A 266,323-nucleotide genomic window follows, 5' to 3' on the forward strand; every position below is an offset into this window, starting at 1 on the left:
AAGAAAATAGTGTCAGAAAATTTCCTAAATTTGGCAAAAAATACAAACCTACCTACATATTTAAGAGCTGATGAAGGTGAAAGGGGAGAGTGAAAAAGCTTGAAACTCAACATTTAAAAAACTTAAATATTAGTGTTTTTATGGGCCTATGTCTCAGGCTGTGAACTTCCAAGTGTTTCTCCAGTGATAAACCTTCCTCACTCATGCTCCTGCCCCATACTTCTTTCCCGGGTTGTAGCCTTCAAGCCTATTTCCTTGAAGCCGTAAACCCTTTTGACCTTTATTCCCCCCTCTCATTTTGTAAGGCCAGAAGGCTGGAGGGGGCTGGAGTGGAAGGAATTCCCTTCCCCAGCTGGGATAAAAGCTCTGGTAAAGTCCTTTACTTTGGAGAGTAGGTATTTGTCATAAAGGTGGATCTAGGTATATGGCACACTGATTACTCTTTCTCTTCCCCTACCAGTGCTATGAGCAGATATTTCTTGGATTTCCACCGTACATATGGTGGTGGGACTCCTGGAAGTAAAACCTATGAAAGTGTGAGAGCTCCACTAAGACTGTAGTTCCCAAGAATTTTAAATTAGTCCTTTTTAAATCAGTCCACACTCAGCATTCAACAATTCATGATAATTGCCATTACATGTTCCTACCAGTTTAAAGTTCCAGTGGCTTCTACTCCAGGTAATCAGATCTTGGCTGTGTTTCTCTGTATGAGTCTGCTCATCAGATTTCACAGTGGCATGTTTGCCCCGAAGTGTCAGTTTTCAGATGTGTCCAAAAGTTAGTTTGTTTACCTTTTTCTTATTGTAAGAACAGGAGGCATGACTTCCATGCTCTTTATACAGTAGAACTGAAACCAGAATCCCAAATCTCCATTTATAATCTAACTTTCATAACATCTCACTGTGATGTGTGAACTAGAGTGATTTGGTTTGTATCTGTACGGTTTGTTGTTGTTGTTTAGTCACTAAGTCATGTCCGACTTTTTTGCAACCCCAGGCAAAAAGTAGCCCACCAGGCCCCTCTGTCCATGGGATTTCCTAGGCAAGAATACTGGAGCGGGTTACCATTTCCTTCTCCACTGCAAGGCTTAGCATTATCTTAGAACAAAGTTCTTATAATCCACCCAAAGTCTGGGTATTTTCCATTCTTTAGCTTATTAGTCAGGGTTCTCTGGAGAAACAGAATCAATTTCATAGGCATGTATATACACACTGATGTTCTTCAGTCGCCCAGTTGTGTTCAGTTCTTCACCACTCCATTGACTGCAGCATGCCAGGCCTCCCTGTCTCTCACCATCTCCTGGAGTTTGCCTAAGTTCATGCCCATTGCATATCTATCTATCTATCTATCTATATCTATATCTATATCTATCTATATATATATATATATATATAGAGAGAGAGAGAGAGAAGAGAATATATATATATAACCAGGAATTGGTTCATGATATTACAGAGGCTGGTGAGTCCAAAATCTTCCCTAGCAGGCTTGTAGGCTGCCGACTTAGGGAAGAGCCACTGCTCAAGTCCAAAGGCTATCAGGATGGAGCCAATGTTGCAGTTCAAATCCAAAGACTGTCTTCTGCATAATTCCCCCTTGCTCAGAGGAGATACATCTTACATTCTATTCAGCGTTTCAGCTGATTAGTTTAGGCCCACTCACTTTATGGCTGGTAATCTGCTTTACACAGTCAATTGATTTAAATCATTAACTTATCCAAAAGCATTCTCATGGAAACATCTAGAATAATGTTTGACCACATATCTGGGCACTGTGGCCCAGGAAAAATTCGTATATAAGATTAACCATTACACTTGGAAAATGGCCACAGCTATCTTTGGAGGAGTTTAGGAGGAAGACTTACAGTATATACTTATAGCAGGGTCAGAAAGTCTTTTCTCAAGGATTCTTTCTTAAGATCCTCATCATCTAAGATGCTCTGGGTCTACAAAACCAACTAAAGTAAGAGAACTAGTTGAGAGTCTAGGTTGCTTATTTGGGTGACATATCAAATTTTGGTTCACCAGATTAAGATTTTCATAGACTGCTCATTAATTAGTGAACACCAAAGATCCCTGTGGACCAAGTCTGATTAGCTCTCTAACTCCATCATTATCATTGAAGTCAGGGGGCCCATTTCAAAAGTGACATCTTCCACCATCATCTCAAGATGTGAGGGCACAGGAAGTACAGAACTTTTCAAGAATAAGGCTGCTCCTCTTGAACCAATGGATTTCTTTAGGTAAAGTTATTGTCCCCTATGCCTTACTGAGGAATACACTGAAAGGGTTGAAGAGTAAGTTGCACTTGATGAATCCAACACTCTTGTCTCACCAAGTCTTTGTTTTGGTTTAAATTTTTATTGGAGTATAATTGCTTTACAATGTTGTATTATTTTATGCTGTACAGTGAAGTGAATCAGATATACATATACATATATCCCCTCTTTTTTGGATTTCCTTTCCATTTAGGTCTCCACAGAGCACTGAGTTCCCTGTGCTATATGGCAGGTATTCATTAGTTATCTGTTGGGAAGCCTGTTTTATACACAGTGGTGTATATATGTCAGTCCCAATCTCCCAGTTCATCATCCCACCCTCCCTTTCCCTTCTCCATGTTAGGTTCATACGTTTGTTCTCTACATCTTCGTCTCTGCTTTGCAAATAAGTTCATCTGTACCATTTTTCCAGATTCCACATGTATGCATTAATATATGAGATTTTTCTCTTTCTGACTTACTTCACTCTATATGACAGTCTCTAGGTACATCCATGTCTGTGCAAATGGCAGTTTTGTTCCTTTTAATGACCGAGTAATTTTCCGTGGTATACATGTACCACATCTTTTTTATCCATGCCTCTGTTGATGGACATTTAGGGTGCTTCGAAGTCTGGGCTATGATAGTAAATATTGCTGCAATAAACATTGGGGTGTATGTATATTGGAATTATGGTTTTCTCCAGGTGTATGCCCAGGAGTGGCATTGCTGGGTCATATGGTAGTTCTAGTTTTAGCTTTTTAAGGAACCTACATTCTGTTCTCCATAGTGGATGTATCAATTTACAGTCCAATCAACAGTGCAGGAGGGTTCCCAATTCTCCACACCCTCTCCAGCATTTATTGTTTGCAGATGTTTCTTCTTAAATGATGGCTATTCACCCATGTGGGGTGATACTTCACTGTAGTTTTGATTTGCATTTCCCTAAGAGATGGAAATACCAGACCACTTTATCTGTCTTCTGAGAAACCAGGGTGCAGGCCAATAAGCAACAGTTAGAACCGGACACAGAACAATTTACTGGTTCCAAACTGGGAAAGGAGTATGTCAAGGCTGTATACTATCATCCTGCTTATTTAATTTATATGCAGAGTATATCATGTGAAATGCCAGGCTGGATGAATCACAAGCTGGAATCAAGATTGCCAGGAGAAATATCAATAACCTCAGATGTGCAGATGACACCACCCTTATGGCCAAAAGCAAAGAAGAACTAAAGAGGCTCTTGATGAAGGTGAAAGAGGAGAGTGAAAAAGCTGGCGTAAAACTCAGCATTCAAAAAACTAAGATCTTGGCATCTGGTCCCATCACTTCATGGCAAATAGATGGGGAAACTGTGGAAACAGTGTCAGACTTTATTTTTTGGGGCTCCAAAATCACTGCAGATGGTGACTGCAGCCATGAAATTAAAAGACGTTTGCTGTTTGGAAGAAAGGCTATGACAAACCTAGATAACATATTAAAAAGCAGAAATATTACTTTGCCGACAAAGGTGCATCTAGTCAAAGCTATGGTTTTTCCAGTAGTCATGTATGGATGTGAGAGTTGGACTGTGAGGAAAGCTGAGCACCGAAGAATTGATGCTTTTGAACTGTGGTGTTGGAGAAGACTCTTGAGAGTCCCTTGGACATCAAGGAGATCAGACTAGTCAATCTTAGAGGAAATCAATCCTGAGTATTCATTGGAAGGACTGATGCTGAAGCTGAAGTTCCAATACTTTGGCCACCTAATGTGAAGAATTGACTCATTGGAAAAGACCTTAATGCTGGGAAAGATTGAGGGCAAGGGGAGAAGGGGATGACAGAGGATGAGATGGTTGGATGGCATCACTGACTCAGTGGAGTTGAGCAAACTCTGGGAGATAGTGAAGAACAGGAAGGTTGTTAGCATGCTGCAGTCCACGGGGTCGCAGAGTCAGACATGACTTAGTGACTGAACAATAATAATTAGTGATATTGATCATCTTCTCAGGTGCCTCTTAGCCATCTGTATGTCCTCTTCAGAGAAATGTGTAGTTTAGTTAGGTCTTCTGTCCATTTTTTGATTGTGTGGTTTTTTTTTTTTGAGCTGCATGAGTTGTTTGTATATTTTGTAGATTAATCCCTTGTCTACTGCTTCATTTGCAAATATTTTCTCACATTCTGAGGGTTGTCTTTTCATCTTGTTTATGGTTTCCTTTGCTGTGCAAAAGTTCTTAAGTTTAATTAGGTCCCATTTGTTTATCTTTGTTTTTATTTTCATTACTATAGGAGATGAGTCAAAAAAGATCTTGCTACAATTTATGTCAAAGAATGTTCTGCCTATATTTTCCTTTTAGAGTTTTATAGAGACCAGCCTCACATTTAGATTTTTAATTCGTTTGGGTTTATTTATTTTTTGGGGGGAGTATTTTTGTGTATGGCGTTAGGGAGTATTCTAATTTCATTCTTTTACATGTAGTTATCCAGTTTTTCTTTTTTGGCCGTGAAGCTTGTGGGATCTTAATTCCCCAACTAGGGAATGAACCTACGTCCTCAGCAGTGAAAGCGTAGTGTCCTAATTACAGGACCACCAGGGAATTCCCTCTTCTGATGTCTTTGGATCCTTTCTTCTCTATTAAGCCAAGAAAGTTCTAGTATCTTAATCTAATTTAATGAAGGCCATAATTGAGTTCTTTGGTGGCTCAATGGTAAAAAAAAAAAACAAAAAACAAAACCTGCCTACTAATGCAGGAGGCTCAGGTTAGATCCTTGGGTCAGGAAGATCCCTTGGGGAAGAAAATGGCAACCCAGTCCAGTATTCTTGCCTGGGAAATCCCATGGACGGAGGAGTGTTGAGTGCTACCATCCCCGGGGTTGCAAAAGAGTTGGACATCAACTCATCGACTAAACAACAACAATAATAATTTGAGCCTGATTTCAGTCAACGATCTCAGCGGACCCTTAGAGCCACTCCTAACTGATCTTGAATTAATACACTAAATCCAGAATATCTAGTGCTGCAAACACACGAATAATTTCGATTTTATATTCCTTCTTCCTTGGTCTAGAACTCACCCCTACAGAGAAATTCTCCAACACTAATGTACTGTAGCAATGTCTTACAACTGTTTCCCTGTGTAAGTGTCTCCTCTGGTGTCAGACATCTTACTCACCTTCCTAGAGTATGTTGCAATCTGACTCTCCCTGTGGATCTAGAGGTAAAGAAGCATTGGCATACCTCTGTAAGGTTGATTTTTTACTGAAGCCATTACAGAATCTTCAAGCAAGGGAAGGCTAGGGAGGCAAGGAATTGCCAGCATCTCAAAGAGGGGAGAAGGGAGTGTTTCAGGTGGCAAAGGGGACTCAGTGGCATTTGAGGGTTTAAGATAATCAAATTCAACCCAAATTACCATGATGTCCCCATTCCAAGTCTTGGGGTTTTAAATTAATCCCAAACTTTCACATATGAGCCCTAATAAAGCTGTGAATTCAACTTTTATGATAATTTGGTAATCAGGAGGATCAAACAGTGAGTTTGATTGTGGTGGCTCAGAGGGTAAAGTGTTTGCCTGCAACGTGGGAGACTCGGGTTCAATCCCTGGGTCGGGAAGATCCCCTGGAGAAAGAAATGGCAGCCCACTCCAGTACTCTTTCTTGGAGAATCCCATGGATGGAGGAGCCTGGTAGGCTGCAGTCCATGGGGTTGCAAAGAGTCGGACACAACTGAGCAACTTCACTCACTTTCTCCCTGAAGCTACAGAAGTTATAGAGCTTGAAATTCTCTAGTTCTCTGAGAAGTTATTTCATTTTTTAAATTAAAAATAATTTTTTAAAGTCTTCATTGAATTTGTTACAATATTGCTTCTGGTTTTTTTTTTTTTTTTGGTATGATCCTAGCTCCTTGTCTAGGGATTGAACCTGCACCCTGTGCATTGGAAAGTGAAGTCTTAACCACTGGAACTGCCAGGGAAGTCCCTGATCTGTCATTTTGCTGGATAGACTCTCCATGGCATTCAGAAGCAACTAGCCCTCTCTATAGTCCTTGTTAGATCATTCCCACCAGAAGGGTCTAATCTAGCAACTATTTGGTCTAGCAAAGACTTGTCTTCAATAGGAAATTTATTCCCCACTGATATCTATATTTTTAATTTATTTATTTTATTTTTGGCTGTGCTGGGTCTTTGTTGCTGTGCGGGCTTTTCTCTAGTTTTAGCAGGGAGGGCCTACTCTCTAGTTGTGATGTGTGGCTTCTCATTGCAGTGGCTTCTCTAGTTGCAGAGCATGGGCTCTAGGGCACTCAAGCTTCAGTAGTTTGGGTTCCGGGGCTCTAGAGTGCTGCCTCAATAGTTGTGGCACAAGGGCTTAGCTGCTTTGCTTGGGATCTTCCTGGATCAGGGATCAAACCCATGTCTCCTGCATTGGCAGGCGGTTTCTTTTTTCACTGAACCACCAGGGAAGCCCCAGACTGATAATTTAAATAATTTACCATTTCTGCCTAAGACTATCATGATCTCATTCTCCACTGGTGATAACATTATCATTGACTTCAAACAGAATTGGGCCAGATAGCTAATCCCTTTAAGCTAAAGCTACTTTTGGGTTCAGTTAAGTCTTTGTTAAAGTTTATTTAGGAAAACAAACAAAACACTCAAAATATTTCAAGCAATACCTGGATTAAAGTACTAGGAATAGGTGCATGTAGAATCACTGGAAGGACTGGAAAAGCAAGAGACAGGGTAGATGTGTGAGTAAAGTCGCTCAGTCGTGTCCGACTCTTTGCCACCCCATGGACTGTAGCCTACCAGGCTCCTTCCCCCATGGGATTCTCCAGGCAAGAATCCTGGAGTGGGTTGCCATTTCCTTCTCCAGGGGATCTTCCTCGCCCAGGGATCGAACCAGGGTCTCCCACATTGTGGGCAGACGCTTTAATCTCTGAGCCACCAGGGTAGATAGAACACCATTATCTTCAGGTCAACCACTGAAGCTCTAGTCCAGGACAGCAAGAAACTTCTGCTGCTTCCTAGGTTGGAAAATCACGGGATGTTTCCATTGGTGAACACAGCTGCCTTGCTGCACAAACGTGGATGGCTGATAAGGAATCACTTCATGTCTGCTGCCATCCATACATCTCTCTGCTGCTGTCAGAAAAACAAGAAAATGGTTTCTACTTTTATTCCATTTTCCAATTCTCACACAAGTGTATCTTGTTGACAGAAGACTAACATCTAGAAGCCTGGAGCCAATCTGGGAATTATAGTTCTTTCGCTTCCAGCCCCTCTGATCCATAGAGAATAGTCAAGAATGGGGAATAAATGCACACTGCTTCTGTCTTATCCCATGGCAACTAGCACCAAGGATATCCCAACTTTTATGAAGGCTGTAATTTCAATTCCAAACTAGTGAAAAACTTAAAAGATATTCAGCCAGGCCTTCCTAGTTCACCACTCACCCCCTACCTGGCCTGCCACACACACACATTTTGCCTACAGTTTTCTGGTTTCAATTTTCCTGCCTCTCTGCCTACTCTCTGTGCCTGTGAGTTACAGAACCCAGGGTGTGCAGAATAAGACTGAAAGAGGAAGCTTAGAGGAGAAAGAGGACAGGTTCTGTTTTTCCCTAATCTTAGTACGCCTAATAATGTTCTGTCCTTCACTCTTCCTCCTATTAGGAGAGTTGGAATTCTGAAAGCTCATTCTGGTAAAAATCTCAAGAGATAGCTAGAGAGATTTGATTTCCAAAATATCCAGGTATAAATAATATTTCAACTAAGATGACAGTGCAAAATGTATACCTTTGTATCTTTGCATTTTTTATATCACACACACAAACACACAGCCACACACACACACACACACACACACACACACACCCCGCGGGGGGAGAGAGCAGGGCGGGAAAGGGGAAAAGAGAAAAGTTCAAGGCTAGTGTTACGGTTGTAGTTTCAATGTACGATCTCTTTTTAAATACTATCCAGCTCTGTTGGATGCGGAAACCGAAGCTCAGAGGTTGGATTACTTGTTCATGATTCTACAGCTATATAAGAACTCTCATCTGTGCATTATTGGTTTCCACGAGGTATGACAGGGAGATACCCTAAAATTAAGAGACTAACTCTATGAGTTTGGCCTCCCTGTCGGAATCACCTTCCATTTCAGCTGAATCCCCCAGGCACTTCGCCTGTGCCCTCGGGCACCGAGCGCAGGGAGCTCCCGGTCCTTGCATCCACTAGAGATGGAGCAGGGGTAACTGAGGATGGAAGGCTCTGCGAGACGAGCCGCGGGAGCCCGCGGAGGGCCTGAGGAGGGGGTAGGGAAAGGGGGCAGGGTCTGCCCTGCCCCGCCCTTCCGTTCACTCTCATTGGCCGTGCGTTCACTGGGCCTATCCCACTGCCCACCCCCAGAACGACGCTTAAAGTGTGCGAAGCAGGTGCTTCGAGAGGAGTAACAAGTTTGCGCGCGTGTCCGGGATTGGCGTGGCACCCATTCATTGCCTCTGAACATCCATCTGTCCCTTCGGTCATCCTTCGGGAAGGGGCTCCAGCCACCTGGGGGCAGCCGCCACCCAGGGGACTACGACCAGAAAAAGAGCAGAAAGCCCGGCTGAGCCTCGCGGGCCCAGGCAGGGGACGGTGACGACCACCATGCAGACGTGCGCCAGGGCCTGGGGGCTGCGTCTGGGTTGCGGAGTCGGGGGCGGCCGCCGCCTGGCTGGAGGAGCTGGCCCCCGGTGGGCGCCGAGGGGCCGTGACAGAAGTAGCGGCGGCGGGGATAGCGGCGGGGCCGGGGCCTCGCGCCTCCTCGAGCGCCTCCTCCCCAGACACGACGACTTCGCTCGGAGACATATCGGCCCCGGGGACAAAGACCAGAAAGAGATGCTACAGGCCCTGGGGCTGGCGGTAAGGACCCCAACCCAGCTCTCCCGGGCCTCACCCCCGCCCCGCCTTCAGCCCGCACGGCCTCCTGGCCCCCACCAGAAGCCCCGCTTCGCTTCACTTGGGACCTGCACCCTGGTCCGGGGCTCTGGTGCGGAAGCCAGCGCGCGTGCTCGGTCCGCGTGCCCCAGACTTCTCCCACCAGCTTACTTTCTCCTCCACCAGCTCACTTTCTCCTCCACCAGCTCTTCGCGCCTCAAAATCGTATATTTTACAACCTAGTTCGGCCCTGCTGATGAGCTCTAACTTTGCAAGAGAAGGACCCCCCGATTTATCCAGTTATTCCCGATTGCCCACCGAAATCCAAGCCAGAGTGGCCGAATTACTACCCTAATTATTCCGCCCCCCCCGAGTGATTTTTGGTTTGTTAAAGTTGTCCTTTTTAAAAAGAAACTCTTTTTAAAAATTAGACCATTTAAGTGAAGTCCCCACAAGCCTTTGTATATGCAAAATACAGAGGTGACTTTTAGCTCAGAAGCACTTTCCTCTGCCTTCAGTGTTCACGAGCTTGCATTTTAATTTTAGAGCGTTGATGAACTGATCGAGAAGACCATCCCTGCCAGCATCCGCCTGAAAAGACCCTTGAAAATGGATGACCCTGTCTGTAAGTAACCGGGAGACTCCATTTGCTCTGGCCTGTTTTGTCTTCTGTGGTTTCTGAAAGTCCATCTGTGGGTCAGCATGGCTCAGGAGGGAAACTGTTTATTAAGATAAAACAGTGCTGGGTACCGCACGGGGCGGGAGAGGGTGCAATATATTCGGCTCCCTGGAATAGTCCTCTGTCTCAGCTCTCCGCAAGGAGCCAGCAAACTTCCTGGGGCGGGGGCGGGGTGGGGCTGGGGAAGGCAGTGCACAAGCAAGTGTGGAGGATTCCCAACTCGCCAGGCACCTGTCCAGGTATGATTCGCCCATCCTTTGGCTTGGGAGTTGTCCTCACTTCTCTGCAGATGGGGATACTCAGAAGGGAAAAAAGAACGCCTACAGTCTTGAAATAGGGGAGTGACAAAAATGGGAGACCCAGACATCTGGCCTCCTACCTCAAGGTTATTTATATCACAGTAGCTTCCAATTGTTCCATCTCAGATCCAAATTTTATTATTTATACCCACTGAAGGGCACCAGTACTTTTAAAGTCTGAATGATTTTTAAGAAATCTTAATTTACCCATAGACTCTCTTAGAATTTTATTTTATATTTAAAAATATTTTAATGGTCTCAAGATTATTTGACATCTATGACTGAGCAAGAATTCACACAACACACACAAAATTCAAGTGGAGAGGCAGAGCTGAATTTTTTTTTTTTAATAGGAAAGTATTCTCCTGGTTTTGAATCATAAAAATGCTGTCTTCTGAGGTCAAGGGAAGAGAAGACAATTGGTTTACTTTAGGTCTGGGGACAGAAAAGATATGTGGAAAGTAGGCTTTATTTTGTTTTCAAGTATACAACTTGAGTTATGAAGCAGGTCCAGCCCCCAGCTGACTGATGCTATAATTCAGGCTGTGCTGTGGGCTGCTCCCTTTATTGGTGTCATATCTGAACCATTTCCCCTGATGGAAGGGACCTTGTTCATAGAAGAAAATATGAACTTTTTGTCCGCTTGAACTGATTGAGACCTGGGGATGCCTGGAAGCCTTATCTATTTCAACTTTAGGAAGTCAGATTCATTGGATGTTTAGCATAGTTATATGTTTTTAAAGCAAATCATCAGTGAATATTTTAACAAATAAATTTCTTCCTGAGTCTTTCAAAGTCACAAAATGCTTAGGTCAGCCCTTTTACTATGTACTGTAAAATGTTCTTTAAGAGCATCAGAGTCTAGGAACCATGGCCAAGTCATCTAGCCTCTTGTAGTGTCACTGCCTGTTTCCAGCTGAATAATTTGAACCTTGGGAGATTCCATTTCTCCCCCTTCCTTTGGAAGCAGACTTCTGATAAGTAATTTATAATTTATGTGTAAACTTTAAACCCAGCTTCTGTGAAGTTTGGGGCTGCTTCCATCTGGTTAGACTGAGGTGACTCAGAAAATATTGCACTGGCAGGAGTCTCCCTTGCCCTGAAGTAGAATGGTTCTCCCAACAAAGCTTGCTTCCTGGAAGTGAGCTGGGAGTGGGGATAGGGAGGATGGGGGTGCAGAATGGATCAGAAAGGCATCAGTGTTTTACTCTGCAATGGTTATTGAATGTGCTCCACGTGGGGAGAGCAAATTGGTGCAGGTAATCTCTAGTAGAAGCGTTTTCATTTACTAGTGGAGCAGCGTGATCCAAACCTGGTTTCACACAAAAGCTGAGTGCCCGTGTTCTACCATAATCAGAGGAATCCTAGACCAAATATAGGTTCACTGGGTAGAGAGAAAACTAAGAGCTAGTACATGTCTTAAATCCCTCATTGCTGAATAAAAGAAGATTGTGAGAGCTGTAAGCAGTATGGAGATACTTGGGTTCTTATTTATAACTTTATGACCTCAAACCATTATGTAGTACTTAGCATGTACTGGGCTTTAAAAACATTTTTAAAATGTTTTTCATATATTAATTAAATCCTTATTACAACCCTATGAGGTAACTGTCATTATCAACTCTGACTTAAAATGAACAAACCAGTCCTTCCCTAGTGGTCCAATGGTTAAGACTCTTCGCTTCCAACGCAGGGATCTCTGGTCAGGGAACTAGGATTCTACATGTGTGTGGCGTGGCCCAAAATAAATACAAAAACCATGACATACAGGGGGTAAAAATCATGCCCAACGTCACCACTGGTAAGCAGTGGAGGCAGAATTCAACGCATACAGTGCAGGCCCTGTTCACACTGCAGTCCTCTCCATTGTCCCCTAAAGTAGAAAATCCTTGTCCTGACGCTTCCTCAGTATCCAGTTTACAGGTGTGCACAAGCCCAACACACTGGAATCACTCCACCAGCTGCCCTAGTGGAAATGCCACAGTAGGCTGAGAGCCCAGGTCTGAGAACACTCAGGCCCACTGCCAGGGCGAGGGAAGGGGTAAGAGAGGTGCAGGGTCAGAGCTGGGTGTAGAGTAGTAATGCTCTGTTGGATGAGGGCAGGGGAGACTGCTGTAGCCAGAGGGAACAGATTGTACAGGACAGAGTAGGCTGACAGAGTCAGGGAAGCATGGATGGTTCGGCTGTCATGCAGGAGGCTCCCCCTCCCCTCGGACATGTAAGGAAGTGCCTTGAAAGAATGCCTTGATCTCAGTCTTGATCTTCACAGTAAGCCATACTTAAAGCTACTTGTTCATCCCATTCAAGTGAACCCCCACCCTCCACTGGCATACACAAAGGAAAAAATGAGGATTTATGTCAATGGAAACATTCGTTTCTCCAGATGGTGCCATTATGAATGATTTTAGACTTCTTTTTATTCTTCTGTTTTTTCTAGATTTTCTACAGTAACTATGTATTTATTTTGCAATTAATATAAAACTTAAAATACTTTATGAATCGCACTGCTCACTTTCAGCTATGATATGTTTCTCTGTGTAGTATTTTCAGTGAAGTCATCTCAAGTGAACCAGACTGAAGTAGCCCTCAGGTTTACAGAAAATTGCACATTGCTTATTATGAGCATCCTTATTAGGAAGAGAGAGGAAACACTAAACCCTTAAATGTTCAAGTTATTTGACCTGAACTGGGCAGCTGAGCTGTCAGAATGGACTTTTGATGGAATATTGTTTAGAGTGATTTTAACAAATGGTTAATGGAGGGCAGTGAGCAAAGGGTGCAGTGTTGTGCAATGCAGCTGCAGGTGGCAACTCTGTCACCCAGGTGACCCACTCTTCTGAACTGACCCCAAGGACACCGACAGGGCATCTGTTCTCCTGGCTGTGGATATCAGTTATCTTTCAGCTGGACTAAGTCTGTGGTCAGGTGCAGCCTGCAGTCTGTGACAAATCTCTCCTTTGGCCATTTCTGGCTTCTTGAGATCCCAGCATATATGAATTATTATTTCATCTTTAGGATAATTCTGATGGATTCTTCTTATACAACTGTGGAAATAAACAAAGACCAGCCAAAGGAGAAAAGCAAAGGCAGTTTATTCTGAACTTGCTATAGAAGTCAGCCTTTTGTTTTACAGAGGAGTAGGAAGGCCTTCAGGAGGACCCTGTTGGCCTGAGCAAGATGTAGGTAGGCCAACAAAAGCAAGTCTTCCATCTAAAGCAAGATTTTCCTTGTGATTGCTTAAGGCTGTTTGTTCAGCTTTGTCTGGTTGGTTCTAGATTGGAAGCAGGGACCAAGATTAGTGAAGTTGTCAGTTATTAATCAAGACCTGGCTCTTTTGGGCCAATTGCTAGAGAAGTTATTGTTTATTTTCTGCCATTGTCGCTGGAGATAGCAAAAGACAGCTTTCTGCAAGTCTAGTCTGTAGCAAGCTGGCTCAGGGGTGGTTTATTGTGGATTAGGGGGTTGGTTTCCTGAGCAGGTTGCTGCAAGTGGTAGGTGAAAATTTTATAGTTATATATGGTCTGGCCATTATCTGTTTGTATGTTTAGACTCTCATAGTAGTCTGTTGTCCTTATATTTTTGTCATTAATTCTTAAGGGGCAGACCCCTACTGATCTGACCGAAAGCTTGTACAGTCAACCTATTATCTAAATTGTGAGTGTTTATGACTGTTTACTATTGGCAAGGCATTGCGAGGATAAATGTATGAATAAACATAATCACTATCTTCAGTGGGCTTACGTCTTAATGTGACTTGAGTTCAAAAGTTTAAATGTCCAAGATGTCATAAGAACTATGAATAAAATGCTGTAAATGTACAGAAATGATGTGAAGTTGAATAGAAAAACTGGGATTTCTGAAAGCAGTGTAAAAAGTTGAAATATATCTTTTATAGATCTCTCCTCTATCTACAGAAACAAAGACAATATCTTTTTATTGACTATGTATTTTTTTTGTGTGTAAATATGTTATTATAAGAAGGAGAAAACTCAAAAAGGCAGCACCTTCAGTGAGAAAAATAAGATGGCAAAATTCAATGTGCTGGGCATGATTACAGAATTATTTGCATATTATTATAGTCTCATCTTTGATGGCATCTTAATAGAATAATTACACTGATGATTTGGGGGATTCTGGGATATTTTTTAACACCACGAAGCAGTATTTCAATTCTCAGGGGGCATCCTACAATTTAAATCACTTCTGACACTGTCTACCTGCATATAGCATCAGACTTCACATATTAACCCCCCATGACTGCCCCCACTTCAGATGTCAATCACAAGTCAGGATTGTCACCTGTGCTTCTGACCTGTGCTCAGTCCCTCAGTTATGTCCACCTCTTTGCAACCCCATCAACTGTAGCTCACCAGGCTCCTCTGTTCATGGAATTTTCCAGGCAAGAATATTGGAGCAGGTCGCCATTTCCTCCTCCAGGGGATCTTCCTGACCCAGGGATTGAATGAGTCTCTTGTGTCTCCTGCATTGACAGGCAGATTCTTTACCATTGCAGCACTGACTAATGAGCTATAAGTTGGATTCCTTCCTCTTGTTCAATTAATTTGCTAGAGTGGCTCACGAAATACACAGAAATGTTTCCTTATGTTTACCAGTTTATTAGAAGGATGTTATAAGGGATACAGGTGAATACCTGAATGAAGAGATACATAGGAGAGGCGAAAGGTACAGAGGGTGGCAGAGGATGAGATGGTTAAATACCATCACCAATTCAATGAACATGAATTTGAGCAAACTCCGGGAGATAGTGAAGGACAGAGAAGCCTGGCATGCTGCAGTCCGTGGGGTTGGACATGACTAAACAACAACATAGGGTGGGGTCTGAAAGGGTCCCAAGCACAGGAGCTTTTGTCCCCATGGGACTGGGATGCATCCCTTTCCCACCACAGGAATGTAGTAGCCATTCTAGAAGCTCATCAAATCTGTTGTTTTTATAGAGCTTACTCTTCAGCTCCTATGCCCTTCCTACTGTAGAGGTCAATGGGTGGCCCTGAGAGTTGACCTTTCTAGTCACTTGGCCTTTCTGCTGACCAGCCCTGTGCTGAGGCTACTTAGGCACCCCACCCTCATCTATGACACCACCCTTATAGCAGAAAGCGAAGAACTAAAGAGCCTCTTCATGAAAGTAAAAGAGGAGAGTGAAAAGTTGGCTTAAAACTCAACATTCAGAAAACTAAGATCATGGCATCCAGTCCCATCACTTCATGGCAAATAGATGGGGAAACAATGGAAACAGTGAGAGACTTTCCTTTTGGGGCTCCAAAATCACTGCAGATGGTGACTGCAGCCATGAAATTAAAGGATGTTTGCTCCTTGGAAGAAAAGCTGTGACCAACCTAGATAGCGTATTAAAAAGCAGAGATTTCTTTGCCAACCAAGGTCCATCTAGTCAAAGCTTTGCACCAAGTGAGAAATCTCACTCTTTGTAAAGTATCATTTTGAGCATTAACATGTTTTGGACTATCAACTTAAATAAAGAGGTAAACTGAATAAAGAACCTAAATAAAGAGGTAAGCAAGCGCAAATTACCAGAAATTTGAGTTTATTTGGAAGTAGCAGAGGAATTACAGTTTGGGAGACACATGCTGTAGAAGCTGCAAAGTTAGTTGAAGGTCTAGGGTAGGTTGTGTTTGTGGGCAGGGAGCACAAAGAGAGGGCCATCCAGCTGGAACCCAGACAGTAAGTTTGTTGGCTTGATTATGGAGAGATTTTTGGTGGATGTTCGTTGGTCTGGAGATAAGTCCCAGCCTTGTAGAAATCAGGTATTTATAGGAAATCAATTTCTCAGTCCTCAAGTTCCATTCTTCCGAGGGAGCAGGTATGAGATTCTCCATTTTCATATCCTTAGATTCCATTTTGGATTGGAATCCTTTCACAGGACTTTCTTATTTTTTGACATACAAACATACAAACATGCTGACATAAGGTGATGAGGCACCAAATAGGTCATGTGATTGAGACAAAGAACTTAAAATATAAAACAACTTTTTCCCCTTCACCTTGGTAAAGGATCATGGAATTCATCCAGCATCATCAAAGATTTTATATAAATGAAATTCTTTAACAATATTTTAAAGTATTGGTTCTTCTTTGGAAAAGGTGCTCTATTCCTTATCTCTTGCTTTATAAGAAATTACAAAACACTGGCTTAAAACAACAGCAAACATTTATTATCCTCATAGATTCTGAGGTCGGGAATCCAGAAGCAACTAAACCAGGGGGTTCTGGCTCTGAGTCACTCATGAGGTTGTGGTCCCACACTGGTGGATGCTCAACCAGAGCTGGAGGAGCCAGTTCCAAGATGGCTCATTCACATGGCTGGCAAGTTGGTGCTGGCTGTCAGTGGGAGGCCCTGGTGCCTCCTCACACAGGTCAGTCCACATTCTGCTTGAGTGAGTGTCTTCACAGCATGGCAACTGGATTCATGCAGAGCCAGTGATTCAAGAGAGAAGGAAAGCCAGGCAGAAGCTATCCTTTTTGTAACCTCACCTTGAAAGTCCTGTAGTATCATTTATATCATATTCTGTTCATTAGAGTGAGTCATTAAGATTGGTCCAAATTCAAGGGAAGGGGAATTAGTTTCTACCTTTTGAAGGGAGGAGTGTGTGAATAAGATTATAGACATAATTTTTTAAAATAGACATTCCTTTTCAGAGCGGTTTTAGGTTCACAGCAACATTGAGCAGAAAGTACAGAGAAGTCCTGTATAGCCCTCGCCTCCACATATGCAGAGACTCCTTCATTGTCAATATCTTCCACCAGAATGGTACATTTGTTACAACCAGTGGACCTACAGAGACACATCATCATCACCCAGAGTCTATAGTTCACGTTAGCGTTCCCTCTTGGTGTTGTACATTCTGTGAAATGGAGCAAATGTATACTGACATGTAGCCACCATTATAGTAGCATAAAGGGTTTTTCCCTGCCCTAAAAATCTTCTGCAAACATATTTTTTAAACTATCACATTCATCTAAATTAGCATATACTTAGTATTATAAATGATAATGAATTTTACCTAACTTTAAAAAATATTCAGTGCTATAAAAATGAAATCAATTATACCATGTTTTAAATATGGCATTACTCTTGAGGACTGTTAAGGTACATAGAGCCATTTGCTCATATCGTAAATCTCCCAGCCTAGTCCCCTTTGTTACCATCGGGTTATAAACTGTTGTCCTCAAATCTACATCTATGACCTTCTCCATCCACTTTCATGCCTTATTTATTGAGAAACTTCAATAGAAAATAAGATACTGCTTAGGCACTGAGAATGCAAGAGTCAGGAGGTAAAGGGTGATAAAGATATGATCCCTGACTGTAGGTTCAGATACTGAATAGCTCCTCAGTTCTACAAATAGGGTGAATGCTTGGGCTGAGGTTATGGCATGAACAAAAGGGTGGAAGTGTGAACATGCATGGTTATTTGAGGATGGAGAGTAAACTATGTATAGAATATTGAGCTGCCGAGACGTATAGAAAGCAAGGTATGGAGGGCCCAAAGCTGTGATAAAGGATTTGTTTTCCTGTACGTAATGGGGAGGCATTGACAGTTATTACAGAAGGAAGTATACATTCAAATTGTGTTTGGCCAAGTGCCTCTGAGATACAGGCAAGGGGACCAACTGGGAGCTTATTGGAGAAGTGAGAGGTGAAATTTTAAATGTGCGTTAGTTCAGGTCTACCTGGAAGCAGTCGCTACAAGGATATTAGATATGGAAAAGTGGGAGCAGGGGAAGACTGGGGAGCTTTTAGATTGTCAGGCAGGTGGAGAAGAGGGATGAAAAGAGAATTGGGTAAGAAAAATCAGAGACTGCGACACAGATCTAAAAAATTTTGGTCAGTCTGTGTGGAGTCCTCTAGCCAAAGGCATCCTCCAGAGGAGTCCCACATCTTTACAGAAGTGGGCCTGCATTCATTCTACTGGGCTTAGTAGTTGGCTGGGAGTAGCCTGGGAAGTATGCTTTGGTACAAACATGGTGGTTGGCCCAGAGGGGCAGCAGGTTGGACTGTAGGTCAGTTTCTAGGCTGAGTGTCTTGGGGTGATGGTGATATTAACAGCATGAACAGGAAGAAGAGGAGGGTCCTGGAGGAAGATGAGACTATGAGTCTTGTTTGAGCAGAATTGAATTTGAGGTGTTGGTGGAATATGCATTTGAAGAAGCTGAAGCAGTAGATGAAAATACAAGTCTAGAGCTCAAGAGAGAGACTAGAAATGGAGTTACAGATTTAGTGACTCTTCTGAATGAATTAATGAGAGTGAGCAAGATTTCCTAGTGATGGAGTATTGGGAAGAAAGTAGAAGCCAGGACATGGGGAAATAGAGCATGGGAAAGGATGGATTGCAGAGTAGCCTGAGATGAAGTAATCCAAGAGGCCAAAGGATAAGTCTTAAGTCAGGGCTTGTGGACTCAGTGTCAAATTCTGAACTTTTTTAGGGATCAGAGAGAAGAAAGTCTACCTGATGACGTTAGGACACCCTGTGATGGGAGGAGTTTAGGGGATACCTGTCTAATGATCTGAGTGAGAGACAGAGAGGGTAAGACTGAGTATTAGAAAAGTGAGAAAGTGAACATCTGGGTAGTGAGGAACCTAAATCACCTTGCATGGAAGACCTGCTGACATTTGTTATGAGTTTGTTTGTTTGTTTTCACTGTGTTGAGTTCTTTTTTTTTTTTTCACTGTGTTGGGTCTTAGCTGCTGTGCGTGGGCTTCCTCTAATTGCAGAGAGTGGGGTCTACTCTGGTTGTGGTGCATGGGCTTCTCATTGCGGAGCACAGGCTCTAGGCACACGGGCGTCAGTAGCTGCAGCATGCAGGCTCAGTATTTGTGGCTTGCTGTCTCTAGGGCATGTGGGCGTCAGTAGCTGCAGCCCTTGGGCTCCGTAGCTGTGGCTCGAGGGCCCTAGAGCATGCAGGCTCCAGCAGTTGTGGCACACCGGCTTGGCTCCTCTGCAGCATGTAGTGTCATCCCGTCCCAGGGATGAAACCCCTGTCCCCGGCATTAGCAGGTGGCTGCCAGCAAGGAAGTTCCCTGCTGAGATCTGATGCCTTGAATCTATAAAGTTTGCGAGGGTCCCCTCATCCAACATCATTTAGTGACAGGGGAGCAGAAACAGAAATGGGATGTCTGAGTTTAGCTGAGGTGGAGGATTGGTGAAGTCAAGTGGCCAAGGACTTCAAGGCCCACACAGGCTGGGAGATGTGAGGCACACTGGGGTGGAAGCTCAGTGACCACCTTATGGGAATGAGAGTAGGGGCCTGACCTGCTAACCTGAGTCAACTCAGAGCCTTAAGGAGGCTGGTCAACAGTGAGGTTGTGAGCTGCTTGTCAGAGGGTGGGTGCTCTGGCTTCTATTCCTTATGTCCTCTTTCCCCGCCACCAAATGACACTGTGCTTTGCTTTTAGAAATCTTAGATCTGGTTTTGACTACTGAGGTTTGTTTTACTTGTTAAACGTGCAGTATTTTAATAAAAATGCAAACTGAGGATTTACTTTGTAAGGTTTCTCAATGTCTATATCATCAATATACTAACTGATTAATCAATAAGGAAAGAAAATTTTGGAAAATATGAAATTATTGCAGTCACTGAACTTATTTCACAGAACTTGCTTCATAGCTGCAAATTTCTATTTAGAAATGTTTTTCTGAAGCTTGTGCCTTTAGGGATGTGAGAACAATTTGCACATTGATTTGTCTTCGTGGATTCTGTAATGCATGATTTGTTGTGAATATTGAGCTAATTATGTGTGGGAGTTTAGGTGAATTTTCATTCACTTGCATTTTCTGAGCACCTACTATATGCCTAGCAAACCATTATGCCCCTGCCCACAAAGAGGTTATAATTTAGTTGGTGAGATTCTGGGGTGGATTACAAATTTCTCCATATGCCTGTACTCTTTGTGTATCTGCTGGGTGAGAAGGTAGAACTGTAGGGACAAAGAGCCATCAGAAATGCAGATTGGACATGCCTTGGCTCCTCCAAGCTGGAAGTACCTGACAGAGTGTTCTAATTCCTGAGGGTCATAAGGGGCTAGGTGAGGTTGGGTGTTAATTGGCTGAGCAAAAAGATGGGAAAGAGCCTGGCAGGATTGGGGATGGGGCGTCAGGCCTGTGTGGTGCTGCCCAGACCACGTCCTGATACGTGGGATGGGCTCCCCATTCCCAGTCTTACAGAGTTTTCAGTTTAGAGTTTCCATGTCCTTCTGCAGCCCACTCCAGTATTCTTGCCTGGGAAATCCCATTGACAGAGGAGCCTGGCAGTCTACAGTCCATGGAATCACAAGAGTCGGACACGACTTAGCGACTGAACAACAGCAAAATTCTGCATTATGCAGAGCTTATGGGTTGGTTTACCTTCCTGGACTGAACAGATTCTATGATTCAACAGACTGTGGTTGGACAATTTCTTCACCAGGGAAAGAAACTTGACAGATAAGAGGGAGTAGGGTTTATGGGCTGAGTAAGTGGGGTTAAGCCAGGCTTAACCCCACTTATTTATGGAGGAAGGAGAAAGGTTGACCTTAGAGAAAGGCTGCACATGCGGACGGAGTTAGAGGGCAAATTCTGGCTTTCACTCAGGAAATCAGAAAATCCTGATATATGCTGTCATCCATGGTTTGTTTATGTTGAATTGAGAGCCCCTGACCCCACCCCATGGTTCCTGAGCAGCTTTGAATCCAGGGATCTACAAGTTGGCAAGAAAAATGCTAAGTCAGTCTCTGTCCTCACATTCTAGCCCCAGCTTTTCCCTGTAGCCTCTGGCAGAAAAAGGCCTTTCTGGGCAAATTCAAATATGAGTTTGTTGGTTTTCAATCCTGCTGATTTCCTTGGAGTCCTTTTCTGAGCATCTTGCCAGGCACATGAAGGGCAGGGCGTGGGAGGGTGGCTCTTGCTGGTTGAGTGGCCGCTCCACTCTGGGTGCTGCTGGGCTGCGTGGAAAATGCTCTGAGGACAGCCAGCCACTGCGGGGACTGTAGGTATCTTCACCAGTGTATTTCACAAGGAGGATTTTGTTCTGTGCATGACATTTTAATTTAAAAATTTTTAATAATAACACAGGCATATTGTCTTGAACTAAAAAGTGTGAAAAGATACACAGGAAAAAGCAAGAAGCCTTCTCATTTATCAGTTTCTTAAGAATCATCCCAGAGCTATTCTGTTAACATATAATATGCATATACATTAATTTTTTAATATAAATGGTACAATTATATATACTCTGTAATAACTTAGGCATATTATTTTTAGATTGTCTAAAAAGCAAAAGAAAGCATTTTCCCATATGATTGTGGCAAAAACAGTCATCATATTGAGTGTTTGGGGAATGGGTTAAGAATGGGGAATAATGTGTATGTATTTGCATTTGTGTGTGTGTGTTGGAGTGTAACAGGTATCTTGACCCATATAGCCTACGTGCTCAACATTTTCCCAGTTTTTGTCAAAGTTCACATATGTGGGAAATTAAAACCTAGACCTAGCAATTTAACAGCTAAATCAGCTTATTTTCTATCAGAAAGTATATTTGGAGTAGTGGTTGGTACAGAGTTCTCCTTGATATTTTAGGTGAAAGTGACAAAGGAAAGGCTCTTTTGTGGCGTTATGAAAGGAGGAAGCGTTCATTCTGAATTCTGAGAAGCAGGAACAGTGAGAGACCCACCTGCAGGTTCTCAGGGAGTAGAACCCAGGTCACTGAACTCTGTTCCTGGTACAGTAGGACCAGGGCATTATGCAATGTGCTGAGGTAGAGGAGTAAACAAGGTCAGAAGCAGGCATTTATTCCACAAGAAAAGAACTTACTGTTCAGATCGCTGAAGGATTGAGGACTTTCATGGCTGGGAAGGCACAGGACTGGCTGCTCTATGAGGCCCTAGGCAGGCATCAGGGTGTCTCTACATGGTTTTGTATTTTTTTTATTGGAGTATAGTTGGCTTACAAAGTTGTGTTAGTTTCTGGTGTACAGCAAAATAATTCAGATACATTTATGTGTGTATATGTATGAATTATATTGTTTTTCATATTCTTTTCCATTATGGTTTATTATAGGCTATTGAATATAGCTCCCTGTGTTAAACAGTAGGACCTTGTTTATCCATTGAAGTGTTTTTTAATGGACATTCCCTTTCTCATTCTGTCCCATTTCCTCCCTGGTTTGTTTCATTGTCCTTCACATTCAGGAATATGGTTACTGGAATTGGGCCTGTTGACAGGAGGAAGCTGTTTTTGTCAAGTTGGAAGAACAAGAGTGAGGAGTGTGTGCTCCTGTGGGGTTCACTCTGGGGGGAAGTTGATCTTGCTTCCTCCTCTTTGTCCACACAGCTTTCTTTGGGCTGTGCTGTCCAGCATTCATATGACACAACTGCCTTTTTAAAATGCTTATCTTACTATATGGGGGGAGAAAGCTGCCACTTTGGAATGAAGCATCCCACGCTATTTTCTCTAGAAAGGAATTCATTTCCAAGGAAGAAAGGAATGTAATCTGTTGTGAAGTACAATGGGGTACATTGCATGGTTAGGATTGGGGCTTTTATTTAGACCAATCATGACCCCAAACTTGCTCTTAGAGACTGTTTCTACTGTGTTCCATTTCAGACAGGTTCAGCAGTAGACCTCTATAGTGGACTTCCCCTTTTTCTTCCCTTTTCTCCATGCCTGTTGAATCTTGGCATCACTTAACATATTAACTCAAACCCTGGGATCCTAAATGCACTCACTGAGTTGGCTCTTCTGCTGATTGGACCAAAGTAAGATTTCATTAGTAGGTATGAGAAATGGTGACCAGCTAACAAACATTAGAAATAATTCAGACACTCACTAAGTTGTGTGTTTGGAAAGTGGTTTTTATTAAATGTGAATGGTAAAGTCTGAAGTCTAGATTTTCTTGATAAAATTGATTTTTATTGAAATACAGTTGATTTACAATGTATACAGTAAAGTGATTCAGTTATATATCAACACATATTACTGAATTCTTTTCCATTATAGATTATTAGAAGACACTGAATATAGTTCCCTGTGCTATACAGTAGGTCCCTGTTGTTAATCTATTTTATATATAGGAGTGTATATCTATTAATCCCCAATTCCCAATTTATCCCTCCTTCCCCTTTTCCTTTTGGTAATTGAAAGTTTGTTTTCTGTGTCTGTGAGTCTATTTCTCTTCTGTAAATAAGTTCATTTGTATCATTTTTTAAACCACACATATAAGTGATATTGTATAGTATTTGTCTTTCTCTTTCTGATTTAGTATGTTAATCTCTAGGTGAGGTCTTGATTTTATCACAGTAAGAAGCAGTTTAACTCTGTTCTTCAAGTCACAGACTGTCTTGGCTTCTATCTGGTCATGATGAGCAATGGATGAGTGAATGGTAAAGTTTTCTCAGACCATATAACTTTCAGAAGCATGACCAAGTACTTGCCCTACCCTTGGTGGTTCACCAGTGTCCATTAGCTCGATGTACAAAGACTACTCATTTTATCAACTCACTGTGTCCCCAGTAGAATGTAAATTGATCATCAAGACCAGGCTGTGATGAAGACCAATCAAGGAATACAATTGTCCCTCAGTATCCAGGAAGGATTGGTTTCTGCCCCCCTCCCCAACCCTACCCCCACACCTCCCACCCTTAATGGATACCAAAATTGTTAAGTCCCTTATATAAAATGGTACAGTATTTGCATATAACCTACACACAACCTCCCCATATACTTTAAATCATCCCTAGATTACTTAAAATACCTAATACACTGTAAATAGCAAGGAGAGATAAGAAAACTTTTCTCAGGGATCAATGCAAAGAAATAGAGGAAAATAATAGAATGGGAAAGACTATAGATTTGTTCAAGAAAATTAGAGATACAAAGGGAACATTTCATGCAAAGACAGGCACAATAAAGGACAGCAATGGTATGGACCTAACAGAAGCAGAAGAACAGGTGGCAAGAATGCACAGAAGAACTACACAAAAAAGATCTTCATGACCCAGATAATCACGATGGTGTGATCAGTCACCTAGAGCCAGACAGCCTGGAGCATGAAGTCAAGTGGGCCTTAGGAAGCATTACTACAAACAAAGCTAGTGGAGGTGATGGAATTCCAGCTGAGCTGTTTCAAATCCTGAAAGATGATGCTGTGAAAGTGCTGCTCTCAATATGCCAGCAAATTTGGAAAACTCCGCAGTGGCCACAGGGCTGGAAAAGGTCAGTTTTCATTCTAATCCCAAAGAAAGGCAATGCCAAAGAATGTCCAAACGACCACACAATTGCACTCATCTCACATGCTAGCAAAGTAATGCTCAAAATTCTCTAAGCCAGGCTTCAATAGTATGTGAACTGTGAACTTCCTGATGTTCAAGCTGGATTTAGAAAAGTCAGAGGAACCAAAGATCAAATTGCCAACATCCGTTGGATCATTGAAAAAGCAACAGAGTTTAAAAAAACATCTACTTCTGCTTTATTGACTACTCCAAAGCCTTTGACTGTGTAGATCACAACAAACTGGAAAATTCTTAGAGATGGAAATCCCGGACCACCTGACCTGCCTCCTGAGGAATCTGTATGCAGGTCAAGAAGCAACAGTTAGAACCAGACATGGAACAATGGACTGGTTCAAAATTGGGAGGACTGTGTCAAGGCTGTATACTGTCTTCCTGCTTGTTTAACTTAAATGTAGAGTACATTAAGTGAAATGCTGAGCTGGTTGAAGCTTAAGCTGGAATCAAGATTTCTGGGAGAAATATCAATAACCTCCCGTATGCAGATGACACCACCCTTATGGCAGAAAGTGAAGAACTAAAGAGCCTCTTGATGAAAGTGAAAGAAGAGAGTGAAAAAGCTGAGCTTAAAACTCAACATTCAAAAAACTAAGATCATGGCACTCGGTCCCATCATTTCATGGCAAATAGGTGGGGAAACAGTGGCAACAGTGAAAGACTTTATTTTCTTGGGCTCCAAAATCACTGCAGATGGTGACTGCAGCCATGAAATCAAAAGACACTTTCTCCTTGGTAGAAAAGCTATGACAAACCTTAGACAGCATATTAAAAAACAGAGACATTGCTTTGCCTACAAAGGTCCATCTAGTCAAAGCTATGGTTTTTCCAGTGGTCATGTATGGATGTGAGAGTTGGACTATAAAGAAAGCTGAGCACCAAAGAATTGATGCTTTTTTAACTGTGGTGTAGGAGAAGACTCTTGAGAGTCCCTTGGACTGCAAGGAGATCCAACCAGTCAATCTTGAAGGAAATCAGTCCTAGATATTCACTGGGAGGACTGATGCTGAAGCTGAAGCTCCAATATTTGGGACACCTGTTGCAAAGAACTGATACACTGGAAAAGCCCCTGATGCTGGAATAGATTGAAGGCAGAAGAAGGGGATGACAGAGGATGAAATGGTTGGATGGCATCACCGACTCGATGGTCATGAGTTTGAGCAAGCTCTGGGTGTTGGTTTTGGACAGGAAAGCCTGGTGTGCTGCGGTCCATGCAGTCACAGAGTTGGATGCGACTGAGAGACTGAACTGAACTGAACTACATACAACCACCCCATATACTTTAAATCATCCCTAGATTACTTATAATACCTAATACAATGTAAATGGTATATAAATAGCTTTAATTACAATGTGAATGCTATCTCAGTTCAGTTCAGTTCAGTCGCTCAGTCATGTCCGACTCTGCGACCCCATGAATTGCAGCACACCAGGCCTCCCTGTCCATCACCATCTCCCGGAGTTCACTCAGACTCAAGTCCATCGAGTCCGTGATGCCATCCAGCCATCTCATCCTCGGTCGTCCCCTTCTCCTCCTGCCCCCAATCCCTCCCAGCATCAGAGTCTTTTCCAATGAGTCAACTCTTCTCATGAGGTGGCCAAAAATACTGGAGCTTCAGCTTTAGCATCATTCCTTCCAAAGAAATCCCAGGGCTGATCTCCTTCTGAATGGACTGGTTGGATCTCCTTGCAGTCCAAGGGACTCTCAAGAGTCTTCTCCAACACCACAGTTCAAAAGCATCAATTCTTTGGCGCTCAGCCTTCTTCACAGTCCAACTTTCACATCCATACATGACCACAGGAAAAACCGTAGGCTTGACTAGACGGACCTTAGTCGGCAAAGTAATGTCTCTGCTTTTGAATATACTATCTAGGTTGGTCATAACTTTCCTTCCAAGGAGTAAGCGTCTTTTAATTTCATGGCTGCAGTCACCACCTGCAGTGATTTGGAACCCCAAAAAATAAAGTCTGACACTGTTTCCCCTGTTTCCCCATCTATTTCCCATGAAGTGATGGGACCGGATGCCATGATCTTTGTTTTCTGAATGTTGAGCTTTAAGCCAACTTTTTCACTCTCCTCTTTCACTTTCATCAAGAGGCTTTTTAGTTCCTCTTCACTTTCTGCCATAAGGGTGGTGTCATCTGCATATCTGAGGTTATTGATATTTCTCCCAGCAATCTTGATTCCAGCTTGTGTTTTGTCCAGTCCAGCATTTCTCACGATATACTCTGCATAGAAGTTAAATAAGCAGTGTGACAATATACAGCCTTGACGTACTCCTTTTCCTATTTGGAACCAGTCTGTTGTACCATGTCCAGTTCTAACAGTTGCTTCCTAACCTGCATACAGATTGTTCAAGAGGCAGGTTAGGTGGTCTGGTATGCCTATCTCTTTCAGAATTTTCCACAGTTTATTTTCCACACAGTCAAAGGCTTTGGCATAGTCAATAAAGCAGAAATAGATGTTTTTCTGGAACTCTAGCTGTAAATATGATGTAAATGATATGTAAATAGCTGCCAACACATGACAAAATCAAATTTTGCTTTTTGGAATTTTCTAAAAAGTCTTTTTTCCGGGATGTTTCTGATTCTTGCTTGAACTCCATAAATTTGGAAGCTGTGGATCCTGGAGGGCCTGCTATGTTCACATTGGCCTCAAGCCTGGAGGATCCCAGGGACAGGGGAGCCTGCTGGGCTGCCGTCTATCGGGTCGCAAAGAGTCAGACACAACTGAAGTGACTCAGCAGCAGCAGCAGCAGGTGGAGGCAGAGCCCACAGGAGCTTGGAAAGTTTGATCCTGTAGTGATTAGAGTATGTCTGTTACAGGATTAAAAACTTGTATGTCTCAAGTTTGAACATATTTATGCTTCTAACTCTTATCTATAATTAATTATTTTGCTGTTCTTTTATGGTAATGGCCTCTAAATTTTTTCAAGTGTTTTATCCAGGTGTGTAAGATGTTGGCAACTGTGAGTGGTGCTGCTATGTATCTGGAGGCCCTGAACTGATATAGGATGTGGCAGTGGGTCCCTGGCTAGTAGAGGGGGTGGTGAAGGCATACGTGCAGGACAGGACGAGGGAAATAGGAGGCTGTAAGAGGCAGGAGGCTGCAGAACCAATGGACAAGAAAGGCACTGTGCTGTCACTGAGGTTCTTTCACTGGACACACGAGCTTGCACTAACATCTTCAGCCCTGCTGGGAGGTAGGAGAGAATGTGTTTTTTTGCAAAAGGAAAAGTCAGATTCCTCCACCATTCTAGTTGAGAGTTTAGGGTCTCCAGATAAACATCAGCATCTCTCATAGCAGCTCCTGATGTTTTATGTACTTGTCTAGGTCCTAGGGAGAGGATACAGTTTAACTCACAACACTCCCTGGCCCCTCTCCCTCCTGGACTATTGTGCTGGCCTCTTACTATCTCTCCCTATTTTCAGAGTCTCCCCTCTGACCCATCCACACTACCAGTAGAATCATATTCTGTTATGTGGGGAAAAATTATATTATTCAACACTCTTTGTCGCTCAAAGGTTAACCTCTTGATTTGACAAAGTCCTTCAAAGACTGTTCTCATTTGAGGGCTGGACCTTTTGTCCTCCTGGCATAGTATGGAACAGGGACCTGTCCTCCTTGCACAGGATCTTAATTGAAGCTGGCCTTGCTGAGTTGGGTGTCTGCCAGGCACTGCTAATTAGTCTCCCTTCCTACTGGGCTTCTCAATCACCGGACCCTAAGAAGACTTTGGAAAGTGACTGCATTTCTTGCATGATTATTCCTAAGGATACTGTACTTGGGTATCTCTTTAGATACTGTTTTATTGTACATTCACTTTTATGTCCTAAACTTTCAGTGAAAGAAGGCAAGATTGTCCATTATAAGGCAGTTGGGTTATATTTACTCATGAAATTGATACTTACAAACTGATACTTCTCTCTTTTGTTAGCCTAGTCTGACAAACTGACACATCTCTCTTGAAATTTATTTACTGTGAAAACAAATGGGATGGGAGGGCATGGCCAAGGGTGAAAATGTTTTCACTGAGGATAAAGGAGGATTAATGAGAATAATAGTCACTTAAGAGTTCAGTAGAATTAAAACATTGGGAAGCATTTTCCTAGCCCGTTTGCTATCTTAGATGGCTGTGCCTAGATTTGTAACAATAAAATCAATAAATTCCAAGATTCAGTGACTGAGTCCCTGAGATCTTAAAGCAGGTAGACATTTGCCTAAGTAGCTAAATCTCACTTACACTTTAGTAGCTATATGCGTATGATCTAACTATATGCAGAGGGGCAGAGAAAGAAGCATGTAGGTAATCTGTATCTAGAAAGTAGCTTTCAGTATAAGTGCTATAAATGTAGGAGATCTCAGTCTGGCCCATTGGCGAAAGTATTGAAGTTGGAGTTCAACTCGGTAGTTAATTTAAAGCTGCATAGCCTTAGCTGAGTGATCCTCTTCAAGCCTCAGTTTCCAGAGCTATGTGGAAGACATTTGGTACAATTCCTGGCAAAGAGTAGCTTAACATGGCAGATGCCAATTATTATTTTGTTATTATATGAATGACCCAAAACAGGGTCTTGCCTGTATCTGAGAACTTTTATAATTACTCCTTAATTACCTTAGTGCCTTAATGAAAATGCTGGTTAAAACTGCATGTGGTTCTTTTATTATAATTGATATTTTCTTGGTTGAGTGAAGGGTCTTTTATAAGTTATAGCTATAAGTGATCAGCTACTTAAAAAAGATCCTTCATATGTGTTATTTAAGACATACCAACTATTGGCATAAGGCAACTTAAAAGGGTAAATACTATTTACTAAAAGCAGAAATTTTATTTAGTGTAAATAAAACGTGAAGGGAGCAGAAAAAACCTGGAATGAGGCAAGTGTTAAAAATTGAGAAATTCTGTCAAACAACACCAAAAAAAAGAAAAGCCACAAAAAACTGTGAAGAGTAACTGAGGGCTGTATGGCAATTTTTTTTTTTCAGATTTCTGCATCTAGTTCTTAGTGTTGCTAAGAGGATGATTCTTATATTTTCCATATAGCTGTTCTCCTCATGTCAATATTGAAAAAAACTAAGGCTTTAAACTATACCTAGAGCTCTCTTTGAGATATTTTCTCTCTGTAACATTTCTTTCTTTCCCACAATCAGGTGAAAATGAAATCCTTGCAACTCTGCATGCCATTTCCAACAAGAATCAGATCTGGAGATCATATATTGGCATGGGCTATTATAACTGCTCAGTACCACAGACAATTTTGCGGAACTTACTGGAAAACTCAGGATGGTAATGTATTTCTTGATGAGAAACATGAGTGCTGTGATTTGATCTGCATGACTCTTCTGTGCCCCAACTTCCTTCCACTCCCCGCCAAAGTCTCAGAACTTGCCATTGTGTGTTGCGCAGGGCACAGGCTAGACTGGGTAGGAAGCACAGTATCTTTCTGTCTTTGTCTGCCTTTGCATAAGCACACAGGTAGTGCTGGTTGGTGAGGACATTTGTCCTAGATACAGTGAATCACGTCCCATCATTAGAGGAGCCAGATCTGGCCTAATCACTCCTGCACTGCTGTTAGTTTCAGTATGGTTCATTTCTTTATTAATAGGAGAACAAGAATAAACTGTCAAAGAACTAGTGTTCTTGCTAAGTGTGTGTGTGCACGTGTGTGTATGTATGTGTGTGTGTGTGTGTGTGTGTGCGCGTGTGCTCATACATGCACCTGCGGAAGTATTTGTATTTCTGAGGGCTTTGTTTCCACTGGGGTATTGGTAAAAGTTTGGATGGTAAGTTTGATTTCAAAAGCAAATGGCCTGTCTCCTCTTCCTTACAAAACAAGCCTCAAGAGTACATGAACGGACTGCACATTCCAGCCGTCTGAATACTGGCCAGCAGTCTTGGCTCTTGGTGGCCGAACAGAACATTGACCATATTGCTTCCTGGCTGTGAGGGGATGTGTTCATTTACTTTAGAGCCACCAGAGTTTTGAGAGGTGGACAGTGCTGTTTGCTTTTCAGTCCTAGTTTTGGGGTGATTTTAAGTATTGTTCCTTTGTATTCTCCGAAAGCTGATCTGAACCAGAGGGTGATACCGGCCCTCGTCAGCCAGGACAGGGCGGGCTGTGCACATGAGGGTGGGTAGACTTCACATTATCACCCTTCTGAATGGTTGTCATAGAGATGGAACCAACAAATTCCGCTGACGTGAGGTGAAAATAAATGAGTAACATAGCCTCCAGAGAATACAAACATTTGGGCTCTTATAAGAAAATTTACATTAGGCCTAGATTATACTTCATGGGATCTACTTTTGAAATTTTCAATTGCTGATAATATCAGTTAACAAATATCAAAACATTTACATTTTCTTTGTGACTGTTTCTGTTTTGTATAATGTTGGCACTGCAGTTGAATGAAAGAATCTCATGAATGTTTGTCCTACTGCAATCCCCCCCGACCTCCATTTTTTTTTTTTTTTTGTCACAATCATAAAGAATACTGATTATTTTGGAATAAATGTTAATGCCATGTTGAATGTATCAAGCATCCTTTTTAAACAGGACAGAATGCCTTCTTGGATATGCAGATACTTTTTTGTTTTTTAATATTCAGATACATCTAGGAACAGAAACTGATTGAGTTAAAATCAGTTGGAACATAGAAATTGTAGATCACAGACATTTTCTTGATCACTGGTTGCCTGAGGCAACTAAACCCTTTTATGTAGGATGGCAGGCCCTGTGCTAGCATTTTTCTCCTGAAATGAAGGTTTATTTAGTGTCTCCAGGCTTGAGACTCACCCATCTGAGTTCATTAATAAATGATTTTTAAGACTATTTATGCCTGTTTAGTAGTGTTTAAAAAAAATGTGGACAATAAAAGAAGTTTACAAGTAAAAGTAGTAGGATCATATAATTATCATCTTTGCAAGAAAATAATTTTAAAGCTTTCAGCTTTTAGCAGTGCTAATTAGCATCAGCCTAAGCTTAGACTTAGAGCATGGAGAAAAAGGCTCAGCAAGGGAAGGGAAAAATTATATCCCAAAGTCTGTTAGCCAAGGGATAGCTAACGTCTTAGGTAGAAGGACTATGTTTGGGAGGTTTGGGGCTTTTTCCAACGGGTAATTAGGAACCTATCCCCATTCAAGCAGGAAAGTTAAACACATATTTGCACCAGAAATATTTGCTAATTTCCTGTTTTAAGCATTGTGCTAGGCTAGTAAGACAAGAAAGAAATAGGTGGATTTAGGATGACACAAAGAACATGTGTAACATAATCATCAAAAAAAGATTGTGAACATGTTCCTGACACACAGAAGATAGTTAATAAATAGTAGCCAGTGTCTTTAATATTTAGAATATAACAAATAAAAAGAAAGTAAAGATTAATCTTTCCACCCAGAGAAAACTACTGTTTACATTTTTGGTTCACACATTTCTATAAATTTACAAAACCAGGATTGTGGTATTTTATATTTTACTTTTTAAATTAATGTATCATGAGCATCTTCTATGTCAGGAAATCTCTTATATCATTTTCACAACCCATAGTATTGTATGCATGTTCTCTAATTTATTTAATCATTCTCCTTTTAGTAGACAGTTTGTTGCTCATTTTTCAATATTATATTCAGTGCTATGATGAATTCTTTGGGTGGGCTGGCTGATACATATATATGCTTGGTTTTGTGTGTGTGTGTATGTGTGTCTAATTCTGTGTCGGTCTACATGTCAAATAATAATAGTGAGTAAAATGAAAATTTCATGTTAGCAGGCAATTTAAGCATATGTCTTTCTGTTGCAGACACATGTATGAAGATCTTATCTGATCTGAGATCACAATTGCCCCTTGTTGATGCCTTTTGCATGACCCCATTTCTGCTCAGATTCCCTTTCTACTTTGTCTATGTTACGTATTGTGTGTCTCATTTATTCCGGTTCACCAGCCACTTAGAATCTGGCAAACTGATTTACAGTTGCTAAGCTAGGCTGTTCAAGGAATTAATTGAAGCAAAAATGTACTCTGCTGTACAAACAGTGTGAACAGCACACACACACTACTATACCAATGAACATTTCAGGGAAATTATTTCACCGTCTTAATGTTGTACTGCTTGGTAAGGTAAGCTCCCCCACTCTCTCCTTCCTCAGAGGTAAGAAGACATTGATTTCAAAGCCTTACCAAAAAAAAAAGATGGGAATACACTGAGTGTGATTACCATCAGGAAAGAAAGGAAAACACTCTTCAGGCTTGGAGGAATGAAAACAAAAGAGACAGGAAACAATGCTAATCACAGGTGGGAACATGGACTCCAGTCTGACACACGTTGGTAGTGCAGCGAATGGACTCTTGATGAAAAGACCCCTCTGTCCCAGGTCTTCAGCCATCCTCTCATCTCTCATTTTATTTAAAATATTTATCACTCTAAAGTGATTTCATGTATTTTATCTCTCCCCACTGTAATATTTTCCTTGAGATCAGAAACTGTTACCCATCATACTTTTGATGTGTCACCTGAGCTTATCATAGTTTTTGGCACTTAGTGGGCATGTAGCAAATATTTGTGGGATGAGTAAATAAATGAAGGAATGATAAAAAGGGATGCAGGCACTCAGGGATGAAGGGATGAAGACATATTTTTAGCTAATAGCTGGAGGATATAAGATTAAAATTCATGTCTGTACAGCCTTCTAACTATTTGCATTCTTGAATTTTGATAGCTATGGAGTTAACTCCCATAGACTTGTAATAACTGGAGAGTGACAATTCTTAAATTGACCTCTATTAATTTTTTAGGCACACATAGGACTTCTGGTTAGTATGAACAAAACTGCTCTCCCCCAAAGCCAAAAGTCTTGAGTATTAGATATTAGATTCTTGAACTATGATTGAGGTGAGCTTTTTTCTAAAATTCTGTTTCTAATACCACAGATAGGCTCAAGTGGATTTTAAGAGCCAGTTTACAATAAAACACATGCTTATGATAAGATCCTTGAAATGTAAATGGAAGATGATGCAACTTAGAGGGATAGAAAAGTATGTACTGATTATCCCTAACCAAAGGATAAGTATTATCGCCATGATTTAATTCCAAGCTTCCTTACAGAAGACAAGTAAGCTTATCTATGTATTATATCATTCTCAAGAGGGGAAAACTTAGTTTTCAGATACCTAATTCTAAAATGAAAGCATTTTGTGAGCTTTTTCTGAATAGTGGATTCACAGTTTGGACATAGCCTTTTGTGTCCCTTATAGGATCACCCAGTATACTCCGTACCAGCCAGAGGTGTCTCAGGGGAGACTGGAGAGTTTACTCAACTACCAGACCATGGTGTGTGACATCACAGGCTTGGACATGGCTAATGCATCCCTGCTGGATGAGGCCACCGCGGCTGCAGAGGCAATGCAGCTCTGCCACAGGTGAGAGGCCCAGAGTAGGGGACATCGGCCAGTCTTACCACCGCTGTGTGGGTGGGGCTTCCCCTGCCCCTATCTCTCTCTCTCTCTCTCACACACACACACACATGTGTATGAGATATATTACATTAGTATCCCCTTTAGAAAGCCACTGCTGTTCATTGTTTAACATTACGTTCTTAAGAAAGACGTTTTGCTCATCACATACATAGTGTTGTTCAGGGATGTTCCAGCAGCTCTGAGGCAGCGTCACGGACTGATCCCCGCCTCTCTCTGCCTCATCCTCAGTGTGAGGCTTTCATCCCGTAGATGCAAAAAAAGGATACAAGCTGAAAGTTGCAAGTTAAGTTTTATCCAGGGGTCTTACCGGACAATAGTCCCAGAGACAGTCTTTCATACAGCTCTGAGGAACTGCTGCCAAGAGGTCAGGGAGGAACCAGAATATGTAGGAACGTTTTGCTGGGGGAAGAAAATCCCATGTAGTTGAACATCAAAGGATTACTGCAAATCACAAAGAACAGACGTCTCAGGTTAATGATGTTAATGCTTTTCAGTGTATGGGAAGATGCAAGAATCTGGGCTCATTAAAATTATTCCTTAGGAGTGCTTCTTAACTATCTTAGGTGTCTCCAAAGCGTATAGTACTTCCTGTTTTTCTCCATCCTGAACTATCAGGGTGCACCATCAGTGGGCAGCTGCAGTGCCTGTGGCTTCATCCTTGCAGAACTGGAATGGCAGGCAGCATTCTTTGTCTACTGCAATGGGAGGCAATGGCCCCTGTCTACAGTCCTCCTGACCACAAGATGACTTGCTGGAGCTCCAGCCATCATGTCTGTATTCAGGAAGAAGTACAAGGCACTTCTAGCAAAATAAGCCAGTAGTATTTTGGAAGCCCCTACTTCGCAACTTACTTATGTTTCATTGACCACCCCTACCTAAAGTCACCTGGGGAAATGCAGTTTTTTCAGATGGGCACATTGTTGCCCTCTACATACTGGGTTTCTGTTATTATGGTTAACAGGAAGAATGCCTAGCAATCTGTAATGTAACATGTAAATAAGTATCACTCTCTTTTATGATGAATTTTCTTCTCAGGTTGTATTTAATGTTTTATAGCTTGTTTTCTTTTTCTACTTCACAATATTTGGGGGAACATTTCCCATTTCTTTAGTGAGTTTTCTAAACTATGGCTTTTATTGTGGGAGTTTTATGTAATCTCACCTCTACTGTTACACACTGTTTGTTCCCATTTTTTACTGTTATTATCTTTATGCATCTTTAGGATAAATTTTTGTCAGAAATTCTGATTATTTTCTGAGGACACATTTCCAGAAGTACAGTCATGGTTAACTTTGGTTAACACTTAGTTAACAGCTATTCTCCAGCTCCTCGCCTTCTTTCATTCTTTGTCTTGTGAATACGTTTGAGTTTAACTTCCTTCTGGGTAGATTCTCATGTGGCTTGTCATCTAGTAGGGAAATGTGCCCACATTGATGGTGTGTCTGTCTGAGGCTTTGGGGTGCTGGCCCTAGTCCACTGGGTGACTGCAGTGGCTGATAGCTTGATCCTAGTAGAACTGGGGGGGCAACGTTCTTTGTTTACACTCTGAATGCCCATGTAAGTTTCCTTCTTGGCTTCCAGAGGCTTGAGGAGTGGTTAAATTGGTTCTGGTACCAATTCCAGTCAGGGAGGGGGTTTCTTCTCACACCAGCAAACAAATACCCACTGGTGTCTGAGAATTCAATTCTCACACCACCTACCTGGAGATAGCATCAGATTCCACAGGTTCATGGATCAGATTTATAAGACTGCACCCCACTCCTGCCCAAATTCAGATGCAAGTCACAAGCCCAGGTTGTTCTTTGTGCTCTGACCAGCTGGCTATAGATGAAGGTTCCAACAGCCCCTTCTGACTCAGGATGCCAATCTCAAGTCCAGGTTGTATTCAACCCATGGGGTTTTCATGATCCCCTCCTAAGTTTCCATTAAATTTACTAGAGTGGCTCACTGAACTCAAGAGAAACATTTTACTTACTAGAAGCAGTGTATTAGCAAATGATATAACTCAGGAACAGCCAGACAGGAGATCTGCATAGGCCTGGGTATGTTGAAGGGGCTCAGAGCTTCCATGCTGCCTCAGAGTCACCCATTCTTCCCAGATTTCCACACGTTCACTGATTCAGAAGTTTCCTGAATCCCGTCCTTTTCCTTTGAGTGAGGACACTTGGTTAGATAATCTGTAAGTACTCCTTGGGAACCTCCCTGGTGTCTCAGTGGTAAAGAATCTGCCTGCCAGTGCATCATCTTACATTTACACTTTGACTCCTGGGTTGGGAAGATACCCTGGAGAAGGAAATTACAACCCACTCCAGATTCTTGCCTGGGAAATTCCATGGACAGAGGAGCCTGTCAGGCCATGTGGTCACAAAATATCCAACACAACAGAGCAACTAAACAACAACAAATGCTCCTTTGGCAATAAAGTTCACAAGTGTTTTTATTTAGAAGACTTAGTTTCTTGTTTCTACTTGTACCTAATTACTACCCTTTTGTTTCTTTTTCCTCATAGTATATTTTTAAAAATTTAAACCAGTTCAAGATTGATTTTGCTAAATAGGGTTGGAATTTGAATTGGATTTCAGTGCAATTCTGATCAGGAAACATCACCGTTAGTTATTAGTGACTGATTATTTTTTATTCTATGCTCAGACTTTCATTTAGTACCATCTCTTTTTTTGCATTCTTAGAAGATACTCTGATCTCTTTAATGTTCATGTTTGAATGCAGTTTTTCTTTTCAACAGGCAGAACAAGAGAAGGAAGTTTTTTGTTGACCCCTGTTGCCACCCACAAACGATTGCTGTCGTCCAAACTCGAGCCAAGTAATTAATTTTATTTGTATTTTGAACTCGGGGATAATATTATGCTCATCTCTGTTGTTTCTTCCTCTTATTTCCAAAGTGATTGGAGGTGAAACTGGTTTAAATTGGGGTTGTTGAATTTTATTTTCCCTCCCACTTTCTTCCCGTGATCTTACTGGTAAGTAAACCGTGTCAGAATTCAGGGGAAAATACACAGTGGATTTGATTGCCTTTGCCTTTTATTAAGTTACCACATTGTTTTGTCTTCTTTTTGTAAAAAGAAGATTAAGAATATCAAAATAATTTCAACAGTGTTTTGAAGTAAGCACAGACTAAAAGTGGAACTCTCACACACTGTCCTAATTTTGTATATACTCCTACGAACATGGCTCCTGTCTGAAATTCCTACAAATGTGGCTCCTAGGAATCTGCATAATACCTAGGTTAGTACAATGTAGATGAAAGCACATTTTTTTAAATTGCTGTAATCAAATAAAACAAACACAGCACAGCTGCCACATGTGGGTGTGTTTATTTGCTTTCTCCTTGTGAAAGCTTTTCCCCTGAACCCATACCACCATTCCTTCAGAAGTGGTTTTCTAACATGATAGAAATTAGATAGTTACAAGAACTAAGGAAGATTTTCTCGTCTTACTGAGATTTCCATTCACTTAAGGCCCATTTGGCTCAGCTGGTAAAGAATCTATCTGCCATGTGGGAGACCTGGGTTCAACCTCTGGGTTGGAAAGTTCCCCTGGAGAAGGGAAAGGCTACCCACTCCAGTATTCTGGCCTGGAGAATTCCATGGACTTTACAGTCCATGCGGTCGTGAGGAGTCGGACACGACTGAGAGACTTTCACTTTCACTAAGAGCCATCTAAGGTCAAGGTAGTAACGGCTCTTCCATTACTGGTATTGGTTCTATAGCCATAAGAAGGCATGTTCTGCTCTTGTCCCAGGAGCATGTTCTGATAGGAAAGGGGGAGAGGAGCAGAAGGATAGAAGAGAGAAACAAGCTGAGCTGTTGGATGCATATGAGCCAGTGAGAAGCACTGTTAGTACTGAAGGGCCAGGTGTGGAATGGGGGTGTATGTGAGCATGCTGGGATGGGGTAGGCAGTGAGGCACTGAGGAAGACACCAAATAGGAATCTCTGTCACGGAGAAGAAACTGTAGGTAATTTGATTTTCCCTGTAAACCAAAAATATGGTTGTTCTTTGTCTTTCCAGGTATTCTGGAGTCCTCATTGAGCTGAAGTTACCCCATGAAATGGACTTCAGCAGTAAAGATGTCAGTGGAGTGCTGTTCCAGTACCCAGACACTGAGGGGAAGGTGGAGGACTTCACAGAGCTCGTGGAGAGAGCCCATGAGGCCGGGGTAGGAGAACCTTTCCTTGTGGGGGTCCGTGGAGGAATGTCTCAACGTTGAATGATTATTGTTATTCTTTTTGGTGTGTTTTAATTTCCACACCTTTATCACCTAGTATGGTAAAGCTGCCTCCTTCCTACCTCTTTTCTTCAAGTTTGCTTTCTTCACTGGCTCTTGGGACATAGTAGACATTCAGTAAATATTTTAAATGAATGAATGAGTAAACACATTTCACAGGGTACAAACCAACTCTTCCAGTCTGCCCATAATGGAGATAATTTGATACCCTCCCACTATTCTCAGGGAAGGCCACAACCTTTTCCATTTTCTCTTATTTCCTTTCTAGAGCTTGGCCTGCTGTGCTACTGACCTTTTAGCTCTGTGCATCCTGAGGCCTCCTGGAGAATTTGGGGTAGACATCGCCCTGGGCAGCTCACAGAGATTTGGGGTGCCACTGGGCTATGGTGGACCACATGCAGCCTTTTTTGCTGTCAGAGAAAACTTGGTGAGGATGATGCCTGGAAGAATGGTGGGGGTAACAAGGTAAAGCAGCTCATGCTTCTTCCCTTTTACTGTGATTGTGGTTTTCTCTGCTCCTTCTCTTGCTCACAAAGGTTGTTGATATCTCTTAGAATTGGGTCGTTTGGATCAATTGAGGAAATATAGAGCATAGAGTCAGAAGAAAGAGTATATTTAGGATACTAATGTTTGGGGTATCAGTGCCCTATCTACTCCCTAACCCATCCCAACACACACAGACACCATTCTCCTATATTTAGCCCTCAAATGCCATGTACCTTTTCTCAAATGCCATGAATTTGTACATATTTGGAAAAGCATGCATGCAATGTATAACACATTTGTACTGAAGTTATAGACATGAATTTATTTAGGTTGATGAAAGCCTTGAAAGACTGAATATTTTAGGTGTGTTCTATATCTAACTGGTCTCTTTCTTGAAAGGATTAGCTTGCCATGTGGCTGTGTAAAGACAAGTGCAGTAAGAGACTGTTATGCACACACTGAGTGTGACCCACATTGTTTCCTAGAGGCCTGCCCCTTGGCTATTTGAGTAATTTCCAAATGTACTTCCTTTTAAAGTATTTCAACTGTATCTATTTGTATATTTGGTTGCATCAAGTCTTGGTTGCGGCACTGGGTCTTCAGTTGTGTCATGTGGGATCTTGTTGCAGCGCGTGGGGTCAACAGTTGTGGTGCATGGGTTTAGTTGCTCCATGGCACGTGGGATTCCCCATCCAGGGATTGAGCCCAAGTCCTCTGCATTGCAAGGCAAATTCTTAACCACTGGACCACCAGGGAAGTCCCTCCAAATATTCTTTATTGGGTGCTTCTCACAGCTAAAGATCATCAGGTTAAGAACTTAGCTGAGTGCCATGATTATTACTGTGGAGATTTAGCATATTATTTTTGACCTTTCATAAAAATTGGACTATTAATGTAAGTAAGGGAATAGTCTTGATTAGTGCTGATGTGATGGTGATGAGAAGTTCTGAAATACTTTCATTTTGTCACATGATAGCAAAAGGCACTTTGCTTTTTAATGTAAAAATGATATTTTCTTTAGGTATTTTTACATTAGCTTCTTTCAATGGTGTCTCTTCACCAGATGAGATGAGGCAGAGGTTTTTCTGATTTTAAAAGAATTTCATATATCAATTACTATCTTCTGATTTTTGTGTTGAAATTCTGACCTTTTTGGAAAGTGGACCAAAGAGTTGATGAAATAGAAGATAAGACTGCTGAATCTCTGTGTTTGTCTAGATTTTTAATTGCATTAAGAAAGAAGGGATTTTATTAGAGACAAGTGGTAAGGTTATTAACTTTATTTATAACCACATAGTTGCTCAGATTTCTGGTATAAAAATTCTGTTTCCCTTGTCTAGTATTTCCCTGTTCTCTGAGTCTCCTAAATAAGCTCAGAGTGGAGTTTAATCCTCAATTATCATCATTATTTTAGGCTGGGAGATTACTGGGAAATTTTCTTTTAAGGTTTCCAACTTATTGTATATATCTCAGTGCCTCAAATCCTCAGGGTGCAAACTGAAAATTAGTAGTCCCATTTGGAAGAAGATAGTTTGGAAATTGCTCGTTATGGACTAGCACCTAAGTAACATTGCTGAATTCACTTCAAGGTGGGAAAGAAAGAAGCAGTTCTGTTTATGGCAACTCTCAGTACTGTGATGATCTGTGCTGACTGAACGTTTTATTCTTGGTCCAGAGATGTCAGTGGAAAAGAAGTGTATCGTCTGGCTCTTCAAACCAGGGAGCAACACATCCGGAGAGACAAGGCTACCAGCAACATCTGTACAGCTCAGGTGGATCACAGACCTGACCTGCTCACTGAATGCCTTACAGTCTACAGAAATGATCTACTTATTCATTTTACTGAGTTGTTGTTTCATTCATTCATCATCTACCGAGCAGCTGGCACACCAGAAATGATAAGATCTTATTGGTAGAGAAGCCTTGTGGTCTTGTCAGAATGCCAGTCTTGTATTTTACTGGGGTTCCATGTATGTACATACTTCACCCATTAGGGTGTCTGGCATTCTTGGCTGCAGGGCAGATCTGTTGTGCGTGGTGATTCTCTTAGGGCTGAGATGGAGGCACTCCAGGTTAGTGTGAAGAAGGCGAGTAAAGATACTTGAGGTGACTGTACTGAGGGGATGGTTTAGATTGGCCAGTCAGTGGTGGTCATGGGCTATTCTTACTGAGAACTCATGAGAGGTATTCCTGAAACGGATGGTATGAAAGAGGAGGAGTTACTTGAACATTGCCCAAGAGCTCAGGTTAGAGGGAGCAGTATTCATCGACACTCAGCCAATTCCTAGGATCAGGCGGAGGACCACACCTGAGCATATGATCCATTTTAGGTTCATCTCTTCTATTCAGGGCCAGAGAAAAAGATCTTGTAGATAACTCAGCAGGCAGAACAGTGTTCTTCCCCCTCAGGGCATTGGCTCAAGTACCACCACCAGACTTTAGAAAGCCTCTGCAGGGATGCTGTCGACAATAAGGTCTTCTTACAGCTTGTTCTGTGTCTTCCCTGGTGGCTCAGCAGTAAAGAATCTGCCTTCCAATTCAGGAAATGTGGATTCAATCCCTGGGTCAGGAAGATTTCCTGGAGAAGGAAATGGCTATCCATTCCAGTATTCTTGCCTAGGGAATCCCATGGACAGAGGATCCTGGCGGGCTATAGTCCATTGGGTTTCAAAGAGTCAGACACAACTCAATGACTAAATCAACACCAACAGTAATGGCTTGTTCTATAGTCACTGGTCATTGAAACAGTATCCTCTGTCGGTTTTCTTGCATTATATTTTTTGTCTCAGGGAAGTGGCTGCTTTTCAGGGAAGAGCTCCTTTAGTGTCACAGGTAGGAGCCAGTTGTCACAAGCTTGTCCTCTGTTGACAGCAAATTGATCTTTATATGATGCCTTTACTTTTCACCAGCTTCCCTGGTGGCTCAGAGGTTAAAGCGTCTACCTGCAATGCGGGAGACGTGGGTTCGATTCCTGGGTTGGGAAGATCCCCTGGAGAAGGAAATGGCAACCCACTCCAGTACTCTTGCCTGGAGAACCCCATGGATGGAGGAGCCTGGTGAGCCTGCACGGGGTCGCAAAGAGTTGGACACAACTGAGCGCCTTCACTTTCACTCACTTACTTTCTATAGTTTACCCTTCATTTTTTGCTGAATTCTCTGCTAACATATCTTTTCTTCCTCTGCTGCTTTCTGCTCATACTTTTCCAGAAGGTGTCTCTCTGATCACTAAGTACACTAAGGGTTTTTTGCTTCAAGGCTTGAATTAATTTTCCAGGTTAATTTGAGCTGTCTACAGTGAACAGAAGTTATGTTCCTACTTTTTTTCTTCTAGTTCATGATCTCTAGTTTAAAAAGGAACATGAATCAATCTCCACAAGCCTTCTGTGATGGGAGATTTCCAGAGTATTCTGTGAACTCTCACCTGAGTTTTTATTTCCAGGCAGTGTAGCCACAAGCCATGATACTCTCTTCTATGGATGTTTTACTTCAGAAATGCATTCTCCATAGCAGTAAGGTATTGTGGTTCCTCTGTATTTATTTCTAATTGTTACATGGAGTCCACAAGAGTATCTGTACTCTCTCTGGGATTTGGTCCAAGAAAGCCTACTGCTGTGTTCTCTGATGTCTTCTTTTCCTCGTTTTCTTTACTGACTCTGATTTCACTTTCTGGCATTTTTCAAGAACTCTTTCTTGTTCAGCAGTTGCCACAGAGATATTCCTTCTAGCAGCCTCACAGAGGAAAAGTGTACCTAACACAACAGATCTGATACTGAACATCATCCAACTTCAAAGCGCTGTGTTTCTCAGCTGAGTAGTGTTTCTACTTCGTGAAGGGCCCCTTCCCACCTTGGGATGATTGGCCGTAAAGGTGGATCTTGAACTGCTGACCTAGTATCTTAGGACAAAGGTAACATTAGTGGGACTGGAAACTTCAGAAAGACTGTGATGCTGGACCGATGAGACGTTAGGAGATGTGGGAGAATCGAATGGACTAAAGCAGGTGAGGAGTCTCTGACCTCACCTGTTTGAACCAGATACTATGGATGATATTGCATGGTTAGAAGGTAAACAGGTAAGAGATAGAGCCAGAAGGAGGAGAAACAGGAGGTGGGCCTCCATTATTTTCCCCCAGGTTGGCACTCATTTTGGTATCTGACCCAAGCCACCCTCGTTTTATCCTTCTCCATGATCCAAGGTGCAATCACAGTGGTCCCTTCCTTGCTCCCTATGCTGGACTCCTTCCCCGAATCTCTGAGAGATTCAGTACTGTTCTTTCCCATTTTGTATGACACTAGGATACATCCCTGTAAGTACTTCTGTGAAACCTCAATCAACAGTCAAAAGAGATATCTTACCTGAGAAGGTGACCTTACTGTTAGCAGGGAATAAGCCGTAGGTTCTGATTTTCCCTTTCTAATGTATCTCCTGCCTTCTTATTTTGGTTTTATCCTCTGTGGCCTGCATTTTTATCTTTGGTGGTCCTTTGCTGTTAATTTACCATTCACCTCTTGGTTGGCTGCAATTCAGTTTTTAGTGCTTTATTTGAGACTTCAAGAGAATTATTCTCCCTGAGTTCTTGTGTGTTTGAAAATTTTTGTTGCTTTTATCTTTGAAGAACCATTTTATTGAGCCTATAATTCTTAGATCTCACTTTTTTTCCCCTGAGGTCTTTGTTCCACTGTTTTCCAGTGTTAAATATCACATATCTGAAGACAGTGATTGCCCCTTTACGAGTGACAAAATTATGTTGCATGAATGGAACCTCTTATTAACGGTCACATTCAAAGGTTTAGTGTAGTGACTCTAAGGTGCCTTAGATGCTGTTTTTTTTTTTTCCCTCAGATGGCCAGGCAGGTTATAAATGGTTCCCAACTGCATAGAGAAGGCAGGAAGGCTGATCATTTTGCTTACTCCCTGTTTTCAGTTTCAGTATCTATCTTCTATCACATTGCTAAACATCATTCTTTAAATGCTCTTTGTTTAGGCTCTCTTGGCGAATATGGCTGTGATGTTTGCAATCTACCATGGGTCTCATGGGCTGGAACATATTGCTAGGAGGGTACATAATGCCACTTTGATTTTGTCTGAAGGTGAGTCAGTCGTCTATTTTAAAAATTTTGGTTGTAACAAGACTGATAATTGTGAATAAGTAAAATTTAAAATTCACTGCATGTCCAATGTCACATGCAAAATTAAAAGTCAGATAAAAACCGGGGAAGAATATTTTCAGCATCTATGATTGACTGAGTGTTAATATATTTAGTATACTGAGCTTTTGCTCAGTCCCCCCGACCCTATATACAGGAAGGATGAACACCCTGGGAAAAAACTGAGCAAAGGACATTAAATGTAATTTTAAAAGAAAGCATACAAATGAACATACATAATTTCAACCTCACTATTAACCAAATAAATGTAAGTTGAAAGAATAAAATAGTGTTTCTCCCATCACATTGGCAAAGATTAAAAAAGAATACTGATATTGGTATGATGTTTTATGAGGGCACTTAAACAATTTGTATCAAAAAGTGCCTACAATTTGATCCAGAAATTCTAGTAATGTTTCTAAAGGAAATAATCAGATAAGGATGTAAAGGGTGTCCACAAAAACATTATTTGCAATATTACATCTTGGAAATAGCCTAAATGTCCAGTAGTAAGTAATTAGTTAAAATTATGGTACATAATTTAAGTTTGAATATTATATAGCCATTAAAAATAATGATGGGGGTTTTGATCTATTGAAAAGTTCATGATATGTTAAATATTCTTTTTCAAGATAAAGAAGTATATATATAAGATATATTACAAGTAGACACACATATATAAACACCCTTCTGGGAGGAATCTGTACAGAGGAATCTGGGAGGAATCTGGTACAGAGGAATCTGTACCAAAAAGTAACCATTAGTTATTAGTGGATGGTAATTATGGTGATTTTTTCCTCCATTTTTATATGTATTTCACAACTCTCTACAGCATAATAATAAATATTAAATTTTTTAAAATTTGAAAGCAGCAATCAAAACTCTGGGTAGGACCAGGAACAGACTGTAGTAGGATTTACCTCCTCGCTCCTCTGAAGTGTACGGGGCAGAGGGTCAGGTTGCTCTGTAGAGACTGGTGGCTCTCCTGTTTTGTCTAGGTCTCAAGCGAGCAGGGCACCAACTCCAGCATGACTTGTTCTTTGACACTCTGAAGATTCAGTGTGGCTGCTCAGTGAAGGAGGTCTTGGGCAGGGCCGCTCAGCGACAAATAAATATTCGGCTCTTTGAGGATGGCACAGTAAGTCAGACTTTCAGTTTCATTTTACAAATTCTATAAATTTTCATGACTTTTCTCATTAAAATATCTTTTTATTTAAAAAAGATCTCAGTATTGGACCTTTGGGTGCAATCTGTCTCTTTGTAAACAATTTTCATTTCCAGTTGGGAATGCTGTGACTTTTTAAATGGTGATTTAAATGGTCAACTTTCCTTAAGGTGTTGTGTTTTCATACATGGAACTTTTAGGCACATATTTTGCTCATACTACTCCTTTATTCTGAAAAAGGAAATGGCAACCCACTCCAGTATTCTTGCCTGGAAAATCCCATGGATGGAGGAGCCTGGTGTGCTACAGTTCATGGGGTCACAAAGAGTTGGACACGACTGAGCAACTTCACTCACTCACTCACTCATTTCTTTATTCACAATATGATAAGCAATAAGATGAGGCAAGTTAAGGGAAGAAAATGGTGAGCTTATCTAGTACCAAAAGTGGTGCCCTGCAGCCCTCAGACTGTCAGAGTTCAGATGTGGCTGTAAAACTCTGAATCTTGTGGAGTTTGGGACTGGACTAGCCTGCTTTGCCCAAGAGTCAACCTGGACATAATGATATTCTGTTGTTTTAGAACAACGGAGAGTTTTGTCCAGCACTTTCTCCCCTTAGACTTCTCTTATTAGAGTTTCAACCCTGATTTTTGTGTGTGTGTGTTCAATTCTTTTTTAAAAGCTTATTTTTAACTGGAGGATAATTGATTTACAATGTTGTGTTGGCTTCTGCTGTATAGCAACATGAATCAGCCATAAGTATATATATCCCCTCCCTCGTGGGCCTCCCTCCCACCTCACCCCACCATCCCTCCCCTCTAGACCATTACAGAGCATGGAGCTGAGCTCCCTGTGCTATACGGCATCTTCCCACTAGTTATCTATTTTAAACATTGTAGTGTATATATGTCAGAGCTCCTCTCTCAACTCATCCCGCCCTCTCCTTCCCGCTCTGTGTCCACAAGCCCATTCTCTAGTCTGCATCTGTATTCCTACCCTGAAAAGAGGTTTATCACAACCATTTTTCTAAATTCCATATATATGCGTTAATATAAAATACTTATTTTTCTCTTTCTGACTTACTTCATTATGTAAGACAGTCTCCTAAAGTTCATCCACCTCACTACAACTTCCTCAAATTCATTCCTTTTTATGTCAGCCCTGATCTTGGTATTCAGAGCTAATGTTTTCCCTTTCATTTTCATTTCGATAGCTTGGTATTTCTCTTGATGAAACAGTCAATGAAAAAGATCTGGATGACTTGTTGTGGATCTTCGGCTGTGAGTCGTCTGCAGTAAGTAAATTAAAATACATACTCCTCATAAGGATTATTTGGGGAGGTGTCAGAGATGGCCTTGCCTCTTGTGGGCCTGAGTTGTGAGGGAGAAGGGGCCCAGGAGTGACCTTGGTGGCCCGCTGTTAAAATTAAACTACTGATTTTCTCTTGTTCCTGTGACTGCTGATAGTTAGAGGTCACTGCTCTGGGCCCCAGCCAGGACTAATTAGCCAGGTTAGTTGGAAGGACTGTTAATTGTACTTAATTGAATCTATTCCTAATAGAAAGTTTCATAACACTTACATCTTGGTTATGTTGATTCTGGGAAAACTGACCTAATATGTGCCAGGTCGTTAATATGTGTTACATCCCCATAGTGAAAGTGAAGTCGTGTCTGACTCTTTGCGACCCCATGGACTGTAGCCTACCAGGCTCCTCTGTCCATGGGATTTTCCAGGCAAGAGTACTGGAGTGGGTTGCCATTTCCTTCTCCAGGGGATCTTCCCGACCCAGGGATCGAACCCAGGTCTCCCACATTGTAGGCAAACGCTTTCCTGTCTGAGCCCCTGGGAAGTCGTTATGTCCTCTGGATAGTGCTAAATCAGACATATTTCCTGCCCTTATGGAGCTTCTAGTCTAGTAAGGATCTGAACAAGCACAAGAATGCAGTCTAGGTGAGGTATTATGATGGGCACTGTCTGTGATGAGCACAGAGGAGGGGCTTCTCACCAAGACTCGGAAGAATTTCTCTTAAGTGGAGACCTGAAAGATGAGTAGGAGCTATCCAGACACAATTGTGGAGAAGGAGGATGGAGCTACAGGTGTTCCGGATGCTGGGAAAAGCAGCCACAAAGGCGAGGAGGAGAGAGATAACATGAGAACTAGAAGCAGTGTGGTGTGACTGAGTTGGTTTCTAAAATGATGAAATAGCAGGACGTGTGAGGATGAGATTCTGTGAGATGGAGGAGAGGCATCAGTAGCTACCTACACCTGTAGCAAGGTGTTAATCACAACACTCTGCAAGGCTTATAGCATAAGAGCCACTCAATAAACATTTGCTAAATGAACCAATGAAAGGAAGCAGAAATAGGTTTCAGGGTGTTTATCAGTGCTGTCCTGGTTGTCTAAGTTTTCTTTGAGACCTGACTTTAAATCAGAAAACAAATGAAAGTTATCAAAGAAGTATTACACTGTTCTCTTTTAAACTAATTAATAAACAAAACTGAATAAGTATCCTCCCTCTAGAATTCTGCACTTAATTTAAATTTAATCACAGTATTTGTTCTATGCATTTGAGGAATTTCAGGAACACCCACTGAGGGCTCCAGAGAGCCATTCTATCAGCCTGGAGAAGAATGAGGAGCAAGCCATGTATTTAATTATATGTTTTAGATATTTTATCAGACATATGGTTTGCAAATATTTCCCCTGTTCTGTTTGTTGTCTTGATGGTGTCATTTAATGCACAAAAGTTCACTTTTATCTATTTTTTCTGTGTTGCTCATGCTTTTGGTGTCATAAAGACATCATTGTCAAATCCAAGGTCATGCAGATTTGCCTGTATACTTTCTTCTAAGAGTTTTATAATTTTATTTTCTTTATTTCTTAATATTTAATTTATTTATTTTGGCACACTGGTTCTTAGTTGCAGCATGTGGAATCTTTAGCTGCAGTATGTGGGATTCAGTTCCCAGACCAGAAATCAAACCTGGGCCCCCTACATTGGGAACGTGGAGTCTTAGCCACTGGGCCACCAGGAAAGTCCCAGATATCATAGTTTTAGCTTGTAGATTTAGGGCCTTAATCCATTTTGAATTAGTTTTTGTGTATGGTGCAAGATAAGGGTTCAGTTTCATTCTTTTGCATGTGTATATCCAGTTTTCTCAGCATCCTTTGTTGAAGAGACTGTTCCTTTCCCTACTGAATGGTCTTGACATTAGTATTTTATTAGACTGTTCTTGAAGACAAAAGAGCAGTGTCAGATAAGAATCCTTACTTGAGCTTTATCATGGTAAAGTTTTAGATAGCCCTTTAAAATAATTTACTGTAACTTGCTCCATTGTTCATGGAACATGCAGGAGATGTCAACTTTTGTTTTGGCAGTAAAAATCGCACAGCTTTTATTTACTGTCGCTAAGTTCAGTGGAACTTAAGGATGGTATTTTGAAGAATCGCCACACTGCATGACCCTGACCTCTGTCTTTGCACCATGCCACATGTCCCGGATGAGGGGTGGAAGGTTGGGTGGTAAGGAATTTCCAGTGCTCTATCACAACACATGCTTAGTGGAAGCCTGCTTCACATGTGGTTCCAGGCATGATTTCCATCCTTCAGTGTCTGTGATCTCTCCATGCAGGAGCTGGTTGCTGAAAGCATGGGTGAGGAGCGGAGAGGTATTCTAGGGACTGCCTTCAAGAGGACTAGCCCATTCCTCACACATCAAGTGTTCAACAGGTTTGTGTGGCTCGTGTGACTTCTGCGTTGGGAGCACAGTGGAGAGTGGCTTCAACTACGATACAGTTATTGTGGTTCAGCCTGAGTAACTGCTAAATCCCAATTCTAACCTGGGCAGAAAGCACATCATATTTCCTGATGGCTCTGCTCCCTGGGCACCATAACCCATAATTCTACTCCTGAGAAGATGAGAGTTTGAGTGCATGGCTGCCAGGCTGAAGATCATACCCAGGGACTCAGCGTCGTCTTCTTTCCAGCCCTTTCTCTCATGCCCATGGGCAGCTTCTTGTCGTAGGGAATCCTCTGTGGTTTGTGGGGGATGGTCCATGCCCTTCTCTCTGATACTTTGCGGGCATGTTGCTCATGGCCTAATTTGATCTGTATGTTGAAGGTAGATATCAGTGTATCTTAACCTTTTAGAAAGATGTGTGTGGGCTCTTATTTAATTATATTGGTCTAAACCCTGTGTTCTGTGTTCACAGCTATCACTCAGAAACAAATATTGTCCGATACATGAAGCGACTAGAGAACAAGGACATTTCCCTTGTGCATAGCATGATTCCACTGGTAATTATTGCCTTTCTTTCCATTCCCCACTCCACCCTGAGTCCACCTCTTTGGGTCACACCTAATATGCTGCAAGAGAGATGAATGGTTGGCCTTTCAGGGAGATGGGAGGACCAATCCGATGGAACATAGGAAGTCACTAACGTAATACACTTTGGCTGTGCTTCTTAAAGGGGTCCTGTACCATGAAGCTCAACAGTTCATCTGAACTCACGGTAAGTAGGTCACGTCTATTAAGAGGGGGCTTACCAGAGGCAGTATCTTGGCTTGTGCATAAGTAGATAATGAGAGAACCTGCCGCTGGGACTGTGATTAATAACTACTTTAGAAATCCTGTACCTCACTCTTAAACAATCTCGGCAGAAACCCTAACTTTATCACAACCTGATCATTTACGTTTATGACTGAGATTATTTTTAAATATTAAAATAAGTAAAGATAGAGCATTTATCTCTTCCTACCTCTCCCCCCAAGACTCCCTTTTAAATCTGCCATGTTAAAAGCTTTTATCAACTTGTAGTTGTTAAGCTCAGGTGGAATTAAGCTTTCTATAAATCATTTCTCAGTGCCAAAAGGGTTGAGATTGAGGTTTTAATTTATTCCTTGTATCAACAAGGTTTTTGTATCCTGCTGTGGTGTTTGGTAAGTATCTGTACTAGGCCAGCATGTTTCTTTTTTTATATAGGATTATTCTGATATGACAAATCACATCAGGAAAAGAAAATCATTTTATATTGTAGGATTTTCCCCATTTACTTTTATGTTGGTGTTTTGTTCTGCTTAATGAAAAAAAAGAGTAATATATGTGCTATGCAAGAGTTTGAATAAAACATGCCTGAAACAACTCATTGAGTTTCATGGATATAAATCAATTTGGGGGCCTTTTTGTTCCTGAAAAAATAGGAAAAGGTTATTTTTTTGTGTAAGTGCCCTTTTTGGGGCCACTATGACTCACTTGTACAATGAAGACAGTAACAGTACTTACTTTATAAGACTGCGGTAAGAGTTAAATGAATGAATTTATTTAAAATGCTTAGATTAGTGCCTGACACATAGTAGGCAATTTCTGTGTTAGCTATTGCTATCATCATCATCATTATTAATGTTAGTATTGTTATTACTATTACAATGTATACATATGCATATGCTTTCTCCTCTTGCTCTTCAGCCTATCACATGGAAAGAATTTGCAAATATCCACCCCTTTGTGCCTCTGGAACAAGCTCAAGGATACCAGCAGCTTTTCCGAGAACTCGAGAAGGATTTGTGTGAACTCACTGGCTACGATCAAATCTCTTTCCAGCCTAACAGGTAAAGAGATTTCTTCTTCTGTCTTTTCAGTTATCTTTTGTAGTATAATACCCCCTGGGATGGATGACTAGAAGATCCAAAGTGGCCTCATTCTCAGAGCTGGGCAGGAAGTGATGGCTGTTGGCTTGGAGTCCAGTTGACTATGTGGACCTCTCCAGTGGTTGCTGAAGCTCCCTCACAGAATTGGGTCTGGATTCAAAGTGAGGTGTTCCAAGGTGGAAGTATGTGGAAGCTGCAAGCCTTTTCAGGCTCAGCCTCTGGAGTTACACAGCATCCCTTCCAGAGCATTCTATCTGTCGTAGCATTTTAGGGCAGCCCAAATTAAATGTGGGAGGGGTCCAACATGTGGTTGTGAATGTGGAAAATCCTGGTTCACTGTGGGCCATCTTTGAAAGGTAGTTACTACATCCACCTTACAGTTTAAGAATCAGAATTGAGCTCCTTATAAGCAGCAATGCCTCAGTCTAGTAGGACCAGGAGAGTCTGGATCCTAGTTTGTTTTGTCAACAACCTTGAAATATCCTTTCCCCTTTTCTGGCCTCAGCCTCTGTAAAATAAAAAATTTTGAGCAAAAGTGATTTTCGAAAACATGCAAACTCATGGAAATGTAGTGTCCAGTCAAGTGTGACTTTGACACTGCTCCCAATGAGTACTGGGGTCTATATTCCCTCTTGTATCTGAGTGGAAGTTTGTGACTGCTCCAACAGAATGCAGTGGAAGTAACTAACTATGCATGGCTTTGGAGACTAGGACTTAATGGAAACTTTGAGACTCTTGACCCAATCACAGAATAGCAAATCTCTTGTCCTGTACCTTCCTCCCTGCCAAGGACTCTCTGAATGGCTTCTGTAGGCATCTGTTGATACAAGTTGACAATGGCCCTTCTGTGAGCTTGATGGCAACAGAAGAGACAGTAGACATTAGCTCTTCTCCCAGCACAAACCTCGTAACTAGTCAGCAAGTCTCTCCTATGTAAGATGCTTAGCAGAACATGGTATAAGATGGCTCACTGTAGAGGATGAGTGGATCCTCCAAAGTTGGAGGATCCAAACTTATTTGGAGAATCCAGATCAAGTTTCCAAACTTGATTTGGAAAAGAAACAACAAACGTATAAGATACCTTATTATGTTTTGCATGGAAAGGAATGGAATGCATTTGCCTTTAAACATGAAAACAATAGCAACAACAACAAAAAAATACCAGAAGGATATCATAACATCTCCTGGGTACTTGTTAAAAAATATAAATTCCTGGGCCCTTTTCCAGACCTACTGGTTTTCAGGGGTCGAGACTAAAACTTTTAAGAAGCAACCAGATGATTCTGATGCATATCCTGCTTGGATACACTGGATCTGTGGTCTTTCTATCTTCATGGGAATAGATAGGCAGGCAGACATGTCATCAACATGTAAGTTAACATCTGAGGATACCTTCAGAAGAGGAATCTTGTGTCTGCCCCCAGCTTCTCTACCTCCCACTGCTCAGTGTGGTTTCTCCACCAGCAGTCACAGCATTGGCATCACCCAGAAGCTTGTTAGAAATGCCAAATTTCTATTTCAAGATTTAAAAAATCAAATGATTTAAAAACTGACATTTATTGGCTCATTTTCTGAGACAGAATGTAATCAGATCTTAGTCAGATACTATCACACCTTCCCTCCTGTTTTGGTAACATAGGTCACAGCAGAGCCATACCCTTTATGAAAACAACATATCCCATACAATACAAACCCATTAGGAAGAGGGCATGTGACAAATAAAAGGACACAAAGCCTTTTTAATATTAGACGCTCAGACCCATGCGTGCATCTCTTCCCTCATGGTACTCTTTCCCCATCAAGATGTTGATTCTATCTGGGACTGGGAGCTGAACACCAGGCGTTTTTATAGATTTATCATATGAGTCTAGTTTCCAGCTCAGGCCTGGGAACCACTCATTTCATAAATAGGACGGAACTGACATGTATGAAAGTCAGGTTGTAGTATACCTTCATTAAAACATCATCATGCAGCTTTTTTTTTTTTTTTAACAAGAGGAACCTGAGTGAATTCATGTGAGGCAATAATACCTTAATTAAGTATTGACAATGAAGAAACTGCCCTCTAGTGATGGAATATGATCACATCTTCTGTGTCTTATTGGAGAGCTATTTTGCAAGACCACTTTAACATTTTTTAAATCATTAGCTCTTGCAAAAAATTGAGGTCCTGGGCAGAGTCTGCAGAAGACTGACTGAAGGATGAGGAGGTTCTCCTTTTGTAAAGCAGTGGTTCCCAGGCCTGAGCTGGAAACTAGACTCGTGTGATGAGTCTATAAAAAATCCTGGTGTTCAGCTCCCAGTCCCAGATAGAATGAACATCTTGATGGGAAAAGAGTATGGTGAGGGAAGGGATGCATGCATGGGTTTTTCTTTAAAGCCCCCCAGGTGATTCCAGATTGCAGCCAAGGTTGAAAACCATCATCTTATAAGTTTCTCTCTTCTCCTCAGTTGACCTGATGGTGTTTCTCTCTCTTACTCTTCTCATTTGTATGATTGCCGGTGAGACCCCATTTTCCATGGAGAAGGAAAAGAAATCATTATTATTTTGTAGTTCTCGGCAGTGATGCCTTCTTCAGCTCAGAAATTCCCAAACACACCACCCATTTCCAAGAGCTGACTTCAGAGTTACAGAGGCTTCGTTGAAGCTTAGTAGATATTTCTGGTCCTAAGCAGAGGCTGCTCTGACAGATGGGGAAATGCCTCCTTCTTTGTTGGGAAAATACAGGGGCTATGTTTCCAGTGAGTTGGGAAATTTGATTCTCATTTGGGAAAAGAGAAAGGCATCTACCACATATTGTATGTGAATGATTTTATTTTTAGCTTACTTACTACAGCCTCCATCTTGGTTTATTTGTGGTAGTTATTTTTTCCACAAGAAGATTATAAATTCCAAGTCTTATAATTCTGTGTTCCAGGTCTCAGAATCATTCTACCACAGGGCTAACTACTTACAGTTTAGTTCGTCATGATTTACTGCTGGCTAGTGAAATCTCAGGGACCAGTGTAAGCTTCATACTTACTGTAAGAAGAAACACAAGTTTCTTGCCCACTCTGCACAGAAAAAGAATTTAGTATACCATGTTAGCCACTGAAGTTACACTTGTAAAACAGACGGTTTAGTAATCCCTTATTATCAAGGGAACATTTCCTGATGTGTTTTTATTATGCCTGACTAGTTGGAATTGGTCAATGTGTCTATAGAGTTCTAGAGTCCAGTCACTGAAAGTTTGGAATCTAAATATGTTTCCCTTCCTTTTTTGTTACTGCATGATATTTAAAAGATAAGTATGGCATAATTTTTAGGAAGTAGCATCAGCTGCTACTTCCTAAAATATTTTCTACCTTAGATTTTCACTGTGGTTAAATATCCAGAGCATGATTTACTATTTTACCTGTTTTTAACTGTTAAATTCAATGGCATTGATTACCTTCACATCATTGTAAAACCATCAACTCCATCCAGTTCCAGAACTTCTTTGTCTTCCCAAATCAAAATTCTGTACCCATTTAACAATATTTCCTCACTTACCCCATGCCCCAGCCCCTAGCAACCATGATTCTACCTTCTGTCACTATTAACTTGACTACTCTAGGTGCATCATATAAATGGAATCATACAATATTTGTCCTTTTATCTGGCTTATTTTACTTAGCATAACATCTTCAAATTTCAACAGTGTTGTGGCATGTCAGAATGTCTATCATTTTTAAAGGCTGAATAATATGCCGTTGTATGCATATTCCACATTTTGTTTATCCATTCACCCATCAGTGAACATTTGGGTTGCTTTGACCTCTTGATTATAGGGAATAATGCTGCTGTGAACACTGGTGTACAAATACCTATTTGAGCCCTAGCAGTTCTTTTGGGTGTATACCCAGACGTGAAATTATTGGATATATGGTAATTCTATGTTTAATTTTTTGAGGGACTGCCATACTGTTTTACAGATCTATGCAGAGGCATAGATGGAAAGAGGATCAAAGACACCCAAATAATTATCTCAAGGTGATAGAATTTCAAGTGATATTTATTTTTTGTCCTTATGGTATTTTAGATTACTGAATTTTTTTAAAAGCATGATATATATTATCATAATACAATTCAAAAATGTTATTTTTATTGTGGGGGACATGCATATGGCAAAACACTTAAATTCTTGATAAGATGCTTACAGATTCATTTTCAGTCTGGCACTCCTGATCTCAGGGGGGTTTTGCCATCAGTTGATGGCATAATGAAGTTGGCTTTGAACCTGCCCTGGGGTTGAGCAGACCACCTGTCTTCCTTTGCAGCAATGCAGTACTCAAACAAAATGAGGCAAGCTTGCAACAACAGGCAAAAGAGCCAAGCTCTGTAGAACAGAGGAATATTTAACATCAAGTGGACTCGAAGTGCAACTCTACGGTTCTAAAATGCCTAAGCAGGAGACCTGCAATTTTCAGGCATAAACCTGAGTGTTTCTGTGTGTTTTCCTGATAACTCTGCCTGGACTCCGCTCCTGGGCCCTCATAATGTCTTCCAATCTGGCGCAGTCCTGTGTTAGGCTCACAGAAGGCATTTATTCTCTCTTTCTCTAGTAGTTCCTGCCTGGATGGAGGCTGCCATATGGCCTTTCTCTTCAGTGTATTTTTTTTTTTTCTGAGGGGAAACCAGCAGTTCAAAGGAAAGGTTAGCACCCAGAATATGTCAGGTCTCCAGAGCTCTGTTATGTGGCTTCCTCCCTAGTGCTAGGTGTAGTTTTCTCTCCTGTACAGCAAGCAAGGAACACTGCCTTCTTGATTTGATTGAGATTTCATTAAGGGATGGCTGATAAATGTGGATGATGAAGGATTTAATAACCATAAACTGTGGCATGAAATCTTTGATTCCAGTAGCCAAGCCTTCACGTGGTCTATTTCCTGAGACAGTTATATCCCAAAGTTGTTTAAAGAACTTAAAACACAAGTGTCAAGAAACTTGTCCCCATTTCTCTTATTTATTTGCTCAGTCTGTAAACCTAGAGAGCATTTCCACTTGGTGGAGAACATAACCAAATAATATTTAATTACCTTTCCATTTCCTACTGTGCCCAGGACAGCTTGCTTCAGCTTGCTCCCCATACCACGGTGACACTCTGAAAATCATTCAGCAGCACACACATTCTCTGGGAACTGCTAGGTTAGAATTATGATGTACCATTTAAGGCAGACAGAAACAGTAATTAACACCTTCCATGGAGCTGGAATTATTATTAGCTTACTTGGCTTATTATAGTGCAGAAGTTGTTTTTGTCTCTAAAAACTGCAAACTGTGATCTTGAGTGTAGATGGAACTAGCAGTCACTTTCCTGGAATCTCCTGGTAAGGTTCTTAAATGAGGTGTGAACAGGACACAGTCAATGACTCCCCAACTTGATTATACATGAGAATCACGTGTAGGGCTTGTGAAATTCCTTGGCCCCACCACCACAGTTTCTGATTTAATAAGTCTGGATTGAGGCCTGAGAATTCATATTTCTAATATAATCCTGGGTGATGCTGATATGCTGGTTTGGCTACCACACCGTGAAAACCACAGGGCCATGGGGCTTTCAGTCCTGGCTTCATATTAGAATTACACGGGGAGCCATGTCCTCCCCACCTGTAAACTAGCTACACTGGAATCTCCTCCAGGGGCAGTACCCAGGCTCACCGAGTGTTTAAAAAGCCCTTAGGTGATTCTAATGTACATTACTGGGTTGGAAAGTGTGTTGCCCTGGAGGAACCCCAAAGAGGGAGGTTTAGTTAGATGACTCACATCTTCCAGTGGAGTGAACTTTAAAACTGGCCTTTGAAGGCTAAGTCATGACCGTGGTGTGCAGATCACTCTGTGCTGTGCTTAGTCACGCAGTTGTGTCCGACTCTTTGTGACACCCTCCACCCCCCACCCCCTGCCCCGAACTGTAGCCTGTCAGGCTTCTCTGTCCATGGGGATTCTACAGACAAGAACACTGGAGTAGGTTGCCATTTCCTCCTCCAGGGGATCTTCCCAACCAGGGATCGAGCCCAGGTCTCCCACATTGCAGGAGGATTCTTTACCATCTGAGCCACCATGGACAGCAAAGAGCGTCAAACACTTGATATTGGCCATCTCCCTCCCCTTCTTTCCTAAGTTCATGGTAGTGTCACTGAGCAGACATGTCATTCATCATTTCTGACTTGCTTTCCTAGAGGGCCTAGGGCTTCCCTTAGGGTTAGCTAATAAGGAATTCACCTGCAATGCGGAAGACCTGGGTTTGATCCCTGGGTTGGGAAGATCCCCTGGAGAAGGGAAAGGTTACCCACTCCAGTATTCTGGCCTGGAGAATTTCATAGACTGTATAGTCCATGGGGTTGGGAAGAGTCGGACATGACTGAGCGACTTTTACTTTCACTTTCCTAGTGGGCCTAGTGCAGCTTCAGAACCCTCCCCTACAGAGAGCTCTAGGAGGCCAGGTATCAGAGACCCTGAGTATTTCCAGGGAGATACTCAGACTGCTAGAAAGAGAAAGAAGGATGAAGGATGAAAGGAGCCATCTTTGGGGAACTATAAAGCAATGAGAAGGATCTCCTCTCCCCAACTTCTTGACTCTCAAGAGAATATTTGGATTTTCTGCAGTTTGTAAGGTTTTGGAGGGGTTGCTGTAGTTCTTCAGTTGTTCGGTTGTGTCTTACTCTTTGTGACCCCATGGGCTGCAGCACCCCAAGCTTCCCTGTCCATTATCTCCTGGAGTTTGCTCAAACTCATGTCTGTTGAGTCAGTGATGCCATCCAATCATCTCATCCTCTTATGTCCCCTTCTTTTCCTGCCCTCAGTATTTCCCAGCATCAGCGTCTTTTCCAGTGAATCGGCTCGTCACATCAGGTGACCAAAGTATTGGCACTTCAGCTTCAGCATCAGTACTTCCAAAGAATATTCAGGGTTTTTCCTTTATGATTGACTGATTTGATCTCGTTGCAGTCCAAGGGACTCTCAAGAGTCTTCTCTAGCACCACAGTTTGAAAGCATCAGTTCTTTGATGCTCAACCTTCTTTAGGGTCCAAGTCTCACATCTGTACATGACTATTGGAAAAACCATAGCTTTGGCTATACAGACATTTTGTTGGCAAAGTGATATCTCTACTTCTTAATATGCTGTCTAGGTTTATCATAGCTTTTCTTCCAAGGAGCAAGTATCTTTTAATTTTGTGGCTGCAGTCACCATCCAGTGATTTTGGGGCCCAAGAAAATAGTCTGTCTCTGTTTCCATTTTTTTCTCTATTTATTTGCCCTGAAGTGATGGGACCAGATGCCATGATCTTAGTTTTTTGAGTGTTGAGTTTTAAGTCAACTTTTTCACTCTCCTCTTTCACTTTCATCAAGAGGCTCTTTAGTTGCTTTTCAGTTTCTGCCATAAGAATGGTGTCATCTGCGTTATCTGAGGTTATTGATATTTCTCCTGGCAATCTTGATTCCAGTTTGTGCTTCATCCAGCCCAGCATTTCACATGATGTACTCTGCATAGAAGTTAAATAAGCAAGGTGAAAGTATACAGCCTTGACGTACTCCCTTCCCAATTTTGAACCAGTTCATTCGAGGGATGGTTCTCACATTTGGCTGAAACCCTAGAGTTCTGTTTCAGTACACTTGGGGTGTGAGCCAAGACTTCATATTTCTCCCTAGTCCCCCAGGGATATTTGGGGATGTTGAGTTTGAAAACCACTGCTTTAAGGTGCTCTTGAGATATCAGAAAGGTTAGGTTGGCTAGATCCACCCAGACATTTTTTGCCCAGAATTCAAGAGTTAAGCATAGGATTTAGGTTATGTCAGATTAGATAGAGATTGGTAAGAACATGTTGAGCGGGTTTTATTTAAAGCTATTTGAAGCAGAGACTTAGATACTGTTGGGAATATTTGAGTTATGCGACAGAGAGTTTGATTAAAATTGAATTCCTTCTGAGGTGTGGAAGCATATCCTCTTTATCCTGCTGTTTACCATGTTTTCTCGCTTTACCATGTTTTCTTGAGAGTGGCCCTCTGAGGTTGCCATGTACTGATTCAGATCATTTTGACACAGTAGCTGTTTTGTTAACCCTTTTACTGTGATTAGTTTTTATCATAATGTCATTTTCTTAGCTAACATTTCACTTGGGTCATTTTTTAATTCCTAACTACTTGAGGATGGTATTTTTAAAGTAAAGGAGGGTTTGACGAGGACAGTTTGGCATCAAAATGTTGCACATCAAAACATTATTTGTCACAAAACATTATTTGACACTTCACGTGGTCTTCAGACTCTGGCTCCCAAGCGCAGTGTGGTTCTGCAAGCCTCTTACAGAGTCATGGTCCTGTGAAATGTCTGGTTCCTCCGAGAAGGCCACTCCTGTGGACCTCAGATGCAGGCAGGACAGGGTTCTGGTCCTTCTCAATGTTCTCCTGAAGAGGACCTTGCAAAACCTCAGGTTCTTTTCATTCATCAACTTATCAAGACCACAGCAACTAACTGCAGGCAGTAGAGATCAAGTCCTGAGCCTTTGGAGTGGGAGCACTGACTCCAATGCCCTAGACTACCAGAGAACTAACCCTAGGAAGTACCAAATGGTGAGAAGTCACACAAAAGAAACCACTTGAAAATAAGACCCAGCATCACCCAGGGTGCTACACCAGTAGCATGCACCATGCACCCTGTGCATGGCCTCATCTAAACAACAAACAAAACAAAAATACAAACCCAATCATCAGCAGACAGGATTACCACCTCACTCAGTCTTGTCCATCAGAGGAAAAACAAACAAACACAAACAAAAACTCAGCACAAATCTCACCTTATACCAAGCTTACACAAACGACTGGACCAACCTTAGGAAGACAGAAACCAAAAGGAAGAAAGAATTCAACCTTCTTCAAGGAAAGAGTTCAACTTTCCTTGAAGCCTGGGAAAAGGAGATCCCAAACACAATAAGTTAAAAAAAATAATGAAAAGGCAGAGAAATGCTACACAAATGAAGGAGCAAACTAGAAACACAGAAGTCCAAATAAATGAAGAGGAAATAGGCAAACTACCCGAGAAAGAATTCAGAATAATGATAGTAAAAATGATCAAAAACCTGGAAAACAAAATGGAGAAAATGCAAGAATCAATTAACAAAGACCTAGAGGAATTGAAGAATAAGCATACAGAGACAAACAAGACAGTTGCTGAAATTAAAAATACTGTCAGTTCAGTTCAGTTGCTCAGTTGTGTCCAACTCTTTGCGACCCCATGAATCGCAGCACGCCAGGCCTCCCTGTCCATCACCATCTCCTGGAGTCCACCCAGACTCACGTCCATCGAGTCTGTGATGCCAGCCAGCCATCTCATCCTCGGTCGTCCTCTTCTCCTCCTGCCCCCAATCCCTCCCAGCATCAGAGTTTTTTCCAGTGAGTCAACTCTTCTCACGAGGTGGCCAAAGTACTGGAGTTTCAGCTTTAGAATCATTCCCTCCAAAGAAATCCCAGGGCTGATCTCCTTCAGAATGGACTGGTTGGATCTCCTTGCAGTCCAAGGGACTCTCAAGAGTCTTCTCCAACACCACAGTTCAAAAGCATCAATTCTTCGGCGCTCGGCCTTCTTCACAGTCCAACTCTCACATCCATACATGGCCACAGGAAAAACCATAGCCTTGACTAGATGGACCTTAGTTGGCAAAGTAATGTCTGTGCTTTTGAATATACTATCTAGGTTGGTCATAACTTTTCTTCCAAGGAGTAAGCGTCTTTTAATTTCATGGCTGCAGTCACCATCTGCAGTGATTTTGGAGCCCAAAAAAATAAAGTCTGACACTGTTACCACTGTTTCCCCATCTATTTCCCATGAAGTGATGGGACCAGATGCCATGATCTTCGTTTTCTGAATGTTGAGCTTTAAGCCAACTTTTTCACTCTCCTCTTTCACTTTCATCAAGAGGCTCTTTGGAGACTAAGATCCAGAGGAGCTTGTTGTCTAACTACTTGAAAAGGGACATCAGGTCAAGGAGAGCTTTGACATTAGAGGCAGGACTGATTCCTCTTTTTTCTTTTTCAGAATGCTATTTCAGTTGTTTTGTCTTTACATATAAATTTTAGAATAATCCTATATCTACAAAAATGTTGGTTTCATTGGGTAATGATGCATATTTTAGCTTCCAAATGTTTCAGTTTATGCAATGGGCTAGGTGTTAGATATTATAGATATTATAGATGGGAAGGAATTCACTTCATATTTAAATTTACAGTTTATCACTCAAAAAATCTTTTTCAGAAAAATGTCTTTTTAAATGTAATATTTTTTAGGGACATTGTGTAGAAAACTTCAGAATTTCAGATGTTGTTACAAACAAAATAGGCCCACTGACTAGTAGACAGCTTAAAAGAAAACTTCTCTGAAACTGCACATTAAATGTGGCCATTGGTGTATGAACTACAATGGTGTGTTAACCTATTTAATGATTTTCAGAAGAATATCTAGAGAAAATTAAAACAAGAATAATTCAAAAAATATATAAACCTGAAATTATAAGCACCTAAATTTTCAGTTATGATCCATACGTAACATGATCATTTTCTCTAGAGCACATTTAATAAAAACCTTTTGACTTGTATCAATACAACATCCCACTGTGACTATTGTAAATAAAACATGCTACTGTTTTCTCAGTTCAATTATAGTATAATTCAGCATGAATTTTGGCGACTTCTAGGGCTTCCCTGGCTCGGAGGGTAAAGCGTCTGCCTGCAATGCAGGAAACCTGGGTTTAATTCCTGGGTCGGGAAAATCCCCTGGAGAAGGAAATAGCAACCCACTCCAGTATTCTTGCCTGGAAAATCCCATGGATGGAGAAGCCTGGTGGGCTACAGTCCATGGGGTCGCAAAGAGTCGGACACGGTTGAGCTATTTCACTTGGCTTCTTCACTTCAGGATTCACCCTAAGTCATGAATTGTAGCATATTCTGCAGTCATGCAAAATGGGTTCTGTGTTAACTTTTTCATAAATTTAAAAACCATGCAGAAATTTAATTTTTATTTTATAGTAGATTTACAACGTTGTGTTAGTTTCAGGTTTATAGCAAAGTGGGTCAGTTACACATACACATATATCTACTGTTAAGATTCTCTTCCTATATAGGCCATTACAGAGTATTGAATCGAGTCCCCTGTGCTATGCAGTATAATCCCTTGGTTTTGAATAGATGTCAGAAAACCACTATCCTAGCTGCCCTTCCACGTGTAGTACTTTTCTGATGAGTTCTCAATCTGAGTTATGCAGATAAGCAGATACTGTTCATAAGGCTTTTTCACCAACAGGTGGCACTAATAATTCCCTTTATTTTCATAGTACCCCAGGAATAATCCTTATGGAGGATTTAGGATATATCTTTTGCGCTTTTTTGGAACATGACTGATTTTAACAGTATCTAAGCCGGAAAACATCCAGCATTTCTGATCAAGTCTTTGGCATTACTGCCTTTCTCTTAGATTACTGGCTCCTAGCTCCAGTCTCTTCTTTCCTTCTTTGATTGATCTTCCAACACAAGATGAGTAGAAGTCATGAGAAAAACACAGAAGGAAATACAAAATCCATTTTTAAATTCATTTTTTTGGAGTATAGTTCATTTACAATGTGTTAGTTTCCACTATACATCAAAGTGAATCAGTTATACATGTAAATATATCCACTTTTTAAAAAAAAATTCTTTTTCCAAATGGATCATTACAGAGTATTGAGTAGAGACAAAGTCCATTTGTTGAAGTCCTTTTCCATGGGCGAAATGATGACATTAATGTTGTCTGGACTGAAGAAGAGCTCAGTTTTGAACAAATTGACTAAACATTTATTGCAGAGCTGCTCCATGCCTAATACTAGTCTATACATTTCCTGAGGTCAAAAAAAAATTATAGAATGCTTGGTGGTGACAGCAGTAATGGTTCTCATTTACCTGTGTTTTGTCTGTGCACCACAGTGCCTGGCAGATAGAAAGTGCTTAGTTACTGGAGCAGCTTACACTTACCATTATTCCTTAGCTCCTCTAGTCTCTTCTGTTGCTCTGTGGCACCCACACTGTGGATTCACCGCTTCCCTTTATTCTTCCAGCCAGACTCCAAGCCGTGCACCTCCAGATGTTTTCCTCTGCTCTGTCCTCTTCTCATGCTGAGCCCTAAATCGTCAATTCTGCCATCTCCTGACACCAAGCCATCAATGTCCCTATACTAGTTTGCAGATATTTCAAATTCAACTGGTTCCATCCCACCATTTTCTCAAAAAAATGTTTTCTAGTGCTCAAGTTTAGCTTTTCATTTAGAAATAAAACAATTTATCTAGTTTATTCTTAAGCCTTGTTCTTTTTTAGAGTATGATCTCATTATTACGGGGTGACCAGGAGGGATGAATGCCAAAACCACTGGGCCTTCCACAGAGTCAAAAGATGGTGTAATTTTGTGAAATGGAGTAAATATGCATTTTGAATGGGATTAAAAAACCTATTACTCACTTCCTTTCCTTCCTGCAGAGAGTACTGAGAACATTAAGTAACAGTTTATGATTGACTCAGCACCCCTCCCTGGAATGTTAGTCATTAAGTGTGCTCTAAAAGTGGTGCCTTCAAGGACTGCTGAGATTGGTATGGCCAGCCTCTAGTAGCCGTGAGTACGTGGGGCTTAGGAAAGCTGACCCCGAGTCTGTCGGGAATGGTACCACATTCAATTACACTCAATTAATTGTACTCAATGTACAATTCCTTTGCCCTATAAATCAGATCATTGCCTAAATATTTAGTGATATTAAGAAATTATTGTTCATCATTTTAGGTGTGATAATTGCAATTATATTTTAAAAAATGATTCTTATCTTTGAAAGATACATATTAAAGTTTGAATTGATGAAATGATATGATGCTTGAGTTTTGCTTCACAAAAATCTAGTTCAGAGTGAGAGGGTTAGTGAGGGATGTAGGTAGAAACAAGATTGACCATAATCTTTTAATTTTTAAAGCGGGGTAATAGGCACAATGTGGTGGTCCCTTACATTCTTCTCTCTACTTTTGCACAGTTTTGGAACTTTCCATAATGAAAACGATTTTTTTTAGATGCATGGTCCTGAGCGAGGGTTGAAATCCTATCTCTGAGTATGAATGGGTGAGCTATAGTGCACAGGCCAGGTGTTGTTCTGGGTGTTCAAGGCTTTAGGCTCATGCAGGGGTCCTAGGTGAGCTTACTGTTTTCTAGGAGGGACTTTGTGTCACATGTTGGTGAACCTACAGCCCGTACCTGATGAATATTGAATGAGTACATGAAGGCAGAGAGGCATAAAGCTCTGACCCTCTTCTTCCTGTCTTTGCAGCGGAGCCCAGGGGGAATACGCCGGGCTGGCCTCTATCCGAGCCTACTTAGATGCGAAAGGAGAGACACACAGAACTGTGAGTATGAACCATTTGCTTACCACTGGAGTGGGGTGGTGGGGAGGGCACTGGGTTCAATTTTAGGGTCCCTTTTGTTCTGTGGGATCCCTCCAAGTCTTCTTGGAAGAAGTTGGGGAAACATATAATCAAGAAACAAATGTCTATGAAGTGGCTATTACGATCCTTGCCTCTAAGACGTTTCACTGGACCATTTTGAGGAAAACATTTTGAGATAAAAGGCTTCTTAAACACAGTCTGTAAAAGTTAGCCAGTTGGCTGCAGAACTGCTACCCCCAGGGAGCAAAGGGTGGAAGGGGAAGGAATGTTGCCATTCCAAGTCTCCCTCCTTGGCTCAGCCCTGGCCCCAGGCCTGGACAGAGGGCAGAGACCGAGCTTTCTTCTATAACTCCTACTGTGCCTGAGCATAGTTCTTGCCCTATGTATGCTCAAAAAATATTTATTGAATAAATAAATTCCTTATTAGTGATTCTCAGCTCTCAACAACAAAAGAAGACATGGAGCAGAGTTCACGGTTCTGTTTCATCGTTTGCTTTGAGTTAGAGTCTAGTCTCCAGGGTCCAAACTGCTTTTGGAGGCCCCTGTGGGCCCAGCAGGTGCTAATGGGCTCCACAGACCTCCACTAATCCTGAGGCAGTGCCCTTAGCAGATGACCTGACAACACGGGCTGCGGATTGTGGCCTAAGGAGGCCTGTGTTCCTGGTGGTGGCCATGCTGACCTTGAACTTCTTGAGCTGTGGAGATGGCATTAGTGGGTAGGAGTCAGGAGCAAGTCACAAGCATCTGCCCAGCCTGGGAAGTTTAGAGAAAAAGGGGCCGGAGTCCTTCTGGGTGCACACAGAAGTAGGGTGCAGTTGGTGGTAGCCCAGTCTTAGTCCATTCCTAGTTTTATTAAAGCTGGAAGATTATTTATGGCTAGTTACCTGGATTTTGCAGGGAAGAATTTAAATACTATTTTACTTTCACAAAATGGGAGGAAAAACTTTTTTCTCCCACCTTTTTTTTTTTTTTATCCCACCTTCTTGATATCGCAACTTTTTTATTTTTTTTCACTTGGGTTTGAATTCTTCAATTTTCTAAGGAAGGGTTAGTTTGGAAATAAAGTTGTTCTTTGGACCTCAAAATCTCAGTGCTTTCATAGAGTCAGAAAGGAGATGTTGGGATTCTGATTGTCCAATGAGAGGCTGCCAGATGACTGACATTTAGAGTTGCCTTTTCTGTTTTTCCTTCGTGGCTTCCTTGTACTCCTTATTGTTCATGCTCTTTAACCATGAAGTTTCTGGGACTCCGGGAGAGGGAGCCATTCATTCTGTGTTACCATCTCCGTGTTGTTCCTGCTTTATGGGGAAGCCACTGGGATCCACACTGTGGTGCTTGTGGTAGGCCTGTGACCAGCTAGCAAGAAAAGGCCAGCTAAAATCCAGGTTCTGTCTACTCTGTGACGCTTCTCATCCTGCACTGGTTCCTAGTTCTCCAGGCTAACCCCAAGAACTGTATGTTAATGTCAAGGAGTTGGGGACCAAACCAGAAAGGTCACAAAAAAAGGATGAGAGACTGGACCTGGGCAGAGTTCTTCTAGGTTTCCCTGGTGACTCAGAAGTAAAGAATCCACCTGCCAATGCAAGAGACCTAGGTTCGACCCCTGGGCCGGTTAGATCCCCTGGAGAAAGAAATGGCAACCCACTCCAGTGTTCTTGCCTGGGAAATCCCATGGACAGGGGAGCCTGGCGGTCTACAGTCCACGGATCACAAAAGAGTTGGACACGACTGTGCGACTAAACAACAGCAGTAACAGAGTTCTTCTACGACACGTGGGTTCTTCTCAGCTCTTTTTCCTTCTTTGTTTTTTCCAGTCCTCCCTTCTATCTCAGTCCCCTTGTGTGTGATGCTTCTCCTGGCTCCACCGTTCACATTGCTATCACTGAAGGACAGGGAGGAAGTGGGATGCTGCATTTTGAGGGTGGGTGAGGGAGGCAGGGACGACTACCCAGTCACTGAGCTTGTAGAAACAGAACCCTCAAGTTTGGAAATGTTGGCATCCCAAAGATTTTAATTAAACCTGACTTTTTAGTTAGAGAAGAAGAAAATGATTTATTATTCAAATAATCATGGAGGATTTTTCTGTATCAGAGATGTCCAAGACAGCTGCTCCCATTAATAGACTATAACAGAAACTAGTAAAATATATCCTGATTTGCAAAAAAAAAAAAAAAAAAGTGTGGGGAAGTCATATGCTATAGAACCTCCTGGATTCTTGATGATTTTCTTATTTCAAACTGTTATGGAAGTTATTTTCACATTTGCTCTTAGGTTAAATTTCAGAGGTTCCTAAAATGCAATGGCCAAATTCTTGATTTACCAGTTTAATTTGGGAGACTACAAATTATTTAAAAAACACTTATGTAAAAATTGCATGTGCCAGGCACTATCCTAAGCACTTTATAATTATTACTCATTTGTTAGTCAAATACTAATTCAGGTTTGCTGATCAGTGATTGAATTTCCTATACAAAGGGAATACATTGACCCAAACAAAATAAAAAAGCACCACCAAAACCTCCCCCAAAACTTGTATGTATTTTTCTTTTCTCAGTTTCCTGAGGCAAAGTAGTGGCCTTTGTTTGGGTTTTGGATTTGACCAGTGGTAAGAAATTGATTTCCCTTGCAAAGGATTTCTTCTCCTTAATCCTTCACTCATTGGGCAAGTCTCCTGAAGATGAGTTATGTTGGGTCTATGCCAGGCACACTAGGGAGTTAGAAAAATATAGAATCCACCTAAATTGGCATAAATGAACCAAAGAGAGTTAGTATTGGCTAAAATATCAAATCTAGGTTCTGTCCTAGAACCTAGGACATTGTCCTAGAACTTAGGTATTGGAAGTCCCTTACAGTACTACACATTTTAAAGTGAGGATACACATAGAAAATCAGAAATGTCAAACTGACTGAGACATTTTCTTCCTGCTAATCCTTATATCCCTAGACAGTGTATTAAAAAGCAGAGACAACATTTTGCCAACAAAGGTCTGTTATAGTCAAAGCTATGGTTTTTCCACTAGTTGTGTGCAGATGTGAGAATTGTACCATAAAGAAGACTAAGCGCTTTGATGCTTTCAAACTGTGGTGCTGGAGAAGACTCTTGAGAGTTCCCTGGACAGCAAGAAGGTCAAACCAGTTAATCCTAAAGGAAGTCAACCGTGAATATTCATTGGAAGGAGTGATATTGAAGCTGGAACTCTTAACACTTCGGCCACCTGATGCAAAGAAGCCAACTTATTGGAAAAGACCCTGATGCTGGGAAAGATTAAGGGCAGGAGGAGAAGAGGGCAAAAGAGGATGAGATGATTGGATGGCATCACTGACTCAATGGACATAAGATTGAGCAAACTCTGGGAGATAGTGAAAGACAGGGAAGCCTGGTGTGCTGCAGTTCATGGGGTCACCATTCAAAGAAGTGTTAACTGTCCACAGAAGAAGAACAAAGTAATTTCATCTTTGCCTCTGTTGATAGTTCTCTTTGGGTCACATGCATTTTGCTTAAATAGATGGCTTTGCTGTTTTTGAGGAAACAGCTGTAAAGTTAAATTTCCCCTTCATAAGCCCATTTTTATAATGCCCATCCGTTTTTCTTCACAGGGTGACAATATTGGTTCTGGAATTAAAAACAATTGTTTTCAGGGTCAACATTGCTTCTCCTTACTGCTTTCTGTTGGAGGGAACTGCCAGGTGCCCTTTCCTATAGTGGGGCCTCATCAGATCACACAGAGCATGTGTCTACACCTCTGGTCACACGATTTGGGGGCAGGAAATGAGAATGATTTAAACCTGGGAATTTTAGTATTATCCCCACCAACCATTTTCCATAAGAATTCAACACATCGTTAAGCTCTTGCAATACTCTTTCTTGATCTCTTCAACTTTTTTTTTTTTTTGAGAATTTTCATTTCCCTAATTATACTGGCAACACCAAGATCACTTTAGAAAGAGAGGAGTAGTCTCCTGACAAAGCAAGAAATGTTTCCTCCCAGCCAAGGAGTCTTGTTTGAGGTGATGTAGTCCCTGTCTAAAGGGTCCTTTTATTTATTTATTTTATTTTTTTGATCTGGTTGTGCTGCACAGCATGTGGGATCTTAGTTCCCCAACCAGGGATCCAACTCACATGCCCTGCATTGGAATTATGGAATCTTAACCAGTGGACCACCAGAGAAGTCCCTCTAGACATTTATTTATACAGATGCCAACCTTCTCAGTGAGTGCCTTGTGTGAGCACAGGGCAGAAACTGATAGGCATTTGTGCTTGGCCTTTCTCATGTAAGCAGAGAGTCTATTGCACAGAGTAAGCATCCAGTAATGATGACATCACTGGTGTGTTGTCACTGGGAGGCCTTGGGGTATGTCTACCATTATCTCTCCTGAGTCCCAGCAGAGCCACGCAGAGCACTGGAGCTGTGACGTGTGGATCTGAGTCCTAGAGTTTAATTTCTAATCTTTATTTTTGTAAGGTGCTTTCTACATATTATTGCTGAGGCAAGGTTAGAATAGGGCTAGGCTTGTTTTGGTGTTACTGGGATAAGGAAGGAGAGTATTAATATTCTGAAAGTCTTTAGGGAATAGTATTTGGGGATCCAGGTGTCAACTCCTCTGTTGGACACTGTTTTGGAATATAGTAATCATGAAGTTGTAGCAGATATTAAGGCACCACCGGTCAGTTTAAATAGCGTATATGGCACCTATTGTATTTATGCTCCAAGCATTTTGTAGGACTTTTTCTGTCATTATGAACAGCCTGGTGATTTTTCTCTCTGTCCTTCCTTTAATTTCATTCGTAAGGTTTGCCTCATTCCAAAATCTGCACATGGGACCAATCCTGCAAGTGCCCACATGGCAGGCATGAAGATTCAGCCTGTGGAGGTGGATAAATATGGAAACATCGATGCAGCTCACCTCAAGGCTATGGTACTCACCTTCCGCTTACCAGATGGGGGAGGTCTGGGTTGGAAAGAAGTGGCGGGGATCAGGGATGGTTTAGGTCAACGTTATCTTCTTTTGCATTCTCATTAAAAGACTGCAGTTCCTTTTCCGAATGGGTCTAGGGAAAATGGCATAAAATCAGAAAACCTAGCCATCTCTATAAGAAGATAAAAGCAAGAGTCACATTTTTGGTCCAGAGTAAAAGTGACCATAGTTTCTTTCACCTCTTCCTTCTTTAACGAGGAGAAGGTCCTTTAAACTGAAATTCCGTCCTCTAATATGTGCATGTGTAAGAAACTGGATGAATTATTCATGGTGGTAGTAAGACTAGTCCTTGCAGAATCTGCCTACTTCCTCCTGCCCAATCTTCCTCTCCTTCCGCCATGAACAAACTGGAAGTCACAGGTATTCTCAATCTTTGTGCTGGGGATTAAAACAGAAATGTAGCTTTTGCAGATGTTCGTGATGGTCTCAGCCATTACTTGCTGAATTTCAGGCAACATTCCATCCTTCTTCCTGCAACACCAACCCCCACTCCCAAACTCCCAACCTCCCAACCTTCAGGAAGATGTTGCCTAGCAACCGTATCTGCTTTCCACTGGTGGACTGGAGGCTGCATCTTAAGAGGGAAGGAAATCACTTGAATGGCAATGCGATTTTGTTGGGGTTATTAGGCATGAAGACTGAGAACTTCATGTAACTACCTTCAAAAGGAAGATAAAAACAAACAATACTACTTATCTCTTACATCCACCTCCCCACTTCCCATTGCCCCATAAAGTTTTTACCAATAAATATTCTGTGTCAAAATGTGTAATTATTGTTTCTCCGATATAGGATATGATTTTAAATTTTTGTTTGTTTTGTTTTGACATGAGCCTCTTCTCTGCCTTGCTGGTCAAAAAAATAGGAACATGTCTTTCATATATGCTTGCCTCCTGTCAAAAGGAAAAATGATGTTTGTTTGTTTGTTTGTTTTAAATCAGAGCAGAACATTCCTAGTGGGAATTCTAATTTCAATAAAATGGGAGGGAAAGTGGATAGGATGGATTTGGCAAGATGAGCATAGCAAGATGAACTATGAGAATTGACTTGTCTGGAACCAGAAAAAATCTGAAATAATTGTTGAGATGATTTGAACCAAAGGAAAACCACTTGAGAAAATTCAGCCCAAAATATCCAGAAATCTTCTGAACAGTTTTTGGTCTTGACCATGGAGACCTAGTCTAAAGGAGTCTTGTTATTTCTTTAGAATGATTTATGAAGGCAGAAATGGCTATGGACCTTCTATTAGTGACATCCTACATTGAGACAGTTTGAGAAATGAAAAGACCAAGACTTCATCTTTCTTAATCCTTTGAAAAATTAGCAATTGGTTAAGAAAGAAACATTTCCTCTCGTTATCTCCCTCTGCACCTTTTCTGTCTCACAGGTGGATAAACACAAGGAGAACTTAGCAGCAATCATGATTACATACCCATCCACCAATGGAGTGTTTGAAGAAAACATTGGAGACGTGTGCGACCTGATCCACCAACACGGAGGCCAGGTCTACCTGGATGGGGCCAACATGAATGCTCAGGTGGGCAACGCGAGAAAACGGTTATGAAAAGAAAATTGCCTTGTCTTCTTGACAGTTGTCTTAAAACATGACACTGAATTCAGAACAGAGACTGATTTTCTATATTGCCAAATCAAAGTATGTACTACAGTTCCACTGAGATTGCAGATCCTGGTGCGGTGGTAAAGAATATCTACCTGCCACTGCAGGAGACCCAAGAGACACGGGTTCGATCCTTGGGTTGGGAAGATCCCTTGGAGTAGGAAATGGCAACCCACTGTAGTATTCTTGCCTGGAAAATTTCATGGACAGGGGGGCCTGGCAGACTACAGTCCATGGGGTTGCAAAGAGTCAGACACGACTGAGTGACTGTGCTCATGCATGGGCATGGGCACGGGCACGTGCGCTCGCACACACACGCACACACACACGCACACACACCTCCCAAGGAGGTCATGAAGTCACAGGGGATGCTGAGGAGGAAGTAAAAAGGTTGAAGGGAAGCAGGGAGTGAGCTGAATTTTCTAAGCTTGTGGCAGGGAGGGGTGGGGGGTGACCCCTAAAGGTGAGAAGGTCACCTGACTCCCTTCCTGAGGGAATTAACACCCAAGGTTTGGCCCCTGGCGGATGCTGAGCTCCCATGACCTTGGACTAGCTTCAGTTTCATCAGCATAAAACAGCTGTACATCTCTGGCTCTGAAGGGCTGATCCTGACTACTTGCTGGGCTGTGTGTGTGTAGGGGTGGTCTCTGTGACGTTTTGCTGTTGTTCGGTCGAGCAGTTGTTTCTGACTCTGCTACCCCGTGGACGGCAGCATGCCAGGCCTCTCTGTCACTCAGTATCTCCTGAAGTTTTCTCAGGTTCATGTCCATTGCATCAGTGATACCATCCAGCCATCTCATCCTCTGATGCCCTCTTTCCTTCTGCCCTCAATCTTTCCCAGCATCAGTGACTTTTCCAATGAGTCGGCTGTTAGCATGACCAAAAAACTGGAGTTTCAGCTTCAGCATCAGTCTTTCCGACAAGTATTCAGTGTTGATTTTCCTTTAGATTGATTGTTTGATCTCCTTGCTGTCTGAGGGACCCTCAGGAGTCTTCTCCAGCACCACAGTTCGAAGGCATCACTTCTTCAACACTTCGCCTTCTTTAGAGTCTGTGTGACACGTGCCTTTGAGGAAATGCTTTAGGGAGACTTTGGAGGGCAGGGACTCATGATCTTTTAAAGAGTCTTCTCAACTCCCTCTCCTTTTTTTAAAAAACCATTTCAGACTCTTCCATTAAAATTTTTTTTTAATTTGTTTTTTTTGGCCCCAGTGAGTGGCATGTGTGGTCTAACCCCAGCCAGGGATTGAACCAGCACCCCTTGCACTGGGATTATGGAGTCTTAACCACTGGACTGCGAGGGAAGTCCCAATTTCAGACTCTTTCTGTTTGTCTTAGCTTCTATCTGATCTCTTTTGAGCAGTCCAGGGATTGTCTATTGATTCAATAGCATAAATGAGTCTTGTAGTTTTTATCACATCCACAATTAGCTCAAATGCCAAAGTGGCAGGGACACCTATTGAATGTTGTGGCTGGTACTAGGATGGTCTCAGGAAAACTGTCAGGCTCCCTTCCTCTCTCTCAGCTCAGTATTGTCTCAGATAGCCTTCTAGCCTTCTATATCCATGTGTCCTAAGGGGCCCTTCGGTAAAGTGCATGATACCCAAAGCTGGGGTGCTAGACCTGCTGGGGTGAAATTGCCTGTTTCAATTGCCGGGAAAGCCTATACTTCCCCTCCCCTTTCTTGGGGGTGGATAATTAGGAGTTGATGGTATATTCAGATCATACTTTAAAATCTAAATGGTCAACTGCTGTTTCCATAGAAACTGCAGGGTACGCTGCCTGTGGGATATCGGGTTTGAGCTGCCGTCTAAGGACATCTCTGTGCACATCTGCCTCTCCTCTTAGGGGAGCAGGATGGCTGTCTCTCCAGAGCACCCTTTTGAGCTCTTGACTTTTGCTTTTGGGTCTTTCCCTTTGTGACAGGTGGGAATCTGTCGTCCGGGAGACTTTGGGTCTGATGTCTCACACCTTAATCTTCACAAGACCTTCTGCATTCCCCATGGAGGTGGCGGCCCTGGCATGGGGCCCATCGGAGTGTGAGTTCTGGGCCCTGGTTTCGGGATGGCTTTGAAGACTGAGAATCAGAGACTGGCCCCACACTCTGTTCTTCTCACCCAGGACTTCAGGTGTTAGGATACCTTCACATGTACTGTGCCTTTAGGGGCTTGGTGATGAGCAGTGAATAGGGTGCTTTCAAGGAGCTTTCAAGGGGAAGCAAACATAGATTTTATTAATCACAGTGTGTATGGCCACACTCAGCTCCCAGTCATGTATAGACAGAGCGGGTTTATTAACAGAGAAACGAATAGTAAGCTTTACTGGAGCATTATAGGTAAGAACTGGTATTTTAGCACCTAGAAGGGTCTCTTGCACTTTTTTTTTTTTTTACTTTACAATATTGTATTGGTTTTGCCATACATCAACATGAATCCGCCACAGGTATACACGTGTTTCCCATCCTGAACCCCCCTCCCTCCTCCTTCCCCATACCATCCTTCTGGGGACTGATGCACTGGGATGACTCTCTTGGACTTTAATTTAGACTTCCAAGCAGCTTTACTTTTAAAATCAGCTAATGGTTACATCTGAGGATCTATCATATAACATGGTGGCTAAAACTGATAACACTATTGCATAATTAAAATTTGCTAAAGGAGTAGAACTCAAATGTCCCCCTGCCAAAAAAGGAAATTGGGTATAATATTTTGGACACTTTACAGCCTGAATTCTTATTACATCTGGGATAAGTAGGAAGGAAACAAACCTTAATACTAGAAATAATTGGATGAAGTCAGAATAAGACTAAGGCAATATCTCGGAGCAGTTGGTAACTTTTTAAACTGAAATCAAATCATCTCATGGAAATGAGCAGCCATTTCCTGAGCATCTTCCTTTTTCCCAAAATGTGCAGAAGAGGCCAGTCTTCAGGGATATGGGGAGCCCGGCCCCCTTGGGTTTTTCTTCTTTCCTTTTTGATTCCTGTTTTCTGTAGTAAGCAGCAGGGTCGCAGTGGTTCAGCTGTGGGGGAAGTGGGGCGACTGATGTTCACAGGCCGGCCTGTGATTGTCACCCTATGGGGCGTCTCAGCAGCATCCTCCTATATCCCTTAGATGCCTGGGGAAAGAGTGTGGGGCCAGGGCAGGGAGGGAGAGGGTGTGAGGGGCTGGGATGTCCCCCCAGCCTCATGAGCCCACAGCTCTGCGTGCTGTTCCAGGCTGCCTGCCTCTCCCCAGCTCTCCACCATGGTACTTGTTTGAGCTGCTAGGATGCTGATGGCTGGTGAGCCACGCCTCCAGCAGAGGAGGAAGGAAGGGAGACTTCCTGCACATCTGCCCCTTAGCAGGTACCGGGTCCCTTCCATGTCAGAGTTCCTTTGCTAGGAATAGAGCTTCCTGAGAGGGCCCGGGACCTGCCTGTTTGGTTAGACCAGATCTTTTTAACATCTTGTAAATTTGTATTAAAAATATATATATACAGGAAGAAGCATCTTGTTCCTTTTCTGCCTAATCATCCCATCATTTCGGTAAAACCAAGTGAAGATGCCCAGGCTTTGGGTACCGTCAGCGCCGCCCCATGGGGCTCCAGTTGCATCTTGCCCATTTCATGGGCTTATATTAAGGTGAGGCCTGCTAATGCGTGTTAGATGGTTTGGGGGGAGTGATGTATGGAGGGGGACCTGAGACTGCAGATTCCTTCTTGACTTAAAAATGAAGAAATCCATGTTTGAGATGCGGTTCAGTGAAAATTGCTGACAACTTGAGTGGAAAAAACCGTCCTAAAGAGATCAGCTAAAATTCATTTTATCTTTTCTTCATCAGGCTGTTTTCCTTTGGGTTCTCACAGTGGGTTTAACACCAGAGAAACTGACATGCCAGATATATTTTTCCAGACAGAGCTAAGTACCATGAGTCATATGGATGTTCTGGCCACGTCATTTGGTTTCCTGTAGGATTTGTACAGCCCCTCACAAGCGAAAAACCGTGCATATACTAATTATTACACTTGGTTGAGATCCTGGGATAAATTTTAGGAATACATCTCATTTCGCTTTGTATTTCTTGGGAGCCTGGAGGATAAGATGAAAATAGCAGAAATTCACTTATGTAAAGTTTTTCCCGAAGCTCTTTGCCCTTTAGGGCCTGTGGAACTATATTCTCGAAGGTAATTAGACTTTGTCATAGAACGTGCTTCCTTCTTTTGTGTTTTTCAAAAAACAATAACAAAAACAAACAAAAAAAAACCCAAAACACATTAGGGTCAGAGTTTATTTTATGCAGTTCTTATTCAAACTAGCCTGCCAACCTCCTGAGCTGACAAGATCGCACACTGGATAGGAGCACTTCTTCAGCCGGTAATTAGAGCAGTCTTCCCCAACTGGTTCCCCTCCTGAGAGAAAGCGAGGATCTGGTGAAATAAACCCCAAACTCAGCTATGCACATCTTGCCGGATGACTCTCTGGGCTGGTTGTTATTCTTGAATAGTGTGGCATTTATGATTCTTAATGAAAACTTTCTGGGAAGCTGGGACAACAATTCTGTACCCCAGAGACTAAAACCTGTGTTTTCAAATCATACTCGAGTTGTTTTGCAAATAGCAACAAGAACAGTCATCATAAAGGTCTGCTTCTTTGCAAACAGAATCTTAATTCCCAGCTTCCTTTTGGTCTCTGTGAACCTGAGTCATTTGTTATGGAATGTTATTTGGGTTAGAGATGATTTTCCACATATAGAAAATAAATGCCCTAGGGCTGGTTTGGCTGTGTGACAGATACACCAGATAGACTCAGTTTAAGAATGAAATAAATATGGTAGGGTTTCAGCCACCCCTCCTACCTTGGGCCCTTTCTTTATTTCAGGCTGTTGTAACTTATTACCAGGACTCTAGAATTATCATCTTCTCTCCTTTATACAGCTCTTCTCATATACTCCCTACAGAACTGCTAGATTTCTGCTAAGACTCTCCATCCTCTCCTGGCTTCCCTTGACCTCTACCACTGGATGTCCCAGCCCACACAAAATCTTTAGGGGATTCTCCCCAAAATGTACTTTCCCAGGCCCCATTCCAGTGAGAATCAATTCAGTATAGGCAGGGTAGAACTGGGGCCATAAAGTTGCTCAGACTCTGATGCACAGGTCCAGAGGCAGAGGCCAAGTCCAGGTCTTCCCCAGCAAGGATTCGAGGCTTGTGAGAGGTGGTCGCAGCCACCTGGCTCTACAGCAATGCCCAGGCTGCAGCCACGGGTCTTCCTTCCATACCTTTGTTTCTGCTATTATTCTCATCTAGAGTGTCTTCCTCTTTCTCTTTGTCCAAATTCTACCCATTTTCAAGTTTCTACTCAAGTTCTAACTCTCACTCTGGAAACCCTTCTTTGGCCAACCTGGCCAAGCGTGTCCTCGCCTTAGTTTAGACTTTGGTATCCCTGCTCTATTATTTCATTTGTTTTACATCATTTTTGTGTTAACATATATCAAGCCTCTATCATCTGAGGTGTTCTGGGAAGAAAGTAGGCGGGACAAATTGGTACAGTCTTGGTTTTTAAACTCTTTGCTGGTGATGCTATCCCCATAAAATCATAGGGACTTATGAACCACCAGAAAAGAATAAGATTGAGAACCTTTCAGTTGTTAAACATAAAAACCTGAACTATAGACAATTGAAAGACAAACCATACAAAATGGATTCAGAGGGGATTTTGGCCAAGATCCCTCAAGATTCCTGGCAATTATCAAGGCATCTCAAATTCACAATGAACAACCAAACAGAAACTCCTCAAAAACAGTTCTTTTTCTTGGGTAAATAAGGCGATAGGCAGCAGTCAGTTTTCCCTGTTCTAAGCTACAATAAAAAACATAAAATTACTGTTCAAAGAGGGAAACCAAAAGTTATTTTAGGCTTAGAGAAGACTGAGAGATATCTTAGTTAGGATATTTCACTCCCCTGCAATCCAGAGAGCGCTGGGGAGCTGACTTCCTTTCATCTGGGGATGTCTTTGGTTAGTGTCCACTGGGTCTCCATGTTGCATGGTTGATGACTACTTTTTCCTCTATTGCAGATGATGGGAGGCAAGGGCCTTAAACAGGCCACAGAGATTGCTATTTTGAATGCAAACTACATGGCCAAGCGATTAGAAAAGCACTACAGAGTCCTTTTCCGGGGTGCGAGAGGCAAGTATGAACTTCAGCCTATATTCACTTTGGCTTTTTTTCTTGGCCAAACCAAGTTTGACCTAGTGGATGTGACTTGCAGAAGTGGGTGGGAAACTTCCAGAGTAAAGCCTTGAGGTACTGGAAATAACTTCCATTTAGTAAACAACTTAGGGATATTGGTGGGGCTCTGCCATGCACTTAGTCTCAGGACAACTCACAACAAGGACCACACCATAGAGAGACATATAAGTAAATCTCATGAGCTTCTTACCTCCCCTACAGCCATGAGGATGAGTGGAATAATTCTAGTTGGGAGAGCCTTCTGGGAGGAGCCTTTTGAGATAAGCCTTGAAAGGAAGCACAGCAGAACCCCAGTAAACAGAGATAAGGAGCAAGCTAGAGAGAAAGGAGTTGTCTGAGTCTTGGGTGGGTTGAAGGATGGGATAGCAGGGAGGGAGCAGACTATAAGGCAGGAGAGGCAGCATGGGCCTTGAGGGTCTTAGAGGCTCTGGATTCCACCCTTGGGCCAGAAAGATTTCTGAGCAGGGGAATGACAGGATTAAGAGGATGTTAATATCATCAAGACAGTGGCAGAATCAGAGGACTCATGTACTAATTAGCTGAGAGTGAAAACCTTTTAGGGACGCCTCTAGAGCTTATCATAGGGCTTCCCTGGTGGCTCAGAGGTTAAAGTGTCTGCTTGCAATGCTGGAGACCTGGGTTCGATCCCTGGGTTGGGAAGATCCCCTGGAGAAGGAAATGGCAACCCACTCCAGTATTCTTGCCTGAGAAAATCCCATGGACGGAGGAGCCTGGTGGGCTATAGTCCAGGGGGTCACAAAGAGTCAGACGCGACTGAGCGATTTCACTCTCACTTTCTTTAGCTTATCATGGAGGGAGGGAGACAGAGATGGAGGGACTAGGTCTCCCTGGAACGGGAGGGGCTGGCGCGGGTGGACTTGCAGAGGTGTGGCCCTGGGCACAGAGTCTGAGAGCAGACTTTTCCTTGGTGAGACCCAAGGAAACCATATTGAGAAACCAGAGCGAAACCTCTCAAGCAGATGGCTGCATGGAACGGATGCAGGAAAAGCAGCACCCAGGGAGGGGCACCTGCGCTGAGGCAGCGTCAGGCTCCCCACGTCCCACCCGCTGGCGTTGCCCTGGCACCCATCCTTCCTGCCTCTGCTCTGGCCACACCTCCTCCCCGAGGCTGCCCTTTCCTTTCCTGGTGGCTCCTTCCACCGCAAGGAGTGTCCCACTAACTCATCGTCAGCTCACTCCTGCAGACCTGGAGCTCCTGCAGCGGGGAGGCTGTGGCTGCCTCAGTCCTTGGCGTCGTGTCAGCACAACACACGCAGTCAGCACACGTGGGTGGTCCTGCGTGACATGGGGGCACAGCTGAAGAGCAGGTGGCTGGCCTCTCAAGTCTTTAAAAGAGCCCATGCCTTTCGCAGTTAGGAAGCCTTCTGTCACCTTTGAAAGCGGTTAGGGCCAACAGCAAGGCAAGGGCCAGGTGGAAAGGGGCTGAGACCTGGACTGAGGTCAGGAGAAGGCAGACACTTTCATGGTTTGGGGGCTTTACTGTGAAGGGGGCAGGAGCTGCTGCAATAGGATGCAGCTTCATTTATTTTAAAATAAGAAAATCAGGTGATTTTAAGCTGCCAGGGCAGAGGCTGTGAAGAGGTGAGAGTGAAGCTGCTGTAGAGGAATAATAGGAGAGGCATCAAGTCCCCTGGAGGTGGTGGGAGGGGTTGCCTGAGAGCCAGGGACCGCCGGGTGTTGAGCCTGGGCCCGAGAGAGCAGCGAGCAGGCGGTAACCAGTGTCCAGTCCCAGGGCCGCAGCAGCAAGGCCCTGCTTCGTCTGTTGGCCTGTGTGCATCTCCATCTGTGATCTGTAATTTAAAGACTGATCTTGCTTTGTGAATATGTATCCACAAGAGTGGTTCCAGAGTTTGAAAATAGAAAAGAACTAAATAATCAGGAGCTCTGGTTAGCAATGCTCCCCAGAGAGGAGAAAAGAACGTTGTGGGCAATATGTCTCTAAGCAACACAATGAAATGCTTCTGAAGTGGGTATTAAAGAAGCTGCAAGAGCTACTAATTAATTCAAATATAGCTCCTGTGCTGTGAGATGCATCCTGCTTCTGTTTTGGCCTTCAGGATCGCATCAGTCTTGGTTTTGTCTGGCTATGTAAGTCATGTGCATGTGCTCAATGTGGAAAATTTGGACAAAGAAGTTTGAGGAAGAAAATGGAAATGACCCATGGTTTCATCAAGCAGACATAACAGCTTAATATTTTGTTGTATTTCTTCCCACCGTACTTTCAGACAATTGAGATCATATTACAAACAGCTTGTACCTTGTTTTTTAAACTTTATTTTATATCATGATCATTCCCCTTGTCATTAAGTGTCCTTTGAAAGTGGCCATATCCATTCTATGGTGTGTACCATGTGTCAGATTCTATGGGGTTCGCTCACCACCGCCACACTGTTTGTAACAACGCTGCAATGAGTATCTTTTACTTAGTTTTTTTTTTTAACACCCCTGATTATCTACATAAGTTAGAGTTGTAGAAGATAAATTATCTCAGGATATGAATGCATTTACGCACTTGAAATGTTTGACCTTGTCTCCCCCGAGATCCTTAATTCAAACTTAAACGTCGCACTAACAGCGTGTGAGTGGCTATCGCCCCAGGGCCCAGTGAACACCAAGTGCCAGGCTGGGAACACAAACCAAACCCAAAATGTTTTTGCCAATGTGATGCATGGAAATAGTCTTTTTGCTTTAATTTACAAGGTATAGGGTACTTTTTCCCTAATTGTTAAATCATTTTTTATTTAACACGCCCTTAGGATTAAGTTTGACAACTTCATTGAGATAGGATTCACGTACCATGCAGATCACCCACTGAATTTCAGTGGTTTTAGTGTGTTCACAGAGTTGTGAGATGCAAACCTGAGTTCCTTAGAGCGAGAATGAATGTGGTATGGACCGCACTGGGGGAGATGGTACTCGAGCAGAGGAAAGTGAGCAAGCTAGTACCGATCAGGCGCCTGCTGTGTGCTTGGCAGCGAGCGACCGCTTTAGGCAAAGGCTGTCCCAGGAGGCTTGTAACACAAAAAGATGGATGAAATTTCCATTTGTTTTGACATTTTATCCCAGAATGAAATAATGAATTGTATTTCTCATCCCAAGCAGAAATAGATTGGTGATTACAGACTTTATTACCCAATCCCAAAGTTCATGAAACAAAACTTGTCTCGTGTTTGGTCTGGTAAACACATTCATTACACAATCAGAAGTTTGGTATTTTAGGGCCTAAAAAAGAATGATCACTGTACCTCCTGATGGCCCAAAATAGAAATGTTCTTAATAAACACTTTGTATTCCAGAATGTCTAATGGCGATATTAGAAGACTGGTACTCTTCTTAATCATATTTACCAGCTTTAAATAAGACTGGAATTATGGATGACTGTAAGGCAATAATTTTAGTGAACTACAGGCATTCCTCCCCCACCCCCCATTTTTTTTTTTTTTTTGCAGAGCGGTAAGACTTGGCGAATCTTAGCTCTCCAACCAGGGATAGAATCCATGCCCCCTGCAGTGGCAGCATGGAGTCTTAACCATGGGGCCACCAGGGAAGTCCTCAGGCTTCCCTTTATGAGCCATTTCTTAGAGAGATTTGAAAATACCAGCTAAACTTGTTGAGGCTTAGGGTTTTGTGAAGCAAGGAATTGATAGGCAAGAATTGGGATGGGGAGCAGCAGCGGTATTTATTCTGCAAGGATGAGGAAAGCAATTGCCTCAGGTAAACAGAAGCATTTTGAAAGGAGGAAGTGAAAATGTTCACAGTGTCTGCTTTTGTGGGAGGCTAGGCTCACTGTCTGATCTAAACAGAGTTCTTTTCAGTGGAACAGACCATTTTGTTAGTGTCCCAGTGTTTTATGTTTCAACTTCTTAAATGCTTATCCCTAGACAAATCTTAACTCTCCCTGGAAATTCTTGTCCTTGAGGAGTTTTCCTGGTGGCCTTTATAGGCTGGTGGACATGGGCTTCAGAGGCTGCACCCTTGCAACCCTGGCTGGGAAGTGACCTCTTGAGGCTAGGGCCCCCACCCCCCTGACCTCATTCCCAGGAAGGCTGGCCTCTTGATGCTGTTTGTTGTGGTCCCTGGATTGCAACTGAAAAGCATGCCTTAGTGTCGATTGCCCACCCAAGCTTTCTAATTAGCTAGTGAGTTCCACTTATTTCTAGGCGCTCACTCTGAGGATGCAGGAAAAGTAAGTTCCAGTTTTGGTGCTTAGAAGTTATCTTTCTATAGCACTTTCCCAGGTCATCCTCAGCCTTGTAAGGTAATTCATGAGGGGTTGGGAGAGGGATGTTCCAAGCCTAGAGCCAAGCCACTTCTATTTTGCTTTTCTATCATCTCCTACTCCCATCCCTGGCTTCTTTCCTTGCTCCTTTGACTTGTTATCTTTTCAGACTCTTAGTTATAGTCATAAACACCTACTCACTGAAAATTAAAACTTGCACTAATCAGTTTATACAATTTCTACTTCAGATTCCTCTGACTCACCATATGCCATAGAAGATTTGTATATCTTTTGTCCCTAAAAGAAGGCGTCCCTGGTGGCTCAGAGGATAAAGTGTCTGCCTGACCTAAAAACTGCAGACAAAGATGATCATCTAGGGGCCTGGCCCCAACAACCATGAAGTTTAAATGTCACCCCTTTTCAGGCTCACGTAGAGAGAGACAGAGATGCTGAAATCCCACTAACAGTTTCCATTTGAACATATTAGAATATGGACTTAGAAAATAACATCTGAACCTCATTTTGTAAATGGAACTCTTCCCAAACCACTTGGCCATGGCAGGGGCCTCTGCAGATGAAGTCTTGCTTTAGCAGCGCTGGGCTGGGCTGGGCTGGGCTTGATGGGGCCTTTCAGTAACTGAAACTTTGCTTGAAAGACTGTGCTGTCTGCCAGCCAGCAAGAGAGACTCCTCCTCATCATGAGCCTGTCTCCTCCTCCCCTCCTGCCAGCTGAGTGTTCCACAGAGCTCCATTAGCCTTTTTCTTTGAGTTGTTGTTACAATGCCAGGGTGGTTGCCAGAACCTCAGAAAAGAGGGGTTGACATTCAAGGCTTGGCTCCCCAATTGCGGTAGCATAGTGGGGCATTTAGGATTCCTGAAATTAATAGTTGATGAGGAGTTAAATAATTTCACAGTTTTCCCCCTGAATATTCCAGCTGGTCATTTCTTTAAGGCACTTTTTTTTTCCTCTAAATTTATCTACCTTTGAATACATTTTTCTCTTTTTGAACCATACTCCTTACTATTGAATCCTCATCATTGTTAGAAAGCTTGTTTTAAAGATATGTGGTGACAGTATATTCAAAGTCTTAGGTTCTCATACTTTTATTTACAAACAAAGCCAACCCCTTCATATGTATTCATCACACAAGAAGCAGAGCAGTTCACAGATTTTGTCTTCAAGGGCTGTTAATGACTGGAGCTATTCTCCTCAGGATAGAAGTTATGACTCCTCCAAGTATCTTTAAGTAGATTCATTGTTTGCTGAGAATCAGGATAGCAGGTTAAGAAGGAGGGCGTTATTTTTTACTGAGTAGATACTTTCCTTGAAGATAATTCATCAGTTATGTAGGCCATGGCATTTGGGAAACTCCCAGGAATGTTGTTCTATTTAAGAATGCTGACTTGGTGGTTTATTCTTGATGTTGGATGGGTGGTCAACAGCTTATACTGGGGAGATGGTGGCCTGAGCCTAGAGAAGCAAAGTGATCTGACCGCCACAAGACTTCAGCCTCTTCAGCTCCTTGCCACTTGTGGTGTGCTGTTCAACAGCCTTATTTCTAATTCTCAGTCTGAAGCCTGAAACTGAAACCTCATAAACCCTTTTGAAGAATATCAAATTCTGTGTCTTATACATATACGTTTAGTATATATTTACCTGCCCACAGAAGAAACCATTAATTGGATATTGGGAGCAAACTTGTTGAAAAATGTATCAATGGAGTTTTAACACTAGAAATATTTTATATAAAAGGACCAGGCATGATGACATGTTAAACTGTTGCAAGTAGATTTTTGATCTTTTGAGTAAAAATGGTCTCATCCCCAGGGACGTTAGTAAGCCTTCCAGCTCCTGTCCCGCCTGCCACGCGCTTCCTGGTTCATGGGTGTGTAGAACACCGAGGATGGAGCAAATTGGCATGACATGTTAACAGTTTTTATATGTAATAAGAGCAGATGGATTGGGGGCAGGAGGAGAAGGGGACGACCCAGGATGAGATGGCTGGATGGCATCACAGACTCGATGGACATGAGTCTGAGTGAACTCTGAGAGATGGTGATGGACAGGGAGGCCTGGCGTGCTGCGATTCATGGGGTCGCAGAGTCGGACACGACTGAGCGACTGAACTGAACTGAACTGAAGAGCAGATGAAGGCTTTATTGTCAACTATAACTTACCAAGTACCCACTGTTCCTTGGTCCTCAATGATATGCATTAAAAAGCTGATTTATTTGTTCATTTTCTTGGGTAAAATAACAAGCTGTTAATTGTGAACGGAAATAATTTTTCTCAACAGGATATGTGGCTCATGAATTTATTTTGGATACAAGACCCTTCAAAAAGTCTGCAAATATTGAGGCTGTGGATGTGGCCAAGAGGCTTCAAGATTATGGTGAGTGGTCTCACGGGAGAGACCCCCTTAAGGAGAACTTGGGTTTCTGACATTTATGCAGCTGCCTATCCTGGTTATGGACCACAGACTGAATGTGTTTGCACCATAGTAACTCATCCATAGGCTAAATGGCGAGCTGTAGACTGTGGGTAAAAAAAAAAAAAAAAAAAAAACTATGGCCCCACAGATTCTGTCCTTTGAAAGATATATTAAATCACATATCTTGAATCCATCAACAGCTAGGAAGGAGTCTTTATTGTTAACAAAATTTAAAATCCCAAAGAAAATGATTGCTGTCCTCTGTCCATGTTTCCGGTAAATTATTTGACCTATCCCACTCCTAGTAGACAGAGAGGGCCGTGGAGAGTTAAGTTGGTGTGAAGGTAGAGGGAGTGGAGAGCCTATAACGTGTAGGAGTATTGGATGAATGGCGTTTAAGGTTTATGGCCTTTGAGCCCCTCAGCCATGGCATACCTGTTTCAGCTGCTGCTAGAGATGAAGGAATAGGTGCACCTTGTTTTCACAGAGATGATACAGTTTTCCTTGAAGCTTTTTTTTTCTTTAAATCTGTGTATTGTTAGTGGATGTTCACTCAGCACAAGCTTTATTAAAATATTTTCTTAGTGACATTAATAACATCAAAGACTCTTCAATTCTCAGGAAGGCTAAGTTGGGGAGAACTTTGCCTTTTGATGAATGTAGAGTCTTATCTGAATTTTATGATTTGAATGACTTCTTTTAATAAGGAATGTGAAAACTTTAATAATAATTTTATAGTTTTACTACCATAACAGGAGTCCCACAGAGTCACATGGTGACTCATTTCCTCCCATGAATGAATGATCTTATTATGCAGTTACCCTGATAATAAATGGGAAAACCAGAGATGGTTTTCATTAATGAAATTAGCAGTTGCTTCAGAATCTCCTTTTGACCACTCCTGTGACCTGACTTAACCTCCCGGCCAGTGACTGAGTCAGGATGAGGCTTCATTTCTGGGGTGTGTGGTCTGTTTCCCACATCTGACTGCAGCAGCATTTGCAGGGAGGGAGGCGGGAGATGGGGGGTGGGTAGGAGAGAAGTGGTATTTGGAGTTACTGCCCAGTATTCCAAATTCGGTTCTATCTACAACCTTGCTATTTTTATGTTCAATAGAGTGATGGCTACACTTGCCCTAGGCTCAGGATGGTCTAGGTGTCTGGCACATAGGAAGCAATCAACAATTGTGTTTAACAAGTGAGAGAATAAGTGAACGGCTCTAAAAACAAACAAACAGTGAAGATGAAAACACAGATTCTGGGTCTTAATCACACCTACTGAATCAGAATTCCAGGGGTGAGGCACAGTGATCTGTATTTACAAGTACTTCATGGATGAATCTTATCAGGTGTGTGAGGGGCACCCTGCCAGAGGGCAGAGATTTCCAAACTTTGTTTTTTTAACTTTTTAAAAATTTTATATTGGAGTATAGTTGATTAACAGTGTTGTGATTAACCTGAATTTTTAAAGGCTCATACCTTGGATTTCCTGAATCAGAGTCAAAATCCAGGAATCTGTGTTTCCATGATAACTCAGATGGTTCCAGATATGGGAACAACTATTGCAGAAAATATTGGGCTGAATTTGCTCACTCATGGAATTGAGGTTGGATTTAATGGGTAATGAGATCAGCTTGTTGTTTAAAAAGAAAACTCTTTCTGATTTGGGTGACACAGTTGTATGCATTTGTCAAAATTAATTAAATGGTACTTAAAATTTGTGCAAACTATCACAAAAATATGGAAACAGATACTGAATTCAGATATGGAACTCTAGTTAATGATATGCATGCTGAAATGTTTAAGGGGGAACTGTACAAATGACTGTAACCTGCTTGAAAATGCATCAGAACTAAGGCAAATGCTTTAGATGTGTGAGAGGAGTAGATGACTGTGCTAAGCCACTCAGTCATGTCTGACACTTTGTGACCCCATGGACTGTAGCCCATCAGGTGACTCTGTCCATGGGGGTTCTCCAGGCAAGAATACTGGAGTGGGTTGGCATGCCCTCCTCCAGGGGATCTTCCCACCCAAGGAATTGAACCCAGGTCTCCCACATTGCAGGTGGATTCTTTGCCAGCTGCTGTGTGATACGAATAGATGACTAGATACATGATAAAGCAAACAGAGCATCATTGTAGAAGCCATGTAGGTGTATGGGTGTTCACTCTATAGTCCTTTCAACTTACCAGTATATTTGAAGAATTTTATAAAAAAATGTTAAGACAATCCTTTAAACAATGCAGGCATGACTCTAAAGCACCCCATGTAATGACGCACACCAGAATTTGGGAACCATTGACCTCCAGGGCAAACTTAGTGGACAGGAATATCAACCTAGGAGCTGTTCTTCATCTTTTAAAGTTTCACAGGAAAAATTGTAAGAATTGCGAAAAAGTTCTTTTTGGCTTTTGTCCAGGAAATCTCTCTCTCAATCATATTTTGTAAATTCATCTTCATATGTGAAAACTTTTGGAAACATGGAAATACCTTCAGCCTATATTCAGTGTAAAGACAAAGACTTTATACATCCTGGCCAAGACTGTTTCCTCATCTGTAAAATAAGGACAGTAACACTCACATCAGGGTCCTTAATGCTTGTTACCTCATTATTTAGCTTTTGGTGGGCTATATTTTAATTTCTCTTAATTGCAAGCAATACATGAACATTATAAAAAGATTCTAAAACACAAGGTAAAATAAAAACCCTAGTCTCATTTTATGCCAATAATCCTGTTAAAATTTTAGTATTTATTCTTCTTTGAAACAGCTTCCCTCAAAATATACACATATATATAAAGTATGTATATCTACACACATATAAATGTGTGTGTATATATATGCATATATAATATACTGTCATTTTTAAAACAAGACAATATCATTATGTAGCCTGCCCTTTTCACTTAAATTGGGTAAATGTTCAGAGCTATTAACCAATATAACTTTAAATACATGGGATGGTTGCACATCTATTGTATGGATACCCAGGAAGATTTGCCTACCCGCTCCTCTGCTGTTGGATGTCACGTTATTTCCTAAGCTTTTCTTTCATCAACAGTGCTGAAGTGAATCCCTAGACACATACGATAGCAAACTCTTCCAAACTGGGGAGGTCAAAGTTAGTGACACAAATTCACCCATCTCCTTGGCAGGATTTCATGCCCCCACCATGTCCTGGCCGGTGGCAGGCACTCTCATGATTGAGCCCACCGAGTCGGAAGACAAGGCAGAGCTGGACAGATTCTGCGATGCCATGATCAGCATCCGACAGGAAATTGCCGACATTGAGGAGGGCCGCATCGACCCCAGGGTCAACCCACTGAAGGTACACAGGCACCGGTACTTTATCTAAAATATCCCAGAGAGCAGAAAGCAGTGTCTGGCTGGGGTGCTGGCAACCTCTGAACTCTACTGGAAGATGATATCCTTGCCTAGAATAAGACTGTTCTTCTGAGAGGATAAATTCATTACCTGAAAGTTTAAATCTTGAATCAACACAGCAGTGGTTACTCAAGTATAATGTGGTTATTTCTGATATGTTCTAATTTTAAATATCTATTTGGTGGTCACTTGTTGGTTTTATATATCTCTTTGGTGCTGTTCACCCCACAAGGACCCAGTTGGCTGTCAAAGGAGGGAGCAGAGACTGATGGGCTTTATAGTTATAGAAGTCTTACCATTCCATATCTCTGTTTGATGCTCTCTACTGAGATTATTTACCTTTTATACTCTGGATAAAGATATTCTCATATTGGAATAGTTACCTCTTAGAACAACCAGACTGGCACTTGGCCTGAATGTTTTACCATGTTTATGGCCTACACTGGAGAAAAAATTGTTAAACATTGCTTCCTCTCTTCAAAACTATGTTCCTTTTATATCTGGTCAGAGCCCTAAGAGTTCTGTATTAGGTCCAGCCACTGTTAAGCTGAGGGATCGTGAACTGAAAATACTGCAAAGGCTGTGATTGTGTCGTTACGGCTCCAAGCCAGAGAAGCAGTCTGAGATGTACAGAGGAGCTCAGACACATTCCAGAGCCGCCCCGTGAAGGTGGAGCACTGGGGCCAATGACTGGCGGGGAAAGGCTGGTCCCCTGTGAGTCTCATAGGATAGCGGAGGAATAGAATATAATTTGCTCTTATCATTTTTTCTCTGGATACTGATGATTCTTTCAGGATTTAGACAATTTTTTTAAAAACTGGCAATAGATGTCTAAAAAATATAATACTGAGATACAAAAGCAAGTGGAGGATAAAACACACACAGGATACTATAAGGTTTAAAAGTGTACCAAACTAAGCTCTATGCAGTTTATTAACATATACAGTAATAGTATAAAAATATGAGAATCATGACAACCAAATTCAAGATAGTGGCTGGCACTGGTGAAGAGGACCAGCAGTAAGATGGAGAGGGGATAGGCTGGCATGGTCAACCGTATCTGTAATGTTTCTTATTTTAAAAGCTTAAGCAAACATGACAAAATGTTGATTCATGTTGGGTGGTAAATGTGCTATTATGTTATTGTAACTTTCTGATATTCAAAATACTTCACAATAAACATTTTCCTACCAAAATTTCCTTCCCCACAAACTGAAATAAAACCACCACCCTCCATCCGTGGGCTTTCATCAGCTCACTGGCAGACATGATGAGCAGAGGGGAAGGCGGGCTTCTGCTCTGACCCTTCTCCTGTCCATTGTCTCTGTCTCAGATGTCTCCACACTCCTTGACCTGCGTCACATCCTCCCACTGGGATCGGCCGTATTCCAGAGAGGTGGCAGCATTCCCACTTGTAAGTTCTCCTCTGAAGCTGGACGTGCCAGCTGGTCCAGGTTCACGTGCTATGAGGGGCCATCACCCAGTCCGAGGGCTCCGCTCTTGCCATCTCCTCACTATAGTGACCATATGTAGGCTACCTTTGCAGAAAAACACAACACAGGAATTGGCTTTCCAAGTTCTGAGGTCAGAGTGCCAACCACAGGCCTGGAAATCCTCAGGGCGCACAATGCAGGAAGACCAAATAAAAGTCTGTCTAGTGGGTCAGTGTTTTCTGCCATCATCCTTTTTAATTATGTGAAGGTGCTCTGCAGGCTGGTGGAGCAGGGGTGGGAGATTTGGAGGGATGGTAACGAAGGAGGCTGGATTTTAGCTTCTTATACTTTTTGAGTACTTGCTGGGCCAGCGATATCTCAGGTTGTGGGAGTAGCATTGCAGTCTCCTCCCCACCCCAGCCCCACCCCTCCAAGAAACTTCTCAGGATATCTCAAGTCATTTGTCTTTTGTCCCCTGCAGCCCTTTGTGAAACCAGAGAACAAATTCTGGCCAACCATCTCCCGGATTGATGACATCTATGGAGATCAGCACCTGGTTTGTACCTGCCCACCCATGGATGTTTATGAGTCCCCATTTTCTGAACAGAAGAGGGCCTCTTCTTAGTGTTCTCTCCCTAAGTTCAAGTGACTGACTTGATGTGCTTTGGAGCATCTCATGAGATATTTCATTTTCCACCACAGACTCAAGTAGGGGTTTTATATACTGTGTATATTCTCTCAAGGTAAATGTAAATACAGTAGCACAGTGGGTGGAAGCTCATCGCTGGAAGACTGATTTGCTTCGGTGTCTCTGCTTTCACACATAGCAGTTGCCTTGATTGGGACCATTTAATTTTTTTGCATAGAAGATTCAGAGTGTGCTGGTAACTTTAACTTCAATGTAGCAAGTTTGAAGATGTTATAGAGGCTATACTGGAGATCCAATAGATATTTTTATTCCAAATAAGTCCTTGTGGACTGTGCCATCTGTGGGAAACCCCAGGGCAAATGTTTACATTTTGTATACATTGAAGAAATCTTTTTCCTCCTACTAATTTACTCAATCTGTAATAGCATTTCTGAGTGTTTTCATTTTTCCATATGTGTAGCTTTTAAGTCTGCAATTAATATTCTAATAAAAGCATTGCAATTTGAAGAATGCCTTTTTGATCCAATTTTCATCATTAATTCCCTCATATCCTAGGTTCAGAGGGGTTTGCAGGGTAATGAGAATATCCAGCCCAGTAGAACTGTTACATTATCAGTTGTGTCTTTGGCTAAAGAACCCGTTTGTATGTCTTAACAGTGATTGCCACTTCAGCCCTGTTAAAATTGTTTTTGGCTGCATATACCTGAAAAACAACCACAGCAGTTTAATGAAATAATAATTAACAGTAAGTCCAGAGGTAGTAAGTCAAGAGCTAGTCTTCAGTCTTACTATTCTGCCCCCTTTGCATACAGTCTTCATCCTCATGGTCCTAGGATGGCTGCTGAGTACCCGGGCATCAGATACCCAATTCTATGCAGGGAAAAGGAAGAGAAACAAAAGACAGAATCTATCCAAGTTGGCTTCTTCTGGAATGTTTGTCCAGAGATTCCACCCAATAACTTCTGTGCTTTTACTGGCCAGGCTTGGTTCAAGTTGCCACTCTGAGCTTCAAGGGGATATGAGGCAGTCTTTCACCTGGGCATTTTACTACCCCTAAGAAAATCAGAAGTTTGCTAATTGAAGAAGAGAAGGAGTTTCAGGTAGGCAACTCGCATGCCTGTCACAAATAACTTTCCCATGGAAATAGCAAATGCTTCGGATGTTCTTCTCCAATTGTTACTCAGTATCTGCTTTAATCCTGATTACTTGGTTCCTTATTACTCAAACAACTGTTATTTGACCTGTTATGACAGTGATCTGGACAAAAGGTCTGAGCACTCTACTGAATGCTCTGCAAGTGGTCTACTTAATCTCACACTTAAAAGGTCTGTAGAACTCTTCATTCTGGCCAAAGCAGTAGAGAAGTGATGGGATCCATGGTTCCTTTCTTACGTAATAATTAAATAGTAAAGATCTGAGTCCTTCTCAGTCTGTATTCCCTGGAGTATGTTCAGGGCAAAAGCAGGCGATTCAGAGAGTTGAAGTAAACTGTTCGTCTTCAGTGCTCATGTGTTCACCTGCGTCTCTGCTTGTGTGGCGTCCTCCACCTGGGACACTTGTCCCACCACCTTGCTTTGCTGGCTCCTGTTCTTCATGTTTCGGCAACTCTTCAGGTCTCCCACACATCTCTGAAATGGGCTGTTATTTTCTAGTTTGGCACTCAGTCTGTTATCCTACAGTCTGCACAGTTAACAATTATTCTGTTTACTTGGTTTTTACCTGCCTCACTAAATTCTCTGAGAGTGGGGATCACGTCTTATTCATCACTGGATTCCCAGTGCTGGGCTAGGGCTTTCCACACAGTATGTGTTCAACAAACAGCTGTGGTTTTAGATCGTTTCTTACCCCAGTGCTTTACCAATCTAAGTCTGGGGACACCCCACTGGAGAAAAGCTCAAGTCTGTCCAGCAGATACACTCACCCACAATCGCTGCCGCACGCTGATCCCAGGTAAAGGAGGCGAGAAAAAGTGGGGTTTCCCCAGTGCTAGGGGAGCGTCATCATCCGTCACTCCTTCTGTGGAGAGCAGGAGGAGAGAGGCTGGAGGCAGGAGTGTGACGGCAGTTAGGCCAGTATGCAGAACGTCCAGAGACAAGAATCCAGGAAGCAGGAGCTGGTGTCCAACACGGAGCACACGCCTTTTGTAAACATAGCACAGGACAGCAACCAGAGTACCTGCCCTGTAGTCAGACTGCCTGGGGTCATTCATATCCTGGCTCCCCCACATCCTACCTGTATGGCCTCAAAAGGATAATCTGCACCTCTGAACTTCTGCACCTCTGAACTTCAGACTCCTAATCTGTGGAATGCTATTACCTACCACTCATAGGTGGCAGAGAATATATTGTTTGGAAGTGTCTGGCACAAAGTAAGTGCTCTTAAATGTTAGCTCTTATATCCTCAATCTAAACTTTTCTGGTGTCCTATACTCTACACTCTATACTCCTTGACCCAGCCCAGGAGTGCAACTCCAATTTGACCTACCTTGCATTCAGATCCACCTTCCTTTCCTTTCCTAACAGCCCCTTTCCTCTGGACCATCAGAAAAGCAGAAGGAACATGAGTTGTGACTTCATACAGATTGAATTAAATTCTCAGATAAACCAACTGTTTTCAGAAAACAGACAAATTCACTTATCATTTCTGCATTTCAGTTATTTAAGGTATAAAATAGCAGTAATAAAAGTACTTACCTCAGTTAGCCTTGTTGGAAAGATTAAACAAGACAAAGTGAGCACTTGACATAGTGTCTGGCACTCAGAAATCACTTATTCAGCAGACTGACTCACGTACCAGGTACCATTCTAAATGGCTTCCCTGGTGGCTCAGCAGTCAAGAATCCGCCTGCAATGCAGGAGACAGGGGTTCGATTCCTGGATCTGGAAGATCTCCCCTGGAGAAGGCAAATGGCAACCCATCCCAGTACTCTTGCCTGGGAAATCCAGACAGAGGAACCTGGTGGGCAGTCCCCTCCCAGCCTCTACAGTCCATAGGGTCACAAAGAGTTGGACAGGACCAAGCATGGACACACTCACCATGTCGATGAACAGATAACACAAGATGAACAAGAAAGTTAAGGCCTCTTTCATGGGGCATCAATTCTAGATGGACAAACACAAAGATTTCACAGGGTTAAATATTCTTTAGAAAACAAAAACCAGTATGGTACGTGGCTAGGAGTTTGGGACTCCTTTATATTGGATGGCCAGGGAAGGAAGGATTCTCTTACAAGGTGACTTTCAGCCTAAAATCTGAACAAAATGAAACCAGCCATGACTAGATGTGGGGAAGTGGGGTCGGGGGTGTTCAGGAAGAGGGAGAAGCATGTTTGAAGATATTAGTATCTGTATTTTCCATCTTTAAGCATTTGGCTATTTTCAGTCTCATATGTAAAGGGTTTAAAGAATCCCTGGGAAATAGGGTAGGAAGAAAGAAGATGAGGAATAAAGGCTGGGGTTGAAGTATTTCTGAAATCAAGAATGGGGAGGAGGGATTTGAGCCTACAGTCAAGATCACAGGGGATGAAAATGGGGTCCAGAGAGGAAAAAAAGGGGTCCTGGCTCAGGATGGAGGGCTTTGAGGGAAAAGGAGAAAAGGTATGGGGGTGAGGGATGGGGCTTGGTCCTTAGGTCAGGAAGGGAGAGAAGGATTTGTAACTAGGGAAGTGGGGAGAGAGAAATGAAAATGAGGGAAAGATGCAGGTTAGAAATAGAAAACGGGGGAGGAGGTGGTAAGGGCCTATGATGGGGACAGGAAGGATTCAGATGCGGAAGAGGAAAGATCGTCATTAGCTCAGTGACAAGACAGGTGAAAGATTGACAGGAAAGAAAGGTCAGATGACGGGGTAGGGGAGGTGGGTAAAAGTGCTCCAGGCTGAGAAGGGAGTCGAGAGCATGAGCACTAGGCCCAAGCAGGCAGGCAGGCAGGACTCCTCAAATTAGGGAGGGGGAATCTAGAGAATGGGCAGGCGGACGGTTAAAAAGCTGACTTGAGAGCAGAGTATCAGAAAAGGAAGGGATGGAGGCAGGAGGAGGCCTAAACTTGGGAGGGAGGCAGGCTGACCAGAAGCAGAGGAAGAGGAAAGCCACAGTAATGAGGGGCAGGTGGCACTCGGAGGTGGCAGAAGAGACCTGGGGTCTGCGTTCCCGGGATGAGAAAGGCTGGGAGGGCCCAGACACAGTAGAGTGGGGAGGCCCTTCGATAAAAAGGGTAGAGGGAGGACCCCATGGTTAGGAGGGAAATGTGTGTGGGAAGGAGGGCCCTGAGAGAAGAGGAAGAGCAAGAGGTCTTTCTTAGAAGCCAACCAGGCAGCAAGATTTCTGAACTGAGGAAAACAAGTAAGAGCCAAACCTGAGGACAGAGGTAAGGAAGTGGGCAACAGAGGAGTGACTATCTTAGGGTTAGAATATCTGTGAAATTGAAAACAAGAGTCCAGAGAGTGGCAAAGCCCTGAGGACAGAGCTAGTGGCAACTTCCCAGGGGGCCCGAGGGGCTGGTTGTGGCCACAGGAGACAGGGCCCCTGCTGCACCTGTGTGGCTGAGTGATGCTCTCCTACTGCTGCCTCATTCTGTTCAGCTGTGATTCTCACCACTTGCGTCACTGACTACTTGATCTCCTAGTCCTCCGCATTCAGAAGGGCCTCCCAGCTGTGGCTTTACCTGGCCAACTAACTTCAGAGCCCTTGTACACGTTGTTCTTCTGGAGGTTTTCCCAGGTCTCTTCCCCACCTCTCATGAACAACTCCCTGGGAATGGGGAATAAGTCCCTGATATTAAACAAGCTATAATCCCTGTTTTCAGATGACCTGTCTCAAAGTTTTGGAACATATTTTCAATCCGGGGGAGGGGGCAGTCTCTGGTGCCTGGAACTGGGAAGGGTTACTAAGATACCATTTCTGTAAAAGCAGTGCTGCTTAACTATGACTTAAGAGGCCTTTGAAGGCTAGCCGGGAAATCTACCTCTTTCCTCTGTATCATTGTTCCTACAGGAAATATTTATAAAATTCATCAAGAGATTTCATTTTTTACTTACATTAAGTTACAGGTTATGGCCATCATTCTTTTACAAATTAAGTTCTAAAATGCAGGTTGGAGAGTACCTGCAACTTCTTCCAAATTCAAGGGAATCAATGAATAATGGAAGGCTGAAAAAAAATCAACTACACATCATTTTTTTTAATGGACCTCCATGGCTGTCTGTTGGAGAAGGTGATGGCACCCCACTCCAGTACTCTTGCCTGGAAAATCCCAGGGATGGAGGAACCTGGTGGGCTACAGTCCATGGGGTAGCTAAGAGTTGGACACGACTGAGCGACTTCACTTTCACTTTGCACTCTCATGCACTGGAAAAGGAAATGGCAACCAACTCCAGTGTTCTTGCCTGGAGAATCCCAGGGACAGGGGAGCCTGGTGGGCTGCCGTCTATGGGGTCGCACAGTCGGACACGACTGAAGTGACTTAGTAGCATGGCTGTCTGTGGGTCTGGATCTCTTATAGAGGTCTAGATTTTCAGAACCAATGCAAGAGTTTTAGTGTGCTTTTGATCCACTTATTGCATTGTACTTTAACCTCACTAGTAAAAGCTTTTATATAGTTGAGAGTATGACATCTGCAACTTCCTACAAAACGATGTCTGAGGGGCATTGGAAAAAAAACAAAAACAAAACAAAAACCTTGGTGAGATTCAGAAGATTTAAGTGTTTTAAGTTAGAGCCACAGTCATAAATTCCCAGAAAACAGGGTGGAATCCAACAGCACCAGGAGTGATGTCAGTCATTCCCCAAAAATGCAGAATTTCCCCCAACAGTGCTGCCACTGGGAACTTGATCCAAATTGCTACTCACTGCAGTAGGAAGCAGCCAAAGCAGAATTAGATACAAACAGATTCTTTCTTAAAAGTCTGGCATAAAGAGTGGAAAAAGATAACTTGCTTGCATTCAAGACATTTTATCCAACGTGAACTACATAAGAATATTAAAGTTCCCTAAAATAGAAGAACTAGATGTTTTTATTGGTTAAGAGAAGTGGCTTCAAATGCATTCCAAAAGACAATGAAGAAAATACTTTCCATGGAAGGAGACAGTTGGGTAGGCTGTTAAATAAACTCGCAAATAGCAAAGGAGTGAGTATACGGTGTGGTGCTAGCCATGTTGTGGGGGGGAGCAGGGGAGAGTCAGCACTATTTCTGTATTTTTGTAGAAAGACTGCCTTTAGCCTGGGACAGTGCCTGCCATTCACAGAAGTGCTGTCAGACTGGGGTCTAATTCTCCTGAGGAGCAGTAGGCAGTTTGAAGACAAGAGGGTGAAAGTTAAGCAGCCTCAGTACCATCCTGACACAACTTCATTATTTTCCAGAAACTAGTTGCATTTAGGAATGAAGTCCAAGGTTTTTATAGGAAAATGAGAAGAGCCTCTAAAAAGAAACAAGTGCCATGCCACAACCATTCAGACATTTTCAGATGAAATTCAGTCAGGTTACACACAGGTTCTCTTTAAATTAGTATTCAAATCTGGTTTTCAAAGAGCAAAAGGATGTAATATAAAAATACTGGAGTTAATAATCAATACAGTGAAGCAGAGAAAGTAGTGATTAAGTACCAGAGCAATGAGTTTCAATGCTAAGTCTGCTCCTGACTACCTTCAGTGACTAAGGGTGAATAACTCTCATCTCCAGTAAAGTGGAGATGATGCCATTCGCCTCACAGGGTGTGTGTGAGTAGGAAGTTGGAATGAAAACTACGAATGGTACTCAATTCTTTTTGGACACAGAATGAACACACACGGGAATAGTTGCTATCCCTGCTCCAAAGACATGGATATGCCAGTGAAATCCTTCTCTTCTCCCCATTAAAAAAAAAAAAAAGGTTCAAGGAAGAAGAGGAAACCTCCAGGTGGCAGAAACGGAGAGGGAACCCGAAGGACCGGACACTGCAAGGCCAAGGGAGGCAGCGGGGTGTGTCTCAGGCACTGGCGTCCAAAGATGCCAGGGAAGAGAGATGCTAGGAGTTGAGGCTGCAAGGATGATGGGTAGTGAGAAGTAGAGATGGGGTATGCTTAGAATGAGGAAAGTTCTGTCCCAGTAGGAGGACTGAAAACTTGGTATCTTTAGTTCAGGGTCACAGCAGGAAAACAAGCTTTCCCTCCCAGGCCATGGGTGGAAACAAAGTCACTAACAAGAATGTTTGCTGCCTGTGAACACAGAAGTCAAATTCATACTAGCTGCATTGTGAAAGAATCCCATTCAACAAAATTAAGAACTGGTTCAGTTAAACAGTGGACTCAGTTCAGTTCAGTTCAGTTGCTCAGTCGTGTCTGACTCTTTGTGACCCCATGAATCGCAGCACACCAGGCCTCCCTGTCCATCACCAACTCCCAGAGTTCACTCAGACTCACATCCATCGAGTCGGTGATGCCATCCTCTGTCGTCCCCTTCTCCTCCTGCCCCCAATCCCTCCCAGCATCAGAGTCTTTTCCAATGAGTCAACTCTTCGCGTGAGGTGGCGAAGTACTGGAGTTTCAGCTTTAGCATCATTCCTTCCAAAGAAATCCCAGGGCTGATCTTCAGAATGGACTGGTTGGATCTCCTTGCAGTCTAAGGGACTCTCAAGAGTCTTCTCCAACACCACAGTTCAAAAGCATCAATTCTTCAGCGCTCAGCCTTCTTCACAGTCCAACTCTCACATCCATACATGACTACTGGAAAAACCATAGCCTTGACTAGACGGACCTTTGTTGGCAAAGTAATGTCTCTGCTTTTCAATATGCTATCTAGGTTGGTCATAACTTTTCTTCCAAGGAGTAAGCATCTTTTAATTTCATGGCTACAGTCACGATCTAGACTCAGAAAATTCAATGAATTGGAAGATCTAAGGAAATTACCAGACTGGGTAGCACAGAGTGGGTAAAGAGATAGAAGATGTAAGAGATATTAAGGTATGGCGGGTAGACTGCTGCAAACTTCTAGGAGGCTGAGAAGGAGACAGAAAAAAATGGGAGGAGCAATTATTTTTAAAGGAAAAATTACAAATTCCAGAAATGCATTTTCAATTTAAAGGAATACAATGAATCCCAAGCGAAGCAAATAGAGATTAATCCACACCTAGACAGATTTTAGTGAAACTCAGAAGTTATTAGAGAGAAAAACATACATCCTTCAAAGAAATAATCAAAATGACATCCAACTTTTTTCAGCAATAAAAGATGTCAGAACACAATGGAATACCTACAGAATGTGACAGAAAGATAACTGGGAACCTACAATTCTAAACCCAGACAATTTACCTTTCTAAAATCAGTGTGGAAAAAAGACACTTTCAACCCACAAAGAGAAAACTTACTGTTCATAGACTTTCACTGAAAAGTCTGGCACAAAAACATCTTGAAGTATTGAACAAGAAACAGTGAGTAAATAGACAAAACTTATCAAGTAAATTAGTAAGTCATATTTAAAATAACAAGTTTTAAAAATAAGTTATAACAAATATTAAACATTAACATGGAAAATAGGTCAAAAGATAATTTGAAGGGAAATAAAAATATACTTGTTTTATTCAGGAAAAAATTGAGCTAGTGACCATTTTATAAATATATGCTCTCACGTGTAGGTACATTGAAAGATTAAGGATGATCACAAAATGATAGAAACATTACCTTTTGGTCATGGTGGTTTGTGTTGGGGGGTCAGGGGGAAGATAAAATCTGCTTTAAATGTAAGATCAAGGAGGAAAGAGAAGATTCATTCCTGCATCCTCCATAACAACAACTGCAATGACAGGAATATACATGCCAGGATAATAAACATAGAGATACTAAGTTTATTAAGACTATCCCAAAGCATAAAGTCCAATGAAATAAAGTCTCAGATTTCAACATCTGAAATACTATATTTGTTTATGAATACCTAAGTATAAAAATAAACAGAAAAGGCAACACTGAACTCATAATTTCTTAGGGAGGGGAATGGGCAAGGTGATTGATTAAAGTATGTTTTTGTTTATGGTATTTTATTTAAAATCTTAAGAATGATCCTAATGATCAATACTAGATAGCTTGTATATATGCTAGTTTCATACTTTTTCATACTTTGAAAACAAACAGGAACTTCCATGGCAGTCCATTGGTTGAGAGTTCGCCTTCCAATGCAGGGACTGCAAGTGCAATCCCCGGTTGGGGAACTAAGATACGAAATACCTCAGGGCCAAAAAACCAAAACATTTAAAAAAAACACACAAAACAGAAACAGTATTGTTAACAAATTCAAAAAAGACCTTAAAAATGCTCCACATCAAAACAATCTTCCAAAACAAACCCCAACAGGCATAGAACATAGCATAGATGTTACTTTCCTTCCATTTCCTGAGCCAGTTTCTTTGCAATAAAAGAGAAGTCTTCTTTGTTGGGTTGCTGTGAAGTTTCAGTATCACTCATAAAGTCTGACACATAAATGCTTAACAAATGTGAGCTTCCTCTCAAGAGTTCCTTTTTATTGCTAAACCTGTTTTGTTTTCTGAGTAGATGAAAACCTGTTTTTGAAAGGCTTCTTGGTGGGTATGGCATAAGCCCTCTTGGAGGAGGTCGCCATTAACCCCATGATAGAGCAGCCAGAACTTACACAAGATTGGGAAACAGACTCTTGGGAGGGCACAAACAAAACCTTGGGTGCACCAGGACCCAGGAGAAAGGAGCAGTGACCCCACAAGAGACTGGCCCAGACCAGCCCATGAGTGTCCAGGAGTCTCCGGCCGAGGTGAGGGTTGGCAGTGGCCTGCAGATTTGGGGGCACTCTGTGCAGCAGTGAGAGTGGGACCTTTTGAAGGAGGTAATCTTCATTACCTCCACCATAGCGTGGCCTCAGGTCAAGTAACATTGAGTGAAAACAGCCCAGCCCATCAATAGATTGGATTAAAGATTTACTGAGCATGGCCTCACCCATCAGAACAAGACCCAGTTTCCCCTCAGTCTCTCCCATCAGGAAGCTTCCATTAGCCTCATATGTATGCAGGTCAGGGAGCAGCAGTTAGAACTGGACATGGAACAAGACTGGTTCCAAATTCGGAAAGGAGTACATCAAGGCTGTATATTGTCCCCTGCTTATTTAACTTATATGCAGAGTACATCATGTGAAATGCCATGCTGGAGGAAGCACATGCTGGAGTCAAGACTGCCGGGAGAAATATCAACAACCTCAGATATACAGGTGACACCACTCTTATGGCAGGAAGCGAAGGACTAATGAGACTCTTGATGAAAGTCAAAGAGGAGAGTGAAAAAGTTGACTTAAAACTCAATATTCAGAAAATCATTCAGAAAATCATGGCATCTGGTCCCATCACTTCATGGCAAATAGACGGGGAAATAATGGAAACAGTGACAGACTTTATGTTTTGGGGCTCCAAAATAACTGCAGATGGTGACTGCAGCCATGAAATTAAAAGACGCTTGCTCCTTGGAAGGAAAGTTATGACCAACCTAGACAGCATATTAAAAAGCAGAGACATTACTTTATCAACAAAGGTATGTCTAGTCAAAGCTATGGTTTTTTCCAGTAGTCATGTATGGTGAGAGTTGGACTATAAAGAAAGCTGAGAGCTGAAGAATTGATGCTTTTGAACTGTGGTGTTGGAGAAGACTCTTGAGAGTCCCTTGGACATCAAGGAGATCCAAATAGTACATCCTAAAGGAAATCAGCCTTGAATATTCATTGGAAGGATGAAGCTGATGAAGCTGATTCATCATCATTCATTGATGATGAAGCTGAAACTCCAATACTTTGGTCACCTGATGTGAAGAACTGACTCATTGGAAAAGACCCTGATGCTGGGAAAGATTGAAGACAGGAGAAGGGGATGACAGAGGATGAGATGGTTGGATGGCATCACCGACTCAATGGACAGGAGTTTGAGTAAACTCCAGGAGTTTGGACAAGGAGACCTGGCATGCTGCATGCAGTCCATGGGGTTGCAAAAAGTGGGACTCGACTGACCGACTGAACTGAACTGATAAGCCTCTTATCCTTCTCCATCAGAGGGCAGACAGAATGAAAACCATAGTCACAGAAAACTAACCAATCTGATCACATTTGACCACAGCCAAGACGGATGGGTCATGGTGGAGATTTCTGACAAAACATGGTCCACTGGAGAAGGGAACGGTAATCCACTTCAGTATTCTTACCTTGAGAACCCCATGAACAGTATGAAAAGGCAAAAAGATAGGACACTGAAAGATGAACTCCCCAGGTTGGTAGGTACCCAATATGCTTCTGGAGATCTGTGGAGAAATAACTCCAGAAAGAATAAAGAAATGGAGCCAAAGCAAAAACAATACCCAGTTGTGGATGTGACTCATGATGGAAGTAAAGTCCAATGCTGTAAAGAGCAATATTCCATCAGTTCAGTTCAGTCACTCAGTCGTGGCCGACTCCTCGCGACTCCATGAATCGCAGCACGCCAGGCCTCCCTGTCCATCACCATCTCCCAGAGCTCACTCAGACTGACGTCCATCGAGTCTGTGATGCCATTCAGCCATCTCATCCTCAGTTGTCCCCTTCTCCTCCTGCCCCCAATCCCTCCCAGCATCAGAGTCTTTTCCAATGAGTCAACTCTTCGCATGAGGTGGCCAAAGTACTGGAGCTTCAGCTTTAGCATCATTCCTTCCAAAGAAATCCCAGGGCTGATCTCCTTCAGAATGGACTGGGAACCTGGAATGTTAGGTCCATGAATCAAGGCAAATTGGAAGTGGTCAAACCGGAGATGGCAAGAGTGAACATTGACATTTTAGGAATCAGCAAACTAAAATGGACTGGAATGGGTGAACTTAACTCAGATGACCATTATATCTACTACTATGGGCAAGAATCCCTTTAAAGAAAATGGAGTAGCCATCACAGTCAACAAAAGGAGTCCAAAATGCAGTACTTGGATACAATCTCAAAAATGACAGAACCATCTGTTTGCTTCCAAGGCAAACCGTTCAATATCACAGTAATCCAAGTCTATGCCCTGACCAGTAATGCTGAAGAAGCTGAAGATGAATGGTTTTGTGATGACCTACAAGACCTTTTAGAACTAACACCCCCAAAAGATGTCCTTTTCATTATAGCGGACTGGAATGCAAAGTAGAAAGTCAAGAAACACCTGGAGTAACAGGCAAATTTGGCCTTGGAGTACAGAATGAAGCAGGGCAAAGACTAATGGAGTTTTGCCAAGAGAATGCACTGGTCATAGCAAACACCATCTTCCAACAACACAAGAGAAGACTCTACACATGGACATCACCAGATGGTCAATACTGAAATCAGACTGATTATATTCTTTGTGGCCAAAGATGGAGAAACTGCATACAGTCAGCAAAAACAAGACTGGGAGCTGACTGTGGCTCAGATCATGAACTCCTTATTGCCAAATTCAGAGTTAAATTGAAGAAAGTAGGGAAAACCACTAGACCTTTCAGGTATGACCTAAATCAAATCCCTTACAATTATACAGTGGAAGTGACAAATTCAAGGGATTAGATCTGATAGACAACTGCCTGAAGAACTATGGATGGAGGTTTGTGACATTATACAGGAGGCAGGGATCAAGACCATCCCTAATAAAAATAAATGCAAAAAGGCAAAATGGTTGTCTGAGGAGGCCTTACAAATAGCTGTGAAAAGAAGAGAAGCGAAAGGCAAAGGAGAAAAGGAAAGATATACCCACTTGAATGCAGAGTTCCAAAGAATAGCAAGGAGAGGTAAGAAAGCCTTCCTCAGTGATCAATGCAAAGAAATAGAGGAAAACAATAGAATGGTAAAGTCTAGAGATCTCTTCAAAAAAAATTAGAGATACCAAGGGAACACTCATGCAGAGATGGGCACAATAAAGGACAGAAATGGTCTGTACCTAACAGAAGCAGAAGATATTAAGAAGAGGTGGCAAGAATACACAGAAGAACTATACAAAAAAGATCTTCACAACCCAGATAATCACGATAGTGTGATCATTCACCTAGAGCCAGACATCCTGGAATGCAAAGTCAAGTGGGCTTTAGGAAGCATCATTACGAACAAAGCTAGTGGAGGTGATGGAATTCCAGTTGAGCTATTTCAAATCCTAAAAGATGATGCTGTGAAAGCGCTGCTCTCAATATGCCAGCAAATTTGGAAAACTCAGCAGTGGCCACAGGACTGGAAAAGGTCAGTTTTCATTCCAATCCCAAAGAAAGGCAATGTCAGAGAATGCTCAAACTACCACACAGTTGCACTCATCTCACATGCTAGCAAAGCAATGTTCAAAATTCTCTAAGCCAGGCTTCAACAGTACGTGAACCGTGAACTTCCAGATGTTTAAGCTGGATTTAGAAAAGGCAGAGGAACCAGAGATCAAATTGCCAACAATGCTGGATCACTGAAAAGACAAGAGTTCCAAAAAACATATATTTCTGCTTTATTGACTATGCTAAAGCCTTTGACTGTGTAGATCACAACAAACTGTGGAAAATTCTAAAAGAGATGGGAACACCAGACCACCTGACCTGTCTCCTGAGAAATATGTATGCAGGTCAAGCAACAGAATTGGACATGGAACAACAGACTGGTTCCAAATCCAGAAAGGAGTATGTCGAGACTGTATATTGTCAGCCTGCTTATTAAACTTATATAGAGTACATCATGAGAAACGCTGGGCTGGATGAAACAACCAGCTGGAATCAAGATTTCTGGGAGAAATATCAGTAACCTCAGATATGCAGATGACACCACCCTTATGGCAGAAAGTGAAGAGGAACTAAAAAGCCTCTTGATGAAAGTAAAAGAGGAGAGTGAAATAGTTGGCTTAAAATTCAACACTCAGAAAACTAAGATTATGGCATCTTGTCCCATCACTTCATGGGAAATAGACGGGGAAACAGTGGAAACAATGACAGACTTTATTTCTTGGGCTCCAAAATCACTGCAGATGGTGACTGCAGCCATGAAAGTAAAAGATGCTTCCTCCTTGGAAGGAAAGTTATGACCAACCTAGACAGCATATTAAAAAGCAGAGACATTACTTTATCAACATAGGTCCATCTAGTCAAAGCTTTGGTTTTTCCAGTAGTCATGTATGGATGTGAGAGTTGGACTATAAGGAACGCTGAGAGCCGAAGAATTGATGCTTTTGAACTGTGGTGTTGGAGAAGACTCTTTAGTGTCCCTGAACTGCAAGGACATCCAACCAGTCCATCCTAAAGGAAATCAGTCCTGAATGTTCACTGGAAGGGCTGATGCTGAAGCTGAAACTCCCAATACTTTGGCCACCTGATGCGAAGAACTGACTCATTTGAAAAGACCCTGATGCTGGGATTGATTGCAAGGCGAGAGTAGAAAGGGACAACAGAGGATGAGATGGCTGGATGGCATCACCGACTCGATGGACATGAGTTTGAGTAAGCTCTGGGAGTTGGTGATGGACAGGGAAGCCTGGCATGCTATAATCCATGGGGTTGCAAAGAGTCGGACAGGGTTGAGCAACTGAACTGAAGTTGGTGGTTTGAGTACCACACAAGATGGAGTATATATATTTCACCTTATTCCTGCTGCTAAATATAACTAAAAACCGTGGATGAATTATATAAAGCTATCTAAAGATCCAGAATGGTAGGGAAAAGGTGGTCACCTGTGTAGTCACTTTGGAACTTGAGGAATGACCTGGAAGTTTCCTAGGTGTTTTCTTATGCCACTTTCCTTTGTTTTTACTTTCCTTTGACTTGGGTGCAAGAAACATCTAAAACCTGAAAACATCAGTGGGTACAGATGAAGAATATTAAAAGCCTGCTCTCATAAACCAAAGGGTGGGGAAAGGGTGATATGTATGAATATATTAATTTGATTATACTTGCCCCACTCCAAGTGAACACACATTCCCTAGTCACTGGATGTGGGTAAGACTATAGGAGGAGCCCTGTGGACCTTCCTTGTCCTGTACTGAGTGACCAGCTGCAAAGAGGCAGTACCTCAGCCATCCCAACTATAGAGACTGAGGGAACATTACAGAGAGAAAGAAGCTAGAGAAAGGGTTCCTTTAAATGTGTTAATGAAGTCCTGAGCATACCCTCAGCCAGACCACAAAAGAAAGTGACCACAATCAACATGGCAAAATGAACTATGAGTGGACTGCTGCCCAGATTTCAACTGAGTTCAGGTAGTATCCAAGTTGAGACAGACCAGAATCCCACTGCAAAGGCCTTGAAAATTGACACTGAGCCACAAAAGTGGGGCTGAACCCCACTGAACCTGAACAGTTGGCCTTATAAAATAGAAGATTTAAATAGGAACAAGATTCGCATAATACTCAAAATGTGTAGGATCCAATGCAAAGTTACTCATCACATACACTTGAGTAAGAGATATACGGAAGACCCAAGCAGGAAGTCTGGAACTAAAAAATACAAAAAACTTACCGAATGGGTTCAACTGCAACATGCAGATGACAGAGGAAATCATCAGTGGACCTAAAGATCATTAAGAATTATCTAATTTGAACGATTAGAAACCGTAAAATGAATAAAAACAAACAGAATCGCAGAGACTTGTAGGACAATAACAAAACCAACATTCATGTCATTGAAGTTCCGAAGGAGAGAAAAAAAAGTTCAGGACTGAAATCACACTTGAAAAAATAATGGCTGGAAAGTTTCCAGATCTGACAGAAGATAAAATCTAGATTCAAGAAGCTGAATGAACCTCAAACAAGAAAAACCTGAAGAAATCCAAGCTTAGTCACATCATAATTGAATTTCTGAAAATTTAAAAGACAGAGATAAATCCTGAAAGAGGGTAGAGAAAATAATTACCAATAGGGGACGAACAATGTGTAAAACAGCATATTTATCAAGTATATACTTGAGTCATAGAGGCTCAAGCCTTGAGTGGAGGAGAATCCACTTTCATGCTCACCTCCTTGCTGGCTGTTGGTTGGAGACATCCGTTTCTTGCCACATAAGCCTCTCTGTAAGGTAGTTTAAAATATGCCAGCCAGCTTCTCCCAGAATGAGCAAGAGAGGGTGCCCAAGAGTAAGCCACAGTACCTAACTTTGTAAGTAACATCCCTTCTGTTCATTACCTTACATGAACAAGATGAAAGCATTCCAGCCCACACTCACAGAGGGGAGATTACAAAGGGCATGAAGCCTAGGAGGTAGAGATCATTGGGGACCATCTTAGAGATTGCCTACCACATTATCAACCAATTTATCAATAGCTTTATCAATTAGTTTGGATATTTAGGAATTTAGTTTAAAAACAGTAGAAGTTGTAGTTCAAAAATATTAAAAACTCAAAAACCTTAGGTTCTTAAACTGTACTTCACACTCGTGTTGCATGTATATCACAAGTTGGCTGGGGACCCCACTTTGATACAAAAGTTTATCTGGATGCTACGTGTCTCCATGGAAGGGGGAAAAAGCTCTGAAGGGCAATGAAATGATCTGTCCATAAGTGACACACAGCACTTATGTCACAACTAACTGGTCACACAGTCCTAGCCAGCCACAAGGAGGCTGGGATATATAATCCTAACATACGCAGTTGAGCCAGAAACAGCTGGTGGAAAGTATAGCTGGTAGTCACCACAGTCATACTGGTCACTGAATTTTCAACCCTCTCTTGTCTCCAAAAGATACAATAAGCCCTCTATCCAGAATGGTTATAATGAAATGAAAGAACAAAATAAAGTTTTAGGATGTGAAGCAATCTGAACTCTCAATAATACAAAATGATACAAACTGCTTTAGAAACAGGTCTTCATTTTTCCTAATAATTATTAATGAAATTGATGGGTTATATGTTAAACACATATTTAATTTTGTAAGAGATGTCAAACTTTTTGAAAGATTCACGAAGTTTCACAGCAGCATGCCTTATAAGAGCAAAATCCTGAAACAACCCAAACGTTCATCAGTAGATTAATACAGATTGCAGGATACTCATATAATGGATTACTTAGCAGTATCTGCAAATTCTGGCAGTGTCCATTCTGTTTTGTCTGTTGCATTTTCCTTTGACAGTGGTTTATTTCCAAGAATTCTAATCTCAAATTATTTTTGTACAGCAGCTAGTTCCCATTCTACCAAAACAATGTCATTTTATACTTGAGGATATACTTGTAAAACCCTTATTCTTTAATTCATTTTTTTCAATACATCATTTGGTCAGCCTGTTTAGTCCCTCGAGCTGTCTCTTGATTTCTTATGTCCAGTGACTGGTGTTTAATCTTCTTCTGTGTAGTGTCTGATTAATCCAAGTTACTAAATATCAGTTCTTTCAGAGATTTAAAACTCTTCTCACTGTGAACTGGTAGGCCATCAAGCTCAATTTCCTCAAATCAGACAGGTAGACCTTCATGAGCTCTATCTTCAGAGGGTCCTGAAGAATAGGGAAAGGTTTTGTCCCTGGTACATAAAGAGAAATACACAATGGGCAAGTCAGAGCAGATTCTCCAGCCAGCTCTTGTAAGCAGAATCTATACTGAATCCAAAGCTTTAAGCTTTACATAGGCAGGGCCCCCTTATGTTAGCCAAACGCTCACAACAGGGTTGGGAGAGAGCTAATGGTGTTTTCGATTGCCAGCTCCCCAAAGACCACCTAGAACACTGAAACACACTAGCATGCATATATTTGATGACTGAACATTATTTAGAAGTAAGTTCTAAAGCTAGAACTCTAATTAGAAAAAAGAAAGTTCCAAAACTCTTGCCCTTATGAAAGTGGCTGAGTGCTTAGCAGTCACTATAACCTACTAAATGTAACAGAATCCAGTAAAAATCTCATCTTTCAAACTTATGCTTAAGAGACAATCAAATATTATGTTCCACCTTCTTGATGGACAACTACAACACTTATGAAGAAGTCTTGCTGCTTACCTAAGCACACTTTTAAGTCTAAATCTGGTCACTCTTGAATTCTAACTACCAATTTAGGAGAAAATAGGTTAAACTGTACCACATGGTTACAACTGGCAAAATCTATTGTTTGAAAGGCTTTTGACATTTCAAAATGCAAATTATAAAGGGCAAAAAAAAAAAAAAGAGTCAGGAGATATACACAAATTAACGATACTAAGATAGCAGGTAGTAACAATTTAAAGTCTATTTGGGTCCTAATTCAAACAAACTTAAAGATCCATTTATGATATTTGAGACAAGATAAATTTGAACAAATATTTACTAGATTTGAGGATATAATTACCATTAATTTTTTTAAACTTCCTATGCTTTATGTTAAAAAAAACTTGTCTTCAAAAAAAGCTTGAGCAACATAAAACTGTTTAGCTTTGAGACATTCTTGACACTTCTGAACATGTTAAACTGTACTCAGTTTTTTTATTCACAGTCTATCATTTTATAGCAAAGTTAAACAAATAGATACCATAAATGTGGGAATCCTTTATGTTCCTAATAAAAGTAGTAGAACCAGTTCAAGTAGTTGAAACCGGAAGGTATTCCCCATTCTTCATGGATCAATATGGCCAACACCAGATGATGCAATTTAATGATTCATTTTCAACCTAATTTATTCAACATAAAAACGACTCCAATGTTTAAAACTAGCCCTCGCTGACAGTAGCTCCAATCACTGTGTTTGAGCTTAACTGAATGCAGGAAAAGTTCTGAAACCAGTTTTGGCTTATATTCAAGTGTAAGCCTATGTAGCCCAAAGTAGACTACCAGGTTTAGACTCAGATGGCCTGTGTGTAGCACAGCTCTGTCACTCCCCTGTCCAATGAACTTTGGCCAGTTTCTTAACCTTTCTGTGCCTTTGATATTCATCCATAACAAGGGGTAAGAAGTTCTGCCTATTAGGACTGTCAGTAGGATTAAGTGAGTACACGTGAAAATGAATAAATGCAAAGCAAATATTCAATAAATACTGGCTATATTTATGACTCTGTATTTAAGGGCAGGAAAACTGACTTAATATTAAACTTTTGTGAAAATTTAGTTTTAGAAACTAGAACTGTTTTAGAATATTCTCATGTCTGTGAAACAAGTATCACTGATTATGCTAAAATTGAACATAAGACTGAGATGTTATAGATAAAATAGTCACTAGGTTCTTAATTTGAAAATTTACCCCATTTAGTTAAAAAAAAAAAAAAAGATCAAATTCAAGGTGAAATCTGTCCTTTAGTACTTAAGATTTCATACTAGTTCTCAATACCAAAAATCAAGAGTAAAAAATTGTGCATAATGTCTGTTTCAGTAAAAACACACACTGAAATACTCTGGAAGTGACTAATTCTTAAAGATACCTACAAATATAAGCCATACAAATGTAAAAAAGTGAAGCAAGATGAGCTATTTTTTTTCTGATCATAAAATATTTATTAAGGTATACTTTAGGGAATATAGTGAATATAAAATTTAGGATCACAATATGAAGCAATTTCAATCCTCTCAAAAAGTCAGCCCAGTCCTCAATGCTCTGCAGATGTAAAACCACTGGTGAGACTCACTAAAAGCAATTTGACTAGTACAGAAGAGGCTTTTCATGAAATTTACAACTAGATCGTCTGAATACCTCTTTTAAGTGCAAAACCACACCACATTACACTAATGCAGCAACGATGCATTCATATTGTTTTCATTAGTAGTCAACTTGCGTAAAACACCAGAAAAAAGCACAATGGAGCTCACAAAATGGGCTAAAAAATGAACCTGTTCTTGCAAAACACACTGTAATGGAAGAAGACATTAAAAATGTATTATGCATACTACAGAAGCTGCGTTCATTCCAACAATCTCAAGTGTCACTTCCTTTTCTAAAATCAAATTACATGAACCAGGCACAACTAATATTTGGGAGGCAGTGTGTAGCTAAAATTTCATTTAACTAATTTCTCAATGATTTAAAAAATCCCCATAAATCTTTTCTGTCCTGAGGTAGTTGCAAAATAAATCATAACTTGTATATCAACTAGAGCTGAGGCTTTGACTTCTTACTCATTAAAACTAGTTGTTAACTGACAAGAACTACCTTTTGATATTTAAAAGACAGTTGAGAAATGGGCCTCTTACTACACACACAAGATGATGGCTATGTAGGAAAGAGGATTAGCTGCTTCAGAACGTGAGATATGGTCCACCATTGCTTCCACCCCTCCCAACCACCCCCAACCATTTTAGATTCCTTATTGTCCAAAAAGCCACGGGGAGCAACACAGTAGTAGACAGATCATCGTCCTTTGCTGTAGCCAGGGAAGAAAAGGTCAAGTAGAGTCTGCAGAACTGCATTGGGAATCATGATGTAATTCTGGCCAAGATCATGCCGGCAAGCAGGACAGGAGAACACTTGAGCCTTAAAGGAGCGCTGCAAACAATCCTAAGGCAAAACCAAAATCAAAATGAAAAGTAAACACACCTGATTTCATCTGAGGGTAAAGCATATAGAAAATACTCAACAATTTAGGCTTTTGAATAGAACTAGAAACTTACAGTTTGGTAACAAGAGAAACATAAAAGATGAACAACTGTCAAGGCCTGAACCTGCAGTATGAAAATGAACTTACAGACAAGGCTTCAGTTCCACCTATAACACACACTGTGAGACTTCAGGCAAATGACAATTTTTATATAAATTTCCTCATTCAGTGAAATGAGTGTTAGAATTCTGCATGGTTCCCACTAGCCTCACCTAGGTTGGATTTTAATCCTTATCTTTCCTGATGGGGCACTAAAAAAAAAAAAAAAAAAAAAAAACTCAGGACTTCCCTCCTTAAAACTACATTATCTATTTTATATAATGTGTTTTCCAAAAAGATAATATTTAACTGACTCAAGGTCAGATACAAACTCTTATGTGGAAAGTCTGTTTCCATTTTTCAAAAGAAACTAAACCTCAGAAGTTAGGTCAGGACATATAACCACCAAGCAGCAGAACAAGATTCCAACCTTGGTTTGACTGAAATTCAAATTCCTTTTATACCACACTGATAAGACAATACACAACTCCTCTGGGCATGCTGCCAGACAGAATTTGTTCTAGATTCTGTTAAGTATACAGAATTATTTCAGTCTGAGACATACATAAGTTGTAATAGAAAACACCAGCAACACCTTACTTTCTTTTCCATTTCAACTCGTCTTCAATAATTTCAAATGTGATAGAATGTGGAGACTATAGATTTGAACTGCTGTAGAATTAAAATGTGCATTCACCACCAAGATGAAATTAAATGCTTCCTATCCAGCAAGGTTCCCTATCTATTCTGCTTCATGGAAAAAACTGCTTTTTCATGAGCTAAAAACAGGTTTGGAGGTTAGTGTGCCTCCTCGCCTAATAACGGAAAATGAGAAAGGAATTCTACTTACTTTACAGACATTGTGGAGGCAATCTGTTGTCACAGGCTGGTAAACTAGCTCCTGGCAGCATACACACATAAAAGATTGTTCCAATTTTTTCAGAAAATTCTAAAATGGTACCCAAGCGAAAGAAAAAAAGGTTAGCATTTCATAATATATTAACAGAATTCCAAAGAGCGGGGGGGGGGGGGGGCGGGAGTGTCAATCGCATTTAGTATATATGCTTTCTATCAAGAAAAAACAAAATCAAGTAGTGGTTGTAACTACAAGCAACTGTGTAATAGGAAACTGCAGAAATCTCATCCGTAAGATAAACGTATTAGTTTTTAAATCTTAGGATTCAGTCGCAAAGTTTGCAAAGTCAAGATATGACTTTAAAAAGAAAACCTCATATTTCAGAGTTTACTATTTTTCACTTGAAAAAATCATGAACAACTTGTCTCAAGGTCATTACATACAGATTTTCAAAAAGCTCCATGGTATTCTAAATATATCTATATATATTCTAATATATCTATTCACCCTTTACTCTTATAAAACTTCAATACTTATTTTTTATGCTGAAAAAGATGAAACCACTTGGCAATAATACTCTAGTATAAAAAACCCCGAAGAATCAATGTATTTATATTCCTAGGATAATTTTCTGTGATATTTTGCCCCAATCCAAAAATCCCCTATTTTCCTATTGCTAACATTTACTCAAACTGGGATTAAATTATAGAAGGTCAAGCTTTCTAAAGCAAACATGATCAAATGAGTACTCTTTAATCTTCAAAAGCCATTATTGTGTTCTATTTTATCCAAGCTGTTTAACCTAGAATGCAAAGTAGTTTTTTGAATAGTCACCAGGATAATCCTCCACTCAGTTATTTTTGGGTAGTGGGGGTGTGTATTTTATATTTGTTCTGTTAATAGAAAAAGTAAAATCTATAAGAATTTCAGGTAAAAAAACCCAAACAAACAAGGATTACATTTCATATTTATATCTTGATACTAACTTATTTATAAACCTGGATTATAAAGGTCAAGTGAATTATCAATACAGTATTATCCAACACACAAGAAGAATATACCGGTTCTGGGGAGATGTGGAAAAAACTTTAATACCAAGTCCCTCTCTCTGTCAAACGACTTTATTTCCCCAGTACCTTCACAGTGCAATATAAGCATATGTAGCATCAACATTTTGAGTTCCTACAATGTGCTAGGTACCCATCTACAAAGAGTAACGAAAAGGCCAAGTCGCTGTTCTCAGAGAACTTTATATTCCCTTAGGAGAGCCAATTTTTAAAAATTCAATTTCAGATAGTCATAACTGAGGAAACAAAGCAAATTAAAGCAACAGGGTAAAGAGGGTCTATTTCAGAAAAGATAGCTAGGGAAGCCCTCTTTGGGGAGTGTAGTACTTAGTAGAGAGTTACAGGATATAAAGGCATGAGCTACATGAAGATACAGAGAGGAGAATGCCAGTCAGAGAAATAGCATATGTGTAAAGGTCCAGGAATAGGAACAGGCTCAGTGTGTTTAAAAAGCACAAATGTCGCTGTGGCTGAAGCAGTTTTGAGGGGAAGAGTGGCAAGAAGGGAATGCAGAGGTTGGTAGGGATGCCAGATCAGGTAAGGCCTTGGGATGGTGTTTGGATATAAATGTATATATGTAATATATGCACTTATTTAAAAGTCACAGCTGGCTAAAATCTGATTTGTTGTTCTTGGTTTATCTGAAAAGAATGGGCATGAAGCCTATGCAGGGTAACCACTAACAGCAAGGTTACAGCCACCTGACCTAGGTATATAAGATCCTGCCACCAGAGGGCAGGGTTTTATTGCTGGTTTGAGAACTGTCAAGTGGTGACTTTCACAAAAAAGTTACACTAAAAGAAGAGATTGATTTGCACATATCTATCAAGTCTTGCAGGATTTGATGACTTTGATTTTTTTAAATTGATACACATGATATATCAAAAGCCTCAGATTGAAGTTTAATACATATGTTCCATCCAGACAACAACTGTGCAAAAGAGATCTTTCATGGGCACCCAGATGTCACTATCCTTCACCTGTATCTGCTACTCTGTCTTCTGCCCATTCACAGCTGGGACTCACCTGAGTTACCACTAACCCAGCTGTATCCTCTCCAACCAGAAAATTAGACCATAATCAACAACTGCTTGTTGTTTCTTATTTGCTCTAAGTGAAAATGGCTCTTACATACCAAAGTCAAGACTCTATATGCCAAGTCAACACTGCTCACAGACCTAACTCACTTTTCTCTATCCTCCAAACATGTAAGTCTCATTCTACCCAAGGACAACCCAAAATATTATATTTATAAATGAAACAAACAAAGAAAAGGGGTATTCCATAAATCTCCTTCACTACAAATCATGAACTTCCAGATATTCAAGCTGGTTTTAGAAAAGGCAGAGGAACCAGAGATCAAATTGCCAACATCTGCTGGATCATCGAAAAAGCAAGAGAGTTCCAGAAAAACATCGATTTCTGCTTTATTGACTATGCCAAAGCCTTTGTGTGGATAACAAAAAACTATGGAAAATTCTGTAAGAGATGGGAATACCAGACCACCTGACCTGCCTCTTGAGAAACCTATATGCAGGTCAGGAAGCAACAGTTAGAACTGGACATGGAACAACAGACTGGTTCCAAATAGGAAAAGGAATACATCAAGGCTGTATACTGTCACCCTGCTTATTTAACTTCTATGCAGAGTACATCATGAGAAACGCTGGGCTGGAAGAAGCACAGCTGGAATCAAGATTACCAGAGAAATATCAGTAACCTCAGATATGCAGATAACACCACCCTTATGGCAGAGTGAAGATGAACTAAAAAGCCTCTTGATGAAAGTGAAAGAGGAGAGGGAAAAAGTTGGCTTAAAGCACAACATTCAGAAAACGAAGATCATGGCATCTGGTCCCATAACTTCATGGCAAATAGATGGGGAAACAATGGAAGACTTCATTTTTCTGGGCTCCAAAATCACTGCAGATGGTCATTGCAGTCATGAAATTAAAAGACGCTTACTCCTTGGAAAAAAGTTATGACCAACCTAGACAGCATATTAAAAAGCAGAGACATTACTTTATCAACAAAGGTCCGTCTAGTCAAGGCTATGGTTTTTCCAGTGGTCATGTATGGATGTGAGAGTTGGACTGTGAAGAAAGGTGAGCACCGAAGAACTGATGCTTTTGAACTGTGGTGTTGGAGAAGACTGTTGAAGAGTCTGCTGGACTGCAAGGAGATCCAACCAGTCCATCCTAAAGGAGATCAGCCCTGGGTGTTCATTGGAAGGACTGATGTTGAAGCTGAAACTCCAATACTTTGGCCATCTGATGCGAAGAGCTTACTCATTTGAAAAGACCCTGATGCTGGGAAAGACTGAGGACAGGAGGAGAAGGGCGCGACAGAGGATGAGATGGTTGATGGCATCACCGACTCAATGGACATGAGTTTGGGTAGGCTCCGGGGGTTGGTGATGGACAGGGAGGCCTGGCGTGCTACAGTTCATGGGGTCGCAAAAAGTCAGACATGACTGAGTGACTGAACTGAACTGATTCATCCCTTAGTCTAAAAATCGTATCAGGAAGATTTTTCCATAATGATGACTAAAAGCAACACAAAAACTATGAGAGTTTCCTCTAATCCACATAAGAGGTGCATATACGATATGCATTAACCCCATTTCAAACACAGAGAAGTTCTGGCCAATGCCCTCAGAAAATGAAGAGAACATAGGAAGGAAGAAACTACTAAAAGGTGATCAAATGGAATTTCAAGAGAGGTTACTAGAGTCCACCCACGACAGCTGCACATCACATACTTTGAAGGAAAGAAAACAGAGGAGTCATGCACTACACCTGACAAAGGTCTAATATTTAAGAAAACTGAAGAATCAAACTTAAAAGTAAACTGAGACACAAAAGCAAGTGAGCCAAGAATGAATAGACATTTACATTTGGAACTTTACCTTTTGGGATTTGATAATAAAAATTCATTGCAAAACACAGCTTAACACAAAACCCAGACATCAGTTAAACTTGAAATTCCTTTTCACTTTAAAATGTTATGATTATCAAAGAAAACAAAAAAAATAAAAAACATAGGAAATACTTATATGCTGGTTTTTATTTTACTCCTAGGCTAAACATATGAGCACTGAAAATTGCGCTGAACTGCTTGAAACTTATTCTATTAGGTAACTTGGAACAAAACTTTCCTGATGAGTTTTAGATTAAATTGAATGTGTTCCACAACTGAAAATTCTCCCTATGAAAAGTACCTCATACAGTTTAAGCACAAAGTAGTCAAAAAACCAACATCTAAGAGGCCTAAAATCAACTTAAAAGCATTTGAGTGCTGCCTCATTTCTGAAAGGAGCAACTGAATGAAAAGCTTGGATAAAAGGATCAAGTTTTAACTGCCTTGTGAAAATGATAATTCATAGGGAAATTATTTTCCATCATTTATTAATATTAGAAACTCTTTAAAAAAATCTTTACATACTGGTCCTTCCACAAGAGATGCAAGAACTTCATCCCATAGCTTCTGGTTTTGATGATCTTCTCTGATTAGATGTTGCTGCTGAGGGGTTAGTTGGAAAGCCTCAACTGCTTCTGCTGAATCTGATGGTTTGAGGACTTTGGAGGCACTTGGACAATCATCTAGATTTATTTAAAAATATATCAGCAGACTACAAGTGGTTCTAAGCAGATGAGTTAACCGGCACCAATTATGCTTAACATGAAGATAACGAGCATAAAGCAGCATCTAAGTTTCCCATAGTTTAGGATACTTTGCTGTTTACGCTCTGACATTTTTCAAATGCACAAATATCCCAACACACACACACACACACACACACACACACACCACACACCCACACACACCACACACACACACACCCCTTTTTCTTTTAATTTCTTATGAGTTTTCAGCTTAACTCTTAGTATTTCACACACACACACACCCCTTTTCAGCTTACTCTTAGTATTTCCCTTTATTAAAAACTAAGTTATTTGTATTTACATCCTTAGATCATTACCTACCATCTGCAGATGGCCTTTTTGAGGTTCCTCTGGCCTTCTTTGACTGTCCTTTGGTCTTCTTCCCTTCCTTATCAGAAGGGTAACCTACTGGATACTGATGAGGGGAAAAAGTGCAATGTAGGTTTAACCTTCATAGAGAAGAGAGGTTAAAGGGGAATGGGGAGGAATCTATACTTTCCCTAAATTAAAAGGATTTATATAAAGGACACAGACATTGAAAGAAACAGAATTCAAAGGACAAAAGATTATTAAAAATCCCCCAATTCAGTGTAAGAAGATAGTTTTGACTGTTGAGATATTCCATTTTATAACATCATGATCTTAGTTTCAGACTGAAAAGAGAAAAGAACAGTCTACAAGTTGTGACTAGGTGGCTTAAAAAGTTTGAGGAAGAAAGTAGAATTAGATAGAAAGGTAAGTCTCTGTCTCCTAAAATTAACAGGCAGATAGGGTAAGGCAGGAGAGCTTTAGAAGACCTAAAGCCACTACACTACTGAATCCTTTATCAACTAAAAGGTAAGACTTTAAGGAATAAATTCTTACCGATTACCCTTGTGTTTTATTGGCTATACATTTTTTTGGACATGCTTTGTGATAACACTCATATTTAAAGCTCAAAATGTTATAAGTCTCAATGGTATTAACTCATCATAGCTGATTGGCTTACATGCTTCTTTCTGTTCAACTGTTTCACATTTAACCTATCTAGAATACTGCTCTGCTGAACAGTAGACCTGAAAAAAGAATCTTTTGAAAATGGATTTAACAATAGGTTTTAAAAATATTTAGTTATAAAAGGAATGATTTTGGCAGTTATTTTACCAGCTGACAGATTAAACAATTCCAGGAGTTTAAAAAGAAAAAAACACAAAAAACAAAAAAACAGACTTGCACTAGAAGAGACACACTCACCTGCCTGGGTGGTCAGACACTTGCCCATAGTTCAGCCCCTACACATGCAGTGTGGGCAGAGCCAGGGGAAATGACAAAGCTGGTAGTCTTTACGAGAAGCACAGTGATGGGGAATGATGGAGGATAAACTCAAACCATGCTCTGAAGTCAGTGTCAGGGACAAAGTCTAGGGTGTATAGGCAGTGGAGGGGGAATGTAGCCATACCATCCATTATGCACACAAAACTAACAAAGTCTTACATGGGTTAACAGCTAAGCATGGGCAAAGAGAAAAAAAAAGGCAAAGCACTAAAGGTGGTGACAGGACAAGGAAGCAGCTTGGAGGGGGAAGAGAGAAAAGGGGTGAGGAAAAGTGAGAAGGGTAGAAAGCAGACCACTCTTATAAGCCACCTCCCCCCTTCCCCTACCAGAGACACACCCCCTGTGCCCTCTAGGATAAAACTTCCCTTCTCAAGGCCTCCTATACCTCAATTTCAGGTATCCCTTTCCCTCATACTTAAAGTCCAGAGTGAATTGGAAATACAGTTGACCCTTGAACAATGCAGGAAGTTAGGGTGGGGCCAATTGTACAGAAGTCAAAAATTCCTGAGTAACTTATGGATGGCCTTCTGCATCTGGGGATTTAACCAACTGCAGAAATGTACTGCAATATTTGCTACTGAAAAAAAAAATCTGTGTGTAAGTGGACCCATGTAGTTCAAGCCTGTGGTGTTCAAGGGTCAAATGTATTTTACTTTTCATTGTCAAGCCCAGTTTTCCCCAAGCATAATTCTTGGTCTTAGGGCAGTTTGACACCTAGGAGGCTGCTTTTTTACTTCTTTTCCTTTCCTATACTTGTGTGATCTCATTCCTCACCCCTTACAGTCCACTGATCAACTGCTGTGGGTTATATCCAGTGTTAAGGCACACAGTACACAGGCATACAGTTTTATGAACACAAATGTAGCCTAGACAAATGTAATCTAACCTGTAAACGAAGACATAGTCTCCTTGACCGTTCTATTCCTTCTGAGGTCCAAGGAGCAGGTTCAACATCATCTCTCCTTAAAAGATAGCGCCAAACCAAGAATCCATGGCTTGATGAAATCTCTGGCCAGTATTTCACCACCTAAATCATAATATTTCAGCTAGTTTGAGATGTACGGTTTAGACTTATTCAAAATGTTATGTTAGTGTTTTAAGTAAACTTGGCAGAACTAAATGCAACTTTGAAAGATACTGGCTTTGCTGGAATAGTAAGTAAGAAGTATGCACTAAAATATTGTTTTGACTTTATTTCCTAATTATGATAATTCCCATAAGGACAGACTGCTAAAATTTCAAGTTGTAATAAGATTATGTTCATTAATATAATTTTACATAGTAGATTAAAATGGTGGCAGTAGATGCCTTCGTTTTTAAAACAAAGAATGCATCCTATTTTAAGATTATAATGTGCTCTACTTTGAAAAATCTATTACAGTTAAAATCATTCTGGAAGATATAAGAATCCAATATTTACAACGGCCAAGTTATTTGAACAGTTTTATCATAAGAGAATATCACTTATAAAAAAGCTTAACCCCAAATATAACTCTGCCTTTAGGGACTTAAAGTAAGTCTTAAAAGACGGTATCAAAATTAAGAGCTCGTTTTGTGCATGTTTTATTTCTAGAAAAAGTAGAAAGACCAACTAAGAAGGTCTATTGTTTCCTTTAGCCCACCCACAGTAGAGCAGTTCCCTGTGGCAACCCTGTCTTGAAAGCCCAGGAAGAATGACTAACAAGATGTCATGCCAGATAGAGCACCTTATAAATGCCATCATATCTGTTGCCTTCTTCAGGAGCATATTTGCTGATCTTCCTCCCTTTAAAACTGCGTATCACTCTGACTGGCTTACCAGCTCTCCAATTCCGAGACTCTGCTCCAATTTTATCATCCAATGGAGCATCACAGTTTAGGGCCAATGCCCTAAAAAATAAAAAAAAGTCTTTATACCAAGTAATCTTTCTTGAAGTATATAATCACATCATTAGCTAACTTAAAAGGTGAATTATGCCTTACCTGATGGTTAAGATTCTATGATTCTTTCCATATTATTCCAGATAATAGGATTATGCTTTCCCCCACCAGCAGAGAAGACAAATCAGTTTTCTGATGTCACCCCCAAGCCAGGGGATTGGTTCTCAGATAGCCTGTAGGGTTCTTCTGAAAGTAATAACATCTGTGCCACGTATAATAGAAAACAACTAAAAATACATGGAATTTTCTTTAAATAACGTCGTTGAGAGAAGGGAGAAAGTTGGAAAACTAAAGCAAGTTGACTGCTGTAATCATTATTTTTGATAAGGGAATAAGGTTAAATTGTTGGAATAATGTAAAAAGAAATCCAGAAAAATAAATTTGTCTGCAAGGTACAAATGACCTTTCTTGGTCTACTTTCCATATTCCAGACAGAGATTCCTTAAAGTTTACAAGATAATAAAGAACAAGTTTAATATGAAGATATCCTTTAAAGATTTCCAGTAAAAAGATAAGTTTAAATAAAACTGAAGCATTCAAATACCTGTGCTAAATCATGACAATAAAGATTTTTGGCTGCTCAAGATCACTACCTTCTACTGATGACACATGAACAAGGAGGAACACTGAGCTGGAAGCAGCACTTGATTTAGCTGATCCTTCTTTAGTATATGTACTCATCTCATAGTAACTAATCATTAAGGTTATTAGATATTAGAAGACCTTTCTTGGGGAAACAGAGTCCTACCCTCCAAAAGACAAACTAGAACTATTTAAAGTTAGTATTTTTCCTCTAAGATTGTAGTAGCCAACCTATCTGGCACTAGAGACCTGTTTCATGGGACACAATTTTCCCGTGGAATGGGGGTGGGCGAGGATAGTTTCAGGATGATTCAAGCATATTCCATTTATTGCACACTTTATTTCTATTATTATCACATCAACTCCACCTTCAGATCAACAGGCATGAGATCCATGAGGTAGAGGATTCCTTCTGTAAGACACCTGTATCCTAACTTAAGTGGAATCCACTGAGAACATTTAAGGTTAAAAAATAAATATACAGACACCTTCCCCTGAAATCTGGTAAAATCAGATATGAACAAAATACTTTTTTCCAGGGTACAGTTCTTTTTATGCAGGCTCAAAAAAAAAAAAATTAAGACTAAATGACTAATCTATTATAATCTCTATTATAGTTAAAGTAAATGAACTTAAAGTGTTTTGTTGTAAAAATTTTTTTTAGGTTTCATTAAAGCTCATCAAGTTATCTTTTTTTGGTTAAAATCTCAAATGGGAAATGCATTAAAACCCTGTCAAGTAGAAGAAACTGTAGCCATCAGTGCCAGTGTTGGTATTATTTATGGAATATCTACTGAGATACACATACTTCATCCCCTAAAAGAACTGAGACAGAGATATGTACTATCTTCCTGTTAATAAGTAGAATGCTTTGGTGCCACAGGTACCTTCCGTCATAACGACTGCCACCACTAACTGGCATTATTAACTCACTTCCAGTTTCATGTAAGTGTGCAGTTTGCTCAAGTCTGTGTAAAGAATCCAAGAGGATGAAACGAGGCAAAACAAAAGGCTTTTCCATTACTCTGTCCACAGCTCAATCAGTTGCCTCTAATTGTCCCGATAAAGGATGGTCAGGTTACCTGCTGCCCTTTTCAGTTTCATAAAGTGGAAGAGCTGAGAAGAAATAGGAACAAACATCTTAAAAGCAAGGAGCAGGTATCAAACTACCTCTCAGTAGAGAAGGAAAAAGGAATCAGAACATATACACTCCAGGAAAGAATATACTATGAGTCAAAGCTAAGGGTCTTTTACTTCAGTTTTCATGTTTATAGTAAGACACATAGGTATCTTTGCTGAAGAGGTCTTTACAATCGCAAGGCGTACGCACAGCTCAGTGTATAAATTAACTGAAGGAATGTTAGCATCTCTGTGATAAGTTAATCCTGAAATTTTTCTGAGTTACTATTTCATTTTCACTACCTTCCTTATTAATATAGACATTTTTACTGTCTGTCAGTTATTTTCTGAGATTGTAACACACGATAAACAGGGTATACTTATTAGATTCTTCCACGCTTGAAAAGAAACTCATGTACAAGTGGAGGTAGTTACAAAGGAAGTTTCATTCAAGTCAAATAATCTTATTTAAAAAAATATATAATTTTCAGATTTGACATGAAAAAGCCCTTTTGCAAATTCAAGATACATTGACAATACACATCAAAATATTTCTAATTCTTTTTAAGATCATTCCTCCTAAGAATTGCTTCCTCATTAGAAAAAGACTGCATAGGGACTAGACTTCTACCTCAACAATGTTTTCACCAGCAAATCTGATCTGTCTCCTCTGCTGGTTCAATATAATAATCCTACTGTCAGAAATAATATAGAAGGAAGACATAAAAACAGATTCTATATAACTTGGTATACAACAAAAGTCTTGAAACCACAAAGTATATTCTTTACACAGTAATCAGAAATTAAGGGCACACTACTTAAAACTGAGTGATTTAGACTCAGGAAAGCGAAACTCACTTTTATTCCACAAAATATTCTTAATAATAAAATACAAAAAATTTCAACTTTATCATTGCAAAATTATCACTATGACAAGTTACAACGTGGTCATTGCTATCTGATGGTTTGGGTCACAATCTATTTCTGGTGCTAGCATGCATTTACAAAATAAAACATTTGTAGTTAAACTTTATATTCCCATGGAAGCTGGAATATCATAAATACTTCTATATGATAAAGTTAGCACAAGGTGGCTCTTTCATAACGATTTTTTTTAGACACTTAAAAGACATAAATTCTAAAAGCACCTTGTGTAGTTCTGATTAAGTTAGCTGATGTTTCATGCACATAAATGTGGCTCCCAAACATAACACTATTTCACATTAGTCTCTTCCAATAGGAAGTCTGTCACTTTAAAAGATAAATTTGTGTTTAGTAGAACAAAATTTGACCTACGTGGTAGTAGGCAAGCTATCTTGTCCTTAATTTCACTTAAATTATATAGGTTTCTTTTCTTCAAAGTTTTCAACATGTTTCCAAATGCAAAGCACACGTATTAAGACTGGGAATTACGTCATTTAAAAAAGAATAATACTAAAAATAAGTTAGAAAGTTTATAAGTATTTATATACTAATCAGGTAATAAGATTTTTATTTTAGCTATATTAACTTACACTTTAGGATTCTTCTCTACAGTGTAAGTTACAGATTATGTCCTATAGTCCAACTGTTAATACAAAGCCCAAATTCTAAACAGTTTTTATAAACTCCAACAATAAAGAGTACCTGTTCATGTTTGTTAATGTTTGATCAGCCGACGGTGCACCAATTCTTTTATTACCAGCAAGATTTTTACCACCACTCCCAGTGTATGTGAATTCATCACCTCGGTCCTGCAGAAGAACATTTTTGGCATTAAACATCTAAATCCAGGTATGATTTCACCAATTCTTATTTCATAGCCAGAACTTTGGTTAGGATGCTATAAGCTGACATGTTCTTTCAAGGTATCTACCAAAATAAGGGAAAATTCAAATATAGTCTTGTATGTAATATACCTTCAAGCTGTATCACTTGATCTAAAGATTTCATTTTAATATTATAGCTTTCAACACCTCCAGACATAGCTATTCTTGTGATATACAAATAATCTATAGAATGTTACAAAATAAGGTCTTATAGGTTGGGAATATTAATTTAATTCAATGTTATTAAAATAAATACATCAATATTATGTTTGTAGGTTCTTTACAGGGCATCATTTTAATAAATATTCCAAAACTGATTTCTCAACAGCATTCTATACCATATCCAAGTTTGCTGATAACTTTCTAATTTATAATCCTCATAGCATTGTAGGTTCCTCACATTTCAAAATCTATGGGTTTACCCAAGTTATATTTGGGTAAGACAACTGCATATAATTAAGAAGAAAGTTAGAAAAGAATTTAACTACAAATTTATATCATTATTGTTAATTTCTATCTGATTCACTACTTAAACTAAGAAAACCATCAGTATATAAATGACTTCTACTAATGCCATCTTAATAGTGGTTCTTAATAGTGGTTCTTCAATGCAAGATTATTTTAATTAATTCAGACTGAATATAAATGATTTTTTTTTACTTCATTCGTGCTTGTAATAAATGTTTTTCATCTAATTTTTCCTTTGGACTAAGAATCAGAACTAAAATTTTATGATTTTAAGTGTTTTTAAATGTCCTAAAACTTTTGTGACCCTTTGCAGATCCAAACTGAGGTTTGGGTTAAACACTGTTGATTCAACACTGAGGTTTATATTTTAAGGAATAAGGCATTAAGGAATTCATCTGCAGTGTATACATTATTTGAAGAAAGTCTAATAAAAAGTACATATTAAAAAGTCCAGAATACTTCTTAAATTGATCAGATATGGTCTTCCAGATGGTATCTGGATTGACTTCACAATGGCAGTTTGGCAGTTTTTTTTTTCCTCCCCATTTTTTTGAGGGGCAAGCAGTTTCTTAAAGAACTAATCATGCAACGGAGAAGGCAACTGCACCCCACTCCAGTTCTCTTGCCTGGAAAATCCCACGGACAGAGGAGCCTGGGAGGCTGCAGTCCATGAGGTCGCTAAGAGTTGGACACGACTGAGTGACTTCACTTTCACTTTTCACTTTCATGCACTGGAAAAGGAAATGGCAACCCACTCCAGTGTTCTTGCCTGGAGAATCCCAGGGACGGAGGAGCCTGATGGGCTGCCGTCTATGGGGTTGCAGACAGTCGGACACAACTGAAGCGACTTAGCAGCAGCAGTAGCAGCTACTAAGTGCAACTACCATACAACCCAGCAATTACACTTTTGGGCATTTATCCCAAAGAAACAAAGACTCATATTTATACACACAAAACCCCCTGTACACAAATGTTTATTGCAGCATTATTTGCTGCAATGAGTGAATGGTTACACTGTGATACACCTATATCAATGGAACACTACTGAGCAATAGAAAGGAATGAACTATTGACACATGCCACAATGAGGATTATGCTGACTGAATAAAGCCAATCCCAAAGATAATACACTATAAAATTCCATTTATAAAAAATTTTTAAGTGACAAAAATTATAGAAATGGACAACAAATTAGTGGTTGTCTAGAGTTAATGGGTATTGGGGAAGCAGAAATAGTATGGTGGCTAAAAAAGGGCAATGTGAGGGACCCTTGCAGTAAGGAAAATGTTCAGTGTCCTCAATGTATAGCAGTGTCAGTATCCTGGTTGTGATATTGGGCTATAGTTTTGCAAGATGTTACTGTTGGCTCAAATTGAGTAAAGGGCACAGACATTTCTGTATTATTTCTAATAATTGTCGATCTACAATTATCCCCAAAATAAAATAAGCTCTAAAGAAAATGTGACTATTTTCATTGCAGTAATCAGCACATGCAATGATTAAGGACACTGACTGATTTACTATGTTACTTGTATAGAACTGACCACTTCAACACAAAAGTGATGCTAAAAGAGATGGGATTTATCCTGGACAAAGCTTCTGTATTTTACTGAATAATCAAGACAGGTTCTAAAGAACAAGGTTGCATCATGACTTACTACTTCATCCGCAAATCCACCAGCCAGGACAAGAGAGTAAGCGCCGTCATTACTCCGACCATGAATTCCACCAACATGGGGTCGATGGACACCTGCTTCACTCACCTATAATAACATCAAGTGAGACTCAAAATATCTTCAAATAGTTCATTAAGTTACATTTACAAAATGGTTTCACATATGTTACTGTATCCTAAAAGCTTCCAACTAAGAACTGAATGTCACCCAGAATTCCATGTTTTGCTCAGACTTGACTTCTCCCCAACTATATATTCCTCAGGTACTGAAGTAATGACTTGTAAAACTGCTCAGGCCTAGAATTTTGAGTTTTAAAATAACTATTAAATAATCATCATCCTGTGCTATTGGTAATTCCAGCTCAATTCAGGTGAAAAATAATTTACTATCAGTGTTCCAGAACTCCTCATTTCTCATCTTTCATTATGGTACTGTTCCCTAGTCAAGTCAAAGTGAAATTGTTAGTCGCTCAGTCATGTCTGACCCTGCAACCCATGGACTATAGCCCACCAGACTCCTCAGTCCATGGAATTCTCCAGGCAAGAATATTGGAGTGGGTTGTCATTCCCTTCTCCAGGGGATCTTCCGGACCCAGGGATTGAACCCAGGTTTCCTGCAATGCAGGCAGAAACCCAGTCAAGTCAGACAGGCAACAGTTATTTCAGCTTCATTTTTTGGTATTCTTCAAACCCATCTGGTTGTAAATATTGCTGATTTGATTTCCTAATCTTCTCAAATCCATCATTTTCCACATTCACTAATATAATTCTAATTTGAGTCATGAATACTTAAAACATACCCTTTTTCACTGCCTCCAGCTTTGTTCCTTTCAAATTAGTTCTAACCATCAAAAACAGAATAACCCTTTAGAGAACAAATCTGCTTTTAGTTTTCAACTGCTTAACATGTATTAAATGGTCATAATAGTATATCAAGCCCAAGTTAAGTATTATATGTTACCTTCTCTCAACAGGGCTTCTACTTACTTTCTCATCCTTATATCCAGTTTCTTCTTTATGGAGTTTATACATCTAAGCCCAACTACTCAGTAATATTCAAACATAGCACTCATTTTTAGTTTATTACATTGGGCTTACTACATTTCCCCATATACCTTTAATTCTTAAACTAAGTGTCACTTCTTCATGTACTTCAAACTCCCCAAGAGAAGTATTCTATTCATTTGTTTATTACACCACTGTTCTCAGAGTAAGGCAAACTGAAATCCAAGGCTGTAAAGTGGGCTGGGTAAAGAGGTATATTAGAAGTCAATGAGAAGATGATAAAAACAACAGAACCTGGATTTAGGCCTTGGAAACACCAAGTACTTTAGAAGCAAGGGCCATCTGATTCTCAGCTTCATGAACAACCCCAAAAATAAATCTGTGCTGAATCTTCCCTATTTCCTAAACTGCAAATCTATCCTTCTAGTTGCTCAAGTCAATGGCTTCAAAGTCATCTTAGACTGTATTAATGAGGTTTTTAGAATTTGGGAACGAATGACAGGTATACAAAAAGAAAAAAAAAAAAAAACCCCAAAGAACAAGACAATTCAGTGGGAGTTGGTAATCGACAGGAAAGCCTGGCATGCTGCAGTCCATGTGGTTGAAAAGAGTCGGACTCAACTGAGCGACTAAAATGAAGTGTATTTTATAACTTTTATTTTATATATAAATATTATCAATAATGCATGGTATAAAAAATAAATATTATTGTACAGGCATACCTCAGAGATATTCCAGGTTTGGCTCCAGACCACTGCAGTAAAGTGAATATCACAACAGAGCAAGCCACACGAATTTTCTGGGTTCCCAGTACATATGAAAGCTACTATTTATACTATATTGTAGTCTTAAGTGCTTGATAGCATTATGTCCAAAAAATGTACATATCTTAATTTTAAAATGCTATCAGAAAAATGGCACCAACAGACCTGCTGGACAAAGGGTTGCCAAAAACTTTCCATTTGTAAAAAACACAGTACTTGTTAAACTAAATGCCTGTCTTCCACAGAAAGAGGTTAACAAAACCAAAATACAGACAAAAGCCATATGTTATTTAGATATAAGGAGGTAAATTCAGAACTTTAAAGTGACTGTCTTTTAGAAACAGAAAATGAGTGAAAAGATTAGGTTTTTAAAATATAAATCATACACTAATATTCAACATTTCAAGCTAAGTATATGTATTACATTATTTTAATCATAAAATTTCATCAATGTTCTAAGCACCAGCGCTATTCAGCTCTTGAAAGTTTAGAATCCTTTCTAACTGGAAACTAAGAGATTTTTTTTTTCCCACATTAAATTTTTCACAATGAAAAAATTATCTTTCTAAAGAAGAAATTAGAAAACTACAAGAGTCTTCTTCAAGAGAAAAAGGGAAGTAATCGAATCCTTGGATTGTCTGACATTTCCTCTGACCAGTATCTTAATATTCACTGAGAAGAATTATTGCCAAAGAAAATACTGTCTAAGTGAGCTTCCTTGCAGATCAATAACATTAAATGAGAACTTACTGCATGACAGAAGATCTATTTCAAATATTACATTTTTTGGCAAGGAAAATTCTTCAGAATATTGAATAATAACTTTAAAGAGTATAACAATAACAGAAAAATAAAACGAAGTGATACAAAGGCTTAGATGATGCCCAAGTCCACGATGTTATGTTCCTCTGTCTGCTAAGCTCTGAAGAAGTGCCTAATCATCCTACAGGAAACTGTTCATTTTAAAAAGTGAATGCCATATGATACTACCTATGTTAGTTCACTTAGAATCAACTAACACTAACACTGCTACAATGTGAGGTATACCCAATTTTACTCTTTTGACTAAGCCAACCTGAAACATACCTGAACTCTAAATCTCCAAGTTGATCCAACAGGAACTCCAGGAATAGGTCCATAATGATTGGAAGGAACAATAGTACATTCTCTAGTGCGACCAACACAGGCCATTCCCTACAAGGTACCAAACAAGTTGTTTGAGAAATCAGTTATTTTAAATCTTAAAGAAAGCCCTTAATTCCCATAAAATGCAAATAAAATAAAACCCTACAATTTATATGATTAATATTTAACAATTTTTTTTTTCCTTTTTTGGGGGCCACACTGCTCAGCATGCAGGATCTTAGTTCCCCAACCAGGAATCCAATTCACACCCTTTGCAGTGGAGAGGCTTAACCACTGGGCAATCAGGCACATCCCAACAATGTATATGATTAGTCAATATTGTTATTTATTAACATTTCAGATTATCACTTATACCATTACTACTACTGGAATCGAAACATTATAACTTGAATTATAGTTATAAACATTATAGCTAGGAAGAAAAAGACTTCCTTCTTTACCCTGCCCCAATCTCTTCGGCTTTCAGTACTAGCTGATGGCATCTTGGCTTTCTTTTTACTCATCTTGAGCCTTTCACCAGCCTTTACAACTTCACTAGAATCCGTTTTACAGGAAGGACAATACCTTAAAAAAAAAAAAAAGCATTTTGATAATATCATATTAATGTCAATAACAAATAATGGCCTTTCTAGTTTAGAATAACTTTTAAAATGTGTAATACTTAGTGCATATTAGAGTTTCAGTTGGCATTTCAGTACTAAACTTTTCAAAATATTTACACGATTAAGCTTGCCATTCTTTTAGAGAACTTAATATTTTATTATCAAATTCAGTACACAAGCCAACAAGGCTGTCCAATCCAAATGGCACCATAAACTCTGATCTTATCACTGATTCTCAGAGTAGACATCATTCATTTGAACTTTTTACCATTAAAACAAAAATGGTAAGAATAGATGATTCTAGACTGAACAATGAACCATGGCAACTGATATATATCTTATTTTCAAAGTAAAAAATCTATAGCCAATTATAACAAGTATACTGGATTAAAGGATGTTTGTCTCTAGCTCAATTTTAATTCTCTACAGTTGTTTATCCTTTAGCCTATTTGTGGCTGTCACTCTACTGTAACTTGGGTTGTTTGTTGTTGTTTAGTCCCTAAGTCGTGTCCAACTTTGAAATCCCATGACTGTAGCCTGCCAGGTTCCTCTGCCCATGGGATTTCTCAAGCAAAATACCAGGGTGGTTGCAATTCCCTTCTCCAGGGGATCTTCTTGACCCAGGAATCAAACCTGTGTCCCCTGCACTGGCAGGCAGATTCTTTACCATTGAGCCAACAGGGAAGCCCACTGTAACATATACATCATTATAAGCTGCCTTGTTATCATTTTGCGCTTGTTATCAATGTTAAGCGCTATAAAGGAAATATAAAGGTAGAAATACCTGGAGTAAAGGAAAATTTGGCCTTGGAGTACAGAATGAAGCAGGGCAAAGGCCAATAGAGTTTTGCCAAGAGAATGCACTGGTCATAGCAAACACCCTCTTCCAACAACACAAGAGAACACTACACATGGACATCACCAGATGGTCAACACCGAAATCAGACTGGTTATATTCTTTGCAGCCAGTGATGGAGAAGCTCTATACAGTCAGCAAAAAACAAGACTGGGAACTAACTGTGGCACAGACCATGAACTCCTTATTGCCAAATTCAGAGTTAAATTGAAGAAAGTAGGGAAAACCACTAGACATTCCAGGTACGACCTAAATCAACTCCCTTATTATTATATACTGGAAGTGACAAATAGATTCAAGGGACTAGATCTGATAGAATGCCTGAAGAAGTAGGGATGGAGGTTTGTGACATTGTACAGGAGACAGGGAGCAAGACGAGCCCCAATAAAAATAAATGCAAAAAGGCAAAATGGTTGTCTGAGGAGGCCTTACAAATAGCTTTAAAAGAAGAGAAGGAAAAAGGAAAGGAGTAAGGAAAGATATACCCATTTGAATGCAGAGTTCCAAAGAATAGTAAGGAAAGATAAGGAAGCCTTCCTCAGTGATCAATGCAAAGAAATACAGGAAAACAATAGAATGGTAAAGTCTAGAGATCTCTTCAAAAAAACTAGAGGTACCAAGGGAACACTTCATGCAAAGATGGGCACAATAAAGGACAGAAATGGTATGGACCTAAAAGAAGCAGAAGATATTAAGAAGAGGTGGCAAGAATACACAGAAGAACTATACAAAAAAGACCTTCATGACCCAGATAGTCACGATGGTGTGATCACTCACCTAGAGCCAGACATCCTGGAATGCAAAGTCAAGTGGGCCTTAGGAAAGCATCACTACGAACAAAGCTAGTGGAGGTGATGGAATTCCAGTGGAGCTATTTCAAATCCTAAAAGATGATGCTGTGAAAGTGCTACTCTCAATACGCCAACAAATTTGGAAGGAAAACTCAGCAGTGGCCACAGGACTGGAAAAGGTCAGTTTTCATTCCACTCCCAAAGAAAGGCAATGTCAGAGAATGCTCAAACTACTGCACAATCGTGCTCATCTCAGATGATAGTAAAGTACTGCTCAAAATTGTCCAAGCCAGGCTTCAATAGCACGTGAACTGTGAACTTCCAGATGTTCAAGATGGATTTAGAAAAGGCAGAGGAACCAGAGATCAAATTGCCAACAACCGCTGGATCATGGAAAAAGCAAGAGAGTTCCAGAAAAACATCTACTTCTGCTTTATTGACTATGCCAAAGCCTTTGACTGTGTGGACCACAACAAACCACAGAAAATTCTGAAAGAGATGGGAATACCAGACCACCTGACCTGCCTCTTGAGAAACCTGTATGCAGGTCAGGAAGCAACAGTTAGAACTGGACATGGAACGACAGACTGGTTCCAAATAGGAAAAGGAGTACATCAAGATTGTGTATTGTCACCCTGCTTATTTAACTTATATGCAGAGTACATCATGAGAAACACTGGGCTGAAGTACAAGCTGGAATCAAGATTGCCAGGAGAAATATCAATAACCTCAGATATGCAGATGACACCACCCTTATGGCAGAAAGCGAAGAACCAAAGAGTCTCTTGATGAAAGTGAAAGAGGAGAATGAAAGCGCTGTCTTAAAACTCAACATTGAGAAAACTAAGATCATGGCATCTGGTCCCATCACTTCATGGCAAATAGATGGGAAAACAGTGGCTTACTTTATTTTTGGGGGCTCCAAAATCACTGCAAATGGTGACTGCAGCCATGAAATTAAAAAATGCTTGCTCCTTGTAAGGAAAGTTATGACCAACCTAGACAGCTTATTAAAAAGCAAAGACATTATTACTTTGCCAGCAAAGGTCCGTCTAGTCAAAGCTTTGGTTTTTCCAGTAGTCATGTATGGATGTGATGCATGCTAAATTGCTTCAGTCGTGTCCAACTCTGTGCAACCCCATGATCAGCAGCCCACCAGGCTCTTCTGTCCGTGGAATTCTCTAGGCAAGAATACTGGAGTGGGTTGCCATTTCCTTCTCCATATGGATATGAGAGTTGGACTATAAAGAAAGCTGAGCGCCAAAGAACTCATGCTTTTGAACTATGATACTGGAAAAGACTCTTGACAGTCCCTTGGACTGTAAGGAGATCCAACCAGTCCATTCTAAAGGAAATCAGTCCTGAATATTCACTGGAAGGACTGATGCTGAAGCTGAAACTCCAATACTTTGGCCACCTCATGCGAAGAACTGACTCATTCGAAAAGACCCTCATTGCTGGGAAAGATTGAGGGCAGGAGGAGAAGGGGATGACAGAGGATGAGATGGTTGGATGGCATCACCAAGTCAATGGACATGAGTTTGAGTAAACTCCGGGAGTTGGTGATGGACAGGGAGGCCTGGTGTGCTACAGTCCATGGGGTTGCAAAGAATTGGACACGACTGAGCAACTGAACTGAACTAACTGATAAAGGAAATCAGGGTTAGTGCCATTCCAGATGAGATTAGAAGAGCCAAACCTATCAAGAGTCCAAGCAAAGAGACATTAAGTGTAAAGGTCCTGAGGCATAATAAGGAATGGTATGTTCTGAAGAACATTAAAAGTAGGCAGAGGTCGGTTCACAGACGGCAAGGGTTTAGATTTTATCCTAAATTCAACAGGAAGACATTAGGGGTTTTAAACAGGTGAGTATTCTGATTCAGGATTTAGATCATTCTGCTGCTATGGCAGGAAGGATAGCTCATGAAAGCAAGACGACTAGCTGTGCATTTACTATAGGGTTCCTAGTGACTCAGCTGGTAAAGAATCCACCTGTCAACACAGGCGATGCCAGAGACTCAGGTTCAATTCCTGGGTTGCAAAGATCCCAGAGAAGGAAACGGCAACCCACTCCAGTACTCTTGCCTGGAAAATTCCACAGACAAAGGAGCCTGGCAGGCTACAGTCCATGAGGTCGTAGAATCAGACACAACTGAGCATACATGCACACACGCATACAGTTCAGGGTACAGATGGTGGTTGAACTGGGTAATGAGAGAAGAACTGTCAGATTTGCTAATGTTATTGGATATAGAGTATGTGACGAAGGAGAAGCAAGAATTGAAATCAAATTCAGCTTTTTCCTCAACAGGTGGATGAAACAAAAGATTATTATTATTACGATTGAGTGAGGAGTAGGATTTCAGTGGACATGTTTGTGGAAATCAAGATCTCCACTTGGAGTCACTTATTTTGTAATACTAGTCAAGCAAGCAGTTGAATACAGGAACATAAAGTTCAGGTAAGGCTGGGTCTGAATATAAAATATATATATATAAAAAAACAAATTCTGAACCATTTGCTTGGTATTTAGTCTCATCATTGCATGAAGCCATCTAGGGAACACTTGGGAAAATAAAGGAGGAAAGTGGTAAGAGATACAGTGGGAAAAATCAACTGAAAAACACTGTGCAAGGCTCTCTACAGTAATGTAAAGCATCTGAAGCAAAGGAGTAATGACCAAATTTGCATTTTTGAAAGAACACAGACTCATATTGGAGAAAGGACTGGAGGGATTAAAAAACGGAGAGATCAGTTCAGAAGCTGTTGTAGTAACTGAATGAAGGTACCAATGCCAAATAACCATTAGTTATACAATTTCAAGCACTTCAGTATACATTATGTAGGCCACTCGTCTTCTGAGATGGACTGCATCTCTGCTATGAGAAGACATGTATCTCTCTCAATAAATCTACCTCTTACATATTTGTAACTTTAGAAATCTACTTTTGGGGTTTCAAATACATATTGCACATTCAATTCTTACATAGTAACAACAAAAACTCCCTGATAATCATACCAGTATTCCTCTTCAGGGACCTTATCCAGAGGAGGATTCAAGCAGTAAATATGATAGGCCATGTTACATTCATCACATAGAACTTGCATGTTGGGTTCTTGTTTTCCACCACATACATGACAGGAGCAAGAACGGCATTTCTTATTTGGGTCTCCACCACAAGAGTCACATTCAGGGTCATTTTTCCCTATTAAGAACAAAATTATAGCAAGCCCAGTCTTAAAATCATTTTTATGTCTATGAATCTTATAAAGAAAAACCCATGAGAAATAACACACACCTTTTCTTTTTTTTAAACAAAAAGAACCATATGGAATAATTCAGTGCAAGACTTTAATATTCTCCAAATGTGCATCAAGATGCATAGGGGTAATACAGTTAACTCATGGGGCATCATAAGATATATTAAAATTTCCAGTGAAATAACTGAACAAAGTTGTTCCAAAATGGAAGTGTTAGGTATCATCTGTTCTGCAGAGCCAAACCTTTCCCCAGGTGGACTAAACTAGGAGGGGTACACCTGTTGGAAGTCAGCAAATCCATTTTGGTTTTGCTATGCCCCCAACATACTCTTTATTAGTAAATACAGTACTAACAGTTGATTTTTTTAAACCTTACTTATCAATTGGTTCAGAATTCTGGCAACTAACAGGTTCCACTTATTGCCCACCCCTCCCCTGCCAATCTCTCCCATCTAAATCCAAAATACTTTTTTGCCAAAATATTCACTTGAAATTATAAAATAAACATATATACACAAAAGTCTTATAGTAATGCTCACTAACATCAAGTTAAATTTATAAGAACTATAATATAGAGATAGCCAAATATATTAAAAAAATGAAACTGCAGAATAAAGTTTTTATACAGAACTGTATAAACACACAAAGATGAATTATATAGATACAGAAAGATGTCTAGAATGACATGCTGCCAAAGGTATGTTTAGATTTCTGGTTTAGAGAGTTATCACTGGCAGTCTGGCTGTGGCTCTGAAATGGTTTCCTTACACAGAAGTTCAAAGTTGTAGCTATAACATGATTAGCATTAGGCAAAGAACATATATATGCGGATATACTGACAGAAAACACAAGAAAAACCTAGTCAATTTTTCTTTTGTGTTTTACTGAAAGCCAAGTCACATTAAACAAGTTTACTCAACAAGTTACCTTTATTCCTAGAATATAACCATGCAATCATACACAGAATGCCTTAAAGTTCTTAATTCAAGTCTAGATGTATTAGCATTGCAGTCTCAAAAATGAGTATGGCTTAAACCAGTAACACGGAAGTCTAGTTATTAGTCTGTTAAAGGACTTGTTTTGCTCTAGTTCTGCACAACTGTGGTTAAGAAGAGGACAGGCAAGACTCTTTAATCTTGAATATTTCTTTTGTCAGAATATATGAGACACTGACATCAACATATGGCAAAAGCTCAGTGAATTCTTCTCCACACACACACATCAGAATTAACAGAGTATGAGACACTGTAACCTATTTGGAAAGATAGCAATTGAACTATGAAGGAAAAGACTTAGAATTTAGTCCTACCTTTGTTACCAACTAGCTGCATGAAATTACGTTACATACGAGATGAGGCTACATTCTAATGATTACATAAACCATTCATTACCTCCCAGAAATTCAGGGCTCAACCAGGATTATTCTTCTCAGACTCTACTAGTATAAAAATAAGGCTCATTTATTAAACATTAATCTTAAATGGCCACATTACCAAAGTGGGTTTTTTATCTGGACAGACTATAATAAAGGAAACATCAAGAAAATGGCAATAAAATGCCAAGATGAGAAAATACTCTTCGAAAACAAATTTTATCATTTGAGAAAAATCCATTAAACCAAACTGATCTTATATCAAAATGGTTGTCTTGAAAATAAATTTGTACGGTTTTTAGTTTTGTACTTCCTCAAAAGTCATTCCCTGGCCAGTCAAAATGGCAATCCTGAACAATACATGCAGTCTCGGCCCATAAGAAAGATCCATACTTAAAAACTTTCCATCTGCCAATGAAAGAGGATGGGCTCCAGGTTTCTCGATCTTGAAGATTTCATTTATGAATCTTATCTGACAGTCATTTAATTTTCCTTCAGAACCCCTGTTTAAAAAAGAAGAAAGGTCAGCAAAATCTAAACCATATGCAAATCAGCAAAATATAAACCATATGCAAATAGTAATTAAAAGTCAGTTTGAAAACTCACCGAACACTACTAAAAATGGGGTAATAGCTATTCCAATCACTGAATTATTGTTTCCAGTAGTAGGAAAAGTCCAGTGATTAATATTTGAAGTTAAAATGTAACTTTAATATTAGGGGGAAAAAATCAAGACTTAGATCATTTGGTGAGAAGACACCTATCTTGTAAATTTAAAGATACAGTAAAATGATACTCCCAATTAAAACAAAAGATTTAAACATATTTCCAATAAACATACACGTTTCTGAGTAAACAGATGACCTCATTACAAAGAAAAGTCTTTCAAATACTAAGCCATATTTTTCACAGACATATTTATAGCTATTTGCATATACTTCTTCAAAGTTTCTTGCTGTAACTATAGATTTATATAATTCTCCTTTTAATCTATCAACTTTTGCTTTATATTTTTGAAGATATATTATTGGGTACATACAGACTAAGAATACTTAAATGTTCTTATGAAATGTCTATCTCTAGTAACGCATTTTGTATCACAAGGGTACCTTTGGTTTTTTGGGTTACTATTTGCTCGGTGACTTTTTCAAATATTTCACCTTTCCTTTAAAACTTCTAACATAGAATGCAAACAAATGCAGAGAATTTATAGATAGATGTATAGTTTAGCCAATTAAAAGGCACATATCCTTGTAACCAACCAAGACAAGAGACAGGACTATCAACCCCCTCAACACTTCACATCCTCCCTCCAAGTCAAAACCTCTTCACTCCCTCCCATGAGTCACCTTTACCTTAATTTTCTTCAATCTTCTCACCTGTCTTCCTCCCTAAGTATATGATATAGTTCTGTGTTTCAAAAACTAAATTCCCAATCTTTTCCCTTATAACTTGTTGACGAACCCCCACCATTTGTCCTACAGTTTCCCCTCGTTTTGATTTTGATATCTGAATTCCCTAAGTTCATTTCAGTTTTTTCTGTCATTTGTGTTTCCAGTAAATCAGTAGTTGGTCTGGTGAAAAGGTCAAAAACCGTTGCTTTAAGGCATGTTTTTAAAAATGTATACTGGAACACAGCTATGCCTATTCACTTATGTATTCTCTATGGCTGGTTTCATGCTACAGCAGCAGAGTTGAGTTGTGACAGAGACCATCTGGCGGCCAAAGGTTAAACTATTCACTATCTGGCTCTTTACAGAATAGAACTGCCGACCCTTCTTCTCAGCGTTTACTCAAATAGTTTCATTTTTTGAGTAAAATCATCTACAGGTCTATTTTCATCAGTAACCACCTAATTATTTAGTTGTCTTTTCCTATGATGATAGCAGCCACAGATGCTCAATGACTAGATTAATTCACTGCTGCTGCTGCTGCTGCTAAGTCGCTTCAGTCGTGTCTGACTCTGTGTGACCCCATAGATGGCAGCCCACCAGGCTCCCCCGTCTCTGGGATTCTCCAGGCAAGAACACTGGAGTGGGTTGCCATTTCCTTCTCCAATGCATGAAAGTGAAAAGTGAAAGTGAAGTCACTCAGTCGTTTCCGACTCTTTGCAACCCCATGGTCTGCAGCCTACCAGGCTCCTCTGTCCATGGGATTTTCCAGGCAAGAGTACTGGAGTGGGGTGCCATTGCCTTCTCTGGATTAATTCATTGGGGATTGGATAATGCTGACATTCTAGTTCTTTCACTCCCTTTTCACTTATTTGCTGAAATAATTGCATAAAGAGAAACATGACCACATCAATTATTTGGTAACTCAGTGGTATAGCTCATATAACAAATACAAATGGAATACTTTCTTTAGCAGTAAAAAAAAAAAAAAATAGCTCTCAAACATTCTATGCAGTTGACCAATCAGTTTCTATATTACTATGAGTTTACATATTTGAGGTGTTTCAATCCACTTTAGTTATTATTTGCCTTATTGATGGCCAAATTGTCTCATCTTCAGCCAACGGAATCTTCCAGTTGATTCTCAAATCTTTCTGACAGGAGTTTAGCAGTCTTTGTGGGCTTTCTTGTTATCTGCGAGACAAGATGTTCCTAGTTCTTCTTGTACGTTTCTGCCTCTAGCCTGTCCTCTTATCTCCAATGAAGCCTGGTTTTTTAGGTGTGTGTGTGTGTGTGTATGTGTGTGCTTAAGTCTCTCAGTCATGTCTGACTCTTTGTGATCTCATGGACTGGGGCCTGCCAGGCTCCTCTGTCCATGGGGATTCTCCAGTTAAGAATACTGGAGTGGGTTGCCATGTCCTCCTCCACGGGATCTTCCCAACCCAGGGATTGAACCCAGTTCTCCCACATTGCAGGTAGATTCTTTACTGTCTGAGCCACAGGGAAGCCCAAGAATACTGGAGTGGATAAGCCTATCCCTTCACAGGGGAACTTCCCAAGCCAGGAATCGAACCAGGGTCTCCTGAATTGCAGGTGGATTTTTTACCAGCTGAGCTATCTGGGAAGCCTTCTTTTAGATGGAAATGGTTATTTCAAGACCACAATTTAGGCACTAACAAGCTTATTGCAACTGGACTGATCGCAAAAATATTTTCAGGTCTTTTTAGTGGACAAACCTACAAAATTGAGACCTACACATTAATACATATACAAGATACCTCATGAGATCATGCAAACACTTTCTGTTCAAATTCAGGACTGAAGGGAAAGTTGGCTTTTGACAAAGCAATTATTTATCTGCTTCTCTTTTCTTTCACGATCAGAAAATCCTAGTTCTCAAAGACAGCAGGGATGCCTAAATGAGAATGCTACAAGTACTTCTTTGCTTTATTCCACGTTACACATAAGACATTTTCACCAGGTGTAATTAGGATTATAGAAAATACTTTAAAATTTCTTTGTATATTTCTTCCATGTATTAGTTATGGCTATAGTGTCAGACCATAAAGCTGTTACATACTACCCATAAAGCCATTACATATTATACTTTCTGCTTTATGTACCTCCTTTAGTCCTATTTCTAGATATAGAAAATTTAACTTTAAGTTAGATGGCACTCCAAGGTAACTAGCAGAAGTAAAATCAAGTATCTGGAAGAACCCAACTTTAGTCAGTCCAATAGTAATTTTAAGATACACCCTAATTTCACAGATGTTAAAATACAGAAAAGTTAATTTCAGATTCTATGAAATACTGTATTTCCTGAATATCTATTTAAACTAGTTCTTAGAACAAGGTCTGACACACAGCAGCAAAAACAAAAATCAAAGCATTAACATTCTAATGGTATGACTGGCAAAATAATAGGCCCCAAAGATATCTGTTATCAGCCCAGGAACCTATGAATATATTACCTTACATGGCAAAAGGGACTTTGCAGACATTATGAAGTTAATAACCTTTAAATAGGATTATCTAAATAGACCAAAGGTAATCATGGGGAGATCTTGAAAGTAGAAGAGCAAAGAAAGAGCCTGAAGAAGATGTGACTAAAAACGAATAGTCGAAGATACAACTTGGTTGGCTTTAAAAATGGAGGAAGTAGGCCATAGGCCAAGGAACTGGGAGATCCCTAGAATCTTAAAAAGGCAAGGAAAAAAAATTTTTTTTCCAGAGTGTCCAAAATGGAACACAACTCTCCTGATACTTTTAGCCCAGTGAAATTTGTAAGTCTTCTGCCTTACAGAACTGTAAAATAGTAAGTTGTATTATTTAAGCCACTGCTGCTGCTGCTAAGTCGCTTCAGTCATGTCTGACTCTATGCGACCCCATAGACGGCAGCCCACCAGGCTCCGCCATCCCTGGGATTCTCCAGGCAAGAACACTGCAGTGGGCTGCCATTTCCTTCTCCAGTGCATGAAAGTGAATTCACTCAGTCATGTCCGACTCTTCACGATCCCATGGACTGCAGCCTACCAGGCTCCTCCATCCATGGGATTTTCCAGGCAAGAGTACTGGAGTGGGGTGCCATTGCCTTCCCCGATTGAAGCCACTGAAGTCTGTGGTAATTTGTTACAGCAATAATAGGAAATGAATACAAATAGGGCAAGAGAGAATAATAAATGTCAGGTGATAATCAGTATCATAAAGAAATTAAGTTAGACTAAAGGAGAATTTAAGTAACCCAAGCCGGGTGTGTATGATTTTACATAGCATGATCAAGAAAGTTGTCTTTCAAAGTGATGTTTGAATAAAGAAATAAAATGAAAGACAAAGCCAGTCAATGAATACCGGTGTGGAGTAGACCAGTGAGAGGAAACGGTCAAGGGCACACGCTCTGAAACAGGAGCACGTCTGTATGATTAAGCAACACAAGGAGGCCAATACGGCTGGAAGACAGTGAACTCTGATTTATAACTTGATATGAACATCAAGTTTATAAATCTGTAAAAATGGCACATTCAATAATAAAATCATCACTAAAGATGTTATGATAAGTTACTATAGATAAAATTTAGTAAATGAAACCCTATTAAAAAGATGCAAAATATGCTATGTACATTCATACTTTGAGTGAGGTTAAATTTTTTTGCTATAGGATTCAAATTCTACTTAGGAAACTCTAATCTAGTATAATTTCATGTAGTATTAAGTATACAAGAGTAAGTGAACAAAAGTTTGAAAAACGGATTTAAACTCTAGACTTCTATTTTCTTCAAAGCTCAAATAGAAATGACAAGTGAAAATAGAATGTGTTAACTAGAATTAGATAGTTAAGCATATTCGCCTTTTGGTACTCACTTTAAAAATTAGAAACAATAATGAACTTTAACCCCAAGTTCCCTTATCAAATCTCCAAGGCACATTAAAAATCATGTCCTCTATTTGCTTCTTCCTTTGCACCTTATCAGTTCAGTTCAGTCGCTCAGTCGTGTCCAACTCTTTGTGACCCCATGAATTGCAGCACGCCAGGCCTCCCTGTCCATCACCATCTCCCGGAGTTCACTCAGACTCACGTCCATCGAGTCTGTGATGCCATCCAGCCATCTCATCCTCTGTTGTCCCCTTCTCCTCCTGCCCCCAATCCCTCCCAGCATAAGAGTCTTTTCCAATGAGTCAACTCTTCTCATGAGGTGGCCAAAGTACTGGAGCTTCAGCTTTAGCATCATTCCTTCCAAAGAAATCCCAGGGTTGATCTCTTTCAGAATGGACCGGTTGGATCTCCTTGCAGTCCAAGGGACTCTCAAGAGTCTTCTCCAACACCACAGTTCAAATGCATCAATTCTTCGGCACTCAGCCTTCTTCACAGTCCAACTCTCACATCCATACATGACCACAGGAAAAACCATAGCCTTGACTAGACGGACCTTAGTCGGCAAAGTAATGTCTCTGCTTTTGAATATACTATCTAGGTTGGTCATAACTTTTCTTCCAAGAAGCAAGCATCTTTTAATTTCATGGCTGCAGTCATCATCTGCAGTGATCTTGGAGCCCCCAAAAATAAACTCTGACACTGTTTCTACTGTTTCCCCATCTATTTCCCATGAAGTGATGGGACCAGATGCCATGATCTCGTTTTCTGAATGTTGAGCTTTAAGCCAACTTTTTCACTCTCCTCTTTGACTTTCATCAAGAGGCTTTTTAGTTCTTCTTCACTTTCTGCCATAAGGGTGGTGTCATCTGCATATCTGAGGTTATTGATATTTCTCCCAGCAATCTTGATTCCAGCTTGTGTTTCTTCCAGTCCAGCGTTTCTCATGATGTATTCTGCATAGAAGTTAAAGAAGCAGGGTGACAGTATACAGCCTTGACATAGTCCTTTTCCTATTTGGAACCAGTCTGTTGTTCCATGTCCAGTTCTAACTGTTGCTTCCTGACCTGCATACAGATTTCTCAAGAGGCAGGTTAGGTGGTCTGGTATTCCCATCTCTTTCAGAATTTTCCAGTTTATTGTGATCCACACAGTCAAAGGCTTTGGCATAGTCAATAAAGCAGAAATAGATGTTTTTCTGGAACTCTCTTGCTTTTCCCATGATCCAGCAGATGTTGGCAATTTGATCTCTGGTTCCTCTGCCTTTTCTAAAACCAGCTTGAACATCAGGGAGTTCACGGTTCACGTATTGCTGAAGTCTAGCTTGGTGAATTTTGAGCATTACTTTACTAGCATGTGAGATGAGTGCAATTGTGCGGTAGTTTATATAGTTCTATATAATCATTACAGGAAAAAAAAAAATTTGTACAAAGAAAACTCAGCCCCAAAGAGCTTAACTGAGAAGTTCTAACAAACATTCAAGAAAAGGACACAAAATTCTACCATAAAATAGAAAAATATTACAGCACACTATTTTTAAAAATTAACATAATTTGTAAAGGATAGGAAAGATAATATACAGATTTCACTCACTAACTCAAATGGAAAAGTCCTACACAAAATACTGTCAAGCCATATCCAGGAAAGCATACCTACAAAATACCTGTCAAACATTATAATTATTGGTAAAATGTTCAACAAAGTTTTTCTTGGTGATCAGGGTGGAAAGAAAAATAAGATACCTACTTTACCACCTCCTTCTAACAAGCAAGTGGCAACTGGTGAATGAAGACAAAGTTAGAGATCAAAGGAAAAAGAACACATAAATGTAATTCATGGAGAAGGGAATGGCAAATCACTCCAATATTCTTGCCTGGGAAACTCCATGGACAGAGGAGCCTGGCGGGCTATAGTCCGTGGGATCGCAAAGAGTCGGACACGACTGAGTGACTAACACAAACATAATTCACAGATTATGATTACAATCATAAAAACCCCAAAACAACCTACATGCAAATTAAAATTAATAACTCTAGTAAAGCTAATGGATCCAAAATCAAAGGTTCTTTACATACCAGTAAGAAAGGAAAATGAAATTTATTTATTTATAACAAGTGCTACCTGAGGCTAAGTAAGAATAAAAGACACTTAAGATCAGACCTCTGGAGAGAATTCTACCAGGCTGAGTCATATAATTGTCAATAATCAAATATTTTGAATCTATAAAAACATTTCATACGGTCCAATCTAATAAAAAGGGCTTCCAAGGTGGCACCAGGGGTAAAGAATCCACCTACCAATGCAGAAGACACAGGGACATGGGTTCAATCCCTGGGTTGGGAAAATCCTCTTGAGAAGGAAATGGCAACCTATTCGATTATTCTTGCCCAGAAAATCTCATGGACAGAGGAACCTGGGGGTGGCTACAGTCTCTGGGATCACAGAGTCAGACGCTACTGAGCGCACATGCCTAACCTAATAAAAACATGACAAAATCATATTAAAGGCCTAAATAAATGCAAAGAAATCACACTCATAGATTAGATTTAATCCTGTACCTCTCAAATTCCTAATGGTTTTTATGTATGTGTTACCAAGGTGACTAGAATGCTCTGTCATATTATGAAAGTATGAAACTTATGTAAGGATATACAAAACAAACCAATGATACAAAATAGATACATCCATACATCAGATGGATGAATGGCCTTTTAAATGAATGATGCCAGGAAAAATGATTATTCACATGTATTAAGGCAAGTCTAATGTTTACCTCACATTGTACCAAAAAACCTACTTCAAGTGGGTTAAAGAACTAAAGAAAGCTGGTATTAAGCTTTTATAAGGTAATAATGGAGAATGTATTCTATGAGTAGGGCAAAGTTTCTCTCCTCTACTCCACTCCATGTTTTACTGAGATATAACTGACGTACAATTGTCTAAGTCTAAGGTATACCAGACCACCTGACCTGCCTCCTGAGAAATCTGTATGCAGGTCAAGAAGCAACAGTTAGAACTGGACATGGAACAACAGACTGGTTCCAAATAGGGAAAGGAGTATGTCAAGGCTGTATACTGTCACACTGCTTATTTAACTTCTATGCAGAGTACATCATGAGAAATGCTGGGCTGGATGAAACACAAGCTGGAATCAAGATTGCTGGGAGAAATATCAATAACCTCAGATATGCAGATGACACCACCCTTATGGCAGAAAGTGAAGAGGAACTAAAAAGCCTCTTGATGAAAGTCAAAGAGGAGAGTGAAAAAGTTGGCTTAAAGCTCAACATTCAGAAAACGAAGATCATGGCATCTGGTCCCATCACTTCATGGCAAAGAGATGGGGAAACAGTGGAAACAATAACAGACTTTATTTTGGGGGGCTCCAAGATCACTGCAGATGATGACTGCAGCCATGAAATTAAAAGATGCTTGCTTCTTAGAAGAAAAGTTATGACCAACCTAGACAGCTTATTAAAAAGCAGACATATTACTTTGCCAACAAAGGTCTGTCTAGTCAAAGCTAGACATGCAGCTTTTCCAGTAGTCATGTATAGATGTGAGAGTTGGACTATGAAGAAAGCTGAGCACCAAAGAATTGATGCTTTTGAAGTGTGGTGTTGGAGAAGACGTGAGAGTCCCTTGGACAGCAAGGAGATCCAACCAGTCCATCCTAAAGGAAATCAGTCCTGAATATTCATTGGAAGGACTGATGTTGAAGCTGAAACTCCAATACTTTGGCCACCTGATGCGAAGAACTGATTCATTTGAAAAGACCCTGATGCTGAGAAAGATTGAAGGTGGGAAAAGGAGATGACAGAAGATGAGATGGTTGGATGGCTCATCACAGACTCAATGGACATGAGTTTGAGTAGGCTCTGGGAGTTGGTGATGGACAGGGAGGCCTGGTGTGCTGCAGTCCATGGGATCATAAAGAGTAGGCCACGACTGAGCTGCTGAACTGAACTGAAGGTGTACAACATAATGACTTAATATACAGAAAAGTGATTACCACAAAAAGATTAGTTAACATCCAACACCCCACAGTTACAGATTTTTTCCTTGTGATGAAAATTTTTAAGATCTACTCTCTAAGCAGCTTTCAAGTATACAGTACATTATTAACTATAGTCACCATGCTATACATTATATCCCTAGAACTTATATATCATATAACTGGAAGTTTGTACCTTTTAACCACTCTCACCCATCTCCCACCCTGACTAACCCTCAGAAGGTTTCTTAAATCAAGACACAGAAACTATAAGCATTAGGGCAAATTTTTGACAAATTCGACAACCTAAAATTAAGACTACTATTCAAACATAGGAAAAAAAGATAAGCCACAGAATTGAAGTAGGTATTTTCTCCACATATAACTGACATGGTCAAGTCACCATAACTAGAACTCCTAAAAATTCAATGAGAGACTACCTAATTAACTACAACATACACCAATGCTTGAAACAGGATCCTTAATGCTTTGAAACAGGATTCTTACAAGAGATATCCAAATAGCCAACAAACATACAGTTCTCAAACTCATTAATAGTCAGGGAAACATAAATTACCACCACAATAGTGTATTATTAGAAACTCACCTGAGTACCAAAAACTCAAGTCCGACAAAATTAAGTGTTGTTAAGAATGCAGAGCAATTTGAACTCACTATGGTCGAAGTGGAATCTGGTACAACCACTTAAATATTTGGTTCTATCTACTAAAGTTAGATGCACAAGCTCTACAATCAAGTGATTCTACTTCTAGAAAAGACTCACCCAACAGAAACTAACACACATAAGCACCAGGACAGAAGTATAATATCATGGAAGCACTGTCTGTAACAGCACCAAACTCTTTCCAGTGAAGGGAAAAGATTTCTAACAATGAAAAAAAATTCCCATCCACAAGCCAAAGTGACTCCTTTTTTGGCTCCTGTATCCTTAACAAGTCTAGTGAAAACCTATATGACAGCAAACATAAGCCTTTATAGGACAGTGTGTTTTATTTTGGGACAGCCTTCAAATACCACCATTTTCTCATGAGTCAGTATTTGCCTATCTATAATTTCCACTCAATCTTATTTCTAGTCCCTAAAGCCAGAGTGCTCCACTCTTCAACTGTACCTCAGAATTACTCAGGAAAACGTTTTAAATAGCAAGCGTTTTTAGCTCAATGTTACGAGTATTGCTGTGTATATATCCTTTTTTTTTCACTTCCTACACCTACGTACATTATAAGAATCTCTATATAACTAATTTATGTAGATGCTTTCTTCTTTCCTTCATGATTTGTATCCATGTCAGAATTTCAAGCTACTTAGAAATCTGTTAATTGAGTTATTACATCCTTAGCCTGACAACAGAATCACACTTGTGTTTGCACAAAGTTCTGAAATGGTTTTCTAAAATAAAAGTTCACAATCTTTTTATCTTAGGAGTCAGCAGACTTTTCCCATGAAGGGTCAGAGAGTAAGTAGTTTAAAATTCTGTAAGTTTCATTTTTGCAGCCACTCAACAATGCTGTTGAGTACACAGACAAAAAAGCCAGTTTTAGCTAAAACATAAATGGGCACTGCTGTGTTCCAATAAAAATTTCTTCTCATAAAACAGGTAGCCAATGGGCCATAGTTTACCTACCTCTGCATTATATTACTCATTATAAGCAGATGCTTAATCTTAGATTTGTCACCTCAATGTTAAACTAGATATATATGTATCCCTTATATATATGTACAATGCATAATCAGTTAACCAGAACTTAACAAGTATGTTAGTTTGGCTGCTTCTCTTAAGTAAAAGAAAACTGTCAGGGTCATTCTAGTATCCGCAATGCACAACACAGCAAATGTACTTTTAAGAGTTCATTCTAAAGGAAAATGCACAAAAGTGCATACACAAGGTTTTTACTTAAGCATCATGATAAAGAATTGGAAATACTTTAGCAAGACTTTTTTTAAAAAGTAAATTAGTGACTATTTCTCAAATACATTTTATTCAGAAGAACTGAATACAAAACAGTGTTGACAACATTTATCCAAGTGTAAAAAGGTAGCTTTGAAACAATGCATAGTACTTGAATCACTTGAAGGAAACATCTAAAAGTATTTCTTAAAGAATTAACAATGGAAGTATCTGAGTGATATGAAATCTTGGGTGATATTTTGTTTTGAATCCTTTTCAAAGGTGGTTTTAAGTTTTTAAGTTAAATAAAATTACTGTAAAGGAAAATTTTTGCTAGTCTTTCAAGTTCAGCAGACAGCTGGCTAGGTAGACATTCATTTCTATTCTATCAATAGATCTTCACAGCAAACATAGCTATTGAAACATGTCTGTGTATTATTGGTTTAGCCTAGTAGAACCTCGTACAGTAGACAAAAATTTCTCTAATAACATGTTCAATTGTTTCCAAGGTGCTTTCAAATAATACCTCCAGCCTTAAAGTAGCAATGGCAATTTAAGGGTCATTCTTAATAAAAAATTCAAGAAATTTATTAAAAAGTTTTCCTCTAGTATGGAAATTTCCATCTTTCATGGATTCCATCTTTTTTTAAATTAAAGAACATGTGCTTAACACTTAAAAATTACATTTCTTAACCCAGTAATTAAACGGCATCAGTGAAGAGAATCTTACCCCAAGAAAACAGTCACACGAAGCTCTTTTTTGGTCCTTGAGATTGTCTTCAAAGTAGTGATTTCTGCATCAAACCAAAATCCTCTATTACTAGGACTCTCTACATTGTAATTAACCATTACCACATCACCAACATTTAGTTCATTCCATCTCAAAGTGGTTCTAGCTCGTGGTCGAAGATCCTTGACATTTATTTCTACAGTACCACTTTCCGGATATCTGAGGAGAAAGAATCACAGAACACTGCTTATGATTATGATTATCAGCATGGAAGACTAAAATTATATGCAATATGTATAAAAGCCTAATGATTTTATTCTTAATGGCACTTAAGTAAATGATATTTATTTCTGATTTTAAATGCCAGAATAAACAAGTCTTGTTAAAATCTTAATATGTCAAAATGATATTTATTTATGATTTTAAATGCCAGAATAAACAAGTCTTGTTAAAATCTTAATATGTCATTCTTAACTAGCTTGGGGAGGGAGGTGATGGGGAATGATGAGTAGAGGTAGGTAAAAAAACCAAGTTCTTCTTTTCTACATTTTCTTAACCCACATTTAAAAATTACTTTAGTAAGACTAGATGCTCATCTCTTTCTGAACTTGGAACTAGTTTATCCAGCTTTGCCATTTGCTTTATGCATAAGAAGAACATGCGTGAGTGCTAAGTTGCTTCAGTCACGTCTGACTCTGTGTGACTCTCTAGGCTGTAGCCCATCAGGCTCCTCTGTCCATGGGATTCTCCACGCAAGAATCTTGGAGAGACATGCCCTCCTCCAGGGATCTGCCTGACCCAGGGATTGAACCCACGTCTCTAAAGTCTCCTGCACTGGCAGGCAGGTTCTTTACCTCTAGCGCCACGTGGGAAGCCCATGCGAAAGAATTCCAGTAGAATCTTGATCTTACTTGAATTTCTAAAAGTTTAACAAACCTAAACCTGACTTGAACTTAAAAGGTTCCTCAATTTGGGGCCTAACATCTGGTATCCACAGGCAAAAATAGCAATGTAAGAGTCCACAGTGGTTTCTATAACATTAATAAGATCTATTGTCTTTATGTATTGCTTGCTAGTAGAGGGATAAGGAAACAAGTAATTTCTGGTTCTTGCTCTTGGAAAACTCAATCTCCTGGGGTAGGTCAAACTACTATAGCAGTGGTTCTCAAAGCAGTGGTTCCGTTTGGGAACATGCTATAAATGCAAACTCCTAACTCCACTTCTGATCTGACTCAAACCCTGGGAGTGAGGCCTAGTGGTCTATTTTCACAAAGCCTCTCAGCAATTCTCAAGCATACTCAAGTTTGATAAGCTACTGTGCTATATAGAAACACAAGAATAGTTAAGTATCACAGCATTTTGTGATGGCATTAACAAGGTAGTAACTGAGGGAAGAGACCATTAACCCTTAACTAATTGAGTGGCCTACTCAAAATGTAAGTGAGCCTGAAGTTGGAAGCAGCTCTAGCAGCTTGTCTCGGGTTCTTCCAAATCAAATAAGTACTATGCAGGCCTAGGACTCTCACAGTATGTCTAACTTATTTATAATAAATGGATATTAATCCTGGTGGGATTTTAGTTAATCACTCAGTTTAATCAAACTTCTTCAAATTTTAGTTAAGCAGAGAAGAAAAAAGAAAAAAACTCTCAGACTCGCAAGGGGCCTTAAAAAGGATCTGGTCCATTCACCCTCAGTGCTGCAATGACCTTTTACCACAAGCCTCCGAGCAACCTCTGCTTGGACAGTGAGAAGAGGGCAGCTCTAACTCTAAAAAAAGTCACTTTGTTTTCACATAGCTCTGACATAGGAAACAGAATATACTTGATACTGGACCAAAGATAAACACAATGAGTTCCACAGCTTAAGTGCCAAGAAGAAATCTACACACCGTCTCCACTAAAGACCCAATCCTTGATAGTCTAAGTTGGTCACCCTGCCACCCTTTAAGTATAAAACATTATAAATGAATTTCCTTCAACTTACATAAGGTTTTGAATCCTTTATCATCCTGTCTTTTCACTCAAAATATGTTCTATTTTCAACCTGTCTGGGTTTAAATTCCATTTTAGCTTCCTACTACTGTGTATCCTTGGGAAAGTTACCAACTTCGCTGTTTTAGTTTTACCTGTGTTTAGTTTACACATGACTATCTCTCATGTGTAAAACATACCTAGTGGTTAATTAACTAGCCCATATGGTTGTTTTGAAAACTAAAATGGTGAAGACTTTTAACTAGCTATTTTAGGGCTTTTCTAAAGTAGTGAATGTGTTTCCTGACTCAATATTCTTAAGGCCATAAATGATAGAAAACTATTCTTTTATGAGAGATCCTTTTCTTAGCTGTAACATGATTTTTACATCCTGACATTATCATATACTCCTGTGTGATTAATATAGGGAAAAAAGGGTATTTCACTGGCAAGAACTCTCCATTTGCCTATGATTGCCAAAGTTAGATACCAAGAATGGAAATATTTTAACAAAAGTCTTAAAATCATATATAAAATCATGTTTACCAGAGATGAGTCAAAATAAACCATTCCCTACATCAAAGGAATTTAAGCTATGTTTGCCCTGAAACTAAGTTTGTATGACTTCAGAACCGAATTACATTGTAGAGCATATGAATACACAGTCTTTACGTATAGTGTGTAAAAGTCATGAAAATGAAGTATACTTTTTCTAATGCTACCCAGAGATGTTAAGTCAGCTGCTAAGTAAGACATAGAAAGGACCCATAAAACTATTTTTACCAAAGTCAAGAACACGCTGAGGCTCCATTATCACTTTTATTCTTTTCCTCAGCATCTTCATTTACACATATCTTAACATCACACAGGATGACGCAAATGCTCTATTCTAACCCAAATTTCTCTTCAGATTCATATATCCAACTACATCTCTAACATGTATTTCAGGAGCACCTCAAATTCAAGAAATTCCCCCATCCTCTAATCTGCTGATGCGCAATATTCTTCACTATTTTTCATACTCCCAGAAATTGAAGTTACCCCCAATTTCTCCATCATTACTAAGTCCTCCTTACGCATACTGTCAACACTTCTTTAATGTAACTCTATATCCTCAGTAAAGGCCTGCATTTCTCTGAGGCTGTCAAGGCCAATTCATCTCCCTGTTTTAGACTCCTTAGACTCCACCATACTTTTGCCAAAGACTCTAAAACACAGATCTACTTAAAACATTTTGTGAAGCCTGATAACAATGTGTTCATAGGCTGTAGAAAAACAGGCATTCTCAAACACTGCTGATGGGAATACAAACTGGTATGGTCTCCTTGAAGAGGAGAATTTGGCAATATCCAGCAAAACTGCCTATGTATTTACCTTTTGATCCAGGAATTCTATCTACTCTAGGAATCCATCCCAAACATTAAGAAACAAAACACCCCATGAAAAGACACACACACAAGGCTGCAACTATCTGTAACAGCAGGACTAGAAATAACCAAATGTCCACAATAGGAAACTACTTACTACATGATAAAATTGTATAATGGAAAGAATATGACATTTGCTGGAGTGATATATATATATGGAGAGATATATTAACTCGAAAAACCCAAGATGCAAACAATATTTATCTTCTACCTATTAAGTATGTGTTGAAATAAATATATTTGTACTTGGGCTCCCCATGCCGTGCTACTGGTAAAGAACCTGCCTGCCAATGCAGGAGACACAGGAGACTTGGACTGAATCCCTGGGTCAGGAGAATCCCATGGAGGGGGCAGGACAACCCGTTCCAGTACTTGTGCCTAAAGAATAGTTTCCCAGGTGGCTCTGTGTAAAGAATCCACCTGGCAATGCGGGAGACACGAGTTTGATCCCAGGGTTGGGAAGATCCCCTGGAGGAGGAAATGGATACCCATTTCAGTATTCCTGCCTGGAAAATTTCATGGACAGAGGAGCCTGGTGGGCTACAGTCCACGGGGTTGCAAAAGAGTTGGATACGACTGACTTATATATGTACATACATTAAGTGTGTATATATGTGTGAGTATACATGTCATCACACACAAATACGTATATTTTGACATAAAAGGATAAACCAAAACTCATTTATTTACCACAAAAAGAGATAAGAAATAGGCTAGAAGGAACCAAGATGGACACTGTTTTTCTTAATGTACTTATTGATGTTTTTCCTTTAGAACCGTATGTTTCACATGATCATAAATTTATAAAATGTGATAAATCACTAAAGATCAAAAGCAAAATGAAAAAAGTGGCTTAAATACAAATTCTTAAGTGACTTGAAAATACACTAAATTAACTATATTCCTAGTGGAGTTATACTTATCTACTAAGGACAAAGTAAAAAATACACCAACTTTTCACTAATATTGTTTGCAACAGTAGCACCGTTAGTCTGAAACCACCATATGAGTAGAATAAGGCAAGGTAATGAGAACTATGATTCTTGAGTAAGAAAAAATAAAAGATTAAATGATAGCCCTTCAACTCTAAAATTAATTGGAAGTATCAATACAAACATTTCTTAGCTGTTTCCAATGTGAAGACCTAGAAACACAATCAAAGCAAGTATCAATGAACAGCTGACTATACACTCTAAAGAACCAAAGCTCCTTAAAGAAATGGTTGAATCCAGTCCTGGGCAGGAAACAGGAGAGCTTGGGACATCCTGTTGTACCTGAGTGTAAAGAAATCCTCATTAAGTCAGGTTCAACTTGAAGGAGCTTCCACAGGCCAGAGAGGAGACAACTTGGGCACCACAAAGAGCTGAGTTAGATTAAAGCAAGTATTAAAATCCATTAGTTCACATGATACTTAGTAAAAATCTCACTGACCTTGGAGGATCCTTTGGAGGATGCTAGGGAATTTACTCACTCTGAACACTGAAGAAGTTCAACAACTGATAGTTTATTCTATCTTTCGTATATGAATCAACTGTTAAGGAAAGTTCTTTATGAAAGAGCTATATAGCTAACAAATGAAGGAAAGAAAAATATTACCATTGTTACTACATTTCATTACATAGCAACTATAGGTAAAGGTTGTGTGGGTGCTCAGTCACTCAGTCGTGTCCAACTCTTTGTGACCCTATGAACTACAGCCCCCCAGGTTCCTCTGTCCATGGGATTTTCCAGGCAAGAATACTGGAGTAGGTTGCCATTTCTTACTCCCAGGGGGTCTTTCCTGGCCCAGTGATCAAACCTGCATCTCTTGCACTGGCAGGCAGATTCTCTTCCACTGTACCACCTGGGAAGGTAAAGGTTATGGCTACTAAAACCATTAAAAGCTGGCAGCAAATTTCACAATGGATTTATCAGACTGACAACACCCAAATCTTACAACAAAAAAGAAAGGGGAAGCAGGTATTATACATTTCTCAATGTCATGCAACAGGTAAATATATGGATGGTGCTGCATCCATAGAGTCAAGCAATCACTGTTGGAAAATAACCAGAAAAAAATTCCAGAAAGTTCCAAAAAGCAGAAGTTCAATTTGCCAGGTTCCAATAACTATTTATACAGCACTTTTTTTTCAAATGTTTTATTTATTGGACACACAGCACGTGTGATCTTAGTTCCCCAACCAGGGATCAAACCTACTCCCTCCATTGGGAGCTCAGTCTTAACCACTGGACCATCAGGAAGTCTCGATACAGCATTTACATTGTATTTGGGCTTCCCTGGTGGCTCAGACAGTAAAGAATCTGCCTGCAATGCAGGACATGTGAGTTTGATCCCTGGGTTGGGACGATCCCCTGGAGAAGGGAATGGCTACCCACTCAGTATTCTGGCCTGGAAAATTCCATGGACAGAGGAGCCTGGTGGGATATAGTCCAAGGGGTCACAAAGAGTCAGACACAACTGAGCACTTTTAGTATATAGTATTTACAACTATTTACAGAATATCTACATTGTATTAGGTATTACAAGTAATCTAGACATGATTTAAATAAGAGGATGTGTATAGGTTATACCCCAAAAAGTCATTTAAGAAATTTGAGCATTCATGGATTTTGGTATGCACTGGGGTCCTGGAACCAATGCCCTATGGATACCAAGGGATGACTGTATAAGCTTTCAGGAAACTAACATTAACAGAAATGTAATCAGTGAAGTCCCAACTGTGGGAAAACTGAATAAACTGTCACTTGCATAAACAAATAATAAGGAGAAAAAAAAAAAGTCGGGGGGATCTGTAGGTTGAGACTTAACCTAGCAACTACATGCAATGGATGAATCTTAATTTTATCCTTATCTGTACATTCTAAGAATATACTTTAAAAACATAAGTCTGAACATTGACTGGTCATTTGATTTTAAGGAATCATTGTAAATTTCAGGTGTGATTTTTTTTTTTTTTAACATGCTGGGGTCCCCACGTCAGGTTCAGTGATTTGTTGGGGGAACTCACAGGTCTCATTCTCACAGAAGAGCACACAGTTCTTCCCATGGCTATGATTTACTATAATGAAAGGATACAAAGTAAATTCAGCAAAGGAAAAAAAACAAGGTCAAGTCCAGAGGAAACCAGGTACAAGCTCAAGCAGTCCATTCCCAGTAGTCACACAAAATGTGCTTAATTCCTTCAGCAACAAATTCTGACAACATATGTGTTATAATGTTGTCTACCAGGGATGTGCAGTAAAGAATGCTCAAGAGTTTTATTAGGAATTGATCACATCAGCATTCAATGCCTAGCACAAACCAAAATTCCAGACTCTCAGAAGCAGGTATTCAACATAATCCATATTTCTTTTGTAGAGCTTATGCACAGTCAACCATTTTTATCAAGGAATGAGAATCCTCCTGAAAGTTAGCTCCCCAACACCAGCCAAAGGTCAACCACACATCGACCTTTCAAAAAGTAGTAAATCTCTGGCTTGATGTTAGCTCTCTTCTGCACACTTTAAGAAGAATCCATTTAGCTATTTTCTCAGTTGAATGCTCTTAAGATGTCAACAACAAGATGAACCAGGAAAGAGTGTGGCCTTGGCTCAAACACTGTAACAGATCTCAAAAGTGCTGTGATTAAAAGTTGTCAGTTAACTACAACCATTCCCTGTAGGTCAACAAGTTCTGTCTTGAAGATCTGAGCAGTGTGCCCACCATAGCTGCTAAGGCTATTTCTGGTTGAAAACACTTACAACTGGGGACTTGCTCCAAAATAATCCAGTGGTGGTACCTGAGGATGCTGGCAGGGACTGAACAAGATTGGCCAGGAGGTCAAAATGAGTAAAGATAGGTGATGAGTTCATTATACTTTCTCTCAACCTCTGCGTAAGTTTAAAGATTTCTACAATAAAAAATAAAATGCTTTGTGCTTCAAGTTCAGGTGTAAGGATCTTCCCACTTTATTTTAAAGTTTTCCCACAGGTGTACGAAACTCAAAGTCAACACTCAAGGCTTACAACGAGGACAAGCAGCCTCTGGTTCCAGCCCACTACACTTCTGATTTCTATTCCCCAGATGCAACTGTTTAACTTTTAGCTATTTTTGTTCACCTCCACATTTACATTTAAGCAATGTGCTTACATTGCTTTTTACTTCAAACTGATTCTACCCACCCCTCATGTACAGCTCATTTGCCTCCATCCTCCTCTTTCTTATACTTTACTAACACAAGGCACTGCTCTAAGTGTTCTTAAGCACATTAAACAAACTGAGTTGTCTGTACATATCAGTATTTTTTTATTATCTTGACTAAATATTAATAAGTGTTCACAGCTAACTAATGAAGTATGCTTTAATTATGCATCCGCTCTTCCACAGCTTTGTTTTCTATTGTGTACTTAAGTTTCCTTTTTGGTTGCAACTTGCTTAGTTTTCTATTTACACATGGTAAAGAACCTGCCTGCAATGCAGAAGACCCAGGTTCGATCTCGAGGTTGGTAAGATCCCCTGGAGAAGGAAATGGCAACCCACTCCAGTATTCTTGCCTGGAGAATTCCATGGACAGAGGAGCCTGGTAGGCTACAGTCCCTTGGGTCACAAAGAGTCAGACACAACTGAGTGACTAACACTTTCACTTTCACCATTAATTACCCCCATTCTGCCACAGCTGTTAAAATTCCACTGTGTTCAGACATTTCAGGTATTCTACTAATCTTCTGGGTTGCAAAACATTTTCTAAATACCTCTGTCCTATTCTTATCTGGACAGCTTGCTCTTCATTGATATCACACTGGGATCTCCTATCATTACTTCTTGTGTTGAATCCTATTTCCCAAATACCATGTTTTCCTTTTTCTTGACTTAAGCCTTGAATGTGGTAGAAGTGATTAAAATGCTCTTTCATATAAATAAATCTTTTTGTTCTCAGTTTTTTCCATGTGTGTGTGCTCAACTGCTTGTGTCCAACACTTTGTCACCCCATGGATATGCCTACCTCCAAAGTACCTGGTAAATCCAAGATCCGAACCTTCCTAAGGTTCTTCAACACAGTGCACTTGCTTGTTGTTGGCTTCCACTCAGGTTTCAGCTCTTTATGGCCTAAGTTAGGCATCATTTACCCATTAGCTTCTTACCTTTCAAAAGTTTGCTGTTTTCTCTTCTGTGTCTTACTTCTACCACATTTTTTTTGGTCCTCAGGGGCTTATGCCTTTATTCTTTTACTGTCTTCTAGGAGGGTTTAAGAAGGAGTGGAGACAAACATGCATCTTAATCTGCCACATTTAACTAGAAATCTTTATTCACCTTTAGTTTGGTTTCTTGTTACTCACCATGTATCTTCTACACTCCATCCATACTAGTCTACCCTCAGGTAATGCCGTATTTCCTATCTCCTTATCCTGGTATCCTAGCATTCTCTTCCATCAGGAATACAGAATTACCTTCTCTGCCTTATATTCTCAGAACTTAAGGTATTCTGAAAGCTAGGTGTGCATACTTCTATCACAACTTACACTGTAAAATACCAAGTTTTCATTAAGAAGCAGGTACCATGTTCAAACTTTGGTGTGTTTGGGATGTAACAGGCTGACAAATGTTTGGAAACATGCAACTCATTAAATAAAAAAATCTTTTATATAACTAAAGCTCTTGAAAAAATGTAATAAATCAACTATGACCACTGTGTTTCAGGATAGTTACGTGGCAATGAAGAACTCTATACAGAGATAAGAAAAAGGTACTTTAACACAGCATTCCCTGCCTCCCATGGAGTCAAAGGGCTGAAGATAAGCACTACAAATTGGTCCAAGCACTGACTTCTTCCAGCAGTGGCACTGAGGAAGACTGCAGGAAACTGCATGAAATATTTTGGAAAGTGCTGGAAGCTTAAAAAAAATTCTAAAACAGGGCTCAAGATATCCCTCAAAATCTGAAGCAGAGAGGTAGGAACATATCAAAGCTGACTCTATCTAGACTGTGCCATGAGCCCACATACAGATATAGAAAGATGATACCAGGGTCCTTTTTTTCCTAATTACACTTCATGCCCTCCTGTTCTCAGAACCTGAAGTCAAGTTATTATCCTAATAGAGATGTAAGACAGACTATTCTAGTTAGCTACTTTGCATCTGTGAGAGTAGAGAAACACTTTGGTGTTATACAGTCTATATTCTCAGATAAACCTTAAATATCCCTAAGTTTTTTCTTCCCAGTAACATTTTCATTGCTCTACATACTCTTCAGGTATCTTTTAGAGCTATCCTTCAGTATATGCTTTATCCTGAACTATGTGACATTTTAACAAAATCCAACTGTGTTCTCAATTAGCAAATTGAGTAAAACCTGGGGAATTAAACTACAAGGAAATTGATTAAGCACAATTTTTACAACAGGTTTGTTATAAGAAAGTAAAAGTACATTTCCTTAGGTGACTTGTAAGCTAACTAATCATTTTATAAGATTCAAACTGTATTAAGCAAAGTACTATCACTGCAACCTTCTTTCAAAACACGGCTTCCTGGGGTTAAAATGCTTAAATAAGGACAACATTCATCTGGAGGCATGTTCTAGTTTAGCCAATCTTTAATGTCATACTACATGCAAAAAGAGAGCATTTTTTAATCTAATAAGTAGCACTGCTAACTTTCACACCTTAAACGTACAGCTTACTCACAGACAAAAATAACTTACTTAAAACTGCTTACAGTAGGACTTAAATACATACATGGAAATAAAACTCATTTGTACAACATGTTAACAATGGTGTATAACTTTTAATTGTTAAAATAATGTAGTTATGTTTAAAAATAGCTATGCCAAAGGTAAATTATTTTAGAGTACTTACCAAAATAACTTGGTCTTATTAATAAATTAAAAGCAGAAAGTTTGACTATTATTACTGGATACTTTTCGAGGTTGTTAGGGAAAAAGAGAACACAGTCAAGTAGATATATACAAATGAGGAAATTAAAGCTGAAAGTTTAAAAAAAGCAAAGCAAAAAACTTAACCAAAGACCTAGAATTCAAACCAAATTTCTGATTCTAATGCCTGAAAACTATGCTGCCTATAACAGAACCAATGATCTGTATACTTAAGAAGGCCCTGGCTGCCTGTTTGAAAAGCAGATTCCTGGGCTCTACTCCAGGCCAACCCAATGCAGGGAGTGAGTCTTTGATAGCCCTCAGGAAACTGCACTATAGACACCTTATCTGGGTGAATCCACAGTTTTGCTGACCATCTTTGGGAAATACTACTATAAAGGTATGATGTATAAACTTGAAAAAGTGAAATCAACTGATATCTGTAGTCATTTTAACTAATATTTGTAGTTATTTTTCTAAGCACTAAGTTATCTTTTAACACAAGAGAAGAACACAATAAGGTTAAAGATCTAACTTCTTCTGCCCTCCTTTTGCTTTTTATCCATTCAGAACACTGCAAGTCACAGAGGAAATATTCTAAGTTTTTGGCAAACATGTCAGTAACAACCAAGACACAATGAAGCAGACTTGGCACTGCGCCAGGGTTCTGAACCGTAACTTCTCGTTTATAGCTCCCTACTCAAGATCAACATGACACGCTGACCTGATTTTTAAAAATCGTACTCCTTTCCTCCCATGAAAACCCAGAAATCATTCAAACATTTTTGACAGTTCTTTAGAAACAGATCACATCAATACATTCAAGAAAATCAGTTTTGTTACTTTACAGAACAACTTTTACTTAAAAATACCACTTATTTTATTCAAAATTGGCTCACTGACTTCTATTTGTAGTAACCATAATTAAGGCTACTCAAAAGCATGCACCACAGGCTCAGAATAACTCAAAAAAAAATATTAAAGACTGCTGGTGGCAATGACATTATTCTAAGACATTCACCAGATGGGCTTTTAACTGTAGCCTAGCATAAGTTACCCTCCAAGTCCTAAGTGATGCTCTAACAGTTCCATTTGATCTCATTCCATTTGATCTCATGGGTTGAGCCATGACACTGTGTTAAAAACAGCAGTTTAATAATCTATTTTCCCTTACAGAAAAAAAGAAAGCACACAGGTATTTGTTTATTGATTTAAGGTTTCTATTCTGTGAAAGTATAACTGGAGAGACTGATAGAAAAGTTAAAAATATGTAAACATAACTGCTTTATAAAATTACATATACATATTTATTTATATATTAAAATATTTTATAAGCAGGCTTCTCTCAAAGTGAGAGGTAGTCTGGTAGTGTGGTTCTAAGTATGTGCTTTTCCGAATCTCGATCTACCTCCTATCAACTATTCAATACTGGGTATGTTAGCTAACTTCTCTAAATCTCAGTTATTCCTTCTTTATACTTAGAAAAGTATCTACTCCATTGATTGTTTAACGAGGATTACATGAAATAATCCAGGTAAAGGACTTGTAGAGTGCCTGGCACATAGCATTGTATTAAAAAGAGAATTACTGAACTATACATTTAAAAGGGTACTTCAGAATAATTTACTAAAAATTCAAAATAAGTTTGTTTCCAAGGTAAACCGACATTTCTATTCTAAATGTGAACACTATGGAACATGAAAGCTTATATGGTAATTTTCACATCATTATGAAAACTCAACACTTACTCATGTTTCAAGATTTCAACTTTGCCTAGCCACTGACAATTATTAGGATATAGAAATAAAGTAATTTTCATAAACATTTTCCCTCTTTAGATACATACTTCCTTGTTCAAACTACTAGAGGTTTCTAACTTACATTTCTCTTTATAGAAATTAGCTCCAATTTATAAACCAAGATCTCTAAATTAGACCACTAAATTTAACAAAGCAATTTAAAAAAGCCACTAACATGACTAGTATTCCCAAATTCACCTTTTCAAATGACCTATAAAGGTACACGTTGTAAGGATGTACAAGCAAGAAAGCATGGATGTCGGAAGATTCTAAGATCTAATTCAACGTGAAGCCAAATTTAGGAAGCTTGTCTTAAAACCACAGATGCATTTTAGAGTGTAATTCAGAAGCAAAGCCAGGACTAGATCTCAGAGCAAATATTCAACTACTATACAGAGTGTTGGCCCCCACTCCAGAATTTACCAATACTTAATGGATGATGGAACAGAGAGAAGAAATAAAGTATACTTTTAAACAGTCATTCTGGAGCTAATTCTGCAAATACTACTACCATGTTCCTTTTATATGATCTGGGTTGAGTTCTTAAGAGGAAGTGCAAGTTTGGGGAATTCAGAGAAATTATCAAGTCAAAAGAAACAGTATGTGAATGATGTTAACATACTAAAATTGTCACAAAACTCAAAACATTAACTGGCTAAAAAAAATCACCAGTAGAGAAACAGACATAGAGAACAGACTTACAAACATGGGGAGAGGGGAGGAGAGGGTGAGGTGTATGGAGAGAGTAACATGAAAACTTACACTTCCATATGTAAAATAGACAGCCAAGGGAAATTTGCTGTATGGCTTAGGAAACTCAAACAGGGCCTCTGTATCAACCTAGAGGGGTAGGATGGAGAGGGAGATGGGAGGGAGGTTCAAAAGGAAGGGGCTATACGTATACCTATGGCTGATTCATGCTGAGGTTTGACAGAAGACAACAAAATTCTGTAAAGCAATTATCCTTCAGTTTAAAATATATATATATTATATATATAAAGAATAAACAAAAAAATTACCAACATATCATAAAAGATAAATTCTCCACAAACATGTTATGGACATTGCTTCCCTATGTTAGCCAAGCTGGCACAAAGACTGCATAGTGGAATATGGGCCCTCATTTAAATGATATAGATCATTTAGCTTAAATGAAATACAATTCTTTTATTAATAGAAAAGAGACTTAACTAACAATTTTATCTATATAAAAACAAAAATGGAAAAATCAACAAGTCATATGCCACCTATATAGGCACTAAAAGATGAACACTCAGGTTCCTCAGGTATTGTATATCATCTCCAGTCTTTAATATATTCACTATATTTAAATTGTCATATCAACCCCTTTCCCTCATATTGGTCTTTAGAGGCAGGTGTGTGATAGCAAATGATAAAGTTGGGCAAAAGGCAATGAGTGAGTGGTTCTTAAATTTGAGTATACATATGAACCACCCAGAGGACATATTAAAACCCAGATTGCAGGGCCACCTACAGATATCAACTTATTATATCTGGAGTTAAGTACAAGGAATTGGATTTCTAGCAAGTATAATGCTCACATTCCCAGCCAGGTCTACACTTTGAGAACCACTGTTCTAAGGCCATAGTTCTCACTATGGCTACATATTAGAATCCCAAAGGAATTTTTTAGACACCAATGCTTGGAAGTCCCAAAGATCAATCATACAGGAAGTTCTGGGAGTAGGTCCTAGGCATTGATATTTTTAAAGCTTCTTAGACAACTAACATGGAAGTAGGGTTGAGAACCACTAGCCTAATTAAAATTAATCTAAACCAAATCCACAAGGAACAGATGTTTCTTAATACAAAAGCAGGGTAAGGACTTAAGCCTTTATCTGTTGATAGAGCAGCCAAGTGATGAGTATAAACTCAGTAGTGTGCCCTCAGCTACCCAGGATTGAACTCAAAGTTGTGAGTGAGGTCTGCTTTAAAACCCTGGCAGAGTCGAAAGCCAGTCTTTAGGTCATACAGAATGTTTGACCTTTGAAGTGACGTAGGCTACTACCAATTACATATACCATGTTTAGGCACAGTGCCAATAATGCATATTGGTTAATGCATAAGCTCTGAGTCAGACCATTTAACATATGTGACCTCTGGCAAGTTACATAAGTCTTGGTCTCTTCATATGGGAGTTAATGTAACATTATAGTTATGTTAAAGATTATATGAACATTCCAGTAAGAAGTTAGCTCAGAGTCTGGTACATAAGACTTAGTGTAATTAAAGTCAAGTCTGTCAGTCGTGTCCGACTCTTTGCGACCCCATGGACTGTAGCCTATCAGGCTCCTCCATCCATGGGATTTTCCAGGCAAGGGTGCTGGAGTGGATTGCCATTTCCTTCTCCAGGGGATCTTCCCGACCCAGGAACCGAACCCGGGTCTCTCGCATTGCAAGTAGACGCTTTACCGTCTGAGCCACAAGTAAACCTAAATTTAAAAAAGACTTAATGTAAGTACCTGTAAGCTACACTATAGACATATTAAACTACTAGAAATGCTAAGGAACTGACTGACCCTTTTCATCTACTTCCACATGAGTCAAGGTCATGGCTCTTCATCACAATAGCTTTGGGATCTCTATTCTCACAAGACTACAGTTATAGCTTTGTGAATTTAAATGTTTAGGACCCTTAAAAATTTTAAACCTTAAATAACTACAGAGAGTAACTAATGGGAATAAACACAACTTTTAGAAAGCTATGGAAATATACAGCACAATATTACTAGGAAATAAAGGAAATTTTCATCTTCTCTTTCTTTGACCATAACAACTTCATGCATTTTTAATTTCCTGTATTACCTTCCTTTTATTTTCTGCCAAATTATCACTAGGGAAAAAAAAGTTTCGATCAGGCATAGTCCTTCTCCAACAAACACGCTTTAGGAGTAAGATCATTTTGTGATGTATAGAAATACTGAATCACTATATTCAACACCTATAGCTGCTACAGTGTTGTAGGTCAATTATACCTACAATACTATAAAATGACATATATATATGTATATACAACACGCAAATATATATAAATATATACTACAGGATGGCTTTAATCAAGAAGTAGTTAAGCTTTTGGTGAGGATACAGAGAAAATGGAACTTCCATACATAACTCACGGGAATATAAAATGGTGCAGCCATCTGGAAATAAATCTGGCACTTCTTCCCAAGATGAAATATAACTGCCATATAGCCCAGCAATCCCTCTGCCACATACATACCAAAAAATTAAAATGCCCCCACAAAAAATAGTACATGAAGGTTCATAGCAGCAAAAAGTAGAAAACATCAGTGCCCATAAACTGATAAATGGATAAGTAAAATGTGGTTTGGCAATAAATTATTTGCAATAAAAAGGAATAAAGTACTGATACACAAGCTCCAACATGGATGAACCTGTTTACTTTTACTAAGTCAAAAAAGCCAGTGACAAAAGACCACATATTAGAGGGTTCCATTTATATGCAATGTCCAGAATACACACATCCAGAGTCAGAAGATTCCTGATTGCCTATGGCTGAGAGGGGTTGAGAAAAGGGCTGATGGAGGTGGGGGCAGAAGTAGGGGAATGGAGAGTGACTACTAATGGGTATGAGGCTTTTGGAAGATGAAAATGTTCTATATTAGATTGTGGTGACTGTTGTACAATCCTGTTAATATACTAAAAAAAATTGAGTTTTACACTTAAATGGGCAAATTGAATGCTGTGTGATTTGTCTTAACATAGCTGCTTTTAAGAATTTAAAAAACTTTACAAAAGATTTAAGAATCCTTTGGATCTAAATCTCTAAAGTCTAGAATTAATATTTATACTGCCAACTCTTTCTCTCAAAGTACTTAATGGGGTGGTTTAACTCTAAAAATACAAAACCCTTGCTCAGACAAGGGTGATGCTAGATGAGTCAGAACAACAAAAAAACACACACAAATAAGTTTTTTGAATCACGTACTCTGATGTTAACTCCATGATTTTGCTTTACATTATCTGTAGGAAGAAGCTCTAAATTCAGTCTATGTTCATTGAAGAATCTATAGAAAAGGGACTCTTATAAACAGTAAAAACTCTTAAACCTTAAAACATTTCAAATAAATCTCTTATTATAACCTGCTTTTTATGAACTTAGAATATCTGCAGCTGTAATTTTGAGGAAAAATGAAGTAAGATTAGGAAACAAATGATTTCATTTAGATTCTATAACAAATGTTAACTACTAGATCTGGCTTTTGGGGCTAGACTGGTGAAACTGTGAACTTAAGTTATATCATAATTCTGTAATGTCTGTCACTTCTCATAGATTAAAAATTGTTTTAAACTGTGATCTGGTTAGTATGTTAGGACCAGTAGGTCACCATAAAACTAACTTCTCAACACCACCATTTTAAGCTTATTCCCAAAGAATTCCTTTGTCAGGTTCCTTGGTCCCAAGTACCATATCCCTCTGCTAAGGCTAAATGACAAGTTGTTCAAATGTACTGCTGCACTCAGAGTTTGGAAATAATCAAGCAGATTACTTTCAACTTATTCTATGAGAAAAATGAATTAAGTCACTGAGAAATAGTACTAGATCAGAATCATAAATGCAGCCTATATGCACTTAGAATTTATTAAGTTTAAGTACAAAAAAATTGTCTGACAAATACTGTTTTGAAAGTGAAAATTGAAGTTAGAATGACTGGATTATTTCTGTTTGCAATGTAACATATTTAGTAATCCCCCATCTAAGACTAAAGCGGGTCAATGCTTGTTTTTGTCTGCTTCTCAGGGCAGACCATTCTCTGTCTTTAGAGATCTGGCTGGTAGGAAGTTTCTGTTATCCTAAAGGGCACTGTGTGCATGCTCAGTCGTGTCCAACTCTCTGTGACCCCATGGACTGTAGCCCACCAGGCTCTTCTGTCCATGAGTTTTCCAGGCAAGAATACTGGAGTGGATTGCCATTTCCTCCTCCAGGGAATCTTCTCGACCCAGGGACTGAACCCATGTCTCTCGCGTCTCTTGCATTGGCAGGCAGATTCTTTACCACTGGCGCCACCTGGGAAGCCCAGGTTATCCTGAAACCTACTTTTGTGTTGTACAGAACTTCCTCCCAGAGCCTTTAAAATATGAAAGCCATCTTGATCCCAGTCTTTTCAAGCTAAACACTTAGTTCTTTCAGCTATTCTTCATGATGATTTTATATTTTGAGTTCTAAAGACATCCAAGTAGAGAATAATCAGCAAAGTACAACAGGAACACCAGTCTTATTCTAGGTATCTTGTTTCTAATCAAATACCCTACAGTGTAACTATTTGACAGCTACATTCTACTAAGTTAGAGCTTACTACTCAGTAAGAATCTGTATTACTACTGCTAAGCCATATATGCCAGTCTCTTGTCAATGCATCCTCCACCCAAGAAAGTAAGAACTTGTTTAATAAGTTATTGAAATTAACATAAACTTGACTATAATTTTTAACTTTTCTGATAACCATGAAGAATGAAATTTTAACAAGATTTGTCATCCATATGGGGTCATGGGTCTTTCTAGGTGCTTACACCAGCCTTTTGTTATTTGGGACTCTTATCCAGAAACTCATCTATTTTCATACTTTATTTCATATAGTCCTTTGTTCTTTTTGAAGATGTAAGTGATATTTACCACTAAGCTTCTGATACTTTATTTCTCAAAGAAAGTTCAGATACTGTTTTCCTTAAGTTGCCAGTACTGAAATAATTCCATCCTGTGAAATTATTTTGAACAGATAATTTTAGTCTTCTCATGCATTCTGGGTTTACACTTCCTTTTACTAACATTCACTCTAGTCAAGATAAATTTCTCCTACATTAAAAAATAGCCAGGGACTGTCCAGTGCCTTACGCTACCAAGACAGTGGGCCCAGGTTCCTTCTCTGGTCAGGGAACTAGACCCCACATGCCAACCTGGTGCAACCAAGTAAATAAATAATCAAATAAATGCTAAGATACGGTGATTTATGCTTTACCATTATACCAAACTCAGGCCTATCCCTTGGAAAGTTGTATTCCAAAACCAACTAAGAGCCCCTAAACCTGTAAAAATTTAGTAAGCCTTAGTTCACTCAGTGTTTAAAACTCACTCTATATCCACATTGTGCCATTCTATACAATTATTAATTTTTGGCCAAATAATAACTCCTTTATGGGCCAGAATCAGGTCCCAAGTAGCTGGTTTCTGAGTTCTTTTCTCTAAGAAATAAACACTCAAAACAAATCAAGAGCTCTACTTGTTGACAACAGATATACAGATAGCTGAAGTCCCCCACTAATGCGGTGTCTTGCCTCTTTGCCATGGTACTCATAAGCCCAGAGACTGGTTACTGTTAACCTACCAACTCCAATCCCTTCCTATCCCTGCCTTGATTTACCAATATTTCAAGTCCTGGCCAATCCCATATTTTAATACTCATTTAAACTGTCGGTTCTATTATCATCTACTATGTTTAAAAAAAAAAAAGCAGTATGATGGCCCATTTGAAATAAGCCATGTTGGCAACTTAGAGCCATAAGAAGTGTCAGAAACGATAAAAGGGATCTACTTTCGAGCCCTTTCCAGGTATCCTGGAAATATGTGTGAACACCAAAGTCTTTTATACCATTTTTGTAAGAAAAATTACAACCCTTTTAGAATCTTGAGCTTACATTTGATAAAATATTTGGTTGCGTATTTTCTACACATATGAAGATGTCACTTGAGTGAAGACTTAAAAGTTTATGTAGTGTTGAATAAATATGAAATCTTTCACCATAATAAATTTTATAGTAGGATTTTAAAAATAGGTAAGGAAGATGATAATTCAGTGTTAGAGTCTAGGCCCTCAAAGCAAGTTCTTAATACTGTTTTCACGTGAACATTTAAAAACATTTGGTTGGGAGACGGAGATTGGGAAGTGATTGCTGCTTATGTAGTCTTTTGGAGGGAAAATAAAAGTGTTCTAAGATTAGTTTGCGATAATGCTCAATCCTGTGACTATATTAAAGACAGTGAATTGTACCCTTTATATGTATAAATTTTATGTGAATTAACTCAGCAATAGCTTTCAGAAAACATTTCAACTCCATTCTAAAGACTATTACATCCCACGTTATTATGTATTTTCTAAAATATTCTTAAAATGCATAGCAAAAGCCCTAACATACCAGAGGGCCAGACAGAGAAACCTTACATATTAAATTAAGCCAGGTATTAAGATACCAAACACAAACTACTTATGAGCCAAATGTTGAATGTTAAGGAGCTCTTATTACAACCACTAAACAGAAACAAAAACATGGTACTAGACCAAACATGACTCCTAGATGATCTCTTCAGAAAGACTTATTTGAAAACAATCTTGAAATGGGAGATTTTGCTTCTGCAAACAAAAATATGAATGAAGTCCTCAATATCATGAGCACTTACTCATCATACTCGATATGATAAATAACGTCTTCATCAGCAGCAACAGAATCTGAATTAGATGTAGAGGGTACATTGTCCAATTTTTTTGTGTTCTCTTTGGAATTATGATTTACATTTCCATTAGTCCTTTTACAAGAACTGCCATTCTTCAGTGGAGTTTTGCCACGTGAATGTCCATCAGAAGCTCTAGTAACACTATGTATACGTGCTTCAAACCAAGCACCAAGGGCGACATCTCTGGCATCCACCAATTCATTTACCTAAAAAAGTTTAAAATTAGTTAATGAAGCGTAACTTCATCTATTGCTTCAAAAACCTTAATATGACTCAAGTTATTTTGAGAGTTATCACGGTTAATATTTGCAGATACAAAAGTTTAAAGTAATTTCAAAGGTTACAACAAAATTATTCTTTTGGATTATACTGTCAAATCTGTTATTTACTAATATGAAATTAACTTTCCTCCCAATATCCTTCAGTGAAATGGGTATTTTCTTTAACTATTCCTTATCCTTATCTAGACTTTTAAAATATAATTCTTGTGTACCGAAGAGTCATCCTGGCATGTTATTATTCATTAAGAATGTCACTAACAAAAAGCCAGAACTTTAGAGTATTGTGACTGTAAAACTAATTTGCTCCATTAATTTCTTCAGAATCCTTCAGATAACTTACAGTCAGACCAACCAGAAAACAGTGTATTAAGCAAAAAATAAAAGAGGGACTTGTGCACATGTACAAAGGAATGAATTTAATGAACCCACCTATACAAAATGGGGTTAAGTTTCACCAACAGTAATTCACTAGCAAATGCATTATTTACTACCTCAAAGGACAAATATAGAGAACAGAGCTATAATGATGCAAAATATATGTAGTCAACTCTAGCGGATGTTCCAGAACTAAATCATACAATCTAACAAAAGGTATAAAACAAGGTATCAGAAAAACAGGTACACCAGAGAAATTTAGATTTACCTCAAGAAGCTGGTTTTTTAAAAAAATCATGTCATCAAAAAACTGAAGGAATTGGTCTAAAGGTTAAGGCCCTTTCAGGAGCAATAATCAAGAGAAGTCCCTTCAAGTCTTTAAAAACAAAAAAAATGACATGGCTAATACAAGATCATGACCTAATCAAGCTAGCTCTTTCTGAGAGTGTAAGACCACTTTAAGGTATCATATAGGGTGGGGTGGGGGTGAGTATATAGTAAAAGTTAAAACCTATATACTAGATATTATGCAAGGCTACTTCAGTTAGGTTTAACAATCTTAATAATGAATAAATCCTATTTTACAGGATAAGGAAACAAAAGCTCTGACAAGTTAACTTGCTCCAAATGGAAGTTAATAAAATGCAAAACTAGGATCTGAAGACACCTTAACCTTAAAGCTTATGTTCTTGCTACTGCACATTGCTATACATTATGTAAGGATATAGCTACCATAGTGATTCCTCCTATGGATCTCAGCATCAGCAAAGTTAACTGAAAACCTTCTGAGAAGGACTGACCATTCTAGATGCCATTAAGGACATTTGCAATTTATGGGAAGAGGCCAATATATCAACATTAACAGATTTAGAAAAAGTTTATTGCAACCCTCATGGATGAACTTGGAGGAGTTCAGGACTTCAGTAGAGGAAGTAACTGCAGATGTGATGGAAATATCAAGAGAACTAGAATTAGAAATGGATACTGAGGATGTAGGTGAACTGCTGTAATCCCACAGTGAAGCAAATAGATAAGGAGTTGCTCCTTATCAATGAACAAAGAAGTGGAGACGGAATCTATTCCTGGTGAAGATGTGGTGAAGATTGTTGAAATGACAAAGGATTTAGAATACTATATAAACTTAGTTGATAAAGCAGTGGCAGGGTTTGAGGGGGTTAACTCCAATTTTGAAAGAAGTGGGTAAAATGCTATTCAAAGCCTTGCATGCTACAGAAAACTTGTTTGTGAGAGGAAGAGTCAATAAATGTGGCCAAACTTCACTGTTGTCTTATTTAAGAAATTGCCACAGCTATGACCACCCTAATCAGTCGGCAGCCATTAACATGGACACAAGACCCTCTACCTGCAAAAAGATCATGACTTACTGAAGGCTCAGATGATGGCTATTTTTTTTTTTTAGCAATAAAGCATTTTTACATTAAGGTATGCACATTTTTTAAAGAAATTATGTTATTATACACTTAACAGACTACAGAATAGTGTAGATCTAATTTTCATATGTACTGGAAAACCAAAAACTTGTGTTACCTGCTTTAGTGAGGTATTCTCTTTTTTCCAGTCATCTGGAACCAAACTTGTACTATCTTTGAGATATACAGATAGCCACATTTAGAAAAGAGTCTTTCATGTCGAAGTATTTGATTAAAAAAAAACACCCCAAACAAAAGCTCCACAGATGAGAGGAAAGGAAAAATCATTAAAAAATAAAACAGCGCCAACAGCAAATATTTGAAATTTACCATAGCTAGCTACGGTTTTGTATGTTCTGTGAAAAACACACAAGCTCTGCACATAAACCTAGGTTTAAGTTCTTGCTTATCACCTACTAAATGTAACCTTGAACAAATTCCTTAACCTGTTCCAGCCTCAGCTTCTTTTACAAAGTAACATACTTTGCAGTGTATTGAGATTAGGTGACAATTTGTATAATGTGCTAACTTAGCAAGCATACAGTAGCAACAAATGGAAAAACTTTCCTTCCACTAATTATCAGTATATGTTCAATGTTAAGACTTATTAAAGCTCATAGTTTAGTCTTATTATACCATGCTTAGGAAATACATTATCCATTTAATGCTATATACATTATCTCCTTTAAAAATTACAATACAAAGTCATTCTTATTTCCTAATTAGGTTCAGAAGTGAAAAACACTTGCCCTCAGGAGATATACAGCTAGAAGTGAAGTGAAGTGGCTTCAGTCATGTTCGACTCTTTGCGACCCCATGGACTACAGCCTGCCAGGCTCCTCTGTCCGTGGGATTTTCAAGGCAAGAATCCTGGAGCGGGTTGCCATTTCTTTCTCCAATACAGCTAGGAGTGGGAGCTAATAAAGGTTTCTCTAACTCTGAACAGGATTCCTCTTTATACCATGTTTCTTCAGAGTTACAAATCAAAAGACAATATGGTTCTATTTACATAAAGTTCAGATGGAGAAAAAATAGGGATGTAGACATAGGTTAAAAGTTATTATCAGGCTGTTTAATGGTAATAACAGGATAAAGTTAATAAAAAGCAAAGAAATGATTACCATAGAAGCTTGGGTAGTAGTAGTAACTAGGGAGAGGGAAGTTTAATCAAGAGGGGGTACATGAGAAGTTTCTGGGGTACATTTATCTATTGCTTAATTTGAGTGGTATTTATGGACAATGACTTTATAATAGGTTAAGTTCTACATATATTTGTATTGTCTATTACATTTCATGACCAAAAAGATTTTAAAAAGCAGCATAGTACTTTAGACAAAAGACAGGATATATTTAGAAATCCATGATGTTTACTTAGTAATTATTGATAACTTTCCTTTTCCTTTATTTGCTACAATGAGCATAGACATATAAAAAAGTTTAACAGTGCCACACACTTAGGTAAACCCCAAAAGCTTACTATCAGCAAGCTAAACAGTCATTATTTAAGCCAGAATGAGTCATTTCAACAGAGAGACCTGATGTGAGTCATACAGAGCTTCCACAAAAACCAGAACACCAATTTAGGCATCAGAAGTCCACCTGGTTTTGGAAAATAAACTACTTCCTAGAGTCAGCAATTCAACGTATTGTACAAGGGGAATAAAGGGACCCCTGCCCTCTGCACGATTTTCCAAAGGTTCTCCAAACATGATATCTAGTTTCTTACTACACATGAAAAGATAGCTACAACTGACCAAATACTGCTCAAAGTTACCAATTAAGGCAAAACAAGACTGATATTAGGTAATAACTTCAAATTAAATTTGCATCTTAAAGTTTAAATGGTATAGTCTGTTTTATGTATGCTTATCTGAAAATATTTAATATACTTTTTGTGCCTGCTAATCGTGAGGTCCAAAAATATTTTTAGGCAAAAGAGAAAGCCCCTATATCTGTTTGCTCATCCATAAAGCAAAATCTTTATAAACCAAAAATTACATAGGTAAGAATTCATGAAAAGAGAAAAAAAAATTCCCAAATTTTAAATAATTCAGACACAACAATGAAATTTTGATATACTTACTATTTAGAGACTTGCTCTAAGGAAAACAGACAAAATTCAAAGCAAACTTAAATCAAAAGTAGCAGCCTCTAAGCATTTTCAGGCTAGCCCAAAAAGAAGTTAATATCTAGTATGATTCCATGAATTCCATGCAATGGCAATATCATCTGTTTACCCATCATTTCTAGTACCTAGTACAAATACATACTAAATACCTTAATATTCAATGACTGAATTATCCAGAAATAATTCCTTCTATATGAAAGGCCCTAGTCAAAATTTCAAATACCTATAACAATTACTGAGCTTCATCCAAAAAACAAAGTAACAAGGAAGGTTAAATGTGGCTTTGACTAAACTTTGACTAAATATTACTTTACAAATAACTAGCCTTTTGAGAGTTTACATGCCAGATTCCAGGTGTATTTCTAAATGAGCAAAGGGAGACAATGTACTTACTTGCCAAATTTGTCCAACTCAGAAGATGGCCGAGTTGAAACATGAAACCAAGTCTGATGAAAGTTGAAAGCTCAAGTCCTTAACATCTATGCTATGTATTAATATGAAATATAAGAGATGTTTAAAAAAAAAGAAAGTACGAGAAATAGCTGACAGCAAAGTGCTAACACTGAAAATAAAAAGCAAAGATCTACTAAGAGAAGTAGTTTCTCATGATGCTCTTCTAAATTAGATTGGGGGAAGGGACACAGTTGGGTATTGAGAAGTGTGCTAAACAGAGAATTTAAATTGACCATAACAGTTTAACTTTGGTTAATCTCAGACCTGCAGATATATAAGCTGGTCCTCCTATGAAAACACATTTATACTTATATGGCCCAAAACAAACCAGGTGAAAAGCAGCAGCTTCCAAACGGTTACATTACATCATAAAAAGTTAAAATGTAATAATGTAAGCATAATATATACAAAGATGGTTATATAAATATTTATAGATATATGCATATACAGAAGTTATTGCACATACACACATGTATTTCCTTGCTGTCAGCTGCTGCTGCTAAGTCGCTTCAGTCGTGTCCGACTCTGTGTGACCCCATAGCCGGCAGCCCACCAGGCTCCCCCGTCCCTGGGATTCTCCAGGCAAGAACACGGGAGTGGGTTGCCATTTCCTTCTCCAATGCACGAAAGTGAAAAGTGAAAGTGAAGTCACTCAGTCTTCGCGACCCCGTGGACTGCAGCCCACCAGGCTCCTCCGTCCGTGGGATTTTTCAGGCAAGAGTACTGGAGTGGGGTGCCATTGCCTTCTACACCGAGGACCCTAAAAACAAGGACATGCCAGAAGCAAAGAGCATATCTAAAGCCTAGGTATTAGCTTCCAATATCATTCTCCAATTAAAGGAACTAAGGCTCCTTAGAGAAATGGTTGACTGCAGGACTGGGGCAGAAAACACATAAGATGAGCCTGCAGCACCTTCTAGTGCCAGAAAGGTTTTAACAAAACAAAACTCAAAGAAACCCCAAATGGGGGCATATGGAAAGGACACAGGAGAAAAAATATCCATACTAGTGTAAATATATGACCAAAAAAATGAAGAGACAAGTGTCCCACGTAAAAGAATTCCTAATAACTTTTGTAGATAATCTGACCTTAAATATGGAGGGTTAACTCTCCATTCTTTAACAATTTATTAAACACAGATGCAGAATATTTTTTTACCTGAACATTACTGACCACAGCAGGGATGTTTTCAATATTCACTTGCATAACAAATTGCTGGTCACAGGCCTTAGTTGCTGCAAAAATCCCCCAGTCAATAATGTGTTACGGAGAAGGAAATGGCAACCCACTCCAGTATTCTTGCCTGGAGAATCCAGGGACAGAGGAGCCTGGTGGGCTGCCGGCTATGGGGTCGCACAGAGTCAGACACGACTGAAGCGACTTAGCAGCAGCAATAATGTGTTAAGAGTGGGCTACATATAGTGACTTAATCTCAAAGAACACAGTATGCAAAAGGGGATAGGGTAGAATAACTTGACACTGAAGAAATGTGACAAACGCCATCTTAGCCAGGTGATTAAGGTTCACAATGGTAAGTTACTATTCATTTAAAACTTAAATAATTACAAAATAGAACATCAACAGTATTGTGCCCTAGACGTGTCATTGAAAATAGCACTTTAGCTCTGAGCATTGAAAATAGCACTTTACCTCTGTGTTCTTCCTCCCCAAGTATGTAAATTCAGTCTAACGATGAAGAAAATATATTCTAATGTTGCATTTTACAACTACCTGACCAATACACCTCAAAATTGTCAAAGTCATCAAAAACAAAGTCTGAGAAACTGCCACAGCCTAGAGGAGCCTAAGGAGATGACTGTTTAGTATAAAACTAATATAAATGTAATGTGGTAACCTAGATGGGGTTCTGGAACATAAAAGACATTAGATAAATGCTAAGGAGATATGGTTCATTAATTGTAACAAATGTGCCACACTAATGTAAGATGGCAAACTGGGTGTAGGATATATGGGAACTCTGCAGTATCTTCCCAACTATGCTATAAATCTATAACTGTTCTAAAATAACAACTTTATTTTTTAAATAATGTGAAAAATTATCAAGTAGAAAGTTTTGGTTACTGAAAGAGGGATGAAACCAATGAATGAAATAGACAATTTGGCAAGTGCGCTTTCAATATTAACAATTCGATCTGAACTGTGAACATTATATAAAAGCACTAATTTATATGTTTTGTATATATCATGTAAGTTTATTCCCAGACTTTTGCTTTGTTACTATAATTTTTTTCTTTTATTAAATGACTATAGTAAGGAAAGCTATTGATATTTAAACAGCACTTTGCTAATGGCTCATAATGCTCTCATGTATTTTCTCAGCTTACCAGGTATTCCTAAGTATTGACTGCCTTCTCCAGGATTTACAATGTTTTGTTTTTTGCTTATCTGTATTATCTAGAACTTCTAGAAAGATATTAAATAATAGCATTAACAGGCTTGTTTGTCTGGTTCTATCTTTAATGGAAATGCTTGTGGCTTTTCCCCACCATTAAGCATGATGCTGGGTATGGTTTAAAATATTCATCTATTCCATCTGTTCCTCTTACTAAGGAATTTTTTTTTTAATCAGAAATAAATTCAAATTTTTATTTAGATGCAGAAAACAGATTAGATCATTTGTTTTCTTTGGTTATATTAATATGATGAATTATATTAAAATGTTTCCTAACAATGAACTATCCCACTTCCTGACAAACCACACTTGGTCAATGTATGTTCCTCTAATATACAGTTATTACTTTATTTGCAAACTATAACTTGAGATTTTATATCAATATGTAGTGATATTAATGTGCTTTTATAATCATGTTTTCAGCATCAGTGTTATACTAAATTTATAGAACAAATGAAAGCTTTCCTTTTTTTAAAATCTTATGGTTCAATTTAGATATTATTATTCTTTATAGGTTTAAAGCAATTCAGTGTAGTGCAGCCAGGCCAGGTGCTTTGATACACCTCTTTACCAGTTTTGATTCTTTCCTTTTTTGTGGATCTGTTTGCATTTTTTCATAGATCTCAATTTGCATTTCTTAAGTAATTCATTTTGTCTACCAATCTTTAACTTTTAGCCTTGAAAAAGCTCTGAAAAATTAAGTTTGGGTCCCAGTTTACCTCAACCATTAAGAATTACGAAAAAATATAAGGATAAAGATGAAGCAAAAGTGTTATTTCTACAAAATTTATTAGAATTTGAAGAAGTTGCTAGATAACAAAGGTCAATAAATCAATCACATTTCTATATAGCAAACAAACTAATTTTAAAAGGTAACCATTTATAATAACATCAAAAACAAAGCTACTAGAAATAAATCAAAGGTATGTAAAGAGGAAAGTAATTGAGAAAGGTGTCAAAGATCTAAATTAATGGAGACATCTATCATTTCAATAATGAAGGGACTCAACATTGTAAAGATGTCAATTTCTCAAGGTGGTCTACAGATATGGTTTCCACTGAAATTTCACCGGGATATTTCTAGGTAAAAATTCCTAAAGAAATTCTTGAACATGTGTACCATGATACACACAGTTGGTTCAAAACAGCACAGTTTATAACAGCTAAAACTGGAAACAACACAAATATCTATTCATCATGGGTTAGATAAATGTATTATGGTATGTTAATAAAATGGAATAATGCAAACAGTGAAAAAATATAGCCACATGTGAAAAATTTCAAATGTAGGCAATACAAAATGTTGTTTAGAGATAACTAGTAACACTAAAGAAAAATGGAATGATCATGGACGACAGAACAAGTAGTTTACTTCTGAGAGGGAGAGAGTGAGATGTACTCTGGTAGGGGCATACAAGAGGCTTCAGAAAGCAACTATGTAACCTTGGCGGAATTACACAGGTGTTTGCTTTCTGAACCACTGAGTATAGTATGTCTACATAAATTTCACTGTTTTTTCAATATTACTTTTTAAAAAGTTAAAATATTAACTCCAATCTTTACTTTCAAATGGCAATCAATGTCCACTTATTCACAGCATCCTGAAGAGAATACATCTATATTCTCACAATTAACAAGAAGTCTGAGGAAGACAACATACCTTATATAGTCCAATGCCAGGATCAATAAGAAAATCACGAGTTGATGTAGACGGCTGACTGGAAGGTCCCACCCTTGGGGTTTTCTTTACTTTAGGTGGACTATTAGAACAGGGTTTGGCCTGTATATCAGTCTGTTTTGATGTGCTAGGAAGGTCAGGGTCTGGGCGAACTAGTAGCTGAATTATATCATTAAGTCCAACATCATAGTCAAATAAAGTATATCCATTTTCCAACTAGAAAAAAAAAAAGGACAGAAAAAGATTAAAATGCTTCTCTCAAAACTCGATCTTTGTACATCCTTAGTTACCCAAATGCCCTAGTCAAATATTAATATAAAATTCTCAGCATTACAATTTAGTGGTCTTGAAGCCATTCCTATGGCCTCTGATGTCAGCATCTTCGCAGTTTGTCTGTGTGTGCACTCAGTCATATCCGATTCTTTGCGACCCTATGGACTGTAGCCTGCCAGGCCCCTCTGTCAATGGAATTTTCCAGGCAAGAATACTGGAATGGATTGCCATTTCCTATTCCAGGGGATATTCCCAACCCAGGGATTGAACTCACACCTCCTGTGTCTCCCGCATTGGCAGGCGAATTCTTTACTACTGCGCCACTTGGGAAGCATCTTCTCAGAACCTCAATAAATTCTTAGGAATCATTCTATGTAAACTACAGGGAAAACAGACAGCCACTGAAACCAAATATTATCACTGCTGCTGTGATCTCATCATCTAGGCAGAAAAACTCATCTTCAACAAGTTCTATGCATTTTAATGAATCCACTACAAGAAACAAAAGGTGAATTTTCAAAGTGAATTGCTTTATAACTTTGTGTTCATAAAGACATTTAGTTAACCATTTTATCTTTCTGAAGCAGTAACTTTAAAAACCAAGTAGAAAAAAATTCAAGCATGAATGATTACAATGCTTGCTCATGCTACTCCAACTTGCTCAGTTTTCTGTAAAGGTGATCAAGTTGAATTATGAAAAGTATTCCAGGATGACTAGTGAGTAGTGAACAAATTATCTTGTAACTTATCCATATTTTGGCAAGGTTTTTATAAAGGACTGAATTGCATCCACCATTCCCACCCTCACTCCTCCCAAATATGTTGAAGTTCTAATCCCAAGTAACTCAGAATGTGAACATATTTATCTGGAAATAGGATCTTAACAGAGGTTATCAAGTTAAAACTAGCATCTAGATAAGGGTGGACCCTAAGCTAGTCCCTAGGTAAGGGTGGACACTAATATGATTAGTGTCCCAGAAGTTGAAATTTGGACAAACATGTGGAGAAAACAGTAACATACTGGAATGATGTATCTACAAGACAAGAACACCAAGGATTGCTATCAAAACATTAAGAAGATGTTTGAAGGAAGCAAGAAAGGATTCTCCCCTAGAGTATAGCATGGCCCTGCTGACAAGTTGACTTTGGGCTTACAGCTAACAGAAATGTGGGACAAAGTATGTCTCTTAAGGCACCTAGGGTTTGATACTTTGTTATGGAAGCCCTAGCAAACTAAGTCTCCATTTTGTTTCTTTATACAATTTAGTTGGCCATTTCACTAAACTCCGTAAGGCTCAGAACTATCATTTCCCAGGAAATACAACCAATTTAATCCCTAGTCATGTTTCCCTTTGTATGTAATCTCTGTCACCATCCACAGCTCTAACACAATAAGGCCATATGTGAGAAGTCAACCAAAGAGACAAGAATAAAAATCTGTCTTTGAATGACAAACTTACTAGTGTATATTAAATAAGTACCTTTAATTCAAGCAATCCAAAACTTACTTAGAACAATCCTACACATTACAGGACTGCAAAGAGATCAAAGCAGTCAATCCTAAAGGAAATTAGTCCTGAATATTCATGGGAAGGACTGATACTGAAGCAGAAACTCCAATACTTTGGCCACCTGATGCGAAGAACCGACTCATTGGAAAGACCTTGATGCTGGGAAAGATTGAAGGCAGGAGGAGAAGGGGACAACAGAAGATGAGATGGTTGGATGGGAGATGGTTGCATGGCATCACCAACTTGATGGACATGAGTTTGAACAGACTCTGAGAGTTGGTGACAGTCAGGGAAACCTGGTGTGCAATAGTGCATGGGGTGTCAGAGAGTCAGACGTGACTGAGCTGAACACATCACAGGTGTTCACAACTGTTAAACAGAACAAGGATTTGAGAAATTAAAATTTCCCAATAGTGGAATTAAAGGAGACATTATCTAACAGACTAGCTAACATGCTTCTTTCAAATAAGTCTAAAGAGTCTCCCAAGTCAGTAAGCAGATAAGCCCTTTTCAGGATAGGATGTTAACATGGCTTATCTGATTAGAAAAACAAGAACTCTTAATCCTCAACTACTGGGAAAACCTCAATAAGCAAAAAACTACACGTTCACACCTTCATTTTGCCTGTCTCCAACAGCATCCCCACCCCACCAAAAAAAAAAAAAAAAAAAAAACCTAACAGCACAGAACATGAAAACTAACTGGTAGGACATTCCCCCAAATGAAGATACCTATATGAAGCCGTATAATAGAAATCAGGCCCACAGTAACCTGTAACCACTGTTCCTCAATCAGTTATGCTTGCTAGGATAGCCACTTTTACCCAGATGATGAGTCCTTTCCTAATTCATAGGCACTCTCAAAAGTTTTTCTGAAATAGTGATTATCCATCCACTGCATAGCAAGTTCCACAGAGTTTTGCTGTTGTGCAGAGTTGTGAAGACTGTTGGAATGATTTGTTACTTTAAAAGTACCAAGAATTCCCTGGTGGTCCAGTTGTTAGGATTCTACTGCCAAGGGCAGTACACTCCTTGTTTAGGGAACTAAGATTCTGAAAGTGAAAGTCACTTAGCCATGTCTGATTCTTCAGCACCGCAGGGACTGTAGCCCATTAGGCTCCTCTGTCCATGGGATTCTCCATGCAAGAATATTGGAGCGGGTAGCCATTCCCTTCTCCAGGAGCCATGCAGCCAACTGAATAATAAAAGTACTAAAGTCCTCCCAAATTTAACAAAGTATAGACTGAAAATTACCTGCACTTAAATTATGCTGAGTGGGGGAGAAACAGATTGGTAATTTGAAACTTACACTTATGAGTTTCAGGCATTTAACTAATGAATGTCTCATTGTAGAATATGTTTGAGAACTGCCATTCCAGAAGATATGGCTGAAGAATTTATAATATTAAAGAGGCAGGAATAGTCCTATAATTTTTTTCTTTGAATTGAGTTGAAGTTAAGAAATTATAGGTAACAGTAAGAATTACAACTGTGATGCAAACTAGGAAGCAAACACCAAATGGCAGTGGCTCAGAAGGCAGAGAAGTCATTCCCAAGAGGCTATTGATAAGGCATGCAGGTGGAGACAATTACTAACTTTCATCTACCTTTCACAGCATATATACTACAAACACACACCCCACCACCAACCCCCCGCCCCTCCCCGCTCTTTCAAGTAGGCAAACACTTTTACTTTGTACTGCACGTGAAAACTGAGTACAGGGGCAAAAGAAAACTTTCTTTCTTCTGGTTCATGCTTCACATCTACAATCTACTCTAAGAGTTCCTACAATGATACAGGGAAGAGAAGAGCGAAGAGAATCCTTTCAGAGTAGGAAAAGCTCGGATTCTCAAAAATTTAGAGATCCACCAATACAACTCTTTCTTAAACAAACCACCAGGGAGCAAACTCAACCTCTCATAGAATATCTAAATGAGGTTACCCTACTTTAACTGGAACTTACAGCCCAGAATTGCTGCTCTCCCCATTTTGACTCTCAAAAGTAGAGTCAATCACACAATTACAGTGCTGCTCAAGCTTCATTTGCGTACCGACCACCTGGGGACCTTGTTAAAATACAGGTTCTAGTACATTGGGGCTGGTCAGGTGAAGCTAATGCTGCTGGTCCTACAGATCCAGGGACCATACTCTGAACAGTAAGAAACTAGTATGAGGCTGACTTCCTACAAAATGCATTTTCAAACTCTGGTGTTCATCAGTATCTCCCTTGGGGTCTTGTTAAATTCAACCACTTGCAATTTTAGGGTGAAGTGAACATCTATAATAAATATCCACCAAGTGATTCTGATGTTTTATCAAAGATTAAAAGCAGGAGACCTAACATACAAAGGTGGAGGAGGAGGCAATTTACATCATGGACACTGTAAATGCTTTTTTTAAATTTATGACATTTTTCATTATGTGGCAGTAACGTATCCTGAGGAAGGAGTGTGTTTTCCTAATAAGCACAAAACTCTTGACTTCTCAAAGATTTAGAGATTCACCAATATAACTCTTCCTTAAAAAAATTCCGACCTCCAGGGTGCAAATTCAGCTTCTCAGAGAACCATATCCAAATGAGATTACCCTACTTTACCTGGAATTTACAGCCTTGCTCTCTCTCCATTTTGACTTTCAAAGGTAGCATCGATCTATTATGCCCTTTCTCCTTTTGACTCTCAAAAGAGCATTTTACAGGATAAGGGCAGGTCTTTGACACCAATCCAATAGAAGCCTACTACAGACACACTATCTTGTCCAAGGACTGTAGACTGTATTTCCAAAGGAGAAGAGAGATAATAATCACTCCATGGCTACTTGTCAGCTCGTAAATAAACACCTGGAGCCCTATCTTTCTTCTGTCTCCAACTAAGTAGGAACCCAAGGTCCATTCCTAATTCCTACTTGTCTACTGTTATAGAGAAATCAAAAGCAGAGAGTTTCAACTGTCCTGGGCTAAGAGGTACATAAGGTTGTTATCCTCAGCAGTTTTCCCATGAGCCTGGAATAGCTTCGTGGTGTCCTGAAAATGTACTCTGTTGCCTTGAATTTATCACAATCCCTTCCTTTCCCTCAAGACAGCCAGGGGCACATTTTCTTTTTACCGTATTTTTATTATTAGACGCTAAGAGGCGTTGCCTGAGAATACATATTCATGCTTCATTTCTATCTCTGGTGAAGCTAAAAAGTATCCTGGGAATTTATGTACTATTGTCCCTAGCTAGAAAATAAAATTCAATAGACTTGATTACATTCTTTTCACTTTTGATCAAAAGATAAAAAAGGTATTAGCCACAGGAGGCACAGCGATATAAAGTTACATAGAGTTTAATACACATACATTTATTTTTAAAGCAAAGTTTAAATCGAACAGCTGTTTTTGTAAGTCAAACGCTAGAAGATCAATATAAAACTACTATCAATGATGCCATCTCTTGCTGTTGTTGTTTAGTCGCTAAGTCGTGTCCAATTCTTTCTGACCCAATGGACTGCCAGGCTCCTCTATCCGTAGGATTTCCCAGGCAAGAATAGTGGCGTGGGTTGCCATTTCCTCGGCCAGGGGATCTTCCCCACCCAGGATCAAACTGTGTCCCCTGCATTCCCTGGGAAGCCCACGATATTTCTTACTTAAAACAATCCCTGGCTCTTTCTCTCTCAGAGTGTAATCTCATTACTCTAAAATTTCTGGACAGTTTCAAATGGTAAGCCTACGAAGGGGAGAAAAATATTCCTTTCAAACACTAAGCTGTAGGAAAAAAAGGCTACTTCTACCAAATCAAAGAGAGTTACACTTATTTCAAACAACAGGACTGGAGCCAAACTATGATCAGCTGGAGGATGCCAACTTCTTTACTTGATTAACATTTTTTAAAAAAGAAAAAGATAAAGATAGGACGGGTCTGAGTCTCTTGATACAGACCATGTGAGTAGGAAAAATCTTCAATGGGCCAGACCAAGGCCAACTACCAGCGACGCCCACAGGCAACCTCACCGCCAAAAAACACTTTCGCCTTCAAGTGTGTACCGCTGGCTATGCTCCAATTACTGTGTCAAAAGCTTGAGTGAGGGTTCTAGTAGAAGGTGAAGGATAAGAGCAAAACAAATCTTTTGTACTGCTTTTCACTCTTCGAACAACCTCCTTGGCCCAAACTGGGCAGTTTAAGCCTGGTCCCGGGTTACACCAACAGCTTCTTCAGCAGGTCTCTAATCTCCCCTACGACAGATTCGATTCTAGGAAAGGAGGTGGGGTGGGGAAGCAGAAGTTCTGGAAACCCTTCGAATCTTCAGTGTATACAAATCCCTTCCACAGTGAGGAGGCGGACTTACAATCTTGTGCCCCATAGGGAGCAATATGTAAGTTTCCCCTCCCACTTGGGAGTCGGCAGCGCGTCTGAGGTACGGAAGCGATACGAGCCGTTAGCCGGGTCAGCACGGCCGGGAGCCGGAGCCTCCTGCCCTCCCCACCCGCACTTCGGCATGGCCGCCAAAGCCCGCTGCTCTCCCCGCCCTCCAGGGGCCAGGGAGCCCACCAAGCGCGGGAAAGGAGGGACCCCAGGCACTCTGGCGAGCTGTGCCTGCGGCTGCTGACCGGCTTGGCAAGGGCGGTAGGTCTCGGCGCTCGGGGCGCCCCCGCCTCCGACCCCGCCAAGCGCACCTGCAACTCGGGTGGCCGGGACCCCGCCGCGCCCCACAGGCGGGCCCAGGGCCGCACTCTGAGCCTCGCGGGCTGCCCAGCCGAAGTGGAGCCAGGTGCGCTCTGTGCGCGCGGTACACCAAGCCCTCCGGCCCGCCCAACCCAAGCATCCCGCTGCCCTTGCTAGGGCTTCCAGAGAAGTGTGTTGGGCGCGCCTTACCTGCTTGCCCCGGTAGAAGAGGCGCTGGCACTCGGGCCGTACGTCGAACAGCGCCCACACCCGCTCGCGCAGTTCCTCAATTGTGGCTTTCCGAGACACGTCCTCAATGGTGCGCGTCTGCGAGCCGTCGATGGTGCGAACCTGGATCCACATCTCGGCGCCGGGAGAAGGGGCCGGCTCCGCTTTGTCTACCCCTGCGCTCCGGGCGCCGCGCCCCGCCCGGCCCGCGCCGCTTCCCCGGCGGCTCTGGTTCTCAGCGGCTGGCCGGCGAGCGCGCGCACAAGGGAGGAAGACTGACCAGGCGCCGGGCCCGACAGGCGGCGGTGAATCCTAGACCGTGCGCCCACCCAACAGAGCTGGAGAGGGAAGGAAAACGAAACCAGTCGGAAGCTCGGTTGCTATTGCAGCCCCTGCCTCACAAATAGGAAGCAGCCTTGTCTGCGCTGCGCGGAGTGTTTACTTATAGAGCTCTAGCTCCCACATGGAGGTCACGGCGCCAACCCTGATCTCGCGAGATCTACACCGGGCTCCGCCTTAAAGAGGTAGCAACTAGGGAAGAGGCTGTAGACCAGAGGGAACTAAAATGGGAGGGAGCCGGGAGGACGCGACAGAGGGGCGGGACCGCCGAGAGCCGTTACTTGCGCCTCCGCCTGCACCTGGGCCTTGGACACGCCCTCTAGCCTTGGGGTGTCTGGCGGTTACAAGGCCGCCCACACGGATTCCCGCTTTGGTCCAGGTTTCGCTACCCAGGGCGCCAGCGACTCCTCAGGCTTAGCGGATTCGGTTCTGTGGTCTCAAAAACACACCAAAGATAAGAAATTGTGACGTGCACTTGTGTGATCAAGAAAAGGCGAGTGCGTGCGTGCGGGTGCAGCCTAAATTTGTGAGAAATCACGTCAGGAAATGAACCCGCTCCACCGCTCTTTGCCAGACACTGTCAGCCACGCGGCCTGGCTGGGCCGGCCACCCAGTCAAGACCCTGGGGACCCTCCTGCTTCGCGAAGTCGTTTCCCGCCAGGCCCGAATGCTGCCTTCGCGCGGAAACGCGCATCCTGGGGTTTCCCGCCGCTGAGCTGAGGTGGCGGCCCTAGGCGGGCAGGCTAAGGGCCTGCTGGGATCTTCTCTTCGGGCCCGCTGCGCCTCAGGCCTCAGAAGTGTTGGTGCCGCCGCCGGGAGGGCCCTTCGCGGTTACCGATTGTGGACCTGAGTTACCCGGCATTTGGGCTGAGGGACTGCAGGGTCGTGGATAATGCTTTTAAAGGATGCAAAATTACACACCTCTGAAGAAGTCCAGAGATCCTACTAGGAATAAATTATCAGAAATAGGCCCAAAGCACGTTACCTAAGACATCAAACAGTGCGCTTACTTCAAATAAGAAGAAAGAGAGCATTATAAAATTATACATATATAAAAGATTTGAACTTAATATTTGCCAAAATCCATAACTTGACTATTCAGACTGGTGCAAATTATTAGCATAAAGGCAAAGCAGCATTTTTGTTATAACCACTTGAAATAATTGCCATACAGAGATCCAATAGTATGATTGGGAAAAAAAAAAAAGATGGCCCAACAGGGGAGGGACAGAAAAAAAAATGGAATACCTATAGAGACTTGGTCTCTGCTCTTGTTGGAAATTTTACATTCGCTGTATCTTCTAGATATGATTCATCTTGTCTGCTCCTAAGTAAAGCAAATACTGAGTATTCATTACATGTGTAACTATTAAGCACGCTTATAACCTGTCCCAATAAGGGATAGCTATTTGCTATTATACGATATCCTATGCCACTGTGGAAGCATATTAAGAAAACTTTTTTCTAATTTTCTGCTTACAAAGAATTTACAATCCAGTTGAGATAAGATTTAGAAAGCATGAAAATATTAAAGAATAATTTAGTACTAAATAGTCTGCTTTTGATTAAAGCAACAATTAGACATGAGAGACTAGAGTTAGAGATGAGGGACTAGAATAATCTGTGAGCTTGAAGACAGGGGTACACCTTGACCTGAGTTAAATGGTATACTATAAGGTAGATGGTATTTAAATAATCAGTTCACAGATTGAGATAGGCCTGAATTGTGAACTCAGTTTTGCTCTTTACTTAAAATATGATCTTGGAGAGATTGTTTACTTCAGTTTCTTCAATGTAAAATGGTGCTTGTAATGTCTAAAGAGTGTAGAGGGTTCAGCATAGTGCCTATCCCTAGCTGGTACACAACCAATTATTTTTGTGCTCTTATGGAGAAGATTTAGTTAAGTACAGAATGCCCTCAGAGGAGAGAGTGTTTAAGCAAAGACTGACGATACACAATTTTGCAGTCCAGTAGGAATTGCATGTAAGAGAAAGTTTGACTAAATGGAGAAGAGCAGAGTGTGAAGCTTAACATTCAAAGCAGTATATTTTGTGGGCCCCAGGGAGAAATTAAGGTTTTTACAGGGGCCCACTGTTGTGATTAAATAGGCCTTTGGAAAGACAGCAGAAGGAATGTGGAAGGATGCCTTAGGGAAAAACTAAGTGGGGGGCTTAGAGGTGGAATGCTGTCAGAAAGCTTACTGAAGAGGTAATTGTGTCAGTTTTGGTGAAATTTGTGGCAGTGGGTGAGAGAGGAAAGGGTAGATTCTAGAGTATTCTAGAAAATCAAGCCTATCAGCCTTGCAGAATGTGTGGATATGAGGAATGAAGAAAATGCTAAGAATAATTCTCGTTTCTAGCTTCAGTTCAGTTCAGTTCAGTCGTTCAGTCTTGTCTGACTCTTTGCAAGCCCATGAATCACAGCACGCCAGGCCTTCCTGTCCATCACCAACTCCCGGAGTTCACTCAAACTCACGTTCATCAAGTCGGTGATGCCATCCAGCCATCTCATCTTCTGTTGTCCCCTTCTCCTCCTGCTCTCAATCCCTCCCAGCCTCAGGGTCTTTTCCAATGAGTCAACTCTTCGCATGAGGTGGCCAAAGTATTGGAGTTTCAGCTTCAGCATCAGTCCTTCCAAAGAACACCCAGGACTGATCTCCTTTAGGATGGACTGGTTGGATCTCCTTGCAGTCCAGTGGACTCTCAACAGTCTTCTCCAACACCACACTTCAAAAGCACCAATTCTTCGGCGCTCAGCTTTCTTCACAGTCCAACTCTCATGTCCATATATGACCACTGGAAAAACCATAGCCTTGACTAGACGGACCTTTGTTGGCAAAATAATATCTCTGCTTTTGAATATGCTATCTAGGTTGGTCATAACTTTCCTTCCAAGGAGTAAGCGTCTTTTAATTTCATGGCTGCATCACCATCTGCAGTGATTTTGGAGCCCAAAAATATAGTCAGCCACTGTTTCCACTGTTTTCCCATCTATTTCCCATGAAGTGATGGGACCAGATGCCATGATCTTCGTTTTCTGAATGTTGAGCTTTAAGCCAACTTTTTCACTCTCCTCTTTCACTTTCATCAAGAGGCTTTTTAATTCTTCTTCACTTTCTACCATAAGGGTGGTGTCATCTGCATATCTGAGGTTATTGATATTTCTCCCAGTAATCTTGATTCCAGCTTGTGCTTCTTCCAGCCCAGTGTTTCTAGTTTGGGAGACTTAAATGATGGTTTTGGTAGATGATAATGCTTATGACTAGAAGAGAAAGCAAACTGGGAAAATAAAGTGAGTTCCGTTTGCACTGTATAGCATTTGAAATGCATCTAAAATACACCTAGATGGAGATATCTATGTGACAGCTGGAAATACAAGGTCAAAGTTTTGGAGGGAAGTTCTGAAGGAGGAACTGATCAAGACCTCTGGTACTCGCTTCCATGATACAATTTGTCCTTCTTAATGTAGTGCGTCTTCCATGGAGAACTCTTGGTGAGGGTGGGGAGAGGAGGAAATTAACTGTCAAAATTGGTTATCTACTGGGATTATATAGGATATGTGTTAATCTAGTCAGTATAGATCCCAAATGATTGATAGGACAGGGCTTAGAGATGTTAAGACCCAGAAAATATATTATTTGTCCTGTGCAGATCAAATGAATTATATCCGGAAACATAGATTTTATGTATACTAAGTTACTTAGCCTATAAATAACCACAAACAGTGATTTTATGTGTAACAAAATACATCCTTTTGTGTTTATTCACACAGTACATGTTGTAAAGATTTTCTCTCTTTCCTTGCAATGCTGTTGTCTACTTAGGAAGTTGCCCCATTTTAAAAACAAGATAGAAGTTCTCTGACAAAAATCATAATATGAGACAGTTCTGACATACCATACCTTATTATCAGATGTGTAGCTGAAACAACCTGGATGTGAACAAGGAAAGAAAAGAGGAATTATTTACATGGATGAGAAGCAAATACTAAAGTTTATGCCATCAGTCATGATTCAATATTCGTTCAAATCAAAAGAGGCAAAAACAGAAAATAAAAATTGATTGTAGAACTAATTATTCTAGAATCTTATCACCCCTCAGAATATCTCCTTTTCTCAACTGGTCAACACACACACACACACACACACACACATACACACGCACACACACACATAGAGTGCATTTTATTCTGGTCTCTAAGGTTTTTATTACCACCTTTTTATCTGCACATTTTTTATGATTACCTTCCTTTCACTCCTCCAGGACCACTCTCTACCTGCCCACTGTCCTGAAGTCCAAAGACAGAGAGTATGTAGATGGGGTCAGTGCTTTCATACTTCCAACTTCCAACTGAGTCTGGCCAATGGAGAGGAAGCACAGACAGGAACACTGCAGAATGGGAAAGGAGTGAGGTCAGTATATTTATTCCCCTGGTTTTCTCCCTGAACAGTGTCTTAGCCTTCCTGGCTAAGGAAGTAACTATTTCTCCCAAAGTGACTTTCTCTGAAAGTGACTCACTAGCATGACTTACTTATTCATGTTCTTGAAACTTCTCCCTTCTTTTGTTGCTTTGGGTCTAGGAATTGTAACATTTTTACAGTCCTAGATTCATATATATTCTTTCAGTTCCCTATACCTTGGCCCATAGCCTTTCTCTCCTTTTTTCTTCCAATTGAGTTATAGTTGATATACTATGTAAATTTCAAATATACAACGTAGTGATTCACAATTTTAAAGGTTCTAGTCCATTTATAGGTACTATAACGTATTGACTATATTTCCTGTGCTGTAAAATATACCCTTGTAGCTTATTTATTTTATAGTTATAGTTTTAGTAGTTTGTATCTCTTAATCTCCTACCTCTATTTGCCTCTCCTTCCTACCCTCTCCCCAGCGGTAACACCTAGCTTGTTCTCCTTATCTGTTTTGTTATACTTACTAGTTTGCTTTAATTTTTTTAGATTCCACATTAGAAAAGGCAGAGGAACCAGAAGTCAAATTGCCAACATCCATTGTATCATCGAGAAAGCAAGAGAGTTACAGAAAAACATCTACTTCTGCTGTATTGACTACGCCAAAGCCTTTGACTGTGTGGATCACACAATAAACTGTGGAAAATTCTTAAAAAGATGGGAATACTGGACCACCTGACCTGCCTCCTAAGAAATCTGTATGCAGGTCAAGAAGCAACAGTTAGAACTGGACGTGGAACAACAGACTGGTTCCAAATCGGGAAAGGAGTTCATCGAGGCTGTATATTGTCACCCTGCTTATTTAACTTATATACAGAGCACATCATGCGAAATGCCAGGCTGGATGAAGTACAAGCTGAAATCAAGATTGCTGGGAGAAATATCAGTAACCTCAGATATCAGATGACACCACCCTTATGGCAGAAAGTGAAGAAGAACTAAAGAGTCTCTTGATGAAAGTGAAAGAGGAGAGTGAAAAAGTTGGCTGAAAGCTCAACATTCAGAAAACTAAGATCATGGCATCTGGTCCCATCACTTCATGGGAAATAGATGGGGAAACAATGGAAACAGTGAGAGACTATTTTGGGGGCTCCAAAATCACTGCAGATGGTGACTGCAGCCATGAAATTAAAAGACGCTTGCTCCTTGGAAGAAAGGCTATGACCAGCCTGGACAGCATTGAAAAGCAGAGACATTACTTTGCCAACAAAGGTCCGTCTAGTCAAGGCTATGGTTTTTCCAGTAGTCACGTATGGATGTGAGAGTTGGACTGTGAAGAAAGCTGAGCACCGAAGAATTGATGATTTTGAACTGTGGTGTTGGAGAAGACTCTTGAGAGTCCCTTGGAGTGCAAAGAGATCCAACCAGTCCATCCTGAAGGAGATCAGTCCTGGGTGTTCACTGGAAGGACTGATGTTGAAGCTGAAACTCCAATACTTTGGCCACCTGATGTGAAGAACTGACTCATTGGAAAAGACCCCGATGCTGGGAAAGATTGAGGGTAGGAGGAGAAAGGGACGACAGAGGATGACATGGTTGGATGGCATCACCAAAGTGATGGACATGAGTTTGAGTAGGCTTTTGGAGTTGGTTATAGACAGGAAAGCCTAGCTTGCTGCGGTCCATGGGGTCACAAAGAGTCAGACATGACTGAGCAACTGAACTGAACTGAACAGTAATTGTGTTTCTCTGTCTCACTTATTTCACTAGCACAATACCTACCAAGTTCATCCATTTTGTTGAAAATGGCAAAATTTTATTCCTTTTTATGACTGAGTAATATTCCACTGTGTATATGTATGTGTGTGTGTGTGTGTGTGTGTGTGTGTATGTGTGTGTGTGTATCTCACATCTTCTTTATCTGTTCATCCGTTGATGGACACTTAGGTTGCTTCCATATCTTGGCAATTGTATATAATGCTGCTGTGAACATTGTTGGGATGCATATATCTTTTTAAATTAGTGTTTTGTTTTGTTTTTTTAAAAAAAGATCTAAGAGTGGAATTGCTGGGTCATATGGTAGGTAGTTCTGGGCTTCCCTGGTGGCTCAGTGGTAAAGAACCCAATGTGGGTTCAATCCCTGGGTTGGGAAGATCTCCTGGAGAAGGAAATGGCAACCCTCTCCAGTATTCTTGCCTGAGAAAACTGATAGACAGAGGAGCCTGGCAGTCTACAGTCCATGGGGTCATAAAAGAGTCAGATACAACTTAGCAACTAAACACAACAACACAACATGTTTGTCCTATTTTTAATTTTTTGAGGAACTCCCATAGTGTTTTTCACAGGGACACACTAATTAGTCCCTTGTGGAGGAAATAAACATTAAAAGTACCTCAAGGGGAGATTTTCTGTTATAGTTTCTAATGTTATTTTATCCTGTATGGGACTCTTTGTGCCTCTTGGACTTGACTGACTATATCCTTTTCCTTGGTGGGAAAATTTTCAACTATATTATTTCTTTTTGGACTGCAAATTTTCAACTATAATCTCTTCTTTTTTGACCTTTTTCTTTTCTTCTTCTGGGACCCCTATAATTCGAATATTGGTGCATTTGATATTGTCCCACACGTCTCAGACTATCCTCAGTTCTTTTCATTCTTTTTACTTTATTCTGCTCTTCATAAATTATTTCCACCATTTTATCTTCCAGCTCACTGATTCATTCTTCTGCTTCAGATATTCTATTGATTCCTTCCAGAGTATTTTTAATTTCAGTAATTGTGTTGTTTGTCTCTGTATGTTTATTCTTTAATTCTTCTAGGTCTTTGTTAATTGATTCTTGCATTTTCTCCATTTTGTTTTCAAGGTTTTTGATCATCTTTACTATCATTATTCTGAATTCTTTTTTCAGGTAGTTTGCCTATTTCCTCTTCATTTATTTGGACTTCTGTATTTCTAATTTGTTCCTTCATTTGTGTAGTATTTCTCTGCCTTTTCATTATTATTTTTTTAACTTCTTGTGTTTGAAGTCTCCTTTTCCCAGGCTTCAAAGTTGAATTCTTTCTTCCATTTGGTTTCTGCCCTCCTAAGGTTGGTCCCTGGTGGCTCAGAGGATAAAGCATCTGCCTGCAATGCAGGAGACCAGGGTTTGATCCCTGGGTTGGGAAGATCCCCTGGAGAAGGAAATGGCAACCCACTCCAATATTCTTGCTTGGAGAATCCCATGGACAGAGGAGCCTGGTGGGCTACAGTCCACAGGGTCGCAAAGAGTTGGACATGACTGAGCGACTTCACTTTCACTTTCTAAGGTTGGTCCAGTGGTTTGTGTCTCTAATGCTATTTTAAAAAGAACTACATGTTACAAGAATTGAACTAGAATTTCCATTGACTAAAAAACACTTCATATTGTGGTTCATTACTTAAATTAGCCATATTTTAAAGAATCACTTATTTTTACTAGAATTTTTTTCTAGTTTTAATAGAATCACAGATTTTTACTATGGAAATATATTTCATAGGTCATTTTGCTCTAAGCTCTTTAACAAATGAGAAAATGACTTGGACAAGGACATGAATCAATAACTGACAGTGTTAGGACCCTAAATTTCCCATGTCCTTCCTCTTAGTCATAGTTCTTTACCCTTCAGCTGTCCCTCTTGTTTCTCTGGAGGCCTGCCCATTCACTTTGTCCAGAGAATAATCCTCGTTTTTCTTGCAGTGAGTTCTCTGGTTCTTTGGAATACCTGATGGTTCAAGTAGGAGTGAGGACCTGAGATTCTCACTAAACACTTGGAATTTATTGCATTTTCAGTCACATTCCTTCTCTTGCCCTGTGAGACTGGTCCTTCTTTTTGTTCAACCTCTCAGGGTTTTGGGTCAGTCTGCTTAGATTTCTTCACTGAAGACTGTTAGGGTTCAACTTCCTGATGATGGGTTCAAATTAGATTCTAACAGTGAGAATACCAGCCTCAGTCCTTCTAATGAATATTCAGGGTTGATTTCCTTTAGTATTGACTGGTTTCATCTCCTTGCTATCCAAGTAACTCTCAAGAGTCCTCTCTAGCACCACAGTTCAAAAGCATCAGTTCTTCAGCACTCTGCCTTCTTTATGGTCCGACTCTCACATCCATACATGACTACTGGAAAAACCATAGCTTTGACTATATAGACCTTTGTCAGTAAGGTGACTTCTCTGCTTTTTAATACATTGTCTAGGTTTGTCATAGCTTTTCTTCCAAGGAGCAAACATCTTTTAATTTCATGGCTGCAGTCACCCTCTGCAGTGATTTTGCAATCAAGTGAATAAAATCTGTCACTGCTTCCATTTATTCCCCATCTATTTGTCATTAAGTGATGGGACCAGATGCTGTGATCTTGGTTTTTGAATGCTGAGTTTTAAGCCAATTTTTTCACTCTCCTCTTTCACCCTCAGGGCTTCTTTGGTAGCTCAGCTGGTAAAGAATCCACCTGCAATGCGGAAGACCTGGGTTTGATCCATGGGTTGGGAAGCTCCCCTGGAGAATGGAAAGGCTACCCACTCCAATATTCTGGCCTGGAGAATTCCATGGACTGTATAGTCCATTGGGTCGCAAAGAGTCAGAAACAACTGAGCAACTTTCAGTTTCATCGTCATCAAGAGACTCTTTAGTTCCTCTTCACTTTCTTTCATTAAAGTGGTATCATCTGCATATCTGAGAATGTTAATATCTTTCCTGATAATCTTGATTCCAGCTTGTGATTCATCCAGCCCTACATTTCTCATGATGTACTCTGCATATAAGTTAAATAAGCAGGCTGACAATATACAGCCTTGTTATACTCCTTTCCCGGTTTTTAACCAATCCATTGTTCCACCTCTGGTCCTAACTGTTGCTTCTTGACCTGCAAACATGTTTCTTAGGATACAGGTAAGGTGGTCTGGTATTCCCAGATCTTTAAGGATTTTCCAGTTTTTTGTGTTCCACACAAAGACTTTAGCATAATCAATGAAACAGAAGGAGATGTTTTTCTGTAATTCCCTTGCTTTTTCTATGATCCAATGGATGTTGGCAATTTGATGTCTGGTTCTTTGCCTTTTCTAAATCCAGCTTGTACATCTGGATATTCTCGGTTCACATACTGTTGAAGCCTAGCTTGAAGGATTTTGAGTATTACCTTGCTAGCATGTAAAATGAGTGCAATTGTATGGTAGTTTGGACATTCTTTGGCATTCCCTTTCTTTGGGATTGAAATGAATACTGACTCTTTCCAGTCCTGTGGTCACTGCTGAGTTTTCCATATTTGCTAGCATATTAAGTGCAGCACTTTTACAGAATCATCTTTTAGGATTTTAAATAGCTCTGCTGGAATTCCATCACCTCCACTAGCCTTGTTCATAGTAATAGTTCCTAAGTCCCCCTTGAATTCACACTTGAAGATGTCTGGCTCTAGGTGAATGACCACATCATTGTGATTTTCCAGGTCATTAAGACCTTTTTTGTAGAGTTCTTCTGTGTATTCTTGGCACCTCTTAATCTCTTCTGCTTCTGTTAGGTCCTTGCCATTTCTGTCCTTTATAGTGCCCATCTTTGCATGAAAAGTTCCCTTGGTGTCTCTAATTTTCTCGAAGAGATCTCTAGTCTTTCCTATTCTACTGTTTTCCTCCATTTATTTACATTGTTCACTTAAGAAGGCTTTCTTATCTCTCCTTGCTATTCTCTGGAACTCTGCCTTTAGTTTCGTATATCTTTCCCTGTTTCCTTTGCCTTTTGCTTCTCTTCTTGGCTATTTGTAAGGCCTCCACAGACAACCACTTCGCCTTCTTGCATTTCTTTTTCTTTGGGTTGGTTTTGGTCACTGCCTCCTGTGCAATATTATGAACCTCTGTCTATAGTTCTTCAGGTATTCTGTCTACCAGGTTTATCCCTTGAATCTATTCATCACCTCCACTGTATAATCATAAGGGATTTGATTTAGGTCATACCTTCATGGCCTCATGGTTTTCCTTACTTTCTTCAATTTAACTCTGAATTTTGCAATAAGGAGCTCATGATCTGAGTCACAGTCAACTTCAAGTATTGTTTTTGCTGACTTTATGGGGCTTCTCCATCTTAAGCTACACAGAATAGAATCAGTCTGATTTTGGTATTGACCATCTGGTGATGTACATGTGTAGAGTCATCTCTTGTGTTGTTGGAAGAGTGTGTGTGCTATGACCAGTGCATTCTCTTGGCAAAACTGTTAGCCCTTGCCATGCATCCTTCTGTACTCCAAGGCCAAACTTGCCTGTTAATCCAGTGTCACTTCTACCATATTATTTTGACCAGAACATTCACAAAAGCCCATTCAGTTTCAGGGGGTGGGGATAGAGACCTTGCTTCTCAGTGGGAAGGGTTTCAAAGCTACATAGTAAGAGTATACAGGATGAAAGAAGTTGCAGCCGTTGGGGGAGCAATATAATCTGCAACACAACTCCTCCATCTGATTCCCCTTCCCCCTTTTTTTGTATGACCAAGAGTTTTTAAATTATGAAATGCATCAGTCATTCAAGAAAAGTACAGAGAATAATATAATAGACACTTTTGTATTCACCACCTTGCTTTAGAAATAAAACATTTAAAATAGTTAAAATCCCTCTCTATTTACAGTCCTCATTCCATTTTCCAAAGAGATAAACATTATCTTATTTACTATTATTATGCCCATCTTTACCCTTCTAATACATGTATCTCTAAACAATAGTAAATTGGGGGTCTTTTAAAGCTTTATATGGGCTTTCCAGGTGGCTCAGTGATAAAGAATCCACTTGCCAAGCAGGAGACATTGGTTCCATCCCTGGGTGGGAAGATCCCCTGGAGAAGGAAGTGGCAACCCACTCCAGTATTCTTGCCTGGAAAATCCCATGGACAGAAGAACCTGGCAGGCTACAGTCCATGGGGTCGAAAAGAGCTGGACATGACTTAACACATGCATGTGCACACACATACACACAGCTTTACACAAAATGATTCTCTATAGCATTGAAACTTATTTTTGAACTCAGTATTATTTTTCTGAGACTTACTCATGGTGATATGTAGCTTTAATACAAAGTTTCTTAAAGGCTCAGATGGTAAATATGTTAGATTTTGTGGGCAGACAATCTCTGTTGCAACTACTTATTCTGTAGTTGTAGTACAAAAGCAGCTCTGCTCAATATGTAGGTGTATGGTGTACTTGTGTTCTGATAAAACTTTAGTTATAAAAATAGATAATACAGTACAGAATTTGGCCTGTGGACCATAGTTTGCTGACGCTAGCTCTCGTATACAATATATGACATTTTAGATATCTTGTGTTCACTGAAAGCTATTCCCAACCCCATCCTTATCATGCTTCTTTGCCTTTAGAAGAAATTTTGAGAAACACTAATTTAGGAATAAAATTGACAGATTTACTAAAGTTTTGATTTATGAAAAGCCACACTGGACTCCACTTCTCATCATTTATTCTTGAGAGTAAAGGTCAATGAACATCTACTTTTAGACCCCTCTAGTCACCCTCTTTTGAACTCAGACTAGCATCTTCCTACAATGCCTTCTCTGCCTATATGAATATATTTAATTCATATATTAAGATTTTCCACAAATGCCACTTGCTCTAGTATGTCCTTCCTGATACCTCCCAGCTGAAGGAAAGACTGCTTCTGTGTTCCCATACTTAGTTCATATGTCTAACACTACATTCAGAGCTGTAATTATTTGTTTACATGATTGTCTTCTCCACTGAGACAACAGAGACTTGTTCTATTTAGCTTTGTTTCCAACACAGAATTCAGTGCTTGGTACCTAGTTGTACTTAACAAGTGGTTGTTGCAAGATGGAAGGGAGGGAGAACGAACTAGTATTTAGGTGTCTGCTTGGAAAAAAACAAGTTTGCATAATACACAATTCTCTAAAAGTAAAGACACCTCTCTTCATCATTGTACCCCACCTCACCTGAGAGTACTTCTTCATGCCCTCTCACTTCCTCTTTGCAGGGAGGCAGATAAACTGTGTCCTTCATGCAGTTATAATTTTTGCATAGAAAAAACTTGCCTGTACATTTTCTCATGGTCTTAATTCCTAGGTTCCAAGCTGTTGAACACCCTCAAAACTATTACTATTTATGAAGGACAAGAAAATTAAGATAATAAAAAGTGCATTTTCTTTCCTAGACTATTTTGGACAAAAAAAATAATAGTGTTTTGGTCTCACTAATATAGTATTTAGCTTCTTATAAGTAAGGATTGTTGCCTGCGAAGAAGAAAAGTTACTAACCTTAAAATATTGATACTATGCGACGGCGCACTAAGCGCAGGCGGCTGCGGCCCAGCGCACTAAGTGGGGCCGAGAGGAGTTACCCCTCATCCGAGGTCAGGGGCAGTGGCCGAGAGTGCCAGGCTGCGACGGCGCAGGAATGGCCCAGAGGAGCTACCCAAGTCCGAGGTCAGGGGTGGCAGCCGGGAGGACACCCCATGTCTGAGGTCAGTGGTGGCCAGGAGGAGACACCCCGCGTCTGAGATCAGGGACGGTGGCCGGGAGGAGCAACCCGATGAGTGGTGGCTGCGCGGGCGTAGGAGGGCCTAGAGGAACTATCTCACGTTGAAGGTCAGGAAGGGCAGTGGTAAGGAGATACCCCTCGTCCAAGGTAGGGAGCAGCGGCTGTGCTTTGCTGGAGCAGCTGTGAAGAGATCCCATGGTAAGAGAAACCCAAGTAAGATGGTAGGTGTTGCAAGAGGGTATCAGAGGGCAGACACACTGAAACCATACTCACAGAAAACTAGTCAATTTAATCACACTAGGACCACAGCCTTGTCTAACTCAATGAAACCAAACCATGCCTGCAGGGCAACCCAAGACAGGAGGGTCATGGTGGAGAGGTCTGACAGAATGTGGTTGGAGAAGGGAATGGCAAACCACTTCAGTATTCTTGCCTTGAGAGCCCCATGAACAGTATGAAAAGGCAAAATGATAGGATACTGAAAGGGGAACTCCCCAGGTCAGTAGGTGCCCAATATGCTACTGGAGATCAGTGGAGAAATAACTCCAAAAAGAATGAAAGGATGAAGCCAAAGCAAAAACAATACCCAGCTGTGGATGTGACTGGTGATAGAAGCAAGATCCGATGCTGTAAAGAGCAATATTGCATAGGAACCTGGAATGTCAGGTCCATGAATCAAGGCAAATTGGAAGTGGTCAAACAAGAGATGGCAAGAATGAACGTCAACATTCTAGGAATCAGCAAACAAAAATGGACTGGAATGGGTGAATTTAACCCAGATGACCATTATATCTACTACTGTGGGCAGGAATTCCTCAGAAGAAATGGAGTAGCCATCATGGTCAACAAAAGAGTCCAAAATGCAGTACTTGGATGCAATCTCAAAAATGACAGAATGATCTCTGTTCGTCTCCAAGGCAAACCATTCAATATCACAGTTATCCAAGTCTATGCCCCAACCAGTAACGCTGAAGAAGCTGAAGTTGAATGGTTCTATGAAGACCTACAAGACCTTTTAGAACTAACACCCCCAAACAATGTCCTTTTCATTATAGGGGACTGGAATGCAAAAGTAGGAAGTCAAGAAACACCTGGAGTAACAGGCAAATTTGGCCTTGGAATGTGGAATGAAGCAGGGCAAAGACTAATAGAGTTTTGCCAAGAAAATGCACTGGTCATAGCAAACACCCTCTTCCAACAACACAAGAGAAGACTCTACATATGGACGTCACCAGATGGTCAACACCAAAATCAGATTGATTATATTCTTTGCAGCCAAAGATGAAGAAGCTCTATACAGTCAACAAAAACAAGACCGGGAGCTGACTGTGGCTCAGATCATGAACTCCTTCTTGCCAAATTCAGACTTAAATTGAAGAAAGTAGGGAAAACCACTAGACCATTCAGGTATGACCTAAATCAAATCCCTTATGATTATACAGTGGAAGTGAGAAATAGATTTAAGGGCCTAGATCTGATAGATAGAGTGCTTGATGAACTATGGAATGAGGTTTGTGACATTGTACAGGAGACAGGGATCAAGACCATCCCCATGGAAAAGAAATGCAAAAAAGCAAAATGGCTGTCTGGGGACACCTTACAAATAGCTGTGAAAAGAAGAGAGGTGAAAAGCAAAGGAGAAAAGGAAAGATATCAGCATCTGAATGCAGAGTTCCAGAGAATAGCAAGAAGAGATAAGAAAGCCTTCTTCAGCGATCAATGCAAAGAAATAGAGGAAAAGAACAGAATGGGAAAGACTAGAGATCTCTTTAAGAAAATTAGAGATACCAAGGGAACATTTCATGCAAAGATGGGCTCGATAAAGGACAGAAATGGTATGGACCTAACAGAAGCAGAAGATATTAAGAAGAGGTGGCAAGAATACACGGAAGAACTGTACAAAAGAGATCTTCATGACCCAGATAATCATGATGGTGTGATCACTAATCTAGAGCCAGACATCCTGGAATGTGAAGTCAAGTGGAACTTGGAAAGCATCACTATGAACAAAGCTAGTGGAGGTGATGGAATTCCAGTTGAGCTGTTTCAAATCCTGAAAGATGATGCTGTGTAAGTGCTGCACTGAATATGCCAGCAAAGCTGGAAAATTCAGCAGTAGCCACAGGACTGGAAAGGGTCAGTTTTCGTTCCAATCCCAAAGAAAGGCAATGCCAAAGAATGCTCAAACTACCACACAATTACACTCATCTCACATGCTAGTAAAGTAATGCTCAAAATTCTCCAAGCCAGGCTTCAGCAATACGTGAACCATGAACTTCCAGATGTTCAAACAGGTTTTAGAAAAGGTAGAGGAACCAGAGATCAAATTGCCAACATCCGCTGGATCAAGGAAAAAGCAAGAGAGTTCCAGAAAAACATCTATTTCTGCTTTATTGACTATGCCAAAGCCTTTGACTGTGTGGATCACAATAAACTATGGAAAATTCTGGAAGAGATGGGAATACCAGACCACCTGACCTGCTTTTTGAGAAATCTGTATGCAGGTCAGGAAGCAGCAGTTGGAACTGGACATGGAAGGAAAAGGAGTATGTCAAGGCTGTATATTGTCACCCTGCTTATTTAACTTCTATGTAGAGTACATCATGAGAAACACTGGACTGGAAGAAACACAAGCTGGAATCAAGATTGCTGGGAGATATATCAATAACCTCAGATATGCAGATGACACCACCCTTATGGCAGAAAGTGAAGAGGAACTAAAAAGCCTCTTGATGAAAGTCAAAGAGGAGAGTGAAAAAGTTGGCCTAAAGCTCAACATTCAGAAAATGAAGATCATGGCATCTGGTCCCATCACTTCATGGGAAATAGATGGGGAAACAGTGGAAACAGTGTCAGACTTTATTTTTTTGGACTCCAGAATCACTGCAGATGGTGACTGCAGCCATGAAATTAAAAGACGCTTACCCCTTGGAAGAAAAGTTATGACCAACCTAGATAGCATATTCAAAAGCAGAGACATTACTTTGCCGACTAAGGTCCATCTAGTCAAGGCTATGGTTTTTCCAGTGCTCATGTATGGATATGAGAGTTGGACTGTGAAAAAGGCTGAGCGCTGAAGAATTGATGCTTTTGAAGTGTGGTGTTGGAGAAGACTCTTGAGAGTCCCTTGGACTGCAAGGAGATCCAACCAGTCCATTCTGAAGGAGATCAGCCCTGGGATTTCTTTGGAAGGAATGATGCTAAAGCTGAAACTCCAGTACTTTGGCCACCTCATGCGAAGAGTTGACTCGTTGGAAAAGACTCTGATGCTAGGAGGGATTGGGGGCAGGAGGAGAAGGGGACAACAGAGGATGAGATGTCTGAATGGCATCATTGACTCAATGGACGTGGGTCTGAGTGAACTCCGGGAGTTGGTGATGGACAGGGAGGCCTGGCGTGCTGCGATTCATGGGGTCACAAAGAGTTGGACACGACTGAGCGACTGAAGTGAAATGTGATAGAAAAATATGTCCCCTCCTCATTTCCAGTTAAAAAATACATGTTAAATTTATTTTGCAGATTTGCATAAGTAAGATATACTGTATAACTGATCTATATCCATTTAGTAATTATTTGTTTAATACAGATTTAATGAATATGTAGCATGATGGAAACAACAGGGGCTTTAGAGTTAGATAGACCTGAATTTGAATCTGGGTTCTGCTCATTACCAGTATTATGGCATCGGGTGACTTATTTAATTTCTCTGAGCTTTGGTTTCTGTATCTGTAAAGGATATAATAATCCCACTCATGCTTCCCGAGTGGCTCAGTGGTAAAGAATCTGCCTGCCAATGCAGATGCAGGTTCAATACCCAGGTCATGAAGATACCCTGGAGAAGGAAATACAATGCACTACAGTATTCTTGCCTGGGAAATCCCAGAGACAGAGGAGCCTGGCAGGTTACAGTTCATGGGGTAAAGTGTCAGACTTGACTTAGCAACTAAACAAAACAAACTTCTAAAATGCTATTTATACAATGTGAATAAACCAGATACCTCGAGCAACTCCTTCCCAAACCTTACTATTAAAATCACATTTTATAAAGTTTCCATACAGTGAAGAAATTTTGTTATCCTTTGTAGGTTTTTGAAGAGAATTTTTCTAGAATATTTAGCTTACATATTTTGTTTACAAACTACCACAATTTTTTTTTATCATAAGCATTAATGTAATTTATAGACAACATAGAATTTTAGCAAAAGACTATATTATACTGGGAGTTAGAAGGAACTGCTTTGGGCAAATCATAGCTTTTCTTGGCTATCAATTTCCTATACATAAATCAAGATGAGCAGGAAAGGTAGTATTGGGTTAAACTACTTGCTCTTAGCTGATGATGCAATGGTTCAGAACTTAAGCTTTGGGTTCAGGTTTGGAGTCAACTGTGAGGCAAACTTCAGTTTCCTCAACTATAACTGATTAGGTACCTATTAGATCTGTGGTGAGAATAAATAAGATATTATGTAATAAATAAGATACATATAATACTTAACATTACCATTTAGTGAATGTTGACTACCACTGTCAGCAGCAGCTGTTGGCAGGGTTCAGAAGTGTGAGTTTCTTGGAGTAATACTTAATAATAATTAAGAATTCCTTTCCCATAAAGTACTTGAGATATACTTCTTGTATATCTCTTGTATTTGTTATATTTTGCTGCCTAAGAGACCATCTCAAAACTTTGGGCTTAAAGCAAAAGCCACTTATTAACATTTAATTCATTATTCTGTGTGGTAACAATTTGGTCTAGGCCAGTTGAGCAGTTCTTCAACTCTCAGATGACGGCTGCCTGGATCTAGAATGGCCTCACCTGGGATGATCTGTCACTGCACCATATGGGTCTAGCCTGGGCTTGTTCACATGGTGGATGTGCAGGTTTGTACAAGAACCAGTGAAAGCCACCAAGGCTTCTTGAGGCCTAGACTTGTAATTGGCCCAGGGTCAGCTCATCAGTTTTATTGACCAAAGCAAGTCATATCAGCCCAAGCTAAAGGAAAAAGAAAATTTACTCCTTTTCTTAAAAGGAGGAGATGCAACGACTCATTGCAAAGGGATAGAGAGGGAAATAATTATGGCCACTTTAAAATTAATCTGAAACACCATCTCCTACCAATCCTAGTCAAAATAGATTACCCATTAATAATATTTTATGCCTTTAGTAACTTTGTTACTCTGCTTCTCATAATCTTCCAGTATTTCAGTCTAGCACAGATTATTGCTATAAGTGTGCACATATATGTGCTGGTACAGGCTGAAATTTTTTGTCACATTACTGGGTGATGCTCGCAAACTGATCTATCTGAAATTTGTGGTCAAGTATCATTTTATCCAATTGTAAGAAAAAAATTATATAATTTCTTGAATGACCTCTCAGAATATATTATGATAAAATCAAAAGACTTTAGAAAGTTTTTTTTTAGTTTTTATCCATAAAAATAAAAACTGCTTTTAAGAATATCACAATATTTAGTTTCTTAAAACTTATCACAAGTCTTGGTAGAATGGACTCAAGATAAAAAGATTGAAAATACTGAGTGTTAGCAAGAATATAGAGCAACTGGATTTTCATACATTGCTAGTGAGAGTACAAATTAATTCAACCAAATTTGAAACCTGAGCATAAAGAAATTAGTGTATATGTTTAACAAAATGTGTACAAGAATGTTCATAGTAGCTTTAGTTATAATAGCTCCAGATTGTAAATTGCCTGAATGTCTATAAATAGAATAGAAGAAAAAATTGTAGTTTATTCATACAAGAGAATACTACACAGCAATAAAAAAGAATTAACTACTAATATATGTCAAAATATGAATGTATCAAAAAACTATTGATTAAATGAAGCCAGACACAAAAAGCACATATTATATGATTCCCTTATATAAAGTTCAGTTCAATTCAGTCTCTCAGTTGTCTCTGACTCTTTGTGACCCCATGGACTGCAACACGCCAAGCCTCCCTGTCCATCACCAACTCCTGGAGTTTACTGAAGCTCATGTCCATTGAGTCAGTGATGCCATCCAACCGTATCATCCTCTGTCATCCCCTTCTCCTCCTGCCTTCAGTCTTTCCCAGCATCAGGGTCTTTTCCAATGAGTCAGTTCTTCGCATCAGGTGGCCAAAGTATTGGAATGTTGGCCAAAGTATTGGAATGTTTTAGCTTCAGCTTCAGTCCTTCCAATAAATATTCAGGACTGATTTCCTTTAGGATGGACTGGTTAGATCTCCTTGCAGTCCAAGGGACTCTCAAGAGTCTTCTCCAACACCATAGTTCAAAAGCATCAATTCTTCGATGCTCAGCTTTCGTTATAGTCCAACTCTCATATCCATACATGACCACTGGAAAAACTACAGCTTTGACTAGACGAACCTTTGTTGGCAAAGTAATGTCTCTGCTTTTTAATATGCTGTCTAAGTTGGTCATAACTTTTTTTCCAAGGAGCAAGTGTCTTTTAATTTCATGGCTGCAGCCACCATCTGCAGTGATTTTGGAGTCCCCAAAAATAAAGCCTCTCACTGTTTCCACTTTTCCCCCATCTATTTGCTATGAAGTGATGGGACTGGATGCCATGATCTTAGTGTTCTGAATGTTGAGCTTTAAGCCAACTTTTTCACTCTCCTCTTTTACTTTCATCAAGAGGATCTTTAGTTCTTCTTCACTTCCTGCCATAAGGGTGGTGTCATCTGCATATCTGAGGTTATTGATATTTCTCCCAGAAATCTTGATTCCAGCTTGTGCTTCATCCCCTCAGTGTTTCCTATGATGTATTCTGCATATAAGTTGAATAAGCAGGGTGACAAAATACTGCCTTGACGTACTCCTTTCCCAATTTGGAACCAGTCTGTTGTTCCATGTCCAGTTATAACTGTTGCTTCCTGACCTGCATACAGATTTCTCAAGAGGCAAGTCAGGAGGTCTGGTATTCCCATCTCTCTCAGAATTTTCCACAGTTTATTGTGATCCACACAGTCAAAGGTTTTGGCAGTCAATAAAACAGAAATAGATGTTTTTCTGGAACTCTCTTGCTTTTTTGATGATCCAATGGATGTTAGATCATATAAAGTTCAAGAAGACGCAAATTTAACCCATATTGTTAGATGTCAAACCTCTGGGAGTAACAAAATTTGTAGTGTTAACTGGTAAGAGTAAAGCGAAACTTCTGGGTTTTGGTAATATTCTGTGTTTTGATCTAGGTAGGAGCCACAGCAAGGTTTAGATATGTAAAAATTTAGTGAACTATATACTGATGATATATTCACTTTACCATACATGTGTAATAAAGTATACACATATTTATATAGATGTCCATTTTAGAAAAAGTGGATTTTAAAATTCTATCTAGTGGTGTTATAAATGAAAACATAAATCTTACTCATGGCCTCAAACTGATCTGTTTTCTGCTATTACTCCTCCTCTTTCAGAGATTAATTAGGGGGAAGTCCACCCCCCCAAAATAGCACACACACAAAATAAATAAAAGCTTCCTAAGTATTCCAGAGTTTCATGAATTAAGAATATTGATGAGAGATTGGTTGTTCTATTTCTTGGGAAAGGTATGGCACATATACACATGTATGAATATGTATGCATTTGTGTAACCATGTGTGTGCATATGCTCTATGCACACTAATGTGTACATGTATGCATGTGTATTTTCTACTAAACTCCCTTAGGAAGTGTGAGGAGGCATAACTGTTCTCTAAAATAGCAAAAGTTTCATGAAAGGGTGTAGGCTTTGAGTCCCAAAATTCTGCTGAAGATCCCAAGGGCTATTATTCTGGATAACAATGCTGCTGCTGCTGCTGCTAAGTCGATTCAGTCGTGTCCGACTGTGCGACCCCGTAGACAGCAGCCCACCAGGCTCCCCCGTCCCTGGGATTCTCCAGGCAAGAATACTGGAGTGGGTTGCCATTTCCTTCTCCAAAGCATAAAAGTGCAAAGTGAAAGTGAAGTCGTTCAATCGTGTCCAACTCTGTGCGACCCCATGGACTGCAGCGTACCAGGCTCCCCCATCCATGGGATTTTCCAGGCAAGAGTACTGGAGTGGGGTGTCATTGCCTTCTCTGGGATGACAATGCAGATTTGGGGAAATGTTCAGCTTCAGATGAATTGCTCTAGATGGAGGTGGGATACAAGGCAGAGAGCCTAGGACTAGGAAGTCACTTGTGTGTTAGGGACTAGAATATTTCTAAAGTAGGGTTAATACCACACTGTGAAGAGGAAAGGAGGGTAATAGTGAACTATGAAGGAGGGTAGTCAAAGCAAGTCTAGAACTAAAGTGCTGGTCCAAGGGGACCCTTATTTCTGTTCCTTTAGACCTATAGCATCCAGTTCTATGGTTTTTCCTATATTGTAACTCACTCTATATTTCCCACAGTATTTCAGGAAAGCATAGCACCCATTCTGCAGCCTTATGTGCTTGGTGTTGTGGGGACAGTGGGCAGGGAATGAAGAAGACAGGCAGTAAACAGAAGAACAGCCTTACCACCGCACTTCTCCCTGGGGCCAATGTAACTAGAAAAACAGGATGTAGTGAGGGAGGACGGTGATCCTAGACTTCGCAAAGCCACCAGGAGTGAAGTGAACCAAACCTCACTGTGGAGGTGGTAGTTAGGAGTTATGGGACCACAGAGAAGCTGCTATGGTGTGGACAAATGCAGGAGGGGATGAGAGACCAAGCTCCTGAGGTGAGGCAGGAGTGAAAAAGTTGGGGGAGAATGAGCAGACACTTGGCTCACAGTGTGGTATAAGATCTTTGATAAAGAGCCTGGGATGGCATGTGAATGAGAAGAGATGAAAGAATGAGAGCTACTGGATTGTTTTGTTTTTTTTTTTCTCATGTGTTGAGATATACCATGTGTATAGTTTTAAAAAGTCAAAAATTAAAAGCCAAAATACATTTGCATTTAGCTTCCTGATATCATCATTATGGGGACAAACTGAAGAAAAGTGAGAATTTTTAAAAGTAGGATCATATTAAAAATATATTCCTTGAGGTTTTTCAGCTATTCTGAATTAGTCATAGATGGGTGGTGGAAAATAATGGATTAGGAATGAATGTGACTGAAATCATTGCATTGAAATTATCTCCAAAAACTTTATCCAAAGTCAGCATATATGCTGAATGAATTATAATTGTCAAAGAGGTCAAAAGAAACTCAAGGATAGTGGATGTAATTGAGATAGGGTCATGGCCTTGTCAGATTTTTTATTCAGTAACTTTAGCAAATCAACCCTTAAAATATTGAAAGTGAAGTCGCTTTGAGGGTTTTTATATGTCCCATAGTTTGGTGGATCAGATGGTAAAAGTATCTGCTTACAATGCGGGAGACCTAGGTTCGATCCCTGGGTTGGGAAGATCCACTGGAGAAGGAAATGGCAACCCACTCCAGTATTCTTGCCTGGAAAATCCCATGGACAGAGAAGCCTGGTAGGCTACAGTACCACGGATTCGCAAAGAGTCAGACACAACTAAGCGACTTCACTTCACTTCACATAGTTTGGAAATCTAAGTAGTAATAGAATAGATGCCCCTGAATGTCTCCTTTGAAGAAAGAAGTCCAAGCAAAACAATAAGAGAGGTAGTAGTGGTGCACAGAGGAAGTATGATTTCTCTGTATCTTTTCTGGGCTGAGTCCCAGTCCATATATGGTAATTAAGTTGGTTACTCTGAACGTAGCCTAGCTTTGGAGCAATCAGTTTAACTGTGGTGTAGTCATTAAAGCATCTAGACACATGGTCTTTCTATTTGCTATTGTGTATAGAACCAGTTTATTATTTTTCTGTTAAATTATTTGCAAGATTCCTGTGGGTTTTTTTTTTTATCATTCATAGACATTTATCTGTGGCTTAAAAATACTTGGTGATTTAAATGCCTCAGATGTTGTATTAGTTTTCTAAGGTTGTCATAACAAAATACCACAAACTTGGATAACTTAAACAAAAGAAATTTATTTTCTCACAGTTAGGAGGATGGCAGTCTACGATCAAGGTGTCCAGGGTTTGGTTTCTCCTAGGGCTCTCTCCCTGGCTTTCAGATAGCTGCCTTCTCGCTGCATGTTCACTTTTTTTTTTTCTGTTTTAGTGCATCCCTGGTGTTTCCTTCTCTTCTTATAAGGATATCATGTTGGATTAGAATCTCACCCTTATGACCTATTTAACCTAGTCACCTCTTTAAAGGCTTATCTCCAAATACCATCACACTAGGGATTAGGACTTCAGCAGATAAATTCTGGGGAAGGGGATACAGTGAATCTATGGGATGATGCTATACCCATGAACTTAAAATTGTCTTGTTATCCACTTTCCTTTTACTATTACAACTTACTACTAATTACAAGCAGTAAAATACCTTAAGTAAAGGGTGAATTGCTATTTAAAAAACAAACAAACCAATCCAGAACTAATTTAGGAATTTAACATTTGCTTCAGCCAGGTAGAAGTTCAGATTGCTAACAGCTGAATGAATTATAACCACATAATCAATATTAATCTTAGAAAACACAATTATCTAAAAATGTTAGTCAGCACACTGGCAAATAGATAACAAAAAAAACACTGCATAGAGAAAACACTGTGAGAAAGAATGCAATGGACTTGTCCTTTTTACTTTGCAAAAAACCCTCTAAATGAGATTATTTTCAGAGCTCCTTTTCCTTTTAATAAATCAGATTAAATCCTAAAATAGCTTAAATAAAGAACTTTGTTTTCTAAAGCTAGGTAGTTAAGATGAAATGTTTTCCTTAAAAAACACAGAACTCAATAATTCAAACTAATAATTTTTAAAAATAGGTGGTAAGAAAAAAAAGAGTTTTGTATACATAACCTAAAGAGATAGAATCTATATGTATATTTCATCTTAAGAATATCTTAGGAATAGATACTGGCTTTAGAAAAATAAGAGAGAGTGTACTGAATCATTTTGAAAAATAATTGTTTTGATTTGGCCTTCATTATGTGCATACAAGCAAAGAAGCCTGTGGTTGCTTGGCTGGTTTGTCCACAAATCTGGAGTGGCTCTTGTGTGTTGGCAGGTTTTGGTGTGCTTGTTCTCAGAAATTCTCCCTATTTTGAAAATCCAAACCTTTCATTGAGGTTTAAAATATGATATCATGATCACATAAAGTTACAGATAAAAAGAAGTTTTTAATTTGCTTTTAAAAATTCAGGTTAGAAAAATTTACAATCTATTCCCTTTCTCCCAGCAACTCTAACCACAGATATTATCTACTGTAAATATTGTAATTTTGTTGAAAATCATCCAGGAAAGATATTTTTGTTATTGCTGCTCAATGATCTTTTCTGAGGCAAAGGAAATGGTTATATACCCATATGCTTTACTGTAATAGCTTCTAGAATGGCTTATGAAAATCAGGAGAAAGTCATTCCCATTTCATTTTTTCCCACTCTGACACTGGTAAATAAATGCACTTCAAAAGCCTATAAAGCAATAATAAAAACCTACTGCAGGGAGTAGCATGATATGTCAAAGTCCTGAAAAGGGAAAACCTGCAAACCAGGGTGCTCTATCCTAAAAGATTATCATTTAGAATAGAAGGAGAGAGAAATAACTTCTCAGACAAGGAAAAAACTGAAAGAACTCAGGAATACTAATCCTACCCTAAGAGAACTATTGAAGGATCTTTATGAAATAAAAAAGAAGCAAGATTCCATAGGAAAGGGAAAATCATAATGGGAATGACACATATATAAGAGGATTGAAGATCATTTAAATAAGCCATTACACAGATTAAAAAATAAATTGTAAAAGCAAATTATAGCTACAATTAGCAATGAAAAATAAGCATGAAGATGTTAAAATATGACACCAAAATCACAAAGTGTGCGGGAGGGGAGTATAAAAGTGTAGATAATTTAGAATGTTTGAACTTGAATGATTATCAGTTTATTTTTTTTTTTATTTTTTTATTTTTGATTATCAGTTTAAAGGGAGTAGATATAGTCATGAGTCACAACACACGTGAACTCCATGGAGTTCAAAAATATGCAATATTTTGTGGAGTTCAAAAATATGTAATAGATTCACATAAATAAGAAAGAAAGGAATTCAAGTATACTACAAAAGAAACCCATCAAACCACAAAAGGAAAAACAAAAAAGAGAATGAGCAAAGATGAATTGGAAAACAAGGATTAAAATGGCAATGAGAATATACTTATCAATAATTATTTTAAATGTCAATGAACTTAATATTCCAATCAAAAGACATAAATGGCATGTTGGATTTTTTTTTTTTTTTTCAAATCAAGAACCTACAATAAACTGCCTACAAGAGGCTCACTTCAGGGTGAAAGACACACAGACTGAAGGTGAGGGTATGGAAAAAGATTTTTTGTACAAATAGAAATTACAAGAAAGCAGGGGTAGCAAAACTCATATCAGACAAAAGAGGGTTAAAACAAAGGCTGTGAAGAAAGACAAAGAAGGACATTATGTAATGATAAAGGGACCAATGTAAGAAGAGAATATTACATTTGTTAATATGTATGTACCTGAAATGGCAACCCACTCCAGTATTCTTGCCTGGAAAGTCCCATGGACAGATGAGCCTAGCAGGCTACAGTTCATGGGGATGCAAAGAGTTGGACACAACTTGGAGACTAAACAACAACAAAAATATAGATACAACTAAATATTTAAAACAAATACCAAAAACCAGAAAAGGGAGGAATCGACAATAGTGTAATAGTAGAAGACTTTAATACCTCTCTGACATCAATGGGAAAATCATTCATAAAGAAAAGCAATAAAGTAACAGAGGTCCTAAATGACACAATAGACCAAGTAGACGTAATCAGTATCTACTGGACACCACAGCTACACCCTTAAAAAAAGAAAAAGAAGACAACCAGAATCCACATTCTTTTCAAGTGTGCATGGGATGTTCTCTAGGATAGACCACATATTAGATCATAAAATAAACCTCAACAAACTTTAAGAATAGAAATGATTTCAAGCATTTTTTCTGACCACAACCGTGTGAAACTAGAAATCAAACAGAGAAAGAAAACCAAGAAAAGAATGAACAGATGGAGACTAAACAACATGCTAGTAAAAAACCAATGGGTCAATGATGAAATCAAAGAAGAAATGAGAAAATACTTTAAGACAAATGAAAATGAAATCACAATCTTACAAAATCTATGGGATTCAGCAAAATTAGTTCTAAGAGGGAAGTTCATAGTGATACAGGTCTTTCTCAAAAAAAACAAGAAAATAACCTAATCTATCACTTAAAAGAATTAGAAAAAAGAATAGCAAAAACCAGCAGCAAGATGGAAATAATAATCATAAGAGAAAATAAATTAATTAGAGATTAAAAAACAATAGAAAAGGTCAATAAAACCAAGAACTGGTTTCTGAAAAGATAAATCTTATTTTTATAAATAAGCCTCTAGTCAGACTCACCAAGAGACAGGACCCAAATAAACAAAATGAGAGAGGAAAAATAACAACTCATACCACAGAAATACAACAACAAAATACAGAAATACAAAAATAAAGGAGAATACTATGAGCAGTTATATGCCAAAAAATTGGACAACCTAGAAGAAATAGACAAGTTTCTAGAAACATATAGCCTGTTAAATCCAAACCATGAAGAACAGATAATTTGAACAGATTGATCACCAGAAGTGAAATAGAATCTGTAATAATAGTAATAAAAAAAACCCCAACTATCTACAAATGAAAGTTCAGGACTGAATGGCTTCAATGGAGAAATCTATGAAACATGCAAAAAAGAACTTATACCTATCCCTCTCAAACAATTCTGAAAAGTTGATGAGAAAACAGTCCCAAATTCTTTCTATGAAACCACTGTCGCCCTGATACCAAAACCAAAGATACTACTCTTTCAGAATTTTCCTCAGTTTATTGTGATCCACACCCACACAATCAGAGGCTTTGGCATAGTCAGTAAAGCAGAAATAGATGTTTTTCTGGAACTCTTTTCAAGTTCATCAATTTTTCGATGATCCAGTGGATGTTGGCAATTTGATCTCTGGTTTCACTGCCTTTTCTAAAACCAGTTTGAACATCTGGAGGTTCACAGTTCACATATTGCTGAAGCCTGACTTGGAGAATTTTAAGCATCACTTTACTAGCGTGGGAGATGAGTGCAATTGTGCAGTAGTTTGAGCATTCTTTGGCATTGCCTTTCTTTCTGATTGGAATGAAAACTGACCTTTGCCAGTCCTGTGGCCACTGCTGAGTTTTCCAAATTTGCTGGCATATTGAGTGCAGCATTTTCACAGCATCATCTTTCAGGATTTGAAATAGCTCCACTGGAATTCCATCACCTCCACTAGCTTTGTTCATAGTGATGCTTTCTAAGGCCCACTTGACTTCACATTCCAGGATGTCTGGCTCTAGGTGAGTGATCACTCCGTCGTGATTATCTTGGTTGTGAAGATCTTTTTTGTACAGTTCTTCTGTGTATTCTTGCCACCTCTTCTTAATATCTTCTGCTTCTGTTAGGTCCCTACCATTTATGTCCTTTATTGAGCCCATCTTTTCCTGAAATGTTCCCTTGGTATCTCTAATTTTCAAACTCTCCTTTAAGTGGGTTTAGAGGGAACATATCTCAATACAATAAAAGCCATTTATGACAAACTTACAGTCAACGTAGTACTAACTGGTGAAAAACTAAAAGCCTTCCTGCTAAATTCAGAAACAAGACAAGGATGCCTACTTTCACCACTTCTATTCAACACAGTATTGGAAGTTTTAGCCATAGCAGTTAGACAAAAAAAGAAATAAAAGTTGTCCAAATTAGAAAAGAAGAGGTAATTGACACTATTTGTGCTTAGTCACTCAGTTGTGTCCAACTCTTTGCGACCCCATAGACTGTAGCTCCCCAAGCTCTTCTGTCTATGGGGATTCTCCAGACAAGAATACTGGAGTGGATTGCTATGTCTCTCTCCAGGACACTATTTGTAGATGACGTGATACTCAGAACCATAAGGTCTCCACACAAAAAGTATTAGACCTAATGAACTCAGCAATGTAGCATCATACAAGATTAAAAGCATAAATTTGTATATCTCTTTAAACTAATAAAGAAATATCAGAAAGAGAAAGTTAAAAAAAATCCTGTTTAAAGTCACATCAAAAAATACCTAGGAATAAACTTAACCTTGGAGATGAAAGACCTATATGCTGACAACTGTGAAACACTAATAAAGAAAACTGAAGATAATTTAGAGAAATGGAAAGATTATCCATGCTCTTGGATTGGGATAATCAATATTATTAAAATGATCATACTACCCAAAGCAATCTACAGATTTAACACAATCTCTATCAAATACTCACAACATTTTTCACAGAACTAGAACAAATCATGCTAAAATTTATATGGAACCACAAAAGACTCAGAATTGCCAAAACAATCTTGAGGAAAAAGAGCAAAGCTGGAGGAATAATTCTTCCAAAGACATGAACTCAATGGAGCAGAAGAGAGTCCAGAAATAAACCCATACACCTATGGCCAGTTCATCTTTGACAAAGGAGGCAAGAAGATACAACACAATGGAGAAAGGACAGTCTCTTCAACAGCTGTTGTTGGAAAAGCTGGATGTGTGTGCGTGTTCAGTTGCTCAGTCATGTCTGACTCTTTGCAACTCCATGGACCGTAGTCCACCAGGTTCCTCTGTCCATGGGATTCTCCAGGCAAGAATGCTGGGATGGGTTGCCATTTCCTCCTCCAAGGGATCTTCCTGACCCAGGGATCAAACCCATGCCTCCTGTGTCTCCTGCACTGGCAGGCGGATTCTTTACCACCAAGCCACCTGGGAAGCCCTTGGAAAAGTTGGACAACTACATGTAAATCAGTGAAATTAGAGCACTCCCTCACACCATATAAAAAAAGAAACTGAAAATGGTTTAAGACCTAAACATAAGACCTAAAACCATATAATCCTAGAGGAGAACATAGACATAACATTATCTGACATAAATCATAGCAATATATTCTTAGATCAGTCTCTAAGGCAAAATAAACTTTAAAAAATGGGACTTAAGCAAACTTAAAAGCTTTTGCATAGTAAAGGAAACTACAAACAAAATGAAAAGACAACCTATGGATTGGGAAAAAAATATTGTAAACAATATGATGACAAATATACAAACAACTCATATAACTCAGCATTGAAAAAACAAACAACCTGATCAAAAAATGGGCAGAAGACCTAAACAGATATTTTTTCCAAAGAAGACAGACAGGTGACCAATGGGAACATAAAAAGATTCTCAGTACCTCTAATTATTAGAGAAATGCAAATCAAAACCACAATGAGCTATCACCTCACGCCTATCAGAATGGCTGTCATCAAAAAGTTTACAAATAATAAATGTCATAGAGGGTGTGGAGAAAAGGGAATCTATCTACACTGTTGGTAGGAATGTAAATTGGTACATCCACTCTGGAGAATAGTATAGTAGGCTCCTTAAGAAACTAAAAATAGAGCTGTCATATGATCAAGCAATCCCATTCCCAAGTATATAAACAAAAAGACAAAAGTTCTAATTTGAAAAGACACAGCAATGCTGTTTACAATGGCCAATACATAGAAACAACACAAATGTCCATTGTTGAAGAAGACGTCAAATATATATATGTGTGTGTGTGTATGGTGTGTATGTGTGTATGTATAAAATACCAACCAACCATTTCTTAGGTGGGCAATTAGTCCAAATATTTAACTCAAGGATGACTTAAATATGAGCAAATGGGCAAAATTTCTCATTTGCCCACAGTCTTCTAACAAAATTTGGTTGAAATAAGAAATAACCTATCTAGATTGTTTACCTTCCTTGATCCAATAAATTATTACTAGAGAAATAACTCTTTGGAAAAGAATTCTCTTGGTCCAGGTTTTCTATGATAGAGATTTTTGACAATCTAATAAACTCCAGTACTTTGGCCACCTCATGCGAAGAGTTGACTCATTGGAAAAGGCTCTGATGCTGGGAGGGATTGGGGGCAGGAGGAGAAGTGGACGACAGAGGATGAGATGGCTGGATGGCATCACAGACCCGATGGATGTGAGTCTGAGTGAACTCCGGGAGTTGGTGATGGACAGGGAGGCCTGGCGTGCTCCGATTCATGGGGTCGCAAAGAGTCAGACACGACTGAGCTTCTGAACTGAACTGAACTGAATATTTAGATTTATTTTTAAGATTTGAAGCTAGATGTTTAAAAAGTCCAAATGCATCTTTGCAGTAGGGAGTAGAGCCTCTGAAGCCACAACAGGTAGGTTTTTCACAGAGATGAATTAGGATTCAGAGGTAACTGATTGCTGACTCTATATCTGTATTAAACAATTTCAGAGGGGCAGCCTCTCAGTTTTTACATGAGTTGCTTTGCCATTAAACTGACTTTAAATAAGCCAGCATCCAGTTAAATGAAGTCAGTGAGACTAAAATATGAATTTATAATAAATAGGCAGTAATGCCTGATATCCCCCCAAACAGCAGCAGCAACAACAGCAACAAAATGCCAAGTTCTCTTTGAACAGTAAGAAACCAGAGTTATCTTACACCTTTGGAGGTTTAGAAGCTTAATTAATCTTAACTGCAGTGTCTTTCAGAGAAGAGTCAGGAGTTGAGGAGATGTTTTACAGTTTTTCCTGCTGTTTTTTTCAGGGTTGAGGAGATGCTACTCAATTGCAAAGGAAGCTAATTTTCTTACTGGGATTTCTGAACTTTTTTTTTCCCAGCTAGGGCTCTGGGACACTGAGCTAGCTTGGTGAGTCAGGGCTGGCCTGCTGGAGTCAGTGGATGTCAGGAGAGAATGCCTAGAGGCCTGGGCAGAGCTGAAAGCTGAAGAGGCTACATGTGGCTCTAGAAGGCTAAAGCAGGGGTCTTCTTTTAAGGTGGCTGAGGTTTCCATCTGTGAGTCAGACAGGAACTGCTAAAGCCTCCAGGCTTCTTAGAGAAGTGTGGGACTAAATGTACATATGTTTGTGCGTGCTAAGTTGCTTCCGTAGTGTCTGACTTTTTGTGATCCCATAGACCAACCTCGCTACCCATTTTTAAAATATAATTTTCCTCTTGCCTGACTCTGTTGAGCTTCTACTTACTTTCTGCCTCTCTCCACTTCATCTTTCTCCCTTTAAAATGCCCAGTCACCTCTACATGGATCAAAGTTGAGCTTGGTTTACACTGGACTCTCTGGACTCTCTTAACTATAGCAGTAGGTACTGAATAAATCTGTTTTTACTGCCTTTAACTCATATTCAGCTTTGCTTCTCTTTGAGAGTTTTAACAATAACTTTGAATGGCTCAAAGTTGTGAGATGACATTTCTCCCTACTTGTGCTATGCAAGACCTAGATTATATATCTGTCTTCATAGATCCATTATGTTCCAAGGTTCTTCGCTGCTATGACAGTAACTCTATGACCTGTTTGATTGATCTGGAACCAGTAGATGTTCAGAGGGAATGTGGAAGAAGGGGCATTCATGCTATATGAGGCAAACTTGTCTGAAGAGAGTAAGAAACACAAAGCAATCAGTAGATAAGTTGCCCACCTTTCTTTTCCCTAACAAGTATTTCAAGACACTGTAGCTTTTATGGCTTTTCTAGAGAGGTCCCATGATGACTGGACAATTCACTGTATGCCTTATGGAGCTATGGTCAACTTATTAATGCTCTACTTTGTATTTATCTCCTCTCCTTCCCTGGCTGACTTCTCTTTTTTTCCTCTTTTTTTCTGTAGAATTGCACTCCCAATAAAGCAATGGCACAAAAGCAGAGACTCAGTTGGAACTAAGGCTAAGAAAACAGATTCCAGTGCGTGTGTGTGTGTGTGTGTGTGTGTGTGTGTGTGTGTGTGCCAAGCTGCTTCAGTCAAGTCTAACTCTTTGTGACCCTATGGACCATGGCCCGCCAGCCTGCTCTGTTCATGGGATTCTCCAGGCAAGAATACTGGAGTAGTTGCCATGCCCTTCTCCAAGGGATCTTCCCGACCCAGGGATCAAATCTGTGCCTCTTATGTCACCCTGTGTTGGCAGGTGGGTTCTTTACTACTAGTGCCACCTGGGATGCCCCAACAGATTCCAGGATTAGTCCTAAAAAGCAAACTCTCAGGATGGAATTTAGAGTTGAATTGCCTGATTGACTAAAGGCAATAGAGACCCCACTGCTCAGTGGTAGTGGGGGTAATAATAACCCCTGGCAGTGAGGTCACAATTAATGAAATTTTACCCCTGATTAGTTGGAAGGAGATGCAAGGCAGAAGGCAAGGCACTGTGAGATCATAATGTGGTAAATGGTAATTATGAGATTTGTTACGTGGGGTGGCTGCTTTTGGTGGCAGTGCAAGTCTTATTAAAAGAAAATGATAGACTCAGGGCAGCTCCTTGCTAACTTAAAGGATCCTCTGAAAACCAAAGGTGTCAAAAGCAGTCTGGTCTCAGAGTAGAATGAGTTGAAAATCAGATACAGATTATAATTATAAAGACAGTAGAGAGGTAAAGGAAATTAAATTTGTAGCATCCATGAATATGCTATATGAAAATCTCAGGACCCAGGTGGAAAAGAGGGTAGGAAGATCTGTCTGTAATGAAGATATTTGAGTGGATATACCTAAGAAAGAACTAAAAAAAATTCCTGGAATATTTCTGGGCCAGTGGAATCTACCTGCTTTCTTTGCCAAAGGAAAGCAGCCTCCTCTTTCCTTTCCTAGAGGCTGTGCAGTAATCTTACCTAAATGTGCCTAATAAGATAATACTGTTCTCCTCAAAGACTGCCTCTACTACACCTCATTGGCAGCTCCAGATAAGGAACGTTAGAATGGATTTACGATGTACAAGTGGAGAGCTTATCACTGATTATATCCCCTGGAAGGGTCCAGAGCTCACTCCCATCTCTACAGCAATAAGAAATATAATAGTGCTAGGTACTCCAGTTTCTTTAGGAAGTTTGGTGGTGCCTCTTCTCTGCTGGCCATGACTGTATATATGGCGTAGAAGTTAGGCTGCCTGATATTAATGAGGCTGGTGGGATTTCAGAATGACAGAGACCAGTGGCAGGACTTAATTCTCAGAGTCACAATGGCATCAAAGTCAGAGTAGAAATCAGAGTGACTAGGCTTACATGGATCTATGGTGATTTTAGGGGTAAGATAGATGGAGAGATGACCTGGGCATTGTTTGATTTGTGTAATAGAAAATTGAGAGCTGGAAAGCTGACATCAGTGCTACAGTGAAAAAATCACCCAGTTTCTAGAACTAAATGGGATTATAGACCTAGAGTTCATTTACTGAAAGGGAGACCTGTCCCCTTGAGGAAGAGTCTGTCAGTGCCATCATAGATATATATGATAAATGTCTTTTCTGATTCTTCCCTAAGGGGACCTTCGGTCATTTACCAGAGTAACTGTTGCAGAGGAAAGGGCAACTACTCAGGCTTTTCAAATCTGTTGGATATGAGGTTTGAGCTGGCACTGACTGATATTGTGCGGTGCTGTGCTTAGTCATTCAGTTGTGTCTGACTCTTTGCAACCCCATGTACTGTCCCTCCAGGCTCCTCTGTCCACCAGGATTCTCCAGGCAAGAATCCTGGAATGGGTTGCCATGCCTTCCTCCAGGGGATCTTCCCAACCCAGGGATCGAACCCACGTCTTTCACATTGCAGGTGGATTCTTACCATCTGAGCCACTAGGGAAGCCCGACACTGATATTAGGAGAACCAAAATGCTATCCTGGTCTTCTGGTTAGAGCACGTTACCGTAGCCAGATGATAAGCGGGGTATTAGCCCAAGTCCAATTCACAGTAGGACAATTGAGTCAGCAGACCTGCCCTGTAGTCTGTGGTTATTTTCCTAGTCCTTGAATATATAAATGGAGTAGGTATCAACTGGAATAGATATCAGAACTCTTATATATGTTCCCTCCACTATGTAGATTAAGGACCCTTATTTTTAGAACAGCCAAGTGGAAGTTCCAGAAACTGACCATTCCCACCCTCCCATTCAAGAATGTAAATTAGAAACAATGTCTCACCTGAGGAAAGATTGCAGTAATTAGTGCTGCTATTGGACTGGAAGGATGTGGGGATGGTTCGGTTCAGTTCAGTTCAGTCGCTCAGTCGTATCCGACTCTTTGGTGGTACCTATCATATTCCCTTTCAGTTCACTTCTATGTTCTCTCAAAACCATATGCATCATGGTTCTGGATGATGGTGGGTCCCCATTCATCCAGTCTGGTGACAGTCCCAGTAATGGCTAGTGGGCAGGATATGGTTATCTTTACAAAATCATATCAATTTATCCTCTGGCATTTGCCATGCAAGTATCAGTTAATAAATGCTTTTCTTCCAGTTCGCAGTAGGAAGTATCAAAATCTCTTTGTCTTTACATGGCAGGAACAGCACTGAGTTAATGCCCTTTTGGAAACCAGACAAGGAAAAAAAGCTGAAATATAAATTTCTTGCCCTTCAAAGATTCCAAAATGCAGTAATTCCCAAAATGCCTTTCTGGAGATATCCTACATTACCAAACAACTTGTGAAGTCTCTTTTAAAGGTCTAGTGAGCTCAGTAAATACGAGAAAGAGTCTATTTACCTTTTTCTTCTTCTTTGCCGTATTTGCTTTTTCCCTTCATTCTTGCCTCCCTGGGACTCAATCCTCAATGAAGGATTAGCAGAAAGTTTTGCTTCATGTTCTTTTCTAATAAATCTGAGTTAAGAAAATGGACCTCCACACACTCCAAGTGGTTGAACTTAGAAAGAGAAACATAAATATGTAGGTAAGCAGAGGTAAGTTTTGAAAGACAGTTGCACTTCTCTATACCGACCTTCCGAATAGCAGTATAGCGTCTGGTCATTTTAATTTACATTTATCACTTAGTTCGTATCAGCAAGCCAGTGTCCATGAGCAATTATTTTAAGATTGCAAGTGCTAAATGTTCTAATCTCTGCTGCTGCTGCTGCTAAGTCAATTCAGTCGTGTCCAACTCTGTGCAACCCCATAGACGGCAGCCCACCAGGCTCTCCTGTCCCTGGGATTCTCCAGGCAAGATCACTGGAGTGGGTTGCCATTTCCTTCTCCAATGCATGAAAGTGAAAAGTGAAAGTTAAGTCGCTCAGTCGTGTCCGACTCCTAGCGACCCCACGGACTGTAGCCTACCAGGCTCCTCCATCCATGGGATTTTCCAGGCAAGAGTACTGGAGTGGGGTGCCATTGCCTTCTCCATCTAATCTCTGCACCACAGTCCAAATATGATTGACATTCTGACTTGGAAAATATTTTAAAAAGACAGCCTTTATTGTCAATGATAATGTTTGTGTTGTAGCATTAATTTGGCAATGGACTTGTGAAATGCTGGGTTTAATCCTCAAACCTTGAAGCACTGCATATATTGAAAGACTAGGAGCAAGTTCCTGGATTTTCATCAAAAGAGACAACAACTAAAGTTGTCTTGGGAGTAACTTGAGCTCTGAGTTTCCCTGACTTTCTGGTTTAATGAAGTTTTAGTGAGTTGACGTTCAGGCAGTGCACAGCTGAAGGCACTGCTTTTAATTTAACTCTTCATATTTCTAACCAAATATGTTGAATAATTTGATTTCTTTGTTTAATAACTACATTGTGTCACTATATTCCACGATATGCTACATAACAGAGAATCTAGAGGTGGGGGTGGTTCTCTCAGGAGGCTGAAGGTAGGGAAAACCTCCTTGCAGGTTCTAGGGGCAGGTTGGAGGCTATTTGGTTAGAGCCTTCTGTGGTCCTAGGAACCCCAAGTGTGATCTAAAAGGGTGGGAGGTACTGGGTCTCAGTGGCATGTCCCTTGTCTTTTGACCTCACCCTACAGGGAAGGACATGAAAGAAGGAAAGGTAGATGGAACCTTATAAAGTACAGAACTTGAGGCAGGGCCTGGGTCTAGGAGTGGAAGCGGAGCTTGGAATGATCAGGGAACAAAAAGACTAGTGAAGCTAGAGGGAGGTAAGCAGGAGAGGCTATAATAAGTTGAGACTGATGATCTAAGCTTTGAAGACCATGAAAAGGCTTTCAGATTTTTGTTTTATCATATCTTGTTTCCCAGTCAACCTGCAATTAGGTCTGCAAAGCTTTAAGTGAGAGTTGATTGGGACCTTGAGACTTATCTGCAAAGCTTTTAGACAGAACATCTGAAAGAAGGGACTTGAGATTTCAGCCGGTCTGTGATCAAATATAGGTAAAAGTAGACAAAAATATTCAGATGGAGCCAAGGGAATATCACAGCTCTGAGGAAGGAGTTTTCTATAGTGTAACTCACTGATGCATACCCCTGGGCCTGAAAATTTTCCAGTTCATGTGAAGGGTGGGCAGGAGCAAGAAGTATGCACACTTTGCTGTAAACCTGACAAACCTGCCTGTATGTCCTTTGGCTCAGATGGTAAAGCGTCTGCCTACAATGAGGGAGACCTGGGTTCAATCCCTGGGTCGGGAAGATCTCCTGGAGAAGGAAATGGCAACCCACTCCAGCATTCTTGCCTGGAAAATCCCATGGACGAAGGAGCCTGTTAGGCTACAGTCCATGGAGTCACAAAGAGTCGGACAGGACTGAGCGACTTCACTTTCACTTTCTTTTTCACTTAAAAACACTCTAAGGTTCTTTACAACAGTGCCCTTTGACACCTTTCTTTGCTCTCTACCTTCCTGTGTAACAAACTGAACCACAGTTTGTCTGATTCTCAAATCTTTGTTTTGAAATACTAATTTCTGGCCTTTGGGTTATATATTAGCTATTTGTCTTGCCAGCTTTCAACTGTAAGATTTCCCTACTGAATTGTGACTTAACTGGCCCACTTGACCGCCTGACATCACATGGCAAACACTGTTCCAGTTCTGATCACTTGGAATCTAACTTCTATCTTAGCTAGAACAACTTCTGCTGCCAAGCAAGGAGAAATCGAGCATTTTGTTATGAACCACTGGATTCAGAGCACCTGTTTGTTTGCCCTGGCAAGAAGGCAATGTCTCTGCTTTTCTTTACTCCCTTGTTGTTTAGTCACTAAGTCATGTCCAGCTCTTTTGTGATCCCATGGACTGTAGCCCACCAGGCTCCTCTGTCCCTAGGCATGGGGACTATGACTACAGAAGGAAAATTCAAAATCCTGAGGGCGGATTTCCGCTGGGTCCATCCAGTCAGTGGAGGTTGCGATGCAGATTCAGACCCTGCTTTCATGGGTACTGAGTCTAACAACTGTTCTGAGCAGCTAAGCCTTTCCCTATTCACACATCCAGAGAAATTTAGAGGCAATTCAGTAGAACTCGCTGGGATTAAGTAGTCATAATGATTCATGAATATCCAGAGCTTTGGTTGGGAATTGGTGGGGAGCTGGGTGGGTAATACTATTGGGTGCACACTGATTGCAATTCTGACACACTACATTTTAGGAGATGTGGAGGGTGATAGCTTTAGAAGCCCAGCAGTCATTTCCCAGGAGGGAAGAGGAAGCAATGAAGGTCTACCTATAAGAACTGATAGACATTGATAAGCTGCCAGGAGAAGGAATTGACAGCTCTTAAGCTTTATGGGCTCTCTTGGGGGAAGGGATCCAAACTTCCACCACAGTTCTGCCAGAGCCTCAAGAGTGGGTTATGCAATGAACTAGTTCAGGTTACTAGACTTGAAACTCCCAATATTAACAAGCTTCTGTATAAGGCTAGAGATAGAACAGACCATGACTCCCTTTTCCTCTTGGATGATAACAGAACCATGCCTCAAGGTGCACACACATGTAAACACACATGTGCCCCTGTGTTTGCCTGTCCACCTCTGTTTGCCAGCTCCCTCAAGCAGGACATCTATATCCCTCCAAGACATTATGCTTATTTTTATGCAGATCGCATTATTCATGGTTTATTTCTAAAAATGGTACTTGTTTAGATTGTTTATTGCCCAAAAAGTATAGATTAAGTTTAAGGATTTGTTACTGATAATGATATTCAGAAACACCTTCCTCTGGCAAGTGTACTCTTTTCTAAAGAGAAACCCTTTGGGAGTGTTTTGCACATGATACTTGCACTATAAAGATCCCTGTGGGGCAATTCTTGGTAATAATAGCTAATGTTTAATAGTGGCACTTGGACTTCTGCCATTTGTGAGGCAGCAGAGTAGCTGAGAGCCTGGCTGTGAGTTATCTGCACCTGGATTCAAGTGTTCACTCTGTTATTTGCAGACTTTGAAGGCTTGGGCAAGTTCTTTAGTCTCTCTGCCTTAAGTTTCTCATTGATGAAATGTGAGAGTTAATTTCTTCCTTTAGTGAGGATTAAAGAACATAATAGAAGTTAAGCCCTTAGCACATAGGAAGTGCTCAAATGCATGATATCAAGGTTTACTGGATTTTTTTTTTCATCTCTGTCCTGACACTTATGAATGCTCTTTAAATATTTGCAGGGCATTTCTTTTATGTAAAAATGTTAATTACTGAAGAATCATTTTTAAAAGCCTGTTTCATCTCTTGCATTTTCAAATCATGGGGTTTCTTTTTACTAGAAAAAACCCTTGCAAATGTAAAAATATTTCTATGTACTAGAAGTTAAATGTCTTGTTTTGCTAAGGGCCCCCAAAAAGGATACATGTGGGCTGGTGGCTAACTTGCACATAAACAATAAGCTATAGCTCACTTAATAATGGCATCTTTTCAGGGTTAACTAAACTTTCAGTTTCACTAAGAAGAACTGCACGAATCATTTTCTCCACTTCTCCCTAATCTGTGTGTATGTGCATGCACGCATACAATTAGACTAAAGTGGTTAAAGTACAGTTTAATAATCTGAATTTAGATAAACTTAATTTACTGATCTCACTTTTATTTGGTATGCTTTAGTAGTTTTCATTATCAAAATACCCAAAGAAGCTAAAATTAGATTTCCTTCTGATTTTTACTCATTCTCTTATATTTTACTTTTTCTCTTATATTTCTTTAACTCTAGAATGATCAGGAGGCAATATAAGAAAGCTCTCAAGCAAAAAGGACACAAAGTCTTTCCTTGTCCGATGAAGTCAACAGTCCCAAAACACATTAATTTATCTTCCTCTCTCATTTGAGAGTTGCACAGGCAGTCCTCCTGTTGGAGTGCCAGAATTCCAGTGGTTTGTTTGTAGAAGTGAGTTATGTGGAGCTCCATAGAAACCATATTATACATGGTGGTTAGTTATATTTAACCCATAATACTTAGAAGTAAAGTTCCAACAGAAATATATGATGTGGCCATTCAATGAGCAGTGTTTTTACAGGGAAATATGTTCAGGGATCTAACTATGGATGCCAGGAATGGAGCTTCTTCTGTCCTTCCCATCCTCCATTTCTGAGCCTCTTTTGCCTAGGGCAAAGAATTTCCCTAAGAGATGATTGAAACCAGGGTAATGAGGTGTGGAGCTGGAGGCTCTCAGACTCTTCGGTCCCCAGAGTCTGGGGACCGGAGGATGATATGTTGTGAGAATTCTCCCTTGCTTAGCTTTGGAGTAGCTCCTGATGTACTTCCTTTCTTTTATAAAACATTTTTATTTTATATTGAACTATAGTTTATTAACAATACTATGTTAGTTCCAAGTGTACAGCAAAGTGATTCAGTTATACATACACGTGTCTGTTCTTTTTCAAATTATTTTCCCATTTACGTTATTACAGAATATTTAGCAGAGTTCCCTATGCTGTACAATATGTCATTGCTGGTTATCTATTTTAAATAGAGTAGTGTGTATATGCCAGTCTCAGACTCCTAATTTATCCCCCTCCCCTTTCTTTCCCCTTTGGCAACCATGAATTTGTTTTCTAAGTGTGTGAGTCTGTGTTTTGTAAATAAGTTCATTTGTATCATTTTTTTAGATTCTGCCTATATGTGTGCATGCTAAGTCACTTCAGTCATGTCCAACTCTTTGCAGCGCTATGAACTATAGCCTGCCAGGCTCCTCTATCCATGGGATTCTTCAGGCAAGAATACTGGAATGGGTTGCCATGCCCTCTCCAGGGGATCGGCGGTTCTTTACCACTAGTGCCAGCTGGGAAGTGTTTTTTTATTTTTTAGATTCTGCATATAAGCAATATTATATGGTATTTGATTTTCTCTGTCTGACTTAGTATGCTAATCTTTAGATTCATCCATGTTGCTGCAAATGAAATTATTTCATTCTTTTTAATGGCTGATTAGTATTACATTGATATATGTACTACATCTTCTTTATCCCTTCCTCTGACAATGAACGTTTAGGTTGCTTCTCCTCCCTCCTTCCCATAACCGCCATCACCTCAAAATAGCACGTGATACTCCTGGCCCACAGCACTCCAGCCAACTGGCGATACATGTCCAAGGCTTTTAGGCACAGGTGGCCCTCAGATCCCACCGTGCCTGCACTCCATCCACCCCCCAGTCCTCAGCCTGAGTGCCCTTCCTCTTTTCCTTGCTTTTCATCCACCAAGCCCAATAGTTGACCCTGTTCCTTCTCCCTCCATTGCCACAAACAACCTCTTTCTTCAAAGAAGGATTTCTCTCTTCTCATTTTGCATCAGAACGAGGAGTCCCCTCTACTTGCCCAGTCTTGAAACGAATACACAGAACACACGGAAACAGATACTCTATGAAGTTAGCAAAGAAATTCCCCCCTGACCTTATTCTCAGTATTTCAAGTAGGTTCTACAGGTTAAGGTCAAAACCCTAGTTAATGGTAGGTCCTCTTCTATCATATAAGCAACAGGTGCAAGATTTATCCATATTTCAAGAGGGGCCATGGATTTAGTCTTTAGTAATAAACATATCAAGAAATGTAACTGATGGTTGGAGGTTTAACAGGGTAAAATGACAGTGTGACTAGCACCCCCTAGTGTTGAGGAGAAGCTGTAAGTAGAGGGGAGGTGACTAAGAGAGGGGGATGTTACAGAATTTCTCTTTGTTGGTGCTAAGGCTCTCAGTCATGTCTGACTCTTTATGGCCCAATGGACTATATAGCCTGCCAGATTCCTCTGTCCATGGAATTTTCCAGGCAAGGATACTGGAGTGGGTTGTCATTTCCTACTCCAGGGGATCTTTGTGACCCCGGGATTGAACCCATGTCTCTTGTGTCTCCTGCTTTGGCAGGTGGGTTCTTCACCACTAGTACCACCTGGGAAGCCCCTTCTCTTTGTTTCTTTGCTTTAAATCCACTTCTTCAGGAGCAGAATTCCAGGATGCTGGGTTCATCTGCCAAGAGACTTCTGAGTAAAGTGCTTAAGGTAATTCAAGAGAAGCATCCAGGGATGAAACCAAAACTAAGATGCCATCAAAAGAGACCAGGGAGGGAGGTGAAAATCAAGTGGCCAGAAATGAGCTATAGACAGTAGCGGAAGTTAGGCAGAAGCAAAGGATTCCTGGTGGAGCCTGGAGAGACCCCTGGCTGCCACCTGAGCGAACACTATAAGCTTTTATTTTTCTTGGACTCTCGAGCTTTTAAGAGAAGGACATTTTTGAAGACCCTGGGTAAAGTTGCATATCATTCCTCAAATCACCACCAATCTTGCCTTAGCTAAGGACAAGAGTGATAAAGAGTGAGAAGGCTTCTTGAGGCAGAAGCATTCTGAAGACAGACATCTGAGTAGGTAAAATAAGCAGAAGTAAAAGTCACAAGCCTTAACAAGCAGGTAAGGGTAGAGTCAGTCACTGGTTGCCTAGATGCCCTTAAGTTTTTAGTGATTTTAGATGTCTCTTTGGTTTGCTTTTCTGACTCTAGCTACTCTGTTTGTAGAAGTTGGTATTTGTCATCATGCTGAAACCATTCTACATACAGACAAGGTTTCATTTATTGTCCCAGCCCTGCCTCCTTTCTGTCCTATGGAGTTTGGTGAGATATGAGGAGAATGGAGCCAGTTAGCTCCTGGACTCTCTTTCCTCCTGTCATTCATTTACTGAACACTTAATTTATGCCAGACACTTCATTATACAGAGGGAATATATTAGTGGACAATACTGACACAGATCTTGCCCTTATGAAGTTCACGTTCTAGTGGAAGAGGCAGACAGTAAACAGATTGCAAAAATATGATGTGACATATGACGCTAAACCCGAGAACAAGGATACAGTGGTTAAAACTGTACATAGGGTGGCCAAAGGGGTTGTTTTTGAGTGAAAATGTGAAGGAGATTAGTCTGGTAGGGCTATCATAAAAGGATACCACAGACTGGGTGACTCAAATTGAGGACATCTGTTTTCTCACAGGTCTGGAGGCTGGAAGTCTAACAGCAGGGTGCTGTTAGGGTTGGTTTCTGAGGAGACTCCTCTTCCTGGCATGCATGTGGCTCTGCCATTTACTAGCTGTATATTTTTTGGAAAGTTGCTTTACTTCTTTGCGTTTTGGTTTCCTAATCTGTAAAACTGGAACAATAATCTACCTCGCAGAGGTATCGTGAGGACTAAATTAATAAAATGAGATGAAATTGGGAAAATTTATGGTCCATAGTAAATAGTATATAAATGTTTGCTCTTATTGTTATAAATGTTTGCCTTCCTGGCAACTATATACATTACAAACTAGCCAATCAAATTCCTCCAAATGTGTGCCTATCTCCTCTCCTATAAGGTTCAGGTAGGTGGGTTTATCAGGCTTTCATAGGCAGCAACACAAAGTCACAGATTGAAAGGTAAACTAAGTCCACTGGGAAAAGATAAGGGCCAGTTGATGAGAACACTCGATTTGAAAGTTGGGGGTATAGCGTCAAAAGTTGGGAGTCAGACAGAGGCGGGGAAGAGCACAGAGAAAGGAGGAGAGTTCAGTATGACAGCATGCTAGAAACAAATGAGATGGTGTTCAGGATGGCTGCTGCAAAGCTTCATCCCACTCCCCTAGATTCCCCACTCAACCCCATCAGGAAAGCCTCATGAAAGGCCCTGGCCAGGGTCTAGGATAATTTTGCAATGGGAGACTGATTTCCATTACAATTTTTTTCTGGCTCCATAAAATCCTCATGGTATTATGTACCATAGAAGAGGGAGCCAAGGTACCAATCAACAGGTGTCTAATATTTTTATGTGCCCTGGCTTCTCAGCCCAAGTTTTTAGGACTAGGAGATAATATTTAAGAGTAGGTAAAGATTTAGATTGACTCAGCTCAGCAAGGATTGATGGAAGGCAGGATGAACATGCAGAGATGGGAATAATTAGCTATCCTCTTCCATAGGATAGATAAAGATAGATAAATATGCTAAGGAAGACATATTTAAGTTTTATGCAGGAATGAGTGGAGTAGATGTCTCATCTCTAGTACAGCCTCAATCCAATGGTCACTGGTGCCTTTGAAGGTATTTTATACATGTCCACTGTTCATTTCAGTTCAGATCAGTCACTCAGTTGTGTCCGACTCTGTGACCCCACGAATTGCAGCACGCCAGGCCTCCCTGTCCATCACCATCTCCCGGAGTTCACTCAAACTCATGTCCATTGAGTTGGTGATGCCATCCAGCCATCTCATCCTCTGTCGTCCCCTTCTCCTCCTGCCCCCAATCCCTCCCAGCATCAGAGTCTTTTCCAATGAGTCAACTCTTTGCTTGAGGTGGCCAAAGTACTGGAGTTTCAGCTTCAGCATCATTCCTTCCAAAGAACACCCAGGGCTGATCTCCTTTAGAATGGACTGGTTGGATCTCCTTGCAGTCCAAGGGACTCTCAAGAGTCTTCTCCAACACCACAGTTCAGGCAAAGAATAAATAGCAGAGAAAAACAACTACCTGAGGGGAACAGTAAACAGAACAACTATCACTGTTGGTACAAGACTGAGACAATCAGAGTAGAAAGAACTCATTGAACAACACCTGAAGCATTCAGTATGAACATAAGGAAGGTCATGACATCAGCTTGAACTTAACTGGTACTATTAAATACTACTTTAGATCTACACTAAGAAAGCTTTAAAAAAGATTCAGAAAGATATAACTGACTCAAATATCTTCACCGCTTGTCAGAACAAAGTTCATCATTTTTTATATAGAGATGTATAAGCAGACACACAATAAAACAATATTCACAATATTCAGGATACAATAAAATCTAACAGACATGCAACAGTGCAGGAAATTTGTTGGCTAGGGGCTAGAGGGAGGAGAAAATGTGAAACTGTTTCTCAGTGGGTATAGAATTTCAGTTATATAGCAGGAATAAGTTCCAGAGATCTGTTAAACAACTTATTACCTATAGTCAATAATACAATACGTCACACTTAAACATGTTAAGAGGATAGAACTCATATAAAGTATTCTCACTACATGCAAATTGCACAAACATACACAACACAAAGAACTTTCTTAAGGTGATGAATAGCTCAGTACTCTAACTGTGGTACTGGTTATAGTTGAATTGATGTATGCATATGTCCAAACTCATCAAGATGCATGCATTCAGTTCAGTTCAGTTGCTCAGTCATGGCCACTGTAGTGTGTGTCTTTTCTAGGTGCTGATCATTGGGGTGTTTCTAATAATCAGGAATTTGGGGTAAATAATAGTCTGGAAGCTATAAGAGTTATGGAATGGTATATGTTGGGTGGTGAAGCAATGCTGTGAATTATATGAGATTTTCGTGGCAGTAAGAAACATTGACCAGCTAAATTATTTCTAAGAAGTGTTTACGGGCTAGCACAGAGGCACAATGACTTTTGCTTGCGTTTGTGGAGATTGAGGGACCATTTTGTAGAGCAGCTTCCTATTGCTTTTCTGTATAGTAAAAAATATTGGCTGGTCTTTGTCTCTAATTCCTTATAAGGAGCCTCTAAATCCTTGGAATTTCCCGAGTGAAGGGACTGTTGTCGTTATTCATGATAGGTCCCTCAATAGTTTCAAGATGGGGGCTAGCAGTGCTGGAAAGACCCAACCATGTGATTAAGGTTTGGAGAGTTGAGTCACATTATATCAGCCTGACATCCCAATCTCTGGAGAGAGAAGAGGACTGAAGATTGAGTTCTATCATGTGGCCAATAATTCAATCAATCATACCCGTATAATGAAACCCCGATAAAAACTCTGGTCACCTGAAACTGTACACCTGAGCCTGCCAGATTGGTAATCATATATTTATGTGCTGTCAGGATGATGCATCCTGAAGACATGGAAGCATCAGGTTTTCTCTAAGGACTCATTCTGGTGCTTCTTCACTTCGTCAATCCCAATTTATAATAAAACTTTAATCACAAGTACAGGGCTTTCCTGAGTTCTGTGAATCATTCCAATTAATTATGGTATTTCAAGGAGTACTAAGAAATCCCAGAAGGTTTGTGGCCAGTTGGTCAGAAGTGTGGGTGGCCTGGGTTACAATACAAGTTTCTAGGTCAATATTTTGCCATACTATGAAGTTAAATATGAAAAATCTATATGACTGTATGGACCATTTTCAATGTAATTGAATCTTTTAATTTCTTAGTTCTAATGTTCTAGAATGAAAGTTTGGCTCAGCTAAGTCTATGAATTGTTCCTCTAATTTAGGTAAGCATTTTTTATCAAATTAGCTGAAAGTTTTAGTGCCATGGGCCTGAGGTAAGGTAGCCAGGATTGGGGTAGAGGTGATGGAAACCTTCAACTTCCAGAAGAACCCACTTCTTCTCTTGAGGTGATCATTTATTTGGGTTGTTGTATAGTTAAACAGGGAAGGAACTTTTAAATTACCTGGTGAATTCTCAGAAATTTCCAGATATTTTTGACTGTTCTAGGGATCTGCTTAGTAATTTCTGAGAGATGACCAAGTGCCATGATAATGTGTCATAGTAGCTGGCCAAGGTGCATCATTTTGAGGGCATTCTTCCACTTTTCACTTGCTTTATGTGAATCAGGCTCTAGGCACTGGAAGGCATGGCATCACTGAGCCTCCCAGAAATAGATCTGGTCAGAAGGAGTGGAACATGGTCTCAGATATTAATAGCTGCCTGGAAGCCCCAGTAATTTTGATAGCATGGCACTCATCATTTTTATTATGTTGGAATTCATGGACAAGAACTGAAATTCCATGGCCCAGAGGCAATTGATCTCATTCCTTAGCAGAATCGACAAATGGCATCATTGTCCCCATAATGGGGAGGACCATCAAGCACATTGGCTAGCACTGTCAGAAGACCTACACAGTTCTAGATTACTGCTGACCCCTCTGCAGTTCATGCAATTCATGAGAATAGGTATGTGATATATTTTCTCTCAAATATGAAGATAAGAATAAAGTAGATTCCATAAGTGCAAGTGAATTTCTCTGGGAGTGATGCTTGCAATATGCTGGTGTATGTATGATGCTAATGAACAAGGGTTTGGTACTATACTCCCATCCTTGCTAACTGCATGGAGAGTGCCATCTGTGGGAGTTAGAATGTTCAAACTTGTCTCTATCTTCCAGCTCTTCACTCATAGGAGCAGTGGAAAACCAAGAAAACCAAGAAACTCAGGAATTTTGTTCCAATATCACTCCCAACCAAAGGTCTCGGAAATTGAGTCAGATGGGGCATCTTTGAGGGTTCACATATTCTGAGCACTATTCAAATTGCATCCTGAAGTTCCCTAAACTGAAATAGACTGATTCTTGGCTACAAAATCCAGATATGGCTAGATGAACAGAAGTGATCCAGTTATAAAGGTTAACAGGCTAGAAAATGAAGGTCAGCAATGTATGGGAAGGGTAGAGGCAAGTGGAAGAAAGAAAATGTGGAGGAAACTTTTGATCCAGAGTCCACATGCTCATGGAGGCATTTTGTTTGGTGTCTGTGGCTGTTGATGCAGGTATGCTGGAATCCAATAAAAGAGTCAAAGCAAAATGAATGTTCAGCTCCAGCATTATCAGTATCAAGTCTTTTCAATTCTACATCTTTATCAACTTGCAAATCTATCTGTCCCTCTCTCCTATGCAGTTTCTTCCTAAGTTTTAAAGATTATATCTCTTAAATATTTAATCTATTTCTATGGTGACCAGAGTGATACATCTAAAACGTGAATTTGACTTAAGCACCTTCAACTCCTCATTTCCTACAGAATTAAATACTAATGTCAGATAGTATACAAGACTATTTATGATCTTGCCTTTTGCTTATTTCTCCATCCTCATCTCTCACCACTTCCCCCCTCTCTCTAGCCACAATGACCTATTGGTATTTCCTGGAACATACTATTCTATTACATTCCTCCATGACTTAGTTCCTCTGGATATTGTCTGGGATGTTCTACTCTTTTATATCTTATAAATTCCTACTAGTCTTCTAAGACTTTGACTCTGAATTCTTTTCTGATCTATCAAGGCAGAGTTGAACATTCTTTCTTTATAGGTATCTTCTATTTTAGCATCTACTGCAATGAGTTGCAATGATTTGAACATGTTTCTAGAGAGCAGGGGCCATGACTAATAAATTTCTGTGCCTTCAGAGCTTGGCACAGTGCCTGACACATAGTAGGATCTCAAATTATCTCTGGATAGGGAAGTGAAATGCTTTAAAAGCAGGAGGAACTTGTCGACGAGTTCATGTTGTTGATAATTTCTTGGATTCAAGATTTGATGTCTGAAGTATGTGATATTGATTCCTTCTGCAACAAGTATTTATTGAACATCTACCCTAAGCCTGGCATGCGAATACAATGATAAACAAAAATAGTTGTGTTCTTCACTGCTTTCAGGAGTTGAGGATTTATTGGGGGAAACTATTATAGCATTTGTATAAATTACTAAATAAAATAGAACATATTCTGGGTTTGGCCCATCATGTTAGCTGGAGATTTTCTCTAACACAAGGCTTTCTGTAATATGGGATCAAAGACTTTGCCTGTTGGGCTACTTTAGCTTCATGAATTCTGCAAGTTTCTCTCTAGTTCTTCAACTTATAAAACTACAACAAATTGAACTTCCCCAGTGGTCTGGTGGTAAAGAATTTGCCTGTCAATGCAGGGGACACAGGTTCAATCCCTGGTCCAGGAAGATTCCACATGCTGCAGGGCAATGTACCACAACTACTTAGCCTGCACTCTGGAGCCTGTGAGTTGCAACTACTGAAGCCCGGGTACTCTAGAGCTCATGATCCATAAAAAGAGAAGCCACCGTGATGAGAAGCCTGTGCACAACAACAAAGTGGCCCCAACTCACTTCAACTAGAGAAAGCCTGCAGATAGCAACAAAGACTGAGCACAGCCAAAAATAAATAAATCAGCCAAAAATTAAAAAAACTACAACAAATTAAAACACAACTTGTAATACAAGTTGAACATCTTGTTTTAATCCAAGCAAAACTTTGCTTTCAGGAATATGTGGACTTTATATCAGTGACTTTATAGTTTACCAAATGCTTTTGTATTTATAGTGGTAGTTGGTTTTGCTTAAAGTCAAACTGAAGGAATATAGGGGAAGCAGTCAAAAATCAACAATACAGGATCACTTTATTAAGTTGTAGGGACTACCTTTAGGCAATGAGATGTTATCAATATATATATCCAAGAAAATAAAGACTCTAGACCCCTGCTAAAAGCCAATATAAAACACAAGCTTTTAATCCAGGCAGTGTTACTGGAGGAATGAAAGAAGCTGCCAGATCCTGACAGCTGAAAATAGAAAGAAAAAAAAAAGTAGCTCCTATGAATATCAGATATGAGAAAGTTCGAATAAACCCAAACCAGGTCCTACAGGGTCCTGTTATCTTGATATCCCCTGAGGGCTGGGTTTTGTTTCCTTCTCATTTCGGATTAGTACAAACAAGTGCTTATAAACAAGTACAATCTTGGAGTCAAAGTGATCAGTGATGTACAATCAGTTAGGTCCATTCAAAGGTACAATGGCCAGAATTTCAGGGGAAAAACAGTCTGTCTTAAATGTCACTTAAGACAGGGGTTTACCTTTTTTGAATTTGGCAATGCTCTTTTCCCTTCAGTCCCTCAACTGAAAATGATAACTAGGAATTGCTGCAGAACAAAGGAACAATATTCTTTTTTAATAGGTAACATGCTGCTGTGGCAGAGACACATGGCCACAAGGATTAGATTATAAGGCCCTCATTTTCATATATAAAAAGATTATAAACAAAGCACAAAGCAGAATAAAATTGCAATTTCAGCTTGAGTCCAAAGTAATTGACAATCCCTAAATTGAAGCTACTTTGCTTAATTAGCAGTTTAAAAAAATCATTTTATAAAAGTCATAGTATCCTGTACCAATTAAACTATTAATATTTTCCCCCTTTCTGAGGGTCTCAGAGAAAAACAACAGTTTTATCACCTTTAAAAAATAAAAATCATAGCCCAGGCAGAGCTTTCAAGGTTCTTTCTAAGATTAGGGAAAGAAGGAAGGAAACTTGTAGCTCTTTCATACTTTGTTCCTAGATCTAAACAGAAACCTATTTTGCCCTTTTTGTACACAGTTTTTCCAAAAAAAGAAGTTTTGGCTTTGGCCTAAAACCCCTCTGGAACCAAACTCCTGTCCATTTAAATGCAACCCCAGGAAGGCTAGTATAGTGATACATTTCATCTACAAACTTCACTGTAAAATAACTGGGTACGAAACGCTGGATTTTTCATCTCAACAGTAGCAAATATCTATGTACAAACGGGGATTGCTTTTCTCAAAACTGGACTCTCTTCGTTTCCTAAATTCACTTTACCATTGTGGTTTGGTTACTTGTTTTTGATGGGCAGAGTTGCAGTTAGGATCACGGAAGGGAGTTCTTGGACTGGTTAGGTGGCCAGGCAAGTTAACCAACGAGCTCATTCTGGCTCCAGAAAGGGGAGTAGGTCATCCCTACTTGCCAGAACTGGATCATTCCCACTCCCTGACACCGGGAGTGGATCATCCCTACTCCCAGAAACTGGGAGTGGATCATCCCCACTCCCTGCTGAAGAAGGAAGACAGTCACTGCCAAGCTCTCTGCCATCTGCGACTCTGGACTTGATTGTCCCCATAAGACCTTCAAAGGATTTGAATGTGACTGATTTCTTCATGTCTCCAAGCTTCCTACAGATGGCAGAGCCCATGGTGGAGAGGGCAGCTGACGTCTTTTGTTTCACGTAGGCGTTGGAGACCTGAACGTCGTGCCAGCTCTTGGACAGATTCTGCCTCAGCCCCAGGAAGGCCGTAAGGCCCAGCTTCTTCTTGAGCTCCACACAGCGTCTCTCTTTGGCTGCCAGTGCTTGGCGTAGCATTACAATTTCTGCCTCCAGTTTAGCAAGCTCAGATTTGAGCTCCTTTTGCTCTGCCTCAGTGAGATCCTCTGGTTTGGCAGTCAAGTGGGATTCATAAGGGCCTGCAGAGGTTTCTGTCAAGGAGTCTGGCATAGACTGAGAAAGAAGATCTTCATTAAGAGAGTCCAGGTCCAGTTCTTGGTAGAGCGAGTCGAACTCGTGACCAGAGGAGAAACAGTCTTGGCCAGCATAGTTGAAGTCTAGGCCTTCAGGGTCAGACTCTAGGGTGGGGTGGGACTCTAGGCAGGAAGGATCCATGTCTTGGCTGGTAGAACGGACGCCTTGGCCAGTGAGTGAATGTCCTGGCTGCGGAGTAGATGCCTTAGTTTATAGGGTCCACTTCCGGCTAGGGTTGGGGGCGGTGGCTGGAGGGTAGGGTAAGTTGGGTTGGGGTTGTGGAGGTCGGACTTCCGGCCTGAAGGCGGCGGAGGGCGGAACTTAGGCTCAGTGCCTGCGCCTCCAATATTCATAGCAGCTTCGACATCACAACGTCCCTGTGAGGTAGGTACTGCAGCAGTTGTCAGGGAGAGGTATTTGCCCTCCTACCTCAGTGGATGACTGGTTCTGGCCTTCAAACCAAATCTGACTCCGTGTACGGACCTCTTTCCATCACAGCAGCCATTTAAAAAACACTGAAAATCAGTTGAACTTTTTTGTGCTAACAGATTTATAACAAAGCCTCATGCATGAAATAAATAAAAACCACCTCAAAGTGGGACAGGGAGTCTAGAACTCCAATGGGTACCCTCCCAATTTTCCCTTCCGAAGTTCCCAAAGGGGCCTGAGAAACTTCTGGCACCACTTATAAAGTGTATTTGAAGGCCCCCTCAAAGCTCTTAAATTTAACAGTGCCCCCATGGTATGAAGTATGAACAGTGCCAGAGGCTTGGGGTGGTGGAGCTTAGAAAATGAGCCTGACCAGTCACAACTGTCTGTCATTTTGAGGAAGGAAAGGGAGGGAGAATTAGTAAATTTATAATAGTTGTGTCAAGTTTAAGCTTAAGAAAAGCAAAGGTTACTGTATTATGAGAATTTAAGAGAGAAGAAATATGATATATGCAGATATATTCATGGGTTTTCAATTTTTTTTTTTTCTTTTCCAAGCATCCACTTACATTTCTGAGGGCATGTCTGTCCACATACACAGTTATCAGTTGTGGGAGGTGGTCCGCACAGAAAAGTAGTAGTAGTAGTTGAACAGGCTCTATCAGGGTGCCAAGCTACCATATCTCCTACTTCAATCAGAGCTGGTAACTTATAGAGTGGAAAAATCAAGACTTCAGTCCAGTGAGAGCAGGTGGCTAGGTATCACTTAGCTTATTACCTGGCTGCCCATTCCCAGGGAATAGCCTTGAGCAGGTCTTAGTTTCTAGTGGTTTTGTTGGATATTCTGGTAATCCTTACAAGCATGATCTTGTGGAAGGTGATATGATCCTCAGCAGATTTCAGCAATTTGCCATACTGATGTCTATATAGCTACAGTGAAGCATCTAGCTGGGCATCCAAACCAACTATAAACCTTTGGCTTTATATTTAATAATCCTTTCATATAGCTCAGTAGTGTTTATTATTGGCTTACCTTGAAGCACTGCCTCCCTAGATTAAAAAAAATGAGGATTGCCCTTGTGGAAACATGAAGGCTGATAAGGGATTTGCCTGTATGTATAAAGGCCTGAAAAGGGCAATAACGACTGCTTAAAAACTGTTTTGTTCCAGAGGGTAGACTCTTCTTCCATTGCCTGCAGAAACACTAGTGGTTTCAGGAACGTTCTGACTCTGAACCAGTATTCTTCTTTCAAAACTGAAGGTGAAGGGCAAAGAAACCTCTGAATTAAGCTAAATAATCTGGAGCACACATTTGTCTATTCCAAGCCGAGATTCCACATCACTGGATTTGAGTCTGCACTTGATTATCCTCTGAATTGTTGCAGCCACCAACCTCACTGCCTATTTTCTTATTTTTCTGTTTCCTCACCCTTTAGTTTAGTGTATGAAATCTTTTGTTAAGTTTGATTCTTTTTGTAGAGTAATGATTTCTCTCATACAAAATTGACCTGTCCTCTCTGAGCAACTTTGTTTCCAGATTCCAAATCAAAATATAGCCTCTGGAAGGGGGCCTCCTATCTAGTAATGTTCTGACCTGAGTAGACCTGGAAAAATAGGTAACACAATGAAATAATCCATTTTATTAGGCTTATGCATAACTATGTACAACAAACTCATGTATTTTGGAAACATAGATCTTTCAAATGAAATTTCACTTGATTTATAGTGATTCTAAGAAACTATTTGAATAAACTGTTTTTTTAAGATGTAAAATACTGAGCTACTGCCTCATGACTTTAGAAGCTCACGTCTCTATATTAGACAATGAAATAATCTGTATTATACAGCAAGGCTTACAAAACTGTTAGTCTGAAACTGAAAGCTTTCTGATGCTATTTATGCACTTCTGATGCTATTTATGCTTTCTGATGCTATTTATGGCTTCCCTGACGGCTCAGACGGTAAAGAACCTGCCTGCAATGTGGGAGAGCTGGGTTCAGTCCCTGGATCGGGAGGATCCCCTGAAGAAGGGAATGGCTACCCACTTCACTGTTCTTGCCACTGCAGTATTTCTGCTTGGAGAATCCCATGGACAGAGGAGCCTGGCAGGCTACAGTCCATAGGGTTGCAAAGAGTCAGACGACTGAAGCAACTCAGCATGCACACACATGTACTAAAACCAGCCAAAAGATTTGATTCAGTAACCTCTGAAAAGAGATTTTGAAAATTATTTTTATTCCTACAGTGGTTTGCTATCTTTTTTTGCCAAGGAAGACATTATTGACCCATTTTTAGTAAAGAATAAAATTTGAATTATTTTTCTAATAAGAGTAGTGGATTTATACTAATCCTTTGTAAAGGTAAGTGATACAACAAAATGATTGTTTTTCTTTTACTGTTTAGAAGCCTATATGTTATCTTTTAGAAGTGAATTAGTAAAACTTGAGTGTAAAAGCAGAGTTATACCACTCACCAGATCTGGGTTGTTTGGGGATGGAAGGAGTGAGATTGTATTAACTGATACTTGAGTCGAGAAATGGTTCGGGACTTGCACCAGTGTCAGCAATTTTCACTACTTCTTTTGTTGCACTGTGTTATAGGCTAAGTTGCTTCAGTCTTGCCCGAATCTTTGTGACCCTGTGGACTGTAGCCTTCTAGGCTCCCCTGTTCATGGGGTTCTCCAGGCAAGAATACTGGAGTGGGTTGCCATTTCCTCCTCCAGGGGATCTTCCCCACCCAGGAACTGAACCCACATCTCTTAAATCTCCTGCATTGGCAGATGGGAAGTGCCACCTGGGAAACCCCTTTCATAACTTCTTTTGTTATGAAAGGTCAATATAGAGCTTCCTGATTACATCAACTCTTGTAAAATAATCCACATTGGTGGTTAAGATTGCTTCTAAAGAAGTGATAACTCACCCTGTAGTCTGATCATTTGCACTGCTAGATTTAACCATAGTGATTTCCCTAGGGCTTTATTTCTATGATGACAGAACTATAATACTATCGTGAATATTTTGTTCATTTTAGCTGAATACCAGGAAAAATGTTCAAATATTTAATTGGGCCTTAAAATAAGACATATAGTTGAAAACCTAATCCAGTCAGAATGTTTCAAGAGTAGGAGGAGAAAATTGGTAGTTAGGCTTTTCTTGTGGAAAGCCATAATATTATATTTGATTTCAGTTTATAAGTTATTTTCATAACTATCTCAAATCACAGCCCAGCTCCATCAGTAATGTATGCAGTGAGTCACCCTCCCCATAGATATTCTCCAGCATGAGCTGATTTATTTGCTGTGGTTTATAGCTGCTTGAGTTATTGGTAATAATCCTCACAGTTCAGCAGTTGAGTTGGTCTTCATTTAGAACCAGGATGGCATTTCCTTTCAGTGGCCCTTCTACATGGACTAATTAACTAAAAAAATAATGAGGTGTATTACAGAGTAGGATTTTCCTCTCTGAAGCCCAAACATACTCTCAGGAATTAAATAGTAGTTTATTTTATTTGGAGAGTTATTCACTCTCTTTGGTGGTGTATATAATTGTAGCAAGAATTCCCGGAGGAATCAAATTAAAATTCAGAATCTGGTTGTATCTGAAGAACTAGTGTTCTCTCCCCTCCATTTTGCAATAGATGATATGTATGAGATGAAGTGGCTTATTAGGAGGAATTTTGTGTGTGGCTCCTCCTCAGAAGAAGAGGAATTGACAGGGAGGTGGAAGGGTGAAAAGAAGGGAAAGGAAAATGATCAAGAGATATAGGAACTTTTCCAATTAAAATAAATTAATTAATTTAAAAAAGATATAGGAACTTCCCTAGATTAAAAATGAATATTTTTGTTGTTGGGAATGTGAAGGCTATATAAAGACCTACAAAGGGTAGTTGGATTTCCATGGTGACTCAGTAGTAAAGAATTTGCCTGTCAATGTAGGAGACTCAGGTTCAGTCCTGGGTTCGGAAGATCCCTTGGAGAAGGAAATGGCAACCTGCACCAGTATTCTTGCCTGGGAAATCCCATGGACAGAGGAGTCTGGCGGGCTACAGTCCATGGGGTCACAAGAGTCAGATATGACTTAGTGACTAAAAAACAACAAAGAGTAGTAAGGGCTCTTTAACCACTATTTTGTTCCAGAGAATGGACTTTTCTTTTGATGCTTGCAGAAACATTAGTGTTTTCAGGCATTTTCCCAGATTCTAAATGAGAAACTCTCCTCCTAATGCTGAAGATAAAAGGCGAAGAAGCCCCAAAACTAAGCTAAATAAAGGGCAGTATGTGTCAGACTTTACTTTTTTGGGCTGCAAAATCACTGCAGATGGTGATTGCAGCCATGAAATTAAAAGATGCTTACTCCTTGGAAGCAAAGTTATGATCAACATAGATAGCATGTTGAAAAGCAGAGACATTACTTTGCCAACAAAGGTCTGTCTAGTCAAGTTTTTCCCGTGGTCGTGTATGGATGTGAGAGTTGGACTGTGAAGAAAGCTGAGTGCTGAAGAATTGATGCTTTTGAAGTGTGGTATTGGAGAAGACTCTTGAGAGTCCCTTGGACTGCAAGGAGATCCAACCAGTCCATTCTAAAGGAGATCAGTCTTAGGTGTTCTTTGGAAGGAATGATGCTAAAACTGAAACTCCAGTACTTTGGCCACCTCATGCGAAGAGTTGACTCATTGGAAGAGACCCTGATGCTGGGAGGGATTGGGGGCAGGAGGAGAAGGGGATGACAGAGGATGAGATGGCTGGATGGCATCACCGACTCAATGAATGTGAGTCTGAGTGAACTCCGGGAGATGGTGATGGACAGGGAGGCCTGGCATGCCGCGATTCATGGGCTTGCAAAGAGTTGGACACGACTGAGCAACTGAACTGAACTGATGAGCAGACTTTAGGGGGATTTTCACAACAGAATATGTTCTCATTTGTTTTTTTTTTTTTTTCCAGTTGGATGAGGCAAGTGTAGCGAATAGATTCTCCCTTTCCAGAAATTTTTATTTTATTTCTTCTTACATGATGAAAGATAGTATGTTGGATGGTAAGTCCTGGGAGCGACAATAGGGAGTCATCCAAGAGAAGAATGTATGTGAAGCTGGTACATGAGCCAGAGAAGACTTGGTTAGTTATGGGCTGAGAGAAATAGGTTGTCTGTGCTCTGCCAAGGAACCTAGGGTTTTTTTGTTTCTTTAGTCAGGATCTAAAAACTAGGAGGATTCCTTAAAAAGGAACCAGGGGATTATCGAAAGACATTTTGACACACTTGCTTCTCACTATCACCCTCTTCCCCAAGTAACACACTTCCTGAAGTACATGCAGTTTCAACAAAGGCACAGACTGCTGTTAAAATGTGTATTAGGGACCCAGATTACTTGATACTTTAACTAAGCAGGAAAATTTGTCTGGAGGATGTTGAGATTTTGAGTACACCTTCCCTCAAGTGACTGGGCGCAGACTGGACATCTACAGAGAAAACAGATTAGAATCTCATGTAAAGGCTGGTCCTGAGCATAGAGGACTCCAAGAAGTAACTGGGAAGACTTGGCAGTGGAAGGTGTGCTTAAGTCCTGAAGCTTGGCCCTGAGGATTTAGAACTAGTGAAACATGGGGGCCAGAGCAGTTTGACTCACTTGTATCCATAGGCTGCAGAGGCCTGGGAACAATCAGGCTACTACCAGTAGAAAATTCACAATCTTTTAAAGGTTATGGCCATCGTGGTGAATTTGTTATAACACAAAAAGCCTAAGTCCTGGACTCTACTGTATAGTTGCTTAGCTATTCTTGTTTTAAAACTGTCATGCCTTCTATAGCAACAGCATAACTATTTTATTTCCTTGATTCTGAGACACAGTCAATTGTAAGAAACATCTTCATTTTAATAAGAGGTTTCTAGGAGGAAAAACCTGTATTAAATCCTGCTGATTAAATCATTCAATCCCAGTTTTAGAAACATTAAAATATCACAAAATGTGAATATTAGAAGTGAAGAAATACAGTAGTAATGAAGCAAAGTATAAACACTAATGGCTGTGGTTGATTCTTCTATTGGAATTCCAAATGGACCTTCATTTGCACTGGTTCCTCTTCTCTTTCTGAAAGAAGGGACAGAGGGAACTTAGCATTTATTAAATACCTGCTACAATAGTAAAAATAATGGTGATATCTAATGTTTATTGATTACTTACTATGTGCCAGAAATTGTTCTAAGTGCTTTCACATATGTTATTTCATTTAATCCTCATAATAATCTTGAGAGAGAGAGAGATTAGAAATACTGTTAAACTCTGTGAGACTAGTTTCTCCATTTCTGCAGATTGAGAAACTGATAGACACAGAAAATAACTTGTAACATAGTTCAGTTCAGTTCAGTTCAGTCGCCAAGTCATGTCCAACTCTTTGCGACCCCATGAATTGCAGCACTCCAGGCCTCCCTGTCCATCACCAATAAGTAGCAAATTTGAGGTATTAATCTGTAAACTGAGGGCTGCTTCACTTTTTAAACTCACATTTAATCTTTTCATTATCTTCCTCAATTCTGAAAAATATTATGCACACAAAAGTATATATAATATACATACTTCTAAAAAATTATGAATATAACTATGTACTCACCACTCAACTAACAGTGTTTCCAGTGTTTTTGAAGCTTGATACATCACATCCATCTCATTCTGTTTCCTCCCCCAGTTAATCTCTACTACTTGGGGTGATCATTCCTTTTTTTCTTCATAAGTTCTTACCACCTTTGTGTCTATAAATAATGTATTATTTAGTTTTGCCAATTTTTGAACTTTATTGAGGTATAATTGACATGTAACAGTTTCAAGTGTACAACATAATGATTTGATATTGTATATTTGTTGATCCTTGAACAACATAGATTTGTACTGCACAGATCCACTTATACATGGATTTTTTTTTCCCCAGTAAATACATACTGTAGCACTGCATGATCCACAGTTGGTTAAATTCATTATTGTAGAACCACAGATACATAGAGCCAACTGTAAATTGTATGTAGATTTTCAACTGTGTGGGGATTGGCATCCCTAACCTCCATGTTGTTCAAGGATCAACTTTATTGTGAAATGATCACTATAATAAGTCTAGTTAACATCTGTCACCATTTTTGAATGTTATATAAATGCAATCATATGTTATGCATTCTTCTGTGACTTGTCCACTGTTTTTAAGATTCATTCATTTTGGTGTTATTGCTATAATTTAACCATTTTCACTGCTGTATAGTAGTCCTTGGAATGCCTATAACACAATGTATTTGAACATTCTATCTATGAAAGTTCTTTACCAAGATACTGAGTGACTAGAAGGTGAGTTTTTCTCGTATACCACCCCAGATCAGAGGCCTGTCCTAAGTCTATTCCTGCATATACATTTAATGTTTTCTTGCACACATGACTGCATTTGTTCACAGTAGACTCTTCTTTGCTGAAATGTATCCTGAAACATATTTGAGGTGTTATCTTTTCAGTCTCATTTCTTTTACTTCCCATCATACACTTTATACTCCAGGGCTAAATTATTGCAGTTCTGAAAACTTCAAGTTTACTGTATCCTCTTGCCTATAGGCCTGGGCACATGTCACTTTTTCTGCCTGCAATGATTATTTCCTGGCTGACTCTTGCCCACCTATCAGGAGTTGTCTGGTTACAAAAACCGTCTTCCACTACCTTCTGGTTTGGAGTTTCTCCTTGAATTAACAGAGGGGACTTCCTGCTGTCATCTCAGGGTTTAGTCAGAATTGGTTTTCTGCAGTATCCAAAGTACTATTGAATAAAACTGCATATAGTTATACTTGGTGCCTGTAAAGATTGTATGAAAGGTATGTTTTGTATACTAGTAACTAATCTAGAGCCAGACATCCTGGAATGTGAAGTGAAGTGGGCCTTAGAAAGCATCACTACGAACAAAGCTAGTGGAGGTGATGGAATTCCAGTGGAGCTGTTTCAAATCCTGGAAGATGATGCTGTGAAAGTGCTGCACTCAATATGCCAGCAAATTTGGAAAACTCAGCAGTGGCCACAGGACTGGAAAAGGTCAGTTTTCATTCCAATCCCAAAGAAAGGCAATGCCAAAGAATGCTCAAACTACTGCACAATTGCACTCATCTCACATGCTAGTAAAGTAATGCTCAAAATTCTCCAAGCCAGGCTTCAGCAATATGTGAACCGAGAACTTCGTGATGTTCAAGCTGGTTTTAGAAAAGGCAGAGGAACCAGAGATCAAATTGCCAACATCCACTGGATCATGGAAAAAGCTAGAGAGTTCCAGAAAAACATCTATTTCTGCTTTATTGACTATGCCAAAGCCTTTGACTGTGTGGATCACAATAAACTGTGGAAAATTCTGAGAGAGATGGGAATACCAGACCACCTGACCTGCCTCTTGAGAAATCTGTATGCAGGTCAGGAAGCACGAGTTAGAACTGGACATGGAACAACAGACTGGTTCTAAATAGGAAAAGGACTATGTCAAGGCTGTATATTGTCACCCTGCTTATTGAACTTCTATGCAGAGTACATCATGAGAAACACTGGACTGGAAGAAACACAAGCTGGAATCAAGATTGCCGGGAGAAATATCAATAACCTCAGATATGCAGATGACACCACCCTTATGGCAGAAAGTGAGAGGAACTAAAAAGCCTCTTGATGAAAGTGAAAGAGAAGAGTGAAAAAGTTGGCTTAAAGCTCAACATTCAGAAAACAAAGATCATGGCATCCAGTCCCATCACTTCATGGGAAATAGATGGAGAAACAGTGGAAACAGTGTCAGACTTTATTTTGGGGGGCTCCAAGATCACTGCAGATGGTGACTGCAGCCATGAAATTAAAAGACGTTTACTCCTTGGAAGAAAAGTTATGACCAACCTAGATAGCATATTCAAAAGCAGAGACATTACTTTGCTGACTAAGGTCCATCAAGGTAAGTCAAGGCTATGGTTTTTCCTGTGGTCATGTATGGATGTGAGAGTTGGACTGTGAAGAAGGCTGAGCACCGAAGAATTGATGCTTTTGAAGTGTGGTGTTGGAGAAGACTCTTGAGAGTCCCTTGGACTGCAAGGAGATCCAACCAGTCCATTCTGAAGGAGATCAGCCCTGGGATTTCTTTGGAAAGAATGATGCTAAAGCTGAAACTCCAGTACTTTGGCCACCTCATGTGAAGAGTTGACTCATTGGAAAAGACTCTGATGCTGGGAGGGATTGGGGGCAGGAGGAGAAGGGGACGACAGAGGATGAGATGGCTGGATGGCATCACTGACTCGATGGACGTGGGTCTGAGTGAACTCCGGGAGTTGGTGATGGACAGGGAGGCCTGGCATGCTGCGATTCATGGGGTCGCAAAGAGTCGGACACGACTGAGAGACTGAACTGAACTGAACTGAGCTCTAATAAACAGGAAATATGGAAATTCCATTGTTAAAAAATGTCCTTAGGTTGGGGGTAGGGCACGAGTCATATCCTTGTTGGTAAAAGAGAGTGGGAAAAATACAGATTATTTTCATTTGCCTTCAGGTCTTTTGGCTAGATTCCAGAGAACTTTCTCCAAGAGCAACAAGATAAATCCCACTTTCTTTTCCAGGAGTTTTTTTCCTGGCATGGAAAGAAAATCTGTCATTTGTTTTCCTCTTTGTGTTTTTCTGACACTAGCTGCTTATCTGTTGAATATCTCACCAAGAAGTACCTCAAAGGATGAGTGCAGATTGCAAGTAAAAAAATCATAAATTTGGTTGTATATTTTAAAAGAAAGCCTTTTGATTTTTGAATAGTTTTAGATTTACATTTTTTAAAAAAGGACTTTATGCAGACCATTTTTATTTGTAACACACATTTTAAAAATGTTTTTGTAATTAAAAATTTTACTGAAGTATTGTTGATTCACAATGTTGTGTTAGTTTCAGGTGTATAGCAGAGTGAATCAATTATACATTCACCCACTCTTTCTTAGATTTTTTTCCCGTGTAAACCGTTACAGAGTAATGAGTAGAGTTCTCTGTGCTATACAATAGGTTCTTATTAGTTATCTTTTTTTGTATATAGTAGTATGTATATGTCAACCCCAATCTCCCAAATTTATCCCTCTTCCCCTTACCCCCTTGGTAACCATTAAGTTTGTTTTCTACATCTTATAACTCTATTTCTGGTTTGTAGATAAATTTATTTGTTATCTTTTTTTTAATAGACTCCACGTATAAGCAATAGCATATGGTATTTGTCTTTCTCTGTCTGACTTCACTCAGTATGACAATCTCTGGGTCTATCCATATTGTTGAAAATGGCATTATTTTGTTCTGTTTTATGTCTGAGTATTATTTAATTGTGTATATGTACTGTATCTTCCTTTTCTTTTTTTTTTTTTGCCATGTTGTGCAGTATGCAGGATCTTAGTTCCCTGATCAGGGATCAAACCTGTTCCCCCTGCAGTGGAAGCACAGAGTCTCAATCACAGAACCACCAGGGAAGTCCCTGTACCACATCTTCTTTATCTATTCCTCTGTTGATGGACATTTAGGTTGCTTCCATGTCTTGGCTATTCTTTTTGAACCATGGTTTTCTCCAGATACATGCTCAGGAGTGGGATTATTGTGTCATATGATAGCTCTATTTTTGGTTTTTAAAGGAATCTCCATGCTGTTCTCCAGAGTGGCTACACCAATTTACATTCCCACCAACAGTGCTAGAAGGGTTCCCCTTTCTTCACACCCTCTTCAGAATTTATTGTTTGTATATTTTTGATGATGACAATTCTGACTGGGGTGAGATGATACCTCATTATAATTTTGACTTGCATTTCTCTAATAATTAATGTATTGACTATCTTTTCATGTGCTTTTTAGCCATCTATATATCTTCTTTGAAGAAACAAGATCTTCTATCCACTTTTAAATTGGGTTATTTTTTTAATATTGAGCTGCATAAGCTGTTTGTATATATATTTTTACATTTAGATTAAAGTTGCAGAAATAGTTCAGAGCATTCCTATATTGACTCACTCAGTTTTCTCTTATTAGTGTCTTATATTACTGTGCTACATTTGCCACATCCAAGGAACCAACATTGGCATATTTCTGTTAAGTAAATTCCACAATTTGAATCCTCTAATTATTCCCTGATGTCCATTTTCTATTCCAGAATTTCATCCACAATTTGTACCACATTACATTTAGTCCTAGTGCCGTTTTAGCTTCCTTTGGCTTGTGACAGTTTTTTGGACTTAACTTGTTTTTGAGGACATTGACAGTTTTGAGTAGTGTTAGTCGAGTATTTTGTAGAAGTCTATCAATTTAAGATTGTCTGATGTTTGGGAGGGGATAACCACAAAAGAGACTGTCATTCTCATCACATTATATCAAGGATACTATCAACATGACATCACTGAGTTTACATACTTTTTAATATCGAGTTAAATGACTGAGTGGTGAGAGCATCAGTATTAGAGTCTGAAGACTGAATTAGGATCATGATTCTGTCATTTATTAGTTCGTGACCTGGTAAAGTTGCTTAATCCCTCTGTTCCTTGTCTCCTTGTCTATTAAGTGATAATAATGATAATATTTACTGTATTAAATTAGTAGATAATTTTTACTGTATTAAATTGGATAATATTTACCTTATTAAATTAATAGATACATGAAAAACACTTAGAGTAGTGTTTGGCACAGAGGAAGTAGGGTATTGAGAGGGCAGGAAGGCCAGGGGTCTCCAAATGGAGGAAATAGGCTGCAAGTGTCAGACATTTTTTTAATCTCTCCCTTAAGCAGCAGGAGGAAGCAAACTACAAGTGTCAGATTTTTTTCCTTCTCCATACAAAATTAAAAGGAGGTTTCTCTTAAAATTCTGTGTTGCCATGGCAACACCTGGTTCCACCTGAACTTAACTTTTCTCAAACCTTGAACTAACCAATGCATTTTTCTTACGGAAATGTTTTTATTCAGCTATGTTAATGAAACTGTGTATTTGCTTTGGAATTTACCTTTCTTCAGAATGATTCCAACTAAGACTAACTTTTTTTCTTTTCTCAAATCTTGGGCTGATAATAGCTCAACAAACCAGTATTCATATCAGTTGTTTTATGGCTGGGGGATGACACACCTCATGCCATCCTATCTCAAAAATGCATATTGTGGGAGAGGGGTCTGGTGAAACTCCCTCAGACTTGAGGTGTCTCTCTTATATGATTAACAGCTTTCTAACAGACATAAAACAGCTGGCTAAAGACTAGAAGGGGGACACGCTTTCTGCCCTCTTCTGATGTCTATGTCGGATGCTTTGTCTATCTCTTTTATACTTTAATAAAATTTTATTACACAAACGCTCTGAGCAATCAAGCCTCGTCACTGGCCCCGGATTGAATTCCTCTCCTCTGGAGGCCAAGAATCCTGGCATTTTTCATGGCTCAGCAACAACCTTTCAGTATCAGTTTTGACTATTTTTTGATATTATTGACTAACATGAGATTTGTGTATTTCTATTACTGTGTCCTCTGGTCTCTCTCACCCTCAGAAATTAAACTATTGGTGTTCAGTGGTAAAACAAAAATCACAAATAACCTGGTTTTTAAACTTTGAACATGGGAAGATCTTCGTCTTTTTTATTTCTTAGAGTTTTGAATTATCCCTAAAATATTGTACATTGCTTTAAAATTTGCATTGTCTGCCAACAAAAATACTTCACAAGGCACTCCTTTGAAAGATTTTTATTCTCATTTTGTTTGTATAATTTAGTTACTAAACTTGTGCTATGTTCACTCACAATTTGAAAATTTTCTTCAGAATACTGATTCTTTTAGTCATTGACCCACTGATATATTTCTGTTTCCGAGGCCAGGAGTGCAGTTCTGATTAAAAATCTATGAAAAAGAGTTATTACCATTTTCTTCCCTTTGGCCCAAGCAAAAGAATTACAGGGTTTATTTCAGCTTTTATTAGTATACAAATGAAGATTTATTTACTTTTTCACCACATAGTTAATAATTGATCTGAATATCTCCAATAAGGGAAGTCAATTGCATTTACAAACTTGCATGTCCATTTTCTGATGTATTTTCCAATTTCCTATTTGAAATTCTTAGTGAGAATTAAACATATTTTTGAACTGAAATAATCCATGGGGTTGCAATCCATGGGGACACGACTCAGCGACTAAACAAGAATAGTTGATTTACAGTATTGTGTTAATTTCTGCTGTACAGCAAAGTGATTCAATCATACATTCTTTTTAAAATATTCTTTTCCATTATGGTTTATCATAGGAGATTGAATATAGTTCTCTGTGCTATATAGTAAGACCTTGTTGTTTATTCCCAAGTGATAATTTTGAAAACTGATGATGAATATTAAAATACATTATTTTGATGTTAGAATTTTTGAAAATCCCATTGGAAACTTCACAAAATGTTTTATGCAAATTGAAATATGCATACTTTAAAATATTTTTGTCTAATACTTTATATTTTTCCTGGAAATGGTGTAATTCTGGCTGTTAGTCTCTTTTCTTTTTGCTTTATTTCTTGGTAATGTTGGCCAATAGAATAGAGGCATTTGTAGAGAATCTGTGTATATGTGTCTGTGTGTGTATGTGTATGCATGCATGTGTGTGTGCAAGTGGGTGCTTAGGCACGGGCATGCTCCTATGTTGGATCAAAAAAAAAAAAAAGAATTTCTGCGTTTACTTTTAGCAGCCGAGAAATTTTTCCTGAATACAGTACCTACTATTACTCACTTACTCTTTTAAGCACTTCACCTACTTTATCTTGTTTGATACTTACAATAATCCTGTGATACCAGTACTCTTATTTTTCCCATTTTTACAGGTGAGGAATCTGAGACAGAGAGAGGTTGGATAACTTGCACAAATTCACAGAGCTGATAAGTGGCAGAGCTGGAATTCAAACCTAGGTCTATCTGACTCCAAAGTTCAACCTCTTTACCATTTCATGTTACCTGGAACATCCTTATTATTTTTCTCTTGAGGTATGATATATATAACTCTCATAATTGGAGAGGGAAATGGCAACTTGCTCCAGTATTTTTGCCTGAGAAACCCTACGGACAGAGGAGCTTGGCAGGCTACAGTCTATGGGGTCTCAAAGACTCGGAGATGACTGAAGCGACCGAGCATGCACACATGCACACACATATCCTTCCAGGCTTAATTTTAAAAATTGAGACATAACATATATAACGTGGTCAAGTCTTGAGTGTATATCTCAAGATAATTGTACATATGGACACAACTATGTAACATCCCCCCAGATCAAGGCATGGAGTATTTCTGACACTCTAGAAGATCATCTCATGCCCCTTTCCAGTCACAGCCATTCTTCCCTCAGAGGTAGTCACCAATCTGGCCTCTGTTAACATAAATTCTGCCTCTTCTTGAACAGTCTATAAATGGAATCATGTAATAAACACTTTTGTGTGTGACTTCTTTTATTTAAATTTACGTCAGATTTATTTAGGTTGTTATGTGTTTATTTTATTATGTCTTTTTTATAGCTATATATAATATCCATTTAAAGCTAACAGTTCTTTCTAGTTGCAAAAGAAAAGTTTTGATTATACCCTGCCAGGCTTTTTTCCCTCTGTGCATATATGATTACTAGATTTGGATTATATATACATTTCTGTTTTATAACCTGTTATCTTCTCTTATCAGTTTATCATGAACATTTTCCATGTCATTAAATATACATTCTTTTATTATGATTTTAAAATATTTTAAAAACATTTTTATTTTAAAATTGTTTTTGTGTGTGTATATATGGTGATGGGAGAATATGTAAATCACTCACAAGACACAGAATTCAAAAGATACTAAAAGATATGCAATGAGAAATCTCCTATCCTTACCCTACCCTACCTGCTTCCCACCCCTACCCCAGGATCCTGTGTTGCTATTTTCTTTCTTTCTTTTTTAAAAAACTTTACTTTATATTGTAGTATAGTTAATTAATAGTGTTATGCTAGTTTCAGGGGTACAGCAAAGTGATTCAGTTATACATATAGATGTATCTATTCTTTTTCAAATATGCCATAGAAGTTTTTCCCCTGGAGTGAAAGTTCTGAACCACACATCAGGCTTCCCAGCCTGGGGGTCTGACAGTAGGAGAAGAATCCCCCAGAGAAGCTGGCTTTGAAGACCAGTGGAGTTTATTTACAGGAATTACACAGGACTGGGGCAAATAGAAACTTCACCCTTGGAGGGCATGCACAAGGACCTGTGAGCACCAGGCCCCAGGGGAAAAAGCAGACTGGGCCAGACCTACCTGCTTGTATTAGAGAGTCTCCTGATGAGGCAGGGTCAGCTGTGGCTCACTGTAGGGACAAAGACACTGGCAGCAGTGGTTTTGGGATATACTCATTAGTGTGAGCCCTCCCAACAGCCTGTAGTCTCCAGTGCTGGAAAGCCTCAGACCAAGCAAGCAACTTGGAGGAATCACAGCTCCACTCATCAGAAGACAAGCAGACTAAAGTCTTTTTGAGCATGGCCATGCCCACCAGAGGGGACAAGACCCAACTCCACCCACCACCAGTCCCTCCCATCAGGATGCCCGCACAAGTCTCTTAGCCTCATCCACCAGAGGGCACAGAGCACAAACATGAAGAATTACAGTCCTGCAGCCCGTGGAACTGAAACCCCAATCACAGAAAGTTAAACAAAATGGAACAGCAGTGGAATGTGTTCCAGATTAAGTGACAAGGTAAAACCCCAGAAGAACAACTAAGTGAAGTGGAGATAGGCAACCTTCCAGAAAAAGAATTCAGAATAATGATAGTGAAGATGATCCAGGATCTCAGAAAAAGCATGGAGGCAAGTGCGGGGGGTGCTCCGCAGAAAGAGAGAGGCAGTGGAACTTCCCTCAGCAAAGCCGAGGGGTCCCGAGGAGAGGTGAGCCTGCTGTCCACCAACCCAGCCCCTCGGCGAGCGAGAGACAATCAGACGCGACAGGGGTTCCGTCTAAGCAGTTCCGCTTTATTGTTGTAAGCTCTTGGTTTTTAAAGGCAAGCAGGGAGGGGTTTGCGAGGGACTTTCCATAGTTGCACCAATCACATTAAAGGTCAAATCATCATGTGCCATCATTATAACAGGAGTCTATGGTGATCACGCACTGTCTACGTGCACAGAAATCAAGAAAACCAATCAAAAGTTTTGACAGACAACTTAGGCCGCGCCCTCATCTCTTCCGCCAGGCGCCATCTTAGCTCTAAACCGCAAAGCTAGCCCTTCTTTTTTAAGGTTTCCCATTTAGGGCCCCACAGGCAAGGATCAAAAAGATGAAAGAAATGTTTAACAGAGACCTTGAAGAACTAAAGAACAAACAGAGATGGACAATACAATGTCTGAAATGAAAAATATTCTTGAAGGAATCAATAGCAGAATAATTGAGGTAGAAGAATGAATAAGTGACCTGATATATAGAAAAAATATATATATATATATAAATCAGAAAAACTTATAACAACACTCCATCAGCAGAATGAGAGAGTTTATTTTCCTGTGTTCTCATTAACACTAGATCATATCATTAGTCTGCCAATTTAATAGGGAAAAATTACATTTTACTGTTTAATTTATATTACTTTAATTACTAGTTGAACTTAAAGATCTTCATTGGCCATCTGTGGCTTTGTTGTTTTGCAAAATTACCTCTCTGTTTGAGTACAAAATCCTTGCTCTCATTTGTGCCTTCAATACAAAAACCTGTTTTACCCTTTCCAGACAGTTAACTTTCAGTGTTTTGTAATGATTTTGACATAGTTGCTTGACCACAGTTGGGGGAGGGGTTGTAGGAAGTCTAATTCCTTAACTGGATTTTCAACCTGTCTTCATATTTTTAGTCCCATTTTCTTTCTTTCTTATTTATTTATTTATTTATTTATTTACTTTACAATTCTGTATTGGTTTTGCCACCACCCTCCTTTTTCTACTTCCAGAGACACCTGGTGCTGCCACTTCTTAAACCTTTGGAGATCATTCAATGTAACTTGCTTTGATTCTTGACTTTTTCCACAACCAGCTTAGGATTTGTCTTCCAAGCAAGTTACTACTCTTCCCTCTGCTTTCTTCATGTTTGTGGTGATTGTTTCCTCTCTCTCTTTGTCCTTATGGCTTGTGCCTTAAAAGAATGTAATTCCTTCTATTCTCATTTTGGTGAAATCATCGGAGGATGTGGAGTTCTGACAGAAGCCCAGAGCTGAATTTGTTTCTTAAAGTTGAAAGTGTTTTACTGGACCTTGTTAGATTGGTAAATACTACAGATACCTCATAGACTCAGAAGGGTTACAAAAGATATCTGTATAGACCAGAAAACCTTGAAGTTTCCCATATCATTGTGAGAAGACTCTCCTCTATTGATGAAAATTCTTTCCATAACCTTAGAATGTCTTTGCACTGACATGCATAAAGGTACTAAACAGTTGGGTTGCTCATACAAAAACATTTATTAACTTGTTCATTTGCATACAATTTGATACATCAGACAGATACACATTTTTACGTTCACAATTCAGATTAAGCCTCCCAGGAATATAGCAAATTATTTAATAACCAATGATGCATGAACACGGATAAACAGAATGGAGAGTGGCTGGAATAGGGTCCAGAAGACCTTCTGCTGTGCTGTTTATATCCTGGGTCATGAGATGATCTGCCATTTGGGATGTCAGTGAGGGAGAGGGGTGAGGAGAGGGGGACACTTTGAAGGCTCATTGCAACTGTTATTTGCAAACTAGCATGGAAGTATTTTCATATTTTACAGTAGGTATTGTTATAATGGTACACATAACTAATTGTCAACCCTGAGCCTTTCCCTTTTACTTTAACCATGTTGTCCTTATGTGAATCATTCACTCTCTTCAGGATGCTTTAGCTATTACTTTACCCTATGTTGTCTGTTACTGCCTTATTTGTTATTCAATGTTTTATCCAGCTCTGCAGATGATGTATCTAGTCTGTTAGGCTCAAACTCTCACCAGTTCCTGAGTCAGCCCTGAAAATGGCAGTCTAATCAACAATATCAGTAACCTAAAGCTTAGCCATGAAATTAAAAGATGCTTACTCCTTGGAACAAAAGTTATGACCAACCTAGATAGCATGTTGAAAAGCAGAGACATTACTCTGCCAACAAAGGTCCATCTAGTCAAGGCTATGGTTTTTCCAGTAGTCTTGTATGGATGTGAGAGTTGGACTGTGAAGAAAGATGAGTGCCGAAGAATTGATGCTTTTGAAGTGTAGTGTTGGAGAAGACTCTTGAGAGTCCCTTGGACTGCAAGGAGATCCAACCAGTCCATTCTGAAGGAGATCAGTCCTGGGATTTCTTTGGAAAGAATGATGCTAAAGCTGAAAGTCCAGTACTTTGGCCACCTCATGCGAAGAGTTGACTCATTAGAAAAGACCCTGATGCTGGGAGGGATTGGGGGCAGGAGGAGAAGGGGATGACAGAGGATGAGATGGCTGGATAGCATCACTGACTCGATGGACGTGAGTCTGAGTGAACTCTGGGAGTTGGTGATTGTCAGGGAGGCCTGGCGTGCTGCGATTCATAGGGTTGCAAAGAGTCGGACGTGATTGAGCGACTGAACTGAACTGAACTGAATGCTTGTTTTCCAACAAGAGCTGAGTTTGTCTAGACAATCCCCTGTTGTAGTTTTCCCTCCACCCCCTAATTTTGGCTTTATTTGTAGGGTAAGTTTTGCTTCCCAGTGTGCTTGGTACCTGATTTGTTTTTTTGCATTACACAGGACTGGCAAAGGTCAGTTTTCACTCCAATCCCAAAGAAAGGCAATGCCAAAGAATGCTCAAACTACCACACAATTGCACTCATCCCACATGCTAGTAAAGTAATGCTTAAAATTTTCCAAGCCAGGCTTCAGCAATATGTGAACCGTGAACTTCCAGATGTTCAAGCTGGTTTTAGAAAAGGCAGAGGAACCAGAGATCAAATTGCCAACATCTGCTGGATGATGGAAAAAGCAAGAGAGTTCCAGAAAAACATCCATTTCTGCTTTACTGACTATGCCAAAGCCTTTGACTGTGTGGATCACAATAAACTGTGGAAAATTCTGAAAGACATGGGAATACCAGACCACCTGACCTGCCTCTTGAGAAACCTGTATACAGGTCAGGAAGCAACTGTTAGAACTGGACATGGACCAAAAGACTGGTTCCAAATAGGAAAAGGAGTATGTCAAGGCTGTATATTGCCTCCGTGCTTATTTAACTTCTATGCAGAGTACATCATGAGAAATGCTGGGCTGGAGGAAACACAAGCTGGAATCAAGAATGCTGGGAGAAATATCATTAACCTCAGGTATGCAGATGACACCACCCTTATGGCAGAAAGTGAAGAAGAACTAAAGAGCCTCTTGATGAAAGTGAAAGAGGAGAGTGAAAACATTGGCTTAAAGCTCAACATTCAGAAAATGAAGATCATGGCATCTGATCCCATCACTTCATGGGAAATAGATGGGGAAACAGTGGAAACAGTGTCAGACTTTATTTTTGGGGGCTCCAAAATCACTGCAGATGGTGATTGCAGCCATGAAATTAAAAGATGGCTACTCCTTGGAAGGAAAGTTGTGACCAACCTAGACAGCATATTAAAAAGCAAAGAAATAACTTTGTCAACAAAGATCCGTCTAGTTAAGGCTATGGTTTTTCCAGTCATGTATGGATGCGAGAGTTGGACTATGAAGAAAGCTGAGTGCCAAAGAATTGATGCTTTTTGAAGTATGGTGTTGGAGAAGACTCTTGAGAGTCCCTTGGACTGCAAGGAGATCCAACCAGTCCATCCATAGGAGGTTAGTCCTTGGTGTTCATTGGATAGACTGAAGCTGAAGCTGAAACTGCAATATTTTGGCCACGTGATGTGAAGAGCAGATTCATTTGAAAAGACCCTGATGCTGGGAAAGATTGAGGGCAGGAGGAGGAGATGACAGCAGATGAGATGTTTGGATGGCATCACCGACTCAATGGACATGAGTTTGAGTAAGTGCCGGGAGTTGGTGATGGACAGGGAGGCCTGGAGTGCTGCTGTTCGTGGGGGTCGCAAAGAGTTGGACACGACTAGGCAACTGAACTGAACTGAACTTCCTTTGACTCTCCCCCTCTCCTGTCGCTTTCCTTAGTCTTGCTATAAATGAGTAGATACAGTCTGGGATCATGATATAGTTACCTTTGTGGCTTTGAGAATACCTTCCACTTCCACTCTGCTCTGTACTCCTAGATTGAACTCTTTTGGTACTGTCATTTGCCTAACTCATGGCCCAGAATTGCTGTGCCTTTTTGGAAGCTGTGTTATAGGCTATGCAGCTGCTCCCACAGGACTATGTTTCATACCTTGGATCGAGGAAATTTACCATTCTAAAGAAAAACAAAATGGTGTTCTGTTAGCAAGTGTGTAGGGAAGAATGGTCAACAGGTTAGCTATCAAACAACTTTTGGCATACTTTATCACATACTGGCATTTTAGATTCCCAGTTAAACAGACTTTCTGAAATGTCTAATGATGAAACTCACAGTGAGCATATGGCACCCAGGTACTCTGGACATCCAGTTAGCTTTTTAGTCTGCTCTCTTAACTGTGAGAAGACAACTAAAGAATATCAGAAATTTGAGGAAAGCTGTGTACACAAAAGGAAGCTATTAATACCAAAGCATGCAAACTAAGTAATAACTTAGAAAACAGAGACAATGTAGGAAGAAGGAAAATAGTTTAAAAATGATCATTAATATTTTCATAGAGATAAGATACTATAATCTTGAAATAAGAGAACACTATAAAGGGAATATTTAAGGAATAAAAAAGAACTCTTGAAAACTAAAAATGTGATTACCAAAATGATAAACTCAGTATAAAAATTAGGCAATGAAACTGAAAACATCTCTGAATGTAGAGCAGAAAATAAGGGAAATGAAAAATAGAAAAGAAAACATTAATGTGTCATTCTAGCAGATTTAACAGCTGAATGTTAGGTTCCAAAAAAGAGAACTGCAAAAATAGAGGGGAGAAATTTGTCAGTAACTCAAGAAAATCCCCCAGAACTAAAGAAATCAATTTCAATCTAATTTCATAAGGGACTTCATTGTGAATTTTCAGAACTCGAAGCAAATATTGGTGGAGAGAGAGAGAGAGAGACGGAGGTGTGAAATACAAGCGGCTAGGAATCAGAATGACTTCAGATTTTTCACAAGCAACACTGGAATCTGGAAGGCAAAGGAACAGTGCCTTCAAGATTTAACCCATAATTCTGTACTGAGCCAAATTATCAATCGCCTGTGAAAATAGAATAAAGACATTTTAATACATGCAAGGTGTCATATTTTATTTATCATGTACCCTTTCCCAGAAAGTTACTGGAGGATATGATCCACCAAAACAAGGAAGGGGAAAACATAGGGTACATGAAACAAGTGATACAAATGAGGTCAAGGAATTCCCAGGATTGATAATGAGGGATGATCCCAGAATGAGAGTTATGTACCAAGGCATTGAAGTTAACTAGCCCAGATTGGAACATCTCAGAAGGCTCTGGAAGATATAATTGACTGATTACCTGATACATATGGATTTCTCAAGTCAGATTCACACTACTAGCAAAGTGCTAGAGATTAATTCAAACTTGGGAAGCAAAATTAGGCCAGAGAGAAAGCCAAAAGCAGATTCAGACATGGGAGATTGTGCGGAGTCGGAAGTATCAGCATAGTAGAGATACCACCTAATAATAGGAAAGGAACACTTTTTCTCCAAGAGCCATGTATTCCACCTGGATCTTGGAGAAAGAACATCCCTTTCCTCACTGTGCATTTATTGCTATTTTATTCATTCCTATATTTCATCCTCACTTCTTCAGAAAGAAGTGGCCTTGAGAAATAAGTGACCAAGAATATAACAATTATGGTTTTATTATTGCTTTCCATTAGGACCAAAACTGTCAAGCCCCTGGGCCTTAAGTCTTAAAATTTTGTCCCTTCTGTCTAGGTAGTTCTCCCCCAAAGACTCAGCTTTTCTAAAATATTGTGATAGCAACTAGGGGCTTCCCAGGTGGCACAGTGGTAAAGAATCCATCTGCCAGTGCAGGAGATGCAAGAGACCTGGGTTCCATCCCTGGGTTGGGAAGATCCCTGGAGCAGGAAATGGAAACCCACTCCAGTATTCTTGCCTGGAGAATCCCATAGACAGAGGAGCCTGACTGGCTACAGTCCATGGGGTTGCAAAAGAGTCGGACATGACTGAGCACGCACATGTTAGCAACTATGGGGTTTATGTAACATGTGAACATCCAGATAGCAGTATCTGCTTTGGTGACTCTAGGTAATGGAATCTCTACTGCAACTATCATTTAAAGAAATACTATTAATACTATAGTCTTGCTACAACAACTTACTAATTTAGGTTGGCCTTGATCTTTTTCTGTGTCTGATTCTCCAGGAGGTGATTTGCTCATTTCCTTGTATCACGAACTTCATACTAATACCACTATTTTCCAGTCCTTCCACCTGAACAACTACTTCATTTAATACAATGCCTTCAATAACTACATGAAAATTTATAGTCCTTTCTAAAAAAGTTCTCTCTCAACTTCTGTCTCTGTCTCACTCTCTTGTGTGTTGCTCTGAGCTTTCCTACACAGGCAGGAGGGGAATTTGGATCCCCATTTTTTGAAAATAAAACAGATTCCAGGTTTCTAAAAAAGACTGTTTAGAGCATTGTCTTAGCTTGGGCTGCTACAACAGAATACCATAGACCAGGTAACTTATACAACAAATATTTATTGGCCACAGTTCTGTAGGCTAGAAAGTCCAAGGTCAGGGTGCCAGCAGATGTGATTCTTGGTGAGAACTCTCTTCCTGGCTTGCAGGGCTCTCTTCAACAGAGAGAAAAATCTCTTGTGTCTCTTCTTAATGAGGATGCTAATCCTATCATATGGCCCTATTCTCATATGACCTGACCTCATCTAAACCTAGTTACCTCCCAAGTGCCTACTTCCAGATACCATCGCCTGGCTGTTAGGGCTTCAACATATGAATTTGGAGGGGACACAAACATTGAGGCTATAACAATGCTTAGAAGCCATTACTTTTTTTTTTTCTTGTGAGCTTCATCAAAAATCCTGGCCACAGTCACTTGTGCAATTACTAACTGACTAGTTCACATCCAATATTTTCATTGATTTTTGACTATGTTGTGGTTTTGTTGCTCTTAGTTGCAGCTAGCAGAGCTCCTCTTCGTTGCCTTGCATAGGCTTCTCATTGCAATGGCTTCTCTTGTGAAGCACTGGCTCTAGACACCCTTGGGGTTCAGTCCTTTGCAGCTTGTGGGCTCTAGAGCACAGGCTCAATAGTTGTGGCGCACAGGCTCAATAGTTGTGCCACACAGGCTTAGTTGCTCCACTGCCTGTGGAATCCTCCTGGAACACGGATTGAACTTGTGCCCTCTGCATTGGCAGGCAGACTCCCATCCACTGTGCCACCAAGAAAATCCCACATAGAGCAGTACTTCTTCTTCTTCTTTTTTTAAAGTTGAAGTATCATTGGTTTACAGTATTGTGTTATTTTCAGGTGTACAGAAAAGTGATTCAGTTATACATATTTTTTTCAGATTATTTTCATTAGGGTGTATTATAAGACTGACTATAGTCCCTGTGTTATACAGTAAATATTTGCTGCTTATCTATTGTATGTATAGTAGCTTATATTTGTTAATCTTTTATTCCTTATTTATCCCTCCTCCAGTTCCTTTCCCCTTTAGTAACCGTAAGATTATTTTCTCTCTTTGTATTTTGTATATAGATTCATTTGTATTATTTCTTAAGGCTCCACATGTAAGTGAATATGCTTGTCTTTCTCTGTCTGACTTATTTCACATACTATGATATTCTCTAGGCCCATCCATATGCCTGCAAGTGGCAATTTTTCTTTCTTTTTTATGTCTGTTGATTGGTACTGGGGTTATTTCCATGTCTTGGCTATTGTAAACAGTGATGCTATGAATATTGGGGTGCACGTATTTTTTTTTGAATTAGAGTTTTCATCTTTTCTAGTTGTATGCCTGGGAGTGAGAATACTGGATCAGATGGTAGCTCTAATTTTAGTTTTTAAAGGAACCTCCATACTGTTGTCCAGAGTGGCTTACCAGTTTACATTCCCACCAACAGTGTAGGAGGGAATTTTTTTCCACATCCTTTTCAGCATTTATTACTTGTAGACTTTCTTGATGATAGTCATTCTGAAATGATGTGAGGTACTACTTCATTGCTGTTTTGATTTAGAGTGAGCTAAGTCACACATGCTAACGAAGTTACTCTCAAAATTCTCCAAGTAAGGCTTCAACAGTTCGTAAACTGTGAACTTCGATATGTTCAAGCTAGTTTTAGAAAAGGCAGAGGAACCAGAGATCAAATTGCCAACATCTGCTGAATCATCAAAAAAGCAAGATTGTTCCAGAAAAAACATCCATTTCTGCTTTATTGACTATGCTAAAGCCTTTGACTGTGTGGATCACCAGAAACTGGAAAATTCTGAAAGACATGGGAATACCAGACCACCTGAGAAATCTGTATGCAGGTCAGGAAGCAACAGTTAGAACTGGACATGGAACAACAGACTGGTTCCAAATAGGAAAAGGAGTATGTCAAGGCTGTATATTGCCTCCCTGCTTGTTTAACTTATATGCAGAGTACATAATGAGAAACGCTGGGCTGGAGGAAACACAAGCTGGAATCAAGATTGCTGGGAGAAATATCAATAACCTCAGATATGCAGATGACACCACCCTTATGGCAGAAAGTGAAGAAGAACTAAAGAGCCTCTTGATGAAAGTGAAAGAAGAGAGGGAAAAAGTTGGCTTAAAGCTCAACATTCAGAAAATGAAATCATGGCATCTGGTCCCATCACTTCATGGGAAATAGATGGGGAAACAGTGGAAACAGTGTCAGACTTTATTTTTCTGGACTCCAAAACCACTGCAGATGGTGATTGCAGCCATGAAATTAAAAGACGCCTACTCCTTGGAAGGAAAGTTGTGACCAACCTAGACAGCATATTGAAAAGCAGAGACATTACTTTGCCAACAAAGGTCTGTCTAGTCAAGGCTATGGTTTTTCCAGTAATCACGTATGGACGTGAGAGTTGGACTATAAAGAAAGCTGAGCGCCGAAGAATTGATATTCTTTGAAGTGTGGTGATGGAGAATACTCTTGAGAGTCCCTTGGACTGCAAGGAGATCCAACCAGTCCATCCTAAAGGAGGTTAGTCCTTGGTGTTCATTGGTAAGACTGATGTTGAAGCTGAAACTCCAATACTTTGGCCACCTGATGCGAAGAGCTGACTCATTTGAAAAGACCCTGATGCTGGGAAAGATTGAGGGCAGGAGGAGAAGGAGATGACATCTCCTCCTCCTGAAGAGCCAGTTCATTAGAAAAGCCCCTGAAGCTGGTTAAGATTGATGGCAAAAAGAGAAGGGAGCATCAGTGTATGAGATGGTTAGATAGCATCACTGACTCTATGGACATGAATTTGAGCAAACTCTGGGAGATAGTGGAGGACAGGTTGTAGCATGAGGCCCATGCTACAATCCAAGAGGTCACATAGAGTCAGACAGGACTTATTGACTGAACATCAACAATAACAATTTATTTTGAAATTTGGGAGAGAAAGGATTGGGACTTTGTTTAAAACTGCCTAGTATGGGACTTCCTTGGTGGCTCAGTGGTAAAGAATCTGCCTGCCAAGGCAGGAGACATGGATCCCTGGTCTGGAAAGATCGCAACTGCCACATAGCAAATAAACCCGTGACCCATTATTTTGATTGTACTGTATTTAATGACCCATTAAATTGATTGTATGACTACTGTGTTATAAATTGCCCTGAGAAACATTAATCTAACACAGTCCCACTTATTTATTTATAAATAATAAATATTTATTATTAAATATTTGGCTGTGCTGGGTCTTCATTGCTGTCAAGCTTTTTCTCTAGCCGTGGCAAGCAGGGGCTACTCTCTAGTTGCAGTGAGAGGGCTTCTCATTGCCGTTGTTTCTCTTGTTGCAGAGCGTGGTCTCTGGGCTCACATGCTTCAGTACTTACGGCTTGTATGCTCAGTAGTTGTGCTGCCAGGCTCTTGAGCACAGGCTCAAGAGTTGCTGTGCATGGGCTTAGTCTCCTCATGGCATGCTGAATCCTCCGAGATCAGAGATGAAACCTGCGTCTCCTGCATTCGCAGGCAGATTCTTTACCACTGGGCCACCGGAGAAACGAGGAACAAGTATGGAAAGGTCAAGTTTGCTCAAAATCACACAGCTACGAAAAGTAGAACTCAGAACTAGAATTCAGATATCAGACTTCTTAGTCCAGGTATATGTTTGCCATGGCACACTGTATATCTGTTTAATTTTTCTTAGCGTGTTTTCTTTCAGAGCAAAATGGTCCATTTAGAAGGACTGGATTGCCTAACTAGTTGAAACATATTGAAGGGTACAAATGTCATTTCCTTAAATGAACCACTAGATGGTAGTGTGGACTCTTCTCATGATGGCCTCTTCAGCTAATCCAGGGTGAATTCAGATTTGTATATTTGCACCCTTGTAATGTTTTATCTATTGATATTTCCCTGTCAATTCACAGAGCTTTATTCCTATCCTGAAGGAACTATTTCACATGATTTTGCAAGCAAGATACATTTTTTTATTTGATACATCTTTTTCAATCTGTGTGGAAGAGAGATTTAGAAAAATAAATACTTATTGCTTCTGATATCCCCAAAAGGACCTCATTTTATATTCAGTATGTCTTTCTTTCCTATATTATTTTTATATGACTTTAAAGAATTATTTTCTGTTATTTAACTAACATTTAAAACTAAATTTCTTTCAGAAAGGGGAGTCTATGTGGGCCCTTTTTGTGAATATAAACCCCAAATCTGAAACAGTTTTACATTTATTTTCTCCTAAGCAAGAAAATAACTACTCTACTTTATAAGATTTTTTTTTTTCCTCCAGCTGTAGGAGCGTTTGCCAGATAATCTATACATGTACTTGGAGCTTCTGAGAGAGATGAGCATGAAGACAAACAGATTGAACAATTGAGCCCTTCTTCAACCACACCTTCCTCATAGCTTAAGCTTGCAGAAAAAGAGAAAAAAACATGGCTATTCTAGAAACTTTCCTTCTATCCCCCTCTCCCTTCTCCTACTCAAGTTCTCCTTCAAAAAAATTAATTCAAGAGTGTAGAAAAGAGAGGAAAGGATAAGTGTGATGGTTAATTTTATATGTCAGATTGGTTGGGCCATGGGGCCCAGGTATTTGGTCAAACATTATTCTTGATGTTTTTGTTAAGGTATATTTTGGATGAGATTAACATTTAAATTGTTAGACTTTGAGTAAAGTAGATTGTTCTCCATAATGGGTGGGTGAGTCTTATCCAATCAGTTGAAAGTTTCAATAGACTTGACACCTTTCCTCCATCCTTCCCAAAGTAAAAGGGAATTCTGCCAGCAAACTGCCTTTGGACTCAAACTGCAGCTCTTTCCTGAATCTTCAGCATGCTGACCTACCTACCTACCATATTTTAGACTCACCAAGCCCCCTCGGTCATGTGAGTCAACTCCTTAAAATCTCTCTCTTTCTCTATATGTGTTGTACATACATTCACAGGTACACATTCATCCATTTGTTTTGTTCTGGAGAACTCTGACTAAGAAGTAAAAGGATAAGTAAGAAAGATAGGGGACTTCAGAATGGTTAATCCAGCTTACAAATCAAAGATTCAATTAAAGCAAACAGAAATACAATTAGAACACTGCTATTCTGTCTTCTGTTCTTTTCTCACAATTTCCTATTTTCTAAAGCCTTGACAAATCCAGGGACTTTTCTGTTTTCTGCACCATTATATCCTCAGTGCTTACCACAACTTTTGCCATATTCAAGGCTCTTGGTAAGTATTTGCTGGTTGAATGAATGAATGAATTAATGGCTAAGATTCTTAACTGTAGAACAGGTAGGACTGAATGCTCAAAGTCACAGGAGATGAAAATGTATGACAGGTTTAGAGAATAGTGGATCGTGCAGTGTTCAAGGTGTTTGGGGATGAGGTAGCTAGAAGTGAATCTGGAAGGGTATTCTGCTCAGAATTGGGACTTTATCCTTGTGAGAAGCAAGGAACTATCAGGACATCTTAAGGATTATGTCCATTTTGAACCTCAGGATGATTACCAGAATTTTTTGAAGTTTTAGCAAACCTCTAAGGCTTTTATTTTTAATTTTTACTTTGGGTTAGATTGTCTTAAATCCAAATGTATCCCCTTGCTTCTGCCTAATTTAAGTCTCTCTGGTTAAATTTTTGGCCACTGACACAAATTGATTTAAAAAAAAAAACAAAAAACATGGGTCTTGGATTAATGTTGAATCCTCGAGTTAACACTTAAAGGCTTTATGCTCTTGAGCAACTGTTTTACTGCTGAGCAGTACAATTTTTTAAGCTTTAGATATAGGCATAATTCAGTGTTGAAGTGTTGAAAGAATTTGCTTTTAAATTAGGAACAAGAAGAGTGTCTATCATCTGCTTTCTTTTAATATGGTACTGAAGGTTCTAGCCAGTGTGATATAGCAAGAAAAAAGAATAAAATATATAAAGATTGGAAAATCAATAGATGAATTACTAGAATTAATAAGAAAGTTTAGCAAGCCTATTTGGCACAATATAAATATGCCAAAAAAATTACATTTCTATACAATAGCAACAAGAAGTATGCTTTAATAAAATTTACAGTAACATTAAGAAATGTTAAGTTCTGGAGCAAACCTAACAAGGTGTGTCCAAATAAGTTTTGGCATAAATTATAAAACATTATCGAAAGACATTAGAAAATACCTAAATGGAGAAATAAATCACATTCATGGATTAGAAGATGTATTATTGTAAATATTTAACTTGTTCCAAGTGGTCAGCAGATTCGGTGCAATTTCAATCAAAAGTTTCAACTGCTTATTCATTTATTTATAATTTAAAAAGGCTTTCTTTTACTTTTTATTTTGGCTAAATGGGTCTTTGTTGCAGTACACAATCTTTCTGTAGTTGCAGGCCCAGGCTTCTCTTACTGTGGAGCACAGGCTTTAGAGTGCACAGACTCAGTAGCTGCAGCGTGTGGGCTTAGTTGCCCTGTGGCATGTGGGCTCTTAGTTCCCAACCAGGGATCGAACCTGTGTCTCCTGCATTCAAAGGCAGATTTTTAACTGCTGAACCATCAGGGAAGTCCCCCGATTGTATATTTAAACCTGATGAATCAATTCTAAAATTCATGTGGAAATGCAAAGAACTATAAGAATACATGTCACTTCTTGAAGAAGTATTAGCTTGGGGGACTTGCTTTACCAAAATGCTATTAGATATCAAGAAAGACAAATAGAGTAATGGGACAGAATAGAGACATAAGAAACTGGTCCATGTATATAGGAAAACTTAAATGTATACGAAAACTTACAGCAAATAAGTGAAGGAAAGAATGAATGTTTAAAGAAATGATACTGGAAAAATCGATTATCCACGTGGCAAAAATAGGCTGTAGATGCATTCAGATTTCAACATGAAGAGCAAAATAATGAAATTGTTAGAAACAGTATAGAAACATGTCTTAATGATGTGGATGACATGGAGTAGGGAAAGATTTCTTTAAAAAATACAGAAAGCATAAATCATTAAAGGTGCATAAACTCAGCGATGTTAAAATTAAGAATTTCTCTTTATCAAAGACAGCACAAAGAGAACTTACTAATATAGGGCACAAATTGGAAGAAGATGTTGACAACTGATAAAACTGACAAAAAGTCAATATCCAGGATATATACATAAGTTCTACATTTAAGTTAGAAAAGAGTTCATAGAGAAATAGGAAAAAGCTCAAAAATCATTTCGTAGAAACAGAAAGCTGCAAAACAAATTAACCTATTAAAGAATGTTCTACCTCAGTAGTTAAGGAAATACAAATTAAAATCATAACATAGTACCATGTCATCTTACCCATGAGACTTGCAAAAATAAAAAGCTAACAATAAGTAGTTTTGGTGAGAATGTGAAATAAGAGGAATACTTAGACTGTGGATGGGGATGTAAATTGGTATAACCAGTCTGAAATTAAAGAAAGTAATATAATACCCCACGATTCATTGGTCCCACTCTTAAAGAGAAATTTTTGCACATATGCCCTGGAAGACATATAAAGAAAGTATAGGAATATTAAACGCAGTGCAGCTTGTAACAGTGAAAAACAGAAAACACTTCAGATGTCTTTTGAAAATGATAAGCCTCATTATTCATGAACTAGGAGGAGGGATGGTCTGACAATCCCACATGTTATGTAGATCATGAGCAGTGTCTGCTATACCATCCAACAGGAAGATTCACAATAGCTGAAGTTACTTCTTAAACCCAGGAACTGTTAACATAGTCCATTATATTCTTTTTTTTTTTCCCTTTCATTTAAAAAATAATTCATAGGTCTTTAAGGATAAAGAGTATGGTGTCAACAATTGGCTATATGAGAGGAATAATTTGCCAAATTGACCATTGGTATTCTGGAAGTGTAGAGGGAGAATATACAAGAAAATAAAAGACAATTTCAACACCAACATTGAAATCAATTTTGGCAGCCTCTAGTTTGCATACTTGGCTTCCCTGGTGGGTCAGAGATTAAAGCGCCTGCCTCCAATATGGGAGACCGGGTTTCAATCCCTGGGTTGGCAAGATCCCCTGGAGAAGGAATTGTATTAATTTTGAGACTGACTTACACACAGTAAAATGAGACCATATGAAGGGTGTGGTAAGTTGTTTTGCAAAAGCAGAATGTCCTTTCCTCATAGTCTACGAGTAATTAATGACTATAACAGCTGTTGTAACAATAGTTCATTCCCCATCCATCAAATCATAATGGTTTTATAATGAAAGCAAATGAGTTTCCAGTACCAGACCAGAGTGACTATTTTCTCTCTGTTGCTCTCAGTTAGTTGCATATTTAACAGTGCCTCGAGAAAGCCAAAATTAACCAGTATCATTGGAATATTTGATTCTTACCCATCCTTCCTCATCCATCACTCAGATAGGAAGTTTTTTTTTTTCCAAAAGAAAGAAAGAAAGAAAGAAATAGCAGAGAGAAGGAAAAGGGTTGGGGGAGAAAATCTAGTAGAGAAAAAGGAAACTTGGAACTGGGGAGGGAAGTAATATTTCATATTCTAGGAAAAGAAAATGCTGTTGCTGACATTTTGAGTGGTCATGTTACATAAAATGACCTCCAAGAAAACAATGAAAGATAAACTTGACTTCTAGTCCTAGCTTTATTAGTCACTTAGCTGTGATGCCAAATATCATTGAGAAAATGCCTTAATCTTTCTAAGCCTTGGTTTCGTCATTTGTAAACTAGGCAGAGTAATAGAACCACTTTGCAGAATATGATAATGCATGTAAAGCATGTAGGTGCATGGTGGGTGCATAATCAACCTTGAAGGCCCTTGGGTTCATGAGCGCAGTGATCCATTTCATTTTTTGAAGTTTGCTTTATAAGCGTGTTTATAACAAGTCTTTAAAAAGAGTCTCCATACTGCCAAGCTTATGCTAGGATTTAAGCTGCAATTTCGTGGTGACTAAATCTAGAAGATACAGTTATGAAATTGCTCTCTTACTGAAAATAGAATTAGGTAACAGTAAATCAAATCCCTTATGATTATATGGTGGGAGTGAGAAATAGATTTAAGGGACTAGATCTGATAGACAGAGTGCCTGATGAACTATGGATGGAGGTTCGTGCCATTGTACAGGAGACAGGGATCAAGACCATCCCCATGGAAAAGAAATGCAAAAAAGCAAAATGGCTGTCTGGGGAGGCCTTACAAATAGCTGTGAAAAGAAGAGAGGCGAAAAGCAAAGGAGAAAAGGTAAGATATAAGCATCTGAATGCAGAGTTCCAAAGAATAGCAAGGAGAGATAAGAAAGCCTTCCTCAGCGATCAATGCAAAGAAATAGAGGAAAACAACAGAATGGGAAAGACTAGAGATCTCTTCAAGAAAATTAGAGTTACCAAGGGAACATTTCATGCAAAGATGGGCTCGATAAAGGACAGAAATGGTCTGGACCTAACAGAAGCAGAAGATATTAAGAAGAGGTGGCAAGAATACACAGAAGAACTGTACAAAAAAAGAGCTTCACGACCAAGATAATCATGATGGTGTGATCACTCACCTAGAGCCAGACATCCTGGAATGTGAAGTCAAATGAGCCTTAGAAAGCATCACTATGAACAAAGCTAGTGGAGGTGATGGCATTCCAGTTGAGCTATTTCAAATCCTGAAAGATGATGCTGTGAAAGAGCTACACTCAATATGCCAGCAAATTTGGAAAACTCAGCAGTGGCCACAGGACTGGAAAAGGTCAGTTTTCATTCCAATCCCAAAGAAAGGCAATGCCAAAAAATGCTCAAGTAAGTAAAGTAAGTAAGTAAAATCACTCAGTCTTGTCCAACTCTTTGTGACCCCGTGGACTGCAGCCAACCAGGCTCCTCAACCCATGGGATTCTCCAGGCAAGAATACTGGAGTGGGTTGCCATTTCCTTCTCCAGGGGATCTTCCCGACCCAGGGATCGAACCCGGGTCTCCCACACTGGAGGCAGATGTTTTAACCTCTGAGCCACCAGGGAAGCCCTAAAAATGCTCAAACTACTGCACAATTGCACTCATCTCACATGCTAGTAAAGTAACGGTCAAAATTCTCCAAGCCAGGCTTCAGCAATACGTGAACTGTGAACTTCCAGATGTTCAAGCTGGTTTTAGAAAAGGCAGAGGAACCAGAGATCAAATTGCCAACATCCGCTGGAACATGGAAAAAGCAAGACAGTTCCAGAAAAACATCTATTTCTGCTTTATTGACTATGCCAAAGCCTTTGACTGTGTGGATCACAATAAACTGTGGAAAATTCTGAAAGAGATGGGAATTTCAGACCACCTGACTGCCTCTTGAGAAACCTATATGCAGGTCAGGAAGCAACAGTTAGAACTGGACATGGAACAACAGACTGGTTCAAAATAGGAAAAGGAGTACGTCAAGGCTATATATTGTCACCCTGCTTATTTAACTTCTATGCAGAGTACATCATGAGAAACGCTGGACTGGAAGAAGCACAAGCTGGAATCAAGATTGCCGGGAAAAATATCAATAACCTCAGATCTGCAGATGACACCATCCTTATGGCAGAAAGTGGAGAGGAATTAAAAAGCCTCTTGATGAAAGTGAAAGAGGAGAGTGAAAAAGTTGGCTTAAAGCTCAACATTCAGAAAATGAAGATCATGGCATCTAGTCCCATCACTTCATGGGAAATAGATGGGGAAACTGGAAACAGTGGCAGACTTTATTTTTGGGGGCTCCAAAATCACTGCAGATGGTGACTGCAGCCATGAAATTAAAAGACGTTTACTCCTTGGAAGAAAAGTTATGACCAACCTAGATAGCATATTCAAAAGCAGAGATATTACTTTGCCAACAAAGATCCGTCTAGTCAAGGCTATGGTTTTTCCAGTGGTCATGTATGGTTGTGAGAGTTGGACTGTGAAGAAAGCTGAGCACCAAAGAATTGGTGCTTTTGAAGTGTGGTGTTGTAGAAAAGACTCTTGAGAGTCCCTTGGACTGCAAGTAGATCCAACCAGTCCATTCTAAAGGAGATCAGTCCTGGGTGTTCATTCGAAGGACTGATGCTGAAGCTGAAACTCCAATACTTTGGCCACCTCATGCGAAGAGTTGACTCATTGGAAAAGACCCTGATACTGGGAGGGATTGAGGGCAGGAAGAGAAGGGGCCAAGAGAGGATGAGATAGATGGATGACATCACCGACTCGATGGACATGAGTTTGAGTGAACTCTGGGAGTTGGTGATGGACAGGGAGGCCTGGTGTGCTGCAATTCATGGGGTCGCAGAGTCGGACACGACTGAGTGACTGAACTGAACTGACTGACAACAACTATGGTGCAGATTATCTCTTTGAATAGTGCCTCTGAGCTCCAGAATTGAAACATGTGCTGTTATCAACATGTGGATACATCAGCTGTCTCAAACTCTCAAAATGAAGCACTTGTTCATTCATCCATGAATCTGTTTCTCTTCAGGTTTTGCCATCCCAGTGCCTTTGTGCATCTCTGCTCAAATCAGAAAACTGAATCATTTCCAAATCACTTCATCCTTCAGTTCTCAATCCAGTTCATCTCCAAGTGCTGTTTAAAACTCTTTCAAATGTATCTTCAGTCTGTGTACTAATTCCATTGTCTACTGCCATCACCCTAAACGAAACATCATTTTAAAAACTCGGATTATTGTAATAGCTCTCCAAATAATCTCTCTACTTCTTTTGTTCCTTCCTTCCAATCCATTGAATCTTGTCATCTTGCTTGAAATTTTGATGGATTCCCTTTGCACATAGGGTAAAAACAAAAATTTTAACAAGACTTATAAAACCCTAAGTGATATGTTCCATGCCTAACTTTTTAGCCTTATCTGTCAATATTCACTTCTTTACCCCATTAATGTGGGAATTGTTTTCCCAGTGTGAGTATTTTGCATCAATAATATGGTACACTTGAGAAGACTTTACCAAGATCTAAAGAATTAATTTGTTGCTCCATCATTCAGTCCTGTCCAACTCTTTGCGACTCCATGAACTGCAGCACGCCAGGTTTCCCTGTCCTTTACTATCTCCTGCAGTTAGCTCAGACTCATATCCATTGAGTTGATGATGCCAT

The 266,323-nt window shown here is 39.9% G+C and overlaps 3 protein-coding genes and 1 long non-coding RNA gene across 6 annotated transcripts; 2 read left to right on the plus strand and 2 right to left on the minus strand.

Moving 5' to 3' along the window:
* Window positions 1–8,670: 8,670 nt before the first annotated feature.
* LOC120863468 (glycine dehydrogenase (decarboxylating), mitochondrial) lies at window positions 8,671–89,507 on the plus strand. The gene is made up of 25 exons (XM_040239749.1): window positions 8,671–9,133; window positions 9,695–9,773; window positions 29,569–29,704; window positions 33,670–33,834; window positions 36,635–36,712; window positions 37,920–38,067; window positions 38,405–38,601; window positions 40,298–40,394; window positions 43,607–43,712; window positions 44,768–44,907; window positions 46,147–46,227; window positions 48,566–48,663; window positions 49,146–49,230; window positions 49,404–49,445; window positions 50,399–50,541; window positions 63,919–63,994; window positions 68,825–68,950; window positions 70,398–70,547; window positions 72,555–72,667; window positions 74,109–74,250; window positions 76,684–76,795; window positions 83,396–83,491; window positions 86,685–86,857; window positions 88,247–88,327; window positions 88,828–89,507. Exons 1-25 carry the CDS (start codon window positions 8,879–8,881, stop codon window positions 88,969–88,971), a joined length of 3,063 nt encoding a protein of 1,020 aa, XP_040095683.1. The 5' UTR covers window positions 8,671–8,878; the 3' UTR covers window positions 88,972–89,507.
* A 16,283-nt stretch (window positions 89,508–105,790) lies between these two features.
* Window positions 105,791–181,093, minus strand: LOC120863524 (E3 ubiquitin-protein ligase UHRF2). Of its 3 annotated transcripts, none has more exons than XR_005721033.1 (16): window positions 180,568–181,093; window positions 173,913–174,146; window positions 165,118–165,377; window positions 145,636–145,854; window positions 134,134–134,243; window positions 132,127–132,313; window positions 127,299–127,422; window positions 126,799–126,906; window positions 123,927–124,031; window positions 121,619–121,725; window positions 118,170–118,240; window positions 117,258–117,398; window positions 115,379–115,472; window positions 114,837–114,994; window positions 110,320–110,418; window positions 105,791–109,330 (listed from the first exon to the last, which is right to left on the minus strand). XR_005721033.1 is itself a non-coding variant. In XM_040239877.1 (16 exons), the coding sequence occupies exons 1-16, from the start codon at window positions 180,718–180,720 to the stop codon at window positions 109,184–109,186; spliced, it is 2,409 nt and encodes an 802-aa protein (XP_040095811.1). In that variant the 5' UTR covers window positions 180,721–181,069; the 3' UTR covers window positions 105,791–109,183. The 3 variants fall into 3 exon arrangements, 1 of the variants encoding a protein (XP_040095811.1); XM_040239877.1 differs by having other exon boundaries at window positions 118,078–118,240; window positions 180,568–181,069; XR_005721031.1 differs by lacking the exons at window positions 105,791–109,330; window positions 110,320–110,418; window positions 114,837–114,994 and adding an exon at window positions 115,250–115,272 and having other exon boundaries at window positions 115,315–115,472; window positions 118,078–118,240; window positions 180,568–181,081.
* Window positions 181,094–184,063: 2,970 nt separating this feature from the next.
* LOC120863628 lies at window positions 184,064–185,925 on the plus strand. The gene is made up of 3 exons (XR_005721051.1): window positions 184,064–184,216; window positions 185,188–185,336; window positions 185,886–185,925. It is a non-coding gene; the product is annotated as an uncharacterized LOC120863628 (long non-coding RNA).
* A 44,595-nt stretch (window positions 185,926–230,520) lies between these two features.
* Window positions 230,521–231,252, minus strand: LOC120875560 (tumor protein D55-like). Its single transcript, XM_040260945.1, has one exon. It carries the CDS (start codon window positions 231,250–231,252, stop codon window positions 230,521–230,523), a length of 732 nt encoding a protein of 243 aa, XP_040116879.1.
* Between the last annotated feature and the right edge of the window lie 35,071 nt (window positions 231,253–266,323).

The sequence above is a fragment of the Oryx dammah genome, unplaced genomic scaffold (assembly GCF_014754425.2).
Source record: "Oryx dammah isolate SB20612 unplaced genomic scaffold, SCBI_Odam_1.1 HiC_scaffold_1, whole genome shotgun sequence".
Classification (NCBI taxonomy): domain Eukaryota; kingdom Metazoa; phylum Chordata; class Mammalia; order Artiodactyla; family Bovidae; genus Oryx; species Oryx dammah.

Bases quoted from the DNA above. Each gene is read 5' to 3' on its own strand.
- LOC120863468 (XM_040239749.1), top strand. From the start codon at position 8,879: ATGCAGACGTGCGCCAGGGCCTGGGGGCTGCGTCTGGGTTGCGGAGTC. The intron at 36,713-37,919 runs GTAATTAATTTT...TTGTCTTTCCAG, and splicing joins GTCGTCCAAACTCGAGCCAA to GTATTCTGGAGTCCTCATTG. The intron at 44,908-46,146 runs GTAAGTCAGACT...TCATTTCGATAG, and splicing joins GGCTCTTTGAGGATGGCACA to CTTGGTATTTCTCTTGATGA.
- LOC120863524 (XM_040239877.1), bottom strand. From the start codon at position 180,720: ATGTGGATCCAGGTTCGCACCATCGACGGCTCGCAGACGCGCACCATT. The intron at 145,855-165,117 runs GTAAGTGCTCAT...CTTTCTCCTCAG, and splicing joins TATCATATCGAGTATGATGA to ATATCCGGAAAGTGGTACTG. The intron at 109,331-110,319 runs GTAAGTAGAATT...GTTTTGCCTTAG, and splicing joins GCCTCCACAATGTCTGTAAA to GATTGTTTGCAGCGCTCCTT.
- LOC120875560 (XM_040260945.1), bottom strand. From the start codon at position 231,252: ATGGATCCTTCCTGCCTAGAGTCCCACCCCACCCTAGAGTCTGACCCT.